This window comes from Myotis daubentonii, chromosome 5 (assembly GCF_963259705.1).
Source record: "Myotis daubentonii chromosome 5, mMyoDau2.1, whole genome shotgun sequence".
Lineage (NCBI taxonomy): Eukaryota > Metazoa > Chordata > Mammalia > Chiroptera > Vespertilionidae > Myotis > Myotis daubentonii.
In genome coordinates, this window is record NC_081844.1 from 109,057,452 (window position 1) to 109,283,990 (window position 226,539).

A 226,539-nucleotide genomic window follows, 5' to 3' on the forward strand; every position below is an offset into this window, starting at 1 on the left:
GTAACCAGGCCTTACCCCAGGGTATCAGAAACAAGACCTGGATCAGCAGGAATAATTTAAGACTCAAGTGGAGCAGGAGATGCCAAAATATCTCCTGTCTTGGCAGCGGGGTGCTGGATTCAGCTCATACATCTTGCAAAAGATGGCTTTTACATTTTAAAGAATTTTGCATGGCAGTTGACATCAAGTTGGTGGGAGAATTTACCCATGGAAGTCAGCAAACCATGCAAGTCAATGGTATATTACTCAAAAATAATAAGAATAAACTACTGACACACATAAACAACATAGAGGACTTGGAAAAATTCATGCTGAGAAAGACTTGTATGATGAAAACGATAAAACACTGCTGAAAAAAGACAAATAAATGAAAACACATCCCATATTCATGGACTGGAAGCCTTAATAATGTTGAGATGTCAATTTTACAGGAAGCAATCTACAGATTCAATGCAATCCTTATCAAAATCCCAATGATGTTTTTTATAGAAATAGAAAAACCCATCCTAAAATTCACATGGAATCTCAAGGGACACTGAATAGCCAAAGCAATCATGAGAAAGAAAAACAAACCTTTTTTATTAAATCTTTATTGTTGAAAGCATTATATATGTTCCCCTGTTTCTCCCATTGACCCCCTCTAGCCAGCCCTCGCCCCAGGTTTTCATCACCCTATTGTCTGTATCCATGGATTATGCATATATGCATACAAGTTCTTTGGTTGATCTCTTCCCACCCACCCACCCACCCTCCCCTGCCTTCCTTCTGAGATTCTGTAGTAGATTCTATGCTTCAATGTCTTGATCTATTTTGTTTATTAGATTCTGCATATGAGTGAGATCATGTGATACTTGTCTTTCTCTGACTGGCTTATTTCGTTTAGCATAATACTCTCCAGGTTCCTCCATGTTGTCTCAAAGGGTAAGAGATCCTTCTTTTTCACTGCTGCATAGTATTCCATGGTGTAAATGTACCACAGCTTTTTTTCTACTCAGCTACGGATGGGCATTTGGGCTGTTTCCAGATCTTACCTATTGTAAATTGTGCATACATTCTTTCTGATTGGTGTTTCAGATTTCTTAGGCTATATTCCTAGAAGTGGGATCACTGGGTCAAATGAGGTTCCATCTTTAATTTTTTGTGGAAACTCCATACTGTTTTCCATAATGGCTGCACCAGTCTGCATTCCCACCAGCAGTGTACTAGGGTTCCCTTTTCTCCACGTCCTCACCAGTACTTGTCATTTGTTGATTTGTTGATGATAGCTATTCTGACAGGTGTGAGGTTATACCACATAGTCGTTTTAATTTGCAATTCTCATATAAATCTGTCCAAACGCTTACATTGGGTGCATTGTATTGCATATAAATTATACTGCAATAACACTGATAAAAAAACACACAACACAATGAGCCAGAATGGCAGGAAATTACTACTTCTGAAAGCAGACAGAGTTCAGGAATAATTTCCTCCATGGGCAGACTAGCACAGCTTTATCTAGATAAAGCTGATGCCAATACTGTAGGTAAGCTCTTGGAAACAAAGTAAAGATGCACAAATTGTGAAAACAGCAGTCCTCTACGATTATGAATGATTTTACAGGTCATAGGCACATAATCTAATTGTGATCAGAAAATGAAATAAAGGAGGCAGTGCTGTGCTGACTCATCAGGAAGGCTGAGTGCTTAAGTATGCTTCACACCCCCACCATGACTGCATGGATGTAGAACCAGAGCCTGTACAGATGACATGGAATTCCATAGATGGAATTTCCATGCTTCTTCTCAGGAAAATAGCAAAACACCACTTGTTGACAATAGTTTTAACCTCATGGGGATATCTTTTGGCCTTTTTGATTCTTTTTTTTTTTTTTAATATATTTTATTGATTTTTTACAGAGAAGAAGGGAGAGGGATAGAGAGTTAGAAACATCGATGAGAGAGATCGATCAGCTGCCTCCTGCATGCCCCCCACTGGGGATGTGCCTGCAACCAAGGTACATGCCCTTGACCGGAATCGAACCTGGGACCCTTGAGTCCGCAGGCCAACGCTCTATCCACTGAGCCAAACTGGTTCGGCCCTTTTTGATTCTTGATGCTGGTTAACATTAAAAGAAAAAAAAAAGTAACTGCTCTTATTGACATAGAACTTCATTTATCCTTTAAACTAAAAACAAGGACCAACTATCTCTTTACTTCTGACTGATAACAATTGATTCCATTTTTTTCTCTTAACGAAGCTTATTTTCAGTTATACATTTCGCAGCTTGATTTGATTTAATTCCCCTGATTTAATTTTTTAAAATATATTTTTTTTATTGATTCCAGAGAGTAAGGGAGAGGGAAAGAGAGATAGAAACATTAATTATGGGAGAGAATCATTGATCGGCTGCCTCCTGCATGCCCCACACTGGAGGTCAAGCCTGCAACCGGGGCATGTGTTCTGACCGGCAATTGAACCCTGACCTCCTCGTTCATAGGTCGATGCTCAACCATTGAGCCAATCTGGCCGGGCTCCCCCAATTTAATTTTTATTTGTAGTTTATTAGTTTGTGTAATTATAAATTTTTAAAAATTCAATAACATTGTTTTATGTAATGGAATCTGATTTTATGGTTACTTACTGCTGATGGGAAGTGAGACTTGTATTTTTATTTATATATTAAATAACCTTTTTCTATTTAAATAAATACATTTTAACCAAAAGAAAAAGAATCACTCTAAAGGAAAATATGACTAATGGGCAGTGAGTGGATTAGGGAAACAGTGCGATGAAACTGCTCAAATGTCTGCAATTTGGCAAAAGCTCTGCTGCTTCGTTGTCCAGTGAGAGGGCGGGCGTGGGCTCTCCTGTGGCCTCCTGACAAGACGGAGCAGGCTCAGCAGTGCCCTGTACAGGTGAGCCTTTTAGAAGTCTTTTAGACCGTATTTTTACTGTCACTTTTCTATGTTTAGGTACATAAATACTTGCCATTGTGTTACAATTGCCTACAGTATTCAGTGCAGTAGCATGTGTACAGGCTTGTGGCCTAGAAGCAACAGGCTGGGCACCACACGGCCAAACGGGGAGGGGCGGTACCACCTCGGTGTGTGTAAGTGCACTCGATGGTGTTTGCACAACGATAACTGCCTACAGACGCCTTTCTCAGAAGATACCCCTTTTCAGTGATGCATGACTGTAATTGCCCATTGAAATCACCGCTGACGGTTTGTCGGCAATTGAAAAGGTCCAAAACACGTTCACGTCTCCCTGCTCTGACCCAAACCTGTTCCTCTTGATTTCTCCCCATATTTTGTGAATGGCACCACCATGTACCCAGTTACACGAGCCAAAAACCTTGTGGCTATCCTTGACTCCTTCCTTCCTTTCTCGCCCACATCCAATCCATCTGTGAATCTCTGCTCTGCCTTTAAGGAATATCCTAATCTGATTATCGCTCACCACCTCCTCCCTGGCCATAGAGTCCACATCAGCGTCACTTCTTCTTTAGACGCCTGGGGTCCATCGATTCCTAAGTGGCTTTCCCACTTCTGCGTTTACCTCTGCGTAGTCGATTCTCTAAACAGTCACCGGAGGGATCTTTGCAAAACTTAAGCATATGCAGCCATGCCCCTGCTCCCAATTCTCTACCCACTTAGAATGAAGTCCAAATTCCTTATGAAGACCTTCTGTGATGTGGGCCCCGACCACCTCGCCAACGCCATTCCTTCTCACTGCGCTGCAGCCGTGCTGTTTCCTCACACACCAGGCATATCCCCCTTCGCAGCCTTTGCCTTTTCTATACCATCTGCTTGAGGTGCTTTCCCTCCGGGTGGCCGCCTTGGCTCACCCCCTAACTTCAGTTTTCTGCTCAATGTCCCCGCCCCCACCAGAAGACACTTTCCCCGACCACCCTATTATCCCCTTCACTCTCTATCCCTTTCTCTTTCTCCACTTTATTTTTCCTGAACACTTCCTGCCTGAGCCAATATTTGAGTGAGTTAGTTCGCTAGTTAGTTCTCAAGTTAGTTATTGACTTGCCGGCTTACACAGAAGCTTCATTAGAACAGGGCCCTCTCTCCATACCTGTGTATCCCCAGTGCCTAGCACAGTGCCTGGCGCACGGGAAGCCTCCGAAGATCCGTGTTGAATGAATGAATGACTTGCAAAGGCTGCGGGTGTGGTAGGTGCACAGCCGGTGGATTTCCCAGGCCACCTGCCCCCGCGCCCTTTTCAAAAACTCTAGGGCGCCAGCCACACCTCCCGGGGTCGGGGGCGTTTCGGGTCCTTCCGTCCTCCCGCCTGGAGGGGGAGTCGAGCCTCGGTGGGCGGGGAGCGGAGGGAGCGGCGGCCGGGCGGCCCTCTCTATGGTCCCCTCCCCAGCCCCTCGCCCCGCCCGGTGCCTCTATGGTTCTTCCTGTCAGCAGTCGGGAGGGGGCGCTGTGCGCAGGCGCGCGCTGACGCCGCGGCGGGGCCGGAAGGAGCGCGGCGGTGGCCTCCGCGGCCGCGACGGAGCTGCCGGTTGCGGCTTGTGGCGACTGGGCGCCCGGCGACGGGGGCTTCCAAGCCCGCCTCGCGAGCCGGAGAGCTGAGTGGCGAGTAAGTGGCGGCCGCGGGCGCGCGGCTCCTCCGCAGGCTCCTGAGGCGAATGGCGTCTCCGCCCGGCGCCTCCTCCAGCGCGGGGTCGGGCGGGGGCCTCGGCCGTGAGGGGCGGCGGGGGCGCGGGGCGGCCGTGAGGCGGGAGCGACAAAGGCGCGCGCGGCCGGAGGGCCCTGCCCGGCTCCCGTCACTTCGGGAAGTTTTGCGGGCCGGCCCGTCGGCCTGCCGCGCGAGGGCGAAGGCGCCGAAAGTCCCGACTTTCCTGGGCGCCCGCCCTCACGGGAGGCGGCGTCCGTGGAGCCGCGCGCGGCCTGGAGCGCGGGGGGCGAGGCGCTCTGACTGAACTCCGGGGCCGGCCCGGGGGCTGGCGGGCCGCAGCCCCGCACCCCGCTCTGGGGGGTGTGTCCCCCGAAAGCCGGCGACAGCTCCGCAGCCCTCGGGAGGACGTCCAGGGGCGCCCGAGCCCGCCGCGGAGAAGGCGACCCTGACGGACGTGCCCGCGGCGCGGGGCGCGGGACCAGAGCGATGCGCCCGCGGGACGGGGCCGCACCCTGTGCACCGCGTCGCCACCACCTCGGGCCCCTTCAGCCCCGTGGCCGCCCGCGCCGAGTGCCTGCGGGGCCCGCTTGGTTCCAGGGCGGCTTCCCACAGGCAGCCGCCGGGACCGCGGGGAAGACTCGGAGGCGCGGCGCTGAGAGCCTCGGCGGGGCCTGTCCCGGGCGCGCTCCTCGCCGAGGGGGAAGCTGTGCGCCCGCGGGCCGAGGCCGGGACCGACTCCGCCTCGAGCACCTTGTCCAAAGGAAGGAGTTGGCCTTGCCCTGCTTTTGTTTGTGATTCGTTGCCGCCAGGAACCTGCCCTCAGGTGAGGGCGGAGGCGAGGGTGAGGGGCAGGCATCGGCTGACTTTGAGGAAATAGCTGGAGAGCCGGCCGACCTGGGCCCTCCTTGTGAAACCTAAATGCCTGCTTCAGCCTGTGGAGATATGCAAGAAGGAAGTTGGTGCGGGTCAGGGAGACTGAAAGTTTATAAAGTCGGATAGAGGAGAGCATCCGTGTTTGCTGACAGCTGCTATTTAAAAAAAAGCAAAACATTTTTATTGATATTGAGAGAGAGAGGTGTGTGTGAGAGAAACAGCCACAGGCTGCCGCCTGCAGGAGGGATCCAGCCCTAAGCGGGCCTGTGCCCTGACAGGGAATTGAACTGAAAACCGCCCAGCTGAGCCACACCGTCCAGGGTAGCTATTTTTTTTTTTTTCTTTTTAACCCTCACCAGAGGATATGTTAATTGATTTTGGAGGAAAAGGAGGGGAGGAAGAGGGAGAAACGTCTGTGTGAAAGAGGAACATGGATTGGTTGTCTCCGGTTCTTGCCAGACCCAGGATCAAACCTGCAGCCTAAGCATGTGCCCTGAGGGAATCAAACCCTTTGGTGTGCGTCACAAGCTGCAACCAGCTACCCCCTCAGGCTGGTGGCTGCTGTTTTATGAGTGCCTACCATATTCTGTTAAGATTTCAGTGACATCATAACTAATTTCACACCTAACCATGTTATTTTTTAAAAATACACTTTTATTGATTTCAGAGAGGAAGGGAGATGGAGAGAGAGAGAACCATTGATCGGCTACCTCCTGTGCACCCTGCCACTGGATGGAGCTGGAAACCTGGGCATGTGCCCTGACCGGGAATGGAACCGTGGCCTCCTGTTCGTGGGTTGGCACGCAGCCAGGCCCTAACCATGCTTTTGTCGTTGTTGTTAATCCTCACCCAAGGATATTTTTCCCATTGATTTCTTAGAGAGAGGGAAAGACAGAAAGATCCGTGAGAGTAACACATTGATTGGTTTCCTCCTGCAGGTACCCCGATTAAGGCCCAGTCCCAGGAGGAGCCTGCAAGCTCGATATGTACCCTTGACGGCAATCAAACCCGTGACCCTTTGGACCCTTTGGTCTGCAGGCTGACAGTCTATCGACTGAGGCAAACCGGCTAGGGCTCTAACCATGTTATTTTATCCTCCTTGCTAATCATAATAGGACAAAACATGATGCTATGTGCCAGATATTGTTCTAAGTGGTTTCCATATAGTAACTCTTAATCCTCAATGACATGAGTTTTGTTATTCTTATTTTTAAAAGGAAGAAAATGAGGTGCTGAAAAACAACTTGCCTAATCACAAAGCTTTCAAGTGTCTGACTGGAATTTGAACTCAGTTTGATTCCAGTTCATTCTCCTAATTATCCTGCTATACCGGTGGATATTTATTCAAAAGGCTCTTATGGAGTATTTAATTTGTGTCTGTCAGTGTGCTATGTCCTGGGATTATGGGAACAAATAAGATGTAAGGTCCTACCTTTTAGAACTTGTTTTAGCAGAGGAAGTGGATATTAAACACAGCTTCCTAAATAATTGTAGATTATTAGTGTGCTAAGTCCTTTGAAGGAGTGAGACATGTGTGCATGAATAATGGGGATAGTCAGGAAAAGTTTTTCTTTGAGGAAGTGACATTTAAGATGAAGTGAAGGATGGTAGAGTTCATTTGGTCAGCGAGAGGCACTGAGGAGTTATCCAGCCGGAGAAAAGAGCTGGAAGTGAAGGAGGAGCACGGCACATTCAAGAAACAGCCATTATCACCGCGGAATGGTGAATGGGGGAGAAGGAGGAGGTGAGGCTAGCTGTGTCAGCAAGTGTCAGGAGGCAGCGTTTTGCAGGCCATGGCAAGGATTTTGATTCTACCGTGATGAGTTTTGTGGTTTTAAAAAAAACAAACTCTCAGTGCTATATTAAAACATCTAAGGGTAGAACCTGTAGGCAGGGAAAAAAAGGATGGTGTCAAGAGAATTCAATTATAAAAAGGTCATTGAAAACATTGATTTTTTTTTTTTGTTTTACCCCCTTGTAGATGAAAAAGTGCTTACTTAACTATTCTAGTTTCTGAACCGATATTCAGTTGACAGTTAAGGGGAAAAAAATTTTTTTAAGGGAAATCTTAATGTTATATGTTAAACTCTAGCCTACCCAATGAAGATTTTTAATTTAATTTTTTATTAAAACTTTTACTGTAGAAAGATACTGATTACAGGATTTTTAGAGCTTTTATTTATTTATTTATTTAATTTTAAATATATTTTAATTGTTTTTTTACAGAGAGGAAGGGAGAGGGACAGAGTGCCAGAAACATCAATGAGAGAGAAACATCAATCAGCTGCCTCCTGCACGCTCCCCACTGGGGATGCGCCCGCAACCAAGGCACATGCCCTTGACCGGAATCGAATCTGGGACCCCTCGGTCCTCAGGCCAACGCTCCATCCACCGAGCCAAACCGGCCAGGGCTAGAGCTCTTTTAAACTCTGCTTAAACTCCAGACTAATTGTTTGCATAATTATACATGTAATTATGGATGGCATTCTACCTTAGGTCTTTCATTTTTGTCTATTTATTAAAATTAACATGCATTGCATTTTCTTTTTTTTTATTAAATCTTTATTCAGATTATTCCATTTGTTCCTCTTTTTTCCCCCCCATAACTCCCTTCCTCCCAGTTCCCACCCCATCCTCCACCCTCACTCCCCACCCACTGTCCTCATCCATAGGTGCATGATTTTTGTCCATTTTCTTCCCACATCTCCCACACCCCTTTCCCCCCCAAGAATAGTCAGTCCATTCCCTTTCTATGTCCCTGATTCTATTATAATCACCAGTTCATTCTGTTCATCAGATTATTTATTCACTTGATTCTTAGATTCACTTGTTGATAGATATGTATTTGCTGTTCATAATTTGTATCTTTACCTTTTTCTTCTTCCTCTTCTAAAAGGATACCTTTCAGCATTTCATATAATACTGGTTTGATGGTGATGAACTCCTTTAGCTTTTCCTTATCTGTGAAGCTCTTTATCTGACCTTCAATTCTGAATGATCGCTTTGCTGGATAAAGTAATCTTGGTTGTAGGTTCTTGCTATTCATCACTTTGAATATTTCTTGCCACTCCCTTCTGGCCTGCAAAGTTTCTGTTGAGAAATCAGCTGACAGTCATATGGATATTCCCTTGTAGGTAACTGTGTTTCTTTCTCTTGCTGCTTTTAAGATTCTGTCTTTGTCTTTTGCTCTTGGCATTTTAATTATGATGTGTCTTGGTGTGGTCCTCTTTGGATTCCTTTTGTTTGGTGTTCTCTGCGCTTCCTGGACTTGTAAGTCTATTTCCTTCACCAGGAAGGGGAAGTTTTCTGTCATTATTTCTTCAAATAGGTTTTCAATATCTTGCTCTCTCTCATCTTCTGGCACCCCTATAATTCTGATTTTGGTACGCTTGAAGCTGTCCCAGAGGCTCCTTACACTATCTTCGTATTTTTGGATTCTTTTCTCATTTTGCTTTTCCGGTTGGGTATTTTTTGCTTCTTCGCATTTCAGATCTTTGACTTGCTTCTTGCACTCCTCTGGTCTGCTGTTGGGAGTCTGTATAATATTCTTTATTTCAGTCAGTGTATGTTTAATTTCTAGTTGGTTCTTTATCACAGCATCGATGGTCTCATTAGATTTCTTGTAGATCTCATTAAGTTTATCAGCAGTTTCTAGAAAATTATTGAAAGACCTTAAAAGTGTGGTTCTGAATTCTGTATTCTCCGTTGACATTTGTGTCCTGCTTCTTTGTCTCTGCATTTTTTATGCTTTCTTGGTGCACCCCCTAGTGGTCTTTGTGCACAGTCTTGTAGTTAAGCCTTGATTGTTGTAGTTAATACTGGGGGTTATTTGACCTCCAGGCCAACTGGCTGTGAGAATCAGCTGGGTCTGCAGTGGGAAAACTTCTGTCCTCTGGGGAGGTGCTAATCTAGCCTTTGCCTGAGGCTATCCGGCAAATGGCTCTGCGCAGGGCTTGGGCGGGGCGGGTCGCACAGGATCAACAGGGAGGGCGGAGGGAGCAGTTATGGCAGCTCTTAGTCCTGTTCCCAGAGGCTTTGCTTCTCAGAGCCCCAGCAACTGCTGCAAACCTCGGAGAAAAAGCTCCCTCGAGTTCCGACTGATGCCAAACAGTCCCGCTTCTCCCTTTTGAGTCTGGGTCCCTAGAGACTCGCCCAGAACTGGAGCTCAGAGCCTGAGACTCCCTCCCGATTGAAACAGACAACCGTGCCCTCAGCCGCCAGCCCGCTCCACGGGCACCTCCACACCTTTGTATTTTCCGCACTGCTCCTCCTCTGAGTCTCGGTATGCTGTTCTCTTTCCTTCTAGTTGAAGAATTGCCCCTCAGCCAGCCTTCCTGTGGTTCTGGGTGATGTCCGTTCCGTCTTTTAGTTGTATTTTTGAAGTGGTTGTTCGAGGCAGCTAACTCCGGTGTTTACCTATGCCGCCATCTTGGTTCCTCCGCATTGCATTTTCTTATTCTGAATTCATCACCTGCCTTATTCTTTCTTAATAGTATCACCATCCTTCAGTTACCTGATCTCAACATCTAAGTCACCTTTGACTCCTTTCTCCCTCTTGCCCTGATTGCTAATTACATACAAAAATCCTATTGAATCTAATTCTAAAATCAGTATCTCGTATCTTTTTCCTCCCCTGCTTGCTTTTAGCTCTAGTTCAGACTTCACTAGCTCTTGTTTCTGGGTTTCCTGCCACCAGATGTCTTCTACAGTCTGTCTCATATATTACAACTAGGTTGATTTTCTTTTCTTTTCTCTTTTTTTAAAAATATGTTTTATTGATTTTTTACAGAGGAAGGGAGAGGGATAGACAGTTAGAAATATTGATGAGAAAGAAACATCAATCAGCTGTTTTCTTCACACACCCTACTGGGGATTTGCCTGCAACCAAGGTACATGCCCTTGACCAGAATCGAACCTGGGACCCTTCAGTCCGGAGGCCGACACTCTATCCACTGAAGCCAAACCGGTTAGGGCTAGGTTGGTTTTCTTAAAGCACAACTCTCCATTGCTTCCCATTGGATAGGTAATAAAATTTGAGCTTCAGTTAGGTGTTGACACATAGCAAACCACACCCAAACTTAGTTACTTAGTACAACAATTTTATTTATTAAGAGTTTTGTGAGTCAGGAGATTGGGAAGGGCTCACCTGGGCCATGTTTTTTCTCATCCACATGCTGTCAAACCAGGTGGCTGGGGCTGGAGGACCCACTTCCAAAATGGCTTCTTCATTCCCAAGTCTTGTCAGAGACTGTGGGAAGGCTGGGTTCTACTGGCCTTTCCCTCTCCATGTTGTGTGTCAGGGCTTTCCACATGGTGACTAAGCTTCAAGAGCCCAAGATGGAAGCTGCTGCGTCCTTTAAAGGCTAAGTCTGGAGCTGTCACAACATCCAATTTAGCTTAAAAACTGCTATCTCTGTTAAACATTTCCTGACTGTCTGCCCTTCCCAATTGGAATAGTCTTTTTATTGCACTAATGACTTTATACTTTTTAGATAGTTAATTATATGAATACTAGAGACCCAGTGCATGGGATTCAAGCACTGGTGGGGGGTGTGGCTTGCAGGGATCAGCCCACTGCAGGAGCAGTCGCTCATCCTGGTCAGCTGAGCAGCAGCGCTCTCATTGTGGGAGCGCACTGACCACCGGGGGCAGCTCCTGCTTTGAGCGTCTGCCCCCTGGTGGTCAGTGTGTGTCATATTCACCGGTTGACTAGTTGTTCTGGTCGTTCCGCCATTCGATCGCTGGGCTTTTATTATATAGGATAGGATAGGCTTTTCCTATTGATGGGACTCTCAAGTTCTTTGAGGCAAGATCCATGTTGTATTTTTTGATATTTATTCACCATGATGTATAACACATTATTTACACAATGTGGCAGGCTCACAATAAATATTTGTTGAATTCTTTTACTGCATTTTAATTTTAAGTGTTAATGTAAATAATACCAATTTAGTATAGAAAAATCAGAAAATAAAAGGAACCAAAAAATATAAACTTTAAACTTACTATTTAGAAATAGCCATTATTAACTTTTTGTTGTGTTGATTTAATATTGATTAAATGTTAGTACAGGCTTAGAAAGAATAGATATCCAAATACTGGTTAAGAAGCTAGAATTTGAATGAAGAGCAAAATTCATTTATAGACACTTGAAAAATATGTTAGGAGGAGGCACTGTGTGGGGCTGGTATGATGAGCATGTCAGCTTCTCCTAGCCTGTACTTGACTCTGCTTTGCCCACCTTTCCCTGGGAATGTTCAGAGATTAATTTAATACATTTGAAACATCTTTTATTACTTCCAAGTCAGTGTCTACAGCAGTGACAGGCATATTTATGGAGATTACTATGGAAAGCAGGAACACTACAAAACTCTAGGAATATGCATTGGAAAGAAAAAAGGACAAGTAACATGAATAGAAGAATGAGAAGAAAATGATTGTTAGAGACAGACCCGTCTGTCTCTGGCCATGAGGATGCAAAGATGCAATTCTGAAAACCAGAAAATTGCATGAAAGAACCATGGGTGATTCCCAATTTTTTCTGACTGTTTTCTATTATTGGCTATACTTTATAACTGAAGAAAATCCTGCGAAACTGATTGTCACGTATGCTATTTTACCTGACTCTGTTTACATATGGCTGTGATTCACAGTTTCAGTCTCTGACAGAAAGATGTTTTGGGGGCCACTAACTTATCAATCGACTGTGAGACACTGGAAGTACAGCTGTGAGTAAGATATAGTCAAGGGCATAGGTAGAAAAGGATTAAAATATGAACTCTTGCCATAGCCACTTGGGCTCAGTGAATAGAGCATTGGCCCGAAGACTGAAGGGTCCCTGGTTTGATTCCAATCATCTCCCCCTCCTTTCCACCCTAAAAATCAAGGGAAGAATATCCTCAGGTGAGGATTAACAAAAATAAATCCTCCTATATAATAAAAGGCTAATATGCAAATTGTCCCCTTGACCAGGAGTTTGACCGGAGGGCAGGGCCAGCCAGCCAACCGCCTGTGGCCCCTGATCACCACCACCCCCACCCCCCAATCGGGTGAGGCCGGCCTGCCAACCGCTCTTGGCCCCTCACCCTGGCTGGCCCAGCCTGATTGGCCCTGATTGGGGCAGGCGGGCCCTGGACCCCACCTGTGCATGAATTGTGCACTGGGCCTCTAGTAAATACATAAAATGTGAATGTTTTCTCATGATGATTCATCCATAAAAGGAAGGACAATTGTAGGAGTGGAAGAGAATGGAGTAGCTGTCATCTAAGTTTACTTAAATTTTAAAAATATAGTAGTACTAGCAAAGATTCTTCACAGTTATGAAATTATGAAATATGTGCTAATTTTTAAAAAAAATATTTTTATTGATTTCAGCCAAAACCGGTTTGGCTCAGTGGATAGAGTGTCGGCCTGAGGACCGAAAGGTCCCAGGTTCGATTTCGGTCAAGGGCATGTACCTTGGTTGCCGGCACATCCCCAGTGGAGGGGTGTGTGCAGGAGGCAACTGATCGATGTTTCTAACTCTCCCTCTCCCTTCCTCTCTGTAAAAAATCAATAAAATATATTTAAAAAAATATTTTTATTGATTTCAGAGAGGAAGGGAGAGGGAGAGAGAGAGATATCAATGATGAGAGAATCACTGATCGGTTGCCTCCTGCACGCCCCCACTGGGGATTGAGCCCGCAGCCCGGTCATGTGCCCTTGATCAGAATTGAACCCGGGACCCTTCAGTCCACAGGCCAACACTCTATCCACCGAGCCAAACCGGCTAGGGCATGTGCTAATTTTTTGTTTTATTTTGAAAGCATTAACTGATACTTGACTATAAAATATAGTCATAAACATAATTTTTATAATAAAGGGAAGAGGCAAGAACTGAAATCATCTTTTTTGGGTGGCATTTCTAATTTCTGGATTTCACTTTTGTTTAACTATTTTCTTCAGTTGTGTGATCAATAAGTGAAAGACATAGTTTCTTGCTACTTCCAGAGAGAAAACAAAGTATCTTTTATAGAGAGAAGTAAGGGTTTTACTGTGAATAGTTTTAATACTAGTGAAAAGTAACTTGTAAGAGAAAAAATACACTCATCCCCCCCTTGTTTGGCTGCATTGCCAACTTTTATTATAAATAAACACTGTATCTACTGTATACTTGTGATAAAGCTCTTGTTTTGATGGCTTTTACCATACACAAAATGTGTCTCTCTCTCTCTCTCTCTCTCTCTCTCTCTCTCTCTCTCTCTCTCTCTATATATATATATATATATATACATATACATATATATATGTACACACACAAACACACGTATTTTATTCTTCACCTGAAGATATTTTGGATGGTTTTTTTTTTTTGGTTGTTTTTTTAAAAAATATATATATTTTATTGATTTTTCTACAGAGGGAAGGGAGAGGGATAGAGCTAGAAACATCGATGAGAGAGAAACACTGACCAGCCGCATCCTGCACACCCCCCACTGGGTACGTGCCTGCAACCAAGGTACATGCTCCTGACCGGAATCGAACCTGGGACCCTTGAGTCCGCAGGCCAACGCTCCATCCACTGAGCCAAACTGGTCAGGGCTGGGGTTTTCTTTTTAGAGAATGGAAAGAAGCAAGAAAGAGAAATATCAATGTGAGAGAAAAAACATCATTTGGTTGCCCTCTGTATGTGACTGACTGGGAATCAAACTTTCCACTTTTTGGTGTCCGGACAGTGCTCCCGCCAACAGCCATCTGGCCAAGGCTGCTTTCTCATATTTTATTTAATCTTCAACACAGCCTTACAAGATAAGAATAGCTGTTTCTGTTTCACAGATAATAATAATAGTCATAATGTGACAGTTGCTATGTCCCAGGCACTATATTTAACTCAATTTGGTTTTAAAATCATATTTTTATTTTACAAATGGAGGAACTGGACTCAAGAGGTTAAGTGTTTGTCGAAACCGGTTTGTCTCAGTGGATAGAGCATCGGCCTGCGGACTGAGGGGTCCCAGGTTTGATTCCGGTCAAGGCATGTACCTGGGTTGTGGGCACATCCCCAGTAGGAGGTATGCAGGAGGCAGCTGATCAATGTTTCTCTCTCATTGATGTTTCTAACTATCTCTCTCTCTCTTCCTCTATGTAAAAAATCAATAAACTATATTAAAAAAAAAAAAAGGAGGTTAAGTGTTTTGCGCAGTTACTGGTTTACTAAATGGTGAAACCAGGTTTATACCTAAGCAGTCTGATCTGAAGCCCAGATGAGAGGACTGACTGTTAGGGGGTTGAATGACCTTTACAGAGAAATTAGAAGTAGAAATTTCATCAGATTCTTTTTCACACTGCAGCTTCGGGCCACTGTGTGCTATTCATGAAGAAACTTGCTTAACTACAAGCTTGACATTCTAAATTAGATGTAAAATAAATCACAGTTCCTTTTGATTTACAGTGTAAAACTGAAGAAACCTAGTTGTGGTAAAAGAAGAAATAAGAAACTTGGTTATTGTAATTAAGTGTTCAAAATACTTTTTAAAAATTACATTTGAGCCCTAGCCGGTTTGGCTCAGTGGATAGAGCGTCGGCCTGCGGACTGAAGGGTCCCAGGTTCGATTCCGGTCAAGGGCATGTACCTTGGTTGCGGGAACATACCCAGTGGGGAGTGTGCAGGAGGCAGCTGAATCGATGTTTCTAATTCTCTATCCTTCTCCCTTCCTCTCTGTAAAAAAATCAATAAAATATATTTTGTTAAAAATTACATTTGAAAGAAAAGTCAGTACTTGAACCGATGCAGTTCAGATTTGACAAGAGCTTTTCTTTATGTCATACTATTTATAAATAGCATTACTGTTATTTCAAGTGAGACAAACTTATGCTTGGATGTGGGATTTCTAAAATTTGAGATACCTTTGTCCAGTTAGAGATACCAGAAAGTTCTGTTGTAAAACCATTTTGATATACAACTTTGTATTATCTAAGTTGGAAAATGCTGATATTATTTGACTGTTTATCTTTGTAGACGTTAATGAGAGAAAGCGGGTGGGGAACTTCTAAAGTACATAATTTCTCCCAGGAAGGCAAAGAAAATTGAGATTTTCTTAGGTATAAAGAAAAATCTTGAGTGGGTAAGTTACAGATAGGATCTTGGAACTAAAGAGGCCCCATAGCAGTTACAATTATACCCTTTTGGTTCTTATTTATTGATTTTCATTCTTGTAATTTTTCAAAGGAAAGCAGGAAAAATGGTTCACAAATTATAGGAAGAATTAAAAGTAATAATACTCTCCTTCTGATTCCCAATTACTGTTTCACATAGGCAACCACTTTCACCTCCCTTATAATGGATTTGCTTCCCCTAACTTTTCGTAGTATAATATAACACAGAAATAAGTTTCACCCCAAACAACTAAGTTTAAGTCTGTGCCTAAACTTTATCTAAATGGAATCATTCCATACACACACACACACACACACACACACACACACACACACAAAACACACACTTTCTATGTCTGGATTCCTTCACTAAGTAACTATGTTTTAATATCTACCCACATTGGCCCTGGCCGGTTTGGCTCAGTGCATAGAGCGTCGGCCTGTGGACTCAAGGGTCGCAGGTTCGATTCCGGTCAAGGCCATGTACCTTGGCTGCAGGCACATCCCCAGTGGGGGGTGTGCAGGAGGCAGCTGATCGATGCTTCTCTCTCATCAATGTTTCTGACTCTCTATCCCTCTCCCTTCCTCTCTGTAAAAAATCAATAAAATATATTTAAAAAAAAATATCTACCCACATTGTATGTGACTGTAATGGCTTCATTTTTTTTTCTGTATAAGGTTTTAATTATATGAATATACCATAATGTATTTGTCCATTCTATCATTGATGTATGTCCCTTTTAGTTTTTGGCTTGTAGAATTAATGCTGCTGTGAACATTCTTGTGCATACACCTGATACATGTAAACTATGTTTCTATAATTCAGACTTCTAGCAGTGGATTGTTGGGTTTTTAGGGGACATATATCTTCCACTGTAATTATAAGGTGTCAAGCTTTTTTGCACAGTTATGTTACCTATTTACATTCCCACAAACAGTGTAGGAGGGTGCCCTTTTCTCCACATGCTCACAATACTTGTTATATGTTGTCTTTTTTATAATAGCCATTCTGACAGATGTGAGGTGATATGCATTTCCCTGATGATTAGTGATGTTGTCTTTAGATGTACCTGTTGCCCATTTGAATATCTTACTTGGAAGAAAGTATTTAGGTCCTTTGCCATTTTTAAATTGGATTATTTGTATTTTTGGTGTTAAGTAATATGAATTCTTTATATATTTTGGATTTTAACCCCTTATCAATTAGATGATTTACAAATATTCCCTTCCATTCCACTGGTTGCCATATAATTGAGTTTTTAAGTATACTTTTTGTTTTTTATATGTCCCACCTGTCCTTTGATCTTTTATTTATCTTTTATATGTTATTTTGCAGTAATTGTTCTTATTTTTTCCACTAGAGGCCCGGTGCACGAAATTCATGCACTCGGGGGTGGGGTCCCTCAGCCCAGCCTGCGCCCTCTCACAGTCTAGGAGCTCTCAGGGGATGTCCAACTGAGGGCATAGGCCTGCTCCCCACGGGGAGCAAGCCTAAGCCAACAGTCGGACATCTTTAGTGCTGCTCTGAGGTGGGAGAGGCTCCCACCACTGCCGCTGCATTCGCTAGCCGTGAACCCGGCTTCTGGCTGAGTGGCACTCCTGTGAGAGCACACTGACCACCAGGGGGCAGCTTCTGCATTAAGCATCTGCCTCTGGTGGTCAGTGCGCGTCAGAGCAACTGGTCGTTCCACCATTTGGTCTATTTGCATATTAGCCTTTTATTATATAGGATTGTTTCCTCTTTTGTTGGCTTTATTAACTTTAGTTATGTATTCATTTAGGTTTTTTTCTTTGTGGTGTTTTCACCAGATACATGGGAAGAGTTTTAATACTTCCCTCATTCTTAATGTTCTTTTTTTCTTCGTTTTCTGTCCCTTTGGAACAGGTAGTCACCATGTTTAGATATTAGCAAGCAAATGTTATGTCTGCATTTGAAAATGGCAGAGGGAAATAACAATGAAGAGGTAATTCACTTGAACAACTTTCACTGCCACCAGGGACAAGGTAAGTGTTGGTTCTCACTTTCTCCTTTTACCATTTTTCCCTTAGTACTACAGTTATATCTTCTTTAAAATGAACCTGTTTTTCACCATGCAGAACCCAGAGATGTCTCATTTTTAGGTCTCAGAGCATCAGGTGTAAATGGACTTACCAGACTAGAATTTTGTGTCAAATGGTGATACCTAATGGCATGACTGAAGGTTAAGAATCTTCCATCACAAGTAGATTAATAAGCTATGAATTAACAGTCTAAAAAGAGCTGTGACCATGTAGTCCTTAAGTTGGAGTTTGAGAAAAGTGGCAATTCTCTGTTTTTGAAGGAATAGTGATTGCAAAGGAATACTCCTCCAGACCAAAAAGTACTAAAGCTATTGCTAAAGTATTTGCCAGGAGATTCTGGTTTAGCCTTATAGGGAATTTTAGGACATGTATTCTTTCATTTTACGGTGTCTTAAATTTGGGGAAATTCATTGCTTCATAAAGGGAAGGAAGCCTGCATTTCTATAACTTCATTCCTAAACATATATGAAATTTCCTGCCAAATCCTGGTACACATTTATACATCACTAAGAAAAAATTTTAAGCCAATGAGTAGGAAAAGATCATTTTTGCAAGTATAATTTCATGAAAGAGGTTGTACCAGGGTTTTTTGTGTGGCTGTTTTTTCCAATTGGTAATATTTTGTGCTTCTGATGACTTTTTTTTTCCAGCAGGGGATAAATTATATATATTTGGCTTTCAAAGCATTTAAAATTGAGCAAATTTTATTAAGCAAATAAGTTGAGAAAAAGAAATAAAATTGCTTAAGCTGTGCAAGTTATGAGTACTACAAAAGGAATATTGATTTTTTTGTTTGTTTTATTTTATTGATTTTTTTACAGAGAGGAAGGGAGAGGGATAGAGAGTTAGAAATATCGACCAGCTGCCTCCTGCACACCCCCCATTGGGGATGTGCCCGCAACCAAGGTACATGCCCTTGACCGGAATCGAACCCAGGACCCTTCAGTCCGCAGGCCGACGCTCTATCCACTGAGCCAAACCGGTTAGGGCTGTTTGTTTGTTTTTTAATATATTTTATTGATTTTTTACAGAGAGGAAGGGGGAGAGATAGAGAGCTAGAAACATCGATGAGAGAAAAACATCGATCAGCTGCCTCCTGCACACCTCCTACTGGGGATGTGCCCGCAACCAAGGTACATGCCACCGACCGGAATCGAACCTGGGACCCTTCAGTCTGCAGGCCGACGCTCCATCCACTGAGCCTAACCGGCTACGGCAGGAATATTGATTTTAAAAATATACTTTAATTTAGAGAGAGAGGATGGGAGAGGGAGAGATAGAAACATTGATGAGAGAGAAACATCAATTGGCTGCCTCCTGCGGGCCCCGCACTGGGGATTGAGCCTGCAACCCTGGACATGTGCTTTGACTGGGAATCAAACCAGTGACCTCTTGGTGCCTGGGACGACGCTCAACCAACTGAGCCACACAGGCTGGGCGGAAATACTGATTTTTTAAGGCTTTTCTAAATTGTATATTCTAACTTGGTAGTGATTATAGCTATAATTTATTGTGGTTAAGAAAGTTTTAAATATTAGATATACTTTGTATATATGCTCATTTCCAAATTTTCTGAACATGTATAAATGAATGTAATTATTTTTTAATTAAGTCTTAAATATACTTGAAAGTTTCTTTAAGAACAATAATTTCCTTTTGGGAAAACATTGACTTTGGAGTAATTTGTTGTTGTGGTTGTGGTGGTGGTTTTTTTAAGCTCGAATTGGCTTTATTAAGCAATTCATGAATTGGGGAGCATCCCACCAAGCAACTAGAAGGGTGCTCCCTGGAGGTATATTTTTCTGTTAGGTTTTATGTATTGCACCCATCATGAAGACTGTTTTTAGGCATACAGAATTGTTTTGTTTTTATTAGCTGTATTAATAATTTTTATTATGCCAACCCTTATAGGTTTTTTTTGTAATCATCTTTATTGAGCTACTAGAGGCCCGATGCACAAAATTCATGCAAGAGTATGCCTTCCTTCCCCTGGCTGCCAGCACTGGCTTCCCTCTGGCACCCGGGACCCGGGCTTCCCTCATAGCCCCAGCTTCAAATGGAAGGTCGCCTGGTCTAATTAGCATATTATGCTTTTATTATAGATAATTTACATACAATAAATGCACACATTTTAAGTGTATAGTTCAGTGAGTTTTGAAAAATGAATACACCCATATATCCATCACCTCAGTCATGCCGTAGAACATCTCTGTCACCCCAGAAAGATTCCTTTATGCCTCTTTGCAGCCAGTCTTCACCCCACTCCTGGACTAAGGAAACCACTGGTCTGCCTTTTGTTGCTATACAATTTCATATAAATGGAAGCATGCAGTATGTATTTTTTGTGCCTGAGTTATCCTGCCCAACATCATTTATTTTGAGATTTATCCATGTGTTACATGTATAAGTAATTTAGTCCTTTTTAATTGTTGAATAATATTCACCTAGAATTCTAAACCTAGTGAAAATAGGCTTTAATATGAAGGTAAATTCGAGTTTAAAACTACAGGAATGAAAAAGATACATTATGCAGATAGTAGCAAAAAAAAAGAACTGGCATGTCTATATATTATCAGGTAAAATAGACATTCCAGCCAGGAGTATTAATAAGATTTCATAATGATAAAAGAGTCAGTGCACTGAAAAGATAAAACAGTTCTAATCCCTACACAGTAACATGGTGTCAAAATACACAAAGCAAAAACTTACAGAACTAGAAGAAGAAATGAAGAAATGAATAAATCCACACTCATAATGGGAAATTTTAGCATGTTTCTTTAAATAACTGGAAGAGAGTCAAGGACACACAAAAATTGTATGAATATAGAATATTGGAAGAACAAGATCACCAAACTTGACATAATAGACGTGTATGAAATAGACCCAATGTATTCACCAAAATTGACCATATTTTGAGCCACAAAACAAGTTTCAATTTTCAGAGGATTGAAATCATGTAGATTATACTAGAGGCCTAGTACACGAATTCGTGCACAGGTGGGGTCCCAGGGGCAGAGGGGGGACATGATCGGCCCTCTGGGCAGGTGGTGGGATGCCCTTGCCAGCCCGGGATCCAGATCCATCCCATTGATGTTCACGCTGGTTGTAGGGGGCCACCTTGCGGCCGCTTTTATATCCTTTCTTCCTTGCTTAGTGTCTAAGGAGGGGGTGTGGCCGTGGTGCCCGAGGCCAACTTTCAGGAGGCCAGTGGCACTGTTCCATTGGTGCCTGGCCCATTCTCCAGAGATTAGACCTGCAGGACTACTAAGGGAGGGAGTGGCTGCCACTGGGCTGGTGGGCTTCCAGGACGGGTCAGTAAGCTGAGCAGCGCTGCCATTGAGCATCTGCCCCCTGGTGGTAAGTGTGTGTCATAGCAACCAGTTGACCTGTCGTTCTGGTTGTTCAGTAGCTTAGGCTTTTATATATGTAGATACCCTAGCTATGTTGGAATTAAGTCATAAATCAGTTATAGAAATATAATTAGTCCCTATATGTATGGATAATAGTATACTTCAGAATAGCCCATGGTTCAAAGAAATCAACAATGAAAATTGGGAAAATTTTTGAACTGCATGATAGTGAAAATACAATCTATTGAAGCTTATGAGATGCATCTAATATCATGTTTTGAAGAAAACTTATATGTGCATAAGAAAACAAAGCTAAATGTCAAGAAAACTAAAATGCATATCTACACTAATAAAAGAGAAACATGGTAATTGGCATACAACCGCTACCCTTTTCATTGGCTAATCAGCGAGATATGCAAATTAACTGTCAGCCAAGATGGCGGCCGGCAGTCAGGCAGCTTGAAACTAACATGAGGCTTGCTTGCCTCAGTGACGGAGGATCTTTGGAGGAAACCAACGTTCCCCGCCTGTGGCTGCAGGCCTCTGAGCGGGTAGTTTAAGAAACATTGTAAAAAATACCACCGGACTTCAGCTAGCAGATTTGCAACATTGTATGCAAAGGCCAGAAACCTACTTTCAGCCTCAGGGAGGCATAAGAGCTGGAGCCAAGCCTCAAGGTAAAGCTGGCCCAGAATAAAAAGAAAAAAGAAAAAAAGGAGCGGTTGGGAACTTCAGTCACTCCCAGCCTGAAAACAGCCCTCAGCCCCTCACCCAGACTGGCCAGGCACCCCAGTGGGGACCCCCACCCTGATCCAGGACACCCTTCAGGGCAAACCAGCCGGCCCCACCCATGCACCAGGCCTCTACCCTATATAGTAAAAGGGTAATATGCCTCCCGGCACCGGGATCAGCGTGACAGGGGGCGGGGCCACAACCCCCTGATCGGCCCTGCTCTGTGGGTGATAGAGGGCGGTGCCCCAACCCCCTGATGGGCCCTGCTCTGTGTGTGACGGGAGCAGTGCCCCAACCCCCGGATTGGCCCTGCTCTGTGCGTGACGGGGTGGCGCCGCAACCTCTCCATCGACCCTGCCTTGAGTGTGACAGGGGACGGTGCCCCAACCCCCCAATCGGCCCTACCCTGAGCGTGACTGAGGGTGGCATCACAACCTCCCAATCTGCCCTGCTCTATACATGACGAGGCGGCGCCCCAACTCCCCAATGGGCCCTGCTCTGAGCCCGACCAGGGGCTGCACCTAGGGATTGGGCCTGCCCTCTGCCACCCGGGAGTAGGCCTAAGCCAGCAGGTCCGTTATCTCCCGAGGGGTCCCAGACTGTGAGAGGGCACAGGCCAGGCTGAGGGACCCCCCCTCTACCCCGAGTGCACAAATTTTTGTGCACCGGGCCTCTAGTATTGAATAAAATATAAAGCTGGGAAATTAGTCATGTATACCTGGGCTCAGCACACTGAAATGGCCAGGTAGTCACTTTAGCTTTGCAGGTCATGTGGTCTCTGTTGAAACCACTCGGCTCTACCACTGTATTGTGAAAGCAGCTGTAGGTCTATTAATAAAAGTCTAATATGCTAAGTGTCTGACCATTCGACCAGTCACTGTGATGCGCACTGACCACCAGGGGGCAGACGCTCTGACTGGTAGGTTAGCTTCTGCTGGGGTCCAGCCTGTCGGGACTGGGCAAGTTGGGCCAGACACGCCCTGGAGCCCTCCCCGGGTCCCTCCTGATCGCGCACCGGGCCTTTAGTAATATTTTAATGATTTAGCGTGACTGTGTACCAATAAGGACAAGAAGTAAAAAGTACTCTTCTACGCTGCTGGTGGGAGTGTAAATTGGTGTAAACAATTTGGAAAATTGTTTGGCTTTGTCTACGAAAAGTGAACATAAGCTTTCCATATGACCCATCAAAAAATGTACCCAACTGAAATGAGTGTACCAGAGACATGTCCAAGAATGTTCCTAACAGCATTGTCCAGGACAGCCAAGACTGGAATCAACCCAGATATCCATCTGCTGAAGAATAATTAATTTAAGGAATAGTCATATAGTGGATTACATACAGCAAGGGAACTACTGCAACATGCAGCAACATGGATTCATCTTGGATATATTATTTCTTACATCTTGGATGTAGAAAGCTAGAAACAAAAGAATATACTAAAAAAAAACAAGGAAAATTAATCTGCGGAGTTAAGAAATTCCTAATGTGCTAGAAATGTTGTATTTGCTGCCCTTAGTGATGGTGGTTTTACAGGTTACAGGTATGGACTTTTTGTATTATTAGTTCATGGAGTTATACACTTGATTCATAGACTTTGCTATATATACTTTAATTTTTTAAAGTATATTTTTAAAAGCTAATGTGTTTATGGAGTGTTGAGAATCTTGTCAACCATTGGGCTTCACTGTAAAGATGATGGATTTCAAACCAGCTTTTTCATTGGGTCCTTTTTTGAGGCTTATTCTATCAGAGAAGAATCTACAGTTTCCTGCATTTGGAATCTAAGACTGCCAGCATTCAGGGAGCCAACCAGCAGAAGGTAGCGGGGGTCTTATTCATTATGCTGTTTCAGTGGCACCCCTTTCCTTTCTTGACCCCAGCCTGGTGTCTAGTACCTCTCTGGCTCAGAAGCTAGAGTGGACCTCCACAGGGTGGGTCTTCTGAATGGCCAAGTGAGAAGCTTGGCAAATTCTCTCTCCAAAATCAATGATAAAGTTAGACAAAATTGTCAAAAACAACATTTAAAGACTGGAAATGACAAAAGACATACAGTAATAAAGAATATTTATTCAAGAAAATTTAGGATTCTGTAGAATGAATTAGGCCACTTCTGATTGGCTTCCGTCTCTGCAGGTTGCATTTGAGCCTTCTCCACTCTGCTAGAGGTCTGGCCATCTGTTTATCTCTTGCCAGCTGTCATCTCCCTTTCTCTTTGTGTACTTGAGAGGTTATGCTTTTAAGTTCCTTTACTATCATTTTCGTGAGGTTTCAGGAGGTAGTGATGATAATCACTTAAATTCATTTTGCCAGATTTAACCAGACGTCCTCTATCATGTACTTCCCAGGCCCTCTGTTCAATTGGTTAGATTTATCACTCTACTGTGTAGGTAGCAAAGGACTTGAAATCAGGCAACTTTACTGTGTGTCAAGTACTAAAATAGGCATTTTATGTGAGCTTTCTCAACTAATACAATTACTTGAGGTAGGCACCATTGTTCACCTTTTTTTAATGTTGAGAAAATGTATGTTTAAAAAGATAACAGCAGCCTTTTGCTAGCTGAGCCTGTGGTGGAGCTGAGATTTTAACCCAGGCAATCTGACCTTAGAGCACACAGACTTAACCTGTTTTAAACTGCCATCCCTGGCATTACCACAGCTCTGTTGCAGGAATGAAATGAGATAATTGATTTTAGATTGCTTTTCAAATTGTTCGTTTGGTACCATAAAATACATATATGAGGCATTAACCTTTAGGAAGGTTAGCGCTTTAATGGAGAAATTTCAAAATTTGTAATATGAGACCTCTTTCTTTTTTTAAATATATATTGTATTGATTTTTTACAGAGAGGAAGGGAGAAGTGCCGGGAGCCGGTCCATGCTTGCTGTTTCAAGGGACCTGGCATATATGGCATACTGTTCTTGGCACTATGTGTTTTAACCAAGGTCTCTGAGAAAGGTGGTTTCCCCAGGTAGGGATTTTCCCCTGAAGTTAGGGAGGGAATAAAACCTCTTAACTAAGTGCCAGGCGGGTAATTAATCCCTTTAACTACGAACAATCATGCTTAAACTACATAATCTTTTCTCCCTGGAATGGAGATAAGAAACGCCCTAACCTTTGTAATAGAGATTGATAGGATTGAATCAACTGGTATAAATACAGTTGTAACAAGACAGAAACACTCAGAACTCAGGAGACAGAATTCAGAAGACAGAACCTACACGGAGCCTAGAGACAGAAGAACTTCGCTGGCGAGAGCATGCCAGAGGATCCTGGACTGGGACTGGCCTCGGAGCCTAGAGACAGAGCCTAGCGGGAGAACATGGCAAGGGATCCTGGACTGAACCTGACTACAGAGATTGGCAGGAGAACCTGACTGGAACCTGGACACTGAACCTGACTGGAGAGCCTGGACAGAACCTGGCTGGAGAACCTAGTGAGGGAACATGGCTACAGAACCTCGCTGGAAATCCGAAGCAGAACCTCTCTGGAGATCCGGGCTAGAGGTCCTGGCTAGGTTGCTGATCAACTGAACGCTGTCTCCGTGTCATTCCTTCTTCGCCGACTCCGTCCACACCTTTGGGGACCCCTGGACCTGCTGGGGTTGGACCCCGGCAGAGAAGGATAGAGAGTTAGAAACCTCGATGAGAGAGAAACATCAATCAGCTGCCTCCTGCACAACCCCTACTGGGCATGTGCCTGCAACCAAGGTAACATGCCCTTGAGCAGAATCGAACCTGGGACCTTTCAGTCCGCAGCCGATGCTCTATCCACTGAGCCAAACCGGTTAGGGCTCTTTTTTCTTAAATATTTATTTTCTAGCACAGTTAGTGCACTTTCACTTCATTGCCCATTTTAGCTTTAACAGTCCCATGGAGCTATACAGGAAAAAATATCAGATATTCAATAATTCACATCCAACATGATCTATCTTCAGACAAATTAAAGGAGTTATAGGCAAACAGAATTATTATATCTAGATAATATTTAGCTCTAGTTATATTTAAGAAGAAACTAGGAATGTTAAATTGCTTACTATCAAAGATGCTATAGCAGTGTTTGGTTAAAACATTGAAATGTTTCTATAAATGATACTTAAGGTTATGGCTAAGATGAGCACATCTTAATATTTTATTATTTTTTTTTTTTTTATTTATTTTTTTTATATATTTTATTGATTTTTTACAGAGAGGAAGGGAGAGAGATAGAGAGTTAGAAACATCGATGAGAGAGAAACATCGATCAGCTGCCTCCCGCACATCTCCCACTGGGGATGTGCCCGCAACCCAGGCACACGCCCCTAACCGGAATCGAACCCGGGACCCTTCAGTCCGCAGGCCGACGCTCTATCCACTGAGCCAAACCGGCTTCGGCAATCTTAATATTTTAAATCTTAAAAATTTTACTGTTTTGAGTGAAATTTTTTTCAGACCTATCAGTTTGAATGACAGTGTTTTATTCCCTGGGAGGATTAGACATGAGGGTAGGTATGATTTCAATTTTAAGAAATTGACAGATTCATCAACAGATTTTTCCAGCTGAGTGTAAGAAAAAGTTGATAAGGAATTGTAAAGAAAAAGAGCATAAGGAATTGTCAGATTTTCTCAAGTGGTTCCCAAAATGTATTGTTGGCAAAGATCAGCATGGAAACATGGCTCTTAATGCTTAGGTACGTGTCACTTGAGGAGATACCACTAGCCACGAACTTGGCTTTAGACATGACCTTTTGCATCCCCAAACTGAAATCTAAAGAACAGAATGTGATTGTGCCCACCTCCTGGTAACAGTATTTTCTGCCTGTTTTTAGACTGGATCAGTCTCAGAGACGGACCCATCACCATTTCTGATGACTCTGATGAAGAAGGAGTTCCAATGATGGTCACCTCAGCTTCTCAGCAACATGACGAAGAGGACCTGGATGATGATGTCATCCTGACAGAAGTGAGTTTTCTTAAACTTAACCCATGATGAGCATAAGGATATACATTATTTATTTATTTTTAATTGTATTTATTTTTTTAAGAGAGATAGAGTAAGAGAAACATCGATATGAGAGAGAAGCATCGCTTGGTTGCCTCCCTCACATCCCCCAACCAGGGATTGAACCCACAACCGGAGCATGTGCCCTGACGGGGAATTGAATCAGTGATCCTTCGTTGCAACAGGACGATACTCAACCAATTGAGTCACACTGGCCAGGGCTACATTTTTTATTTTAGTAAATAATGCCAAATTACTCTTCTAATTTCATTGCCGGTGTCCCATAGCCTTACCAATGCTTGCTGTTATCTAAATTTTTTTAGTCTTGTGGGGAGGAAAAAAACTTATTTTTCATTTTTTTAATGTGTTGTCATTTTTTCATTATTTTCTCTCCAGTAGTTTCTGTTTTAGTGGTTTTAAATGAAATTATAATTCAAACTATAATTCAGACTTCAATATAAGAATGGCTACTTTTATTCTGATAGTGAATATAGTATGATCAGATTTCAGTGCTACCACAAGTGTGAAGGATAAATTTTGTGGATGAAGGTGTTTTTGTTTCTTTCCTGTCCTATCTCAGAAGCTGCATATAAGTACATAAGGAGGCCATAGACATAGGAAAGAAATTGAATTATTATTAAAATTTCATTTTTTCTTAGACAAGTAAACCTCAGACATCACGACCCAATCTCATCAAACCAGCTGCCCAGTGGCAAGATCTCAAAAGTTGGGGAGAAGAAAGGCCTAAAAAGTCTAGAGCAGCCTTTGAATCAAATAAGAACAACTATTTTGCAGTGTATAACGGCTCATTGTTTGATTCTGGGGCACAGGATGATTCTGAGGATGACTACGATGAATTTCTGGATCTTGGGCCTCCTGGAGTTTCTGAATTCATTAATCCAAATGGCCAAACAGAAGGAGAACCCAAGCCTGGACCAAGTCATAACCAAGCAACAAATGATATTGTCAACCCCGGATCAGGGCCAAAAATCATCTGGAGAAAAAATGGCCTTCTTATTCCAGATAATGATCCTTTGGACACTCAGAACCAGTCATCTGAAGACTCAGAGACAGACCTTCTATTAAACCTCGGAGACTCGACTGATATGCTAGATGATCAGACCATCGAAGACGACTGCTGGTTAGAAAACCCTCCTTACTTCCAGTCTCTAAACCAGCAGCCCCGTGAGAGAGCAAACCAGGTTGTTCCTCAGGAGCGGCAGCCTGAAGCAGAACTGGGCCCGTTGTTCTATCAGCATGAGCCCCTGGGGCTGGCTTTTCCAAGGCCGGCTTTTCCAAGACCAGAACCCCAGCACGACGGCATTCCAGGCCCCTCTTCTCAGCCCGCCCATCTTCTAGGAGAGCTTGACGACCAACAGCTAGCAATAGACGACGACGAGCCAGGCCCAGCCTTTCCACTACAAGGATCTCAGGAGCCCAATTTGGAAAACCTTTGGGAGCAAGAAGCTAATGAAGTAGACCAGGAAGTTGTTGCAATACTAGTGGAAGAAACAGTAAGTTTGATTTCATTAAGTAAATAAGTATAGACACTAAATATACTGAGTTTCCTTTCATTGCAGAAACATTGTGCGTGTGGACTTCACTTTCCTAAGGGGTACATTTATAGAATAGAAGAGAAACATGAAAATTAAATCAGAATTTCTTAATCTATTTTTAAACTCCCAGCAAGCCCTTTGGGATTCTAGCTGTAGATTATGGATAACTTGGTGCTGTCATAAGAGCAATCCCTCTAGTAAACCTTAAAGCAGGTTTACCAAATTATCTAGAGCTGCACTGTCCAATGTGTAGGCTCATGCAGCTGGCTAAGTTTAAATGTCTATAAAATTTAAAGTTTTGTTTTCAGTGCCACCCATCACATGTTAAGTGTTCGATACCACATGGGCTGAACAGCTACTACATTGGAAAGCACAGAGTAGAACATTTCCATCTTTGTAAAAGTTCTGTTGGCTAACATTGATCTAAATAGTAGGACAGCCTGGCTAGTGTGGCTCAGTGATTGAGTGTCGACCTATGAACTAGGAAGTCACAGATAGATATTCCTGGTCAGGACACATGCCTGGGTTTTGGGCTCAGTCCCCAGATGGGGTATGCAGGAGGCAGCCGATCAACTCTCTTTCATCATTAATGTTTCTCTCTCTCTCTCTCTCTCTCTCTCCCTTTTCTGAAATCAATGACAATATATTTTTAAAAAAATAAAAGTAGCCGTGGCCAGTTTGGCTCAGTGGATAGAGCATCAGCCTGTGGACTGAAAGGTCCTGGGTTCGATTCCGGTCAAAGGCATGCACCTTGGTTGTGGGCACATCCCCAGTGGGAAGTGTGCAGGAGGTGGCTGATCGATGTTTCTCTCTCATTGGTGTTTCTAACTCTCTATCTCTCTCCCTTCCTCTGTAAAAAAATCAAATAAATAAATAAATAAATAAATAAATAAAAAGTAGTGCAGAGCCCTGGCCAAGTAGCTCGGTTGATTAGAGCGTCATCCGATACACCAAGGTTGTGGGCTCAATCCCACTCAGTCAATGAACGCATAAATAAGTGGAACAACAAATTAATGTTTCTCTCCCTCCCTTTCAAAAAAATTAACAGTACAGGGCTTTATGTCCTGATTCTGCTTCCCATTGCCTTTGAGCACTCTCTTAACCCTCCTCACTACATTTTTTCATTTGGCCCACTATGTTGTGTGCTTCCTGCGGGTAAGCACTAGATCACACTTTATTCCACTTTGAATCCCTTTGCCTGGGCAGAAATGTTCCATATTTATTGTAAGAATGAAGGACCAGGTGATCTCCAGGGGTCTTTCCATATTCTATATAGACAGATAAATCTGGGCACCTGGTGTGGAGTTTTAAGCCAGAATCAAACTTGCTTTATAGCTCTTTCCTAGTTTGTAATTATTTGACAGCTGTGTGTGTGTGTATGTGTGTGTGTGTGTGTGTGTGTGTGTGTGTGTGTTTTGTATATTTTTATTGATTTCAGAGAAGAAGGGAGAGGGAGAGGGAGAGAGAAACATCAATGATGAGAGAGAATCATTGATTAACTGCCTCCTGCACGCCCTCTACTGGGGATTGAGCCCACAATCTGGGCATGTGCTGCCCTTGACTGGAATGGAACTCGGGACCCTTCAGTCCACAGGCCAACGTTCTATCCACTGAACCAAACCAGCTAGGGCTGACATCTGGTTTTTATTGCAATTTGAAAACATTCTAATGGATGAAATGTACAGAATGTTTTTATTCCTTTCCAGGAAGCAAGATTTCCAGATGTAGCAACTGGCTATATTGAGGAATTAATTCATTTGAAGAATTATTATGATTTGAATGTGTGAGTATACCACCATGCCTTTCTTTCTTTCTTTTTTTATTGTAGTAAAACAATTTATAATTTAACCATTTTTTGAAAAAATATGTTTTTATTGATTTCAGAGAGGGAAGGAGAGAGAGATAGAAACATTGATGATGAGAGAGAATCATTGATTGACTGCCTCCTACACTCCCCACACCAGGGATCAGGACCACAACCTAGGCACATGCCTTGACCAGGAATCAAACTGTGACCTCCTGGCTCATAGGTCAATGCTCAACCAATGAGCCATACCGGCCGGGCAGGACTTCATTTTTCAAACATTTTGAATCAATGGGCAAGTGTGGGATTTGGAAGCAGTATGAAAATAACCTCATTTATTTTTGCAGACTTTGTAATTTTCTTCTGGAAAACCCAGATTATCCAAAGAGAGAAGATCGAGTCATTATCAACCCTAGTAGCAGCCTGCTTGCTAGTCAAGATGAGTTAAAGGCAAGTATTGAGTTCTTGTTTTGCCGTCTCCACCTGGAAATGCTCTTCTTCTTTTCATCATCTTTATGAGAAGAAAGTGCTTTGTCAGGACACATTTTTAAAGACTCGCCATGAAAATAGGATTTCAGAATATATTTATTCTTTAGTGGGATTTACCCATCAGAGCCACTTTGAATTCTGAATTTAATTCTTCCTTTTCTCACAAAAAATTAAACAAATCTTCCATATCGCTCATCCTGCAAAGTAAGTTCCTAAGATGAAACAAGAATTGGCCAGGATTTTTTGTATCATCTCAGTTATTTTTTAACATTGAAAATTGAAAACATGAAAAGTTTTAAATATGAGTCCTGTTGAAAGATTTCACATTGGTCACCTATATATCCAGCAGTATTTTAAGTTAACATTTTACTGTATCCACTTTGCCACCTATCTGTCCCTCTGTCCATCAGCAGCTCTCTCTTGTATTTCATTTCATTATAATGTATTTAAAAGTAAATCTCAAAAGCATTGATATACTGCCGAAAACATACTTCAGCCTGCAGATCATTGCCTAGAGTTCAGTATCTGTTTATAGTTTTTTGTTTGTTTTATCCTCACCCAAAGATATGTTTATTGATTTTAGAGAGGAAGGGGGAAAGAAAGAGAAACATTGATTGACTGCTTCCCATACACACCCCAACCAGGGATTGAACTGACAACCCAGGTACATGCCCTGACTGGGAATTGAACCCACAACCTTTTCGTGAATGGGATGATGCTCCATCCAACTTAGCCACCTGGCCAAGGCTGTTTATGGTTTTTTGGTTTTTTATTTATTTATTACTCATTTCAGAGGAAGGGAGAGGGAGGGAGAGAGAAACATCAATGATGAGAGGGAATCATGGATGGGCTGCCTCCTGCACGCCCCCCACTGGGGATTGAGCCCACAACCTGGGTCTGTGCCCGACCAAGAATCCAACTGCAACCACTGAGCCACATCCGCTGGACTGTTTATTGTTTTGATGTAAGATTTATATTCAATGCATACACCCGTGTAACCAAATCCTGTATCAAAATAAAAAGTTTGACTTTTTATTTATTTATTAATACATTTTATTGATTTTTTACAGAGGAAGGGAGAGGAATAGAGTCAGAAACATCGATGAGAGAGAAACATCAATCAGCTGCCTCCTGCACACCCCCTACTGGGGATGTGCCTGCAACCAAGGTACATGCCCTTGGCCGGAATCGAACCTGGGACCTTTCAGTCCGCAAGCCGACGCTCTATCCACTGAGCCAAACCAGTTACGGCTAAAGTTTGACTTTTTAAATCCTAATCATTATCACCCTGGCTGGTAGCTCAGTTGTTTGAAGCATCAGCCTATATTTGATTCCCAGTCAGGGCACATACCAAGTTGCAGGTTCATTTCTCTCTCTTACCCTCCCCCTCATCCCCCCTTTCCCTTCCTCTCAAAGCAATAAACATATCCTCCGGTGAAGATTTTTAAAAAAATTCTTGCCTGACCTATGTGCTTGCTCAGTGGTTAGAGCGTTGGCCCACGCAACCTACGGTTGCAGGTTCCATTCCCCGTCAAGGGCACATACCTGGGTTGTAATTTCCCCAGCCTAGTCAAGACGTGTGGAAGGCAACCAATTGAGGTGACTCTCACACTGATGTTTCTCTCTCCTCTTTCTCTCCCTTTCCCCTTCCCTTCCACTCTCTCTAGAATCAATGGAAAAATATCCTCCCATGTGGATTAACAAAAAAATATGTATATATCTTAATCATTGTCTTTATTTGTGGTGCAAAAGAGCATTTAAGATAAGTGGTGAAGGAAAACATAGTTTGGAACTGCCTCATTGGGGTCTGTTGCTCCATCTTTCTGTTCCCCACAAATTCTTTTGAGTTATCTCTTTTACGTATTTTATAGCAGGAAAAATTTAATTTTCTAAACATTTTGTGGAAAGAAGATGGCTGAAAGATTGGGTTCAAATCCCCATCTATACTTTTTTACTAGTAAAACTAGTCTCCAGACTCCAGATAGTCATTTACCTTCTCTGAATCACCATTTCTTCATCTCTATTCAGGGCTGGTAACCTCCTTATGAGTAATTAGGAATGAGATTGTTCTTTAGTCAGCAATCCTTCAGATGATTTCCTCTGGCCTCTAATGTTGTGCCTCTCTCTCGTTTCAGTTGCCTAAGATAGACTTCTTTGACTATTCTAAATTGGCTCCTCTTGACCAGCGCTGCTTCATCCAAGCTGCTGACCTCCTGATGGCCGACTTCAAAATGCTCAGCAGCCAGGACATCAAGTGGGCCCTGCATGAGCTCAAAGGACACTATGCAATCACCCGAAAGGTGCTCTCCTTCATCTTCCTGGTGGGGTCAGGAAGACGACTGCCTGTAATAACCAAGGAAGAGTTCAGCTTGTAGAAACGGGCATGGTTTATGATGGCAAAGGGCTAATGGGTTTGTCAGGGTGAAGATAAATAGACAAAGGTATTTGCTAATTAGGAAGAACTGAATGAAAAGAAATAATATATTAGAAGCAGGGAAGTTCTGGCTTGACCATAAAGACAGGGGTACTGTATTTTATCTTGAAATGCGGGATGTGTTCCCGTGCTGCTCCTCCCTGAGGTGCTTTCTGGCTTAGGGCAGGCCACACAATCCTGTCCCAAGTAGCTTAGCTATCAGGTCCCTGAGGCGGGTTTGTAAAGAGCCCAGGAACGCAGCACTGCCCTGGGAGTGGTGGTTTGCCTCAGAAGAGAGTTGGCAGTCCGTGGAAAGCGTCCACGGACTCTGGGGCCCTAAATAAGACTCCCCTTGAGGGCCTTTGTCCCAAGGTTTAGAAGAGTGCTGGTCACTAGCGGGTAACGCAGACATGCCTCATTAGTGACATCTGCACAGCACCTGTTTCGTGGCGGTCAGGACAGAAGAGAGCACCAACAGGTGTTTGGCTTGTTCCTCTTCCTCTCCTGCCATGAAATTCATTTCTCTTGCTGAAGTTCTTGTTCCCAGCAAACAGTATGCTTTTTTCCAATGGACAAATAAATGTGGAGTTATCTTAATGGTGCAAGCACCACTGCGTCTTAACCTGAAGGATGGTGAACCCCAGGTGAACGTGACTTCATGCTGAGTCAGATCCTTCTACCTTTAGATTGCCAAGAAGATCCAGGCAACTGTCAACAAACTCCTGATCGTAGGTTAATTTTAGGAGAATTTATGCTGAAGGGAATACAGAGTTAGTGGTTTCTATTTCTGAATCTCATTCCCCAGGTTAACTAACTAGGGAATGCCTGTACTGTCACTGAAAAGTGAATGAGCTTCCCTCTGAAAATATTAACTGCAAGAAAGCTGGGACTCTTATCTTGAGGCCCTGCTTAGCGCTGTACTGATGCAGTGGGACCTGGCTTGTTTTCTGAGCTCCCAGGGAGCCCAGAGGAGAAGTGATTGGGGAAGGGGGGTCCTCATTAGTAATGTCCCTGCCAAAGGTTTGATCATCCCACGGCCCACTTGTTACTTGGGTAGGAGGTTATAGAATTTTGTGGCTGTTTCCCTCATTTATACCTTCCTTAGCCCTTTCCTTATCTTACTGGCCCTTTATGGTGTCTGTTTATTTTGGTGGATAGTTTGAAACTTTACATGTTATTTAAATGAAAATGATGGCATGTTGAAGGGAAAGCACTGTTGGCTGAGTTCTGGTCGCCTCAATTACAACTTCTCTCTGCCGGTGCAGATGATGCAGAGTCCTGCCCTCTAGAAAGCGACATTCAGGTGGACAGGGATGTAAAAGGCTTCCACTTTGTAGTTATAGCAATAACATGTCTCCCCTGTGTGTGCTGCTCCTCAGACATGATGATAGCTAAGGGGACGTATGTTCACTGTGAAGACAATCACATTTGCCTGGATTTCCCCCCCATTTATTATTAATAAGCATCAAACACATATTTTTTAAAAGATTATATTATAATAAACCCATGCTTAACCCATCACTCAGTTTCAGTAATTATCAGCGATTGCCCAGTCTTGTTTGATCTCCACCCACTTCCTCCCTCCCAGACTATTTTGAAGCAGATTCCAAGAATCATTTCATTTTCTCTTCAGTCTATAAGTTCTCACTCTCCCCTCCCCAGGCTCCAGTCTCTGTCCTCAGCTTTTATGTCATCAAATGTCCCTTACAGTGGTGTTTTTTTATGATTTTTTTAATTGATTTCTTAGAGAAATAGGGAGACAGAGAAAAAAAACATCGATGTGAGCGAGACACATCAATGGCTGTGTTTCAGCTGCCTCTGGCATGACCCCCCACCAGGATCAAACCTGAAACCCAGGCATGTGTCCTGACTAGGAATCAAACCAGCAACCTTTCAGTGCATGGGATGATGCCCACCAATTGAGCCACACTGGCCAGGGCCATTATAGTGTCTTTAGGTCATTCTTTAAAGGAACTTTGACGGTTTTCACAAATATCCTAAAAATTATACTGGACTGTGTTCTTGATTCTCTCCATTGGAACTAATACTGCCAGTGGGTATTGATTAGTGAACATGAGCAAGCTGGAGGGAGAGATGCTGGAAAATAGTGAAAGGAAAAGTTGTGCTTCAGCGTCTGCTGTTCCTCTGTCCCTGGGAGGTTCTGAGCCTTCCTGGCTATTACCCCTTGAGGACACTGGCATCATGGATACAATTCACTTCCTTCCAAAGAGTGTTCCTTCTTTTTGAGGAGATTTTTAAAAAAGATTAAAATAGTACCATAGTATTATAAGAGAGGAGCATGTCTATGAGAGCACTAGGAAAGAAATGAAGACCGTGGTGTTGAAACAGTCTCAAATAATAGATGTCTTCACTAGAGACCATAGAAAAAGGCTACGGGGCAAGAAAAAGTAGACATGGTGTCTTTGAGGTGTGTAGGTGTGAATTCTAACTAGCAGGTCTTGAAAAGAAGGAATTCTGAACATCTAACTTATCTCGTCTATGTAACTAGACCTTCAGTGGCAAAGACTGAAGGCACATTTAAATGCTAATTGGGAAGATCCAAAAAAAAGGGGGAGAAGCCCTGGCTGGTATTGTTCAGTGTTTAGGGTGTCGTCCACACACCATAGGATCATGGGCTCGATTCCCGGTCAAGGGCACATACCTGGATTGTGGGTTTATACCCCGCCCCCTGGTTGGGGTGTATGTGGAAGGCAGCCAGTCAATGTGTCTCTCTCACATTGATGTTTCTCTCTCTCTACCCCCCTCCTCCCACTCTCTCTTAAAGGCAACGGGGAAAAATTTCCTCTGGTGAGGATTAACAAAAAATAATAATATTAAATAAAAAAGGGAAAAGCGAAAAGATATGGAAGATGGGATTATCACTGGCATAAGAACTTTGTGCTCCAGGACAAAGGTGAAAGCAACGAAGGAATGTGGGGGAGTGGGCCTGGGAGTGATGACCAGGATGACACCATATAGGGGATGTCTGTGCAGTACAGCTCCCTAGCCATTTGTTTAGTGATTTAACCTGCACTCATTCAAGGACAGTTTGAGCAGTTTCTGTTTACTTACCTTGCCCTTTAATTTGCAAGCATTTTGGTTCTGCCATTGTAGCAGTTCATCAAAGTCAGAGAAAACAAAAATAATTAAATGCTACCTGTTTATTTTGCCACTGCCTGTTTCTGTAAGCCATGCAGGGGAGAAGCTGAAACTGAGGCAAAATGAAATTTGGGGGTTGCCTGTGTTCCAGGTATTCTCATGTCCTATTTATAGTGGTAATCTTTTTCTTTCTCAATTTTTAGGCCTTTTCTGATGCCATTAAAAAATGGCAGGAGCTATCACCAGAAACCAGTGGAAAAAGAAAAAAGAGAAAAGAAATGAACCAGTATTCTTACATAGATTTCAAGTTTGAACAAGGTAATGGCAAACTGTGACGCTGCTGTGCAAAACCGTCCCCTTCCCACACACTCTTGCCTCGGAAATTTCCTGCTATGGTTGTAGCTCTTGCCTCTGAAAAGACTTGGAATCGGTCTGTTGCCACTTCATCGTCTTGATTTTCCTTCTCTGTGTGCACTTCACTAGCTTGTCAGTATGTATCTCTTTGAAAGTTTGGGTGTACCAGGCTAGACAAAGTATTCCAAGTGAGATCTGCTGTGTAAAGACAGCAGCTGGGATTTTGAGTCTGTACATAAGTCCATACAGCCTAAGAATGTTGTTGCTTTGTGAAATCAAATATGTCCAACTTTTGGCTCACATTAAACTCTTGTCGCCCTAATCGGCTTGGCTCAGTGGATAGAGCATCAGCCTGCGGACTCAAGGGTCCCAGGTTCAATTCTGGTCAAGGGCATATACCTTGGTTGCGGGCACATCTCCAGTAGGGGGTGTGCAAGAGGCAGCTGATCGATGTTTCTCTCTCATCGATGTTTCTGACTCTCTATCCCTTTCCCTTCCTCTCTGTAAAAAATCAATAAAATATATTAAAAATAAAATATAAAAAAAATAAAATAAAAAAATAAACTTGTCTGTTCACCCACCTTGCTTTTTAAAAAAGTCTCTCAGTTTTGATGCATCTGACATTTTTCCCTGTTAACTTCATTTTAGCCCCTTGTTTCAGATATATCCCTTTTAATTTTAGATTCCGGTTCTTATATTGCACTTATTAAATCATCTTTAAGGACATTGGAAGTTAGAAATAGAAAATACACTTGATATACATTAGTAGTTTAATATTTATAAATTAGAGATACATTTAACTTTTGTTTTTAACTCTCACCTTAGGATATATTTTTATTGATTGGAGAGGGGAAAGGAGAGGGAGGGGGAGAGAGGGAAAGAGAGAGAGAGAGAGAGAGAGAGAGAGAGAGAGGGAGGGAGGGAGGGAGGGAGGGAGAGGGAGAGAAACATTGATTGATGTGAGAGAAACATCGATGAGTTGCCTCCCACATGCACCCTGACTGGGGATCTAACCCACAACCTGGGTATGTGCCCTGACTGGGAATCAAACCAGGGACCTTTCAGTGCTCAGGACAACGCTCAACCAAATGAGCCCAACTGTCAAGGGCATAAAAATAATTTTTAGTATGCACCAAAACCAAGTGGAGTTTATTCCAGAACTGTAAGGTTGGTTCATTATTCAAAAACAAATCAGTACAATACACTATTTAATAGACTAAAGAAAAATCACCTGGTCGTATCAGTTGATGTAGAAAAGGCATTTAACAATATTTAACACCTATTCATGATTAAAACTCTCAGAAAGTTAGGAATTAAGAGCTTTCTCAGCTTACTAATGTCTACAATAAAATCTATTCCTAGTATCAGACTTAATGGTAGGTGAATCCTTCTCCCCCACCTCTGAGATTGGGAGCAAGGAAAGGATGTCCTGCCCGGCTGGCATGGCTCAATGGTTGAGCATCGACCTATGAACCAGGAGGTCACGATTCGATTCTCAGTCAGGGCTCAATCCCCAGTGTGGGCGTGCAGGAGACAGCCAATCAGTGATTCTCTCTCATTGATGTTTCTATCTCTCTCCCCCCTCCCTGCCTCTCTAAAATCAATACAAATATAGTTTAAAAAAAAAATGTCCTATTCACTGCTATTCAACATAGTCCTGGAAGTTCTAGCCCATGCTAGAAAATGTATCTGGAACCTGATAAAATTAAATATTGATAAAATCAAAAGATTTACTATGAACAGGTTTTTGTGGGTTAATAGAAAATCTGGATGAAATAGACAGTTTTCTAGAAAATGAAAATTACCAATCAACAGAAGAAATAGAAAACCTGAACAGACCAATTTTATATTATTTAATATTTTATCATTCTGTTGTGTTTTATTCTAAGTGTTATTTATTGTGAATATAGGTCTTATTCTTTCAGCTTTTGTATTTGAAATCTTCAAGATAAAAAGTTTAAAAACATACATAAAACGCATGTGCATGCACCTACAGAATGGCTAAAATTGAACACTGATGATACCAGGTGTGGATGTGGGTGTGGAATGACTGGGACTCGCTGACATCGCTGGTCGGGGGCAAGTGTAGATTGGAAGAATGACATTGGGAAACGGGCACAGTTTTCCAAGCTGATCCAGCAATTCCATTCCTTCCCGTGTGCTTGACTGAATTGTAGACATATGTTCAATAGCCCAATTTATACTAACCCTAAACTGTAACCCCACCTGTCCTCAGTAGTAAAATGGATAATAAATTGGTATATTCACATAGCACAAAACTGATGGTATAGGAGAGGTGCTCCAGTTGGAGTATAAAAAGGGGGGAAAGACGGAAGTCAAAAAGTGCATGTAGGTTAGGGGATGGACTAGAGCTCTGTTTCCCCAAATGGTGGCGCGTGCAGGAGAGGAACGAAACGTACTTCTAGAAAGTAGGTGGGGCCCAGGCCACAGAAGACCAGAATGGCTGGCCTGTATTCCTAGCAAACAGTTGTCTGCATGATTTTGCATTGTCGTATCTTGTAGGTGACATAAAAATAGAAAAAAGGATGTTCTTTCTGGAAAATAAGCGGCGGCATTGTAGGTCCTATGACCGGCGTTCCCTCCATCCAGCTGTGCAGCAAGAGCAGGAGTTCTATGAACAGAAAGTCAAAGAGATGGCAGAGGTAGGAAGATGTGCATGGAGTGTGTTTCTGGGATTCTGGTTTGCTTTTAGGGCTAGCATAAAACTGTCTTTAAGATTTGCCTTTCTTTTGTGTGATTGATGTGAATAAATTAAGTTTCTAAAAGGAAAACAGTTTTGTAATACTGAAGTTCTCAGCTTCATGACTCAGATTTATGGCACAGAATTTAATTGGAGCTTAGCACACACTGTGTTTGACCCCTCAGTCCCTAATGGTGGAGAAAAACCAGAGAAAGATGCCATTGAGCTCTTTAATTCTTCCAAATCTCCATCAGATGCCAGCCAACCAGATTATGTGTCTTGGTTGTTTAATACTTATTGTCCAGACCAGCAGCTCTGAAAGTATGACCCATGGATCCCCCTGACTTCCCCAAGGCTCTTGTTTTAATAATTGATTTTTTTTTGAGAGAGAGAGAGAGAGAGAGAGAGAGAGAGAGAGAGAGAGAGAGAGAGAAGGGGGGAAGAAACATGGATTGGCTGCCTCCAGCATGCACCCTGACCAGGGATCGAACCTAGAACCTGGGAATGTGCCCTGACCGGGAATCAAACCGGCAACCTCTTGGCACACGGGACAGTGCTCAATCCATTGAGCCACAACAGCCAGAGCCCCAAGACTCTTTAGGGGTCTGCAAGGTCAGATCTCTTGTGGTAATAAGACATTATTTACCTTTTCACCGTGTTGAATTTATACTAATAAAACAAAAGCAATGGTGCCTTAGCATGAGTCAAGCCAGTGGTACCAAATTATAGTCATCATTTTCTTCAACATGCACACATTTTTTCAAAAAGGCTATGTCACCTAATGACAGGTGGACAGGTAGCTCTGTGACAGATGGATCAAGACGACTTCTCAAAAATTCTAATTTCTGCTTGAGATTGAGAATTTTATCATTGGTCACAAATAATCACTTCATTCCCTTTGAGAAAATGTTTGCCAAATACCTAATTTTGCATTATCACAGTTTTTCTGTCAATCATTTTAAAGTGCCTAATTCAGCAGCTTGCCATTCAGTGGCACAAGGGCTTCGCTTGAGGCGACCATAGGGTGCAGCAAAAGCACTTTGCACATTTTTGCCACTTTGTCAGAGTATTGGAAAACGTTTTTGGGGGGTCAAAATGTGATAAATTTTAAACTGGTAAACCATGTAACTGAAAAGATGACTATTACTAATAGCTCTTTTATGTCTATGGCAATGAATTCTAAATGGTTTGTGGCATCTTTACTAAATTTGTATCTGCATGTCTGGAATTTTGTTCCTCAGCATGAAGACTTTTTGCTTGCTCTGCAGATGAATGAAGAACAGTATCAAAAGGTATTTTGAAAACTCAATGCATTTATTCTGGTATTTTTAATGGGCTGTTTTCTCTTATCACATGTCCTCAGCATTTTGATGGCACATTGGCTCCCGGATAATCTCCTGTTGATCTGCTGAGTTTGTACCATGTTATAGTCGGACACTTGAAACATTATTGTTGCTCTTAATACCAGACTGGATGAGAATTGAAGGGAAGATGATGGAAGTGTTCCTGTTAAGGAACACCGCCTAGAAGCCGTTGGAATGAACTCTTAGAGGAAAATTTAGAATCAAGTAATGCTTAGAGTTAGAGGCAGAGATCTGTATGACCTGAGGGCCAGGTGGCTTTTGTACTCTTCACTGCTCCTCACATAGCGGCCTTTTCTTATAATACATGGTAGGAATTGTGATTGCTGCCGTAGTTAGCTTTGGTGGTTCCTTAAGATAAAGTTTGGGTTGAGATGTGATCTTCTAACACAGTGGTCGGCAAACTCATTAGTCAATAGAGCCAAATATCAACAGTACAACGATTGAAATTTCTTTTGAGAGCCAAATTTTTTAAACTTAAACTATATAGGTAGGTACATTGTTATTAACTTAATTAGGGTACTCCTAAGGAAGAGCCACACTCAAGGGGCCAAAGAGCTGCATGTGGCTCGCGAGCCGCACTTTGCCGACCACGGTTCTAACACAACTATCTTATAACAAGAAGAGAAAATCCAACTTTAAAAATATATATATTTTTAAAATTGATTTCAGAGAGCAAGGGAGAGGGAAGGAGCAATAGAAACATCACTGATTGGCTGCCTCCTGCACACCCCACACTGGGGACCGAACCCACAACCCGGGCATGTGCCCTGACCATGAATCGAACCTCCTGGCTCATAGGTTGACACTCAACCAATAAGCCACAGCAGCCAGGCGAGAAAATCCAACTTTTGAAGCTTTTTAGCTAATATCGGTCGTGCCACTTGTCCCTGACTCTTATAATCCTATTAGCAATATAATGTGATTGCAGAGGGTATAGTTCTGCTAGCACCTTAGAATTCATGAATATGATAACGTTAAACAAAGGACGACACAAAAAAAGTGAAAATCTCACTCTCTTTAACTATCTATAATAATAAAAGCATAATATGCTAATTAGACCGGACAGCCAAACGACCTTCCGGACAACCTTCTGGACGAAGCCATGGCGGCGGGGGCTGAGGCAGAGGTGGTTAGGGGTGATCAGGCGAGCAGTTAGGGGCAATCAGGCAGGCCGGCCAGTGGTTAGGGGTGATCAGACAGGCAGGCCAGTTCAGGCAGGCAGGCAAGTGGTTAGGGGTGATCAGGCAGGCAGGCAGGTGAGTGGTTAGGAACCAGCGGTTCCCGATTGCGAGAGGGATGTCCAACTGCTGGTTTAGGCCCTATCCTGGAATCAGGCCTACACTGGCAGTTGGACATCCCCCAAGGGGTCCTGGATTGTGAGAGGGCTTCTAGTGTATTAATATTTATGCTGAAAAAAAAGATGTACTGCCATCTCAAGCTACCTTTATACAGCAGAAAACAGCTCATGGTTGTTTTATGGCTTCTAGGGGTTGCTCTTTCCCTCTGGGTGCATGTGGGTGGGGGAATATGAAACCTGTTGTCCCTATACTTGAATGTGGGGAATTTCATGTGTGTTTGTGACGGCCTGCAGGATGGCCAGCTGATTGAGTGCCGCTGCTGCTATGGGGAATTTCCATTTGAGGAGCTGACTCAGTGTGCAGATGCTCACTTGTTCTGCAAAGAGTGTCTCATCAGATATGCCCAGGAGGCCGTCTTTGGATCTGGAAAGGTAAGAACTGTGGAATGCGCCCACAGATAAGAAACATTCACAGAGTCTGAGGAGACCACATGTATAGACAAGTGTAAATACCTGGTGGAAGTGCCTTTTCTGGAGGGAGGTGGGACGCTGCCAAGGCATATGAATGTCTGATTCCTAGACAGGCCCTGATACTTGTGATTGTGTTGGTTCTGAGCACAGCAGGTGTCTTTTCAGCTAGTGGAGTTCCTACATGCCATGGGAGGACCTGCTTCTTCCCTCATCCTGTTCATGAGAAAAATGAAGGCTGAGCCCCAGCCGGTTCGGCTCAGTGGCTAAAGCATCAGCCTGCAGACTGAAAGGTCCTAGGTTCAGTTCCGGTCTAGGGCACATGCCTGGGTTGTGGGCTCGATCCCCACTGTGAGGCGTGCAGAAGACAGCCGATCAATGATTCTCTCTCATCATTGATATTTCTATCTCTCTCCCTCTCCCTTCCTCTCTGAAATCAATAAAAAATATAAAAAGAAAAATGAAGGATGAAATAAAAAAGAGAATTTTGCAGCCTGTTTGAATATATGAGTGCAAATTAGTAATTTTAACTGATTTTTTTTTAAGGACTTTATAATTGTACTGGAGGCCCGGTGCAAGAAATTCGTGCACGTGTTGGGTCCCTAGGCCTGGCCAGCAATCAGGGCTGATCAGGGCTGATCAGGGCTGGTCGAGGCCTTCCTTCCCCCAGCTGCCGGCTGGGGCCTTCCTTTGTTCTGTGCCGGCCCCTGGTGGTCAGTGCACGTCATAGCAAGCAGTCAGACTCCTGGTCAGTCGAACTCCCAAGGGAATAATTTGCATATTAACCTTTTATTATATAGGATTAAAATTAGTAACTATTTTATACAAGACCACATTTCTCTTACTAGAGTCAGTTTCTCTTGACACTAGAACAGTAATACGGCAAGGAGTTTTGTTTTGCCTGGATGAATACTTTAAAACCAAAGTTGATTTTCCTAAACACCCAACCAATAATCAGATCACTCATCAATTATTCTAAAGTCAGTTATGGTTTAGTGAAGGACTGAGTAATAATAATGAGCAGAGGGGATGTGATTGGTGAAATAATGTCCCCAACCCCCAGAGATGTCCACCTCCTTATCCCCAGAACCTGTGCATATGCTACCTTCTATGGCAAAGGGAAATTGAGGTTGCTAATCGGAGCACCTCAAAATAGGGAGATTGTCCTGGATTATTCAGGTGGGCCCACTATCATTACAAGGGTTCTTAAAAATGGGCAAGAGCAGCAAAATTGGTCCAAGTGCTGTGGTGTGAGGGCTCAACCTGCTGTAAGTGGCTTTGAAGATGAAGTCCAGAGCCCTCTGGTCCAGCTGTTCCAGAGACTGTTCTTTCTCCTGGAAGAGTTTTAGTCACCTGACACCATCTGAAGGAGTAGGAACTGGGGGCTTTTCAAACAATCCTCCAGTTTTTCGTTTATATTCCTGTCGGTTCCCTCCCCTCCTACCACTCACATCTGCCTTCCAAGGTGTGTAGACATCCAGCCTTTGCAGAGGGAACCAGCTTGCTGCTCACGGGTATCACCTTTCAGACACTACGCTGTGACCTTCCCTCCCGTCTGCTAAGCCTTTTACCCTTCCTCATCCCCTTTCCATCGTGTTGCACTGTGGTTCGGGCTGATAGAGGTCTTTTGGGAAAATCAAATATGGACTTTGTGGGGGTTTTTTGTTTGTTTGTTTTAAATATATTTTATTGATTTTTTACAGAGAGGGAGAGGGAGAGGGATAGACAGTTAGAAACATCGATGAGAGAGAAACATCGATTCAGCTGCCTTTTGCACGCCCCCTCCTGGGAATGTGCCCGCAACCCAGGTACATGCTCTTGACCGGAATTAAACCTGGGACCCTTCAGTCCGCGGGCCGACGCTCTATCCGCTGAGCCAAACCGGTTAGGGCTGGGCTTTGTGTTTTTGTTTCATGGTTTCCTTGTTGTTTGGAGTATGGTTTCTCAGAAGACAGATTATAATCTCAGAACCTGTGTTCTTAATCATGATTTATTTGCTTAGATGCATGTAACTACTGAGGCTTTTCGTTTTTTGAAGCCTTGGTTAAATTTTCTTATTTTTTTCTCTCTTTACCTCCTGACCTCCTCATTCCAGTCAGAGCTTAGCTGCATGGAAGGCAGCTGCACATGTTCCTTCCCAACCAGCGAACTGGAGAAGGTGCTACCCCAGACCATCCTGTGTAAATACTATGAGCGGAAGGCCGAAGAAGAGGTCACTGCAGCCTATGCTGATGAGCTGGTCCGGTGAGTGTCAGAGTTGGGAAGTGTCGTCTGTCAACTCTTTCTCCACTAGGAAAGCTGCCTGAGCACTGTACTGTCATCAGGTGATGAAAATCCTGTAACAAAGCTATGACTTCCATTTTTTCTGTCATTTCTTGCTGAGCAATAAAAGAATAATTTTATTAATGGGAAAAAATCTGCACTTCGGATTTTTGCCTATATCCCTTGGCTTCTCTGGCTTATAGGCACTACATTGTACATGGGGCTGGAGGAAAGGTGACAGGTGTGAGGCGTTCTCCGAATCGTATGTTTATTGGATGGTTTGCACTGACTGAGGCAGGACGCAGAATGGTCCCTGCGTTTTCTGGTCAGGGCCAGCACAAAGGCAGGCCTCAGTCCATGTTTTAATGACAAGTAAGGAGTGAAAGGAGATGTGGCCGAGAGCTGAAAAGTCCGTCGTAGTTTGAACAGTTACATGGAGCCACATCAGGGTTTGCTATTCTGAGTGACATTCTTCTGCTGTCGGACTCCAGGTGCCCCTCCTGCAGCTTCCCTGCTCTGTTGGACAGTGACGTGAAGAGGTTCAGCTGTCCCAATCCTCGCTGCCGAAAGGTAGGGAGGCACATTTTTTTCTACATTTATATTTGAATTAAGGTATGAGCTACCCTAATGGCCCGCATATCTACTGGTTATCTGTGTGCTGACCTGTGAGAAGGGTTTGAGTGCTGTTTTGTGTGTGTGTGAAAGCAAATGAAAATCAGTACTTTGTGAATGGTGGTTGACATGGTTTCAGAGATGGTGGAATTGCAGTCACAGGGTTCTGGATCTCTGTTCTATGCCATCTTCCTGTATTGTAATGTGAGATGTGAAGAGGTTTGTGTTTCTTCCACAGAGCCAGCATTATTCTTGGTTTCTCTTTTCACCACCCTATTGTGCCGAAATAGTTTAATACTCTGCCATTTTCAAAGTCCTAACCTCACTTCTTTGATTAAAGAGCTGGGCATTGTGGTGGCATATTATCATGTCTGGTATATTCACTCAGCTGTTCTCATAAGAACTGATTGTGTTGGGTGAGACCAAAGCTATTCAGTCACCTCACTGTTGAAAATCTTCTCTTTATCCAGACTCTTATTCTGTGTACTAAGAATGTCTTAAAATTTGTGAGCTATCACTTAGAGTTGTTGTTGTTCTTGATTTTAATTAATTAATTAATTAACTTATTTATTTGTGTGTGTGTGTGTGTGTGTGTGTGTGTATACACACATATATATTTATTTATTTCAGAGAGGGAAGGAGAGGGGGAGAGAGATAGGAACCTCAATGATGAGATAGGATCATTGGTCGGCTGCCACCTGCATGCCCCACACCAGGGATTGAGCCTGCAACCCTGGGCATGTGCCATGACCAGGAATTGAACGTTGTTCATAGGTCGACGCTCAAACACAGCCACGCCTGGCTGTTTTTCTTGATTTTTAAAGAGACAGAGGGGGAGGGGGAGGGAGAAATATCAGTTTGTTATTCTACTTATTTATGGATTCATTGGTTGTTTCTTGTAAGTGCCCAGACCGGAGATCAAACCCACAACCTTGGCATATCAGGACAATATGCTAACCAACTGAGCTAGCCAGCCATTTCAATTCCCGGTCAGAGCATATGCCTGGGTTTTGGGCTCGATCCCCAGTAGGGGACCTGCAGGAGGCAGCTGACCATGATGTTTCTTTTCTCTCATCGATGTTTCTATCTCTCTATCCCTCTCCCTTCCTCTCTCTTAAAAAAACAAAATCAATAAAAACATTTTTATAAACAAAAACAGATTTTGAAAAGAATTTGCACTTCCATATTCATTGCAGCATTATTCACAATAAGCAAGATAATGGAAACAGTCTAAATGTCTATCAGTGAATGAATGGATAAAGAAAATGTAGTCTATCCATACAGTGGAATATTATTCAGCATTTAAAAAAGAAGGAAATTCTGACACATACAACAACATGGATGAACTTTGAATACATTATGCTGAGATAAGCCAGTCACAAAAAGACAAATACTGTATGATTCCACTTTCAGGTTGTATCTAAAGTAGTCACTCATAGAAGCAGAAAGTAGCAAGTGGTTGCTAGGAGCTGGGGGAGGGGGAAATAGTTTTCATGCAGTGGGTGTGGAATGTTAGTTATGCAAGATTTGAAAGTTCCAAAGATCTTGCCTGGCCAGCGTGGCTCAGTGGTTGAGCATTGACCTATGAACCAGGAGTTCACAGTTCGATTCCAGGTCATGATATATGCCTGGGTTTCAGGCTCAATCCCCAGTGTGGGGGGTGCAGGAGGCAGCTGATCAATAATTCTCTCTCGTCGTTGATGTTTCTATCTCTCTCTCCCTCTCCTTTCCTCTGAAATCAATAAAAATATATTTTAAAAAATATCTGTATAACTATGTTCATATAGTTAACAATACTTAACTGTGCACTTAAAAAAATGTATTAATAGGGTGGATTTTATGTTATTTGTCTTTTACCACAATTTTAAGAAAAAGGAGCATATAGTTCACTGTCTCTTTTCCTTCTGCCAGGATAGACTTGTAGAAATGTCTTTGTTTTGAGTTTTGAGTTTGTTCCCAACAGCATCACCTGGTACATTCTGAGTAATGCAGATGATGAGAACCAACACTAATGCGGTGTGTGGGGGGGTGGTGGTTGTGGAGAAAAGGAGCAGATTTGATTTGATTTGAAAAGTAAGAGGGAGACAGGGTTAGAAAGAAATATTCTGACTGGGGGGTGGGGAGAAGTCCAGATGAGTCCCCGCTCTGGTTTGGGCTACTAAGTGGATGATGGCGCTGTTCACTCAAAATTGGAAATAGAATAGAAATAAAGATCCCAGGAGAGAAGATCAATTCTGTTTTGGACATGTTGCGTTTTGAGGGTATGCATATGTTTTCCAATGGCTGGTACATAGTAGGTGCTCTATTATTTGATAAGTGTTAGGTCGCTGAAGGAGGAACACACGTGGCCAGAGTGGTGAGGGATCATCCACACACCAGGTGGCTGAGCCTGGATGGCTCCAGCACCCAGTGATGGGGTCAGTGGCTTTTAAAGGCCTTTTGGCGGGCTTTTTCTGGGCGGAGACTTCTTTATGCTTAACCGGAGGGGAGGTCATGGAATGTGGTCACTACAAGTGAAATGTAGTCTCTGCAAAGGGAATGTCCTTAGTGAAATGACCTGAGAAGCCAGTTGCCAGTTCCCAGGGGAGGGGTAGTAAGTGACTAGGCTCAGGAACACAGGAGGAGAGACCAAGGCTGGGGAAGATTGTGCAGTTTGGAGTAAAAAGCATTGAAAGGGGGCAGACAGAGAGGACTAGGAAGCAGCGGGGATGGAGCTGGGGCCAGCTAGGAATTAGAGAACAGCTGGTAGCATTTTAATTAGAATCTTATCAAATGTATAGATGAGTTTAGGGAAATTATTACCTTAAAAATATTGAGTCTTGCTATCTAAGTTTAAAGTATGTCTTTACATTTATTCAAATATTATGTTTCTCAGTTATGTTTTACATCATTAAGGCGTTGTCCATTACAGTATGCTTCAGAATGTGACCCTTGCCTGTGGATAATACCGTTCACACTCTAGACTTGTTTTCTACTGTTAGGGGAAGGTCTTCTAGCGTATGGCCCCCCGTAGAAAATAAAGTGAAAATCATGTCTTATGGGAACCTGAGGCAGTGACAGCAGGTTGCAGAGAAGTTTCCACCCTGTCCTTTGAATGGAGAGCTTGCATTTACAACCGAGGTCCATCCTTACTATGAGTTATGGAAAGAGTGGCCACTAGGTGGCACTGATGCTCCGTGAGGAAAGGTTTTTCTCTTGGGCATTTTAAAATGTGTGTGTCAGTAAAACATTGTCTTGTAAGCAGCATGTACAGAATTCTTTTAGGCTTAATACCAAAGCAAACCACTGCATGCATTCAGAATGTAATGTCCGAGATGTCGTGTTGTTCAGCCAGACTCTCCTTATGACAGCCTTTCTCTCAGTTACGTGGCTAAACCAACCGTTCATCCTGAACTAATTTTGGTCCATGTGAGACTAAGGGCATCAGCTTCCTCACTGTAGTGATTTTGCCAGTAATCTAAACTCCAGTTCGATTTCCAGGAACTTGTCACTCTGAGATGAGGCGTTTATATTAATACAGTCTCTGGAGGAGGGCTCAAGTGCCTGCAATCATTCCCCGGAAATTCCTCAAAAATAAGACACTATCCCTGATGAAACGAGGAAAGAGTCTTTGTGTCACTGATGTTTTGGAATTCTATGTCACAGCCCTCAGTGCCCACCCGCCCTGTTTTTTCTGATAAAGGATTCATCAGTTTTTTTTCAGCATGTTGCTCTTAGGAATGTGTTGGGTGTGGGAATGCAGTGTTGGAGAAAAGGAAATTTGAAAGCAATGCTTCTGGAATATTTATTCTTAGGGTCAGAAATCTCCTTGTTGAGTCTTTTCTATTTTTCCAGAACCATAACTTTGCTTCATAAGAAAGTAGAGCTTTCCAGAAAGGTAGCCAGGGCCACCAGGTGGAAGTTTAAGAGTACTCCTGAGGCAAGGCAAGGGCTGAAGAAAAGAGGCCATCAGGTGGTGAGACTTGAATGAGAGTAACTGAAGAACACTGAGTTCCGTGTCTTGTAGGGGAGCCTGAGAAAGTGAAGGTGTAACCCAGGGGTCCTCAAACTTTTTAAACAGGGCGCCAGTTCACTGTCCCTCAGACCGTTGGAGGGCTGGACTATAGTTTAAAAAAAAACTATGAACAAATTCCTGTGCACACTGCACATATCTTATTTTGAAGTAAAAAAACAAAACAGGAACAAATACAGTATTTGTATTTGCATGTGGCCCGCGGGCCGTAGTTTGAGGACCCCTGGTGTAACCACTCATCTCTTCCAGGTGTCACTTATATTTGGTTTTAATGTATCTTTCTCACCCGCCAACTCTCTTCCCTGCTCATCTTTTCACACCCTTTCCAGGCCCCTTCCTATCCTATGTAGCTTTCAGTGTTATTGATGCCACAGAAATGAAATCTAACTGAAATTCACATCTGCAGTGAACCAGTGTGTTGCTTTATAAAACCAGGCATCTGCAGCCCCTCCAGTAGATGGACGCCTGCGTGAAAAGAATGTAAATGAGGCGGGACCAGCTGTGACTGTGGACGGCTGGCACTGGTTAGCAGCACTGTGATTTGAGGCCCAGCCAGTCAGCTGACTCCTGTGCAGAGCACAGGACTTGACATTGATCTAGATACGAATGAATCTGGATCCTCTTGTTCCGCTGTCAGGGAAGACCTTTATTCAGGAAGTAACGTTGACAAGAACTAAATGTCTAGGTAACAAAGAGAGTTTTAAGTCCCCAACGGAGCACTCATTTATTTGCTGGTGTGGAAGTCCATGGTACGCAATGCAAGTCCACAAAAGAAGTGCGGGAGGGGTCCTTCTCTGACCTTCAGCCTGCCCTGTTTCTCTCCTGCTCGGAGGTGCTTCCTTCAGAGCGTGAGGGTTTGGGCTGAATAGCTTAAGACCTCAGGCCGCAGTGATATTCATGAGTGCCTTGCAGAGCCCTTCCCTGTGAAGTGGACACTGAAGTGTGACATCAGGTGATGGTAAACTGGGGGGCTAAAACCCGAAGGGAGACCTCTCTACCCCAATGTAATTCCAGAGTGGATCCCAAACCCCATCCCAGTGAGCCACCCTCCCATCAAGCACTGAGTAGAGCTGGCATCAGAGCAGTGAGGTTTCAGTATTTTTGTCAGTTTCCATTCTTTAAAATTCCCCACAGCAAACAGCATAGTGAATCTGTTCATCACAGGCCTCCTGGGTTCTGGAGAGATTTGGGCTGATAATCACACATGCTCCCTTACTTGACGTTTCACATCAAGCACTGTGATGAGAGAACCTGGTTCTTCCAGTGGGTAAAAGCAACAAACACAAATACTGCTTACCTCTCTCCCCACCCTACCTTTCCAATAAAAGCCAAATAAATACCTTATCTGCTGCTGTTTGCAGTGCTTATTTTAAAAGGGAAAGGTGAAACTGTACATCTGTTAAACTAAAACGCCAATCTGGAAGGCAGCTATGCTCACCACTATACCACCAACGCCAACAAAAACGCCAATCTGGATAAAACATTTGTTTTTGTTTCTGATCAGCCCTACAGAAATAGTTTTTATTCCTATATTTCATACTCTTTATCCCTTGATTTGGGCATTGAGTGGTGAAAATAGCTGCCTCTCCCTCCGGGCCGGCCTTGGAAGAGGCAAGGGGACTGAAGTGAGGGCTCAGGCGGCACCGCCATGCCTGACCCTCCTGAGGGCTGGCGCAGCCCTCAGATTCCTGCCCTTCAAACTCTCAAAGGTTGACTGCTGCCTCTCGGCCAGGTGGTGCAGTGCACCTGCCGGTGAGGCATCTGGCAGGCTGAGCTGCCAGTGTGGGCTCATTCCCCGACCCCCAGGAAATGGGCATTGTTCTGCCTTGCCCCCAGTGAAGAAAAGATGGTTAAAATGTTGCCACCTTCCCAGAGACAAATCAGAATTTCCTATTCAGTTCAGAATGAAGAGGCTTTGAGTTTCTCCTCTGTCAGCATTGCTTAGGAAAAGTCCTTTTGCTGTTCTTGATTAGTGAGTTCTCTGTTTTGCGAGTTCTTTTGAAGACAGTATGTGAGAAATATTTATTGATGGGCTACTCGCTACTCTGGGTCCGGCACTGTGCTAGAATAGTAGAGAAATCATGGCTCTCACTAACATTGCAGCTAAGGAGACAGTCTTGCCCAGTAATGAAGACAGGGATTTTGACATTAAAACTGCTCATGCTTTAATTCCAGTGCTTCCACTTCTTGGCTTTGTGACCTAGGGTCATCTCCCTGAGCCACACTTTCTGTCTGTAAAATGAAGACAGTTGTACCTCCATCGTAGAGCTTTGGTGGAAAGTAAATGGCATGTCAGTTGTATCTCAGTAAAGCTGGCGGGGGGTGGAGTTGAGGCACAAGGTGGGTAAGCTTACTCCAGTGCCTGGCACTGCCTCACTCAGGAAACAGGCGGAGACTGATGCTGACAGGTGTGCAGGTGCGTGCTGGTTCAGGTGAGGACAGGAATTCTTAGAAGGAGGGACTTCTCCCAAGTTTGTCAAATCTACCATAAGAGCATGGAGTTCCCCTAAAGTAGGCAGACGGGGGACCAAAAGATGACTCCTCAGTTACCTTCGTTTTTCAAATCATGTACAGTCATGTGCTGCTTAAAGATGGGGACAGGTTCTAAGAAATGTGTCTTCAGGCAATTTCATCGTGCAAGCATCACACCTAGATGGTACTGCCTACCTCACACTTAGGCTATGTGATGTAACCTACTGCTCCCAGCCCACAAACCTGTACCGCAGGTTACTATGCAAAATCACAAAGTCCACTCTAAAATAATGATTAAAGGTATAGTATAGACCTGGCTGGTCTGGCTTGGGTGAGTGTCAGCCCCTGCCCTGAAAGATTGCTAGTTCAGTTTGGTTCGCTTCTGGGTCAGGGCACATGCCCGGGTTGGCAGGCTCAGTCCCCAGTAGGTGGTTGTGCACAAGGAAGCCGATGGATGTTTCACTCTCACATCAATGTTTCTCTCTCTTCCTCTCCCTTTCTCTCTAAAAATGAATTTTTAAATCTTTTTTTTTTCAAGTATAGTAAATACATAAACCAGTAACATACTTGTTTATTATCAAGTATGTACTGTATGTAACTGTATGTGCTACACTTTTATATGACTGGCAGTACATTAGATTTGTTTTTCCATTATAATCTTAGGGACCACCATCGTATATGGTTGGTGACCAAAATGTTATGTGGCACATGAATGTATTTTAAAAAAACCTCATTTCTGCCTGGCCAGTGTGGCTCAGTGATTGTGAACCAGGAGGTCATGGTTGGATTCCCAGTTGGGACACATGCCTGGGTTGCGGGCTCGATCCCCAGTGTGGGGGCGTACAGGAGGCAGCTGATTAATGATTCTCTCTCACCATTGATGTTCCTATCTCTCCTTCCTCCCTCTCTGAAATCAATAAAAATATATATATTTTTAAAAACTCATTTCTACCAGCATGTTATAATGTAAAGGAGATTTTTTTGCTAGTGAATTTGTTCTGTAAGAAATTGTTGCTCCCACTGCAGCCCACATTGTTCAAGTTCAGAGAGGGACCTTGTGCTACCCTGTGGAGAGCTGTCCTAAAGACGGCTGCCTGTGGGTTTGCCCTCCAAAGTCTCAATGGCCTAGTTTACAACACTTCTTTGCCCCCTCCTCTCTGGGTTTTCATTGATTTTTTTTTTTTAATCTCTATCCAAAAGTATTGGTATCCCAAGGAATGCTATTCAAAGAGATGAATGTAGAAAGGGCCTAGGAACAAAAACGATAGTACATTTTGCTGTAGATCTCAGAATTAGTTGCAAAATGAAGATTAAAAACCCATGATTTGTCTTAACGACTCATTGGTAATATTTTTTGTCTTCTTGGGAGGGCACTAACCTTTGAGGCCTGATCACGCCACCCACCTCCAGTGCAGCAGGCAGGCCTGAAGTTCGGAGCTGTCACCATTTACTACTGTCCTTGTAGAAAAATAAACATGTCACTTGATTAAAGTAGAAGTCTGACCATGTTCCATGGTTTTTGTGGCCACAATATATCAGTCTCATCACAGCCTAACCCTGTTCACAAACTGTAAAGGATCATAAATAAGCTTTGAGTGCCTCCACTTCTGGAAACCACACATTACTTGTTTAGTGCTTTTATATGTTTTGCTAAAATAACTTAATGTCATTTTTCTGTGCCTGTGGCCTCATCAAAGGAGAAGTGCATTTTGATTTAAAGTCTTTAGAAATCTCACGTTAAAAAACCTCAAGAATTGGTATCTACAAAATATCTTTTTATAGTCATTTGCCTCCTTTCTGTCTTTACCCTAATTGCATGTTAGCAGGTGTCAGCATCTTAATTTTCTCAGTGATTCTCATTGCGATGTCCTTGAAGGAGTGTGTGTGTGCATATATTTTGGAGCACAGAGCAAGTGCTCCCTCTTTGCATTCTCAGCACAGAGCACTGCAGGGCTTCCAGCCTTCCAGGGAGAAGAGAAGCTGTTGCTATGGTGATGACAGAAGCATGAAAACACCCTCTATCCCCGTGGGTGCCTATGTCAGGGAGGAAGAATGTGGGCAAGGGAAGCCGTAGCAAAGAGGAATGAATGTTCAGAGACCATTGAGCAGAGTCAGAGTGAAGCCTAGGCTACCGCTGCCGCTGCGGGATTTTTCATGTTCGCTGTTGAATTCAAGGTCATCTTCTGATTGCCGTGTGGTGGCTGAGAAACGTAAACAGCCTTTTCCTCCTCAGTGGCCTCCCCGCAAGCACACAGAGAATGAGAAAGGCCTCTGTCACCTTCCCAGTCCCCATCAGTCACATAACCGTCTCCCAGGTCACAGTTAGAAAAGCATGCCTCAGTCTGTGTGGCCAGCGTACTGTTCTAAGTGTGATCAACCTCCCAGACCCACTGTCGTTCATGTAACTGACTAAGGAGCCAGCCCTGCCATCTCTCTTGTTTTTTAAAATACCAGATATGTTTTTATTGACTTCAGAGAGAGGGAGGGAGAGGGAGAGATAGAAAGAAACATTGATCAGCTGCCTCCTGCATGCCCCCTTACTGGGGATTGAGCCTGCAACCCAGGCATGTGCCCTGACTGGGAATCAAACCAGCAATCTCTTGGTGCGTGGGACAATGCTCAATCCATTGAGCCACACCAGCCTGGCCCTGCCAATTCTTTGGAAACTAAATGGCAGCCACGTCCTCTCTGTTTGCACTATGTGCTAATGTCCATTGAGAAGACAGTCTCGGAATCACTTTGGTAACTCAGAAGAGCAGTGCTGAGAAACTAAGTCCAGTCCTCTGAGGTCGGGGTGAGGCCCACAACCCAAAGCTACTGTGCTGTGCCGTTCTACCAGAAAGTCAGAGCAAATGCCACTGGGCTTTCACATCATAGTTAAAATAGGTGGGAGTTAAGTTACCTGCCAACAGAACCCTTAGCGAGTTTTAGGGGTTTTCTACTCCTTATCTGCTCAAAGTCACACAGTTAGCAGGCAATATCAGGAGTCAAATCCAGGGCTTCCTTCCTTACTATTATTTGTGTGTTTTCAGGTGTGATTTTGGTAGGATGGGTTGATTTTGAGTTCTTTTTTTATGGAGATATAACCTGAAATACTTACAACTGAAATGATTTGTGATCTGGGATTTGCTTCAAAATTATACTGGAGGGCCGGTGTGGCTCAGTGGTTGAATGTCGACCTATGAACCAGGAGGTCACAGTTTGGTTCCCGGTCAGGGCACATCCCTGGGTTGCAAGCTCCATCCCCAGTCTGGAGTGTTCAGGAGGCAGCCGATCAATGATTCTCTCTCATCATTGATGTTTCTATTGTTTTCTCCCTCTCCCTTTCTTTCTTAAATCAATAATCCTATCTAATAATAGAGAAACATGGTAATTAACTGTAACTTCGCTACCCTTCTCATTGGCTAATCAGCAAGATATGCAAATTAGCTGCCAACCAAGATGGCGGCCAGCAGCCAGGCAGCTGAAGCGAACAGGAGGCTTGCTTGCTCCAGTGATGGAGGAAGCCAAGGTTTCCTGCCTGCCGCTGCCGGCCTCTGAGCTGCACTCTAAGAAACAATGTTGCAATTATAGAAGGTAAATAAACCTCAGAAACCTGCTTTCAGCCCTCAGAGCTGGAGCGAGCAGGACCGCAGCAGTGTTACAATTATAGAACCTAAACAAACCAGATACCTGCTTTCAGCAGCCAAGGTCTCAGAGCTGGAGCCAGCTCTCAGCTCCAGTGACAGCCATAGAAGGTAAATAAATCCCAGAATAAAAAAAAAGAAAAAAAGGGAGAGGTTGGGAGCTTCCGTCACCCGCTAGCCTGAAAATGGCCCTCAGCCCCTCACCCAGACTGGCCAGGCACCCCAGTGGGACACCCACCCTGAAGGTGGTGTGACCAGCTGCAAACAGCCATCATTCCCTCATCCAGGCTGGCCAGGCACCCAAGCGGGAACCCCACCCTGAACTGGGACACCCTTCAGGGTAAACCAGCCGGCCCCCACCCATGCACCAGGCCTCTATCCTATATAGTAAAAGAGTAATATGCAAACTGACCCTAACAGCAGAACGACTGGGAATGACTGGTCACTATGACACACACTGACCACCAGGGGGCAGATGATCAATGCAGGAGCTGCCCTCCGGTGGTCAGGGTGCTCTCACATGGGAGGAGCTCTGCTCAGCCACAAGCCAGGCTGATGGCTGCCAGTACAGCGGTGGTGGTGGGAGCCTCTCCCGCCTCAGGAGCGCTAAGGATGTCTGACTGCAGCTTACGTCTGCTCCCTGCTGTCAAGTGGGCATCCCCCAAGGGCTGCCGGGCTGCCAGAGGGATGTCTGATTGCCATCTTAGGCCCAATCCCCTGGGGAGCGGGCCTAAGCCAGCAGGCGGTCATCCCCTGAGGAGTCCCAGACTGCGAGAGGGCACAGGCCTGGCTGAGGGACCCCCCTCCCCCCGAGTGCACAAATTTTTGTGCACCGGGCCTCTAGTAAAAATATATTTAAAAAATATTATACTGGAGGAAAGAGGTAGATAGGGTCTAGGTAAGCTAAGATGGGCCATGAGTTGATCATTATTAAACACTAGTGCCCTGGTGCACGGATTTGTGCACATGGAAAGGAAATTAATTAGAAGGAGGCTGGTGAGGTGGGACTGGGTGAGATGGGCTGGACATGCCCTGGAGCCAACCTCCCACGGTTCCTCCCTGGCCGGCCACACCTGGGGCTGTGCCGTGGCTACAAGGGCATCTGCAAAGTGAGCAGGGTCCCTCCAGACTGGACCGCGGGGATTGGTCCAAAACCGGCTCTTCGACTTCCCACGAGGGGTCCTAAATTGCGAGAGGGCGGCTCTCAGGTGACGCATCATGGAATCGGGCTCCCTCCTCTCTGGTTCTAGGGTGCATCACCCAAGAACCACCGCTGCCAAGTCATTGCAGCTCGGCAGCTCCTGCATTGAGCAGACGTCTCCCCCCTGGTGGTCAGTGCGTGTCATATCTACTGGCTGGTCAGACAGTCGCTTAGCTTTTTATATATAGACTAGTGGCCCAGTGCACAAAATTTGTGCACGGGGGTGTGCCTGCACCATCTCCAATCTGGGACCCCTCGAGGGATGTCTGACTGCCCATTTAGGCCCGATCCCAGTGGGACATCCCTCTCACAATTCAGGACTGCTGGCTCCCAACCACTCACCTGCCTGCCTGCCTGATTGCCCCTAACTGCTTCTGCCTGCCAGCCTGATCACCCCCTAACCCAGTGATGGCGAACCTATGACAACTCATTTTTTTGGTTGATTTTTCTTTGTTAAATGGCATTTAAATATATAAAATAAATATCAAAAATATAAGTCTTTGTTTTACTATGGTTGCAAATATCAAAAAGTTCCTATATGTGACACGGCACCAGAGTTAAGTTAGGGTTTTTCAAAATGCTGACACGCTGAGCTCAAAAGGTTTGCCATCATTGCCCTAACCACTCCCCTTCCAGCCTGATTGATGCCTAACTGCCCTCCCTGCTGGCCCGGTCGCCCCTAACTGCTCTCCTCCGCTGGCCCAGTTGCCCCTAACTGCCCTCCTTGCTGGCCTGGTCTCCCCCCGCCCCAACTGCCCTCCCCTGCAGGGCTGGGTTTCTCCCAAATGTCCTCCCCTGAAGGCCTGGTCGCCCCCAACTGCCCTCCTCTGCCAGCCCGGTCACCCCTAACTGTTCTCCCCTGCTGTCCTGATCATCCACAACTGCCCTCCCCTGACGGCCATCTTGTGTCCACATGGGGGCAGCCATCTTGTGTGTTGGAGTGGTGGTCAATTTGCATATTAATCTTTTATTAGATAGGATAGATAGATGAGTAATGGATACATGGGGTTCATTATATTATCTACTTTTGGATATATTTAAATTTTTTTTAAAATATATTTTATTGATTTTTTACAGAGAGGAAGGGAGAGAGATAGAGAGTTAGAAACATCGATGAGAGAGAAACACCGATCAGCTGCCTCCTGCACACCTCCCACTGGGGATATGCCCGCAACCCAGGTACATGTCCCCGACCGGAATCGAACCCGGGACCCTTCAGTCCGCAGGCCGACGCTCTATCCACTGAGCCAAACCAGTTTCAGCAAATTTTTTCATAATAAGTTAATTTTAAAAACACCAGCTGAAGAAATCTAGGTCTGTTTGACGTTCTGTATCTGTACTCTTACCTACGTTGCTTTGCTGCTTTGAGGTACCTCACTCTTGGGAACTGGAAAGACCCTTACTGAAATGTTTTATGTATTTTGTGGTATGGTCACTTTTTCTAAAAAAATTGATTTTAGAGAGAAAAAGGGAGAGAGAGAAAGAGAGAAACATCGATCAGTTGTCTCCTGTATGCATCCCGACCGGGGATCAAACCTGCAACCTGGGTATGTGCCCTGACTGGGAATCAAATCTGCGACCCTTCAGTGCATGCATGATTCTCCAACCAACTGAGCCACACTGGCCAGAGCAGCATTGCCACTGTTTGAAAGATGTGAGGGAAATCTGTAACATAACAGGAAAATGTCTCCAGCTCTTTGTGGGGAGATTTGAGGGCTAGTCATCCTGGAGGAGGGGAGGCTTTGTGGGCAGTTTCTCTATTTGTACAAGGTGGTTCCGTAGAAGTGCTGGTGACCTGGTGTTTTCCGACTTCGAGAAAACAGACCTCAGCTCCCTGTAAGGAATCCATAATGGATCCTAGGCCATAATATAACCAGTGAACCGGGCTCCGGAAGCCTGGGCCCTGCACGGGAACTCTCCGAAGGCCCCTGCACAGCCTTGCACAGCTCCTTGCTCTAGCACAACTTCCAGCATGTGATTTAGCCTCGAGGCCAGGAGAGGGGCATGTGACCTCTTAAGTGTCCTTCTAGTCCAGAGCCTGTGCCTTCTAGAATACTGAGAGTTTTCAAACTGACATTGGCGTTTGGTTTTCAAAGAGAAGTAAGCTAAGGAAACTTCTCAGATCAAATCCCTGTAGCCTCATAAAAGCACTTTTCAGTTTTATTTCTCATCAGAAGTTCATATGAAAAGCATTTAAGTTTCAAAAGCTCCCTGTGTCTGAGAAGCTGATCCAGATTCTAGCCCAAAGAGAGTGAGGTAGATTACAATTTTTTCTTCTCTTGTCTTTGACCACAGCGTGTCCTTTTGCCTTCCTGTCCCCTCTTCTGTCGAATTTTGCTGCTAAAAACATCTCCTGTGGCTGCTGCTTGTATTACCACAATCGTCTTAGCTCCACGGCCCTCTCACTTCCCATAAAAACCTCCTCTTCTCCCCCAAGGCCAGTGCCCATCTCTCCATGTGGATCTTTTCTCCACACTGGCCCCTGACCATCACCACCATGGCCCTACCTGTGCAGTTCCTTCTCTCTCTTCCCCTCTTTTTTTCTCTCTGGACTCACTTTTTCCTAAAATCCTTTGCCTAGCCATTGTGCAGAAGAAGCTAACGAAGATCTTGCCCCTCCGCCTCCCCGAGGTTTCTTCCCTGTTTTTTTATTGTTGTTGTTATTCCTTACCCGAGGATATGTTTTCATTGATTTTTAGAGAGAGTGGAAGGGACGGGGAAAGACAGAGAGAGAGAGAAACATCGATGTGAGAGACGCTTTGATTGGCTGCCTTCCACACAGGCTGTGATCAGGGCTGGGGATCAAGCCTGCAACCAAGGTACATGCCCTTGAATGGAGTCAAACCCGGGACCTTTAAGTCAGTGGGCCAACCCTCTGTCCACTGAGCCAAACCAGCTAAGGCCATTTCTTCCCTCTTTGAACAGGTTCATTAGCCACTCCCTCCACATAGGCTTGTGCCAGGACAGGTGGGAGATCACTGCTTTGGTTGGAATTGATTTGGTCGTTCACTCGGCAGTTACTTATTGAGCACTGTGCCTGAAGAACTACAAAAGGGGCCACCACAGCCCTAAGCTAAGATCTGGGCAGGGGAAGCCAGCTCACATGCAGACAGTTGAAAAGTGAGACGGTGACGGTGATGGCTAGAGGCAGTCAGAAGAGGGACAGTCACTGTGATTTGGCACAATTGAGAAATACTTTATGAAAGAACTGGGTCTTGGCCTAACGGCCGTGATGTAACCTAATGGGTGGAGATAAGAAAGTACTCCAAGGCCAGAGAGTGACTCGAGCAAAACTGTGTGAAGCGTCAGCCAGTAGACAGATGTGACCGAGCAGGAGGAAATAGGTCTCAGAAGATAGACAGACTCCAGATGGAAGAGGGCTTTGCAGAGCAGAGTAAGGGTGGTGGATTTGATTCCAGAGGCCCCAGAGAGCGGTGGCCGGCCTGAGGCAGGGATGATGTGATCAGAGTGCTGTTTGGGGAGGATGGACATTGTAGAGCCATGAAAGGAAGTGGGAGTTGGGGAGAGATTAGATACAGAATGTTAGGGATGCTGGCCTCTTTGTCAGTTTAATCATAATGGGTCATTTCTAGTAACCTAGTGACCCGAGACATGGGAACACACAGTGCTCCCTCCGTACCGTAGTCCTCGGTCAATAAACTCTCCCGTCCCAAAGCTCATTCGTGTGGTGGTGCAGGTCTTTGCTGAAGTTCTTCTCCCTTCTCCGAAAGGCCTCAGTGGGACTGGATTGGCCTGGAGACACAAAGTGTCTCCTGAGGACTGGTTGGAGGCTGCAGGGCAGAGGTGGCAACAGTCGGGAGCGATGGCGGGAGCCGCTTTGCTGCTGCAGAAAAACAGGACCTCAGCCCCTCTTTACTTAGCAGCTGCATCGCTGCAGTTGTGTGGCTGGCCTGTGTTTTTAGTCCTCCGGTGCCTTAAATATGGAAGCAATCGTGAAGCCATCACAAGGGTTTTTTCGCCACTCATTTAAAAAGACTTGTTTTCCAGCTGAAAGCATGTTGGATGAGCTTAATTCCTCTCACTCAGATAAGCTTAATTCCCCTAACTCTGATGTGCGTACAGATAATTGCCTCATTCTCCTTTTGCAACATGTTTTCCCAGCTGCTGGGAGGCCTGCTTTTTTCCTGTGGGCCTCCTGACAGAAATGCAAACAGTTGAAGGCACCATGGCATCAACTGCTGTTTGTTACCATAGGGGCTTGGATGTTGATGTGTTTTCCCAGGGAATGTATTTAGCTGGAATTCAGGGCCATGCTCCTGTCCCTGTGAGCCGCACAGGAGAGAGAGGGATCAGGGCTAGCCTGAGCCACGACAAAAGCCACAGCGTCTCAGAGTGAGCCCTCCTCCCTGCCCAGCTCTAGTTCTGTGTCCTTGTTGTGCAGGGAAATTAATTCTTTTCCTTGATGCAATCTGACTGCAACCCTGTTTTCTGGGGCACCTCTGCTTAGATCTTTCAACAGAACACAAACAGCCTTTTTACACCTCATTTTGTGAAATATGCATTTACACAAAAATAAGGTTTGATGCTGCTCATAAATAAACAGATCCCTACCCTAGCCAGCTTGGCTCAATGGATAGAGCGTTGGCCTGCGGACTCAAGGGTCCTGGGTTAGATTCCAGTCAAGGGCACATGCCCGGGTTGCCGGCTCGATTCCCAGTGTGGGGCGTGCAGGAGGCAGCCCATCAATGATTCTCATCATTGATGTTTTTATTTCTCTCTCCCTCTCCCTTCCTCTCTGAAATCAATAAAAATACACACACACACACACACACACACACACACACACACACACCTTTGCAGGCAAGGCAGGCGAGGACTGCACCTGGGAACAGTTTGGTGGGGTCTTGCTTTCCTCACTGAGTGCCTAGCTGGCACTGTCCATCCAGGGTGGCTGACAGGGGAACACTATTCTCTCATGCCAAAACCACAACAAATGGCAACTTTCCGTTCTGTCATCTCTCTCAGCTCCACTGCTGGGCATGCAATTCATTTTTCTACCATAAAAGGCCAGCAGAGCTTGTGCAGAGCTGCGGTGCCTCCACTGCAGGGAGAGAGCAGAGGACAGGGCCGGGGGCGTGCGCAGCAGGAGCAGCAGTGCTTGCCCGGCTCCCGGCGCTGCCTCGGCCAGCTGCAGGCGGCAGTGCATCCGAGCACCGAGCACTCAGCGGGGGCTCATAGGTGTGTCGTTCAAACCCTGTTATGAGGAACTGCACGGAACCTGCCCATTGCCCTAGATTGTGGGCATTTGGGTCTCTCCATTTGTAATTGCAGGTGCTGGACTTAAAAAGGGTCCCTGGAGATCACGTAGCCCAGACCCTCCAGTGGGCAGATGAAGGGAGAGGTTCATGCCAGGTTCAGAAGCTTGAAGAAACCCTCAAACTTCCGTCTTCCGGTTACATGTCTGTTTCCTCAGTGGTCCAGTAATGTAGTTTGACTCAGTCAGTGGTGAGTCACAGAATCCTTGACAATAGAAATACATTTTTTAATTGGTGGGTTTGTGTGTCAGTCAACCAGGTCTTTAGAAAGTATCTACGGGGGTGGGCAAAAGTAGGTTAGTAATAAATAATACATGTACTCACTGTAAACCTACTTTTGCCCGCTGCTGTCTTCTGTGTCGTGTTCCATGTAAAATCCATGGGTTCTGTAGGTGATGTAAACAGATACTCAGAGTTAGTATGGGAGCAAGTAGGAAGCAGACACTTAGCTCTTTGGACAGCACTTGGCTACAGAGCTCCTGCCTCATGCAACCTGCGGGGGAACCGGGGTCCCAGCTCAACATGGACTGAGTGGCAGCACAGATGTCATTTCAGCCGGAGCCCCGTGCCCTAGCCAGTTTTACTCAGTGGTTAAAGTGTCGCCCACGGACTGAAGGGTCAGAGGCACGTCCCTTGATTGCAGGCTCAATCCCTGGCCCTGGTTTAGGCGCATGCAGGAGACAAGCAATTGATGTGTCTCTCTCACATCGAAGTTTCTCCCTCTCTCTTCCACTCTCTCTAAAAAAAGAAAGAAAGACAGAAAGAAAGAAAACAAAAAAACAGGAGCCCCGTGGTCACTCACCCGGATCTCTGCTCCAGGCCTCTGCCTGATCCGTCAGGATCCACTGCTGCCCTGAAGAGAGCAGCATCTCAGACTCAGCCAAGAACAGTGCCCCCTCTTTTTGCCTGGCTCCCTTGAAGCTTTTTCTGTAAAAAACAGATTTGTTGCTTAAACTTACCTTGATTCTAACTGCATGTCTGATCTCCTAGCAGATGTTGGAACTCAACCAAGCACATTCCTAAGGGAAAAACCATGTCCAAGAATCTTGCTGATCTGGAAATTTGGGAGGAAAGCAGGATTTCCAAGGTTAAATTTTATTGCCCAGATAGTGCTGGTGGTCAGAATGGATTCTGAGCTCATTGGCTCAGAATCAAGAGTTAACTCAGAAGTCATTCCTGAAAGAGAATATCACTTGAGTAATAGTGGCGGAAACCACCTCAGTATGAATGATTCAGTATTACATTCCTAGACCTTGTTGGAAACTGTAAGACTAGTTTAAAACTTTACTGTTCCAGCAAATAAAGTGATTGAGTAGGCAGTTGTCAAATGGAAATTGTACACAGTACTTCTTTAGCAGAACCTTTCTAAATTCTTTTTCCTCAATAGCGTAAAACTGACTAGCTTATTAATCTGTCAAAGAGCTAATTGGTATATTTTTCCCTGGTACTTTTCAAGACCTTCACTGCCCTTGGAATAAACAGAAATGCCCAAAAGAATTTGTCTCCACTGTGCACCTCACACATTCTTTCCTTGTGAAAACCTTGGAAACTGTGTTTTTTGTCAGCAGCAGCACATAAATTTTGTCTTATAAAACAATTATTAACTCTTGTTCATAATAATTTTTATAAGGCTAATTTCTTGAGCAAATAGCATTTCCTTCTGGGATGGAGTCTCCTTCCTCATCCATCACTGTCTCTGCATGCCAGTGACCAGCTAGCAACATCAGCCTGATTGCTTCCTAATTTGGTCACAGTATGCTGCAGGCGGTCTTGCCTAATTTAGAAAAAACACAAACACTGGGATTAACTTTGATACAGCAAAGGGGAATTTCCTCTTATCAAAAGACCTACAGTTCGCCTCTTACTTCCTCTAAAAAGAGGAAGTGACACTTGAGAGGTTAGAGCTCAATAGCCCTAAGTTCCCTCTTTAAGCCTGCTTCTTCCTGCCGGCCTCTTCCCAGCTACTTCCTGCTTTCTTTCCTCATCCTTCTTAATACCTCTCAACATTTAGGGTTTATTCATAGGGAATTTTAAGCAATGAGCATTTGTCAACAGGGAACAGGTTAAATACAGCCATACAATGGCAGCACAGATTTTCTATAAAGAGTAAGATAGTAAATATTTTAGGCTTTTCAGACTTTGTAGTCTCTGCCACGGCTACTCAGCTCTGCCTTTGTAGCTCACAAGTACTGTAGACGATCCAGGAACAAATGAGCATGGCTGTGATCCATGAAGATGATAGTATATTTACAGAACTGGCAGCAGCAGGCTAGATCTGGCCCATGAGCTGTAGTTTGCCAACCCCTGGCACACACCATAGCATTAAAAAGAACGACATAGGTCCAGTTATGCCAGCATGGAGCTCTTTCCAAGATGTAGTAAGTGACAGAAGCGAGGTGCAGCACAGTGAGTATATAGTGTGCTTCTGTTTGGGTCTCAAATGGGGAGGAGGAGGAGGAGATGTGAGCTGACTTGTGCATCCAATCTGTGTGGAAGGGTAGATCAGAGATTGGCTGCAGGGAATTGCTGTGGGGGAGGGAGGCTCATGGAGGGTTGTGTGCGTGTTCCTTTTTCAATTTAAGAAATTGCATCCATTTTCATCAGCCCAGGTCATCTCTGACTGTTAAAGCAAAACGATTTTATTTTGTATTGTTTAAGAGAACGTGAAAAGAAAGACATGTGACTTTAAAAATGTGCTTGTATAATTTCAAGCCCATAGTCATTTCTCCTGGGTCCTGTGGCGCTGGCTGCCTGACCACCCTCAGAAGGAATGCCTTGCCGCAGGTGGTAGGCGAGAGATGCCTGTGGCAAGTGGAAAGCTGGATCAGCAGCCCTGCCTTCTCACTGGCCTTTTTGCGGGAGCCCCGCCCACAGCACACACTCAGCTGCTGGGTGTGTGTGCATGCAGCGAGAAAGAAAACCTTGGCCCAGAAGTCAGCCCCTTGGGAATAAACAGCTTTCCGTAATTGTGATTCAGGACTGCTTCCAACTGCTTCCTTTTCCCACAGAGACTATTTCTGACTAACAAGTAAGGAGGGTTCTGATTCACCCGAGCATTGCGATGACCGTTTTTAAAGCGTCTGCCTTTGGGTTGTGAAAGCAGCAGATAGTTGTTGCCTTCCTGGTGTGTACACAGTTCACGTTCGGTATGTGAAGGACACGTGAAAGGGTTAGTAGCAAGCCCTTCTCTCTGCAGAAGTTGATGTGGATATGAACAGCTTAAGAGTGACGGATGCCTATCGGCCTTGTTGCTTCATAGTACCCTCCCCATCTTCCAAGCAAATACTTTTCAAATAGCCATGCTGATCCTTTCCTAGGCATGGTTTGCAGGCTTATTTGCTGTTGCTGTGCCGAGCTCTGTGTAGGAATGTCAGATAGTGTACCTTTTGGAACCCCTCCCCCTTGGAAACACACTGGCGAGGGGATTTGCAGAGAAATGAAAGCATTTAGAACAGCATAGTCTTCGTCTCTCCCGCTAAAGGAGTGCCTGGCTGCCACACCCAGGGCTGTTCTGCACCACTCGCCTCAACTTTCCTGGAAAAGCAGTGAGGACGTATATAGTTCTTCTGCACAAGCAGGCGTTGCCTTTTATAAGAGAAGTCATTTAACACATCACAAATACGTTTGAAAGATACTGGTATAGTTTCCTCTGACCTCAGTTTCATATACTAGTAACTCCAGCACTGGACACAGCACAGACTCACTCCCTGCCAGGTGGCCAGAGACACATGTCCACTCCAGGAGAGAGAGGAAGCCGTCCTGCTTGATCAAGGACACAATGAAGTTGTGCTTTGCCATACATGTTGCCCCTAAGGTGCTCTCTGGCGCGCGCTTTCTCTCTTTCTCTCTCTCAGACACACACATACACACCCGCCATAGCTCTCTCCATTACTGCTTTTAACCTTGAAACCTCTGTTGTACATTTATGCATTCATCCTGTTCCTGCTCTTGAATTATTAATGGGCCTGGAGCAATCCAGCCAGAACACTGACATTACTAATTACTGCTTCTGACTGAGAAGTAAGGAGCCGGGAGTGAAGTGGGTCAGGAGACAGTGTCGTAACAATAAAATACTGCTCTCGGCCACATTGCTTGGTGTCTGCTCTTTTTGTTCCGGGTGGAGGTGGGCCTTCACCAGAGACCTACCGGCAGCAGAGCCCCTGCTGGCAGGAGAGGTGTTCTGCTTCCCATCCGTCACCCCAGGCCCCAGTCGGTGAGCAGGGTGCAAGAAGGGGATTCGCTTCTATCAGAACTTACAAACATCCAGAATCCCATTTCTGGCAGAGCAAGCCCTGGGAAAACAGGGCCTTTGCGGTAGTTGTGTGAGCCAAAAGGAGCCGGCAGGGAAAGTGCCTGGGGGACTGCACTCGGCTGTGCTCTGCTGTGTGCTAGAATCGGCCCTTCACCTCCAGGTCTGAGTCTGCTCATCTGTTAGTTAAGTCCCTCATGCCCTCAAGTCCCAACTCCATGGCCAGCGGGTACGAATATGATAGACGGGTTGACATACCAGTGTGAGCTGGTGTGATGGTTTCTGTGAGAGAGAAGGGCAGCACTTCCTCCCACGGCCTAAGTTGTGTGTGCTGCAGGGAGAGAATTTCATTCTGCTGTAGCCATTGATAAATCTCAGACCATTAATGTTACCTGGGAAAGCTTAGGAAAAACTGACCCAGCTTCTGAGGAATACAGACCTCCTAGAGAAACGGGAAGTAGAGAGGGATTTTAAAGATTTGAGTAAAATAAAATATAGCTGAACTCTGCACACATGGGTTACCTGCCTGCTTGCATAACCACTTTCTTGAACTGTGAGTATCTAAATTATTTTACTCATGTCTACCATCCTGGATTACAACCCTGAAACTACATTTCTTATGCTCTAGAATTTTACTTGTGGAAAACCAAAGAGAAAAGGAAAACTACTTTGAAGTAATATTTTTTTTAATTGCTGAAAAGCAGGAAAGACCGTTTTGAGAGCACATAAAGCTTAGCTGCTTCTTGAAAAGAAAACAGCTCTGTGAAAGACGAATTACTGATCACTCGAAAACAGCATCCAGGGGTTTCTAGGTGCCCTGCCTCCTGCTCTTGAGATGTTCTTTTTTCTGTTGCTTTCTTTTTTCTTTTTTAATACTACACATGTGGCCAGAGTAGAGAGTGTCGGGGTGAGTCATGGTTCTCAAAACTGAAAGTAAACCCTGTCACTTTTCCCATGTCCCCGCCACCAGCAGGACACTGAAGGCGGGGGGGGGGGGGGGGGGGGGGGGGGGGCGGCGTTCTGTGAGGGGCACTGAGCAGCCCGGCCCAACGCCCTCCTTCCTCGGGGCTCAGGGCTCTCCCTCCTTCCTCGGGGGCTCAGGGCTCTCCCTCCTTCCTCGGGGGCTCAGGGCTCTCTCCCTCCTTCCTCGGGGGCTCAGGGCTCTCTCCCTCTTTCCTCGGGGGCTCAGGGCTCTCTCCCTCTTTCCTCGGGGGGCTCAGGGCTCTCTCCCTCTTTCCTCGGGGGCTCAGGGCTCTCTCCCTCCTTCCTCGGGGGCTCAGGGCTCTCAGCGGGTGCCACGTGCACTGGTGGTGGAGAGTCCTACAGGGCATTCATTCTGTCTTACAGCCTTGACTTCCGGCTCTTTCACAGAAGAAGCATAGTGCCCCAAAGATTCCCCGATCCACTTAACCCCTAGAGTGCCGGCGAGCTCCTCCCGTCTTTCGCCAAATGTGCCGGGAGCGCTATCAAAGCTTCGAAATGTCCAGTTCTAAGTCTGCTTTTATTAGTGATGATGATATCGCTAAATATGTCAGTGTAGTAAAGGTTTCCTTAAGTTTTTGAATATGTAACTACATTTACTTGCGATTCATAATTATTTTCCTAAACTGCTGTAAAATCAGCAAAAATGCCTTGGCAATTTTAGCGTAGTTCCTAGGATATTGGTTGGCACTCAAAGGGTTAAGGAAACAAGGGTAATTTCCTTTATTCCATTCGATGAAAGCGTGGGACAGTGGGGACAGTGGGTGCGGTGTGAGCTTTTGGCTCCTTGCATATAAATGTAGACGATTTTCTTTTAAATATGTCTGTCTTTTTTAAATGAAACAAACCTGCAAAAGGAAGGCTTAAAACAAGAAGGGAGCTATCACTCTTTTTTATACCTGTTAGTAGTTCTTAGTGTGTACATGGATCTTTTTTCTTTCACTGGTGTCAACAGAGATTTAAGAAGAAAAAGAAACCCAACGACTCCAGAATGGAAATGCAGATTTTAGCATTCTACTTCATTTACTGTCTACTTACATATTTTATAGCTTTTTACTCTACTCCTCTCAATTTAAAAATAATTGAAAGCCCTAACTGGATTGGCTCAGTGGATAGAGCGTCGGCCTGCAGAGTGAAGGGTCCCAGGTTCGATTCGGGTCAAGGGCATGTACCTTGGTTGCGGTCACATCCCCAGCAGGAGGTGTGCAGGAGGCAGCTGATCGAAGTTTCTCTCCCATCAGTGTTCCTAATTCTCTATCCCTCTCCCTTCCTCTCTGTAAAAAATCAATAAAATATATATATTTAAAAATAAATAAATAAAATAAAAATAATTGAAAGAAGCTGAATGTAGTGGCGCACGCCTGTAGTCCCAGCTACTTGGGAGACTGAAGCAGGAGGATCACTTGAGCCCAGGAGTTCCGGGCTGTAGTGCGCTTGGCTGATCTTGTGTCCGCACTAAATTCAGCATCAATATGGTCACCTCCCGGGTGTGGGGAACCACCTGGTTGCCTGAGAAGGGTGAGCCAGCCCAGGCTGAAAATGGAGCAGATGAAAAATAATTGAAAGCAGGCTAATCAGTGCTAGAAATTCCTTTCCGTTTTACTCATTTCTGTGCTTTTAACAGCAAAATGAAAGCCTGGTTTCCTTGCTGCCCAGTGATCGGAATTCAGACTTGAATCATATGATAGATACCCTGTGACTGTTCCAGGAGAGCTTGGCAGAGCTTCGTGTGGTGTTTCAGATAGTAAAACGCTATCACTCACTTGAATGGAAGTGCGCCTCCGTCTGCTAGACCGAGAGTGGTGTGTCAGGGTCTCTATAATCGTGTAGATGTGAGTGAAAAGTCATTAAGCAGAAACTTTGATATTGAAATAAGTGGTTTTATGTTTTCTCATGGAACAGAATCAGTACACAGAACACAAAGACTTTGTTCGTTGAGCAGATTCGTTCCTCTGATTTTTTTACTGCTCCAGTCGGTCACATCTTTAGTTTCATGGCCAAAACCCCCAGGATTTAACATCAAATATAAGTAAAATTGTCAGAACAGCTAGGTTGTTTTTTTTCTGATAGAAAACAGAAGAAAGAGTATGAAAGGATTTTAATTGTGGTATGACAGTAGAATTTTAAGCAAAACCTGTGTGATCTAATCAAGTCATTCAGTCTCTTAGTAGCTTGGTTTCCTCATCTGTGAAATGGGTATAATGATACCTATCTGTGCAGGAAGGCATGGGTCCTTGAAAATGTGGGTGAGTTCTCTATGTCTCTCTCTCCTGGGGCTTGGGGATAAACAAAAGGTAAAGGTTTGCCTTGTTATTGATCCCTCCTCATTTGGGCATTTAGTTTCTCTACCTTGGCTTTCTCCTCTGGCGGAAGCTCTGCTGATCTCAGATCTCGCAAGGGACAAAGGGGCTTATCACAGACTTTTGGACCTAGAAGAAATGTAAGATGTTGTTTAGATCCACCGGTATCAATATGAAAATCCTTTGTCCAGAAATTAGATATGAGTACTTTGGTTTCTAAAAACTCTACTTTTCTTAATTTCTAGGTTTTGTTTTGAATCTGGTATTCCTGACAGATACATGGTAATGAATCCAATTGGAATAATCAGGGCTTCTGCTTTTGATTTAAGATCTTCTATAGGTGAACTTCATCACCACAAATAGCACTGCCTGGAAAAGCTTTGTTGACAGGTCTTCCAAACCGGGCAGCCTTAGCTCAGACTTCTACAACAGATTGCCATAGACCGGCTGCTTGAACAACAAACATTTATTTCTCACAGCCTGGAGTTGGGGAAGTCCAAGATCCAGGCGCAGGCAGATTTGTTTCTGGGGAGCCTCCCCCCCGCCCCCGGCTCCTGGTTTGCACATGGGCTTCTTCCCTCTGTTTCCTCGTGTGGCAGTGAGCAGAGAGAGCTTATAATGAGTCCCATTCATGAAGTCCCTGCCTCCTATTACCATCACATTGGGGGTTTAGCATTTAAACTTAGGACTTTTTCGGAGGCACAGACATTCGGTTCATAACACCAGCTCGTATGTATTTTAAGAAATAGTTGACAATTATAGTTCTGACAGAGCCTTGCAATTTAGACAAATACTTAGGGCCCATTGTAGGGGACTTGTGTGCATTGCGGCAGCCTTTCCTGAAAGCACTGATGGAACCAATAGCATTTCATCAGACTCTAATCTACTTGTTTTGTGACCTTCAGCAGATCATTTACTCTGACTGCCTATCGGAAAAATGGACTTGCTAATTCCTGGTCCAGCTCCTGTTCATGGTTCTGTGCGGCGGGGCGCTCTCTGACTTGGTTAGAGAGCATGAGGCAGCAACTCTATTTCAGAAATGGACGGAAGATCGGGGACTTTCCCTCCACGACACAGTGTGTTAGGTGACCATTCTCTAATGGTTGGTTATTAAAGAGAGATTATCCCCAGAAGATGAACAAAGGGACAGCAGAAGCACCGGACTTCCAGCAGGAACCGGAGGGGTGAGGATCAGGGAGAGGCTGGCTACGTGGAGACCATTATCACTGGGTGAATAATGTGGAGCCTGGGAGTGAAGATGCTTATCCAGGCGCATTTCTGCAGCTCGGTGTGCACTGAGATTGCATCTGCGTTCTTTCTGCCCTGTTTGTACAGTGTGTGCTTCACTGAATTTTTCACATAGTTTTCTACAAGATCAGTACTTAGAATACATTATACTGCTGCAAATGTAAAGAATTCACATTTTGAAAATGTTTTGCTTTTGTCTAAGCCTTCTTAACATACATATTTAATTACGAGGCATGAGGATTAATGGGGCTTTGAATATTGAAAGCTCTTTTCCCGAGATTAACCTGATTAATTACTCCTGAGGTAGGTGTTTGCAGCCTTGGTGCCTTGCCGTTTGGATGTGACTGTGAGATGAGAGGTGAGAGGCTAAACCGTGACTTCAGGTTCAGCCTTTGGCTTTTTACTTCCCTCTCCCCTCTCCCCCTCCTCTCCTATTTTCAGCTCATCACTTTGTCCTTTTGGTTGGGGAGGACTTTGTCTTCTGAGGTTTATCTTGTGTTTTCAAAGTAGTAGTGGTTGGTGTGCATCCCTTAGCATCCAGGAAAACGAGGCAACAGAACAGATTCTAGAGCAGTGGTTCCCAAACTTATTTGGCCTACCGCCCCCTTTCCAGAAAAAATATTACTCAGCACCCCCTGGAAATTAATTTTTTAAAAATTTTAATAGCAATTAAACAGAAAGATAGACGTATTAATGTTTCTACCTTTTTCGTAAAATATACTAAAGAAAGGTGTAAATTAGAAACATTGAAGTTTGAAATTATGAAACTATTTATTGAACTCAGAATAGAAAGGTAATACAAAAAAAGTTAAAACAAATGCACCTGTGGCCATCACCGCCCCCCTGGATCGCTGCAGCGCCCACCAGGGGGTGGTAGCGCCCACTTTGGGAATCACTGTTCTAGAGCCTGGAAAATCCTCTCACACCCTGAGTCCTTCGACCCTGGTGCCCCGTGTGGAGTGAGGAAAAGGCACAGGCCCACAAAAGGGCTCAGAAACCAGACCCGGCCGGTGGGAGTCCACCTCTCCTCACATTAGTCACGTTTATCCTGTAGTTCTGCAGGCGGAGGACAAGGAGCTTGTGGGCAAAGAGGAGGTGACTGTTCAGGTTCACGGTGCTCCTTCCATCTCAGCTGCTGTGCCAGCAGAGCCACCCCTGTGTCCACACAGCTGCGTGGATGGCGATCGTGGGGAGCTTCCCAGGTTCCTACAGCCCAAGCCCAGCGACTCCCTGCTCCCCTCTTTCTGTAGGAGTCTGGCGTGTCAGTCAGTGTGGAAGGCCCAGCCAGTGGCAGAGGTGGTCTGGTGGAGGGGAAGCAGAGGTGTGGCCAGCAGAAGCTGCTTTCTGGGTGCAGCTCTCCATCAGCAGTCCCCGTGCCCTTGCCCACGCCCGCCTGTTGATGGGGAGCAGCAGCAGACTGCCTAGCAGGTCTCACTTTCTCTCCAGGGGAGATGAGTCAGTGTTTTGCTGACCTCTCCTTAGCCACCTAAATAAAGTGAGGCCTGTCACTTGATACGCTGAATGGGTGTTCCCTACGCAAGGACAGGTTTTCTTTTCCCTTCCTGTTTCCGAGGGGCCCATTGGAAGTATCCCCTCCCTCCCCTGCTACTCAGCAGCCGGGGCACAGGCACGTGGGCCTGAGTGGAACGGGGGACGTACAGGACCCCCGGGGTAATCTTCACTGCCGCTGACATATCCAGGCGTGTGTTTCCAGAAACCACAGGGAGCCTCGGACAGCAGGAGTGTGGCTGGTGCTTCCGGGAGCAAGTCAGAGGTAACAAAATCGGGCAGTAGTTTGCACCTCAGGATTTTTTTCTTTCTATAATGCAGGGGTGCAGCTTAGGAAGCCCAGCTAATGGAAACTCATGTTCAGCCATCAAAGATCAGTGCCAGCTACTGACCAGGTAGAATTGCTTTTGGGCCCCTTATTCTTCACACATCACCGTCTACTGTTATCCAGCCCTTAAGTCAGCCATGGCTAGCCGTCTTACCCTATGTACCTTGTCATAGCATAATGTTACCATAATTCTTTAAACAAAACTACCCCATCGCCATCCAGAATGAAACTGGAAAATCCTGTCTCTTGTTTGACTCTGATAATGGCCAGAGCAACCAGACTGTAAACTGCTCAGCTCATCCTGAGCTTGTTACGATTTTTTCCCAAGACACTGATCTAACTGCCACCCCCTCCAGTAGTAATTGTACGACTCATTGATCCTCTGCTGCTGTGCCAAGCACTTTAAAACTATTCCCCACCCTCGGAGTAACCCTGAAAGGGGCAGCAGCATTATCCCCATTTTACCAGATGGGGCTCTGGGGCTCACGGCTTACTCCTGTTTACATACCTGCGAATTACAGGGCTAGAGTTGGAAAGTTCTAGTGAAATAGTTGAGATCACAATGCCCGTGTGCCTCTGGCACCTACCTCAGGGTGTAGCGAAGAGTGTGACAGCACTGCCTGTCTCTCCGTCACTGCTGCCATTTATTGCGCACATACATTTTCTCATTTCTCTTTAAAGAAACCCTCCCGGGTACTTGTTTTCCCCATTTTCATTGATGAGGAAGCAGAAGGCAGGACTTGCTCAGGGTCACACAGATCCCTCTGGCCCCCTGGCCCCTGCTCCTTCCACCATGTGGTGCTGCAACTTATCTCGTGGTCCTGCATTTATTTGTTTTTTAATCCTCACCTGAGGATGTGTTTTTCATTGATTTTAGAGAAAGAGGAAGGAAGTGGGAAAGAGAAGAAAGAAATATCCATGTGAGAGAGAAACATCAATCAGTTGCCTCCCATACACGCCCTGACCAAGGATCAAACCCATAACCTAGGTATGTGCCCTGACTGGGAATTGAACCCACGATCCTTCGTTGCACGGGACAATAAACACCCCACCAACGGAGCCACACCTGCCAGAGCCGGGCATTTGGTTTTTGCCATGTGATTGTAGTCATTCCATATGGATAATATTGTGCCCTGTGTATTTGTTTTTTGCTTAGCATGACATAAGTGCCTTCTGCCTTCTTTTTTTAATCCTCACCAGTGGATATTTTCTCCATTGATTTCTAGAAAGAATGGGGGGGAGGGGGAGAGAGAGAGAGACTGGTTGCCTCCTGCATGTGCCCCTACCAGGGCTGAGGAACCTGCAACAGAGGTATGTGCCCTTGACCGGGAATTGAATCCCTGATCCTTGAGTCCGCAGGCTGATGCTCTGAACACTGAGCAAACAGGGCTGCATTCTTACATTGTTTGCAAACCTGTTATGCATGGCTGTCATTCCATCAAACACATGTGCTTTGATTGACTTACATTTACCCCTGAGTTGGAAATATAGGGTGTTGTCCATTTTTGCTGCTGCGAATAATGTAATGCATGGCCTTGTACACCAAGCCTTTTCTTTTGTAGAATTTTATTCTTGAGGATAGATTCCTGTAGTAGGACTCTCGGGTCCAAGATAATCAGGTTGTTTTTTTTAAGAATCTCAAAACAATTCCAAATTTCTTTCTGAAGGGTTCACATGGTTATCCTTCCTCCAGTACATGCCCTTTTTTTTTAAAGGAAAAGTGTTGCCTGTTCTTGAGCCCCAAGCTGAACAGTACCCTGTGCTGCATGGCTGCCCTCCCAGAGGGGCGTTGGCACCTGTGCAGGACTGCTTTGCGATGATTCCAAAGGAATCAAAACAAATAGGAATTTTTGCAGTTCCGACTGAGCAAAAACAAATGTGGGCCAGACATAGGTACGGAACCTGACAGCTTGGCAATTTAGAAAAGGGGAACCAGGTGAACACAGTTTGTCCTGGAGCATGGCACCCACCGTGCTCTCACAGTTGTCCTTCGCCAGCTGGACAGTTATGCTGGCATTTCAAGTACAACTATTTCTTTTTCTTCCATCACCATTTATCCCCTCTTACCCCCCCCCCCCCATCAAGTGCTGGCATTTCTTTTTATATATATATATTTTTTAATGATTTCAGAAAGGAAGGGAGAGGGAGAGAGAGAAACATCAATGATGCAGAGAGAATCATGGATCAGCTGCCTCCTGGGCACGTACCCTGACCTGGAATCGAACCATGACCTCCTGGTTCATAGTTTGACACTCAACCATTGAGCCACACCAACCGGCCAGGCATTTCTTGATTAGCTCTGCCATGAGGAGAGCAGCTAGAGTGTGAGAAAGAACCCAAACAAAAGGACGTGCTGTGAGGCCCCATCGGGAGCATATGTGCACGAGTTCCGTCAAGGCTGCTGTTGGCTCGGAGTTTGTCACCTTTGGTCGCTTTTGTAGCTCTTGAGAAGACCCCTGGGGCCACCACCCTTTGAGGCTACACAGATTCTGTCTCAGCTTTGAGCTTGCTTTTGAGCTTGATCTTTTGCCTTCCTGTTCTGGGTCGGGTTTTTTTGTTTGTAAAATCGGGATTGAGGGGTGGTGTTGATCGGGCACTTTGATCTAAGTATTATAAACTGACCAGGTAAGTGTGACCAGTGAGGCTTGGCCAACCTGCCAGACAGAAAACTGACCCAAGTTGAAGTATGGGCTTCGTCGTTGACATTTGTAAGTGAGAAGAACAGAGAAAGGGTCCTGACATGCTCGGTCAGGCTGCTTGGTGGTGAGGCCCTGCCTGACCCTGAGGCTCTGAGAAAACCCTGGAATCAACTCGAGAGAGTGGGTCCCGGGACAGGGCTCGTGGTTTTCTTCCCAGAAGCTGAGAAGCTGTTGGAGACATGGTAATCCAGTAATTTCTCGGTAGCTATACGATGTGACACTTGTTCAAAGCCAAGGATGGCTTTTCCCCCCCTAAAATACTCTAGATCAGCAGTTCTCAATCTGTGGGTCGAGACCTCTTTGGCGATCGAACAACCCTTTCACAGGGGTCGCCTGAGACCATCCTGCATATCAGGTATTTACATGACAATTCATCACAGTAGCAACATGACAGTTATGAAGTAGCAACGAAAATAATTTTATGGTTGGGTCACAACATGAGGAACTGTATTTAAAAGGCCAGAAGGTTGAGAACCACTGCTCTAGATAAATGATGGAAGATAAAACAGGATTAGAATTTAGATTCTGGTCCCAGATGATAGATTTCCTGACAGGAAAGAGGTTTCTACATTAGGCATGGTAACAAGAAATACTTGAGTGCTGGTAATGGCTGAGTTGTCTCTTCAGTTGCCTCTGAACAACAGCACACAACTCTGGTACAATCTGGATTTTATAGCAAGAAAATGCTATATTTTCTTGGTCTAGTGAGAAGCTAACAGTTACAGCAGGCAGCCAGCAGAGGGCCCCAGTGCCTCACAAATGCAGTAAGCCTAGAATCTGGCTTTGTTGGGATGCTTGCCAGTTCACAAGCAAGCCCACACCCCAGTGCTTATCTCTGAACTGAGAGGCAACTCCAGCACCTCTGAGATCAAGACAGGATTCTGGTAGAAGGTAGACACTGCAGTTAGTAACAGAAGAACATTTGCAGAACCTGGTGACTGATCGTCACGTGTGGTCTTGCGTTGAGGGTGGGGCATGGGGCTGTGTGCCATTGTATGTAAAAGAGGAACCCACTGGCCTCTACAGGAATTGGGAAAGGAACAAGAAACTGTTTATCCAACTCCTTCACATTCCAGTATACCCTTACCCTGACTTTTACTGGGAATTGATTCCGTCAGTAGCCCTAATGGTCTCAGCATAGATGACCTCCCCCTGAGCAACACTCCTAAGATGATGGACAGTAAATACCAGAACAGGGGTAAGCTGTTGGCTCTTAACCCCCAGTATTAGCAATTGAGTGGCCAAATTCCAGACTGATTTTTTTTTTTATTTTGTTTTGTGTGTTTTTTTGTTTGTTTAAAGCAGCCGTGGGCAAACTACGGCCCGCGGGCCGGATCCAGCCCGTTTGAAATGAATAAAACTAAAAAAGAAAAGACCGTACCCTTTTATGTAATGATGTTTACTTTGAATTTATATTAGTTCACACACACACTCCATCCATGCTTTTGTTCCGGCCCTCCGGTCCAGTTTAAGAACCCATTGTGGCCCTCGAGTCAAAAAGTTTGCCCACCCCTGGTTTAAAGTATTACATGTCTTCTCCCCCCTCCCCCCCGCCCCCTCCATCGACCCCTCCCTGACCACTCCACTCTCTAGGACAAGCCCCTACTGCCCCAGTGTCCGTGGCCATGTCCCTTGGTTACGCTAATATGCATGCATACAAGTCCTTTGGTTGATCTCTTACTGCCCTCCCTACCCCCCACCCCCACCCCGCCTTTCCTCTGAGGTTTGACAGTCTGTTCCGTTTCTCTGTCTCTGCATCAATTTTTGTTCATCAGTTTATGTTGTTCATTATATTCCGCAAATGAGTGAGATCATGTGCTATTTATCTTTCTCTGACTGGCTTATTTTGCTTAGCACAATGCTCTCCAGTTCCATCCCTGCTGTTGCAAATGGTCAGAGTTCTTTCTTTATTATAGCAGTGTGGTATTCCATTATATAGATACACCACAGTTTTTTTAATCCACTTATCTGCTGATGGGCACTTAGGCTGTTTCCAGATCTTAGCTTTTGTTAAATTGTGCTGCTGTGAACATAGGGGTGCATATATCCTTTCTGATTGGTGTTTCAGTTTTCTTGGGACATATTCCTAGAAGTGAGATTACTGGGTCAAATGGAAATTCCATTTTTAACTTTTTGAGGAAACTCCATACTGTTTTCCACAGTGGCTGCACCACAGACTGATTCTTCGTTATTTCTTTCGAAACTGAGGATCCTGAGTGTAGGTATGATTGATTGATTGATAGCTTAGAACAATACCTTTGTAAGTGCTTACTGTTATTACAATCTACCCAAAACTGTATATGGGCCTTTGAATCATGGACTGGATCTTATATTTCATTCCCTTTCTTTTATATATATCGAGAGGTTTCCCCTTTTCCCCTCCATCATAGTAGAAATCTTGGAAGAATCTCAAGAATGCAAAAGAATGCAGATGTATCATTAGCAATCACATCCTACAAGGGGCAGACCTTATCTCATGTTCACCTTCCTGTGCCATAGTGTTCACAGGCGGGGAAAACAGGATAATTGGGGACCCCGTGACTGACACAGTGGCAGTGTGTGTTCAGCAGTCTCTAAGTAACATGCACTTGCTGAAATGAACACCTCAGCAGGTGAGAAGTAATGCCAGTACAAAATAAACTCATTTCCCACTCTATAAGCTCTGTCAGAGTGCCCTCAGAGTGGGTGGGAAGTCCATGCATGTGTGTATTTTCTGTAGTGGTGGTTTTTTGTTGTTGTTGTTGTTTTTTTTTTTTTGTAGTGGTGTTTTACTTAAATTTGGCCACCAGTTAGATTTTTTAAGAAGGTAATTTAATTTGGTTCAGTTCGTTTTGGCTTGCTTTTGTCTTTAAGAAATAATAACCCCCACCCACTGGGAATGTGGGCCTTGGATGAGATTATTTCCGGCATTGACCTGCCCCATTTTGGAGCACCCCAGCTGGTGGACACACCTGGTCAGAGGCCCAAGGTCAGCCTTGAAATAACAGCCTGGGACAATGGCTGGAGGGGAAGCACTTTGAACCTGAGGCCCAGGGAAGGCCAGTGGTTTTCTGAATGTCACAGTTCTCATACTGCAGCGGTCAGCAGAGCCAAATATCAACAGGACAACGATTGAAATTTCTTTTGAGAGCCAAATTTTTTAAACTTAAACTATATAGGTAGGTATATAGATATTAGGGGACTCCTAAACTGGCCTTTGCTAAAAACGTCCTCAGTCTGATTGAGCACAGGGGAGGTACATTGTTTTGAGGTACGTTTGCTGAGGTCGACCCCTTCCAACTCTCCCATCCACACTCGTCTTGTTTACTTGTTTCAGATAGGTGAGTGTGGGTGGGAGAGTTGGAAGGGGTCGACCTCAGCGAACGTACCTCAATCAGATTGAGGACGTTTTTAGCAAAGGCCAGCTTAGGAATACCCTGATTAAGTTAATAACAATGTACCTACCTATATAGTTTAAGTTTAAAAAATTTGGCTCTCAAAAGAAATTTCAAACGTCGTATTATTGGTATTTGGCTCTGTTGACTTAATGAGTTTGCCGACCACTGCCTTAGACCATCCTTCCCCATTCTCTTCTCCTCATGTCCTGTTATCTCTACAAAGCCCTTTCCAGCCCACTGCTCTGTTGGTCCCACCACACTAATTACCATATGTAAGCAGGCAGACAGAGGCCCTGTTTTATTCTTTGGGGCTCAGAAGAATCTTAGCAATTACTGGGTATTTAACTACTTCTCCCACTCAGAGGTAGGGCTGTGCCAGATATACTGCCCACAGGTGGGGTTTGGTGTTCGTGACAAATTGGTCAATAACCTGGTCTGAGCAGGTCAGATAGAGTAGAGGAGATGCCCACATTGAGCACATGTATGCCTGTCCCCCCGTGAGTGGGTGGAGAGGCCAATAGACACCAGTCCATGTCTCTTGTTAAGACACAACAAACCTATAGGTTGCAGCTTCTTAGGCTAAAGCCCAGGAAATACCAGTAATTGTGTAGATTTTCTGACCAAGGGATCCCCAAGGGCCAAGTGATAGAATCCAGAGAGAGCAACTCAAGCACCTCTGACCAGGGGAGCACCTTAGCAGTGTCCAAGCAAAGACACATGCTCCCCATCTGAAGCCCCCAGTAGCGCCCCCTGACTCTCAGGACGCCCCTTAGGAGGCCTTACACATCTGGCCCTTGCTCTCCTGGGCCTCACCAGGCTTCTCCCCTGCCACACAGTCCTTCTCCCAGTAGCTTGTCCCAGCCACACACTCCTTGAGTTTCTGCACTAGCCAGGCTCTCTCTCATCTCCGAGTTTGTACTTGTAGCACCTTCCATCCTCTCCTGGGCAACTCTTCCTCCCCCTTGGAGCCTCAGCCAGACCCGCTCCTGTGTGCAGCCTCCCCAGACCCCTCTCCTGAACACCTAGAACACCTGAACCGACTTCTTCCTGTCCCCTGCTGACTCCTGAGCAGAAACACTGGCTCCCTCATTTAACTGACAGCTGCTCAGCACCTGGCAGGTTGTTTGAACTCGTGAGTTAGTCATGAGGAGGAGACCTCAGGGGCTCCTGCAGCCCACCTGGCCAGCCTGGTCAAGGCCCAGTTGAATCAATCTCCCGGCCTGTTGCCAGTCTGGGCTGGGGAGGATGCTGATAAGATGGCCTCTATCCCTGCTTCCCGGGCCTGCAGGCAGGGCCTGGTCTTTCCACTTACGTGGCTCACAGTGTGTCATCAGACCTAGGCTGACATAAAGCAGGCAGAAAAGAAAACCTTTCTTTTTAAGTTCGGCGAAGAGGCGTGGTCAGAGTGTATGTTCTGTCTACTCAGGAATCCATCGAAGGAAACTAGGCAGCCTATTGGGTAAGGGACATTAATTAACATTTATTTGCTCTTCTCTTGAGGGAAAACCAAATCACAGAGGGAACAGTCATGACTGTCCTACAGGAAAAGCCACCAAGGCAGGGCCTCCTCACAGGGCGGCAGGGCTGTGATTGAGGTGTGCACCAGCTGTAACAGAGTCCCAAAAGGCTGGTCCTGGGTTCACCCAGGACCACTGTCTCAGAACCTGCCTCTCCCTGTGGCAGCCCCAGCGATGCTGATGCACGGAAAATGGATGCCAGGCCAAGGTTCTGTTTGCCTGCACTCGTACAGGGCTGGTTTTTCACACAGGCCCAAACCAAGACCACATGAGATTGAGACAACAGAATGCTACTTTGTCACAGATAGAGCTGCCAACGGATACTTAGGTCGGCCTCCAGTGCATGCTGTGCCCAGAGGCACATCTGAGAGGGAACCAAGGCAGCGAGAAAGGGCCAGTCTTCTCATGGCCTGTTGTCAGCGCTGCGGGATGGTGGCTGTGACGGAACCAGAGGTAGTGAGCTGCAGTGCAGGTCCCTTGTCCTCAGCGTGTAGAGAGTGTGATTCCCCTTTTCGTAGCCTCTGTTGGAACTTGCAGTGGCCATTATGCCCTCCTGTTTGATTTGCATTGCCTCTTGGGCCACTTGTCTAACTCCCCCAGAAACAGGTGGCATTTCTCCTGTTAACACTAAGGGAGACACACCTTCTCTCCCGGTTCTGTCCGGTGAGGGACCCTTATTGTCTGCCTCCCCCAGCACCCATCCTGTTAGCTGGCACGTGAGAATAGAGATGCGATCCTGCGTGAGAGGTGCAGCCTTTGGTTTTCCTGAGAGCTGGAGCCTCTCTTGCAGGAAGTGGTAACAGGCGAGCAGGGAGAGCTGGCTTTGCTGACTGCTGCTGCCAGGCCCAGCTTCCGGGAAGTCTGAGAGTCTCCTTGCAGTGAGCAGAGGTCGGGTTGGGCTCATTTCTACCCAAGTTCTAGCAGTGTTTATTTTTGACAGTTGGAAATGCTCTGTTATTAGAGCCACCACTTCCTAATACATTGCTTTGCTCCTGCGCCCTCCTGCACGCTGCTGTCCTTCCCGATCTTCCTGCATTATTGCTCACCGAGAGCAGGCCCATTGGGGAAAACCGAGGTGGGCCATTTTTCAATTCCTCAGAGTGGCCCCTGGGAGTTCCTATTATGAGGAATAGCCTCTCTTATCCTTGAAAGAAACTTTAGGTTTTGGAATGAATGAATGAATCCTAAGTTAATGGTTTTCAAACTGTTTTGACTGATGTCTGTAGTAATATTTTATCATAAACCTAATACATATATAAATGTACATAAATATATGTATGTATAACTGGAAAAGTAGTTTTACAAAGTAAATACCTGACATGTGAAATGCACTCTAGTATCTTTTCTGGTTTAAAATACAAATAAATAAAAACCACCACCGGTCATTATCTACTAAAATGCATTCACAGCCCACCAGTGGGTTGCAGTTCATAGTTTAAAAATTGTATCTAATAAATAACTTCCCTTCCACAAACTCGTATTGTTGTGTTGAGTGTCTGCTGTTACTCAACACAACTTTGGGTGGGGCTTAGCTATAGCCTCTACCCTCCTGCCCTTTCAAGCCTTTGAGTGAAGTGCAGAGGGGTGGGAGCTCTCCATGAAAAGGGGTGCCAGCATAGAGGGGTGCTTTGGACCAATGTCACGCAAATCCTTGTAGAGAGCATCCTCTTTAACCTTTGTTTACTGTGGGCACATGCCAGTCTTCATCATCGCCGCCAGGACCCAGACACCCACCTTCCATTCAGCTCTTACTGACCTTCTGCCTCACTCCTCTTTCTTACTCAGCCTGGATTCTTTCCCCCAGCACCCCAAGGCTCACTTCATCACCTTTCTTAAGCCTTCGCTTAAACACCCTTCTCAGAGCGGCCTTGCCCAGCCCCACTCTATAGTTGTGAGTGACTTCCTCTCTGCTCCCAGCACTAGCCTTTTTCCTTCGGTAGTTTTCTCCTTGAGACATAAGTGTCCACCTCCTGGCATTGCCTTGGGAGCTGCTGATAGCGTCCCAATGATTCTTTTATATAAATGGGCATTTGAGAGAAATAGTCATCAGTATTTGATTAACTGCTATATAGGAATTGGTATTTTTGTTTGTGTTATTTCGGTAAAGGTAAAATAGAACTTGTAGCCCTAGCTGGTTTGGCTCAGTGGATAGAGTGCTGGCCTATGGACTGAAAGATCACAGTTCAGTTCCGGTCAAGAGCACACTGTACGTACCTCAATTGCAAGGCTCGATCCAGTCTGGGTTGGGGAGTATGCGGGAGGCAACCAATCAATGTGTCTCTTTCACATTGATGTTTCTCTCTCTGTCTCTTCCCCTCCCTTCCACTCTCTCTGAAAATCAATGGAGAAAATATCCTCCGGTGAGGATTAACAAAACAAAAGAACTTGTATGTATTCCTGAAAGCATTGACCATTGACCTCTTACTTTATTTTAAAAGTCCTGCTCCCTGTGGTAGTAAAATGCAGGCAGTTATGGCTGGCTTTCTTTCCCAGTCAGTACCTCTCCAGCCTTCCCTCTCCCAAGCAGTGTAAACCTGGTCTCGGTGCCTTTATAATTTTCTGTCTCTAGGGGGCAGCATTAGCACAGAAACCAAAGTTGAGGCCACCTGTTTCAATTTATCATCACCCCTACTTCTTTCTGGTGGCTCCAAAGGAAAGGAGTGCTTGGCTCCTTACTAGTCTGCAGAGTAAGACTTGGGGATTTCTTTCTCCAGGCTCTGCTCTGTACATAGAATGGTAAGGTGCACAGCCAGTACACACCTGGTTTAGAATCCCCCTAACTTAGTGCATGACCACTAAAAGCAATAGTATGAAATCTTCCCCAAAAAGTCTTTTTCTCAGGAATGCTGCCCAGAGCTGTCACCTGGCCTTGCCAAGATTTGAGTTTCTGCATTTAGAAATCTGGGTTCTCCTGCCTTCAAGAGATGATTTACTTTGGGAAAAGACAAATCCCCTGTAAAGAGAGCTCCGCTTCTTGGAGAGGTGTGATGCAATCAGATAATTGCGAGATGTCGCTAAAAGAATTAATGTTTGAATTTCATTTGTCGTGTAAGGAAAGTGGCCCTGGGCAGGCTGGGACCTCTCGTTCTAGTCAGTGGGGATGGAAGGAACCTGTGGTCAGACTTTGGGTGGCAGCTGACCTCCAGAGCCTGTGGGGAGCTTTGTTGGCCGAGCCAGCGGACTGATTTTCCCGCCCTGACCTCACCCCTACGCCAGAGGCTCCTTTCATGGAAACAGATCAGTGTCCACACATCGAAGCTATAAGAGAAAGTCAATAAGGAACGTGTTAATTCAGATATATCCAGCCCTGGCTGGTGTGTCTTAGTTGGTTGAGTGTCATCCCATGCACCAAGAGGTTGCCAGTTTGATCCCTGGTCAAGGGCGTGTGCCTGGGTTGCAGGCTTGATCCCCAGATGGCAGCCAATGGTGTTGCGCTCTTACATCAATGTTTCTATCTCCCTTCCCATCCTCTGTCTCTAAAAATCAATAAACTATTATTTTTTAAAAAAAGAAAGAAAATAGCCCAGCTGGTGTTGTTCAGTGGTTGAGCATCAACCCATGAACTAGGAGGTCATGGTTCAATTCCCGTCAAGAGCACATCCCCAGTGTGCAGGAGGCAGCCAGTCAATGATTCTCTCTCATCTTTGATATTTCTATCTCTTTGTCCCTCACCCTTCCTCTCTGAAATCAATAGAAATATCTTTTTTAAAAAAAGAAATGTATTCAGTACTTTCTCAAGCACCATCTGCAAGCATTTGGCTGTGAACTGATCTTTCCAGTTTTGTGCATTAGACTGGGGAAAGGAGTTAGGGAGCAAAGGAAGGAACCATGATGAAAAATACATATATAACCTGTATCCTCACAACATAAACCCTAATGAATTCACCTGAAAGTGTCTCTATAACTCGGTTTTCTCATAAAATGGTCATTATAATCCTGGCGGGTGTTGTAAGTGGTTAGAGGTCTGCCCAGGCACCAAAGGCTCTTGGTTTCAATTCCTGGTCAGTGGCATGTACCTTGGTTGCAAGTGTGGGAGGAACTAATTGATATATCTCTCGCATCAATTCTCTCTCTCTCTCTCTCTCTCTCTCTCTCTCTCTCTCTCTCTTCCCTTCTCCCTCTCTCCCCTTCCATCTTCCCCTCCTTCACTTCCACTCTCTCTAAAAATCAATGGAAAAAATATCCTCGGGTGAAGATTAACAACAATGACAAATCGTCATTATACTTTACACAATTATAAATTTGAAGACCTCATAGGAAATGATGTTCTTTTTCCTCGTCTACGTGTGAAGGCCCTGGAGTAGTGGTGGGGCCTCTGCATGGAGCGGGGAGTGTGCTTTGTCTTGCCACTGCCTTCTCGCTGTCGTGCTGTCATTTTTTTTGTATATTTAGCTCCTTGTGTGGGTCAGACCTGGTGTGAAGCCCTAGAAATTCAAAGGTAACTAAGGCATAGTGTGGCGGGTCGTAAATAAGCTCCTTGTCATCAAGAATTTGCGGCTTACTCGCTAGTGCATCTCCATATTGCACAAAATAGATGCTCAAAGAGAACTTTTTCTTTTTGCAGAGATGAATTGAGCCCTCCATTTCAAGCCTGTCTGCAGTGATCAGCAGGGCATAGTCTTTGCTACAGGGAGTGCTTGGCTCCTTGGAGAAGTGATGTAATCAGATAATTACAAGACACTATTAAAGGTGCTGTCATAGCCGAAACCGGTTTGGCTCAGTGGATAGAGCGTCGGCCTGCGGACTGAGAGGTCCCGGGTTCGATTCCGGTCAAGGGCATGTACCTGGGTTGCGGGCACATCCCCGGTGAGGGATGTGCGAGAGGCAGCTGATCGATGTTTCTCTCTCATCGATGTTTCTAACTCTCTATCTCTCTCCCTTCCTCTCTGTGAAAAATCAATAAAATATATTTAAAAAAAAAAAAAAAAAAAAAGGTGCTGTCATAGAGTGAGAGCCACTTGCTCCCAGAGCCCAGGAAAAGATGCCAGCTTTTGCCCAGCTCATGTGAGTTTCCTAGACCTCTGGTATTTGAAATGGGAACTGATGAGTGTATGTTGCCAGAGGAGAAAGGACATCTAGGCAGAGCATTGCATGGCTGAGGGTGTCGGGCGTGTGGCACTGGCAGGAGGCCAACCGTACCGGCCCTGGACAAGCTGTGAGGCCCTCTGGGGATGCTGCCTCCCTGAGCTCCTCTCATGCGACTCCTCATTCTGCACCCACTGCCCCACCAGATACCCTTCAGGTTTGAGCTGAAACACCAGCTCTGCATGAGGTGCCCTTCATCCCTGCCTGCACCCCCGCCCACGCCACTCCCACGGAGCACATGTTCACCGGTCCAGTGGTCCACTCACCCCCCTCCCAGAATGTAGGCTCTAGGACTGCCGGGGCCTTGTCATTCACCAATCTTTTGCTGAGAACAGAGCCTGGTCGCTGTGGACACTCCAGGATGGTGGTCAGGTCCGTGAGGTCCGAAAGGTTGGCGACCGCTGCTCTGGGAGGTATTTGTTGAAGGGCGGGGGGGGAGGGGGGGGAGGCGGGGTTTGAAGGTGCCACTGTTCCTTCAGTGCAGAAATCATCTCCATTACCAGTGTCACTCGGAACAGGACTTGGACCCAGAGTAGTGTGTGGTGGTGCTGATCTCAAGCACTGTCATTGACAGATCTTCAAGAGTCATCATCCTGGCTACCTTTAGAGAAGTGAGTGGCAAGTATTTAAAAGTAAAGGCCCAGGGGCTGGTTGAAGAGGACCAAGTAACTGATATATTTGGTTCAGTGGGGCACTCCTGTGGAGCCTGTCTGTAATGGGAACCTAAAAACACTTCCTTCTGTGCCGCCAGACATGCAGCTGCCTGAAGGCGGCAGGAACAGCCACTTCCTCATGAGTCCAGTCTATGGTTGCTCCGTGATTAGAAGGTTCCTATCATCATTAAGAAATCTCAGTCCATCCTGTGTCTTAATGGGCCATTTCCAGCTCTCCAGGAAGCACGGGGAAGCCCGTGTCCTACACAGCTGTGGCTGGGGTTTACGCCTTCCAGACCCTGATGATCTTTCATCTGTGGTCTCCTTACACAGATGCCCATTATAGCCTCGGGGTTATCTCATACCCTCGTGCCCTCACGTTTTCCAGTAAACAATGGCCTATTCTTGCTAGCAAACACTGTGCTGGCACACATGAGGGGAAAGAGCAAGTGGATTTGGAATCATGCAAACTTGAGTCCATAGCTCTGTGACCTTAACAAGTTAATATGCCTCTGAGCCTTCCTTTTCTCACTTAAAAATAATAATAAAATAGGGCCCAGCTGGTGTGGTTCAGTAGTTGAGCATCGATCCATGAACCAATAGTCCCCGGTTCATTTTCCACTCAGGGCACATGCCCAGGTTGCAGGCTTGATCCCAAGTAGAAGGTGTGCAGGAGGCAGTTAATCAATGTGATGTTTCTCATCAATGTTTCTATCTCTCTATTCTTAACATTCTATTTTTAAAAGTGGGGTAATGTTCCAGTACTTCTTTGGAGTTGCTTGTGAAGATTGAATGAGAGGTGTGTGTAAAGCACCCGGTACCAGGAGATGTTTGAGTTTGGAACCCAGACAGAGCCAGAACTGCGGGGTAGTGGGAAGGATGTGAGAGTTCAAGGTGCTGGTTAAAGGTGTGTCCTACCTTGTAAGCAACATTCAGTGAGAAATTATCTGAAGAACCAAAATTGAAAAAGAATCTCCTAAAAATAATAATAAAGTCCCTTCTGAAACCATATAAGAAAAGCAGCCCTCTTATTCCTGGTAAGAAAAGATAGGCATGCTGCCATTTCCCCAGTCCCAGTCGGTCTGGGATCACTGTTGGCACAGCTTAGTTCAAGAAGCAGCTTGTGGAGGAAGTCTGGCCAAGAATAGAATTCAGACTGTAGGGCTTGTTCCCCTAGAACAGTGATGGCAAACCTATGACACGCGTGTCAGAGGTGACACGCGAACTCATTTTTTTGGTTGATTTTTCTTTGCTAAATGGCATTTAAATATATAAAATAAATATCAAAAATATAAATCTTTGTTTTACTATGGTTGCAAATATCAAAAAGTTCCTATATGTGACAGGGCACCAGAGTTAAGTTAGGGTTTTTCAAAATGCTGACACGCTGAGCTCAAAAGGTTCGCCATCACTGCCCTAGAAGGTATCCACTTGGCCCTAGTTTTGTGAAGGGGTTCCTGCAAGCTCCTACAGCCTTGCTAGCCGTCCCTCCGCCATCAGCAGCCAGAATGAGTCAGATCATTTCACTTCACCCACTCAGCCTAGCTTTCCAAATTCCTCTCTCCAGCCTCAGTGCCTGCACACAGCATTGACCATGGTCCACTCTCACCACCACCCACCCACCCCGCCGCTTGGACTCCATTCACACCACCTTCCCCTGCACTCCGGGAATGAGACAGCCCTCTTCCTCACCAGAGCTGGCACACTTCCTCCACCCTCTGCTCAGAGCATCCTTCCCCCATACCTGCGAGCCAGCCCACCTTCAGGGCTCAGCCTCAGTGTCACATCCTCAAACAGGCTTTTCTGACCCCTGACTGACTGAACGCCACTGTTCCACATTCACAGCACCCGATGCTTTTCCTCTGAAACGTTCCTGTCATGGTTGCGGTTAGTACATATTGTTGTTTAATCTGTTTGTTTGTTTCACTAGAACATAAACTCCAAGAAGGTGGAAAGTGAATCTAATTTGCTTATTGCCATATCCCCAACATCTCATGTAGCACTTGACAAATTGTAGAAATTCCTCAAACACCGAGAACAAATAAAGACAGGAGTCTAAAATCAAACTTACCTTCTCACCTATCCTCCCACTCTCCTCAGATCTGCTTCTCCTCCTGCATCCCTGATCCAGATCCACGTTTCCACCAGCCCAACTGGTGTCCCAAGTTAGACACCCAGAAGTTACTCTGGACTTCTCCCTCAGCGCCTTCATAGACTCTTCCAGTTGTGCTGAACTCTTCCTGCCACTCGTCTCAGCCTCTGCAGGCCACCAAAGCATCCTCAGACAAGGCCGGACAGCTTGCTGCCCTGTCGTGACTTCCCCTCTCGAGCGCAGTAGACGCACAGCCTGTGGTTGTGGCTGCCACTGTATCAGAAAAGTTGTGTAGAGCAGAGCACCGCTCTCAGTTCTGCTGTGCCCCCCTCCTGAGACCAGGCTGGAAGGCAGGCAGGTAAGGTGCCGGGTGCACGGGGCGCCAAGCACCTTCAGAGTCGTCCTGGAGGCCTGGTGAGCAAGGAGGGCAGAGTCTGGGGACTTGAATCCTTAGTCTCATCTCTCAGGTTCTTTGCCAGCAGCAGGAGGCCTTGCTGTGTGTAGACGAGGTGATGACCAGGACAGTGTCTGCTGGTCTTTGAGGAACCTGTTTGTATGAAGAAATGTCAGCTCCCTGGTAGGGTCAGCTGAAACCAGACTTAACCCTCTGCCTTACCCATAGAATGTTATTGAAGCGGCAGAAAATGAATGAGGGGAGGCTGTGGAGTGTTTTCCTTATAAGGAAAGTTAGGCCCTTAATGAATAGTGAGAACACCTTGATGGATCTTGAGGACTAAAGGGCAACATAAAACTTAACCAGAAATTTCTCTGACGTCCTGAAGAACAGGGACTGGTAGCTGCTTCTTAACCAGGTAACCAGCCTGTGCACGGCCCTCCCCGTTTGGGCGGAAGGAGCTGCTTTCTTAGCTGTCTCTGGGTGAGGATGAATTCCGCTGTTCCCTCCTGACCTGCACATGCACGCGGGCCGTGAAAGCGTGTCTCCCATTAGATCTGGTGGCCACGATATGCCTGGCCTCCGTGTCTTGAAGTTACGGATTAAAGGGCGCTCTGCCTTCCAGAGTGGTCCTTGGGACTTTCTCATTAACCTCACTTTGAGGAATGTGATTTCTTCGTGTTAGAAACCTTCAAGAACATTTCTTCTGCCGAATATTGTTTAAGCGTTTGTTGAGTCTAGGAACAAAGTCTACCTGTGCTTGAGAGGAAAGAGTTACAATTTAGTAAACTATATACTGTGTTTAGAAGAGAGGGTACGTTTTTAAAGAGAAAGCTCCACATGTTAAATTACCCGGCCTGCTGTGTGCTTCCCTTGTTTTAATTAGGAGTTTCAATGTCTAGCTAGCTAGACTCTTCAACAGACATTTTAGTTTTATTCTCTGGGCCCTGGGGCCCTTCAGTGAGAAGTACCATGGCTGAAGCCCACACGTGGGCCTACGAGAGCACCACTGTGGTTGTGGAATGAGTGGTAGCTTCAGTGACCCCTCACACTGACGCAGCTTGGCCAGGTCATCTTGCTGTCGTGGACCTGAGCCTCACCTGGAAAATGGCTGCTTCTCTTCCGCAGACGAGCTCATGAGTTAGTAACTGGGTTGCCGGGAATGCGACAAAGCACCATCTAAATGCGGTGCATTGTTTTCAAGCTGCTATTCCTGGCAGATGGCTAAGTTAGTATTGTTATGAAGGTTAGGATCCAGATACCAGTTCATCTATTCTCCAGCTGTTGTTTATCCTTTAGTTTCCCAGAATAATCAGGCATAGGTCTTTAAAAAATGGAGTCCAGCCCTGTCCGGCATGGCTCAATGGTTAGAGTGTCAACTCATACACCGAAGAGTCTCAAATTCCATTCCTGGTCAAGGGCACGTAACTGGGTTGCAGGTTTGATGATCCCTGCTCCCAGTCAGTGTGCATGTAGGAGGCAACCAGTCGTGTCTCTCTCACATCAGTGTTTCTCCCTCTCCTCTCCTCTCCTCTCCCCTTCCCTCCCCGCCCCTCCCTTCCTTCTAAAAATCAATGAGAAAAAAGTATATACTCACTCCTTGGATGAGGATTTTTTTTTTAATGGGGTTTAGCTCTGGCTGGTGTGGCTCAGTTGGTTGAGCGTCACCCTGTGCACCGAGAGATCACTTGTCAGGGCACCCCAAGTTGTGGGTACATCCTTGGTTGGGGTGCGTACGGAAGGCAATCGATCCATGTTTCTCTCTAACATCAGTTTTTCTCTCTTTCTCCCCCCCCTTCCTTTCTCTAAAATCAATTTTTAAACCCATTTTTTTCTTTATTGTAGAAACTATTACAGATGTTCTGTTTGTTTGTTTCCCATTGACCCCCTCCACCCTGCACCTGCCACTCCCAGGCCTTCACCACTTTATTGTCTGTGTCCATATATGCATATAAATTCCCTGGTTAATCACTGACCACCCACCCACCCCCGCCTTCCCTCTGAAATTCATCAGTCTGTTCCATTAAAAAAAACCATATATATTTTTTATTATTATTTAAAGTATTACAGATAGTTGTACATATGTCTCCTTTTTCCCCCATTGACCTCCCCATGGCCTCCCCGTCCCCCCCCCCCCCCAGCATATAACCTCACCTCTCCCTAGTGTCTGTGTCCATTGGTTATGCTTATATGCATGCTTACAAGTCCTTTGGTTGATCTCTTATTCCCTCCCTCCCCACTGCCTTCCCTCTGAAGTTTGACAGTCTGTTCAATGCTTCTTTGTCTCTATCTATTTTTGTTCATCAGTTTATGATGTTCATTATATCCCACAAATGAGTGAGATCATGTGATATTTATCTTTCTCTGACTGGCTTATTTCACTTAACATAATGCTCTCCAGTTCCATCCATGCTGTTGCAAATGGTAAGAATTCTTTCTTTTTTATAGCGGTATAGTATTCCACTGTGTAGATGTACCACAGTTTTCTGTTCCACTCATCTGCTGATGGGCACTTAGGCTGTTTCCAGATCTTAGCTATGGTGAATTGTGCTGCTGTGAACATAGGGGTGCATATATCCTTTCTGATTGGTGTTTCTGTTTTCTTGGGATATATTCCTGGAAGTGGGATCACAGGGTCAAATGGGAGTTCCATTTTTAGTTTTTTGAGGAAACGCCATACTGTTTTCCACAGTGGCTGCACCAGTCTGCATTCCACTAGCAGTGCAAGAGGGTTCCTTTTTCTCCACATCCTCTCCAGCATTTGTTGTTTGTTGATTTGTTGATGGCAGCCATTCTGATAGGTGTGAGGTGGTACCTCATTGTTGTTTTGCTTTGCATCTCTCTGATGATTAGTGACTTTGAGTATCCTATATAATAAAAGCCCAATAGGCAAATTGTCCCTTTGACCAGGAGTTTGACCAAGGTGCGGGGCCAGCCCACCAACCTCCTGCGTCCCCTCCCCTAGCCAGCCAGACCCCACCCATGCATGAATTCGTGCACCAGGCCTCTAGTGTTTTCGTACTGTCTCTTGGCCTTCTGTATGTCCTCTTTCGAAAAGTGTCTATTTAGGTCTTTTGCCCATTTTTTGATTGGACTGTTTATCTTCCTTTTGTTAAGTTGTATGAGTTCCCTATAAATTTTGGAGATTAAACCCTTATTGGAGATAACATTAGCAAATATGTTCTCCCATACAGTGGGCTTTCTTGTTATTTTGTTGATGGTTTCTTTTGCTATGCAGAAGCTTTTCATTTTGATGTAGTCCCATTTGTTTACTTTCTCCTTAGTTTCTATTGCCCTAGGAGTTGTATCAGTAAAGATATTACTACAACAAATGTCTATTTTGTTGCCTATGGCTCCTTCTAAGATTTTTATGGTTTCCCCTTCTTACTGGTTTAAGTCCTTTATCCATTTTGAATTTATTTTTGTGTATGGTGTAAGTTGGTGGTCTAGTTTCATTTTTTTTTTTTTTTTGCATTTATCCAATTTTCCCAACACCATTTATTGAAGAGACTGTCTTGACTCCATTGTATGCTGTTGCCTCCTTTGTCAAATATTAATTGAGCATAATGGCTTGGGTCAATTTCTGTGTTCTTTGTTGTAGTCCATTGATCTATATGTCTGTTCTTGTGCCAGTACCAGACAGTTTTGAGAACAGTGGCTTTGTTGTATAGCTTGATATCTGGTATTGTGATCCCTCCAACTTTGTTTTTCTTCCTCAAGATTACTGCAGCTGTTCGGGGTCTTTTTTTATTCCAGACGAATTTTTGGAGAGTTCTAGGTCTTCGCAGTATGCCATTGGTATTTTAATGGGGATTGCATTGAATTCATATATTTCTTTGGACATTTTAATGATGTTGATTCTTCCAGTCCATGAACATGGTATATTTTTCCATTTGTTTATGTCTTCCTTTATCTCTTTTTTCAGCATCCTGTAATTTTCTGAGTACAGGTCCTTTACCTCCTTGGTTAAATTTATTCCTAGATATCTTAATTTTTTTGTTGCAATGATAAATGGGATTTTTTTTTTTTTTAGTTTCTCTTTCTGTGAGTTCATTATTGGTGTATAAGAAAGCCATAGGTGCCCTAACTGGTTTGGCTCAGTGGATGGGGCGTCAGCCTGCAGACTGAAGGGTCCCAGGTTCGGTTCCGGTCAAGGGCATGTATCTTGGTTGCGGGCACATCCCCAGTGGGGGGTGTGCAGGAGGCAGCTGATCAATGTTTCTCTCTCATCTGTGTTTCTAACTCTCTGTCCCTCTCCTTCTTCCTCTCTGTAAAAAATCAATAAAATATATATTTTTTAAAAAGCCATAGGTTTCTAGGTGTTCATTTTGTATCCTACAACATAGCCGAATTCATTTATTAATTCCAGTAGTTTTTTTATGGAGTCTTTAGGGTTTTCTATGTACAATATCATGTCATCTGTGAATAATGACAATTTTACTTCTTTTCCAATTTGGATACCTAAAAAAACATATTTTTTAACAAATAAAATAAAAATGGGGTTGATGCTGCTTTACATTTTGGTGTGTAATCATTAAATCGCTGTTGACTTAGCCTCTGTTTACCGACAGGGATGTGGTTAGTGGAACAGCATTTAATATAGAATCTCTGATCTGCTCATCTCTACCCCCACCACCTCATTGCATTGATTGCCGCCTTTTTACAGGGTTGTTCAAGTTCTCAGCTCCCTAAACAGTCCATTTCATTTTTCTCTCTCTTTAAATTTTGTTTATCTTTTAATTAGATAATACATTCTATATAGTATAAGATTCAAAAGGCCTGCAGTGAGAAGTCTCAGCCCTGCCTCCCAGCCACTCAGGACAGTCAGTACTACCAATCTCTTGGGTATCCTTTCCGGTTGGTTTTATATATCACTGTCTTCTACCCCCACCACCTTCTTTATGTAGAAATGGTGGCATCTATGCTGTGCATACTATTCTGTGCCTTGTTAGAGTCAGCTTAGCAATATATATTAGAAATGTTCAATAATGAGTGGAGAATATAGTGGTAGATGTTCCTAGAATTGATGTGAAAATATAATTAAGTCTCCTGGTGATCTCTAGCCCAGCCACTCCCAAATGCTAAACATTTACACCCACCTGAGTGCCTGACAGGTGTCTCTGCTGGGTGTCCCACAGGTCACCTGTGCCATCACCACCCAGATCAAATTCCAGACTGGATCTTAAACCCTGCCCTCTCCCTACCCACGCCAGGCCTTGCCCACGGTTCCCAAGCTCCTCTGTGTTGCTGTTACCTTGTTACACAAACCAGAAACCAGTGTCATCCTTGACACCTCCCTCTCCTCACTCCCATCACCACACCAGCCATTGCTTCCTAAATTTCTCTCCAATCTGTCAGCTTTCCTTCATGCCCTCACCTGCCTCCCTAAGTCTGAGTGGGTCTCCTTGATCTCTCTCCTGGGTGACTTTAATAGCTTTCTAACTATCTTTAGGCTTCCACTCTTTCCTCCTGCCAATCTGTTCTCCATGAAGAATGATCTTGTAATATCACAAAACTGATGATGTTACTTCCATGCAGGGCACCTTTGGACACCCTCCTGGTGCTCTTAGGGTAGAAGTCAAACTGATAGTCACCCCTCCTCGGCCCTGTGGCCTCAGCAGCCCACGTTCACTGTCAGCGGTCCCGCTTCCCCGCCAGCTTCTCTGCTGCTCCCTGCCAGATGCTGTCTTCCTCTCTCTCTGGCTCATCTTCCAGGTCTCAGGCGACCTCCTCAAGCCTTCACTGTCTCCCAGGCTCGGTCAGTCCCCAGTTAAAGCTGATACTACCTTCTTACTGTACTTATTGGGGTTGTAATTTCCACTTATGGGAATTTAATTAAATTGGATTAATTTTTTTTTTTAATTCTCATCATTGATGTGACAGTTTATAAACTACGAAGGATCCTGGAATAAAAAGTAGTAATTTTTAAATTCATGTTTTTTATAAATGAAGTTAAGCTATGGAGAATGTTCCACGTTTATGAGGGAGGAGTGCCTGAGGGAATGCCTCCCTTAAGGACCCCTAGTAATCCTTTGTAGACCATTCTTCCATTCAGTTCAACAAGAGCGCTCTGTGCCAGACAACACTGGGACACTGGGTGTAGTAGGGGTTGCAGAAATTAATAAGACCCCAACAGACCTGCCCTCAAGCAGCTCACAGTATTTTATTTTTTAAAACCCCAAGTCTAAATCTGTCTTCTGTGGGGATTTCCAGGTGGCTACTGGCACTTTAGAAAGCCTTATACAAATTGGTGTTGGAAGCAATGCATCCCTTTGCTTTAAGGAGAGAAAACTATCTCATGTTTTCTTCTAACGATCCTCCCTCTTCCACTGAGATGTCTGCAGAAATGTGCCTGCTAAGAGGAGAGAGAGCCTCTGGGAGACTGCAGGCCAAGCGAAGCTTCGTTCCCACTCCCTGTTGTGGAGCAGAACTTGCATGGGGCCTGCTCACCCGGAGCTGTCTGTGTCTCTGCTTTATCTGCAGGAAACCTGTAGGAAGTGTCAGGGACTCTGGAAAGAGCACAATGGCCTCACCTGTGAAGAGCTGGCTGAAAAAGATGACATCAAGTACCGGACATCTATGTGAGTAGCATAATTCAGAGGGGTTTGTTGACTGATTCACAACACTTACACGTTAACCTGTCTTTTTGGCAGAGGGGCAGTGCGCATTGTGGAGAGAACAAGGTGTCAAGCTACCTCAGTCTAGAGCAGCCGTGGGCAAACTACAGCCCGCGGGCCGGATCCGGCCCGTTTGAAATGAATAAAACTAAAAAAAAAAAAAAAAAAGACCGTACCCTTTTATGTAATGATGTTTACTTTGAATTTATATTAGTTCACACAAACACTCCATCCATGCTTTTGTTCCGGCCCTCCGGTCCAGTTTAAGAACCCATTGTGGCCCTCGAGTCAAAAAGTTTGCCCACCCCTGGTCTAGAGTGATCTCGAGAAAGTGACCTAACCTCTGAGCCTCCATGTCCTCATCTCTGCAGCCTCTTAGAGCTATTCCCAGGGTCAAATGTAACATAGTAAATGCCTGGCATATATAAATTCAGTATATGTTGGTTCCTTATTATCTAAATAAATAAACAATAACATATTTTAATTAGGTTAGATGGTACTGATGTTGCTTTTTAATTGTTGTTTTGTTACTTCTCAGCTGAGGATATTTTTCCATTGATTTTTAGAGAGTGGAAGGGAGGGGGAGAGACAGAGAGAGAAACATCGACGTGAGAGAAACACATCAATTGGTTGCTTCCTGCATGTGCCCTGACCAGGACCAGGGGTCATGCCTGCAAGCAAGGTACACGCCCTTGAGCGAAACTGAACCCAGGATCCTTCAGTCCACAGGCCGATGCTCTATCCACCAAGCAAAACCAGCCAGGGCTGTTGCTTTTATCTGTCATTGGTGGCCTGTGACATTGAGTAGAATGCATATTAATGCAGTCAGTAATAAGTCATTGCGGTGTAGCACTCCTTATGTGGCTGAACGCTTTACAAATATTAATTTATTAAATACATTGACTTAACAAACACAAAAGTCTATTTCTCTCATATAGTAGTTCAGCCTTGCCGGATGGTGGGGCAGAGCTGTCCCATGAGGTCATTCAGAGACACTGGTTCCTTTATCTCATTGCTTCACCATTACCTAAGGTTGGGACTTGATTGCAGCTACATTTACACTCCAGCCTGTAGGTGAGGGGGGAGAGAGACAAGTTGCCAGGCAGGCAGCTTTTCTTTGGTTTGTAAGTGATCCAGAAAGTATACTAGTATGTGTCCCTTTTGCTCATACCTGTTGGTCTAGAATGAGTCACTTGGCCATGGCCTGCTCCCAGGCAGACACCATATGTAGTCTCTAGCTGGGTGAGTTTATGTCCAGATTAAGTTTGAAGGGTAAGGAACAGGTTTTGTTACTTTACTAGTAGTTAAAAGCCTCCAAATCTGCATCACAGGTCGGTACTATTACCCTCATTTTACAAATGACACAGCTGAGACACAGAGAGCCCCAGATAACTTACCGTGGTTCCCCAGGTAGTAAGTGCATAGAGGAAATTTGAAATCTAGGCAGATGGCTTCCTGGCTGCTTTTTACCTCAGATTTGGTGGGCAGAATAATGGCCCAACATGTCCATGCCCTAATCTCCAGAACCCATGAATGGAATATGCTACCTCACAAGGCGAAAGGGACTTTCCAGGTGTGATGAAGGTTATGGACCTCGAGAAGGGGAGTTATTCTGGATTCTCCAGGTAAACAGCCTACTCCCATGACCCTTAAAAGCAGAGAGAGTGTCTTTCTCTGGTCAGTTGGAGATGCAGTGATGGACAGAATCAGAGAGACAAGAGGCCTCAGCCTCTCATTGCTGCTTTGAAGATGGAGAAAGAAGGCCATGAACAAGGAATGCAACTAGAAGCAGGGAACGACCTTCTATTTCCAGCCACCAAGAAAACAGGGACTTTGGCCCTCCAGCTTCAAAGAACAGAATTCTGCTGACAGCCCAAATGAGCAGCAAGCAGATTCTCTCCTAGAGCCTCCAGTAGGTTATGCCACCTGCCAGCTCCTTGATTTTGGACTGATAAGACCCATGCTGAATTTGAGATCCACTGAACTGTAAAATCGTACATGTGTGTTATTTTTTTAATGCATTTTATTGATTTTTTATAGAGAGTTAGAAACATCCATCAGCTGCCTCCTGCACACCTCCTACTGGGGATGTGCCTGCAACCAAGTCTATGCCCTTGACCAGAATCAAACCTGGTACTCTTCAGTCCACAGGCCGACGCTCTAGCCACTGAGCCAAACTGGTCAGAGCCATGTGTATTATTTAATAAGCCAATAAATTTGTGATGACTTGTGACAGCAGCAATAGGAAACTAACATAGATTTTGGTACCAGAAGTGGAACCCTGCTGTAACAGTTACCTAAAAATGAGCACGTGGATTTGGAATTGGGCAATGGATAGAACCTGGAAGAATTTCGAGAATTATTATAGCAAAAAAACTTAGATGGTCTTGAACAGACCTTTAGTAGAAATATGGACATTAGAAACTCCACAATTGGAGGCTCAGAAAGAAGTGAGGAACATTCTGGGCAAAACCTAAATTGCCTTAGAGAATACTTAGATCACCATCAACAGACTGTTAGTAGAAATATGGACACTAAAGTCGCTGCTGGTGAGGACTCCGCAGGAAATGGGAACCTGTGATTGAAAACTGGAGGAAAAGGGGGCCCAGGAAAGCTGCGCCAGGGTGGGTGGGTGGTCACATTTGTGGGGCTGACTGGTACTCCGGGTGGTGGCTTCCCCGAGCCTGGCGACCTCCCTCCTTCTGCGCACAGTGGTTAAAGTGAACAAACAATGGCCAGTAATCACAAACCTTCAGCAGCAGCTCGCCCCGTTTCACGGGGTAGAATTGGGTTGACAGGAAGGCCTTCTGGAATCGAATCAGGAAATATTCGAGTGGCAACTGGAAATCTTTCTGGGCTTGAGATACTCAACAAGCAATGCCTGACCTCATCCGAACTCTGCACATGTATTTTTCACCCAAGAAATTTCTAATTTCAACAAGGAAGCCATTCTCCTGAATAACGACGTTGGTGGGGAAGTGAGCGTATACAGACCTCATCTTGTAACGGAAGCCCAGTGTAACGCCTTGATCATGTTCTGTGCATGACTGCAGATAGTGCGAACTGTGGCCAGTTCCTTTCCATTTCCCCACCGCTTGTCAACCCAGAGCCTCTTCTTTTTCTTTCCAAGGAGACAGAGCTCTACATGGATGTGGTTGAAGTCCCTCTGCAGGGCATCTCCGGGGTCCTTCACAATAACTGTGCGTCCCTTCAGAGTGATGTCCACATTTTCTGGGATGTCCACAGTCTGATTGCTGAGAATGGTCTTCATCCTCACAGTAGATGCAGCAAAGAGGAAAAACTATTTGTTTTTAAAAAATTAATCCCTCCCTCAGTCTACATAGTTTAGAAACTTTATATTTAAAAATAGGGAAACCATTAATGTACTAGAAGAAAATATAGGCAAGTATTTCATATAAACTTGGTATGGGCTAGGACTTTGTAAAATGACACAAATACCAAATACTGAAAAATACGGTGTACTTATATTCAATTTACAAAATTGAAAACACTATTAAGAGTTAAAAGAAAAATGACAACTTGTGTGCATGCATATAAGCCTAACCAATGGGGACAGACACCAGGGGGGTGAGGGCATGAGTGGGGGGCGGTAAGGAGGAAATAAGAGGATAAGGACACATATGTAATACCTTAATCAATAAAGAAAATAAATAATAAGATAAAAATGACAAACTGATAAGGGACTATTTTCAATATGTCATACATAGAGTTCAGAATATTTAAGAGCTTTCTATATTAAAGCTATAAACCAAAAAAAAAAAAAAAATACTGGAGGAAAGGGAATTCTTACTATATAATGGCAGAAAGCTTAGCTAGTGTGTGTCCTGCATAGTGTTGAAGAGAGGAAAATGCAAGTGGGAAGGGATAAATTGAGGGAAGAGCTACTAACAAAAAGGAACAGGATGTCATTGTTTCTGCAATCCTCATCCCATCCAGATGAGAAAAGACCCTAAAATGGATAGGCTCACTGTCAGGAAAAGCATGCCCTAGAGAAACAAACAAGGATATGTTCAGAATGCCGAGAGTATTGTCATACAAACACAGATCCTCACAATCTAACCCAGCAGCCTTAGGAAACTAGGGCATTACCCCTCAGCCATCTCAGCAGAAGTCAAAAATAGAGGTGGGGTTATCTAGGAAATACCCATAAATGTGCTGCATGACTAATGGAATGAGTCCCTGTGACATCAATGGAAGACCCACAAGGTTCCTGAGAATTTGACATCAGCAGAAACACTGCCAGCTTGGACGGGAAGAGACAGGGAGTATGAAATTAAAGAAGTCTGTCGGCCGCCCAAAGTCCAACAAGCAGGAAACAGGCTGATTAAAAACTGCTCCGCTGCAAGCATATGCTACCTTTCTTTAGAAAAAGGTTGCTCAGAAAGTGGAGCCAAGAGCACAGAGCCTGAAATACGAGTTTGCCCGGCTGGATTTCCAAATTGATTGGGATTAGTGACTCCTTTTCTCCTTCCATTTTCTCCCTTTTTGAACCAGAATATCTGTAACTATTATCCTATACCTGTCCTATTGTATTTTAGGAGCAGGTAACATGTTTCTTTAGTTTCTCAGGCCTACAAATGGAGAGAGACACATTGACTGGTTGCCTCCTGCATGCACCCTGAACAGGGGCAAGGCCGAACCTGCAATCCAGGTACATACCCTTGACCGGGCATGGTTCCCCTTTGGTGCGGCATGGATGAATCTTGAAAACATGCTAAGTGAAAGAATTAAGTCACAAAAGGGCACATCTTATATGATTCCATTTATATTAAATGTCTGTAGACATATGGATAATTGCCTGTGTACAGAACGGACAAATCCATTAGAGACAGAAAGCAGATTAGCCATTGCAGGGAAAGGGGACTGTTTAATAGGTATAAAGCTGATGGTTGCACAACTTAGGCAATATACTAAATGCTCCTGATTTGTACACTTTAAATGGTTAAAGCAGTATGTTTTTTTGTATTTTACCACGATAAAAAAATTTTTGAGAAACACCTATCAGAAAGAATATATGCACCCCTATGTTCACAGCAGCACAATTCACCATAGCTAAGATCTGGAAACAGCCTAAGTGCCCATCAGCAGATGGAGTGGAATAGAAAACTGTTGTACATCTACACAGTGGAATACTATACCGCTATAAAAAAGAAAGAATTCTTACCATTTGCAACAGCATGGATGGACCTGGAGAGCATTATGCTAAGCGAAATAAGCCAGTCAGAGAAAGACAAGGGTCACATGATCTCACTCATTTGTAGGATATAATGATCAACATAAACTGATGAACCATAATAGATCCAGAGACATAGAAGCATCAAACAGACCATCAAACCTCAGAGGGAAGGCAGGAGGGTTGTATGAGGGTGGGGGTGGTAAGAGATCAACCAAAGGACTTGTTTGCATGCATATAAGCATAACCAATGGACACAGACACTAGGGGGTAAGGGCATGTGCTGGGGGGCTGGAGCAGGCGGGGAGAGATCTATGGGATAGAAAGGAGACATGTACTACTTTCAATAATAAAGAATTTAAATGGAAAAAAAAATGAACACACACTCACAAAGGAAAGCCATGTAAGATTTGAATAGTATGTGCCCACGAAATGAAGAGAGCGCCCAGAGTGAGTTCCCAGCGTATTTAAAAGTGGTGAGAGAGAGAAACCAAGATGGCGGCATAGGTGAACACTGGAGTTTGCTACCTCGAACAACCACTTCAAAAATACAACTAAAAGACGGAACAGACATCACCCAGAACCAGAGGAAGGCTGGCTGAGGGGCAATTCTTCAACTAGAAGGAAAGAGAACAGCATACCGAGACTCAGAGGAGGCGCAGTGCGGAAAATACAAAGGTGCGTAGGTGCGCGTGCCCGGAGGGGGCTGGCGGCTGAGGGCACGGTTGTCTGTTTCAATCGGGAGGGAGGCTCAGGCTCTGAGCTCCAGTTCTGGGCGAGTCTCTGGGGACCCAGACTCAAACGGGAGAAGCGGGACTGTCTGGCATCGGTCGGAGCGCGAGGGCAGCTTTCTCTCCGAGGTTTGCAGCAGTTGCTGGGACTCTGAGAGGTAGAGCCTCTGGGGACGAAACTGAGAGCAGCCATAACTGCTCCCTCCGCCCTCCCTGTTGATCCCGTGTGACCCGCCCCGCCCAAGCCCTGCGCAGAGCCATTTGCCGGATAGCCTCAGGCAAAGGCTAGATTAGCACCTCCCCAGAGGACAGAAGTTTTGCCACTGCAGACACAGCTGATTTTCACAGCCAGTTGGCCTGGAGGTCAAATCCCCCTAGTATTAACTACAACAATCAAGGCTTAACTACAACAAGACTGCGCACAAAGACCACTAGCGGGTGCACCAAGAAAGCATAAAAAATGTGGAGACAAAGAAACAGGACAAAATTGTCAATGGAGGATATTAAGTTCAGAACCACACTTTTAAGGTCTCTTAAGAACTGTCTAGAAGCCGCGGATAAACTTACTGAGATCTACAAGAAATCTAATGAGACCCTCGATGTTGTGATAAAGAACCAACTAGAAATTAAGCATACACGGACTGAAATAAAGAATATTATACAGACTCCCAACAGCAGACCAGAGGAGCGCAAGAAGCAAGTCAAAGATTTGAAATGCGAAGGAGCAAAAAACACCCAACCGGAAAAGCAAAATGAAAAAAGAATCCGAAAATATGAAGACAGTGTAAGGAGCCTCTGGGACAGCTTCAAGTGTACCAACATCAGAATTATAGGGGTGCCAGAAGATGAGAGAGAGCAAAATATTGAAAACCTGCCGAAACCGGTTTGGCTCAGTGGATAGAGCGTCGGCTTGTGGACTGAAAGGTCCCAGGTTTGATTCCGGTCAGGGGCATGTACCTGGGTTGCGGGCACATCCCCAGTAGGAGATGTGCAGGAGGCAGCTGATCGATGTTTCTCTCTCATCGATGTTTCTAGCTCTCTATCTCTCTCCCTTCCTCTCCGTAAAAAAATCAATAAAATATATATTTTTTAAAAAAGATATTGAAAACCTATTTGAAGAAATAATGACAGAAAACTTCCCCTTCCTGGTGAAAGAAATAGACTTAAAACTCCAGGAAGTGCAGAGAACCCCAAACAAAAGGAATCCAAAGAGGACCACACCAAGACACATCATAATTAAAATGCCAAGAGCAAAAGACAAAGACAGAATCTTAAAAGCAGCAAGAGAAAGAAACTCAGTTACCTACAAGGGAGTACCCATACGACTGTCAGCTGATTTCTCAACACAAACTTTGCAGGCCAGGAGGGAGTGGCAAGAAATATTCAAAGTGATGAATGCCAAGAACCTACAACCAAGATTACTTTATCCAGCAAAGCTATCATTCAGAATTGAAGGTCAGATAAAGAGCTTCACAGATGAGGAAAAGCTAAAGGAGTTCATCACCACCAAACCAGTATTATATGAAATGCTGAAAGGTATCCTTTAAGAAGAGGAAGAAGCCGAGACCGGTTTGGCTCAGTGGATGGAGCATTGGCCTGCGGACTGAGAGGTCCCAGGTTCGATTCCGGTCAAGGGCATGTGCCTGGGTTGCAGGCACATCCCTAGTGGGAGATGTGCTGAGGGCAGCTGATCGGTGTTTCTCTCTCATCGATGTTTCTAGCTCTCTGTCTCTCTCCCTTCCTCTCTGTGAAAGGTCAATGGGGTATATTTAAAAAAAAAAAAAAAAAAAAGAAGAGGAAGAAGAAGAAAAAGGTAAAGATACAAATTATGAACAACAAGTATGCATCTATCAACAAGTGAATCTAAGAATCAAGTGAATAAATAATCTGATGAACAGAATGAACTGTTGATTATAATAGAATCTGGGACATAGAAAGGGAATGGACTGACTATTCTTTGGGGGGAAAGGGGTGTGGGAGTTGCGGGAAGAGACTGGACAAAAATCATGCACCTATGGATGAAGACAGTGGGTGGGGAGTGAGGGCGGAGGGTGGGGTGGGAACTGGAAGGAGGGGAGTTATGGGGGGAAAAAAAGAGGAACAAATGTAATAATCTGAACAATAAAGATTTAATTAAAAAAAAGTGGTGAGAAAAGAGGCATGGAATCATAGGGTTTCTGCTGGTTATGTGGAAGAGGGAGCAAGCCTTCCTGTTTGAGTATGAGGTCAGCAGACACAGCTGCAACTCAGTCCTCTCTTCCTGTTCTGAACAGCAACACATCCTGTGGGGCTGTTTCCTGTCTCGTTTAGAATCTAGTTGCCAAATCACCTTCCTCCCAGAACTCACTGATTTACCCCAGTTCCAGTTGCATTTTTATTGCTGGGCAGGTGGTTACCAGTCCCAGGATGGCAATCCTTTTTTGTACAAGGCCATTTTGACCCTACCTACTATTGTTCTTCTGCAAAAGCAAAGGACTCACTCGAATGGCTATTCATGCAGTGTTGAGTTGCATTCAACCTGTGCATATTCCTTGTCCATTTCAAGTGCCTTTTCTCCCTCACCACACCCACTGTTATTTCACATTGGTGGCTGACCGTGTGGTGCAACAGAGTAAGCAAACACGCCCTCTTTCCAAACCTTCAGGAAGAACTGTATAACCTTGGTTCTTTTCAGTCACTGCTGTCCCACACTACAGCCTACTAGCTCCCCAGGGAATAAGTCAGCCAGCCCCAGCCGACCAGAGTGTGGTGGCTGAAAGCCACACCTCCGTCTTCAGGGTGCTCTGACGCAGGAAGTCTGTGCTTTAGAAAATTTCAATTGTGTTTTGGTCACAGCATTTCAAATTGGAAATTTTTTCACTAGAACCTTGTAAGCCTTAACATGAAGCATTGACAGGTGTCCTCACAGTTGCTCAGTAACAGAAATAATGAACATGTGTACTATATTATTTAGTTGACAATAATAAATGCACTGTATTTAAACTTTGTCTTCTTGACAATGTCTCCTATTCAGCAAAACTTAGAACTCGTTTGTTCTGTAACTTGAACTGGGTTTAAATTCTTTTCAAGCCAGAGTTCTGACTTCCTTCCTTTTGGGTCACTCAGAAATTAGACCTAAATGAATAGCAGCCAATTTCCTAACGCATTTTTCTATTTTTAAAGAATGGTCTGGCTTCTCAGGAGCATACTACCACAGCAATCTTAGAAATATAAGCCATGAAAAGCCCTTGCCTGCCCTGGCTCCCATGGCTGCTCTGACGTAGCAGGAAACCTGGAGTAGTGGAGGACGAAGGCTGCGTTTTCTCAGCCTTAGGAGAGAGGCGCAAATCAGAACCCATCCCCAGGTAGTTCCAGTTATTATGGTGCTTGGAGCAGTGGGGGCATCCCATCTGCAGGGCTGTCCACTTTGTGGGTCCTCCATGCTCTTCCCTAGTCCCAGGAAGCGTTTTAACACCTTCCTGTCAAGATCTTACTGGTAATGACAGCCCAGCCTCTGCTCTCTACCTTCAGAGAACTCAACTTAGAGGAAGTCAGACACATAAAGAATTATAGGCCACGGTAGCAAGTGTGATGAACAGAGCATCGTGGAAGTCACTAGTTCAGTAGTGGCGGCTCATGACAAAGAGCCAAGCTGTCTTTTTGACCCTAGTCACCTGCCCTTCCACATCAGCTGAAATGCTTCTGGAAACTTGTAGCCCACAGGCTTCCCATTGAGTCATATGTGTGCCCATCCCTCGCTGCCAGGGAGTCTGGAAATGTGGGATTCCATTGGCTATTGGATCATCCCCAACTGCGTCTATCCCACCCCTGTGCCAAATAATTAAAAGTCCAAGGTGTGAATATAACTAAGATTTAGTCTTACTGGCTTTCCATTACCCAGCTCTGTATATATAAAACACATTATTTCAGAAAACCCTGAGTTTTTCTCTCCATTTTAAGCCCACAAAGACTACAGAGACTCCTATAACAAATAGATTGTCATTTTCTAAGTGCTTTGTGCCAGGCACTGTGCCAGGGTACTTTGTATTTTGCCTGTAATCCTCAAAACACTATGAGAAAGCTGTGTTTTCCCAATTTTAAAAATGAGGAAACTGAGTCTCCAATTGAGTAATTTACTGAAGGTTAACAACTGATCGACAGAACCCAGTTCTCAGGTCCAAAACATAGGCTCTTTGAATGTCACCAAAAGGGCTAGGCCAGTGGTTGGCAAACCGTGGCTCGCGAGCCTTATGTGGCTCTTTGGCCCCTTGAGTGTGGCTCTTTCACAAAATACGCACGTACAGTGCGATTGAAACTTCGTGGCCCATGTGCAGAAGTCGGTATTTTGTGGAAGAGCCACACTCAAGGGGCCAAAGAGCTGAATTTGGCTAGCGAGTCACGGTTTGCCAACCACGGGGCTAGGCAATCATACAGAATAGCCATATTTTTCTCTCTTCTTCATCTTCCCTGCTGTCTCCAATCAAGTGTTTTTGTTTTTGTTTTCAGTGAAGAGAAAATGACTGCTGCTCGCATTAGAAAATGCCATAAATGTGGGACGGGCCTCATCAAATCCGAAGGCTGCAACCGCATGTCTTGCCGCTGCGGAGCCCAAATGTGCTACCTCTGTCGAGTATCCATCAATGGGTATGACCATTTCTGCCAGCATCCTCGCTCTCCAGGAGCCCCCTGCCAGGAGTGTTCAAGATGTTCTCTCTGGACCGACCCCACTGTAAGTGAATGCCTGGCTGCCTATTGCACTTTAGGGGGAATATCAGTAAGATAATATAATGAAATAAGGTGATATATCATGACATGTTGTGACCTGTGAAAAGATAGGAAATACATAGACCAATAACCACAGGAAAAACTTGAGTAATAAAAAAGCTACTCCTGCCGTAACTGGTTTGACTCAGTGGGTAGAGCATCGGCCAGCGGACTGAAAGGTCCCAGGTTCGATTCCAGTCAAGGGCATGTACCTTGGTTGCAGGCACGTCCCCAGTGGGGGGTGTGCAGGAGGCAGCTGATCGATGTTTCTCTCTCATCGATGTTTCTAACGCTCTATCTCTCTCCCTTTCTCTCTGTAAAAAAATCAATAAAATATATATTTTTTTTAAAAGCTACTCCTCAGAAACCAGCATGCCCAACCAGTTTATGAGCAAACTTTTCAAACCTTTAGAGAATAAAATTCTTTATGCCATCTGAAATGTTTCAGAGCATAGAAAAGTAAGGAAAGTTTTACATAATATTTGAATAAAACCTGCATAATGCTGATACCAACACGTGACAGAGATAACCCCCAAAAAGAAAACTACAGATCAGTTCTACATATGACTATAGGTTTTCAATTCTCTAAATAAAATACCAGCAAATAAAAACCATGACCAAGTAAGATTGTTCCAGAAATGCAAGATGGTTCAATATTATGACCTCTTAATAAAATTCACTGTATAATAGCTTTAGATGGTAAAACATTGAATTAAAATCAGATAGCCAGTCTTGATTTTGAGCTTTAAAAAATAGTGTTAGAAGGATGCTTTACTTAAAGTCCATAGTTCAAAGCAGTCAATATTAGCATGTATTTAATAATGAAATACATAGACACGTTCCCAAAAAGTCAAATGTAAGACTATCACTATTTTATTCTGGAACTGCTAGTCAGTACAACTAGCTAAGAGAATTTAAAAAAAGGTACAGGTATTGGAGAAGATAATTGCTAATGTTTATTGGGCACCCACATGTGTCAGACTCTGTTGTAAGCACTTTGATGTGTAAAGAAGAAAAGCAGATCCACCATGTTAGACCTGAGAAAAGACGAAATAATCAACGTGAAGGCTATAGAAGCAGCAGATGGCTAGATACAAAATAAGTACACAGAATGCCACTCGGCAGCAATATAAATCATCAAATACCCTAGAAATGAACTTTAGTTAGAAATGTGAGGAAAACCGTATCGAAGTACAAGAAAGAGATTTGAACATATGGACAAATGTGCTCTGTTCTTAAATAGTTTTATATTAGAAATATCAGTTGTTCTTAAAATAGTTTTAAATTTGAAACTATCACAGTCCTTTGTAAGTTGATCTGTAAGGATAGCAGTGTGACATGTGAGAAGGCTTGTTCTACCAAAAAGTGATTCAGCCTAACAGTGAGTACCTGCTGGCTGGGCAAATGAAAAGCCTTGAGGAAGGGCACCGAATCCCATGGGAGTGCCCAGTGACAGCCAGTCACTCCTCAGCTTTCACCTGAGACAAGTGAAGATGACCTGGATGATGGAGAAGCATCTTGTCCCTCAAATAGGAGACTTGGTATTTATAGAGAAATTAGTTCTCTCCAAAGTCATCCAGAAGTTCACTGCAATTCCCATTTAAATTCAGTAGGACTTTTCCCTGAAAAATTACCTAGCATTTTGAAAATAAGACTAATTTTTACTATTAAGCTAAACTAATTAAAACCATATAGGCTGCCCTCGTTGGTTTGGCTCAGTGGATAGAGCGTCCTGTGGACGGAAGCGGGTCCCAGGTTCAATTCTGGTCAGAGGCACAGGCCCAGGCTGTGGCACGGTCCCCAGTAGGGGGCGTGCAGGAGGCAGCCAATCTCTCTCCTCATTGATGTTTCTCTCCCTCTCCCTTCCTCTCTGAAATCAATAAAAAATATACTTAAAACAAAAAAACAACCATATAGGCTGATAAAAGAATAGGCAGCTAGATCAAAGGAACAAAATAGACACCAGAAATAGACACATATGAGTTTAATGTGAAAAAAATACCATTTCAATTCACTAGGAAAGTGATAGATTCATTCTTAACTATTCAGTGTTACCAGGACTAGTTTGACAGAAAAGCCTCGTCCTCATGAAGTTTACAGCCTAAAACAAGAAACCTTCATGTAGTGGGTGCTGTGTAGGAATAATGAGAGTACCGTGATAGGGAAGGACAGGAGCTGGAGGAGGCGGCCAACCTCAGAGTGATCTGGGAGACCTGTGTGGGGAGGGGGGAAAGCAGCAAGGCGAGCCAAGGAAATAAAACAAATTGAGCCTTTTGGGGGACAAAAGTAGCCAGTGTGGCTTGCAGGTGGTGAGCTAAGGAAGGAACGTAAGAGAGGTGGGCAAAGAACCAGACTGTGAATGGGTCTCACTGAGTGTGGTGGGTGCTGTTGCCGGACTTATGTAGGAGAGTGACTTGGCCTGATTTAAGTTTTCAAGGTAACAATGGCTATCATGTGGATTGAGAAACAAGGGGAAATTGTAACATATATGTGATATAGGTAATTTAATATGTTAATATCTAAAGAGTAATGTGACTCAATAAGAAATCAGTAAAGCCCAGCTGGCGTAGCTCAGTGGTTGAGCACCGACCTATGGACCAGGAGGTCTTGGTTTGATTCCTTGTCAGGGCACATGCCTGGGTTGTGGGCTCCTTCCCCAGCGTGGAGTGTGCAGGAGGTGGCCAGTCAATGATCCTCCCTCATCATTTATGTTTCTCTCTCTCCTTCTCTCCTCTCCTTCTCTCCTTCTCTCCCTCTCTCCCTCTCCTCCCTTCCTCTCTGAAATCAGTGATTATATATATATTTTTTATTCTTTTTTAAGAAGTCAGTAAAAATTCCTATTTTAAAATAAAGATTAATTTATCTGTGAATATCAGAAAGCCCCAAAAAAGCAGTGGCTTCTACAAGATAAAGGTCTATTTCTCCCTCATGTAACAGTGGTGGACAGCCCAGGGGTCGGATGCTCACATTAGTATAGAGCTATAAAAAGCAGTGCTGTTTATCTATTTTAAAACATGGAGTGGGGGGGGGGGGGAGCATGGGAAGATTTACACATAAAATACAAAACAGCATGCAGCTGGGGGTCACGACCCACGTTACCCACAAGGGCGAGTAATAATATAAGCGATTGGTGAGCATTGAGTAGGCCAGGTCTAGGGGACAGTAGGGTGTGGTAGGGACTGCAGCAAACAGGAGAAGGTGTGGGCTGCTACTCAGCTCCCACAGCTTGTTGCCAGATGAGATTATATTCAGTTACCATGGCTGCAAATTTTCCAAAGAGGCTAGAAATATGTATTTTAATGTGAACTCTCCCAATTTTTAAAGACTGGGTTATTAATCCAAGGATCTTTAAAACACAGTCCAGCTCTAGCCATGTGGCTCAGTTGCTTGAGTGTTGTCCCATGCACCAAAGGGTCTCCACTTTGATTCCTAGTCAGGGCACAAAGCTGGGTTGAGGGTTCGATCCCCTGTCAGGGCATGGACTGGAGGCAACCAAGTAATGTTTCAGCCTCTCCCTCCCTCTGTCTCTAAATCAATAAGAAACTTTTTTTTTTTTTTTTTTAAATATACAGTTCAGCACGACTGGTGTGGCTCAGTTGGTTGGAGCATCATCCTGTGTTCCAGGAGGTGGCAGGTTCAATTCCTGGTCAGGGCACATACCTAGGTTGCGGGTTCAATGCCTGGTCAGAGTAGGTGCAGGATGCAACTGATAGATGTTTCTCTCTCACATCAATGTTTCTCTCTCTCTCCCTTCCTCTCTCAAATCAATTTTTTAAAATAAAATAAAAAAAGAAAGACTTATAAGCCCTAGCCAGTTTTTCTCAGTGGTTAGAGCATCGGCCTTCGGACCAAAAGGTTGCAGGTTCTGTTCTGATCAAGGATACGTACCTCGATTGCAGGCTCTATCCCTGGCCCTGGTTGGGCACATGCAGGAGGCAACCGGTCGATGTGTCTCTCTCATATCAATGTTTCTTTCTCTCAGTCTCTCCTCCTCCCTTCCACTCTCTGTAAAAATCAGTGAGAAAAAATATATCCTTGAGTGAGGATTAACAAAAATAATTTTTTTAAATACACAGTTCGAGCCAGTATTTTATAAGCCAAAGAAAAGGTCTTTGCCCTGGAGCAGAGCAGCTTAGATGTGCCTGACAAGAGGTGTCAGGATAACAGGCCTCCATGAAAGCACAGCAGACCGGGCTGCGGGCCACAGAGCCACCAACTTTGAAAAGTAGTGAGTTCTCTGGAAACCAGGCACCTGAGTGTGAGGAACAACCTCCTCACTGGTCAGAACGTTGGGGCGAGGCCCCAGGAATTGCTCTTATCCCACAGCTCTGTGACCCCATAAGGCTGATTAGTCCCCCCCTGCCCTCCCCATCGCTGAGGAAAACCATGAAAGGAAGGGGAGTTTAGTAAAGAGAGGAGCCGTCCTTCTTTGGCCGGTGTGTGGTGGGAGGGGCAGTGCAGGGAGCACCGGGCAAGGTGAGCCATGCTGCTGTGGGGACAGAACTTCAGGTCACGGCCGTTCTGCTGGCTCCCTCCTCTGCCCCACCCAAGCAGCCACGGGGGCTGAGCATCTCTAGGAACGAGGTGGGGAAACAGGACCCTTTTTCTTCAGCTGCGGCTCCTGAGAAGTACTCCTCCCCCGCCCCATCTTGTCTCTAGAAACAAAGAGCAGAGTGGGAGGACCACGAGGGAGGATGCCGGCAGGCTGGCCTATTCTTAGTGCTGGTTTTCTTTCTTCTCCTTCTCCAGGTTCTTAGTCCCTCTCCTGCCGCCTCCTTTCTTCCCACGCGTGGAATCAATGATAAAGGTTTCTCCTGTTCTGTTACCTTGTTTGGGTGCCATAGCATGCGGCTGCCCCCTTGTTTTCTTGTTGAGTTGTCTTCTACTCTGAGAAAGGTTCTGGATTTGCTTAAAATAAGCTGGGAAGGAAGGTCGGGCACCTACAAACCCCTTTGGTTTCCTCTGGTAGCCACAGCCAGAGATTTTGTTCTTCGTGTCCCGTTCCCATCAAAACTGGGATCAGCCGTTTCCTTAATTCTCGCCAGGAGACCGATTGAATTCCAGCCCGGCATCTGTTGGGGCTTCTGAGAACACAAAGCCATTCAGCAGTTCAGGGAAACAAACAGGCCCTATCGGCAGAGCCTGCTTTCCGCCTAATGAGCCCACAGGGCCGGGAAGAGTCTCATTTGTCAGTGGGGAGCGGTCCGTGCGTTAGCGAGAAGTGGAGCTTTCATCCTTAATGACCAGCGATTGCTTGGGAACCCAAGCTAACTTCATGTTAGAGAGCTAACATGGTGAAGGGTAACGTTCTCTTTCTGTTAGTTATCTAAAATAAACCAAACATTCACCAAGAGTCTTACAAAAACAAGATGTCATTTTAGAAAGAAAAAAACAGAGTAGCAAACATAGTCACAGCAAACCACAGTTCTCTGGTTTAGGGGCCAGAATGCAAAGCGAAATCCCAACACACAAGTGAACAAACATTTGCAATGGGGGGAGGGTTCTCCCGGGACTTGACTGGATCCAAATACGCTGACTCTTCTCTTGGCCGAGTGCGGCTGCGTGAGTGGCGGGGCGCACGCTTCCTGCCTCACTGCGGGAGTTTGTGTTTAGAAGTCACCTGGCAGCCTGGACCCTACCAGTTTGGCAGAATTCCTTAATACAAAACAAAGTCGGTATTGATCATGGGTTTTGGCTACCAGAAACTGCACAGAATTGTTTTCTACAACTTTGTTTTCTGAATGTAGGCGTGTAAAGCATGTTCAGTTCAAATAAAACCCAAGGCTTTTGCAGCCAGTTTGCATTTTGGTGCCGTTATCTCCTGGCTATTGGTGAGGAAACCTACTTACCTTTCCCAAGTCTGCAGTGGATTGGACGTGACCGCCATATGCGTTCATATATTTAATTCTGTAGCCGTTCCCTAAGGCAGACGTGTCATCCCACTTTTACAAATGAATAAACTTGCTGGAGACTGGTCAGTAATGGGTCGGAGGAGGGGTGTCCGTCCCCGGTCATTCATGTGGAGGCCCGGCAGCTTGGAGACCTGGCTGCAGCGGCCCAGGAAGGAAGCACTGTTGCAGCAGTGAGGGGCAGAAGAGTGCTTTGGGGGGGGGCTGATGAGGAAAGGTGGGAACCCACCCTGGAGGAAGATATTCCAGACCTGAGGTTGGTAACTAATTTCTGGCCTCGGCATTTTTTTCCCTTCACTTTTTTTTTTTTTTTTTTAATCCTCACCCAAGGAAATGCTTAGAGAGGAAGAGAGAGAAAGAAACATCAATAGGTTGCCCTCTGTATGTGCCCCAACCAGGAATTTAACCCCCAACCCAGGTATGTGCCCTGACCGGGAATCGAACTAGCAACCTTTCATGCACAGGACAACACTCAACCAACTGAGCCACTCTAGCCAGGCTTTCTTAACTTTTTAAATTTACCTTCTATAAAAAGAAAAAGAATCAAGTGAGCCCTCATGTTGCCCCATCCCCCAGCTCCCACACTTGGCCATAGCATTTTATTTCTAGTCACTGTTTTAAATACCATTGTTGCCTTTACAACTGGGGGGCAGGGCCACTTTCCTGTTATACAGATGATGAAAATGCCATTCAGGTCACTTGGGAAAACCGGATGCAAGTCCAGGTCTTGGACCAGATGTCGGCTCCTTCCCCTCCGAAAGCCTCCATGTCCTGGAGCAAGGTCCCAAGTAAAGATGCTCTCCAATCAGGGTGCCCACGGGGTCCCTGAGACCAGTGAACTGAGTGGGCCTCCACAGGGTGGGACCCTCACGGGACCCCTTCCCCGCTGAGCAAGTTGCAGGTGGTAGAAAGGGGGCTTGGCAGCTCCAAATTGAGTGTCCCTGATGGCATGTGGATGTCACTAGAGGACTTTCCCCAGGAGGACACAGCACGGCTCAGTCCAGTAAGCATGGCGGGTGGGGATGTGTTGTCTTTAGCAAATGCCAGCAGGCCCCGGGCTGAGCACTTAACCCTGAGACCCTGAGAGGAGTCACAATATGGCCACACTCCAGGCTGCCTCAGAGCCCTGGGGAGCTCTGGACAGAAAGGTGTGTGGTGCTGGGCCTCACCCCAGGAGAGACTGCAGAAGGCAGCCCAGAGCCTCCGCCTTTGCTTCTCCCCAGCGCGGTCCAGACCCCAGCTGCACAGCGTGTGCCCCTCCAGGCTGCGCATCACCCCTCCCCCTCGTCCCCCTCCCCCGCAATTTCCTGTTGCAGGGACAGCTGGGGGGGTAAGACTCTGCTGTTGCTCAGCGATCTGCAGTCGATCTGGGAATAATTTGAAACTAAATCCTCGGCTCTTTGGAAGCCTTTTATGAAATCATTGCAAGTTTATTAACAACAGCTGTGGCCACACATGACCTGGATCCCAACCCCCAATATCGCAAGCGGGAAGCAATAGTTGCCTTGCAATTCCCAGTCACCTTTCTAAGGGGAGAAAAAGTCAAATGAAGAAGGAAAGTCGCCCATCTTCCCTCCCTGGTCACAGGAGGCTGGACAGCCGGCAGGCAGGCAGCCAGCCCTGGTGACAGAAATGCTGACGAAAACAGAGGCTCAGGACTGTCCCCAGCTTTGGCAAGACAGCCGTGTGCCCGGGCTGAGTGTCGGTTTTAGGTACTTTCAACCTGTGGCTGGCGGTCGGTGTTAATACCCGAGTGGTAAGTGTTCTCTCTCCCCTCATGCTCTCCTGTCCAGACCCTGCGCCTGGCTGAGCCGCAGGCTTGTTGAAAGACAAGTTAAGGAGTTGGGGTTTGTGGCAGTTTTTTTCTTAATTAGAACCTGTGGTGAGTTCTGCCTCACTTCCTGCCAGCGCTGCATGCCGAGTCGTTACTTGGCAAGGCTGAGCCCGCGTCCACCTCATGCTCCCGCCAGGCCTCGCTCCCCACCCACCTCCCCTGAAGCAGGCGCGCCAGAGTCTCCGTGTCAGGCCAGCACTTTCTGCATCCTGCTGAGCTCAGGAATTCAGGGAAAGGAAGGAAATAAACTCTTCTCCCTCTTAAGATGCAACCCGCTTGGTTCTTTATTTAAAGTGTCCTCCAGCCCTAACTGGTTTGGCTCAGTGGATAGAGCCTCAGCCTGGGGACTGAAGGGTCCTGGGTTCAATTCCCATCAAGGGCACATGCCCAGGTTGCAGGCTCGTTCCCCAGTAAGGGGTGTGCCAGAGGCAGCCGATTAGTGATTCTCATCATTGATGTTTCTGTCTCTCTCTTCCTCTCCCTTCCTCTCTGACATCAATAAGAGTATTTAAATAAATAAATAAAGCATCCTCCAGATCTACTGGCCGGTGAGGTTCCATGTCCCATTCTGCTCTATTGCTTTTCCCGTGCGCGGCCCACTGTGGGTGCTGCACGTGTTCCCGTCACAGTTCTCAGAGTGGCATGCGTGGCTCACTGCTACTCCACCTGGTGTTTTGAGAGCCACCCATCTAGGGACAATGATCGCTCACCAGCGTCTTCCCTCCCACCTCAGCCCAGCCGTGCTTACAGGAATGCTCTGTGGACCTGTTAGAAAGTGTTCACTGAGATTAGGAGGCCAGAAGGGAGGCAGAGAGGAGGCTCACCCAGACCTATGGATCTGTCTTAAAGCTCCAAATTGAGTGTCCCGAGCCAAGGCCAGGGAGACTTGTGCTGGGTGGGGGGTGTCACCCTTGGTGGCCGTTCACCAGGGCTGTTGGGGTGTCCAGCACAGTGAGTACAGACAACTGTCCCTCTCGCCAGGGAGGATGAAGGGGAGCGCAGGTTTCAAGCAGGTTCCGTTTATCCTCCAACCCTATTGAGGGCAGAACAATTGGAGGGGCCCTAATGGCTCACTCCCAGGGCCAGCGGCCTGTGGCTGCCTGCAGAGTCCAGAAGTGACCAGCCACCCCTGGGGCTGTCAGCCCAGAAGGAGCGCCAGGCTCTGCCCTGGTTCTGGTTTCCCTCCACCACAGCCTCGGAGCCCGCTGCTCCTGGGTAGAGGCCCGGCAGCCCTGTGAGGCCTGGAAGGCACTTGGAGAGCCAGCGTGAGGCTGGAGCGGCACACACGGAGGGCCGAGCAGAGAGCCTTTGCGGGGAGCCTCGGGCTTTTTTTATATTTATATATATATTATTGATTTTTTACAGAGAGGAAGGGAGAGGGATAGAGAGTTAGAAACATTGATGAGAGAGAAACATCGATCAGCTGCCTCCTGCACACTCCCTACTGTGGATGTGCCCGCAACCCAGTATGTGCCCTTGATCGGAATCTATCCTGGGACCCTTCCGACCGCAGGCCAACGCTAGCCACTGAGCCAAACCGGTGGGGTAGGCCCAGGGTGCGCTGCGTTCTCGCTGGTGAGGTTAATGTGTCTGAGGATCAAAACCATGGGCTTTTTGTGACAGGAGAAAAGTCTATGGGGCGCCATAATATGTATACAAGTACCTCGGTGGCTTCCTAAGAAAGCCTGTCGGGCAGGGAAATCAGAAGTGTTTGTTCCACGATCGAGGTGGCCAAGAACAGCACCCAGTCAGGGGTGATGGGAAGCTCAGTTGCCATGAGCCAGCAAGTCCTCCCGCCTCGGGTGGGGCCCAGCCTGCACCTGAGGTTTCCAGCTCCCCGAGTCCCCACTCCCACTCCCACTCTGGGGCAGCAGTCTGCTGGCTTCACCTCAGAGGCCTGGTGCCAGGGAGGCCAGTTCAAATGGCTCGTTTTAAGATGGGGGTGGGGAACATCTGGCCACGGGCTGCATAAGACCCGAAAAATCATTTGGTCTGGCCCTGCCAAGATATTAGGGGTGAGTTAATGAAATGTTTGACCAAATATAGCAGGCTAATTTTTTTTTTTTAATATATTTTATTGGTTTTTTACAGAGAGGAAGGGAGAGGGATAGAGAGTCAGAAACATCGATGAGAGAGAAACACCGACCAGCTGCCTCCTGCACACCTCCCACTGGGGATGTGCCCGCAACCCATGTACATGCCCTTGACCGGAATCGAACCTGGGACCCCTGAGTCCGCAGGCCGACGCTCTATCCACTGAGCCAAACCGGTTTCGGCTAGCAGGCTAATTTTTAAGTGGATAATTTTATATAGCCCAGAATTCTGTTATAAATATCCAAATGGCCCTTGGCAGAAATAAGGGTCCCCACCCCTGCTTAAGGGCTGGCACATGCACTTTTATGTGAGATGACCCCAAGAAAGTAAGATTTCCCAAAAGCTTTCCAGGGACATGGCCCCTTCTCAGCTGCATTGGTTGTTTATCTCCTTGGGGTGTTTGTTTTGCCCTACTCTGCATTTAATGGCGAAAGGAGATTTCAGAGTTCTGTCCATTCCAGAAAGAAAAAACCCTCTTGTATTTCAAGATGGGAAAGATACACTCTTTCTAGAACAAAGCAGGGCCTAAAAATAGTCACCTCTGACAGTGATGAGGGCTGGCGGGCAGGGTTCCTGGTCTCCAGGCTCCCTGCTCCAGAAGCTCCCGTTCAGAAGCCTGTAGTTTGTGTGGGGAAGAGCTCAGGCTCTGAGACTGGGCCTCGGTTTCCTCATCTGCAGTGTGGGCATTAATTACTAGTACTTAACACGGGGAGTTAGGAAGGTTACTTCTGTGTGAGGTGCTTAGATTAAGAGCTGGCTCACAGCCCTCCAGCTCGCCTGGATTTCCTGTGAGTGACTCAGCCCCTGCAGGACAATGAATTCTGTGATCCCGGCGCACCTGGCCCGCACATCTTCTTTCCTCCCATTGTTCTCCATGTCCAGCAGCCTGGGTGTGTCCTAGATTTGCAGAATGGCAAGCCTTTTCCACAAATGCCCTTATTTACTGTGAATGATGGCCATGGGTGCCTAGAATGCTTCCCGAGGAAGCTTCCCTCTAAGAGCGCTTCGGTGCCTCGTCTGTCACTCAACCCCAAACCCAGGAAGTATTCTGATAGGAGCCAGTCTTCATGTTTTATCTCAAAATAACCCTATACTTACCTTCTCTTTTCTTAAAATATTAATTTTTTTAATTGTAGAAAAATACATATAAAATAAAACTTGCTGCCGAACCAGTTTGGCTCAGTGGATAGAGCGTCGGCCTGCGGACTCAGGGGTCCCAGGTTCGATTCTGGTCAAGGGCATGTACCTTGGTTGCGGGCACATCCCCACTGGGGGGCGTGCAGGAGGCAGCTGATCGATCTCTCTCATTGATGTTTCTGGCTCTCTATCCCTCTCCCTTTTCTGTAAAAAATCAATAAAATATATTTTAAAAAATAAATAAATAAAACTTGCTATTTTAAAAGTATACAGTTCAGTCTGTCTTCACTCTTGAGGAATTTAAAATGCTTATGAGAAGCTGCTTGTGGAAAGAATTTACATCCCAATGAAATAAGAAATCTTCCCTTTATAATCTAAAATATTTGGCTGAAACTATAATTTAAAAAATATATATGTTAGGCAGTGTTTGGGGTTTTTTTTTTAATCTGATTATTAAAGAGACTGAAAAAGATGGAGCGGGGGGTGGGGGGGCAGGAGAGAGAGAGAGAGAGAAACATTGATGTGAAACACACATCAATTGGTTGCCTCCCACAATTGCAGAGCAAACCTGCAACCCAAGTATGTGTCCTTGACCAGGAATTGAACTCTCAACCTGGGGGGCCGGGGTTGTGGGGTGGAAGGCAACTTTCTAACCATGGAGCAACACTGGCCAGGGCTGTTAGGCACTGTTTTAGTTCTTAGTTTCTAAACACAGTGTCCTGTGATTCCAACCAGTTGGAGAAAGTTGAAATCTGAAACTCCTGACCCATATTCTAGGTGTAAATGACAATTTACTCATTATTTATGCTAACAATCACTGATCAAAATAGGTGAGTGCTGACATTTTCTGGTGAAATACAGACTGAATTCAGACTCTAAGGGCACTGCCTACTGGGGGAAGGACAGGACTTAAGGACAAATGCCCTTGAGTGCACTCACCAGATCTGGAGTGATCAGAGCAAAGGAAGGAAGGGGAGCGCTCCGGTGGCTCTCTTCAAAAGAAGAACTTCTGGGCTCCTTGTCCCCTCCGCCAGGGAGCGTCTCCATGGCAGCCGGAGCACCTGCCGCCCTGCCCTCCCGAAGCTGGCAGATCCGCATCAAGAAGCTCAGTTCACACTCACCTCTGCAAGGGCCCCAGACCCACCTGAGGGAACCCTTAAACTGCATCTGTTCAGGTGGAGCTTCCACCAGGAGCATGGGATTAGCACAGGAAACGCGTCGATAAATAAAATCAGGCAGGTGCCTCTCAGCAGTGAGAGGGGCCCTGGCATCTCTCTTGCCCTCATTCTTCACTTACCCTGACAGAACTCTTCTCTGCTGCGCATCCAGCGCAGGGCCTGATGTATACTGAACTCTCAATACTGGCTTTTTTTTTTTTAAATTGATTTAAGAAAGAAAGTAAGGGAGAAGGAGGGAGAGAGAGAGAGAAACATCAATGTGAGAGAAACAGACCAGTTGCCTCCCACACTGTGGATCGAACGCACAACTGGGTATGTGCCCTGACTGGGAATCTGACCGGTGACCTTTCGGTGCATAGGATGATGCCCAACTAACGGAGCCACGCTGGCCAGGGCTCTCAGCACTGACCCTGGAAAGAAGCAGTGCATACACCCTTCAGATTTTCCCCCCAAGTCAGCAGTGGGACAGGGACACCTTCACAGACCTCCGAATTTCCTCCAGGAAAGCTACTTGAGTGATGCCGTAGAACAGTTTAAAGCATTTGCCATAACTTGGAACAACTTTCTCTGGGTCCTCAGTTTCTGTGTTATAAGGAAGCTGGAATGGGGATTTCTAAGATGCCTTCTGTGCTGTCAGAGGCCTTGAGCCTTCCTCTGGGGACTGATGGGCATAAGCACATTTAGGTGATGTGGTCGAAATAGGGACTTGGTGGTGGTGGTGGTGATGGTGAAGGTGGTACTGGTGGTGGTGATGGTGGTGGTGAAGGTAGTACTAGTGATGGTGGTGATGGTGGTGAAGGTAGTATTAGTGATGGTGGTGATGGTGAAGGTAGTACTGGTGGTGGTGGTGAAGGTAGTACTAATAGTTATAATTAATAAATGACCAGTCAAGAAGCCTGTCACTTGTACCTAAAGAAGCCACTGAGAGAAATGTTGGGGGCATCTCCCAATCTGTACCATTTTTTCTCGAAACTTCTCATCTTTCTGAACTCTAGCCTGCCGTCTGTCAGACTTTCCTACCTTTAATCATGAGCGCTTGCCTCGTGCTGAGTCCTTCACACACTGGGGCTCATCCGTCCTTCCAGCAGCCAGTTTTCCATGAGGGGCTGAGACGCGGGTGCTCAGCAGCTCGCCCCGGGTTACCTGTTGCGAGGTGTAGGCACTGCACTCCTGCTTCCCTTCGCCTTCACCACTTCCCTCTGGCACCAAAGTAGAGGTTTGCCAGCTCCTAGTCTGGATACCTGGTAGAACTTACCTTGACATTCACATGAAGGCCTCAGTCTGTCCACCAGCCCCTGATTACTTTGTGTTGACTGGCTTAGTGAATACCTGTAGAGCAGTAAGTTCCTCGTTTAGTGTGTTCTCAGAGAGGCGGGGTGACCGCATCTTGGATTTTTTTAGCGTTTTTATGCATTACCCGGGGGTGGACATGACACCCACCAGCATTCCTCCAGGACATGCGATTCTCTTATGTGCTCAAGCACATGGCAGCGTCCGAAATGCATGATGGGGTCTTAACCTTTGTCACGCCTCCTCTTCCCCTTGCCTTGCTCAGCACAGCTGGCCAGGGGAGGCTGGGTGTCTAATGATAAGGATTTTCAAATGTCGGAGTGGGAAAGAGTCCTTGAGACCACTGAGTCCAGACCATCATTTGAGGCCTGGAGAATGGAAGCGCAGTTCAGTGAGGCGCCCACTGCTGCCCACAGAGCCCAATCTCCAGGGGCTCTGTCCTAAAAGCTCTTATCTGCAAAGAAAGGGACAATATTATGTAGCTGTTCACTCATTCCATCCGTCTCGCTGTTGACCAGAAGGTGAACCAGTAAACGTAGAACAGTGTCTAGCACAGCGCAGGTGTCTGACACGCTGACTGAGTGAAAGCATCAGGGGCTCGTGACTACCTGGCGACCTCACGAACTGCTGTCTTGGCCGGGACATTAAAACCACGCGGAGTGAATCTGCGAACCGTCCACTGCTCAGCCCCACCAGGCGCTGCCACACTCCTCTGGGCCTGGGACTCCCAGGGTCCTTCCCAGCTCGTCCTCCGCTCTGTGACTCCACCCACATCTGAGACGTTGCATGGGAGGCTCAGCCGGTCAGAGCCTCAGGTCGGCGTGGAAAATGCAGACTTACCACTGACACTGCTCCCCCCAGAGCACACCCAGCCGGAGGAAACACGGTGTCCAGCAGGCTCTTGAAGCACCAAAGCTCCTGCCCCACGTTGGGCACCACTGCCCTTCCCTGCACGTCTCCAGCTTGGCTGCTCTTAACTCCTAGAGCCACAGCTGGAAGACCCAAAACAGACCAGGCCTGCCGGTCACTCAGTGTAAGCGTGCAGCTGATGCGGCCAGCAGGGTCCTGCCCTGCTCCGCACCCTGCCCAGAGCCCCTCTGGCTCCTGCGCCCAGGCTGGGTAATCCAAGTCTGAAGTGCCAGTCAGCATAGCCGGTCCACCAGGTGTTGAGTTTGGGAAGGGGCATGGCAGGGTCTGTTCTGAACCTGCTGTGCCCTTCCTCCTGCACTGAGACCTGGCCCGGGCTTCACTGGCGGGTGCTGCTGCTTCCACAGCCCACCAGCCGCCGAGGCACTAAGGGCTGGCTTCAGGGCTCGAGGGCCTGAGCAGACATTAGTGCAGCCCACGCAGGGAGGGAGCCAGCCAGGCTGCTGGGCTCAGAGGCTATAAGCTCGGGATCATCGGGCACTGCCCACCCAGCCTTACGAGCTTCCCCAACCCCCCGAGCTGCATGAGACAGGACCTCCCTCTGCTTACCTGTAGCTGAGTGAACAAAGCAGGCTGGGCCCAGCCCCAGGCCCCCTGCCCTGAAGCCTCCCGTGGTGAAGGAGGGTTCTCCGGGAGCTGGGAAGGAGTGACATGAAGGCCCACTGGTCAGCAGCAGATTTCTGGCTTCACCCATTGCTGACCAGCACTAACTGGCGTCCCAGTGTCCCGGTGGGGCCTCCACACTGCATGCAGCTGGTGGGGAGCCAGCTTATCACCTTGTTGTTCTTCTAGGAAGATGATGAGAAGCTAATTGAGGAAATCCAGAAGGAAGCCGAAGAGGAACAGAAAAGAAAGAACGGAGGCAAGTGCTTCTCCCCCTTCCCCTCCACAGGCCCTGCCTGGCCAGGGCCACCCGGGAATTTGGTCTCAGGTGGCTGTAGACACACTTCATCCCGTCCTGCTCCCTGTGGGAAGCCCGAGAGCTTAGATACAGTTTCAGCGCCTCCTTGATGGCAGGCAGGTCCCAAGGGGTAGGTTGCAGCTTAAGAACAAGGAGCAGCCAAACCAGACTAAGGCAGCAGGCCCACCCTGAGGCCACAGAGCATGACATGGCTTCCTGTGAGGGCCTCCAGGCCCTGGCTCTAAAGGGGAGTCTCAGCTCAGCCTCTTTTCTCTCCTCAGAAAACACCTTCAAGCGCATCGGGCCCCCCTTGGAGAAGCCGCCAGAGAAAGTCCAGAGGATGGAAGCCCTGCCGAGGCCCGTCCCGCAGAACCTGCACCAGCCGCCGATCCCCGCCTACGCTTTCGTGCACCCCCCCTTCGCCCTGCCCCCCGTGCGGCCCATGTTCAACAACTTCCCCCTCAACATGGGTCCCATCCCGGCACCCTACGTGCCGCCTCTGCCCAATGTGCGGGTCAACTACGAGTTTGCCCCCGTCCACCTGCCCCTGGAGCACAACCTGCCCATGCACTTTGGCCCCCAGCCGCGCCATCGCTTCTGACGCCCTCGCCCTGCCCCTCGGCGCCCCACTGAGCAGCGTGTGCAGGCGGGGCTTGGTGAGATCCCTGTCCACCCCGCGGCCAGTGGCTGTGCCAGGCTCTCTAGGTAGGGATGATGGGCTTGACTCCTAAAAGCGAGTGGCTGGCGGGCTACTTCTTGCTGACCAGAGCTCGGGGCAGCCACACCCCCTTCCGAAGAGGTCTGCCATCCTGGCAGCCAGTGCAATGGCCCCTGGTGCAGGTGGTCACCTCTGCTCCGTTACTGCTCCCTGCAGAGAGAGACAGGGGAAGGTTTGCCTCCATCCCCTCGTCACCAGACAACAGGCGTCTTGATGAGAAACCACATAGGCCTTCCTCGCCACAGCTGTCAGGTTCCTAATAAAGCTGAAGCAACAAGTAGTGCCGTTTGGAGAGAGGTGAGAGTCGTGTCCCAGGCCAGTGCCGCAGCACCCCCTTGCACTGGGGCCCCAGAATGAGGCGCTCTGAGCCGGCTGGACCCCGTGAAGAGGCTAGAGCAGTGGCCACAGGCCCAAGAGCACCATACAAGGTGGGGGAGCTACAGACCATGTCCCCCACGTCCAGAACCCCAGGGCGCCACCTTGGCGACAGCTCAGAGGTCTGTCCTCTCCTCTCGGCCTGCTCAGGTGAGACCATCGTGCTGTGGGTTCTGTTCTGTGACTTAGCTAAAATGTTCGCATTTGCTACGTTGCATTTACTGTTTTCCGTGGCCCACTAGTCGCCCGCAGTCCCCGGGAAGTCACCTTATCCCAGGTCAGGCAGCCGGACGGCCCTGAGACTCTGCCAAATGGAAGGCCTTTTTGGGGCAGCAGTTCCCGGGGAGCCTTCTCAGTCAGCAGCCAGGCGGGAGCAGCTCCCCTGAGGCTCGGGGGGCGGTGGGTTTCTCCAGGGGGACAGAGGCCCCAGCTTGTGCTCAGTACCCGCCCAAGGTGCTGCCCCGCCAGGTGCTCAGCAGGCCTAGCCGCTGCCCTGTCCTGAGGTTCGTTGAGGCTCTGGGGTCCCTGCTTGTCCTCACCCCAGCCGTGTGCAGAGCGGAGGCCTCCGCTGGGGCCAAGCCTGCCTGGCTCCCTGTGTTGGTCCAGTTTCCACTGCTGTGTCTGATGTCGGGGCGTTCCCAGAAGTTCAGAGGGCACCACAGGCCTCAGAGAGGAGGGGAGCCGATGACCCTCCCTGTCCCTGTTCCAGAGGCTGCGCCGCCCAGGCCTGCTCACCGCGGCAGGACGCGAGCAGCACTGCGTGTGGCCACCTGCTGCCTTCCGCCTCTCAGATGTTTCCAGAATTAGAACGGATAAGTGTGCTAAGCTGCCCCGCACTGCCCTTCCTCAGGGGAGGCTGTGCAGGCAGCCGGGCACCTGGGCATGAGGTGGGACCCATGAGGACAGGCCTGCATTGGTCTCCGCTGCCGGGGGCTACCTGCACCTTGGTGCCAACCTGAATGGCAGTGACAGGACCTGAGAAAGCATGTGCCCTCTGCTTTCTTCCCCAAAGGGGGTTCTCTAAGAACAGTGAGCCCCCAACAGACATCCCGCCCGTGGGAAGGGTGAGCCCATGCACTGCCCTGCCCCGCTAGTGACAGCGCTCACCCTGGCCTCCTAGGCCTGAGTGGGTTCATTCCACCTCTGGCCCACAGCGGGCTCTGTGGCTCCATGGAGGGCCTGGGGCAGGTAGCACGTGCCTGTCACTGCCATCCAGCAAGTTCCCAGGGACCTGGCTTGCAACAAGCAGAGTAATGGCCCCCCCAGGCCAACCTGAGAACCTGTCCTTGGAGAATTCTGGCTGTTGCTCACCCACCCACCCACCTGGCTCCCCGGGAGGCATTCCTGCCAGTGGGGCTCACAGGTCATGAGTTCAACCCTGTTTGACCCTCTAGATACCTCAGGGCCCTGAAGGCAGGACCTGGATCCCGGGTCCTCAAGAAGCTGTCCTGCTAGTGATGGGGTTTGGGCCAGAGATGGGGCCGGAATCATCTGACAAGCCAGTGGCTGCAAGATGCAAGTGACAGGAACCCACAGAGATCAGCCCCTTTCCGGGGACCAAGCAGGATGCTCAGCGGCGCCTGACACCTTCCCCTCTGGGCCGCGTGCTCCCAGAGCCAGATACCGCCCAGCGACAGTCCCGCTCCACTTGCCTTAAAACTGGAGAGAGGAATCTAGTATTTGCACTTCGCAAAGGATTTTAAAACTTAAAAGTGCATGGCCTGTCACTTTATAAAAATAGCAGAAATGATTACTAAATGTTTTCTTTACTTTCTGGTAGTAAAAACATAAAATAACCCTGTTTTAATTACTATGTACAGAGTCTGTATCATATGTACCTTGGACTTTTGTAAATAAATGTTTGTGCACACTCCCCTCTGGTTTTGTTTCTTTGCATGGCCCCACTGCTCCCATGAAACCACAGGGTCCCCAGATTCCTGGGGTGAGTGATCTCAGCACCAGTCCACAGGGGTCGGCCGGATCTGATCCCAGTGCAGCAGCCGCTGGGGAGGAAGCTCTTCCCTCCTCCCCTGCCCGGGAGAGAAGTGGACCGGGTTGGGCACAAGTGGCTTATTTTTTTTTTTTGGCACAAAATGTCCTTTGAGAAATTGTGGTCAGCCCCTCCTCCAGGCTGCTGCAGCAGATGCCCCCCCCCCCCCCCCCCCGAGCCACTTGCAGAAGCTCCGCCCCACCTCTCTGAAGGTTGGGTGAGAATGGGAGAACCCTCACCCTCCGAGTCTGGAGACAAGCTGCAGAGCAGAGGGCGCCCACCCGGCAGAGGAGCCCAGCATTGGGTCCTGCCTTACGGCTGGAGGGCCTCTTCCCTGCCACTGGCCCCTTCACAGCACCTCCTGTTGGGTTCCAGGCTCCCACCTGCAGGAATCGGCCCCAGGTCCTGGAGGGCATTCTGGGCACAGGTGGGAGCTCAAAACTTTAATAAAACAGGGCTATCCCTCTCCTGCTGTTTGCAACATTTTATTGAATGATTCTTTTATTTATTTATTTTTGTATGTCTGAAAAAAGTACAGCTGACCCTTGAGCAATGCAGTAAGGGGGCGTCAACCGCCACACAGTCGGGAACCGAATCTCACTCCAGTCGCCCCCTCATCAAGTGCCTGGATTCCCAGCACCAGTGGCCCGTAAACACGCAGGTTCAAATTGAGAGGGTCCATGGAAAGAAATCCTCGCATAGGTGGGCCGCACCGTTCAAACCGCGCTGTTGGAGGGTCACCTGTGTTCTGAGATAAATCCTCCCATGGGATCGGTGCGTTTTAAAGTTACCTGTGCTGCCTAGTCCTTGTTCCTGGGCATGTTGCACATTTGCAGCAATATCAGAGCCTCTACAGTTTCAATCATTTAACAACGGAGCCAGAGCTGCCATCCTGCAGGAACCACCTTGGTTACCTGAGGCCTCAAATCTTTGGAATTTTAAAATGCCTAAAACGACCTTTGGACTGGGCCCAGGGCGACACTGTGTCCCAAAGAATTGTGCAAAGATACAAGGAAGCAGATTCGCTTACCTGACGGGCAGCTGAAACTTGGGGACACTTCATTAACATCACTGTTAGCCTGCCTGCACCTGAGCAACACCTTCCTTCTCTGGGTGACTGTCCCCTCCCCTTCTCCTGAGTGCTCCTTGCTTTGTCTCCTAATCCGAACACTCTCTGGGCTTCCGCCTGAATTAGTCATTCTTGCGTAGCTGTTCTCACTGATTTCAAATAGAGGCTGGTTGCCTCTCGCTTGAAAAGGCCGTTTTAGTTTTAAAGTGATGGCTCTTTTCCTAAACTGCTACAATCTTTCTTCATCCACGTAACAGTCACACGTACCAGCTGGCATGCTGCAACTCCAGACCTGCACAGGGGCTCGGGCCTTTGTTCTTACAAAAATAATTTCAGACCTTGCCCTGCAACCCGCTCTCTGCCTTCCTCTCCAGGTCTGCGGCTCTGAAATAGCTCTGATCTGTCCTTTCTAGGCCTTCTGTGAGATTTTTTTTAATCCTCCCCAAGGATATTTTTCCACTGATTTTTTTTTTTTTACATATATTTCATTGATTTTTTTACAGAGAGGAAGGGAGAGGGATAGAGAGTTAGAAACATCGATGAGAGAAAAACATCGATCAGCTGCCTCCTGCACGCTCTCTACTGGGGATGTGCCCGCAACCAAGGTACATGTCCTTGACCGGAATCGAACCTGGGACCCTTGAGTCCGCAGGCCAACATTCTATCCACTGAGCCAAACCGGCCAGGGCTCCACTGATGTTTTATAAGGAACTTCTTTTTATATTATTGATTTCAGAGAGGAAGAGAGAAACAATGATGAGAGAGAATCGTTGATCGGCTGCCTCCTGCACACCCCCTACTGGGGATCCAGCCCACAACCTGGGCATGTGCCCTTGACCAGAATCAAACACGGGACCCTTCTGTCAGTCCATAGGCCGATGCTCTATCCACTGAGCCAAACCGACTAGGGTTTTGTTTTTTTTTTAAGTGAATTAAATTTGTTGTTGTTAATCCTCACCCAAGGATATTTTTCCATTGATTTTTTTAGAGAGAGTGGGAGAGGGAAAGACAGAAATATCGATGTGAGAGAAACACATTGTTGCCCCCTGCACACCCTGAACAGGGCCTGGGCCGGGGAGTGGACGAAAGGGGCCACGTGCTAACCTGACAGTTCAGGGGAGGCCTGCGTGGCGGTCTTGCGGACTCTAAGACCTAAAGTCACCACAAGGATGGCCTGAAATTAAACTTGAACTAAAAGCAGTTGTGGTGGGTAGTCACCTCACCTAGGCCGGTATCTTCCCTGACAAGGTCACCTTTACCTAACTGAGCATCTACGATAACACACCCTTGAAATGTCAGGGTAACTTGTAACTTCCCTTTTTTCCTGACCCCCCAGGCCTGGGCGCCAGGACAGAGAGCATAAATTCCTTCATTGTTATTGTTACCATGTTAATTGTTGACTGTTACCCACCTAAGTGATGTGTCTATTATCTTACTTTTTATTCAGTCCTAGAGGTTTCTCCGCTTTGCTTTCTCCCGCCTCTCTAATCTGTCACCAGTGGATTTCTTGTAACCCACCTACATCTCCTCCTCTGACTGCAGTGTATAAAAATAGGTGAGAAACCTCCATTCTCCGGAGCACTATCCCAATCCGTTTTGATATTGCTTCCTGGCAATTGTCGACAGTTTGGCTCAAATAAACTCACAAAAATTCTTTACAGGTTTGAATCTTTTTACATTAACAAGAGGAGCCTGCAACCAAGGTACGTGCCCTTGACCAGAATCGAACTCAGGACCCTTTGGTCCGCAGGCCGACGCTCTATCCAATGGGCAAACCGGCTGGGGCCTGTGAGATTTCTGTGTGTAGAATGGCCACAAGTTACTCTGCATTCCCCGCTGCGGGAATTCACATGCTTCCATGTGCGCCCCACCCCGCACACCTCCACCTGCACGAGAATCAGAGGATTGGGGGCATTTTGATGACGTTACCGGGTTCCTCCCTGCAAAGCCTCGCGAGAGCTGAGCGCTCTGCCCGCGGGCACCGGAGGGCTGCCCGCCGCCTGAGGTCCCCCCCCGCCACCTCCTGGAGGCATCGCCCGTGTCTTCACCCCTTTCTCCAGCTCCAGCGGCGTCAGGTCAGGAGCACTTGTGATTGTACCGCCCCAGCCCCAGCGTCCACCCTTACAAGTACCGCTTTTAGATACACAGTTGCCACTTATAAATGTTTTAAAATTTGAAAACAGAGAAAAGTATCAAGAAAGAGGAGTGCTTCGTTGGATAAAGGTGACCATTGCTAGACCTGGCCGGTGGCCCAGCTGGTCCGAGCATCATCCCGTGAACCACAAGGTAGCGGGTTTGGTTCAAGGTGAGCAGCCATTGATGTTCCCGCATCTCGCTCTCGCCTCAGGTGAGGATTTAGTCTGTAACTGCTGGTAAGTTTTTTTTGCTGATAGTTTGCATTTCCTTCCTGTGTGGTTTTTCCTATGATGATACAATACGTTTCACAAAACTGGGAAGCCAGGTGTGCGGGCCTCATCCTCACGCAGCCTCAGCGAGGCGGGTGTTAACTAGCTCCCGCCAGACTCCCCAGCAGCCTTCTCAACATCCCTTTCTCGTGCGCGCCTACCTCCCCACCCGCGGCCGCCTCCCCACCCGCGGCCGCCTCCCCACCCGCGGCCGCCTCCCCACCCGCGGCCGCCTCCCCACCCGCGGCCGCCTCCCCACCCGCATCCGCCTCCCCACCCGCGGCCGCCTCCCCACCCGCATCCGCCTCCCCACCCGCGGCCGCCTCCCCACCCGCGGCCGCCTCCCCACCCGCATCCGCCTCCCCACCCGCGGCCGCCTCCCCACCCGCGGCCGCCTCCCCACCCGCATCCGCCTCCCCACCCGCGGCCGCCTCCCCACCCGCGTCTTCCCTCTCGCGCAGGGTTCAGTGGGTGAACCATTTTCTGTAGTCGCCTCCTCTCCATCAGCACATTGTGGCTTGACCATGAAGGTGCCCGTTAAAACCCTCAGGAGAGGGCGTGGGCCAGCAGTCAGTGGTCAGGGAAAGTCCGCCCAGGCTGTCCAGGGCTGTGGTATCCAGAATCTTCCCCGTGGGCTTTGTGTGTGTGCAGACCCCCAGCTCTGCGCCTCCCCCCACAAACGTAACCGCGCCTTCACCCTGTAACCCCGACTTCCCGCTGCACAGGGGGTAAACCCAGTGATAGTAAGTGCCGGCCTGGGCGGGCAGGTGAGGATGAGGAGGGAGAAATGTGCCGTAGCTCCCTTCTCGCTGCCCTTAGAACCCTCCCAGGACCCGCTCAGCCCTTGAGCGTCCGCAGGCTGTGGTCCCTCAGCACTGCGGGCGGCTCCTTGGGGACAAAGTGCTTGTCCCCCTGTTGCGTCTGAGACTGCACCAGCCCCACACAGGACTCTTGAGCGTGGAGGCCATGCCCACGCCCTGCACACGGTGCACATCTGTCCACACACCTGAGCACACACCGCTGACCGGCACAAGCCTGGGCTGGACCCGCAGAAGGCGCCGTTCAGCATAGGTGCGAGCGCCTCCCCCATAAGCCTGCGCCTCCTCCCCCCCCCGCCCCCCACCCCGGACCCACAGCCTCCCAACGCGCAGGAGCCATTTCTGCAGAACTAACGGTAGTCAGTACCTGCCTCGGGGATGTAAGAGGGGACCCTGGGGACATCCCCGGACAGGCCATTTCTGCCCCTGGCACCGCAGGGAGCTACCTCACCCCGCAGGATGTACAAGTGCCCGACTGGGGTCCCCACCCCAAACGAACCCCTTCCCGCCGCTCCCCATCCCCAGGCCTGGAACGCGCAGCTGTTCCTTCCACGTCACTGAGCCGCTCCTGGCCTCCAGCCCGGCTTTAACGGGCGCGGGTTGGCCGCCAGGACACAGCTGGAGGCCCAGCATCCCTTTGTAGCCCCCATCTGCTCCTGTCAATCTCGAGACTCCCCCAGGGACCACCAATCACAGCGCAGGCATCTCAGTTTCGTCATCAGCAGCCAATCAGCGCTTCCGCTGACTGCTCCCGCATCCAAGTGGGAACCAGGCGGCTCCAGGCTGGCGGAGCCCCAAGTGTCCCCCCCCTCCCTTCCCCCCACACCCCCCTCCCCCCGCACAGCACATCCCTGTCCCTGTCCCTCCTCAACCACCGCCTTATTGCACACGCACGTGGCACCCTGTTCCACACGGAAGGTTGACTTGCTACTCTGGCCCTCGGTAAGATGGGTACCCAGCATCCCCACCAAGGGGTGCCCTGAATAAAATGAAAGATAGAAGGACCAGCCCAGAGCCGTCTGCCAGGAGTCCCCGCTGCTGGCCACGTGGTGGTCACCGTGGGCTCAGGTCCCAGGTCTCCCCTTGCACCTGGAAACTACAGGTGGGAAAAGGCCTGCCTCCCTCCCACCCAGAGCTGGGCCAGGATCCTGCTGTGATGCAAGGACTCACCTGGTCGGCAAGCTGGGCCATCCAGCCCGCCCTCCCAGGCCCTGTGCCACCAGACAGCCCACTGGAAGGGGCCGGGGCCCGTTGGAACAGGCCCTCCTGCATTACTGAAGGGCCTGGCCCTTCGAGTTCCAGTCAAGGCCACCTGCCTGAGCGCGTGTGCTCACCTGGTTCGCTGTTGGCTTGATGGCTACGCTCTAAACATGCAGGCGCAGGCCACCTCAAAGCCTCCTGCCCGGGCCTCAGGCCCCAGGCGGCAGGACATGCAGGAACCAGGAAGTCGGACCCCAGTGCAGGGACAGACCATCCCTTTGCAGGGTCCTCTGTCCCCAGAGGTGTCCTGGCTGCTCAGAGCCCTGGCCCGCCCCTCCCCGCTGCTCTCATCCCACACACACAGGCCGCCTCGGTGCTGGTTTTGTGTTATTTTATTTGCTCTTTCCAGTCTGAAGCTACTATCATGGGCATTTAGTTATACAAATGACACTTACAAAAAAATAAAAGACCAAGACACCCAGAGTGAGATGCATGGCGGACAGGGGGTGGGGGCCGGCAGGGGTGCGGCTGGGAGCCATGGGTCAGGGCTGGGTGTCTCCTCACAGGCTCCCAGCTGAGGGGGACACGCGGCTTTGTCCCACCCTGAGACCCAGAATCCAGTCAGACAAGGAGCACCAATACGCTGGCTGGAGGGCAGCAGGGGGGCAGGAGGGCAGGGCCAGTGAGCACCCCTGGGAGGTGGAGGCAGGTTCTGGGTTTGGGGAGGTGCCCTCCCTGCCCCACCACTAGCGAGCAGAGGCACGAAGGCCTGGAGATGCCGCCCGAGGCTTGCCTGCGCCACCTCCAACAAGGACGTTTCATTAAAAAAAAAAAAATACTGATTTGGTCATATTCTGCTTCCAGTTTGGCCAGGGTTAGAGAGACAGGGGCAGGGTCCCCGGAGCACAGGGGACGTGCAGGGCAGGGCAGTCCTCTCCGTGCGGAGGGCACAGGTGACGGGCACTCTGGTTCAGCCCCTGGCCCTGCAGGCGCTCCTCCCGAGGGGCCACCGAAGGGCTTGGGGCAAGGGCCCGGCCCCTGGGAAGTTGGGGGGAACCTCGGCTGGGGGGAGGGGCAGGAGATTCCAGTTAAACCCCCGCCACACCCAGGGCTCTAGCCCCCACTGCTCCTCAGCCACTTGGGGGAAATAAGGCTCAGAGTTGTCTGAGGTCAGAAGAGGTGCCAGCCTCGCCCACAGCAGAGAGGGCGGAGGGTCCCCAGTCCTGCTAAGGGCCAGGCCGCAGCGCTGACCGCCCGGGAGAGGCCACGCAGGGCAGCAGGGGGGACACCGTAGGAAAGGCAAGGGGCTCGCCAGGGTGGCGGCGCCACCTGGAGAGGAATTAGCGGGAGGGGAGGGGTGACGGGGTGCGGGGTGCGGGGCCTAGTACTCCCACAGTGTGGCGGGGTCGATGGTCTCTGCACAGGCCTTCAGGACCCCCGCGTGGTCCCCCTTCAGGTAGCGCCCGCCCACCTTGATGGCCACCTTGTTGTAGTCGCAGAACTCAAAGAAGAAGTCGACAGGGGTGTCACTGCTGCTGGTGACCAAGGAGTCGCTGCCCAGCGTCCAGTACTTGCCTGTAGAGTCTGGGGGGAGCGAGACCCTGTCAGGCCCCGTTCCGTTCCCCACCCAGCAATCTCCGCTTCCACCCAGGCCTCCCTCGCACCCATCCAGAGTTTTGGTCCCATAACTCAGGGTGCGTCCTCCCCTGTCAGGCCCCGTTCCGTTCCCCACCCAGCAATCTCCGCTTCCACCCAGGCCTCCCTCGCACCCATCCAGAGTTTTGGTCCCATAACTCAGGGTGCGTCCTCCCCTGCCCATCCTTTCTGGGAACCTGGCTCCTCCTGCCCCGTCCAGTCTGGGGTGGGCTGGGAAGTCTCCCTCCAATCCAGGGTCACTGGTGGCCTCACGACATTTGCCCTCTGGGGCTTGGAATGGCCCAAGCCCAGTCACAGGGAGGCCAGGCTGAGCCCTAGAGACAGCGCCGCGGGGGGGGGGGGGGGGGGGGGGGGCGACGACTCTCCTTGGCCCGGACACTGGGGCCCACCCAGCACCACCCCCAGGAGAACCTGCCTTTGATGTTGTAGGCGCCGTCATTGAACTCGAGCTGGAAGACGTCATAGTTGGAGCGGTTGGCGTCCAGGGTGCCCGTGACCTTGCGGCAGCCGATGAAGCCGTGCTCCCCGCGGAACACGATGATGGGGCGGTTGATCAGCTTCATGAGGAAGAGCTCCGTGTCCCCTGGCCCAGGAAGGAGGGGCGTGAGCTCACGCGGGTGTGGCCGGGACGCTGGGAGAGCAGGAACCTGGGGTGGCCCTGCCGCCAGCCCTGGGGGGAGGCTGGCAGGGAGTTTGGGGGAGGCCCAGCACAGGGCAGGCTCGGGGGTGTTGGTGAGTGACCGCCGGTGGCACCCGGCAGGGAGGGGGGCTGGGGCACCCTCAGGCGGCTACCTGCTGTCTCCACCGAGGCGGCCAGCTGCCCGTTCTTCTTGGCCGTCACAAACTTGCCGTTGGACGCGCGCAGTGTGATCCGCCGATCGCGCCACTCGATGTCAAAGTAGCAGCTGGCACTCCTGGGGGAGACGGACAGTCAGGTGGAGCCCCCAGGCCCGGTCCCCCAGGAAGGGCCGCTGCGAGCGCGGGCAGTGACGGGCGGCCCCGGCACTTACTTGGCGGAGGCGGTGGACTGCACGCCCCCGGTGGCCGTCAGCGTCCAGTACTTGCCCGTGTGGGTGCGGAAGGCGCACTTTTTGGTGTCGCGGTCGATCTCCAGTTGGAAAGTCTCCTGGTCAGTCTCTTCGTCCTGATTGGCCGACAGGTCCATACCTGGGGGGAGAGCCTCGAGCTGGTACCCACGCCTGCCCTCCTCCCACCAACGCCGGGGGCGCCGAACCGCGAGGACAGAGCCGGGCCAGCCAGGAGCAATCCGGCTGCATCCTGTCCATGTCACTTTCCCTGAGGACAGAACCGACACCTTCCGGAGCCGACCTGGGACTGCCTGTGGCCCTCGATGAGACATGAAGGGTTAATTGTTCAGCATGTGGTGGTTGAGGCCTCATTTTACAAACGTTTCAAGATGAAAGGCCCTGATGCCGGGGATCTGCTTTAAAAACAACCAAAAACCATGAGGACGCGGACAGTGGGGCAGAGAACAGGGAGAGGGTGGCAGTGCCACTCCTGGGGGGGACGGGGCCGGTGGCCAAGGCCACGCCCTCCTCCCCCGGAGTGGAACCTGAGGCTCTCAGGAAGTTAGGAAGCTCGCACCCGTGCACACGCGTAAACACGGAGCCACACATCTTCCCAAGCTCCCCGGCAGCACGGGGACCCTGGCCTCCCTGCGGACACTACGCCCCCTGCACATCTCGATTTGCACATGATCTGCATCGTTTCTCATTTGTCCCAACAGAACAAATTCACATCCCCAGGGCCCTGGGCTCTCAGAACGGCAGCCACGGGAGTCTGCCCTGGGCTCAGGGTGTTACCTTTGGGCCTTGATGCCTTTGTGAAGTCAGGACCATGGTGATGGGTGTCAAGTGTCCCTTCAGACCAGGAACCTGGGGGCTGGCGGGGCCGGGGTCTGAGCGCACCTCCCGGGGGCCCACCCTTAGCTCTCCAGCCGCCGCTCCGAGGGCCTGAAAGGTGTCCGCCCCTTCTTAACCCAATGACATGCCCCACACCAGCACCAATGGGTGGGGACCTTCACCCCCGCTTCACAAAGAGGGAGACTGAGGCAGGGAGGTGGTGTCCTTGACCAAGGTCACCCAGAGGGAAAGTACTGGGCCCTGGCGGCTCTAGGAGGGAAGGTGGGCACTCAGGCTCCTGCCGGGCCCTCTGCCCTCCGCTCCGTGGACAGTGGATGTGGGCACACGTGGGCGCGAGCCACGGGGTCCTCACTGCATCCTCCTTAGAGGAACAAAGGGAGGCTCCGCCGCGCACATTCCACGCCCAGGGCCATGCCCGCCATCTGCTCCCCACTCAGACCCCACACCCGGGGTGTCCAGGTTTGATGAAAAGGCCCAGGCCCGCCAGCGAGGGCCCCAGAGCGGGGCAGGCGGGCGCCATGGGGAACACCTCGTCTCCACCTCAGCTGCGCTCTGCCTGGCAGAGGGCCCGCCTCTCCATTCTGCTGGGGGTTGAGAGGGTTTGGGGCCTGGTGCCACGTAGACACCAGGTCTTCCAACCCCAACAGGAAGGGGTGGGGGAAGGGGGGCTACCGCCGCCCTGCGATCCAGCAGGGCCCCTCCTGGCTCCAAGGCCAGGCCCAGGCAAGGAGAGGCCCCTCTTGGCCTTGGAGTCTCTAATTGGAGCTGGGTTGCCATGGAAACAGGGTTTTCTTTGGGATTTTTCTTTACATCAACAGCAGCATAGAAAACCTGAGTCATAGGCCATAGGAGCCCTGGCGAGGGAGGGTACGGGGCTCCATGGAGCCCATGGGCACACCCACCCCCTTCCTCCAGAGCCCCAGACACCTGGATCCCCCACCCCCTCCCTGCCTGACACCACCCTGGCCCCCACCCCCACCTCCTCCAGCCTTAGCAGTTCCCAAACTCCCAGGGAACTCCCCCCTCACTCAGTTTAGGGGAGGGGTTTGGAAGCATCCTGGCCCCATCCCCCCTCCCCTCCCCTCCCTTCCCTTGCCCTCTTTCTGGTCACTCTTGCCAATACCTGGGCACTTCAAATGCCTCCTCCACCCTGGCTTAAGCCATTCCCTGGGCCTGACATGCCCCACCTCGTGAGAACTCTTCTACATCCTGCAAAGCCCTCCTCAGCCAGCCAGCCTTGCCTCTGAGCAGCTGAGACCAGGCACTTCCTTAGCACGGAGTCCCCAGGCGCAGCGGGCAGCCGCAAGGAGGCTGCAGGTCCAGCTGAGAATGAGGCACTGCCCAGGGTTTGGCTGGAGCCCAGGGCAGGTGGGGTTCCCAAGGAGAGTGCCCTTGCCACCCTCCACCCCTGCCCAAGCCACGTCCTCACCTGTGATCACAGCCACACAGCTCCCCCCAGGACCCGGGGTAGGCGTGTGCCACCTGCCAGGCCCCCACTCCCTGGCGGCAAACCCTGCCCCAAACTGTGGCCCTGATATAAAGGCTGGCTGAAAATGTGCACAGGGCAGCCTGGAGCCAGCCCTACAGATGGGGAAACTGAGGCAGGAGAGCAGGCTGCAGCTTCCGTGGGAGCACCCCACCCCCACCAGGCAGCTGAAGGCCTGGGGATGATTCACATCCCGCAGCCACCAGCCCAGGATCCTCCTCCTTCCTGGCTGCCTTTCCGTGTGTGTGTGTGTGTGTGTGTGTGTGTGTGTGTGTGTGTGTGTCGGGCGCTGCCTCCTTGCCACGCAGGCCTGTCCAAAATGGCCTCTGCAGACACCCCCACCCCCAATGCCAGCTCTGGGTCCTTCGGTCCTCCTCACCCGCCCCCCAAAGATCCAGGGTCAGCTCACGTGAGAACAGGATTAAGACCCCAAGATCTGAAGCCGCCAGAGCCCCAATAGCAGGCCCCAAAGCCCCCTCCCCCAGTTCCATGTTCCCCTAAACTCACAGATGAGCCAACACACCTCTCTTGGCCCAAGTTCCAACTGCTTCTGCCCCATCAGCCTGAATCACATCATGACACCCCAGGGAGCTTTCCTAGAGGAGCAGGCATCTGTCCAGGCTGGCCCATGGCTGCCACAGCGAGCTCAGCTGGGCTTTCGGCCCTTCCCTGCCCCGGGGCCTTTGCACAGGCTGTGCTGCAACACCGGGCCACACACCTGAGCTACCTTGTACACAGCCTTCAGGGCAGCTCAAGCGCCTGTCTCAGAAAGCCCCCCCCCCCCCATATAATCTGGAATCCCGATATACTTCCTGGACCCCAGGCCTCCGCCTGCCCTCTGGGATGCTGGTCCTCTCCCAGTGAGAGCATCAGCCCCCAGGGAACAGTCCACCACATGCCCACTTGCTCAGCACTCAGGCCTCAGCCTGTCTCACTTGTCAGGGGCTCATTGTCTGCTGAACAAGTGGGAGACCTGCCCCACCCAGCGCAGTGAGAACAGACCGGAAGCCACGTGTGCCCCCGAGGCTGGGCGGCAGGGGGTGCAGATAAGAGCCCACTCTAGAGTCAAAAAGACCCAGTTCTGCTCGCCCCTTCCTAGCTGTGAGCAGGCAGCAGGCCTCACCTCTCCGGGCCTCACCCACCCCCAGCCGGGCGGGCAGGCGTGGCCGGCGGCAGGAAGGCAGCCCCGCAGGAGGGGGCACTGGCTGGGCTCCACCCAGCTGCCTCCATCCGGGGGTCAAGACCCCTCAGGTCCCTCCAGTGGGGCCTCCTTCACCGAAGGGGCAGGGACGCCAGAAGGAAGGGGGGTCTGAGGAGGGAAGGGGGGATCTGAGGAGGGAAGGGGGGGCTCACTTCTGGTTAGGAAACGGCCCGGTCAGCGGGAGGCCCCGGGGAGGAAGCAGGGACCTGCAGCCAGTTGCAGGCCGGGGTCTCGGGTGGGTTCCCTCGGGGTGGGGGCTGCCAGCGGGCTCCGGGCTGGCGCTCAGCTGCCCTCGGAGACCGCGGAGCAGTGCGCCCCGGCCCGGGGAAGCCCAGGGCGCAGGGCGGGTGCCTGGCGGGCCGCGGGGGGAAGTCCTCCGCAGGGGGGACCCGCAGAAAGCGGACTCCCCTCCCCCGCCGGCGCATCTGGTTTTCCCATCTGCAGAGGCCGAGCAGGACAAAGGGGGCGAGGGAGGTCCCTGCCGAGGAGCCCGCCCCCCTGTTCACAAAGGCCGCGGCCTCGGACGAGGGCAGGCGCAGGAGGAGGGCGGGGGAAGGGCAGACCCCGGGGCCTCACACCAGCGGAGGCCGACCCCTCCCGACCGCAGGAGGTGGAGAAAGGCCGGGAGCGCGGAGAGGCGGAGCGCACCCCGCGGAGATGAAAGCCTTCCCTCCCGCCCTCGAAAGGCGGCCCGAGGGGGTCGGGGGCGCTACCGGGCGTGTGATGACCCTCGCCTCCGCCCCTGAGATAAAGGCCCGCTGACCCGGGGAGGGGGTCGAGGAAATGGGCGAGGGGTGTCGCCTCCACCAGGCTGGGCCGGCCGACCCGAGGGATCAGCGCGCGTGGGGAGAACCCGGATTGGGCCAGGGGGTCGGAGAATGGCACCCGGGGAGCCGCAAACCAGGAGCCAGGGTGGGGGTGGAGCGGCGGCGCGCGAAGCTGGGCAAAGCCCCACCTCTCGCCCCCTCCTTCGGGCCGGAGCGCCAGTCCCGGGGCGGGACGAGGCGGCCGGGGCGCCTAGCGGGGGCGCACCGGGCAGCGCTCGGGACTGCGGCGGCGCCGCAGGCGAGAAAGGGCGGGAGGCTGGGAGGCCCGGGGTGGGGTGCGCTTTGTGCAGGGACGGGGGTGGGGGGCGGCGGGGGCGGCGTCCCCACTCACCCTGGCGCGTGGACACGTTCCTCTCGTTGGCGGCCTGCAGCACGACCTGGGCGCAGCTCTGCTCCAGGGCGAAGAGCTCGTCCTTGCCCACCTTGGTGGCCTTGCCCGCCTTGAGCGTGCCGCTGGGCCCCGACGGCGCCAGGTAGCGGCCCTCGCAGTCGCGGAAGGCCACCTTCCCGGAGCGGAACTCGAGCGTGTAGCCCGTGGCGGGCTCGGGGCGCGCCACCAGGCGGCCGTCGTGGCGCAGGAAGCGGTGGTCGGCGGTCTGCACGCTGTAGCGCTGGTCCTGGAAGGCCAGCGTGATGAGCGAGTCGACGCCCCAGGGCACGTCGCGGTCCACGGCGATCTCGTCCGCCGGCCGCGCGCTCAGGTGCGCGTAGCGCTTGCGGGTCAGGCTGTAGATGTTGACCTGCGGGTGCATGGCGATGTGCACGCTCCACTTCTCGGCCGGCGACACGGTCTGCGCGAAGCACGACAGGCGGTCCTCGGTGCCGCCGAAGTAGCGCCGGTGCGCCTCGGACTGCAGCGACCAGCGGCCGTCGTCGTGCGCCACGATCAGGAAGCGGCAGTCGGCGCCCGGCGCCTCGCGCTCGCAGGTCACGTTGCCGTCCTTGTCCGCCGCCAGGTAGCGGCCCAGGTGGCTACGCAGGCACACGGCCGCGCTGCCCGCCTCGTCGGGCGGCTGCTCCAGCGTCCAGATCTGCTTCTTCTTCAGGCTGCTGGCCGACGCGTTCACCTTGAACCCGAACGCCTCGGCCGTCAGGTACTTGTTGCCGCAGTTGATGAGGCCGAACTGGATCTGCACCGCCTCGGCCGTGCCGTTGGCGGTCATGGTGGCGGCGGGCGGCAGGCCCCGGCGCGGCGCGGCCCGGCGGTCGGTGGCGGGTCCCCGCGGCAGCGCCCGGCTCTTTGTTCCCGACCGCGGTCCCGCGCGCTCCGCCGCAGCGCTCCACAAAGCCGCCCGCGCCCCGGCCCCTTTATAGGCGGGTGACGTCACGCCGCCAGGCCCCGCCCCTCGCTGCGGGGCTCGGCGTGGGAGGGGGCTCGCGGCCGCGGGAGCCGGCTCTGCAGCTCCGGGGCCCCGGGGGCGCGGGTGGCGGCCCGGCTCGCCGCGTGCCCTCCTCCTGCCCCGCGGGCCTCTGTGGCCCCCCACCTTGGCCGCCATCCTTGCCCCCAATGCCAGGGCCCCCGCAGCGCCGCAGACTCAGGACTCGCTCAGAGCCCAGACCCCTCGGAGGCCCCGACCCCAAGCCTAGCGGGGAGGAAGCGCGAGCCAGGTTTGAGGTTGTGGGGAGACGCTGGAACGGGGCGGAGGCGGCCCGGAGGCTGCTTGGAGGAGGTGGCCTTGGAGCAGAGCCTTGAAGGAGCCGCCAGAAGCCCCTGCGAGGGCCTGTGGGTCCTGGGGTGGAGGGCGGCGGGCCAGGAGCTGGGGAGGGGTCTGCAGACCCCAACTCACCCAGCCCTGGCCTTGCAGTCAGGCCCTCCAGCGAGGGGGGTGGGGTTCCCTGAGGGCTCGCTCCGGGGACACTGCCTTGAAGACCAGCTCCCAGTGGCCGGGCACCACCCAGCCTGGCTGCCCCAATAGGTGTCGGGGCGTGGCCAGCAGGAGCCGCGGGTTGTGGCCTCGGGGCAGTGGGTGGGCAGTGTGCCCTCTTACTGGGCAGGGCAGGGGGTGCTAGAGGCTGGGCAGCCCTGAAGGTTGAGCCCAGGTCCCGCCTCTGGGGCCAGTGTGCCTTCCATTTCATACCCGAGACCCCCACATCACAGGACCCGGAGCCAGCACAGGGAGGGGTGACACCCTCATCCTCCAGGGCCCCAACTCTCCACCCTCCAAAGGGGACTGGCTGCAGCCCCCGCCTCGCCCTGGCTAGGAGCACTTCCCTTTTCCGAGCCTCTCCGAAGGGCAAGGCCTTTGCGGGGACATTCCCCACATGCCAGGCAGGCCCCTGGAATGCCAGTGTGACCACAGGCTGCCCACGAGGTCTCCAGGCGAAAGCAGAGGGACTGCACTGGTCTTCTGAGCCTGTGCTTCCCCCAGGAACCCCCTCCAGGGTGTTTTCTCCTCCAGGGGCAGGAGGTGTGACCTTCTCAGCTTTGTGGGTTTATTGGCAGAGCCTGGGGCCCCGGTGGGCACCCCCATAGCATCCCTCCCACAAAGCACACCCTCTGGATGCTGGGAAATCACGTTGAAACTTGGGATCTCACTGGCTGTGTGACTTGGGCAAGTTACTTACCCTCTCTGAGCCTCCGTTTCTCCTTTTGTGGAAGAGATATCAATCCCCCACTCAGGTGGGACCACTCAGGTGGGCAGAGCGTCCCCGAGGCCTCTCAGACACGGGCTCTGACCACTCTCAGGACCCAGGAAGACCTAGTTCGGGAGACCCAGAGCATCTGGCCAATACCAGGCTCAGAGGTGAGGGGGCTGAGTAACAGCAGGCATGTAGGGACGGCTGTGGGGTGCCAGACTGGGTGTTGGCGGCATGGCTGGAGAATGCCGCGAGCCAGATTATTTCCAAATAGACAGTACGTTCACGTAGTTCAGTGGTTCTCAACCTTCCTAATGCCGAGACCCTTTAATACAGCTCCTCATGTTGTGGTGACCCCCAATTTCATTGTTACAAATTGAACATAAAGCACAGTGATTAATCACAAAAACAATATGTAATTATATATGTGTTTTCCGATGGTCTTAGGCAACCCATGTGAAAGGTTCATTCGACTCCCCCCCCCAGGGGGGGTCGCGACCCACAGGTTGAGAACCGCTGACGTAGTTCGAAACTCCAAGAATGTAAAAAGGCCTTCATTCCCCCTCCCCATTCCCAGGCCACCGCCTCAGTACCTGCTGTTACACTTGTTTTTTGTGTTTTCCTTTCTTTACACAAACACAAGCCAGCGTGGCTCTGTTTCTTATTTTTCTTCTCCATTTTAAACAGTATTTCCACCTGCTTTTATTACCTGGTGTGTCTTCCCACAGTTTTTCAGTGCTTAAGCGGCTTCCTTTTCTTTTTCTTGGCTGCGTAATATTCCGCTGTCTGCCGGGCCGGGTTCGTTTACTGCCCCACGTGCGTTGACACTTGGGTGGCGGCTGCGGATGTCCTGCCTTGGCCAGAACACCTCCCCCTCCCCCCAACAGTGAAACCCTCAAACACAAACCAATGCTTCCTGTGCTGCTCTCTGCCCAGCCGTGGCCCATGTACCACATAAAGCCTAAAGCTGCCCGGTCTGCTTGAAGGCCTTTGGTGATGGGGCACTCACTATGCTTTGTCCGTGGCAGTTATGTGCCAAGGCCACCTGGCTTGGCCCCTGTCCTTGGCGTTGTGCCAGGGTCACCTTGAGATTTCCTGTGGGACAGCCCTGCTCACCTGCAGTGGGCACGGAATTCTCTGAGGTGGCCTCACTGGAGAGAGGGGGGCTCCGTCTCCAAGGCTCAGGAAACCGGCCTCAGAGCTGGCTGATCAGCCCTTCCCAGTGGCCTCATTTCCCTCCCAGACCAGGCAGCAGGCTGCCCAGTGGCCAGCCCAGGGATCCTGTGGGGCCCAGAACAATAGCGTCTGTGTCCCTCCTCCCCAGAGGGACCCGAGGCGGGGCCTGCAGTCGGGACCGTGTGACCTCGCCGGACACGGAAGTGTCCAGTGTCACGGAGACTCGGGGAAGGCGAGGAGGGAACCCGGGTGGTGCAGACAGGCAGTTGCCTGATGGATTGATTGATTGATTGATTGATTGACAGGCGACATTGATAGGTACTTAGATATAGAAAGGCATAGCTCTGTTTCTGAAGATTTCTGTTTTGTTTATTCGGCTTTGGCTTGGGTGTTTTTGCTGTGCATCTTGCTCCCATGCCTTGGCGATTCGTCCCAGTGACCCCCTGTCACCACGGCTACTTCCGCCCCATTCTTCTGGGGCCTGTGGGTTCCTGCTGTGCTTCCGGCCTGATCCTGGGGCGAGGGCTTTGAGCCCAGCGGGGCCTCTCACCTGGGCCCTCCTCTCCCAACCGGCGTGAAATCACTGGCAACCAGGAGAATTGCAGGCGCCGTGCAGGGGCCATATCCACTTGCGCTTCCCACAAACCTTCCTTTCCCTGCTCCCAGATGAGGGGACCAGAAGGAAGCAGGTGGCGCACCTGGGGCTGGGGGAGGGGGAGCACTGCCTGATGGGAGCTCCCTGGGGCAGGAATGTCTGCGGTAGATGTGACGCACAGCGCTGTGGAGGTGCTAAACGCTACAGAAACCCGCGCACTTGGAAATAGCTCACTTTATGCCATGTGAATTTTACCATAATTAAAAATCGATCGATCTCGAAGAAAAGGAAAAGGAATGCAACTCCATTCCGCGCTGGGAGTGATCAAAGCAGGACTGAAACCCTGGCCTCGCAGCCCAACCAGATGTGGCTGGCAGGCTGGGGCGGCTGCTGGGGCTGCCCCCCTCTCAGGCACCTGCCTGAGTCTCCCGCCGGGGTGTCCCCACACCTGCTCCCTCCTGGGCCCCCTCACACCAGCTCTGAGGCTCACGCTGGCTCTGCCTCTCAGTCCCTGCGAGAAGCCCGCACCCTCGCCCGCACCTGTCTCTGTGGGCCCCTCGCAGCCTCTGTCTCTGAAAGCGGGTGACGTCGTCCTGGGAGCTTCTTGCCAGCATCCCTTAGAGGCTGTGGCGGAGCGCGTCCTCGTCCGGTCCGAGCCTCAGTTTCCCTTTTCTGCAAGGGAGACAAGCGCGGCCCAGGTCTGCGTGAGGGGCCAGAGCGTTAGCCACGTCCCAGCTGCACAGACGTCCACGCTCAGTTCCCCATAACAACAGCCCCGGGCCCGGGCCTGTGAATGGGTCTTTGTGGTCTTGCTGCCTCCGCGGTGCCCTCAGCGCAGCCTGGTACAGCCTGTGCCCCTCGCGGGAGCCCCACGTGGGAAGAGCAGAGTCCAGGGCGGATCCTGGCAGGCCCGGCTCCCTGCTGCCCGCGGGGCCCGCCAGCTGTGCCATCCAGGCCACACCCATCACCCCATCTCTGCAGGCATCCCTGGCAATCACTGGCTTCAGAGCCTTTGGTTACAAATAGGGAAACTGAGGCACGAATAGACCAGAGGCTGTGGATGAGCATTAAGGAGAGACATGTAGTTTTCAGGACCCAGGCTCATGGCTCTCATCAGATTTACCAGATTTGTGACCCTCACCCCCTGTCCCTAAACTGTAGCCCCTCAAAGGCAGGAACCAAGCCTGAGGGGCCCCCATGATGAGCTACTGTCTTGGGGGGACCTCAGAGTTACCATGAGCTCCAGGAGGACCTCCAGGAGGAGGCGGTGCTCTGCTGGGGGAACAGGAGCTCAACGGGGGCTAGCCAGCTCCGCTAGAGCAAAGGGGTGCTGTCTGGCCTGCCCTGTGGCTGCTACTGAAAATCCCTGTGACCCCAGAAATCCTCTCTCTGTCTTCCTCCTGGATGGCGACGCCCGAGGGGACCTGAGTGGCCTCTGCAGGCAGCTCCCAGGCCCCCTGGCCACCCACCCGCCCACAGCGCAGCCGATGCGGGTCCCTCCGAGGCCGGGCAGGCTTTGCACTGAGCCGCGGTGGCGGGTGCCTGGCAAGCGCCCGCCCGGCTAATTAAGAGGACATTAGCACCCGGCGGAGCCCCAGCCTGCCAGTGGCCTGCCAACATGTCCTTGCCAGGAGCAGGGCCAATCCCGGGCCATGGAGAGGCTGCTGGCTGGTGCCAGGCCTCAGCCTCCCCCACCGGCCGCCACCCCACTCCTGCGCCAGGCACTGCACCCACGACAGGGCTCCCGGCGCGGAAACCTCAGCAGCACAGGCGGCTCGGCCTCGGCTCCGTCTGTCCAATGGCGAGGTCGCCTTCCTCCCGCGTCCTCGCAGGCCCTCTGCCGCCAGTGCCCTCAGCTCCAGGCTCAGCTGCGGATCAAGGGCAAGGGCCGCTCTCCCAGCTCAGCGGCTTCTGAGTGTGTGACCAGCCCCCGGGCTCAGGGGCGAGAATGACCAGAAGCGCTCTCCCTCCCGTGCAGCCGCCTCCACCATCCTCAGGCCTCCATCCAGCCCCAGGCAGCGTGGCTTCCTCAGTGCAGGTCTGGTCCTGCCCCTTCAGCTTAACCCTGTCCCTGGCCCCCCAGGGCCCAAAGCCCAGAGCCTCCCATCTCCTGTGTCCCCTCCCCCACCCCTCACTCACTCACCCCCATCCGTATACGGCGGGTGCTCCCAGCCTCCGTGCCTTGCACATGCTGTTCCTGTGGCCTGCCACTCCCTTCCCTGTCCCTCCAGCTGCCAAGCCCTGCTCATCCTAAGGACTCACTGGACCTCACCACCTCCTCTGGGCAGGCTCCTGGCTGCTCCCTGAGCGCCCACGGAGGCAGCACTAGGGGACCCAGGGGTCCGGGCAGGCATCTGGCCCAGCATGGCCCAATAGAACTTTTAGCAATGATGGAATGTTCTAGAATCTGCTCTGTCCAATACAAGAGCCTCCAGGCACACACGTGGCCACTGAGCATTTGAAATGTGGCTCGTGTGACTGAGGAGCTGAGCTTTCCATTTGACTTCACCGGAACGAATTGAAATGGGCAAAGCCACATGTGACTAGTGCCAACCATATTGGGCAGCACAGGTCTGGGGGCTCTGCCACAGCCTGGGCGGCCCTGGAGGCCGGAGCAGAGCTTGGGGACTGGAGGGATGTCCCATGAGTTACAGATGCCGGCACCCAGCAACTAGGAGTGACTCTGCTCTTTTGCCTCCTGCCGCCCCAGTGGGCAAGGCTGTGTGTGCCCCTGTGCCAGGCTGTGACCCCCAGGTCAGGCCTGCGGAGACAGAGAGGGACACAGAGAGGCCCGCGGGCTAGACCTTCCCCCCTCCCCTGCCTCTGGGCCTGTCCTGGTTCCATCCTCCCTGGCCAGGCGACCTCCCGGACTCCAGACCCTGGCAGTCCCCTAAGCCAGTGGTCGGCAAACTGCAGCTCATGAGCCACACGTGGCTCTTTGGCCCCTTGAGTGTGGCTCTTCCACGAAATACCGACTTCTGTGCATGGGCCACGAAGTTTCAATCGCACTGTACGTGCGCACCTGCACGTGGTATTTTGTGGAAGAGCCACACTCCAGGGGCCAAAGAGCCACATGTGGCTCGCGAGCCGCAATTTGCCGACCACGGCTAAGCTGATAGGGGGCCCCCAGACCAGCGCCGGACTGCTTGCCCAGAGAGCCTGCAGCTGGGGCTGCCCACAGCGCATGGCCTCCCGGGCTGTGCTGGCGACACAGGCCAGGTAGTGGAAATGCTCAGATGGAGACCTGGGGAACCTACCTGCCTGCTCCGGGGTCCGGGCCGGCACCATCAGCCGCTCCCTCCCCCACCCAACATGTGTCCAGGACCCTGCAACGGTCTAGGGCACTGATGGCTCCTTGAGTGGGGCGAGGGCAGTTTTGGGGCGAGGGCAGTTTTGGGGACGAGGGCAGTTTTGGGGCGAGAACAAGAGGCCGGTCTGCAGGGGTCCCTGGAGGAGGCAGTGAGGCCCGGGAGCGTGGGCTGAGTCTCCCGCTGGAGCGGCCCGCGTGCCTGTGTGAGGACCCCTCCCGGGAGCCCACCTGCTCCCCTCCCCTGGGGTTGCACAGCTTGCCCCCTAGACAAGCCCTGCACCCCAGGAGGGGGCTGCGGCCGCCCGGAGGAGGGGGACTTCTATTTGTGCCGGACGTCACGGCCCAGCCGGGCGCTATTCTGCACCGTCCTCGCCCGCTCACCCTCGACCAGAGGTTCTCAACCTGTGGGTCGCGACCCCTTTGGCGGTCGAACAACCCTTTCACAGGGGTCGCCTGAGACCTTCCTGCATGTCAGGTATTTACATGACAATTCCTAACAGTAGCAACATGACAGCTATGAAGTAGCAACGAAAATAATGTTATGGTTGGGTCACAACAGGAGGAACTGTATTTAAAGGGCCAGGAGGTTGAGAACCACTGCCCTAGACCATGGCAGGACCCTCTGGAAACCCCCTCTTTCAGTCATGATGCCTTTAATGCAAAAGAAAAGAAAAGGAAACTGACTCAACGGCTTAAACAAGGCCCTCGGTTACGGCAAGAAGTAAGGAGTCTGAGGAGGGAGTTTCCAGGGTTAGTTCCCTCTGCCGTTCGCGGGAATGACCTGGGACTCCGGCTGCTCGCCGTCCTCACCGGCAGCTCTGCCTCGGGCTGAGCCCCGAGTCCCAAGGCGGCTGCCGGGGCTGCAGCCGCGTCCGCCCCACTTTATCCAAACGAGGCTTTTGTGCCGAAACCGGTTTGGCTCAGTGGATAGAGCGTTGGCTTGCGGACCGAAAGGTCCCAGGTTCGATTCCGGTCAAAGGCATGTACCTGGGTTGCGGGCACATCCCCAGTGGGGAGTATGCAGGAGGCAGCTGATTGATGTTTCTAAACTCTCTATCTCTCTCCCTTCCTCTCTGTAAAAAATCAATAAAATATATTAAAAAAAAACAAAAAAAAATGAGGCTTTTGGCCACTTCGGACCCTCCCGCGTCGCGGTCACCACGTGCGGAGAAAACGCCAGCGGTGCGAGGGCGATGGAGGCGCGGGGGGCCGCTGGCGTGTGTAACTGAGCGGGGCCTGCGCTCCCTGAGCTCCTTCCCTAGCAGCCCGAGGGCGGTGGGGGAGCCGCGGGGCTGGAACCTGATGTGCGCAGGAAGTGTAACTGTAACCTGGTCTCGAGTCCTGGGTGGCGCCTCGGGGACCAAGCCACAGGCCCCGGGGTTTGCTGCTCACGCTCACCCCGGAGGGAAACGCTGAGTTCAGCGACGCGGTCAGGATGTGAGTGTCTCTCACCCGAGGCCGCAGGCCCCAGACGCCCGCCCGCACTCAGCTCTCCCCGGGAGAGGATGTCTGCAAACCCAAGAGCCTCTCCCAGACCGCCGGCCACCTTCCCTCGCTCCGGGCCGGGAGTGGAGCCCACCCCTACAGCCGTGCCCAGCTGGATTCAAGCCGGAAAGAACCGGAAGCAGGGACTCCAACAGACACGTGCACACCCGGGTTCGGAGCAGCGTAGTCACACGAGCCAGAAGCAGAAGCAACCCTGATGCCCATCGGGGGAGACGTGGAGAAGCAAAGTGCGATCTCTGCGTACAATAGCATGTTAATCACGCCCTGGCTGGTGTGGCTCAGTGGATAGAGCGTCGGCCTGCGGGCTGAAGGGTCCTGGGTTCGATTCCGTTCAAGGGCACATGCCCAGGTTGTGGGCTCGATCCCCAACAGGAGGCGTGGAGGAGGCAGCCAATCAATGATTCTCATCATTGATGTTTCTCTTCCTCTCCCAAATCAATAAAAACATATTAAAAAAAAAAAAAGGGGGGGACGTTCTCACACCTGCCACAGCATGAATGAACCTCGAGGACACTGCCCTGAGTGAAATAAGCCAGACTCAAAAGGACAAATGCTACACGGTTCCATTTACAGGGGTCCCCGCGAGTCTCCCTCATAGAGACAGGAAGTTGCACGGGGGGTGCAGGGACTGGGCGGGGGCGGGGGTGGGGGGAGTAAGTGGAACAGCGTTGGTGAACTGACCAGGCCTGGCTTGGTGACTAAGATGCCACAGAGACATGAAGGCTGGGGCAGGACCACACACAGGCCTCGGGGGCGGAGAGCTCGGGTGGACATGCCAGCCTTCAGCAAAGAAACAGGCTGCACGTGGACGGTGCGTGGCCTCCCGGATTCCGCCCTTGCCTGTCCTCTAACTTCCTTTCTCTCTCTCTCACCTCAGTTTGTCATCCATGAAATGGGTACAGCACTGCTTCCCTCTCAGGGCTGTGGGGAAAGGTCCTGGGAAGGGCGCTGCGTCCCCGGAGCCGGCAGGGGAGGCGGTGTAGGGGCCGCTGGAGTAGGATGGGGTGCCAGGGAGGAGAGGGTGTGGAGAGGACAGCCCTGGGGGTCTGAGCCCAGGGATCAGCCTGGGAGGTTTGAGCAGGGGAGGCCCTGCTGCAGCTGCCGCCCGCCCGGAGGGGAGTGGTTGAAGGAGCCGGCCTGTGGCTGAGGGGGAGCCGAGGTGAGGTGGCAGGAGGGTGAGTCAGCAGGGAAGGGGGCAGCCTGGGAGGATGCGCCTGGAAAGCAGTTTCAGTTTTGGGGGCAGAACTCTGACACAGCAGGAGAGCCGCGAGCAGCGCCAAAGAGCCCTTGGGAGCCACAGCCTGTTGAGGTCAAGGCCACGGGGGCCGGATGGAGCCTCTGCTTCCCACTGTCCTCCGACCTCCACCCCCAGCCCCACCGCATGAGGCCATGATGGAGAGGATGGGGTGCAAGGCCCGGGCGCCCGCAGTGGCCACTGCCCCCAGCAGCGGGGCCAGCCCCACGGGTCACAGAGGGGCCAGAGGGCGGCAGGGTCCCCAGCCTGTGGCCCAGTTGGGGTTTTCTGGTAGAGCCAACGGAAGGCAAAATCCTAACCGAGGGGCCCTTAGAAGCCGCTCTGCTCCCCCTCCCCCGTGCGCCAGGCTGACAGACCGCGGTGCTGGGCCTGCAATCCCCCTTTTCTTTTTTCAATATGTTTTTATTAAATTTTAAAGAGAAGGAAGGGAGAGGGATAGAAAGAGAGAAACGGCCCTAGCTGGTGTGAGTCAGTGGATAGAGCGTTGGCCTGCGGACTGAAGGGTCCCGGGTTTGATTCCGGTCAAGAGCACACGCCTCGGTAGCAGGCTCCCGGCCCTGGTCCCCTGGTCCGGGGCATGCTGGAGGCAACCAATCGATGTGTCTCTCTCACATCGGTGTTTCTCTCTGTCTCCCCCTCCCCATTCCACTCTCTCTAAAAATCAATGGAAAAATATCCTCAGGTGAGGATAAAAAAAAAGATGAGAAACAGATGAGAGAGATTCATCGATTGGCTGCCTCCTGCACGTCCCTAATGGGGATGGAGCCAGCAACCTGCACATGTGCCCTGACAGGACTCGAACCATGACCTCTTGGTTCACAGGTTGATGCTCAACCACTGAGCCACGACGGCTGGGGCCACAACCCCCTTTTCATCGGGGTCCAGGGCCTGGCTCGTTCAATTCCCCGTGAGCGGCCAAGATGTGGACACCAGCAACCTCTCGCAGACGGGCAAGAGCATGTGCTGTGCGACTCCCCTGCCTGAAGCTCAAGAACAACAGTCAGGCTGCTCTGGCCTGTTTGGCTCAGTGGGTGGAGCATCCACCTGTGGACCAAAGGGTCCCGGGTTCGATTCCGGTCAAGGGCATCTACCTTGGTTGCAGGCTCCGCCCCGGCCTGAGCCCTGGTCGGGGCACATGCAGGAGGCAATCCATCGATGTGTTTCTCTCACATCCATGTTTCTCTCTCTGTCTTTCCCTCTCTCTCCCACTCTCCCTAAAAATCAATGGAAAAATATCTATCCCCGGATGAGGGTTAACAAAAAAATGTAAAAGCTAAAAAAAAACCATTTTCCTTGTGAGTGACTGAGTCCTGGAGCCAGGGCAGGGTGACCAGGCAAGGGCTCAAGGTGCGGAGTGCGGAGACCAGAGGCTGGGGGACCAGAGGCTGGGGGACTAGAAGCTGGGGGACCAGAGGCTGGGGGACCAGAGGCTGGGGGACCAGGGGCTGAGGGACCAGGGGCTGGGGGACCAGAGGCTGGGGGACCAGAGGCTGGGGGATCAGGGGCTGGGGGACCAGGGGCTGGGGGACCAGAGGCTGGGGGACAGGGGCTGGGGGATCAGGGGCTGGGGGACCAGGGGCTGGGGGACAGAGGCTGGGGGACCAGAGGCTGAGGGACAGGGGCTGGGGGACCAGAGGCTGGGGGACCAGAGGCTGGGGGAGGCTGTCCTCCCAGACAGCGCCCAGAGGCTGTGATTGCGCCCAGACTGGCCCTTATCTCCAAGGCACAGGCGGGGCCCATGGTCTCAGGAAGGAAGGAAGGAGAGCACAGCAGGCCTCTCTCCGAAGGCCCAGGCCCTGCCCAGCCCTCCCCAGGCACCGCGTCCCCCCTCCAGCCTGGTCTGTCTCCACCCAGACCCCCAGCCCTGGAAACCCGGCCCCCCTCCCCCGGCACAGGGCCACCTGACAGGGAGCGACAGGATCGGTCCTCGCGGAGGCCAGCGCACTGGGCGTGACTTTCTGGGACAAAGCCCGATGGAGGAGGCCTCTTCCCGCCTCTTCCCGCCTCTTCCCTCCTTTCCTTTCCCCGGGAGCAGTGGGGCCTGAAGCCGGAGCCCCGCTAGTGGAGAGGGCCCGTGGGGGTGGCCAGCGTGGGGGTGGCCAGCGTGGGCTGGGGCGCCTCTCGGCAGGAAAGCGAGGGGTCCACGCCCGGGGGGGCTGGGGCCAGGGGACTGAGATGACCCGCAGGTGCAGGAGGACAGGACGGCAGCCAGGCTCCGGCCGGAGCGAAGAGGCAGTTACCCCGAAAGGGCCCCCAGTCCACACCAGCATTCCTCCTTCACTCACCCAGCCAAGTCCAGGCGGAATCGGGCCTTTAGTCACTGTGTGTGTGTGCGCGTGTGTGTGTGTGTGTCTGTGTGGTGTGTGTGTGTGTGTGTGTCTGTGTGTGTGTGTGTGTCTGTGGTGTGTGTGTGTGTGTGTGTGCGTGTGTGTGTGTGTCTGTGTGGTGTGTGTGTCTGTGGTGTGTGTGTGTGTGTGTGTGCGTGTGTGTGTGTGTCTGTGTGGTGTGTGTGTCTGTGGTGTGTGTGTGTGTGTGTGTGCGTGTGTGTGTGTGTCTGTGTGGTGTGTGTGTCTGTGGTGTGTGTGTGTGTGTGTGTGCGCGTGTGTGTGTGTCTGTGTGGTGTGTGTGTCCGGTGTGTCTGTGTGTGTGTGTCTGTGTGTGTGTGTGCGCGCGTGTGTGTGTGTGTCTGTGTGTGTTTGTGTATGTGTCTGTTTGTGGTGTGTGGTGTGTGTGTGTGTGCGCGCGCGTGCGTGTGTGTCTGTGTGGTGTGTCTGTGTGTGTGTGTGTCTGTGGTGTGTGTGTGTGTGTGTGTCTGTGTGTGTGTGGTGTGTGTTTGTGTATGTGTCTGTTTGTGGTGTGTGGTGTGTGTGTGTGTGCGCGCGCGTGCGTGTGTGTCTGTGTGGTGTGTCTGTGTGTGTTTGTGTATGTGTCTGTTTGTGGTGTGTGGTGTGTGTGTGTGTGTGCGCGCGCGTGCGTGTGTGTCTGTGTGGTGTGTCTGTGTGTGTGTGTGTCTGTGGTGTGTGTGTGTGTGTGTGTGTCTGTGTGTGTGTGGTGTGTGTTTGTGTATGTGTCTGTTTGTGGTGTGTGGTGTGTGTGTGTGTGTGCGCGCGCGCGTGTGTGTGTGTCTGTGTGGTGTGTCTGTGTGTGTGTGTCTGTGGTGTGTGTGTGTGTGTGTGTGTGTGTCTGTGTGTGTGTGGTGTGTGTTTGTGTATGTGTCTGTGGTGTGTGGTGTGTGTGTGTGTGGTGTGTGTGTGTCTCTGTGTGTGTATATGTGTGGTGTGTTTATGTGTGGTGTGTGTGTGTGGTGTGTCTGTGTGGTGTGTGGTGTGTATGTGTGTGGTGTGTATGTGTATGTGTGTGCGTGTGGTGTGTTTGGTGTGTGTGGTGTGTTTGGTGTGTGTGGTGTGTTTGGTGTGTGTGTGTGGTGTGTGTGTGGTGTGTCTGTGTTTGTGGTGTGTGGTGTGTGTGCGTGTGTGTGTGTGCGTGTTTCCTAGACTACGGTGGGCAAACACACCGCTCACCTGGCAACCATCAGCTTGTCCTCTGTGTCTATGACTTTGTTCTGTGTTGGTTCATTTACTGTGCTTAGACTCGACGCAGGAGGGAAAGCCTGGGGGTTTGTCTTCCTCCGTCCAACTTACTTCACTCCGCACAGCACCGCTGCCCCATCGCGCTGTTGCTCACGTAGAGTCCCCGCCTGTCCCTGCTGCGTCGCATCCCTTGCACGCCCGTCCCACGTCCTCACCCGCTCGGCTCTGGGGACACCCGGCTGCCTCCCAGCCTCGGCTGACAGGGGCGCGTGTATCTTGTCAATCAGTGTTTTCATTTTCTTCCGTAAACACCCAGACCTGGAATGGCTGGGGCTGGTCCTAGTTTTAATTTTTTGAGGCGCCTCCATGGCGGCAGCACCAATTTACACCCCCCTCCCCCTCCCCCCACTCCCAGCGCACGAGGCCCCCGTCCCCGCATCGCCGCCAGCTCTGGGCGCTCCTTGTCTTTTGCGGGTCGCCCCTGGTGGGCGTGAGGTGGGTCTGGATCCCTGGTGAGCAGCGACGTGAGCATCTTTTTGTGTCTGTTGGCCATCGGTGTGTCCTCTCGGGACACATGTCTCGTCGGATCCTTTTCAGGAAGCTTCTGTCTGCCTTGCTAATTACCATGAATGAAGGGCTCGCGTTTGGTGAAGTTACAGGTTAACTTGTGGATTTGTATCTGATACAAAACCAAAGATTGCTCTTGATCGTCTCAAGGAGCAATCAGGGTTTTAAATGGAGTTTCAGAATCTCGCCCTGGCATTTTAAACTGATAAGAACAGATACTACACTCGATCTTAGCCAAAAGACCGAGAAGCGATCACCCTGGCACTTTAAAATGAATCATACAGACAGGTTATTTTGATTTTCTGAATTATATAAATCATCCCATTCGATTAAATGCCTTATTGATTGTACTGTGGATATGCCATGGGTTATGGTCACACTGGTCTTAGGAAACACATTTTCCTTCACCTGGGAAGGACAGCACAGTTGTCCCAAGGTCAGAGGGCTCTAGACCCAAAACTGTAATTTGGATAACATGCCTAAGTTTAACCCAGGTTACCCAAGGGCTCTAGATAATGTGTTTATAACATGCTGTTTAAACTGCTTTTTGCAAACTAGGTTCCTCATTCCAGACCCGCGGGCTCTAGATAATGTATTTCTGTCAATTCAGTGACCCCGAGACCCAAAACTATGATTGACATGCTTAATTCTGCTTCTGTAAACGGCTTTTTGCGAGCCAGGTTCCTAATTCCAAACCTTGAGATGTAATCAATACCTTTGTGATCTTTGCCTATTTAAGTCTGGTTTTGCCACCATCTTATAACTATGAGATTTGGGGAATGGCCCCTCATGGTCCCGGACTACAATAAATGTGACTCTTTAATTCGAAAAATAAATAAATAAATTAATTAATTAATTAAAATGGATCATACAAACCCCTTCCCAGAGGGCTCTTGGCATCAGCTTTACCATCTCACTCTTCCCTCATTGATTAATGAGTTGAATTAACTCTTTGACAACTGTGTATTCGCTAATTGTACAAGAGTCATGATTTTAGCTTTTGGGAAATTATACTTTGACACAGGGCCCTTCTACCTCCCCACCTTGGTCAAGTCTGGGCTGGGGGTGGGGTCAAGGCCTGGTCACCCTGAGGGCTCCCCCACTTTGCTCCCAGGTCAGAAACACTGCCCTACGCACCCTGACATCTGGACAGAGGCCTCCTTATTACGCCTTTCCGACCTGAGGACCTGGGGTGTCACTCCTGGCCCTGCGCCCACAGACAGTCCCTGACCTTGTCTGCCAGGCGATGTCGGCTGCCACCGGCAAGCAGGGTCAGGCTGAGGCCCTGGGGAGCTATGGATGCTGTGAGGCCGGGGAGATAGGGCCAGGCACAGCCCAGGGTGGCCAGTCAGTGTCTTTCAAGGCCTGGTGTGATGCCAGCGGAGCTGGACATCATGGTGAGGACCACCTCCACTAACGTCCCTGAGCCCACTCTGGGACAAACCCTGGCCAGCCCCCAGCTGGGCAACACAGGGATGTCACCTCCAGCCCCGCTACTGCACTGCCCAACCCCACCCACCCTCTTACCGGCTGGATGAGCTCCTGCTCTGTACCCCTCCCCTCCCCTCCAAGTTCTGCCCACCTCTCACTGCGCTGGAACCTGGTACTCTGGGAATCACCGCAGCTCTTTCCTCTAACCCTGCCGGGACAGGTCCCCGCCTCTGGGAGGGAAGAGGCAAATTCAGTTGCAATGTCACCGCTTAAATATATAATGATTGGATACTTGTATATGACATCTTTTCAACTCAGTGCTTTTTTTTCTTTTTGTCCAATAAGCTTCTTTAAAAAAAGTGTTTTTATTCATTTTAGAGAAAGAGTGAGAGCGAGAAAAACATTGATGAGAGAGAAGCATCAAACAGCTGGGGATCAAGCCCACAACCCGGGCATGAGTCACTTCCGAGGGAACGGAACCAGTGACTCCTGGTGCACGGGCTGACGCTCAACCACTGGGCCACACGGGCCAGGCCCAGCAACTTCTATATGGTCTGGGGACTCTTCTGGGGACGACCCGCCCAGTTGGCGTGCCAGGCGCGTCTCCGGCGCCACCTGGTGGCCGCTGGGTGCCCACGCACCCTAATCGGGAGGTGGGAGGTGGCGCCGGGCTCCTCCGGGGCTGCCGGGCCTGGGTGGCGTCCAACCCGCTTCCGCCCTCGGAGGAAACAGGCGCCTCGGCCGTCTCGGTGGCCGCGGCCGGCTTCCCCGGGGAGGGCGCCCGGGCGCGGGGCCACGCTGGACGCACCATTCGCCAGCGCAGTGCGCCACCCGCTCCGCCCGGTTTCCGCATTTGCAAAACTGAGGCTCAGTTCTTCGAGCATTGGCGCCGCGGCCCTGGTCCAGCGCTCGGACCTTCACCCAAGCCTGCCCAGCAACGCCCCTCCCCTCCCTCCCCCCAGCGGCCCAGGCTGCCACCGGGGGTATGGTCACCCCGGAAGGCCGCTAACTGATCCCCTTTATCCAGGAGGCAGTTAGTCCCGGAGCGGGCCTGACCCGCTGCTGAGTCACCCGGGAAGTCCAGGCGGGACCGACTCTGCTCGCCCGCCACCTGCCAAACGCTGGGCCCCGGGGTTGGAAACAGAACCAGCCCCCACCCCACCCCAGATCCTCACCCCCACCTACGGCCAGGCTCAGAGATGGAGGTTCCGGGAAGATCGGGAGAAATCCCCGCCACCCCACCCCACCCCACCCCACCCCACCCCACCCCACCCCACCCCACCCCACCCCACCCCACCCCACCCCACCCCACCCCACCGCGCAAGTCTCCGGTTCCTCCCTCCCTCCCAGCTCAGGCCGCACTCCCATCTTGAACGACCGCCCTCCCCCAACCCTGGGCTGGCGGTGCCCGCGAAGGCCTGCGGCGGGCGGGGAAAACGCGAGGGTGGGCGAGCCCGGGATCCGCGCGGACCTGGGTGGGCGGGGCCTCGGCCCTGGCCACGCCCCCTCCCGCCAGCCCAGCCCCAGGAATGCCACGCCCCCTCCCGCCAGCCCAGCCCCAGGAATGCCACGCCCCCTCCCGCCAGCCCCAGCCCCAGGAATTCCGCTGAGTCACTTCCGAGGCTGCAGCTGCATCCAGAGTGAGAACGGGGAGCGCCGTTCGGTTCCCTACGCGGCAGCGTCCTCCCACGGTCACTGCCGAGGCCCCGGCCCCGGCGGGGGGGTGTCAGGGGCACCTACGAGCTGACCGCAGACGGTGGGGTGGGCACTCAGCCTGGCCGATCTATCCAGGTGCAAACCGCCACCGGGGGCGCCACGTGCTTCATGGGCGAGTGGACCGGCGGGCGCCCCGTCCGCGTTCCCGGTGAGAGGCTGCCGAGCGCAGCGGGAGGACAGGCGCGCCGGGCTCGCGTCCTGCCGGTTCCCTGCGGGCGTGGGCGCCGGCTTTGGGTCTATTGTCTCCCAGCTTCGCGGCGAGTCTCCGCCCGAGACTGCAAACTACAATTCCCAGAATTCCCGGCCGCCCGGAATTCCTGCTGGGCTCTGCCAACAGGGGGCGCTGGGGACCTCAACCCTTCTGCGGGCCCTGGGCGCCTGTGGACTGTTTCGCTTGTGATCAATGATACTCAGAGATGCCGGCTAAGCATCATGGTTTTAAAATTCCTAAGTCTTTAAAGTGTGTTTTTGTTGCATCTTGTACTTTTTAAATTGTGGCAAAATACACATGGTAAAACTTGCCATCTTAACCACGTTTAACTTTAGGGCTTAGTAGTATTAAGTACACCCACTCGGTTGTGGAACAGCCGCGCAGACCTTTTACATCTTGCAAGTATGAAACTCCTACCCCCTTGAAATTCCCCTTTTCCCCTCCCCCTGGCAGCCACCCTCTGCCTTCTGTTTGTAGGATTTGACTGTTCTCGGTAGTTCTTGGAAGGACAGCACTTGTCCTTTTGTCTGGCTCACTCACTCAGCAAAAGTCCTCGAGGTTCACCCTTGTCATAGCACCAATCAGGGTTTCCTTCCCTCAAAGGTGGACTGTTTTCCACTGCATGTGTACGCCACATTTTGTTTATCCGTTCGTCGGAGGTCAGAATGGCACTTTTATTTGTTTATTAAGAGAGAGTTTATTTAGAAAGTCGCAGAGGTAAAAGTGAGCCATAGAAGAAATGGGCTCAGGAAAGAAGGTACAGAGGCAAAAGAGGGGCTCTTGGAGCTTAGGGGAGGGAGGGAGGGAGAGAGGGAGAGAGAGAGAGAACACCCTGGGGGAGGGGTGGGGAAAGGCAGGGGTGCTCCACAGAGAGAACCTTGCCCAGAGTCTCACGTGTAAATGCATAAAATAAATGCGTCGAATGATAAAGGAAACTTTATCATTTATTAGGGTTGTCAACAAATTGAAAGAACAAACTGTGAGGCAGTAACATACGCATTTCTCTTTGAATGCACTCAGTTACATATTTCAAACCTGGAAGCTCACTGTCCTGTCCCCAGCCTTCGGGTTTTACTGTCACCTAGTTCGAGTGATGCTTCTGTGCATGACCCGCCGACTTCATTCCTAAGGACACCACGATCACTTACCCTCCATCAAAGATCCCTACAAGTAGAACTTTCTGGAAACAGCTCCATCTCTGCTTAAGATTGCCACTCAGCCTGTGCTGCCTGCGGTGCCATCCGCCCTCTGGGATCAGGAACCATCTCCCCTCTCGCCAGCCGGGAGGACACCACACAGAGTCCAGGGATGATGGCGCGCCTCACCCCTAGATTTCTCAAAGGCGAGCAGGTCACCCCTGACAAGTCACTCCCTGTGGATTCTTCCTCCCGGTCCTGCCCGGGACGTGCGGCACGCCCGCCTCACTGAATGTAGGCCACCGAGGGGTTGGAGCTTCTACCGGCCAAGCCATCTGCCGGAGGCCATGCCCGTGCCCGGCCGCCTCTGGGTGCCGCTCATACCTGTAAATCCGGCCCAAGGCGGTGGCGTCATCCACCTGGTTTCCCACCGATGGAAATCGGCAGCATTTGACTTCCTTTTGGAGTGGAAGCTATTTCCTCCAAGGTCAACCTTGCTCTTCAGCCCTGGGGCATGCTGGGATCTGACCCCAGCTCAGGGGCTGAAGGCCACAAGGGGTGGAGCCTGCAAGAGGGTCCCTCAGGTGAGTGTTCAGAAGGGGACTGCTCCACCGGGTGCCAGCTGATCGTGTGCATGAGTGCACCCAGGCGGGGTGCCTGCGGACCCTCTAGCCTCGCTGCCCTCTGGAAAAGGGGGAGACACGTCCTCACTGACAGGGTCCCCAGGAGGCTGCAGCGTTCCTCTTGCCTGATGCTTCCCCGCAGCCACTTGTCCTGCAAGACCTGATGAGACAGAGCCTGCGGAGGGGGGAGGGGAGCTACAGATGGGGAGCCAGCGGTGGGCTGGGGGCACCGGGAGAACCCAGCTGGTCCCTGGTCCCTAATGGATTGAGCCCAGGCAGCACAGGTCCACCTCGCCAGGGTGAGAGGTCCCCACTAGAGGGCACCCGGGAGGGAGGAGTGTCTTCCACCAGGTCCTGCCCGAATCCTGCCCAAGCCCCAGTCACTTCTTTCTCCCCCACCCCCTCCCCCCCCACCCCCCTCCTCTGGGCCCCCGCCCCTCCTTCCTTACTCTCAGGGCCTCCCTTCCCGGGGGCAGCCTCACACCCTCTACAAAGGCTCCGCTGTCCCCGCCCCACCCCCGAAACCTGTCAATCTCTCCTGCTCACACCTCCCCCTGACCTTGCCTTCCGCAGCTGGGTCACCTCGTCACTTAACCTCCGCGTTTGGGAAGATTCTTTCCCGGGGGTCACGGGGGCTTTCACCCGAGAGCCTGGGTGCGACCCCCCTTTTGCTTTCTCTTTCTTCTTCCCTCTCCTTTCCCAAATGCACTTTCTTAACCCCAGACCCTCCTCCCTTCCTTCCTGCTGGCTCCAGCTGGGCTGCCCACAGCCCTCCGGGGCTCCCAGCACCCCAACAGTGCCCTGCGGGCGGGGCTGCAGGCCTCGCGGGCTGGCACCCCATCCAGGCCTGTCCTCGCCGCTGCAGAGGCTCCTGAGGCTCGGGCCACGTGGACTCGGAGGCCAGGTGACCTGCGTCCTGCTGAGTGTGCTGTCCCCGAGCCTCACCTGGAGTGACCCTGGCCCCGGGGACAGGACAGGCGGGACGGGACGGGCAGGGCATGGGGCTGGCTGGCCCCATTTGTCAGAAACACAAGCCTTCCCGGCCAGGCCAGGCCAGGCCACTGGCCTAAGGAGCCGCAGGTGGAGACCTTCCCACCCTGGCTCCCCACCCCAGGAAGTCGTGCCTTCTCCCAGGGGGGCTGAGGAAAAGGGGGGCCCCACCCAGACCCCTTTGTTGAGCACCTGAGCGGCGGGGGCTCATGCACCGCAGGGAGTTCTTGGTGACTGCGTTGCACCGAACAAGAAACAGGGTCAGAGCTGCACCCCATCCGACTCCCAGCCCCGTCTCCCCACCGGCTTCTTCCTAAAAAGTGTGAACTGTTCCAAATACACGGAAAAGCACTCAGGGGAACAGAGTGCACCTCCAGGCCCGGGAATCTTTTCACCGAGCCTCTTCGGCTTTGGCTTCTCAAATAGAGGCCATGCTGTGGGCTGCGGGACCCTCACCCTCCGCACCTCTCCCTGAGCCCCTGCCACCGCCACCCAGCCCTGTGCCCGGCACGCGTGTCCTGTGCGTGCCTTCACATCCTGCCCTGGGTGTCATGTCCCCACAGTCGCCGCCACCCCCTCAGTGCACAGCCCCATCCGGCTGTCGGCCAGCAGCCTCACCCCAACCAGCACACAGGACGCTGCCATTCCAGGAAGCTCCCTGTGCCCCCCCCACCCCCCCTGCTACCTGCCCCCAGAATCACCACCCTGACTGCTGTCACCAGACGTGAGCTTTGCCTGGGAGCGGGGCCTGAGCCAGAGCGAGGGTGTGCGCCTCTGGGCTCAGGTTCATCCAGGGACCAGAGACCAGCCCTGCTCTTCCTGACGCCGCCTGAATTCCACCGCATTCCTCTGCCCCGCCCCTGCCCGCCCTGCCCGGTGTCCAGTGTCCAGTGGCTTCATCCCGGGGTGTCCTTACACTGCACAGCCTGCACGTGGGTGCGCGGCGCTTCTCTCCCCAGGGACCTCGCTGAGACTGATCAGAGCAGCCACCTGGGCCATCGGGGCAGGTCACCCGGCAGGGGCCAGGGGGCCAGGGGCCATACTGTCAGGGCCGCAGACCTTCCCGCATCCTGCCCGCCGGCAGCCTCAGGGTTAAAGCGCCCGGGGCCGGCGGAGAGGGAAGGGGGCGTCTGCCGCAGGCCCCCAGCCTCTCCGAGAGCGCCTCCAGCCCGGCCCCCACCTCCCGGCCGGGCCCCCACCCGCCCCGAGCGGACCCGCCCCGGGCCGGCTGCCCTGCGGAGAAGCCAGCGCATTTCGAAAGGCCCCCTCCCCCGGCCCCTCCGCAGACGGGAAGCGCGGGGAGGAAGCTGCGCGGCGCGCCGGCAGCCTGCGGGCCGGATGACTAAGTTCGGCTCCGAGACCTGCCACCCTTTGCCTTTTATGGCGGCCTCGTGGGCAGCGGACGTGGAGCCGAGGGGCGGCCGTGACCGCGGCTGGGGGCCGGGAGGGGGCGCGGCTCGGCCTTCCCGCAGCTCCTCTCCGCCCCCGCCCCCACTCGCCTGGCCCAGACTCCCCGAATTTACCGAGGGAAACTGAGGCCCGGAGAGGGATGGGTGCTGCCGGGCCGCATACCTCGGCGGGGTGGAGCCAGATGACACCCAAGGCCCTGCTGCCCGGCCCAGGGCCCGATACAGATGCCACCCCCGCGTGGGCAGGGGCTGGCAGCGGCATTGATGGAGCTCCACTGGTGTCTCCCCGCATGTTATTCTCCTCACCGCCGTCCCAGGGGGCGGGGGGCTCGGGTCCCTGGGCCGCTCTGCGGCGGGGCGCTCAGAGCACACCTTTGCTCTCCTGGGAGCGTGCTCAGTGGGGGTGCCAGGCAGGAAGCAGCTGCCCCGGTTCCTTCACTCTAACCTGGCAGGGCCCTGCTGCGTGTCCGACTTCACGCTGCACAAACGGGCGAGAGCATCTCCCGTTGAGCAGGTGGGGAAAGCGAGGCTGTGAGCAGAGGGAACAGCCCAGGTCGCAGGGGCTAAGTGGCACTGCCAGGGGTCTGGCAGGTGTGCCTGGGAGGGGTCCCCGGCCCCGGAGTGTTCACGTGCACAGACGCCCACAGGAAGTTAGAACTGCTGGGCGTCTGCCCGAGCTGGTGGCCGTGTGACCCTCTGGGCACATCGGCGTTTCCTGAGGTTCTTCAGTGCCCCCTGCCCGGCCGCAGCCCAGCGCCCAGGCCGGCTCCGCCCCGGGTCTCTGTTCAATCACAAACTGGGGACAAAGTGACCGGCTCACCGGGACGCTGTACACTGGGATGGGGGAGGGGCAGTAGGGGGCAGGCCCCAGGAAGGGCCTTGGTCGGGGGCCTGGTCTGGAGGGGGCGAGGCAGGGGTTTAGGAAAACCCGAGGCTGGGCTGATGGGTGGACTGCGGGGCCCCTGGGGGGAGGGGGCAGGCACACCTCCTCCACCCTCCCAACGCCCCCTCCAGGGGTGCTCCCAAACCTCGCCTTTTATGGAGAGGAAGTTGGGCCAAGTGGGCCGGGCCTCCGGAGGGGCGGGGTGGGGGCTGGGGCCTGCAGGGCGCTCGGGCCTGGAGCAGCGCGCGCTGGACACCTCCGAGCCGAGCCGGGCCGCCAGCTTATCTCCATGTGAGCCCTGCGGGCTGGGAGCACCAGATAATAACCACCCAGCCTGGCAGAGGGGCCTGGACCCAGCCGCTCAGCCAGCGCCTGGCCCTGGCTCCCACCAACCCGGCTGGAGGCTGGCAAGGGGTCCGAGCAGCTCACCTGGGCAGCTACCTGCCTGGGGTCCCGATGGGCACTCCGAGCTCGGGTTTGCTCCCGCCAACCTGCGAGAGTCGGACCTCTGTTCTGGCGCCCAGTGTCTGGGCCCAGACTCCCCGCAGAGGAGGCCCCCACCCTCAACTGCCACCAACCCCAGCCCTGGCCACCCAGTGGGAGGAGGGCTGGGAGCCCAGGATTTAGGGCCATCAGGGAGTCCAGAGTCCACCTGGGGCCCTGGGGGTCCAGGCCGAGGCCACTGGGCCCCGCTATACAGTTGGGCACACTGAGGTCAGAGGCAGCAGGGCGGGGCCAGGGTGGGGCGGGAGTCCTGCTCTTCCATCTCGGCCAGTGAACCCTGTTCCGAGGGCGGGGGACACTGGAATGCTGTCTCAGGTATTCCCACGGGGACCCCACAAGTGGCCTGCCACCGGCTGTGATGCGCCCCGTCCCCCCGACATTCCCAGCTCTTACAGAGACGTGGCCTAAGTGTCCGCGTGGGGCACGGCAGGAGGGCTCAGTGGTCAGGGCCTGGGAGGGGCGTGCCCGGTGTGTGCTCCCCATGGTCTCTAGGCCTGTTCTCTGCCCCTGACAGACAGATGCCTCCTGCCCCGCCCAGGCCTGGCCTTGGCCGTGGGGAAGGCGGTGGGGGAGCTCCCAGAGGCTGGCGCCAGACCCAGTGCACCCTGGGCCAAGGCGCTGTCCTGATTAAGTCTAGATACGGCCTGCAAGTGGCCCCTGATGACAGGGAGAGGCCCTGCCCTTTGCCCTTTGTCCTTTGTGCTCTGCTCAGGGGGCTGCTGGGATCAGGGCCAGGAAGTTCAGCTCATCAGCTGATGGGCACACACCCTCCTCCTCCTCCCACACCCTCCCACATCCTCCCACCCCTCCCCCAAAGCCCACTGTGGGTACCACGGAGGGAGAGGCCACTGGCCCGGAGCTCCCCGCTGGGAGCAGGAGTGGCAGCCACCACAGCAGGCCCCTTCCAGCCCAGGAGTGACGTGGGGCACTTTTCTGAGCTGACACACCCCCGTGTTGTCCTCCCGACACCCCCCCACAGTGTCCCCCCACTTTACAGGTGAAGAAACCGAGGCCTCCCCGTTACCTGCCCAGAGCCACAGAGATGGCACACCTGCCCCATCTCGCCATCGCCCCTTGGGCAGGCCCCTCACTCCTCAGCCTGACCTGTGATTTGGGGAGCCATCAAGGCCCCTGCCTCATGGGACAATTGACGGGGAGTGAGCAAGACAGGCCTGGCCCCTGGAGGCTGTGAAGGGCAGTGGGGCCTGTGGGGGATGGGGACTCAGTACCTCACCTCCAGGGGAGCACAGCCCTGCGTGGGAGTGAGGGAGCCGCACACACCCAGGCAGGTCCCGGCCCCGACTGTCAGCCTTGGTACCCACAACCTTAAAACGGTCTAATGAACGCTGCCTGCCTACCCCTTGGGGTGGCCATGGGGCCAGAATCGAATTCCAGAGCCACTGGAAGGGAAGAGCAGAAAGGGAAGGGCACCAGGCCAGGCCACTGTCCTCACGCCGTGGCCGTGGGCGTGCGCACGCCTCGCCTCTGTGTTTCTGTTACAGACGCCTGCTCGGCCGGAGGCGGCGAGGAACCGAACCCGAGGGGGCGGCAGGCTGCTGCTTTCCGCGGAGCCACCCCCTGAAGCATCAGCTTTGGCCCGTCCCGCTCCCCCCTCCCGGCCTTCAGCCTCTGTAGCTCCCAGCACCCTGCAGGACAAAGTCCCGGCTCTGGGTTTATGCCAGTGCCCGAGCACACGCTGCCCCAGGCATTCTGGATGCCAGCTAGTCCATCGCCAGGCTCGCGAAGCACTTTGCCACCTCCTGGCTGGACGCCAAAGCTGTATTGCTGTGGCCCTGCAGCTCCCTGCCCTCGCTGGGCCAGGCGGAGGCCGAGGGGAGGAAGGGTCCTGCAGCTGTCACCTGGGCGGCCTGGTCCCGAGTTCCAGATCCAGTTCCCACCAGTTCCCTGCTGGGTCTCGGGGTGCTCCCAGTGCTGGGTCCCAGAGGCTGGCCCCGTGAGCTTGTGTCTGTGGGTGCCCGGCCTCCAGGAGGGCCTGTCTCTGGAACTTCGGGCTCCAGACCCAAGCTTAACCAGGTCTGTGAGTCTGGGCTCTGCCACGTCCACCTCAGTGTCCCCATCTCTGCAATGGGGCCTGAATTCAAGGCCCGGAACATTCCTCCCAAAGGGTGAGGGCTCTGAGCTCCTTCCCTCCGGTGTCCGGCGGCTGAGGGCTCCCCTGCCTTATGCCCACCCCACCCCAGCTCACCCACTGGGTTCTTTCTCATCTGGGGCCACCATGGGCTCTCCGGGGTGCTGGCCAGAATGAAAATGGCGTTGGGCCCAGATCTCCCCACTGAGGCTCCCACAGACTGTTTCCGAAGTGCGCCATCACCTCAGATGTTTGCAGCTCTCCCATCACCCCCTCTGCCAACGCCCTCTCTGTGTCTCCTTGCTGGACTCCTATTCAAACGTCAAGGCCCAGCTCGGAAAAAGCCCTCCCTGGAAAGCCTTGCCAGACCGCAGGCTGCCCCTCCTTCAGGCCAGCCCCTCCACGCCCAGGATGTCAGACCGCGGTCCCGGTACCTGTGGAGTGCGGGGCTGGAGTCTGACCTGTGAGCATGATCAGTCACTGGTGAGTCAGCTGCTGCCGCCAAGACCGGAGGACTTCCGGTGACTCTCACCCTCCGCTCCCCTCCTGCCAACACCCGCTGGAAGGTGTGCGCCCTGAGCTGGCCCGCCCCTTCCTCCCTGGCCTATTCCTCATCGGCTTTGGCAGTCGCAGCGTATGGCTCCTGCCAGGGCCCTGCCACGCCCTGCCGGGACAGGATGCTCACACCCTGGAGAGGACGCATCCATTCCTGCCGCCTGGCTCCCTTCTCTGCAGAACTAGGTCCCTTCCGTCCCTCCTTCCGTCCATAGATGGAAGCTGCAAACCTCACTAATGACATGCCAGGAGTTGGGGATCCCACAGAGAGCAAAACAGATGTGGCCCCGCCCGCCGAGCATGGAGGGAGAGGAACCCTGTGCCCACACAGGTGCCTCTGATTATCAGATGTGAGCGTGACAAGTGCAGGAGCCAGGAGAGCCCTGCCCTGGCCTGGGGACCAGGGAGGGCTTCCTGGAGGAGGCGGTGTTTCCCCTGAGCCCTGAAGAGTACGCAGAACTTAAAGCAGCAAAAAGGGTGTGTGGAGGGAGGAGGGTCCATTATGGATAGAGAAGAGCAAGTGTAAGGCCTGGACAGGCCGGGCCATACTCTCAACCTAGGGACCACCATGGCGTTCGTGGGCAGCTACTCGAATTGTCCCCCAAACTGGCTACTTCCATGCACATTTCCAGCTCCCAAGAGCCCCTCATGCCCTGGCCAGTCACCACTCCCGAGGGCCAGCACTGCCCTGACCAGCGCAGGCCCGCTCCGCTCGGGCTCCTGACGCCCTGAACTCCGAGTCACAGCTGCGCTGCTCTGCGCCTCCTTTCTCAGCGGTGCGCTCACGAGGAGATCGGCGAGCTGCGTGGGCCAGCAGTGCATTCCCTCTATGCACGCACCGCTCCCAGCTGCCCCTTCTGCTGCTGGAGAGCCCTCGGGTGCCCTGAGGTCGGGGCTCTGTGAATATGTGTATATTCCAGATGAATCTATGCGACTGCTCCTGTACGCGCCTATCGGTCCATTATGGTGCACCCATGTTTCTTGGGTAAACACCTGCAGCTGATGACAGTTTCCCACCGTCCGGCTGCGGGTGGGGTTACAGGTCTCCCAATCTGGGCGGCCTCTTGCTTTCAGCACCCGATCAAGGCTTTGCGCCCCCCTCCCTGGCCTGCTTGCCCACGTGCCGGCCGGTCTTCTCTGCTGGGATCACAGCCCAGGCCGGAGAGGAAGTTATGGCATCAGGGGCTTCATGCCCACCTCTGGCCCACGGTCACCAGCATAGGGCCCCCCTGTACCTGCTCTGGGCGGGCCCGGCCTGAGCAGTTCTGTTCACTCTCCCGTCCCCTCCCTACAGCTCTGAGACCTGGTGAGCCACCTGCCCCAGGCCACCAACCCACAATCCGCTCGGCTGCCTCAGCTGGGAGATGACAGCGGGCACCCTAACCTTCCATCTGCTTCTGCGTCCGCTGCTGCCCACTGTGTGCTGGGACCACGATGAACCAGCCTGGCCCTGCCCTGCCCCTGCCCCTGCCCGCCTGCAGAGAGGGCTCAGCGAGGCCTCAGGACCAAGCAGGGGTTGGCAAGGAGCGTTCCCCAACCTGAGCCTGACCCTCTGAGGGCCCTGAAGTCCCTCTGACTTGGGAGGCATGAGGATGAGGCTCTGCAAGTGGGCAGGGCTGGGCTGGGCTAGGCCAGGCCGGGGCGCCTGGGCAGCTGGGGCCGCTCAGGCCGCCTTAGAGCCCCATCCTGCTTGGCCTTGGGAGGGGGCCCTGCCCCCGCGCTGCACAGACCGCCTGGCCCTGGGCCTGCCACGTGCTGTGGGCCTTGGCTTCTGCTTTGCTAAGGAGACAGGTGGCGGCCAGCTTCCGGGGTGTCTGTGACGACTCCTTAAAGGCCCAGGAGCCCACCCAGGAGGTGCCATCCGCGGACGCGCTGACCCTGGTGAGCCCCGAGTTCGGCGTCACTTCCCAGGACATGCAGGGGCCGAGTGACAGAACGGAACCTGGGCAGTGTTCAGAGAAACGCGGGGTCCGAGCAGGACTCTGCCTTCCTGCCTGGCGCCCCTGCTCTGCCCTCACTGAGGGCACAGTTGTCCCCTGTCCCGACCCCTGCCACCCGCCCGCTCGCCCTGGGCACAGGGCTTATTGCAGAGTCCTCCCCGGGCCTGGAGGCCCCAGCTGCGTCCCTGCGTTCTGGGACACATGTCTCAGGCACATCTGTGTGCCCCCCACACTGTCACCCCCAATGCGAGGGGTCTCAGCAGCCCGGGGCACTTAGTCAGAATTCCTCCCCAGCGACCAGGAAATGAGGGGGCGTCCTGGCTGCTGCCCCCAGGCTCCAACAGTGGCCTCCTTGCCTGGCCCATAAACCCAAGCCCATGAGTGACCAATGTCACTGAGTCAGGACTGTCCCCAGACAGTGCAGGCTGGTGGGTCCCCTTATCCCCAGCAGCGACAAGGGCTGGGCATGGGGAGAGATCAGTCAGGACACCCAGGCCGCGGGACCTGCGTGGTTCCTGGCGGCAGCGGTGGCGGAGGCTGAGATTTCTGGCCGAGGAGGCTGGTTACACAGCGACGTGGCCGCGGCAATGATCGGGTTTCCACTTGGATGGGCCCCAGGCCCCACGGCCAGAGGAGTGGCACCAGCTGACAGGTGCCCCACGTGGAGCCCCGTCTGTGCCCGCGGCCAGGCAGGGTGCTGGGGAGCACGCCTCTGCTAGTGCCCGCTGGCCGCTCTGAGCCTCAGTTTACCCGTCTGGAACATGGGCTGCGAGCAGTGACCACTGAGGCTGGAGGACTCGTGTGCTAGTAACTGCAGGGCGGAGTCTCCCCCGCTCACTGGCCTCAGTTTGCTTGTCTGAGAAATGGGGAGAGTCCAGCTGAGCTGGCAGTGAGCTTTCTGGCCACAGCAGCCTCAGGTACTGTGCCTCGCCTTGTCCTCTCAGGGATCGGAGGCCAGGCTGCGCCCCGTGTGGCTGGTGACCTCTGTGAGTCAGCCGCCCTGTCCCAGCCCCGCCCGCCTGCACTTTCCCAATACCTCCCTCCCCCACTGGTTCCCCTTTCACTTCCTCGGCCCTCCCCTGCCCCTGGGACCTCCCCCGCAGCTCCCAGGTGGGCTCTGAGCCCCTGGGCCAAGCAGGGGTGAGGCCACCCAGTTAGAAAGCTGATGAATCCCTGGCACTGACCATGTTGTCCCTGGGTCCGTGTCACTGGCTGCTCCCAGGCCCCCGGGGTGCCAGGCACAGTCTCCCTTTCTCACAGCCCTGGGGCACAGGCTGGGGCGCAGGGTCCCTGTGGCAGGGTCTCCTGCTTGGGGGAGCCCCGCAGGTGTGCCTGCTGATACCCGGCTGTCGGGGCCAGGAGTGTTCAGAACCTTGGGCTGAACTTGAAGTGGCCACTGACCCCACCCCACTTGGTCACCCTGTCCCCTGCCTCAGGCCCCGCGTGGAAAAAGCCTGGCTTTTGAGGGCTCCCTTGACCTCCAGGTGACTTTGGCACGTCCCCACCGGCTCCAGGCCGGTAGCTGAGGGCCCGGTGACCAGTGGGCTTCAAGAATCTCCTGGAACCACAACTGTGGGGAGACCTGTGGGGCTGGGACTCCCAGCCCCCGACACCCCCGGCTGCTGAGGTCTTCAGGCCCCAAGGGGTCCTCTCCTTCCTCACACGCAGGGTCTGTTGGGGACATCAGACCAGCAGGAGGGCCCGGGAGAAGGAAGGGCTCAGCGGGGTGTGTAGGGAAAGCCCAGGGCTCCTTGTTCTCTGTTTCTCTTCTGAAAAACTCCAAGTGAGCGAGGCTGGGAACTCCCCAGGAGTGCCCGGGCCTTCCTCCGGTGCCAGGGGGACGCGGGGGGTGGGAGGGGGTAGTTTTTAAGGATTTTTCAAACTCTCCCAAGAAGCATGAGAAGTTCCCAGTTTCTCCAGGGCAGGACCCCCTTTCTCGGGTGACCCCTGCAGAAGGGAGGCCAGGCTGGCGGAGGCTGTCAGGCCTGGGAGGGGCTCTGGCCAGACACCAGGCCTGGGTGGGGCCCGAGGTCCTGGCTGCTGCCCAGGAGAGCACACTGGCCCAGCCCTCCCTCCTGCTCTGGGCCCCACTTCAGGGGCGCCGCCTGGGGGTCCTTTGCTCTCTTGTTTGCGGTCTCGGGGATCACACCTGCTTTACTCAGGGTGTTGCTCAAAGCTGTCTGGTGCTGTTTGTGTGGGAAGCGTGCCTGCTGGCTGGCGCTGCCTGTGGGATGCAGGAGCAGCCTGACCCCTGAGGCCTGGCTCCTGGCTGTGTGTCCCTGGCTGGGCGGCTTCCCTCTCTGAGCAGGAAAGCTGCAGCTGCTCTGAGAGAGGAGGGAGGAGGCTGGCAGGCTTTCTGGGGGGCCAGCCCAGGGCTGACCTTGCAAGTGTGGTCAAGCTGGACAGGAGGCAGCAGGCCTCCAGCCCAGCCCTCCCGGGACCTCAGGAGCTCTGGGGTCCAACATTTCCTCTTGAGCCAATCCTGGGAGCAGGGGAGGAGCACGGGGTGGTGGTGGGGGCAGCTGGAAAGAGCAGACTTAGGCCCTCGGGGCCTGAGATGTGTGACCAAGGGCTGGTGGCTGTCCCCTGTGGACCTCAGGAGATAAGGAAGAGCTGAGGACAGAGGTGGGGCCCAGGAGTTCAGACTCTGGAACCGAGTCCCTGGGGGCACTCCAGCGACACTTCACCAGGGAGGGGCAGGGCGGCCTCAGAGCCGGCCTGGAGTCCTGGAGGCTGGACTCTGAGCCTGGGCCGGTCACCAGCCTGCCTCAGTTTCCTCCTCTGTAAAAAGGGGTGTGTTTGCTGGAATGCTTTGTCCCCGTTCGCGAAGCACTGACTGTGTGCGGCGGTTTCTCTTCCCTTTCTCAGCCTCACCTCAGCTTTTGCCTCTGAAAAAACGGAGCTTGGGGTCCCTGCCTGGCGGGTGGGGGGTGGGGGTAAGGCAGAGGGATCCAACGCCCAGGGAGATGGGTGGGTGGGTGGGAGGGGGTGGTCCTTTCGTAGGGACTGTCACTGTCCCCTGGCCTGGAGGTCTCGGAGGGGGGAGGGGGCTGCAAGAGAAAAAGCAGCAGCTGACAGGCAGGCGGGGCGGCCACTGGCCGAGCTCCGGGGCTGTGCCCGCCCAGCGGCCGCCCCGGCAGTCCCCGCAAGGGCAAAGTTCCCAGCGAAGAACCTGCTCGCTTCCTGCCGCCGTCCCCGCCCCCTTCCTCTGCCGCCCCGCTTCCTCTTTTCCTCCTCCAGCTGCTCTTTCTCTCCAGCCCCTCCCCTCCCCCAGGCTGGTGCCCCCTCCCCTCCATCTGCCCAGGGTCCTCTCTGAGGGCTGAGGACACCCAGGCGGTCACTCATGCAGCAGAGCCAGGCCCTGGGGTGGGTGCCGCGGGGGGAGGTGGGTGTGACCGAGTCCCTGGGAAGGTTGGCTGAGAAGGGACCCTAAGCTCCATTTTCAGAGGAAGAAACTGAGGTGGGGCTGAGAAGGGGAAGAGAGACACCCCCACCCCAGCACAGAGCAGTGGGTCAGTGAGGGGTAGCTGAGGCAGGACTGAACCTACAGCGGCGGGTCGGGCGCTGAGTTACGCAGGCCAGCCCAGCGCAGGGGTCTCAAGGGGGGAGGGTACAAGTTGCAGACGCTAACAGGCTCCCGCTGAGGGGCTTTCTGGGCTGGGCTGTGAAGGATGCATAGGAGAGCACCAGCTACCTGTGACCGGCTGCTGCAGCGGGCCAGGCATGTCCCCCTCTGAGGTCTGGTGGCCCTGGTGCTCCTGCCCCTTGACGGGCCCCTGGCTAAGAGAGGAGGTAGCAGCACAAGTCCTGCTGACGGACCAGGCCTGTTCTCCACCCCATGGAGCTCCCTGGAGCCACTCGGGTCTCCCATCCCTCCTCCTGCGGCCTGGTCCTAGCCTGCCCAGCACCCCTCCAGGCTCATCAACAGGCAGCAAAAAGTGCCCCCCCCCAGGCCCCCGCCCCAGTCCTTGAATCGCAAGGTGGCTGGCCAGACGCCCTTGACTGAGAGATACAAGGCCAGAAGGAGGACAGACTGGCCCTCAGGAGGCAGGAGGGGATGGGCTCGGAATGTTCGCCCAGGGCTGGGGGGGGGCGGGGCGGGGGTGCTGCAGTGAGTTTCTCAGCCAGCCTGAGGCTCTGAGCCTGCAGGCTCCGCTGTGCGGGTGCTGGGCACCCTTTCCACCTGGCTGTGGCCTCGGCAACCTTCAAAGAGACCTGCCACCAGCCTCCTCCATGGGGCCGGACCAAGCCACCTCTCCCCTGGACACACATTCCACATCCATATATGGACTCACTGGTCACTGGTTTCAACACACAGTCAATGAACACCTCTTACACACTGTGCAGCCCCGGCAGCTGGGGACAGGCTGGCGGGGACAGCCCAGCGCCCAGCTATGCCGCCTTCCCTTCTCCTCCAGGTGAACAGTCGCCTGTCACACCTCTGGAGAGGTGCACTCCTCTGGGCTGAGCCAGCTGCGCCCCTGGGGTCCTGCGGCCCCTGTGCTTCCGGCTGCCACGCGCCGAGCACTGTGGGCCATCTGGATACAGGCTCTGCCTGCCCAACTGGCAGCTCTCGGAGCAGGGAACCACCCAGAACAGGGCACCCAGGTCGTGCCAAGTGTTTGGAGAGACCCAGGGCAGTCGCGAGTGACAGGGAGAGGGTCTTCTCCCAGGGCAGCTGGCCTTTCGCTACTGGCCCTGCGGCCCCCAACTCCTCTCTGGCTCACTGAGTGTCCCTCCCCGGTCCTCGGGGACCTCCAGATGGGCCATGAGGCAGCTCAGCTGTGGCTACATGACAGAGGATGGATGTGGGCCCCGGCTGCGCCCAGCAGTGCCTGGTAGCTGCCTGGGCCACTGGCTGAGGCCCAGGACGCCTTGGCTGGGTGTGAGGGCGGCCGGGCTCCATGGAAACAGTTTCTCTGCTCTCCCGAGCTCGCGGCTCCCGGTACCACACCATCCTCCTCACCCCAGGGCTAAGGGTACAATGACCCCCCACTTGGTAAGCTGAGCATCCCCAGCCAGAGCCCCACCCCACCCCCACCCAGGCTTTCTGGGCAGTTGAGCGAAGGTTGGCAAGGGGGCGGGGGGACCCCTGAGCACCCTTTTGTCCACAACTGTTTAAACTTGAGCAGCACCCACAGCAACCAGGGGCCACGGGGGAGCTCCATGCTCATATGACATCCACACCGGGAGGGTCTCGGGATGGGGGGACACGGGGGGCCCGGCCACACGAGGCCGGACTGAGCACGGCCCGGCGGGGCGGCAGCCCAGGGCGCGCACCCCTCACCCCCGGCCAGGGCCCAGCACCCCAGGGCGGCCCCCGGCCAAACTCGATCCCTCCTCTTCCTCAATCTCGCTCTCGCTCTCGCTCAGTCCCTCTCCTTTTTTTTCAGGAGGGAGAGGGGGTGAAAAAATGCTGCACTGTGCGCGAGCCGGTGAGTGAGCGGCGCGCGGCCAATCAGCGCGCGCTGCTCCGAAAGTTGCCTTTTATGGCTCGAGCGGCCGCGGCGCCGCCCTATAAAACCCGGCGGCGCGCGGCGCAGCCACTGCTGAGACCGTCCGCCGCCCGCACAGGCCACTCGACTTCGCCGCTCGTCCGCCTTCGCCGACCCACACCGCCTCCTGGTAAGCCCGCCGGCTGGCCGGGCGCACGGTCCGCGCCGGCCCTCACCGCCCGGCCCTTCTCACCGCCCGGCCCGCGCGCCCCTCGCCTCTCGCCCCGGCCCCGTGGCCAGCGCCCGGGCGCGGGGAGTGGACTCAAGCCCTGGTGCCTCGGGGCCGGGCTGTGCTGCGCTCAGGGCGCGCTCCCAGGCGCTGCCGACGGTCCACGGGGCCTGGGCCTGGAGCCTGGGGCCGAGCGGGCGGTTGGCTGCGCGGGACCGGACGGGACGGGACGGAGGGTGGGTGGGCGCGGCGGGGCCTCCCCGGCCGGGTGGGGACTGGGCGCCGGGCACTGGGCACTGGCTGCGCGTGCTCGTGTGTGCGTGTGCGCGCTCGCCCCAGGGCTGGGCGCCGCGGCCCGGGCGAGGCGGAGCGGCCGCCGGAAGGGGTGGGGTTGCCGCGCGCGCAGGCGCCTGTGGCCGCGGCGCGGGCCCCGTGGGTGTGGTCTCTGCGCGCCCGGCCGGCCGGCGCGGTTTGAACGCGGCGGGGCGGGGCCGAGGGCCTGGCTTCCTGCCGCGCCGCGGGCCGCCGCTCTCCAGCGTTTGCCTTTTATGGTAATAACGCAGCCGGCCTGGCTTCCTTTGTCCCCAATCGGGGCGCGCGCCGGCGCCCCCTGGCGGCTCGAAGGCGCGGCGCGCCGGAAGTGGGCAGGGCGGGGGCAGCCGCACCCGACCCAGGCTCACGGCCCTGCTCTCCCTGCAGCTCGCCATGGATGACGATATTGCTGCGCTCGTGGTCGACAACGGCTCCGGCATGTGCAAAGCCGGCTTCGCGGGGGACGATGCCCCCAGGGCCGTCTTCCCCTCCATCGTGGGGCGCCCCCGGCACCAGGTAGGGCGCCAGCCTGGGGTCTGATTGGGTGGGTGGGGCGGAGGGTGAGGCCGAGTCCTTTAGGTTTCTGGGTGGGGGTCGCTGGGATCTGGCCCACACTGAGCGCACCTCGCTGCTCCTTCCGCAGGGTGTGATGGTGGGCATGGGCCAGAAGGACTCCTACGTGGGTGATGAGGCCCAGAGCAAGAGAGGCATCCTGACCCTGAAGTACCCCATCGAGCACGGCATCGTCACCAACTGGGACGACATGGAGAAGATCTGGCATCACACTTTCTACAACGAGCTGCGTGTGGCCCCCGAGGAGCACCCCGTCCTGCTCACCGAGGCCCCTCTGAACCCTAAGGCCAACCGTGAGAAGATGACCCAGGTTGGTGGCCCTTGGCCTTCCCTGCGCAGATCCCCATCCTTTCCTGTCCCCTCTGCCACGCCCTTTCTCACTGGATCTTTCTCTGCCATTCTCCTAGGACTTTCTTCTCTGACCTGAGTCTCCTTTGGAATTCTGCAGGTTCTATTTGCTTTTCTCCAGATGGAATCTTTCTGTGTTTGCTTCTCTGACTAGGTTTTTAAAGTGTAAAGTCTGTGGGTGTAGGTACTAACACTGGCTCGTGTGACAAAGCCAATGAGGCGGATGTAAAGTGGCCTTGGGAGTGTGTATTCAGTAGGTGCACAGTAGGTCTGAAGTGAATCCCCATCCTGGGGTCCCTAGCACACTTAACCTGTGTTCCTTGCACTCTCTGCATGTTCCTGGTCTGGCCCGACTGCCCGGTGGCTTCCCCAGTGTGACGTGACCCGTTTCTCCCTACAGATCATGTTCGAGACCTTCAACACCCCCGCCATGTACGTGGCCATCCAGGCCGTGCTGTCCCTGTACGCCTCTGGCCGCACCACTGGCATCGTGATGGACTCCGGAGACGGGGTCACCCACACAGTGCCCATCTACGAGGGCTACGCCCTCCCCCACGCCATCCTGCGTCTGGACCTGGCGGGCCGGGACCTGACAGACTACCTCATGAAGATCCTCACCGAGCGTGGCTACAGCTTCACCACCACGGCCGAGCGGGAAATCGTGCGTGACATCAAGGAGAAGCTGTGCTACGTCGCCCTGGACTTCGAGCAGGAGATGGCCACCGCGGCCTCCAGCTCCTCCCTGGAGAAGAGCTACGAGCTGCCCGACGGGCAGGTCATCACCATCGGCAACGAGCGCTTCCGCTGCCCCGAGGCCCTCTTCCAGCCCTCCTTCCTGGGTGAGTGAGGCCTCTCCCTGCCCGCACAAAGGCCACCCTTGTGGCCGTGCCGGAAGCTAAGTCTGGCCTTCGTTCCCTTCAGGCATGGAATCCTGTGGCATCCACGAAACTACCTTTAACTCCATCATGAAGTGTGACGTCGACATCCGTAAGGACCTGTACGCCAACACGGTGCTGTCTGGTGGAACCACCATGTACCCAGGCATCGCCGACAGGATGCAGAAGGAGATCACTGCTTTGGCTCCCAGCACGATGAAGATCAAGGTGAGTGTCCGCCCAGCCGAGCTGGCCTGGCCCAGGGGAGTGTTGGTCTGGCCTTGGTGGGGTGGGCCCCTGTGGTCGCCAGCAGGGTCCTTAGGCTAACTGTCCCATTGTCTCCCCAGATCATCGCGCCCCCTGAGCGCAAGTACTCTGTGTGGATCGGCGGCTCCATCCTGGCCTCGCTGTCCACCTTCCAGCAGATGTGGATCAGCAAGCAGGAGTATGACGAGTCCGGCCCCTCCATCGTCCACCGCAAATGCTTCTAGGCGGACTGTTAGTTGGTTACACCCTTTCTTGACAAAACCTAACTTGCGCAGAAAACGAGATGAGATTGGCATGGCTTTGTTTTTTTTTTGTTTTTGTTTTTTTGATCTTTTTTTTTTTGGCGCTTGACTCAGGATTTAAAAACTGGAACGGTGAAGGTGACAGCAGTCTGTTGAAGCGAGCATCCCCAAAGTTCTACAATGTGGCCGAGGACTTTGATTGTACATTGTTCTTTTTTTAATAGTCATTCCAAATACGAGATGCATTGTTACAGGAAGTCCCTTGCCTGCCCCAAGGCCGCCCACTAATCCCTAAGAAGGGCCAGTCCTCGCCCGAGTCCACACGGGGAGGGTGATCGCATTGCTTTTGTGTAAATTATGTAATCCAAATTTTTTAATCTTCGCCTTAATACCTGTTCTTTTTGTTTTATTTTGAATGGCCAGCCATCGTGGCCCCCCTTTTTGTCCCCAACTTGAGATGTATGAAGGCTTTTGGTCCCCCTGGGAGTGGGTTGAGGTGTGGAGGCGGCCAAGCAGGGCTTACCTGTACACTGACGAGACCAGTTCAATAAAGTGCACACCTTAAAGGAACTTTGTGGCTGTGGATGAGTTTTGGGGAAATGGGTGCGGCTGGGAGAAGGGTGGGGGCCAGGCCATCTCTACTGCTAAGGGGGGAGGGGGAGGTGCTTTAACCTAGGCCTGGACCCATCTGGGTTGGGGGGCTCTTGGGAGGAAGGAGTTAAGGATCCTGGCCTCTAGACTTTGAAAGGAAATCCCTGGTCTGGCCCCCAGCTGGTTTCTGAGGTGCAGGTGGGTTTCAAGAGGGGCTCAGTTCTTGGGTGGGTATCTTTGTGCCTCCTCTGAGGGGGTCTCTTTCTGACCTTCGTGTCCTCTTGGGAGGGGCAGTGGTGGCTGTTGGCCACAGCCTCCGTGGGTCTGAGGCTGAGAACGGTTACAAACCTTCCGGCTCACCTGGAGTGACCATGACAGCTGAAGAGGGGATTTATCTAGGGGTCTTCAGGGCAGCACCGTGACCAGGGCTGGGCTACGGGTGAAGGTTGGTGGAGATGGCTCGGGGTGTCAGGATTCCACCTTGGGGGGTGGACGCCTTCCTGTGCATGGGCAAGTGCAGTCCCCCCCTAGTCCTGGGACCCTGGAGTGGGCCTTTCTCCTGTGCTGCAGGTCAGCACGGGGCTGTGCAGGGCTCCAAGTCAAGTCACTGCTCTTGAAGAAAACAAGCCTGGCCTGCCCTTCCCCTGCCAGCACCTGCTGCTGGTACCAGCAGAGAAGGAGGGTGAGGCTCCCCCCGTCCCCCACCCTCCCCTTGAGGGACCTTGTCCCATCTCTCCTGAGGCAGTTGGATCCCTATCAGTCCAGATTTGAGGCTGAGGGCATGCTCCCCTCCTCGGAGGGGCACTGTGGCCCTTGGGTCCTCCAGAGGAAGAGTGGAGATTGGCCCATCCGGACAGTCATTTCCTATCTGTGGTCACCTCCCCCTGGTGAGGAGGCTTCCAAAACCCAACAGGAGCCCGGGGTCCCCTGGGCTCACTGGGTTTTCCTCGCCTAGGCCCCGAGGCACCACATCAGGTACCATGGGCTGTAGCCGCTGGTCCAGACGGGGCCGCAGTGCCCAGGATGCTTCTGTGGCTCCCCCAACCCCAAAAGTCTCAGAGGCCCCGGGAGCAGGGTCTGTGACAGGAAGTCCCTCCTGGGCTAGTTCTAGCTCTTTTGGGCCAATCAGTTGATAGTACAGCCTGAGCTCTGGGAGCTACAAGTAAGTTTTCTTTTTAAAATTTATTTTAGAGAGAGACATCGATTTGAGCAGGTGGAAGTTTGGGCATGCTTGTCTCGGACAAACGCCTGACAGATGCCTCGGGGAGGAAGGGGGGGGCTTGGGGCCAGATGCGGTCCGCGTGCGTGCACACCTGAGAGCCGGACCAGCGGAACGAGTGGAGGGGGAGTTGCAAGCAGGAGCTCCATCCATCTTCTCCTTTGAAAACCTCCGGAAGTGCAGCCGAGACACATCTGACCTGGCGAGTCCTCCAGGCGCTGCTCCTTTCCCCCCAGGCGGCAGCGGGCTGACCATCCGGTGCTGTCAGCGGTCTGGCCAGGAGCAAAGGCCCGGCTCAGTGAGAGGATGCACATGGCCTCCCGCCTGCCGCTTCGCGCCCATTCTCAGGTGGGAAGTCGAGGCTGAGAGAGGCTGGAGGCTGACCCCAGGTGACGCAAATGGAAGGGAGAAAGCGGGAGTTTATTTACCCTAACACCTCGGTAGTCCGGTCGCCGCCTGCTCGCTCCATCGCCTCCCCCGAAGGTCGAGGGTCCAGACACGCAAGTTCTGTTTGATAGAAGGTGGGCTTTCCTTCTAACTCCCCCGCAGCTTCCCGGCCCGGGACGGGGACCGCTCCCTTTCTGGGGGGCTGGCTCCCCCGCGGGGCAGCTCTGGCTGCCCGAGGCGCACCCCCTTAGTGGGCTGGGGCGCCCCCTCTGCAAGGCAGCCCCGCCCGGACAGCTGCACCCAGCGCGCCTCCGAGCAGGGGGTCCAGGTCAGCGCAGGGGCCGGGCCCTGGGGCTCCCCTTCCTCCCGACACTGCGCGGCCGGGCGCCTGCGGGGAAAGGGCTTGGAGGCTAAGGCAGCGCCCAAAGGTCGGGATTCGAACCCATGTTCCGGCCTGGAGTCACTCGGGAAGCCCTGGGGCTGGGGCCGCCTCCACGCACTCCTCACGCAGCTGCACAGCTCGGGGCGGGGGCGCGGCGGCAGCCGGAGGACTGGCCCTGCCCCCGGACCTCTCCCCGGCGGCACCGCCCCTCGGGGCGCCCCTGGCCACGCGTGGACATCTAAACTCACTAAAGCTAAGAGGGGAGGCCACCGAGCAAGGGGGGGCTCCTTGGGGGACTTCCCAGGTCCGTCCCGCGCCTTAGCGGGGCCTCGCCGCGGCGCCGCACCCAACATGGCGGCCGCGCGGGGCGAGCCGACGGGCGACCGGAAGTTGCGTGTCCAGGGCGCCGGAAGTGAGCGAGGCCCCGCCCCCCGGCCGGGGGTCTCTGTGGAGCCGCGGACGCGCCGGCTTTGAGCGTCCCAGGTCGCCCCGGCGGCAGGCCCTGCGGCTGCGGCTGCGGCGGGCGCGGCTGCGGCGGGCGCGGCTCGGGCCCCTCGACATGGCCAGCTCCGGAGAGGTACGGCGGCCTCGCCCGTCGGTGTCCCCTCCCGACTGCGGCCCCCTCCCGCCCCTCTTCCGCTCCGGCCCCGGCCCGGCCCCGGCCGGTCCTTTCCGCCCCGACCCTGGCGTCGGTCGGCCTTGGTCCTTCCTGTCGCGACCCTGAACTCGGCCTCGCCCCTTCTCCCCCGTCCCGACCCCGGCCTTGCCCGTCCCGCCCCCTAGGCCTTCGCCCCGATCCACCAAGGCAGCAGCTCTCTCCTCGTGCGGGTTTCCTCGCCCTTCCCGGCCCGGCAGGCCCATCCCCGAGGTCTTCCCGCTCTCCGCCCCGTGTCCAGGCCTCCAAGAGGCCCTCCCTCCCCAACCGCCTCGCACCCCATCCTGTCCCTGAATGGACAGTGTGAGCCTGCTTGTTGTGTGATGTGTGTTGTGTGTGTGTGTGTGTGTGTGGGGGGTGTAGTAAAGGAAAAGCCATTTCATCTGGGGGACTTAGGAGTCACCCCGAATTCCTTCCCCAACGCTCCACAAATCCGAGTCCAGTGGAGAATCCCACCGGCTCCCTGTAAAGTATTGCAAGCTGTCTCCTCTGACCAGTGTCTTCCCTTTCGTTGCCCCCCACCTACCTTTATGGGTACCCCTGTTTGTCTTCTTCCTGCTTAGGGGCGCCCCTGGGGCTGGGGAACTGGAGCGGATGGGCTTGAGTACGTTGTGGGGGAGATGGTTGGGAGTAGCTCACAGCTTCTCCAACTTGGCAGTGCGTTTGGCTCGGGAGGGCCCGGGGCTCCTAGATTGAGGGGGAGGGCTCGGAGGGCAGGAGCATGGCAGCTTCCTGAGGAGAAGCCCGGGGCGCCCGGCTGTGCTAACCGATGCTGGTGCATTGTGTGTGCTTGAGGCGGAGGTTGGATGGGGGTGGGAGGTGCCTCGTGTCTGGTACCTTGGTCTTAGGGGGGTCCTGGCGCAGAGGCCCCCCTGTACCTTGAGGCACATTTTGGGAACCTGGCCGGCGAGGCCTCGTGTTGCATTGTGGGCATGTCTTGGGTTGAGAGGAGTCTCGTTCCACCCTGGATGTGGAGATCAAGGTCCCCCTCTCTCAGATGGTCTAATTTTTTATTTATTTATGGAGATATAGTTCACATACTATAAAATTCACAGTTAAAAATAGGTTTTTACTGATTTTAGAGAGAGAGAGAGACATCATTGATGAGAGAGAAACATCAGTTGGCCGCCTCCACACGCCCCCGCTGGGCATCAAGCCTGCACTGCCAGCCTGTGCCCTGAGTGGGACTTGAGCAGGCGGCCTCTTGGTTCATGGGTCCACGCTCAACCATGAGCCACACCAGCTGGGCAGAACGCACACCTTTAAAGTGTACAATTCAGTGATTTGATTTTATTATTTTAATCCTCACCCGAGCATATTTTTCCATTGATTTTTAGAGAGAGTGGAAGAGCGGGGGAAAGACAGAGAGAAACATCGATGTGAGAGAAACACTTTGGTTGCTGGTTGCCTCCTGCACGCGCCCCGACCAGGGCCTGGACCGGGGGTGGTGGTGATGGGGGGACACCCAGCAACTGAGGTACGTGCCCTTGACCGGAAGCGAACCCAGGACCTTTGGGTCTGCCGACTGCCGCTCTGTCCCCTGAGCCAGGTGGGGAGGGCTGCAGTTCAGTGGTTTTAAAACATATATTCACGAAGTTGCGCAGCCGTCCTCACTGTCTGATCCCAGAGTGGGCTGTCCTGACCTTGAAAGCCACTGCTGGTTCTAGAGCTCGGATGCCCAGGCCCGCCACAGGAGGAGGAGTCCAGTTCTGCTTCACATGGTTCTGAGGCAGGTGGTTCCTTACCTCGCCTGGTTCAGGGCCTCTTTCTCGTGGGTGTTAAACGATGCCTTCCTGCCTCGTGAGGAGGTAAGTGAGCAGGCAGACCATTGGAGTTCATCTGACGGGACTAGGGTCTGGGGGGAGGGTGTCTGGTGAAGCCAGGAGTGGGAGGGGGCATTTGAGCTGAAGTTCTGAGTCCCGGGGAAATGAAATGACCTGCTGCCGTGGGGAGCAGCTACTCCTCCAGGCCGCCCAGCATCAGGGCACCGCACGGGGAAAGTCATCCTGGGGATGTGCTGAGACTGGACGGAGGGCGCCGGACTTAGTTCCTGGCTTTTTTTTTTTAATGTAATTTCTAGGTGGTTTTAAGAAAAGTTTAGAATTAGTAGTGTAACTGGAAATCGTATGATTTGGTGTTTGTGCAGTGTTTTGCCCGATGTCTTGTCACTCTCCGGTGGCATTCTTCCTTCGGTAAATCTGCAGGTGGGTGGTCAGGAGGGGTAACCCGCTCGGTGCCCGAGTCCTGTTTGCCAAGCTTGCCTGCTCAGGACTGTCCCTGTCGAGCCTCTCCCTGGAGACTGGGTCCCCAGAGCTAGTGGGGGCTGGGAAGCTGATTTTTCACAGGTGGTTCCGTCTGGGAAGTTTCTCAGGAAACTCACTGTGGTCCCAAACATTGGACCCAGAGTACAGCAACCAGGATAGCCGTGGGCCTGGGTCTGGTGGCCGCCTCCTGCCCATGTAGCCGTGGGGTTAGGAAGCTGGGAGTGAGGGCAGTCGGGGGGACAGAGCAGTCCTGTCTGACTGCCGCCCTCATGAGGAAAGGGCGCGGGAAGGCCGAGCTGTGGAGCAGGTGGGGTGTGTTCCTTGAACCCCTTCCTGGCCCGGTGGGGCCTTGGCGGGTGTAGGGCTCGTCGGACAGGGTGAGACCCCATGATGCCTGTCATGGGCGGCAGACAGGTTCTTCCTCCGCAGACTTCACAGTTGCCATGGCAGCAGCAGGGCTTTCCAAGCCTCAGTGCTTCCATCCACGAAAACATGTGCAGAAAAGGCAGCTGGAGGAGGGGCTGTAGGGAGACTCGATGGAAAAGGCAGCGGAGAGAATTCTGGGTACTCCTGGGAGTGGGCAGAGAGGCGCCCCTCAGACGTTTTGGAGGCAGGAGGGCCTGTTTGGGCAGGTGTGGGGAGGCATGGATTCCTTCCCCCGTGGGCTCCTGTCAGAGCATCCCACTTCCTTTGGCCTTGATTGGGGACTTCTTGAGGACTGACCTCGGTCGAGCCCCTCGCTCTGGGTTGTGCACATCAAAAGGCATCGGCAGTGGGAGGAGGAAAGCCCTTTCAGGGGGAGAGCCGTGCAGATCACAGAAGTGCAGGGAAGCGTGTGCACAGCTGGCTGGACGTAGCACCACGCTTCTAACCAGATGCACGAGAGGCAGATGAACTGCAGTCCCTGTGATTGATCACTAATCTTTACATGGAACAATATTGCCAGCCTGGTCAGTGCTGTTTCTTGTTTGTGCGGACTTAGTCTCATTCTCCATGGCTGTCCCTCTCGTCTTATTTGCCGTAATGATAGAGCTGCAAAGAGTTACCATCCGCACGGCTCTGTGGATTGTGTGGACTGTATGGATTGTATACATTGACTCGTTTACCCTCACAGCAGCCCTGTGAGGTGAAGACCCACTATTCCCCCAGTTGTTTCTTTTCTTTTTAAATATATTTTTATTGGTTTCAGAGAGGAAGGGAGAGGGAGAGAGAGAAACATCAATGATGAGAGAGAACCATTGATCGGCTGCCTCCTGCACACACTCCACTGGGGATCAAGCCTGCAGCCCAGGCATGTGCCCTGACCAGGAATCGAACTGTGACCTCCTGGTTCATAGGTTGGTGCTCAACCACGGAGCCACGCTGGCCAGGCTGTCGCGGGCTCTTGCTCTGCAGTTAGGTTTCTGGTAAAGGCACCTTCTTTCCCGCGGACAGGGTGGGCTTCTCTCCCTGGCTGGGAGCTGGGCTGAGGGCTGCCCCAGGGGGCGCCATGGGGATTTGGTGCCTCTTATTTGCAGGACCTCTCCAGTGATGGCGACTCGACCCCCGCGGCCACCGCGATGGCGGGCAGTGCCCACCTGCTGGGCTTCTCCGACGAGATCCTGCTGCACATCCTGAGCCACGTCCCCAGCACAGACTTGGTGGTGAACGTGCGGCACACGTGCCGGAAGCTGGCCGAGCTGTGCCTAGACAAGAGCCTCACCCACACGGTGCTGCTGGAGAAGGACTACCAGGTGAGGCGCGGGTGCGAGGTGCTGGCTCTGGGGGCAGGAGGTGGGGAACAGCCAAAACGCCCATCTGAGGAGGGGCACCTGCAGCTCATGACAGGAGGCCGGCGTCAGAGTTCTCACGGGACAGCCTCCAAGATGCTTATGTGACGAAAGCTGGGGCCTCACGGAGCGGAGGGCGAGGTGTCGGGCATTGCTGTGGGAGGCCTCAGCTGAGAGGAAGCTTCACGTTGCAGCTGACTCCCAGGATCGGTGGGAACTTTCCTGTGAAGTCACACATCGGCTCTGAGGGGTGCAGGGAGCACCATGGGCACCCACCAGCGGGGCACCCGCCGTGTGGTTGCGCCTCATGCTCGTCAGCACTTGGTGGTGTCTGTGTTTTCAGTTTTAGCCATTCTAGGGTGGGACGTGATCTTGTGCTTTGCACTTGCACATCAGCTGTGAGCCATTTGTATGTCTTTCCGGAGTGACCGTGCAAGGCTGTTGCCCATTTCTCGTTGTCTCTCTTTCTCTTTGTGAGCTACAAGAGTCTGTATATATTCTGGATACAAATCCTTTGTCTGATACACATATTACGAATATTTTCTCTCATAGTTTGTGGCTTGCCACTTTATTTTCTTAACAGTGACATTTGGAGAGTACGTTTTTAATTTTGGTGAAATCCAATTTGTTGAATTTTTTAATGCGTGCCGGTTATGTTCTGTTGAAGGAATCTTTGTGTAACCGGAGGTCCGAGACTCTCTCCTTTGTTGTCATCATCTTTAAAAAAGAAATGTTTGCCCTGACCGGTGTGGCTCAGTGGATAGAGCGTCGGCCTGCGGAATGAAGGGTCCCAGGTTCGATTCCGGTCAAGGGCATGTACCTTGGTTGCGGGCACATCCCCAGTGGGGGGTGTGCAGGAGGCAGCTGATAGATGTTTCTCTCTTATCGATGTTTCTCTCTGTCCCTCTCCCTTCCTCTCTGTGGAAAATCAATAAAATATATTAAAAAAATATGTTTTTATTGATTTCAGAGAGGAAGGGAGAGGGAGAGAGGGATGGATACATCAATGATGAGCGAGAATCATTGGTCTGTTGCCTCCTGCATGCCCCACAGTGGGGATCCAGCCCACAACCCAGGCATATGCCCTGACCCGGAATCAAACCGTGACCTCCTGGTTTATAGCTCAACACCCAACCACTGAGCCACACCAGCCGGGCCATTGTATATCTTCTTGGGGAAAATGTCTATTCATATTCTCTGCCCATTTTTTACCTGGATTGTTTGTTTTATTTGCTATGGAGTTGTATGAGTTCCTTATATGTTTTAGATATTAACTCTTTTTTTTTTTTAAATATATTTTATTGATTTTTTACAGAGAGGAAGGGAGAGAGATAGAAAGTTAGAAACATCGATGAGAGAGAAACATCGATCAGCTGCCTCCTGCACATCTCCCACTGGGGATATGCCCGCAACCCAGGTACATGCCCCTGACCGGAATCGAACCCGGGACCCTTCAGTCCGCAGGCCGACGCTCCATCCACTGAGCCAAACCGGTTTCGGCATAACTCTTATACCTATGATTTGCAGATATTCTCTCCCTCTCGGTGGGTTGTCTCTCATTCTGTTGCGGGCTTCCTTTGCTGTGCAGGAGCTTTTTGGCTGGATGTAGTCCCGATGGTTTATTTTTGCTTTTGTTGCTTTTGGTGTCAGATTCAAAAAATCATCACCAAGATGATGTCAAGGCACTTACAGCCTATGTTTTCTTCTAGGACTTGTGTGGTTTCAGGTTTTACATTCAAGTCTTTAATCCATTTGGAGTTGTGTTTTGTGTTTGGTGTAAGATGGCCCTGGCTCATGCTCATGCATGTGGCACCCAGTTGTCCCAGCCCTCTCCTGTGTTGTCTGATGGAAGTCTCCTGGTCGTTTTAGCTCTCACGGGTAAGCCTGTGGTCCGTGTTGTGTTCATCTTTCTCTGTGGTGTGAGGTAGGGGTTGAGGCTCACTTTTTGGCATGTGGTTAGCCTAGCCTCATGCATGGCCTTGCAGCCTTTGTTGAAAATCAGTTGATAACCGACCTTAAAGATAAAAACAAACTGAGGCCTTGACTGTAGCTCAAATCACAGGAGACTGGGGAAGGCTCCTCGCTGTTTACTGGGGGGGAGCGGCTCCAGGGCTGCGGCTCTTTGTGCAGAGCAGGTGGGGCCTCCCTGTGGGGCGGGGAAGCTGCACGGACTCCTGCCCCTGCCCAAGAGGGCGCTTCCTGCAGGAGCCGTGCCCCTCAGCGCGTCTGCAGGTTTAACGTGCATGTCCTCCACCTGCAAGGTTCCGCGTGGGATGGTGACCTCAGAGAAGCGGTCAGATGCCTGAGGGTCACGCACCCGGGTGCCCGATGCGGTGTTGTCCCAAGGCCTTGCTGGCAACAGACGCGTGTCCATCTGTCGCTGACTGGCTGCCGGGCCCGTCTGGACATGTTGCGACTCATCCGAGCAGGCGGGCCGGACTTCTAGGGTGTTTATGGTGTGAAAATGCATATGATGGAAGGAAAGCCACAGCAGGGCCAGCTTCCAGGGTGTGGTTCCACTGTGCGAGGACAAGCGCCACATAACAGTGTACTGCCTCACCCGCTTAAACGCACATTCCGTGGGGCTAAGCACATGCATGGTGCTGTGCAGCCTTTCCAAACCTCTCATCGCCCCAAGCGGGACTGGGGAGCCATTGGCAATAACTGCCCCCCTTCCCAGCCTCTGGTGACCCCTGTCCTACTTTCTGTTTGTCATTTTGGCTCTTCACATGTTTCATGTGGGTAGACCCCTAGATATGGGGCCCTTTGTGACTGGCTGCTCTCACTGAGCGTAATGTCCCCCAGGTTCATCATTTTGTGGCAGAACTTCATTCCTTTCTGTGGCTGAATGGTATTCCGTTGTATAGACGGCCCCGTTTTGTTCATCCTTCATCCGGGGATGGGCACGTGGGTGCTTCCCCTTTTGGCCATCGTGGGTCACGCTGCTGTGAACGTGGGTGTGAAAGTACCTGCCCGAGTCGCAGTGTCCAGTCCCGTGGATGTACATCCGGGCGTGGGACTGACTGGGACTTGGGGGTGGCCCATGGGGACTCTGTTAAGCTTTTTGCGGAACCACCAAAGGTTCCCACAGCGTTAAGGGCTGCACCGTGTCCATTCCCCCCAGCTGGGGCTGGACTTGGCTGAAGGTGAGCGTGTGGGGGGAAGGGGCCCCAGCGCTCCCCGGCGGGTCCCTTCTCAGTGGGGGCAGGGCCTCTGCAGGTCCTCCTGTGCCTGACGTTCCGGGGCGAGGCTGCCCTGAGCGGTGAGGTGAGGGAGACGTCTCACCCGGTGCCTTCAGCCTCTCCCGTCCCCGCCCGCCCTGTCCGCAGGCCCGCGAGGACCAGGTGAAGCAGCTCCTGAAGGAGACCGGCCGGGAGATCCAGCAGCTCAGCCTGGCCGGCTGCTACTGGCTGTCGGGCTCCGCCGTCGAGCACGTGGCCCGCTGCCGCAGCCTGGTGAGGGTGAACCTGTCGGGCTGCCACCTCACCTCCCTGCGCCTCTCCAAGATGCTGTCGGCCCTGCAGCACCTGCGCTCCCTGGCCATCGACGTGAGCCCCGGCTTCGACGCCGGCCAGCTGAGCAGCGAGTGCAAGGCCACGCTGAGCCGCGTGCGGGAGCTCAGGCAGACGCTGTTCACGCCCTCGTACGGCGTGGTGCCCTGCTGCACCAGCCTCGAGAAGCTGCTGCTCTACTTCGAGATCCTGGACCGCACGCGCGAGGGCGCCATCCTGTCGGGCCAGCTCTTTGTGGGCCAGAGCAACGTGCCGCACTACCAGAACCTGCGCGTCTTCTACGCCCGCCTGGCGCCCGGCTACATCAACCAGGAGGTGGTGCGGCTCTACCTGGCCGTGCTCAGCGACCGCACCCCCGAGAACCTGCACGCCTTCCTCATCTCCGTGCCGGGCAGCTTCGCCGAGAGCGGGGCCACCAGGAACCTCCTGGACTCCATGGCCCGCAACGTCGTGCTGGACGCCCTGCAGCTGCCCAAGTCCTGGCTCAACGGCTCGGCCCTGCTCCAGCACATGAAGTTCAGCAACCCCTTCTACTTCAGCTTCAGCCGGTGCACGCTGTCGGGCAGCCAGCTGATCCAGCACATCCTCAACGGGGGCAAGGACCTGCGCAGCCTGGCCGGCCTGAACCTCAGCGGCTGCGCCCACTGCCTGTCCCCCGACTCCCTGCTGCGCAGGGCGGAGGACGACATCGACAGCGGCATCCTGGAGACGCTGGTGGCGGCCTGCTGCAACCTGCGCCACCTCAACCTGTCGGCCGCCCACCACCACAGCTCCGAGGGCCCAGGCCGGCACCTGTGCCAGCTGCTGGCCCGGCTGTGCCACCTGCGCTCCCTGTCCCTGCCCGTCTGCTCTGTGGCCGACTCGGCGCCATGGGCCGACCGCAAGCCCGCCCAGCCCGCCATGCACGCTGTGCCCTGCGGCTTCGGCAAGAAGGTGCGCATCGGCGTGCAGGCGTATCCCAGCCCCTTCTCGGGGCAGGCGGGCCCCCAGCCTTCCTCCGTCTTCTGGTCTCTGCTGAAGAGCCTGCCCTTCCTGGAGCGCCTCGAGCTGATTGGGTCCAACTTCTCCTCTGCCATGCCCCGCAACGAGCCCGCCATCCGCAACTCCCTCCCGCCCTGCAGCCGGGCGCAGAGCGTGGGGGACACGGAGGTGGCTGCCATCGGCCAGCTGGCCTTCCTGAGGCACCTGACGCTGGCCCAGCTGCCCAGCATTCTCACGGGCTCCGGGCTGGTCAGCATCGGCCTGCAGTGCCAGCAGCTCCAGTCCCTCTCGCTGGCCAACCTGGGCATGATGGGGAAGGTGGTGTACATGTCCGCCCTGTCCGACATGCTCAAGCACTGCAAGCGGCTGAAGGACCTCAGGTGAGGGGCGCAGCCCTCCGTAGCCGCGGCTGCCCTCTGGAGGTCTGGAGGGTGGCAGGGGGCCTTGAATTGGCAAGCGATAGCGTACCTACTGTGTGCCTGCCCAGATGAACCAGCTGCATGCCTGCCCTCCAGGAGCTGAGTCTTGGGTGGGGGCTTGGGCAGGTACTGTGTGCAGGGACGGGACTCAGGGCGGTGCAGAGGTGCGGGAAAGCTGTGTGCGTGGGGCGCGGCAGGTGTGAGGAGGCGGTGGTGCTCGAGCTCCCACCTCATCCTTGCCTCATCCTCGTCCTTGTCCTCGTCCTCGTACCTGCGGCTGTCTGAGTGCACTGTGGGCGCTGTTGTGTGCGTGCTCAGCCAGCACAGTATGGATTGGTCCCACTGCATCCCACCTGGACTGCAGGGGCGAGGCGGGGGAGGTAGACAGGTGGGTTCAGAAGGGGGGGGCTGCCCACTACTGAGAGGTGATGGTGGTCCCCTCCAGGGCAGAATGGCAGGGCCGATCAATCTCAGCTCCTCCCTCTGCCACCCTGCCTCGGCAGTGATAGGGGATGATGTGGGGATGAAGTCAGCCAGTGCCTGTGAGCCCTCAGCTCTGGCCCTCAGCAGAGTGAGCACTGACTACATGGGGACAACGACACGTGTCAGGGCCCCCTGCTACAGCCTCTGAGAGACCACCTAGCTGATCTGAGACCCCCGCCACCTCCCCAGCCACAGCCCTCGGCAGCGGAGCCGGGGTGGCAGCAGAGCCGCGGTGGTGAAGGTGAGAGGAGGTAGAACCACAGCCTCTGAGAACCCACCTCAGGCTCTTACCATGGCACCACGTGGATCCCACTGGATCGTGCCGTGGACCGAAGGGTGTTCTCGAGAGAGCCCAGCATTGAAGGGGTAAGCGTTGTTACCTGAGACATATTTGAAAACTTGGACAGAATTGATCTTGAAAAATGGTATCATTTCCCAGAAACTACCCAGAATGTGGTGGCAGCAGATACCAGCTCCGCTGTTGCCCTGGCTCTGCTGCTGCCCTGGCTCCACTGCTACCCCAATCCACTGCCACCCCCGCTCCGCTGTCGCCCCCGCTCCGCTGCCACCCTGGTTCCGCTGCCGAGGGCTGTGGGTGGGGAGGAGGTGGTGGGGGGCCTCAGATCAGCTAGGTGGTCTCTCAGAGGATGTAGCAGGGGCACTGACACGTGTGTCGTCCCCATGTAGTCAGTGTTCACTCTGCGGAGGGCTTGCAGGCACTGGCTGACTTCCTCCCCACATCGGCCCATTTCACTGATGAGGCAGCGGCTCGGAGGAGTTGAGATTGACAGTATACCTGGGTCAGTCTAGCTCCAGAGCTTGACCTTGGCCCCTGAGTTACAGAAAATGGAGACAAGTGTATCCTTTGCAGACCTCCTCTCGCCCCTCAGGAGGTTTCCCCTGAGAGGAAAGGAGCCAGACTTGTGCTGGAGCTTCCAGAGCTCAGCAGGCTGTGGCCGCCTACCCTGCCGCTCCCTCCGCGCCAGCAGAGGCAGAGCAGGCACGGGGGCCTGGCGTTTCCTGCCGTGCTGGATCAGCAGGCCCTGGATTTGCAGCTTCGTGCTCGGCCTCAGCACCCGAGAGCCCACGCCTGCGAGGGGCGGCCATTCCTGCTGCCTGCGCACCAGCTGCACTGCTGGGAGCCGCGGTGCGTCCCCAGAGCCGCGGCTCAGAGAGCTGAGTGCAGGTTGACGTAGTGCAGACGGTGAGGCTGGTGTGTTAAGCGCCCAGCTGCGCGCCCTGCAGCCCTGAGCTCCCCCTGGTGCTGGGCCCTGGGGAGGCTCCAGCCACCTTCAGAGCTTGCTGGGAGGCGACGAATGAGACGTTTGAGAACGTGTGGCGGGTGGAGCTGCCGTCCCGTTCCAGGGCCCGACTCGGGGCCTCTGTGCAATTTCTCTGGGGTGGGCCCTCTCCTGCCAGGTTGGAGTGGGGCCACCTGCCTGCCAGGGGCGGAGAAGGGGTTCTGGCACAGCAGTCGGCCCCCTTCCAGGACAGGCCTGGCTTTCCAGCTTCTGAGGGGTGCGGCCTGCCCTCTCGCCAGCCCTCCCAGCAGCCACCAGGAGCCAGCTCCCTCTCTTCCCTTGCTGGCTCATCTCTATTCAGCGCCTCCTCCCACCGGCCCCTCCCTGCGCCTCGGCTGGCCCATCGCTGGCCCTGCGAAGGGAGCCCTGAGTGGTCAGAGGGCGTGTGTAGCTTGAAGCTGCAAATGGATCCAGAATACACTTCGCAGTCGCTCCCCTGTTCGTCCCAGGAGCCTGTGACCAGGAGTGGAAGGTTCCTTCATTGGGGGCCCGGTGAGCATCTGAGTTCTAACGCACTGAGCTCCGAACCAGTGCTCCTGGCCTCTGGGCCTGTTGCTTTTGCCTTTTTTATGTTTTACTTTATTGCCAAGCCATAATCCTTACTCCTTTTCTAACTGTACTACGGTCAAACCATGTGGTCATCATTAGGGAGACTTCGAGAAAAACCAGTGAAAGTAAAGTGATGCGTGCACGTAGTTTATTTTACTTTTTTAATATATATATATTTTTATTGATGTCAGAGAGGAAGGGAAAGGGAGAGAGAGAGAGAAACATCAATGATGAGAGAGAATCACTGATTGGCTGCCTCCTGCACGCCTCCTACTGGGGATCAAGCCCGCAACCCAGGCCTGTGCCCTGACCAGAATCGAACCTGGGACCCGTCAGCCCGCAGGCAGACGCTCTACCCACTGAGCAAAACCAGCTAGGGTGCGTTCATGTAGTTTAAAAAGTCAGAGGACTTGAAGGGAAGAAAATTGTCAGGAGGAGGAGAATCCGCCAGGCGACCAAGCAGAGCCGTGGGAGGGAGGGGCAGGTGAGGGCAGGTGCACCAGAAGCTGGGGAAGAGATGGCGGGCAGTGCTGGTGGGTGGAATTGGTGCTTCTCCTGTGCATACAGGCATGGACCCCGCTTAACAGCCCCACGGGGTGGACATTATTGGCCCTTTAAAAAAATTTATTTTGTTAATTTTCACGCAAAGATTTTTTTTCTTTGATTGATTTTTAAAAAATTTTTATTATTATTTTTAATATATTTTATTGATTTTTTTACAGAGAGGAAGGGAGAGGGATAGAGAGTTGGAAACATTGATGAGAGAGAAACATCAATCAGCTGCCTCCTGCACGCCTCCCACTGGGGATGTGCCCGCAACCAAGGTACATGCCCTTGACTGGAATCGAACCCGGGACCCTTCAGTCCACAGGCCGACGCTCTATCCACCGAGCCAAACTGGTCAGGGGTCTTTGATTGATTTTTAGAGAGAAACATCGATGTGAAAGAAACATCAATTGGTTGCCTCCCATACACACCCCAACTGGGGATCGAACCTGCAACCTAGGTGTGTGCCCTGGCTTGGGATCGAACCCACAACCTTTCAGTCAGGACGATGCTTCAACTGACTGGGCCACCCGGCCAGGGCTATTGACGCATTTTGCAGATGAGGAAAGTGAGGCCGAGGGGGTTAATGAACTTACCCGGTGACACAGCTGCTCTGCGGGCAGGTGGGAGCGTTTCCTGCCTCATGGACCGTTGAGCAGGGAGCAGGGTAACGCAGCACATGTGGTCACCTAGTGGCTTCGGGGCCTGGGATGTGTCCTTGTGGCCGAGGTCTTCCCCAGGAGCAGGGCGTGTGCACGGCGTGAGTTACGTGGCTGGGAGGTCGCGGGGCTCGGGCAGACGGTTTTGTAGGCCGCCTGAGAACCTGACCTCCGCTCATAATGGCCTCTCTGTGCGCCGGCCGCTGAGAGCCACGTCTGATCGCGGTACTGCCTGTTCAGAACAAACCCTGGTTCTTCCTAACCGCGCCAAGTGGCCCCGTTCCCCTGGCTCCCTGCCTGCGGGAGGCTGAGTGAGAGGAGCAGGTGGTGCCGCTATGCAGGCAGGAGGGCAGGAGGCAGGAAGGAGGGAAGGAGGTGTTCCAGCTCGGCACAGGCTGGTCCTACGCTTCCCAGCGGGCGTTCCTGTGGTGGCAGCTCCCAGGATCCCAGGCCGCTGCCACCACTGTCCCCGCCAGTGAGGCCCATGAATTGGAGCCTGTGCCAGCCGGGCCGGGCAGGGAGCTGCCTCCGTGTAGCAGGGCTGCCCCTGTGGGGAGGCGGTGCGGGGCCGGCGTTGTGCTGGGGCCCGGCCGGCTCTGGGTGCAGGCGCTCCTTGGCGGTGAGCTCTACAAGTTGGACAGAGAAGGCACCCTCTTTCCTGGAACTGATTTGAGCCCTGCCGTTAGGAGGAGGGGGAGCGTTACCCTGAGTCACCCTATGCTGCCTGTGACCTGGAATCCGGGCAGAAGTGAGAGAGCCTTTTGGAGCCAGAGCCTGGGGGTGCTGGGGGCCTGAGCTGGCTGGGCAGATGAGGCGGGAGACCTGAGCCCTTTTTTTAAAAAATATGTTTTTTTATTTCAGAGAGGAAGAGAGAGAGAAACATCAGTGATGAGAGAGAATCATTGATTGGCTGCCTCTTGTACACCACCATACTGGGAATCAAGCCCACAACCCAGGCATGTGCCCTTGACCGGAATCGAACCTGGGACCTTCCAGTCCCCAGTCCAACTCTCGATCCACTGAGCCAAACCGGCTAGGGCCCAAGCCCTGTCTGCCACAGAGCCTCAGGGATCTCACCACCTCCAAGAGGGGTTCGAGGCCAGAGCCTTACTGGTTGGGAGGTTGAGCATGGCTGGGAGGGAGAAGGGCCACAGGCCCCCCCAGGCAAGGCCAATCACTGGGGTACTTTGTCCTCTTCCCTCCCTAACACGGACCTCCTCTGTCAGCCCACCCAGGGACGGTCTGGCCATGCCAGCCCCCGCCCCAATAGCTGGAGTGGGTAGGACCTCCCTCCATCCTGCCCTGAGCACCTGTGGCAGGTGCTGCCTTCAGGGCGGGACAGCCTGCAGGTGGCTGGCTCGTTGGGAACACAGTTTACAGTGTGCGTGTCCCCAGCCCGCGCCCTCGCTCTGCTGCTTGGCCTGTTGCCCAGGAGGTGGGAACCGAGGCTTGGGCGGGTAGCGCAGACCTGCATCGCCACCTAGTGACGAGGCGCAGGCTGGCAGGTGACTGCGGCCCGGCAGTCCCGGTTCTGGAAGGTTGGCCCCTTCATGTTCCCACTCTCAGGTCTGCAGAGATGCTTACCTTTGGGGTTTTTCAAAATTTGTGTTTAAAAGAACCAAATAGCGTGTCCAGGCTTTCTCTTGAAAACTCACGGCCGTAGTGAGGACGCTTGCTCGCGCTCTGGGCTCCGTGGGCCCAGGTCACCGCCTTGTCCTTTGTTGTGTGAGTTGGCATCTCCGAGGTGCTGCTCTCCACTCCTGACTCTGAATTCCCGGTTTTTCCAGGATGAGACTCATCCCCGGAGTCCAGGGACAGGCGTGTGCTCTCCCTGCTGTCCGTGCCCGCAGCCCTGCTGGGCCTCCCTCCTGCACACCCCGAGTGTGGGCGGGAGGGGGCGCTGGCTTTACACAGTCGCACCCCCAGGAGGATGGGCGTCCCCCACACCAGTGTCAGCAGTTCCACGTTAATGACAGCGCCGACCCAGCCTCATTTGGCATTCTTGTGCCTGGCGGCTCCCAGACGGCGGCTGGATAGACGTCCTCGCTGCAGGAGCTCCTGTGGGAGGCGCGTCCGGGGGACCGGGTCTGCACTTGTTCTCACAGACCTGACTTAAAACCCCTTCCCTCACCCTGTGGCCAGTGTCCCAGCCTCAGGGCGATGGAGACTGCAGGGCAAGGCCTGGGTTTGGGTTGGGGACTGAGGGGCACCTGTTGACTGCGCCCCCCGCTTTCCTGCGTCCTGGTTGGGTCAGCCTCTCACTGTCGCTCTCCGCATCCACCTGGGGACTTGGCCTGGACTGGGGTGGGGTGGGGATTTCCTGCTCATCCTGAAGCTCCTCTCCTACGGTGAGTGCCCAGCTGCAGGCCGCCTTTCCGGCGTGTCCCGGACGGCACCGGCCCGGCCTCCACTGATGCTGAGAAGCAGGCCTGCGTGTGGCGTGCAGATGGCAGTCTTGCCTGGGCCACTTGGAGCGTCTGCTCCACGGGCAGGGCCGTGGCCCAGAGAGAGACGGCCCCAGGTCTGGCTGTTTTTACAGCGAGCGCTGTGCACGGTGCCTGGCCTTGGTGGGGGTGGCTGGCTGGACTTGCTCGGCTGGCCCCGGCCACTCAGAACATCGAGGGACCAGAAGTGTCACCCCGGCCTGTGCCTGTGTCAGGGTCTGCTGCTTGCTGGGGAGACTGGGTCCCTACTGTGCCTGGGGGGCCTAGACTGGGAGGCCCTGCTCACAGCAGCCTGCGCGGGCCTCCCGCCGACTCACGCCCTCTCCCCCACAGGCTGGAGCAGCCCTACTTCAGCGCCAACACGCAGTTCTTCCAGGCGCTGAGCCAGTGCTCGGCCCTGCAGCGCCTGTGCCTGGTGTCCCGCAGCGGCACCCTGCAGCCTGAGGCCGTGCTGGCCTTCATGGCCCGCTGCCTGCACGTCGTCGTGTGCCACATGTTCACCGGGGAGTCCCTGGCCACCTGCAAGAGCCTGCAGCAGACCCTCCTCCGGAGGTGAGTGGGCGCGGGCGGGGGCTGCGGGTGCAGGAGGCCTGGCGGCAGCGCCATCCCAGCACCCGTCCCGGGGAGTCCTGGTTGCTGTTGCCTCAGGCTTCACTGAGTGAGCGCCCCACAGGCACTTCCAGGAATTAGAACCCCCGGGCAGTGATGGTGGGAACGGGCTGGTTTCCGTCCACAGCAGGCCCTCCTCTCCCTGGGTGAGCTCTCCCTCAGCCCTGGCCAACATGTTCTCACCTCCCAGCTTCCCTCCTGTGTCCCATGGTGCCATCAAACAGGCGGGCGACGCCGTTCAGCCCGTCCCCCTCGGGCTCAGCATTGCCTCGTTTCCCCACTGGTCCTGTCCCAGGATTCCACACACAGCCCCCTCGGCTCAGCGGGCTCAGCGGTCTCGTTGCTTCCGTCCGCCCTGTCTTCCATGACCTTGACACTTGTGAAGGGTGCTGGTGGAACGCCCATCCGTTTGGTTTGTCTGATGTCTGTTGGCCAGAAAAGCACAGTGGCGATGCTGCGTCCTCCTCTCTAGCAGCTCAGGGACACGGTGTCCTCGTGCCTGTCCTGCTAGGTTGGCCTTGGTCGCCTGGTGAAGGCGGGGCTGCGGGTGTCCCTGCTGTGAAGCCCTGCTGCTCCCTTTCTCATTAAGAACCGTCCTGTGCGGAGACACGGGGCGTCTCCGATGCCCGGCTCTGAGCCGCCGCCAGCTCTCGCGCCCGCAGGTCTGACACAGGCGACACTTGGCGTCGGCCCAGTGGTGGGCTGCTTCCTTCGTCCCTTCTGCGTTTGGCCGGGAGAGCTCTGCTGTGAGAAAGGCCCTGCTCCCGTTTCTTACTCGGTCACTGCAGACGTTCAGGCGTTTTCCTCTGGTGTCTCCCCGCCCCAGCCCCGGAATCGGCCATCTTGGCAGGAAACCTGGTCCTGTGTGGGGAGAGGCATGTAGAGCCGAGATGGGGCCTTAGGTGTGCTCATTGCCCCTCTCCGGGGCGGAGTAGGAGGTTGATCGGGGTGCCACACGCCTGTGTTTATTCCGTATCACCCTGGTGCGTGTACATTGAAAACGAGCTCCTACGACAGCTCCGCTTCCAGCCCAGCGTCACAGCCCCTCCTAGTCTGCCCCTCCCCTGTGACTCCTCCAGCGCCAGCAGCCTGGCCCCGTCCAGTGTCTGTGATTTATCCGGTCCGCGGACACGAGAGGCAGTTTTGGGATCGCTAACCCACTGCATCGTGAGAGACAAACCCGAGGGGAATACTGTGCCGCTCTCCGTCTTAGCCTCACGGTGTCCGGTCAGAACGCTGCTTTCCCGGGGTTGTGCCTCACCTCCGCCTCCTCCCTCGTGGTCCCGCCACTCACCTGCGTGCGTCGGGCCTGCTTCCCCAGGAGCACTCCGCCTTCCAGTCCCCCACGTCCTGTTGGGTTTATTTCTGTGTGTGTGTTCTTGGTGTGCGCAGTCTCCTGTGTTTCTGAGTCAGCTCTGAAAGGGGTGCTTGGTAAAAAAAATAAGAATAAAATTAAAAGGGGCGCTTGGAGAAGTCTTCCTCCAGAGCCGCAGCCTCCTTGATCCTCCTGTACGTGCTGTGCGCAGAGGAGCACGCAGCCCTTTCTCCGACCTGCTTCTCCGTGCGCTTTGCTTTCCCACTTCATAGTGTATCTCGGGCACCGCTCCTAGGCCATACCGCGCGCTCTTCCTCTTACAGCTCTGCCTTCTTTTTAAAACACTCTTTTGTTTGACTTCAGAGAGGAAGAGAGAGAGTTTCAGTGATGTTTCACTGATGAGAGAGAACCGTGGATCAGCTGCCTCCTGCACACCACATACCCCACTGGGATGGAGCCCGCAGTCCGGACATGTGCCCTGTCTGGAAGTCGAACTGTGACCTCCTGGTTCATTGGTCAATGCTTAACCCCTGAGCCACGTCGGCCGAGCCTTTTTTTTTTTTTTTTTTTTTTTACTGTGGTAAAATGTATGTAAGAAAATGTAGCATTTGAACTGTTTTAAGAGCCCAGCTCAGTGGTAATCAGCACATTCCCACTGCTGTGCGTCCATCGCAGAGTCTTCTCATCTTCCCACGCTGAGGCTCTCCCATCAAACGCCACCACCCCTCCCACCCCCCGCCCAGCCCCAGAGCCTCTGTCCCGCTTCTGCTTCTGTGAGTTGGTGCAGAGAACTTGGAACTCTGAATTTCTCGTGTCACTTCTTTTTGTTTAGAGGTAGTAGCAGTGGTTACTGGGATGGTTGTGGGCAAGGGCAGCAGATTTAAAAACAACTGTCCTGCCCTGGCTGGTTTGGCTCAGGGGACAGAGTGTCGGCCTGGGGACTGAAGGGTCCCAGGTTCGATTCCGGTCAACGGCACATGCCCGTGTTGCCAGCTCAATCCCAGTAGGGGGGTGTGCAGGAGGCAGCCGATCAGTGATTCTCTCTCATCATTGACGTTTCCATCTCCCCCCCACTCTGAAATCAATCTATAATAATAAAAGTGTAATATGCAAATCGACAGAAAAGCAGAAAAACCAGCTTCAGCCAGGACTGCGAGGGCTACTCTCCCATGAGTTCCGTGCATCGGCCTCTAGTAAAAATATATTTAAACAACAACAGCAACAAAACAACTGTCCTCCTGGGGCTGCGTCTCCCCCAGGCCTCTGTGAGGCCCTTACCTGCTGCACCTGCACCAGGGCCCCGTTCCCCTGGGAGGCGGCCCCCCCCGGAGCTGCGCCGGGCTTCAGTGAGCACCCAGAATCGGGAGGCCGAGTGCGCTTCCTGGAGAGGAGCTGCGGGAGCAGAGCTTGTCTCCGCTCCTGAGGAAATGCCCCCGCGCCCCCGGGGGAGGGCTGAGGGTGGGTACCCTCATTTCCGTGTCAACGTGGCACTTCCTCCTCCAGCTCTTTGTCCCCGCTGGTGGGGAGGGACTGGGAGGAGGCCCAGCTGCTCTCAGAATCCCAGGGAGCCTCAGCCGGGGCCTGGCCGGCGGGCGGCTACACTAGGCCTGTTTTCCTGGCGGTTTGCTGCTAAATTGCCCAGGAGAAACCCGGCGAAGGTCCCCCCTCCCTGGCTGTAAGCTGGGTGTTGATGATAATTCTGAAAGTGTAGACTGTGCGTCAAGCTATTTTTAAGGGAAGGCTCCCACGGTTCCACCAAGCGGAGGGCCCGTGGCCTGCGGACAGCAATGGGCTCTCATGCGGTTTTCATCGTCTGATTTTTTTTTTTTAAAGTCTTTTTTTTTTTTTTTAAATTTTTTTTTTATTGATTTTTTACAGAGAGGAAGGGAGAGAGATAGAGAGTTAGAAACATCGATGAGAGAGAAACATCGATCAGCTGCCTCCTGCACATCCCCCACTGGGGAAGTGCGCGCAACCCAGGTACATGCCCTTGACCGGAATCGAACCTGGGACCTTTCAGTCCGCAGGCAGACGCTCTATCCACCGAGCCAAACCGGTTTCGGCTCGTCTGATTTTTTGATTTAACGCTACGTCATGGGTTTTTTGTGTCAATCAGTAAAGCTCCAGTTGACCTTTCTAAATGCCATTTGGCATCCATCCTGCGGGGGACCTGCAGGCCCACCTGCACTTTCAGGCCTGGGCCCCTGCCCCCTGCCCTGAGGCCTTGGCTGCAGCGCAGGGAGGTGCCCGCTGCTGTCCTGCGAGTGCCAGCAGGTGGCGCCCTGGCTCACGGGAACCAGAGTTTCAGGCCTGCCTGCTCCCTGCCTGCCGGCCACCAAGCAGAGCGAGAGCAGGAAAAGCTAGAGGCTGGAAGGCACGGAGGGTGCCGCCCCCCTAGGCAGCAACCCGCTGCATTCTGGGAGTTCAAGGCTGGCTGTGGGATCCTTTTTTTTTTTTTAAATCCCCACCTGAGAATATTTTTCATTGATTTTTATTTTTATTTTTAAAATATATTTTATTGATTTCTTACAGAGAGGAAGGGAGAGGGATAGAGAGTTAGAAACATCGATCAGCTGCCTCCTGCACACTCCCCACCGGGTATGTGCCTACAACCAAGGTACTACATGTCCTTGACCGGAATCAAACCTGGGACCCTTGAGTCTGCAGGCCGATGCTCTATCCATTGAGCCAAACCGGTCAGGGCTTCCATTGATTTTTAGAGCAAGTGGAAGGTGGGGAGGAGGAGGTGAGAGGGAGGAAAGGAGAGAGAGGGAGGGAGAGAAACATTGATGTGAGAGAGACACCAATTGGTTGCCGCCAACACCCTTACCTGGGCTGGGAATCGAGCCTGCAACTGAGATACATGCCCTTGACTGGGACCCACACTTGTGACCCTTTGGTCTGTGGGCCAACGTTCGAATCACTGAGCCAAGCCAGCTGGGACAGGCTGTGGGATTCTTGGCCACCGTCCACCTCAGAGCTTCTCGAGCTTCGTTGTTACAGCGAATGCCTTGCCGAACATTTCCTATTGCCTTGGCTTTTCCATAAGACCTTTATTTGGGGGAAAGCGGCTGTCAACTTTACTTTCGCTTCTCTCAGGCTCTCCTGAGGGACGGCCTTTCTGCCGGTCAACCATGACCCCTGGGTGACCTCCCTGGGTCTCCCCTTGCCCCTCCTCTGTCCCGTCTTGCTGCCTCGCCCCCTGTGGGAGCAGGCGGCCGAGCTCCGGGTGTTGGTTTCAGAATCAGAGGGCAGACCCTGTGCCTCTTCGTGCTGGGTCTGTAGGCTTTGCTTCTGGTCCCTAAGTGACAGCCCTGGGGGCACAGCCCAGAGCAGCCGAGGGTGAGGCTGGGCCTGGGGGCGCGCCAGGAGGCCTGGGGGGGTCACTGTCAGCTCCCAGGTGATTCCAGGCCAGAGGCCGTTAGAGATGCGATTAGCCCCATCGGGGATCAGCTCCCGAGTCCCCAGCAGTGACCAGCCCAGCTTCTAATGAGTTTTTTATCTCATGGAATCTGTTTACTTAAACCTCAGACGACATTTGAGTCACACAAAAGCACAATTGAACACGTACGTGAGTTACACAGCAGAGTCCACAGAGCACATGGCCCGCACCCGCCCGGCCTGGCCAGAGCCGCGCCCCCCTCCCAGGGAGCCCCAGCCCCGCACTGGGAAGGGAGCGACTTCTTCCTCTGCGTTTGCGTCTTCCTCGCTGTCTTGTCACTGACTAGGCCTCACTCTGCAAAGCCCGCCCCTGAGTGGGACAGGAGGAGGCCTGGGCGTTCGCTGGGTCTGGCCCAGCCCAGGCTCATCCAGGTGCCAACTGAAGGGATAGCCTTCGGAGGGAAGTGTCTTCCATCCGGGGGTGGCACCTCCACCCAGTGCCCTTCTGCACAGTCCCGAGTGCCTCTGGCCACCTGGGCAGCTGCAGCCCAGAGCCGCCGGCCTGGAGGAGGGGCTGCAGCCACTGCCTTCCTGGCTTTTGCTGAGAAATCCATCCCATCCCCTTCAGCACACTGACAGCCCCTCACAGCCCGGGTGTGTGTGTGTGTGTGTGTGTGTGTGTGCACAGGGGCCTTAGCTCCAGGTCCCACTTCGGAGCATATTCCCTTTCAAGTGTGGCCAGGGGTGCGGCGGCTGCAGGCAAGGACGTGCCGCGGGTTCACGGCCACACAGCGCTGCCTCATGCAGAACAGCGTGCGCAGGGCTGGGAGGCACTTCCTCAGCGTCTTTATTGCCCAAACATCAAGTTTTATGAGTCTTTCCGGGCATCGACTTTACACGGTCGTTAACCCAGTGCTGGGGCCTGCGGGGGCTGGGACGGGTTCCTCCTTCTGTGGAGCAGGCACCGGTGGGGGCCTTGCTTGTTGGGCAAATGCCCAGGTTCCCTTTGTGTGTCTCGTCCCGCCTCTTGCCGCCTGAGACCTGAGGTTCTGGGTGTCTTTTCTCACTCCTGGGGGTCCACGGCGTCCCCCCTTCTCCTTGAGCTCCAAGGGGCACTTGGTTTTGTCTCTGGGCAGTTGCACGTGGCTGATCCCAGTCTGAGGGGGGCCGGGGGGCACTCTGCTTGGACCGGCTGAGGGCCTGTGACCTGGGCGTCACTTTCCCAAGCCTGCTTCTCACTGCGCGGGCCACGCGGAGGGCCACACGGAGTGTCTGCTGGCATTTAGCACAGTGCCCGGCCTGCCAAGGCCCCTCGGACACGGCACGCTCGACTCTGTCCCCTGCAGGGAGGGGACCCGGGGTGCAGTGCAGGGAGGGATGTGACAGCTGCTGGCCCCCAGCGGCTGCCTTGTTTCCTGTCCTGGAAGATTTGCTGCCTCACCTGCCTTCGGAGTTTGTACCCCTCCAGGGTGGGGTTTTGGCCCTTGTCCCTCTCCAGCCCCTGCAGGTGCGTCACTCCCCCGAGTGGGACACCCGCCTCCCTCTGCCCAGGAAAGCAGGGGCTGTCCCACAGGCTGGCCTCTGGGCCTCCATTCCTCTGCCTGACCCAGGGGGCGCCGCACGCAGCGTGACCACCTCCCGCGAGGCCAGGCTCCCCCTGCCCGCCCTGCCCCTCGGGCCTCTCCTCCAGCCCCCGCGGGAAGGGCTGAGGCCCATCTCTGCATCACCCGGGAGTGGGAGAGTCAGGTGGATGCACGGAGCCCACGGCCCGCGGCGGCTGCCTCCCGAGGGCCTCGCGGCCCTGCTCACACCTTGCTTCTGGTTCAGTTTCCAGGCCGAGCGGCCCGCGCTGAACGTCGTCATCTTCCCCCTGCTGCACGAGGGCCTGACTGACGTCATCCGGGACGTCCCCATGGTGCACCTGGACGAGATCACCTTGTTTAAGAGCCGAGTGGCCGAGGAGCCGCCCAACCTGTGGTGGTGAAGGGACAGCCAGTCTCCCGCCGCGGCCTGTGGTTTCCGTGGCCGAGGATGCGGGATTCCTCAGTGGCCGTGTGGCCTCCGCCTCTGCCTGGGCCGCCACGGTGCTCGCCGCCTGTCCGCAGACCCGGGACCCCGGGGCGGGCACAGGAAGGCAGCCTCCGCCACCCGCACCCGCCGCCCGGGCTCCCGTGCCTGGGAGGACTCAGTGGATGGGGCTGTGACTGAGCACAGGCGGGAAGAGCCCGCGGCCAGCGACTCGGGCCTGGCCGGGCGTTTTCACCTGAGACACGAATGCGGCGCCCTGATTTCTTGGGGCTCTGACCAGGTCCCCAGCGCTGCCCCTCACTTCAACCCCCAAGAGTGTCCCTCTGCGTGCAGGTTCCTGGTCACCTGCCGACGTGGAGGGGCGCCTGGGGCCCAGAGCTGGGTGGCCACGCCCACCCCAGCGAGCCCGCCCTTAGGCCTGGGAGCTGGGCAGCAAGGAGCCCGCAGGTTGGGGGCTGCAGGGGTGGGCGCTCCTGCCCAGTAAGACACGTTTCACCCGCCAGTGTCCAGTGCGCTTCCAGTCAGATGACGTCACCCAGGGCAGGGCCCCTGGGGCCAGGGTGCTGGGCGGGTTGTCAGGCGGCAGTTCCCGCAGGAGCCTGTGGTTCTGGGGAAGCAGGTGGCTGTGGCTTCATTAGAAAACGAGGGTGTTGAGGCCAGAGGATGATCGCATGACCCCACTGCGGCCAGCTGTTCTCGGCACTGACAAGCTCCACGCTGCTGGTCCACACACGCGCCCGGCCTGCCCGTGTGTGGGCTCCCACCTTCTCCACCGTGAGACCTTCCAACTGGGCATTGCTGGGCGGGGCGGCTCCCCGAGCTGGGCTCGACTCACCCCACCTCCCTCTCCCTCTGGGCTCGGGATGCAGGGTCCACAAGGCCCTGCCCACATTCCACTGCCCATCCTGGCCCTCAGCTCGGTTGTTTTCCCACCCTGTTTCCATGGTGATAGTCACCCCCATTCTGTGTTGTGCATCCTGCAGTTTACCTGCTGCTAAAGGACCGGGGACCTGGCCCCTTGGTATCTTCCCAGGCCCTTTCCTGGGGTCGCAAAGGGCAAACAGCTCAGCAGCCCCACCCGCCAGACGAGGGCCCCAGGGGCCGTGCAGTGGTGGAGGCTGCAGGAGGCCCGTGGGCCCAGCCCAGGGCGCACAGGCCTCCCCCAGGATCTTCCTCGGTCCCAGCAGCTCTGGCGGCTCTGTCTGCCCTCAGCAGGCCCCCCACCAGGCCTACAGCCTCACCTTCGGGTCCTGACCCAGCCCGGGAGCAACACCGGACCCTGTCTCTTCCTGTCTGCCTCATCTACTGCAGTAGATGAAGATCTGGGGGACACCCTCTCCCCAATTTCTGGGATTCCTTTTAGGTGGCCCTAGAGGCCACCCTGCGGGATGGTCAGGAAGAATGGGCACAGCCCAGGAGGAAGGCAGGTGACCTGGCCGTCTGGGACCTGCAGGCCAGGCCGCCTTTCATCCAGAGCCTGGACTCGGGTCCCGAGCTGTGGCTGTGTGCCTGCCCCTCGCTCTCGCCTGGGTGGTGGTCTCATGAGCAGGCACTTTTTTTACCCAGTGATGTTTAGGCTGACAGATGCTGGAGGGGCCGCTCGCGGAGGGTGGGGCAGCGGGAGGCCTGTGCTCTGTGTCCCCTGCACCAGCCTCACTTGGAGCAAGACTGCGCCACCCCTGCCCCGAGGCGGGACTCGCCAGATGCTGAGAAGGCGCTTATTCTCGCTAAGTGCTGTTTTGGCACCGCTGTTAATTGCAATTTATATTCTGCAGCATTTGACGAGGGAAAGGAACCCACCCTAATGGCCCCCGATCCGCAGGGCTGGGCTGTTAAGCAGCGGACCATATGCTGCCTGGTCAGCATTGGCGTGTGTGCGTGCATGTCTGCATACACCTGTACTGTAGTCCACAGTGACGTGTGCATGGTGTGTGCGTGCATATGTGTCCCCAGCTCTGTGTATGATCAAGTGTCTGCGTGTGTGCACACTCGTGTGCAGGGTATGTGTGTGAGTGAGAGCCCGATGGGGTGGGAGGAGAGGGATGGAGGAAGGCGGGTCTGGCATTTATGCCTTTGTTAAAGGGAGACCCACCCCAAGGCCACCTCCTGCCACAGGCCTGCAGGTGCTCCCGAGGCAGCTGGAGCCTTAGGGACACAGAGACCTGCCCCTCCCTGTTCTGGGCTTTCTCCTCTTCACCTGTCAGTGTCTGTCCCAGCCCCAGGAGGCCAACTGTGGACACCCCCTTTCATACAGCGGGGTTCTCTCCCCGCCTCTCAGCTGCCCTCCCGAAGGCAGGAGGGGCAGGCCCAGGGCCTCTGCTCCAGGCCTCGGAGGGTCAGTGGGCGCCCTGGCTGGGGAGGCGCAGCTCGGCGGCTGGACGCCAGGGCCACACCCCCTTAATCACGAGGGGACAGAGAGGGACCTGGGCTGAAAGGGGAGGAGTGGGCCACGGGGCCTGAACCAGTGCATTGGCCCTGATCGTCCCGCGCCCTGGAGTCCAGGCCCGGAGGCCCTGCTCTGATGGCCCCCTGGGGGCCTCATGGTGCTGGGGCAGCGGAGCCTCCCGCTGCCCTTTGCCTCACTATTGGCTCCTTTAGGATTTGAGACTTGCTGAGACCTTGTAAGGAAATAAGTTACTGGGTGAGGGAGCCTGGCCGTTGGCAGGGTTTCAGCCTAAAAAGTGAGGTGAGGGAGCCGTGGGTGGGACGTGAGCACCCACAGTTCTCATGGCCTCGCCCGAGTCCTACAGGAAAGGGACAGGACTGTGAGGGAGGGCCCGGGCCCCTCTGATGGTCACCAGTCCCATTTGCATTGGGGATGCAGGATTCTAACTAGACATGTGGGGTCCACTGGGCGCGATGAACAAATAACCCACAGACATTTAAAAACAAAACAACTGTGGGTCTGACACAGGCCACAGTGTCATCGAAACGATCCACTTTCCAAGGCTCTTTCTAAAGCTCTCAAGTGTGGGGCTTGGTGACAGTCACAGGGCAGCGCCCCTGTGGCGCTCCCCCTCCAGCCCCGTGGACCTGGGGACACGGTGGCCACGGGCTGCTCGCCTTCCACACTTGGTCACAGAGCTGAGGCCAGGGCCTGGCTAGTGGGTCGGAGGGAGGGGTGCTGCTGTGCTGACCCTGCCACGTCCTTAATGGGGAGCCGAGGCCCCTGCTGTGCTCCCCTGCGGGCGGGCGCGTCCGCACAGGTGGGTGCGCACGCAACACGTGACGCCCTGCAGGCCTCAGGCATTGCCAGCCCCGGCACCAGCCGTGCCTCCGACCACTGCCCATCAGAGTGTGACTCTGACCAGAAACAGTTGAGCCCAGCGAGCTCCTAAGGGGCTGGGTTAGCCGCGGGGGTCCCACGGTTTGTGTGTGACCAGGTGCTAAATGACTATGTGTCACCTGCCTTTCGATGCCAGACCGTGTCCTCTGGTGATGCCGCTCCTGAGTTTGTGTTTAAACTACATTTTGGTCCTTTTGTGTACATTTGTGGCATGTGGCGTCTCAAATAAAGTGGACTTGATTTCAAGAACCAAGCAGCTGTGTGGTCCTCTGGGCAGGGCACTCCGACCTTTCCCGTCTCGGTGACCCCGGCCCAGCCCCGGAGGGTGGCCGAGGTGTGCCCATCACCCACTGCCCATCACGTGTTGGGGCGGATGCTTTGCTTGGTCAGATCAGGGTCCTGGACGGAGGTGTGAGAGGCAGAGGGGACCAGACGCGAAACCTGAACACATCTGCACACTCACACCAAAGCCCTGGATCAATTTTACACCAATTAGTTAACAGCAATTCAGCTAAAGGTAAGAGTGTCCTTTCTGTTCATCCCAGGAAGTCTGTGCAGTTCAGAGAAGGAGAAGCAGGAGGAGAGAAAACAGCCGGTCCCCGCCAGCCAGAGTCCTCGCTGGCGTCCCGCTCCCGCCCTGTGAGGCCTTGTAGCTGCCATGACTTACGGGCCTGCTTATGCTCCCCTCCTCTCCCTTCCCCAGAAGGCATCTGGCCCTCGTTCTTCCAGACTCGTCATGTTAATGGTGTGGCGTTGCTGTCACACGCCCGCCCCCCCCGCCCCCCCCCCCCCCCCGCCTGCTGTGGGATAATTAGCTCCTCTCTAATTAGTCACTCTTCCAAGGAAAGTGCTCCCAGCATCCTGGTGCTGGAGCGTTTTTCTATTTTTAGAGTCATTTCCTTGGGTCTCAGGATGAGTGTTTGGCTGGGAGGCTGTCGGGAGGCTGTCGGGAGGCCGGAGGGGCAGAGCTGTAGTCGGGTGCGGGCTGGCGTCTGCCCACAGAAGGAGCAGCTCCCACCCGCTGAGCCACACCGGCCAGGACTCCTTGGATCTCTTCCGTCTTGTCCAGAGCTCCCCGTCCTTCCCTTTCTTTTCTGAACAGTTTCCGTTGGGAGAATTCCCCACAACCTGGGGTTTGCTGACTGCGTCCTGCGGGCCTCAGCACCTCGCTGTCCCGCCAATCAGTAACGATCCAGAGGTTTGATCAGACTTGGGCTCCAGCCTTCATTTTAAAAAGTATTTTACTTATTTACTAACTTTATAGAGAAAGGAAGGGAGAGAGAGAAGCATCGACTTACTCCACTTATCCCTGGCTTCGTTGGCTGATTCCTGCCTGTGCTCTGACGGGAACTGAGCCCATAGCCTTGGCACTTTGGGACAGCACTCACCACTGAGCACCCAGCTGGGCAAAGCCTTTTTGTGTAAGCATTATTCTTTTTAAATTTATTTTTATTTTACTAATTTTGTTTTAAATGTAATTTCTGGAGTAGGAGTACATTTGTGTGACCCCCACAATGAAAACATACCAGGATATTCCTAGTGAGAAGTCCCATTCTCCGCTTGTCCCTCAGCCGCCCCTGCACGCGCTGTTCCTCCCGAGACCCAGTCATTCTTGAATACACTCCCCAGGCTGCTGCAAGTCTCTGGTCAATTTCCAGAATTCTGGAAAAGTTGGTTCTGATCGTTTCTGTTGTTGTTGTTGCTTTTATTAAAGGGTGAATTTTCAAAGGGTCTTACCTGACTGTTTTTGTCCTGACCAGTCCATTTTTCCAGCTGTGTAATATTCCACTGGGTAGATGGATGACCACTTTTTTTTTTTTTAAATATATTTTATTGATTTTTTACAGAGAGGAGGGGAGAGATAGAGAGTTAGAAACATCGATCAGCTGCCTCCTGCACATCTCCCACTGGGGATGTGCCCGCAACCAAGGTACATGCCCTTGACCGGAATCGAACCTGGGACCTTTCAGTCCGCAGGCCGACGCTCTATCCACTGAGCCAAACCGGTTTCGGCGACCACTTTTTTTTTTTTAAGGGTTTTAGTTTGTTGTTTTGTTTTTGTTTTTTTTTTTAAATTATTGATTTCAGAGAGGAAGGGAGAGGGAGAGAGAGAGAAACATCAATGATGGGAGAGAATCATGGATCGGCTGCCTCCTGCATGCCCCACTCTGGGGATTGAACCGCAACCCATGCATGTGCCCTGACTGGGAATCAAACCATGGCCTCCTGGTTCATAGGTCGAAGCTCAACCACTGAGCCACGCCGATGGGCGGGTGACAACTTCCTTAACCCATTTTCTATGCTTGGACATTTGGATTGTTGTCCGTATTTCATGATGACATACTGTGTTGCAAATTAATAACTCGCCAGTCTCATTTCACTCCTGAACACGTGTCTATAAACTAAACCCCTAGCAGTGGAGCTGCTGGGCCCAAGGGCATATCCATCTATAATTTTGACGGATGCTGCTCAAATCGTCTTCCATGGGGGCGGGGGCGGGGACCAATCCACATTCCCACAGACGACGTCCAAGGGCCTTTGTTTCCCGGTCTTGCCAATAGAGGAGGATCTGTAACTGTTGGATTTTGCCAGGCGGGTGGGTGAGAAATAGTATCTCATTGTGATTTTACCCAGCATTACTTCCATGAACAAATTTGAGCGTCTTTTCTCTCTCTCTCTCTCTTTGTGTGTGTTTTGTAATTTTTATTTCTTTTTTTTTTTGTCCTTCTTTAAAATTGAGCTTCTTTTTATATATTTTAAAGGCCACGGGGATTTCCCGTTTTCTGTCATTTCTTCTCGTTGATGTACAGACGCTCTGTGGGAGGGTGGCGAGGGCTTTATTTTTATAAAGTCAGTGTGTGCTTCCCAGCGCTCTGCGTATCTCGCCGCCCCAGACCCGGGGCCGCGAAGAGAGGCCTCTGTAGGCGCCCACGAGGCTGCTCCTGCCTGGCCCTGCGGGGGCCTCGCTGTCTGATGCAGGCTCCAGGCTCGGGGACCGTGTGTACCGGTGTCTCCCAGTTGGATTCGCGTTCCCCTCGCGGGTGCTGTCCTCCTCCTCTGGCGACTGGAGCTGTCTTCGCGTGTCCCTCAGTGCGGGGGGGGGGGGGGGGGGGGGGGGGCTTTGACGCTGGCCTCCGGGGAGTGTGCCCAGGGCCAGCCCTTCCAAGCAGAACAGCCTACTTTTCTGCAGGACTTGGGCCTTGTTCGGACTCTCGCTGCTGCCGTCATCCGGCTGAATTGGGCTTTTCAGTGCGTCTTCTTTTCCTCGGGAAACAATGCCCATTTAAAAACATGGCGCGTGTAGATAAACCGAAGGGAACAGCTTCACCGCAGGATCACTATCTCGGGCGTCGCTGTAGCCTCTCCCTGGACGTACACGTGTAAGTGTGGACCGCGGAACCCAGCGGGTCCTGCCCGGCCACGCTGCCAGGCCCGTGTCTACCGGGTGCGCGTTTCTGCCCCCCGACCTTCCCGGCCAGGCCCGTGACAGCTTCCGTTTCCCCTGGGCCATTCGCTGAACGGAGGATCGGACACGTGGTGTCTCCAGCTTTTTGCCTGATGCACAGCAGAGCCGGGCAGCATCCCTATGAACGCCATGAGTGTGCGCCACGCTCGCTGCGGGGCGGAAGTGGGGGTGCAGAGTCACGGAGAACTGGGGGTGTCGGGCTCGCGGCTGTGCTCGCCCCAGAAAGAACGGGCACCTCCCCCTGGTGAACGGATCACAGCTTCGCATCTGTCCCCTCCCCGATGGTCAGGTCCCCGGGAAGGTGTGGCCCGGCACAGGGTGTGGCCGGCCGCTGAGGTCCGGGGGCCTGGGTTTACTCACAAGGCGGGGGAGGAGGCTCTAGTCCCATTTGGCTCCGCAGATCACTCGGGTCTGGAAAGTGTCTGGTGGTGGGAACTGTGTTCCTAAATGAGTTTAAAAATCTAAATGTGAGACACACGGCGACGGAACAGGCCCCGGTGAGGAACGCACTCGCTCTCCCCGCGCCTGTCTTTACGGGGCGGGGCCTTTCTGGGCGAAGCGGTGACCGTGGGGGGACAGACCTGCGGATCCCCCGCCCTGGAGGGCAGGGCGGTGCAGGGCCCAGCGCCCACTGGGGGGCCGCAGGCTCCGGGGTCCCTCACCCCCCTGGGCCCACCCTGGGCTCCCTCTGCGTCTCCCTGGCCCAGTGCAGTCGGTCCTGCACGTCGCGTGGGGTTGGACCTGCTGAGGTCATGTGCGCGGGTGCGGTCTCCTCAGATGACCTGGAGCCAGGGCTGCTGTCCCTGTCGGAGACGGGAAACCGAGGCCCGCACCACCTGCTGGGCCGGGGACCGTGTGTCTCTAGCCAATGTCTCCTGCCGAGGCCCCAGCTCACAGAGGGGCCCCTTCCTGGACCCCCTCGCGGCTCCCAGCCAGGCCCTGCTTCCCCACCACCCCTGCCCGGCTGGCGGGAGGTGGGGAGATGCCAGAGGGAAGGGGGGGCGGAGGACAAGCAGAGCAGGCATTTAGGGCGTAAACGCAGCACTTGTCTGTGGAAGAAAAACATTTTCTTTGCACAAACAAGACTCTCAGCCCAGTTTCCCAGAAGCGCTATCTCAGAACAGCCTGCTTCCAAGGAAGAGAGAATACAGCCAGGGAGGGAGGCGGCAGGGAGCCCCTGTAGGGACAGGCAAGGGACAGGCAGGTGGAGGACAGGCAGGTGGGGGACAGGCAGGTGGGGACAGGCAGGTGGGGGACAGGCAGGGGACAGGCAGGTGGGGGACAGGCAGGTGGGGGACAGGCAGGGGACAGGCAGGTGGGGGACAGGCAGGTGGGGGACAGGCAGGTGGGGGACAGGCAGGTGGGGGACCCAGGCCCGGCACCCGCCAGAGGATTTGACTTCAAGCCTGTTACAAACACATTTGTTGACGGGGACCAGGCAGGGGCTCCCACAGGACACTGAGCCTGTGATCAAGTGGCTCCCCTGCCCCCTGCCGGCGGTTCAGTGGGCTCAGCCTGCAGCGTCTCCAGGGGGGCCAGCAGCCCCAGGAAAACCCTGGCCGCGGCTCATGGCGCTCACATGCCCAGCTCCCTCTCCCAGAGCGCCGTCAGCGTGGGCATTTCTGCTCCGCGAGGGCCTTCTCTTTCCTCGTGGGTGGGCTCCTCCTCCCCTCCTGTCTCCCGTGGCCCCGCGTACTTAGGGTGAAACTTCTCCAGATTGAAGGGCCTTGGGGAGCCCGGGCATGCCCGGCCGTCTCCTTGGCGGGCAGCGGGACGCCCCGGAGACGCTGGGCACCGCTCCCCTGGGCTCGCTGCTGTTCCCCGGCAACCGGCTGCTCCTTATCAGCTCCCCACGAGCTCCAGCCAAATCCTGATGCGGCCCCACCTGTTTTTCAGTTTGTGGTTTCGGTTTTTAAATGTTATTTTAGGAAGTGAAATGAACAGCACTCGTTCTGGAAGGGAGATGAGCTTGGATCTGCTGGAGAGATGTGTGCTGGGAAGGAATCTCTCTTAACTGCGGGCAGGCTTCCCGCGGGCTCGGTGCGGAGGCTGGCGGCCCCCTCGCAGGGGGAGTTGGCGGGCGCGCTGTGGGCGCGGGCCAGCCGGGCAGCGGCTGGGTGCTGTTCCGCCGGAGATCTGGTGGACAAGGGGCCTGACCCACCGGCGGGCCGGCCACCTACGCCTCCCACCCACCCTCTCGAGGCATTGCAGGCCTTTGCGATCCAAGAGCTAAATCCCCCAGCCTTCTGGTGCTTTTTAAAATACAGCTTGACCCTCCCCGATGCTGGAGAGGTGTTCCTTGCTTTATTGCCACCTGGAAACTGTCTGTCTGACTTCTGAGGGGCCTCATTGTTACATTGAGCCTTGGGGGAACCCCTGTGTTGGGAGCAAATAATAGAAAACCTAACTCAAACCAGCGTAACAATAAAGAGGCTTTATTGTAATGAACAAAGGGTGTAGGTGGACTTCAGGTCAGGATTGATCCAGCAGCTCAGTAGTGCTTCTAAGGCAGCGGTTCTCAACCTGTGGGTCGCGACCCCTTTGACGGTCGAACGACCCTTTCACAGGGGTCGCCTAAGACCATCCTGCATATCAGATATTTACATTACGATTCATCACAGTAGCAACATGACAGTTATGAAGTGGCAACGAAAATAATTTTATGGTTGGGTCACAACGTGAGGAACTGTATTTAAAGGGCCGGAAGGTTGAGAACCACTGCTCTAAGGACTCAATTTGGGATAGTTATTAGCCAACTGGGTTGTGGGTTTCTTGTTTATCCCCATCCCTGAGGCAGAGGAATGGAGGAGGGGGTACCCAGAGGAGCTGGGGTGCGGGGAGGTCCCCCCACCTTCTGGGGGTCCAGTGGGTGGGAGGGGTCACTATGGTTGAGATGGAAGCCTGGGAGGAGCTTGTGGTGAGGCCTGGGGGCTGGGCGCAGATACTCTGAGCATTGGGGGTGTCAGGCAGGAGTGGGAGGGGGTGGAAGAGGAGACACAGGTGGGCTGAGGTTGGGTGTGGCTTGAAGAGAGGTCAGGGTAGGTGGGGGTGGGAGCACAGCATTTAGGGGGAGTGACGGGAGCTGCTCCCAGAAGAGGCATGGCACTGCGGTGGGCCCACCGTGTGCATCCACATGCCACCATCCTCACCGGCTGGGGAGCTGGGAGGCCCAGCTGGGTTGCTATGGTGATGGGATGCATGGCCAGCAGGTGTCAGCAGAGCCTGCAGAAATGGGAAGAGCAGGTGTGGCTAAGTGCGGGACACCCCATCCCCTCTCCTGGAGCCCCCTCCAGCTGTGCCAGGAGGGCCCCCCCAGCACTGCCAGGCTCAGAGGGGCCCTCAGAGCCACGTCTGCCAGGAGCCGGGGACCTCGGCCTGCCGCCGCCGTTGCCATGGCTGCACAGCTGGGAAGCAGGGCCCCGGGTGGGTGTGTCCCCTTGGCAGGCTGGAGACCTGCGCTCCGCACTGCGGTCTGTGGAGGCACATCCTCTCTGGGCCTCTGTGTCCCCGTCTGTGACGCTGTGCTGAGGAGGAGCGGGGGCCCAGCACACCGTGCTGCTGTCCTGGTTCACCCATCGCCGGGAGCGTCTCGCTGCCCCAGGAATGAGGCGCACACAGCGCACACGCAGGGCACACGTGCCCACACACGCACGTGGACGGCCCACACAGGGCACAGTCCGCCCTTCCGCCCGGGCTCCCTGACCCTAAAGCCCCTGCACGGGCCGCCCAGGCCCCGGGGGGAGGAATCGCGGTGGGTGCTGCAGGGGCTCTGTGGCAGGAGCCCCAGGACCCCTCCTTTCTCCGGGCCATGTGACTGGTAGATGGGGAGACTGAGGCAAGCTGGCCTCCAGCGTGGGTGGTGGAGGGAGCAGCCAGGAGGGAGTCCGTGCAGGAATGGACGGGTCCACGGGGCGCCCTTTCCCACACGCCCTCCTCGCTCCCCTCCCGGGGCTGCGGCTGTGATGCGGAAATGCTGAGGTCTGCGCTTTTCCCACTCACGGTCCCGCCTCCATCAGCGTGCTTCCTGCAGAAGCAAATGAAAGAGGCTGCGGGGGGGACAGGGGTGCTCCCACCCAGCCCCGGCAGCTGGTGCGGTGGGGGTGCCTGGCCAGGTGGCCTCATGGCCGGTCTCCTTGTCCAGTGGTTCACATTTTCGATCTCCAGCCGGAAGCTTGGAGGGGGGAGGACATCTGCCTCCCCAGCCACATGGGAGGGCGACAGCCTGGGGTCCCAGGCTTCCAGCTGTCACCTGCCTGAAGGGTGCCCCCCCACCCCCCGGCAAAGCTGAGAGAGGAAAAAAAGACTCAGAGGGCTCTCATCTGTCTCCTGACAGGGAGGGGGCTCTGAGGCAGGTGTCCCCAGGGCCCTATAGCTCCACCCAACTGGGGAAATGCTTTCAGGTCAGGTCAGAGATAGAAAGGACTGGTTCATCCATCCACCCACCCATCCATCCACCTATCCATTCATCCATCCATCCACCCACCCATCCATCCACCCATCCATTCATCCATCCATCTGTCTACTCATCCATCCATCCATCCATCCATCCATCCATCCATCCATCCATCCACCATCCACCATCCATCCATCCACCATCCATCCATCCGTCCACCCATCCATCCATCCATCTGTCCATTCATCCATCCATCTGTCCACTCATCCATCCATCCATCCATCCATCCATCCATCCATCCACCATCCACCATCCACCATCCATCTATCCACCATCCATCCATCCGTCCACCCATCCATCCATCTATCCACCCACCATCCATCCACCCATCCATCTATCCATCCATCCACCATCCATCCATCCATCCATCCACCCACCCACCCACCAACCCACACACGCATGTGTGTTTGTGCATCTTTAAGGACGTTGTGTTTAAGGCCCACCTTAACCCTGGATGGTCAGGTCAGGTCTCGAGATCCTCACCTCAGTTACATCTGCAAAGACCTATTTCCACCATCCACCCATCTATCCATCCACCCATCCATCCATCCACTCATCCATCTATCCATCCATCCATCCATCCATCCATCCATCCATCCACCTATCCAACCAACCATCCATCCACCCACCCAACCACCCATCCATCCATCCATCAACCCATCCACCCATCCATTCATCCACTTCCCACATGTCCACTGATCCATGCACCCACCCACCCACCCATCCATCCATTTACCCATCCATCTGTCCACTTTCCACCTGTCCACTTAGCCATGCTCCCACGCACCAGCCATCCAACTGACCTCTGCTGACATCTGTTGTCTTAGGGCAGAGCCCGAGGCAGGGTTTTGTGCCAGGGCTCCACGGGGGGCGGGCCCTCAGGCTTGCCCCGTGAAGGAAGCAGGACGAGCAGGGGAAGCGCAGCAGAACGTGGCTTTGGCTGGAGTGGTCTGTCTTCAGCTGGGAGCTCTGTAAAGCACCCAGTGTCATCATCGTCGCCACCTTGAGGTGGCCGGTGCTTTGAAACCCCGGGTCAGTCCGCTACCCGCTGTCTGAGCCCCTGTGGCTGCTGACGCACAGAGACTCATCTCGCCGTTCTAGAGCAGGAAGGCTGAAGTCAGGGTGTCAGCAGCTCCTCTGCAGCCTGTGGGGGCGGCCCCCTGCCCCCCGGAGTCCTTGTGGCCCGTCCACTCTATCACCACATTGCCTTCTTCCTCTTCTCACAGGGACACAGTCATAATGGACTGGCCTTCACCCTAATGACTTCATTTTTTAAAAATATGTTTTTATTGCTGTAGCCGGTGTGGCCCAGTGGACAGAACGTCGGCCTGTGGACTGAAGGGTCCCGGTTCCATTCTGGTCAAGGGCACGTCCCTCAGTTGCAGGCTCGATCGGCCTTGGTCGGGGCGTGTGCAGGAGGCAGCCAGTCGATGTGTCCTTCTCACTCACACCGATGTTTCTCTGTCTCTCCCCCTCCCTTCCATCTCTCTAAAAACCAATGGGAATATGTCCTCAGGTGAGGATTAACAACACACACACACACATTTTTAAAATTGAATTTAGAGAGAGAGGAAGGGAGAGGGACAGAGAGATGGAAATATCGATGAGAGAGAAATATTGATCGGCTGCCTCCTGAAGGCCCCCCACTGGGGGTCGGTCCTGCCGCCCTGGCACGTGCCCTGACCGGGAATCGACGCTCAGCTACTGAGCCGCACCGGCCGGGCCTAACGACCTCGTCTTGACTTGATTCCTCTGCAAAGACTCTATTTCCAAACCAGGTCCCGGCACAGGCACCCGGGGCAGGCCTTCAGCATATCTTTTGGGGGACACGATTCATCCCACAGCACTGGCTGTGGGCGACCCCCGCTCAAGGCTGCAGGGCTGTGTAACCGGCGCGGGCAGCGGTGAGGCCTTAGCTGCGCAGACTCACAGAGCAGGAGAGGGTGCCGCTGTCGGCCAGGGCTCTGTCCCTCGCACAGGGCTGAGCTGGCTCATGTCGCTGCGATGAGCGAGAGGCTGGAGGGAGGGGACCTTAGGAGGAAGAACCCAGACTGGACCTGCCAGTGAAGGCGGTGGGGCTGCAGGAGCTGGGGAGCTGGCTGGGGACGGGGCGCTGGGCACAGGGGTGGTCCGGGAGGCCCCGGTGCCTGGTGCGGTGCTGGGTGCCAGACAGGCCCATGCCATCCCTCCCTGAGCGGTTCGCTGGGGGGACAGGGGCACAGTGTGAGGGCTGGGTAGGGACCCTGGGAGGCCCGGACTCAGGGCACTGCCTCTTGCCCTCCAAGCCGCAGGGTACCTGTTTCCTTCCCTCTCCGCTCCCCCATCCCCCCCAGGGGGCCAGAAACCCACTTGCAGAGCCCTTTGGCCCAGTTCACTAGGGGAGAGTCAGGGGGACAGAGAGTGCCAGAAAAAAGGAAAACACTCCACAAACCAGTCTCCTCCCGCACCCGCCCTGCGTCGGCTCTCTTTCCAGACCCTCCTTGGGTGAGAAAAGTGAAATTCGGTTCAAAACAGTGTTTATGGAAAACAGACTCTGTGCCCAGGGCTGGCTGAGCCGGGAGCTCAGCCCGGGAGCCCTCCATGGGGGAGGTGGCGCTGGAACCCCTTCCCTGTCCCCCCCACCCCCCCCCGTCACAGGGGGGCCCCTGGGTGGGGCTTGAGATGGATCCTCTCCCACCAGGAGGCCGAAGGACCAGACGGAGAAGGTTTCTGCTGGCGGCGGGCAGCCTTGGCCTTGCTTGGCCTGAGGACGCGTCGCTGCAATCTGTGCCTCTGTCTTCACACAGTGTACGTGCGTGTGTGCGCACATGCACACGTGTGTGCATACATGTGTGTGCACGCATGTGTGTTTGTGCATCTTTAAGGACGTTGTGTTTAAGGCCCACCTTAACCCTGGATGGTCAGGTCAGGTCTCGAGATCCTCACCTCAGTTACATCTGCAAAGACCTATTTCCAAACAGGGCCCCACTCTGAGGTTCCGGGTGGACATTCTTTTGGGGGGACACCACTGCACCCCCTTGGCTGTGAGGGCAGGGCGATCAGCTGGGGCGGCTGCGAAGCCGCAGGACGAGAGGTGGCGAGCGATGCGGTGGGACAGTCGGGCCGGCTGCACCGAGGGCAACAGTACTGGGTCTGTGCGGTTTCTGTGTCATCGGTGGGGGTTCCTGCCTCCCAGCAGCCCCCCAGGAGCACCCCCGCCCCACCTGCAGAACGGGAGCCCGTGGGGCCGTGGGGGCTCAGAGGCGGGGCCCTGGGCACGGGGCTGGCGCCCATCCATCGTTCCTGCGGGCACCGTGGGAGGCTCAGGGCCCCTGGGAGCCTCCGCCCGCCCGGGCTAAAAACGCTCTTAATTAAAACGGAAAGCTGGCACCGCCGCGGGCAGGAGCTGACTCCTCCTTGGCAAGTGGCAGCCGTTCAGGTCCCCGAGGGAGCAGGTCTCCAGGGACAACCTGCTTCCAGGAGAACCTAATGAAACTCCCACGTGCCAGATTCCAGCAGGAGCTGCTGGCACATCTACCCTGCGGGGCAGGCAGGGGGAGGGGCTCCTGGGAGCCGCAGGGATGGAGGCCACCTGCGGAGCCCTGCCCCTCTGGGCAGGTGGCTCATGGCCGAGCAGGGAGGGCGGGGGGTGCGGCCTGGCCTCGGCATTTCCTCACTCCCAGGTCCTCCTCCTCGGACACGTCACAGGGACACCGAGGCCCAGAGACGGGGGCCTGTCCCAGGCGCACCCTGCCGTCTTGGCTCTTCACCAGGCCAGAGCCCCTGGGCCCCAGGGTGGAGCCGAGGGTGGAATTTCAGGCATGAGGGGGCAGTGGAAGGCATGTGCAGAGGGAGGAGGAGGAGGGGGAGCAGGAGACACCGGTACTGCCCCGACATTCAGGCCCCTCCACCCACCCAGCGCCTCTGGGACCCCCCTTATTCAGGGTGCGCGGCTCCCGCTCCCTGCCTGCTCCTCAGGGTGGGGGTGGGTGGGAGGGGGAGCCGCCTGGGTCTGGGGAGCAAGGTGCTTTCCCCGCAGCCTCAGTCCTCACCCCCAGAACAGGGGGACCTGCAGCCTGGGGGTGTGTGATGGCTCACAGGGCACAGGGCCCGTGGGAACCTGCATGCAAGAGCCTCTCCAACCCTCACTCCCCCAGTTCCCAGTAAGAAGGGCGGGGAGGACGGGCAGACCGACAGCGAAGCCGTGGTCCATGGCCCCGCGCCCGTCACCTCGTTTCAGCCGCGTTCCCTGCGCGCCCCCACGGACATCACCTCCCACGGTGTCTGCAGCCCCCCCACAGGAATGGAAGCCGGGGCCGGGCTCTGCGGGCTGGGCCCACGGCAGCTGCGGTCATTTTCCCGTCAGGGCCTGAGCCACGCAGGAGGCAGGAATGAAGTCCCCCGCGCCCAGTGCACAGGTGGCCCCGCCCGGCTTACACCTTGGGGTCTGAGCCTGGGCTTCCCAAGGCCCTGGCGCAAGGACTCAGGGGCAGGTGAGGAGACCCCGGAGGGGAAGTGGGAAGTGAGGCAGGAATGGAAGGAGCCGGTGACAGGTGACCAGGTGACCACTGTGGGGACCAGAGCCCAAGCCCTCGGGGGCCTCAGGGAGACAGCGCACTCTGCCCCCCAAGGGCCAGGGCGCCTGGGAACTGACGCACCCACTTCCCTGGGTTACAGTGGAGGGCCGCCCCTGGGGGTGTGAGCCCACCCACCTGCGGGGTGACAGGCCCGGGCACAGAGGAAGCCTCAGAGAGAGAGGTGCTCGTGCTGGCGGCCGGCTCCCCTGGGCCCGCGCGGCCCTGAGGACGAGGGGAGGCGGGTGGAACGTCTGGGGCTCCCGCAGCAGCTTTGAGCGTGAGGCGGTGACTGGCATCAGCGGCTGAAGTCCGGTTGCTGCCGAGTAAGCGGCCTCGGCCCCAGCCTGCGCCCTCGCTGTGTGCGGGCATCGGTGCCTTTTGCCGGGTCAGCGCCAGCGGAGTTTGCTGTCACTTGTCGCTGAAAGGACCCCGAGGGAGAAGGGGCTCGGGCAGAGGGCGGCCACTGTCCCTTGGTCTCAGACTTCTAGTCTCCAGATTGTGAGCGAGTGAACGTCTGTTTTGTTTGTTTGTTTTTAAATATTTTTATTGATTTTTAGAGAGAAAGGGAGAGGGAGAAAGAGGAACACTGACGTGAGAGCATAGCATCCGTCAGCTGCCTCCTGCACGCCCCTTCCTGGGGACCGAGCCCACAGGCGGGCGTGCGCCTCAGCCCAGATCCCACTGGCCGCCTTCTGGTGACGGGACGACGCTCACCGCCTGAGCCGCACCAGCCGGGCAAGGGTCCCTTGTGTGAAACCGGCCAGGGTGAGGGACGTGGTTACAGCAGCCCCGGGACACTCCCCAGATGTGAGGGTGGCGAGGCTGGGGCTGGGGCCCCCTCGCTGGCGCTGGGGCGCGGTAGTGGGCGTGTGTGCATGGGGGTGGGGGTGGGGGGGTGCGTGGCTGTGTTTCCGGAGGCTCAGGTTCCCGCTCAGGTATTTAAACACCGACGTGAGGCAGCCCGAGGGGAGCGAGGAGCGGGGCAGGGCTGCGCTGTAGACACAATAGAAGCCGTGGCTGCTATTTTAAACCAGCGCCCCTGCCAGCCCGCCTCGCCCCCCTGTGTCTGAGACGCTGAGGCGGGGGTGTGCTTAGTGTGGCCGCAGTCAGCGTGGGTGTGGAGAGAGCCCGGCGGCCGCCCCTCCTGCCAATGCCCTGCCCATCAGCAGCCGCTGCAGCTGGGAGAGCGGCTCCCAGGGGCTGTCCGCCTGGGGCTGGCTTTCTCCCCAGGGGGTCGCAGGGCAGGAGCAGCCGGACTGGCCTGGGTGCGCCCCGCTGGGGGGCAGGGGTGAAGGGCACTCGGCTTGGGGCCCTCCCCCATTTTAAGCCCATCCCATACTGGGCACAGCGGTCACTCACGGTCGGATGCCCCGGAGAGCTTGGCAGGCTGGGGGCCAGGCCGGCTCACCGCTGCGGGCGCTCACCAGATGCTGGTGACCAGACACCACCTGTGGCCTTGCCACGGCCGCGTGGATCCTCACCAGGGACTGGCCCCTGGAGCGTGTGGCTTTGGGGACCCAGCCTAGGCCACTGGATGTCGCGTGTGACACTTCCTGCTCTTTGGGCCGAGCAGTCACAGGTGCCCTGGTCACAGGGAGGGGACTCGGACGTCACCTCTTGATGCGGGGGGGGGGGGGGAGATAAAAAACGTGGGGGCCGTCTTGGTTGGTCCTCACCCGAGGACATTTTCCCACTGATTTTTAGAGAGAGTGGAAGGGAGGGGAGACACACAGAGAGAGTTGATGTGAGAGAGACACATCGATTGACTGCCTCCTGCACACGCCCCGACCAGGGCCAGGGATCGAGTCTGCAACCCAGGTATGTGCCCTTGACCGGAATCAAACCCGGGACCCTTCAGTCCGAAGGCCACAGTCTATCCACTGAGCCACCCCGGCCAGGGCTGGGAGCCCATTTTCAAAACTGCCAGTGGCCAAGGTCACCACCCCGTGTGTTGGCCGTCGGGTGGCTGGGTCCTTGCTGCCTCCGGGCCAACTCGGGCTCCCCTGGGCGGATGCTCAGCGCCCCGGGGAGGAGGGGCCGTGAGCCCGCGCCCGGGGGCTGGTCCGCCGGAGTCCGCACCGCTAGTTCCCGGGGCCTCGCAAACGCCCATAGAGGAGGCAGTTTAACACGGGAGTTTATTCTCTATAAACCCAGAGGCCGGACGTCCGAATGGGGGTGTCGGCAGGGCTGGGCCTCTCCAGAGGCTCCGGCGGCGGGGAACCTGCTCAGGCCTCGCCCCGTGTCTGGTGGTGGCCGGTGCTCCTTGGCTCGCGGACGCGTCGCCCCAGTCTCTGCCCCGCGTCTCAGCAGGCCTGTGTGCGAGTCCGTTCCCGTCAGGGCAGCGCCTCTAAAATCCAGGGTGACCTCATCTCAGCTGCGTCTTCATTGCAGTCATCTCAGTGACCTCCGCAGAGACCCGGCTTCGGAATAAGCTCCCATTCTAGGTTCCGCAGACAGGGACTTGGGGGCCCCCTGCCTCTGCCCCTGGCTTTCTGCCGGGAGGCTGCAGGGCCCGTCTCAGCAGCATCTTCCGGTTCACCCACCGCCCTGCGGAGCCGTTTCCCGCGAGGATCCCGGTGTCCCGGCTCTGGGTCCGGGCCGAGGGAATGAGTCTGACAGCAGGTGAGATGTGACCGGGCCCCTGGCCCCTCGCCCAGGCCGGCCCTCCCCCCGGAACCCCTCGCCCTGGCCGCTCTCGCAGCCGTCAGGCGCCCGCACGCCCAGCTCAGGTGGACGGGCTGAGCTGCGCCCCCTGAATGCCGTGCTGAGGGAGTCCCAGCCCTGCTCTCGGAGGCAGTGGTGGGAGGTGAGGCCTTAGGGGGTGATTAAAGCACAATGAGGGGCCCTGGCGGGTAGTCAGGGGTTAGAGCGTCGCCCCGATAGGCCGAGGGTGTGGGTTCCATCTCCGGTCAGGACACACAGAAGAATTAACCAAGGAATGCATGAATGAGGGAGCAACAAACCTCTCTCTCTCTCTCTCTCTCTCTCTCTCTCTCTCTCTCTCTCTCTCTCTCTCTCTCTCATATCAATAAATAGAAATTTAAAAGGCAGCCCTGGTTGGTTTGGCTCAGTGGATAGAACATCAGCCAGCAGACTGAACTGAAGGGTTCTGTGTTCAATTCTCGGTCAGGGCACAGGCCTGGGTTGTGGGCTTGATCCCCAGAAGGGGGCGTGCAGGAGGCAGCCGGCCAGTGATTCTCTCTCATCATTGATGTTTCTCTCTCTCTCCCTCTCCTGTCCTCCCTGAAACCAATAAAAAATATATTTAAAAAAATTTAGCCGAAACTGGTTTGGCTCAGTGGATAGAGCGTCGGCCTGCGGACTGAGGGGTCCCAGGTTCGATTCCGGTCAAGGGCATGTGCCTGGGTTGCGGGCACATCCCTAGTGGGAGATGTGCAGGAGGCGGCTGATCGATGTTTCTCTCCCATCGATGTTTCTAACTCTCTATCTCTCTCCCTTCCTCTCTGTAAAAAAATCAATAAAATATATTTAAAAAAAAAATTTAAAGGCAAAGAAAAATAAGATGAGGCCAGTGGGGTGGGACCCTGTCCCATGTGACTGGTGTCATTAGAACAAGAGAAGAGGACGCAGACACGCATGGGAGGACCACGTGGGGACACAGGAGGTGGCGGTGTCTGCCTGCCCGGAGAGGCCGCGGGAGCACTCTCCGGGGGAGCACTGTCTGCGGGAGCACTCTCCGGGGGGAGCACTCTCCGGGGGAGCACTCTCCACGCCAGGCTGTGAGCAAGTCCATTCCCGTGAGGCCCCCGTGGGCCTGTGGCACCTGCACTGCAGCCCGAGCCCCGACGGGCGTGTGGGAAGTGAGTGCCCCGGACACACACAGGGTGAGGACGGTGCTGCCGCTCGGGGCCCAGCAGGTGTCCGTGCAGAACAGGCCGAGGTTGTGTCGGGGCTCGAGGCCACGAGAAAGGTCAGCAAAGGGCACCGAGGGCGGAGACGGGGCCGCCACTCCACACGCGCCTGTGGGAGGCTCATGATGGAAACAGACACAACTCAGCCCTCCCGCGCCTCCCTCCTCGGGACCCTCGTTGTTGCACCCAGGTTGTGTCCGGGGCTGTCCCTGACACCCCGTGGACCGCTGGCCTCTCTCCCAGCTGGGGCTCCCCGAGGGAAGGGACTAGGGGTGCCCCTGTGTCTCCAGCGGCCCCGGCCAGGCACGTGGCCTGTGATTTCTGATTGAGGCTGGAGACGGGAAGGGCCTGGTGCCCTGGTCCTGTGAGCGAGCCGGGTCCCTGAGACCCACCTGCCCCGCATCCCACAGGCAGGAGCTGGGCATTGGTTTGGCGGCTCACGGAGGGCCAGGCAGCGCTGGGCCAGGGCTGGGAGCCCAGCAAAGCTGCTTGCCCTCCTGAGGGGGGTCCCACGTCCACGGAGCACGTGGCCTGGAGGACGCCGCTGAGCAGGGCAGCTGGGGAGGCCTGCTTGGGCGATGCGGGTGGCGGTGTGTGCGACTGCTGTCGGCAGGCCCCTTGCATAGGTCACTCGCATAGGACACGGGTCCACCTCCACCCCCACCCTCATCCCTGTCATGGGGCCTTAGCTGGCACGCCCAGCGCGAGAGCAGAGAGCCCTGGGGAGCAGTGGAAGGCGACGTGTGTGGTGCCCTGTGCCCAGCACGCACACCAGCACCCATTTCACAGACAAAAAGACTGAGGCTGAGCAGGACCACAGAGGAGGAGAAGAGCTGGGGTCTGTGCCCCAGTCGCCCTCCGTGAATCCCAGCCTGTCCTCCGTGCTTGGTGACTTTGGGGACCATGACCCATTCAGGCCCCCCGCCGCCGCCTCCAGCCAGGGCCGGCTTCCAGAGTATTCCGAGCCCCCAAGGCCGCCTCTGATTGATGGTGAATTGAGTTGACTTGTAATTTGTACCTTGAGGACCAAGATACGGTTGTTGCCAGAAGAGAGCCGAAACCAGCTATGAATAATTCCTGTGCTTTCAACAAAAACACCAATGAGACGAAAGTTTACATAAATACCACTCACCCAGCCAGGCACGAAGGGAGAAGACACCCCGCAAATCATCTGAGGGGGCTCCTGGGTAGAGGGCCGGGCCTCGTCCGCGTGGGCTGGGCAGGCCCCAGCGCGCAGTGGGGCTGCAGGGGCGTCACCTGGGACGAAGGCCTGGCCTGGCTCTCTCCCCTCCCCGGCCCAGCACCTGTGAGCTGGGCGGGCCCTGCTGGGAGGCCTCTGGGCTTCACACAGGCTGTTCTTTCGCTTGCAGTGCCTGCCTCTGCCGTCCCCAGCAAACTCCTCTCCATCCTTGAAAACCCAGCCAAGCGGTGTCATTTCCTTCATTCACTGGGTGAACATGCACTGAGGTCTGGGGGCTGGGCGTGGTGGGAGCGTCTCTGCTGTGGGCTGTTTACGGAACTGAGTTTGCGTGTCACCTCTGACATGCGTGTCATAGGTTCGCCATCACTGGATTAGGTCATGAGGTTGGAAGCCTCATGAATGGGATTAGTGTCCTTATAACATGGGTGCCAGAGGCTCCCTCCGCCTTCTGCTTCGAGGACACAGCCACAACCCCGAGGCCTGTCAACCAGGAGGTGGGCCCTCGCCGGTCACTGAACGTGCCGGCGCCTCGGCCTGGGACTTCTGGCTCCAGAACTGTGAGAAGTGCGTTCTGTGGTTCATGCCACCCCGGCTTTGTTACAGGAGCCCCAGCTGACTGACAGCGGAGGGGACAGGCTCAGAGGGGAGATGGGCCGTTGGGAGGGACTAACACAGCCAGCGGGATCCGCTCCGTCACCACTCAGCTGCGTGACCTTGGACCGACCTTGCCCTGTCTGGGCCTCTATTTCCACATCATAACAAGACCCCCCTCTTGGAGCCCCAGGTTCCAGCCACCCCCTCGAAATGGAGAGGCAGCGACCTGGGCCCGGGCCGTGACAGCGGGGGTGTGTGGCCCCGGGCAGAGCCCTGGGCCAGAGGGAGGGGCTCTGGTGTGTCCTGGCTCTGGGATCAGGCGGAAGGCTGAATTGTGTGCCCCCCAAATACGTTAAGGCCTGGTCTGTGGACCCTCAGAACCCGGCCTTACTTGGAATCAGGATCACTGCAGATGTGACTGTGAAGATGAGGTCATGTCGGAGTAGGGGGGCCTTTACCCGACAGGACTGGGGTCCTTGGGAGAGGAGACAGACAGACACGCAGGGGAGAGGGCCACGTGGAGGCAGGCACGGGAGACGTGATGTGGGCGCGGGCGCTGCAGTGATGCAGCTTTGGTCACGGAGCTCCCAGGCTGGCCAGCCCCGCAGCAGCCGGAGACGGGCCAGGTGTCTCCATCTCCAAGAACGGCCACCCTGTTGACACCTTGATTTTGACGTCTGACGTCCTGAACTGTGAGAGGAGGTTTCTGTCGTCTGAAGCCACCCAGTGGGGGCCGTGTGTCCCAGCAGGCCCAGGAGGTGACACGCTTGGCCCAGCCCCGTCCGGTCAGGAAGCTTCAGGGCTGTGGCTGGGACCGGCTGGCCAGGGGCGCTGAGCGCCTGCTGGTACCAGCCCTCACCAGTGGGGGGTGAGGCGGTGGTCAGCCTGGGGCTTGGGCCTCCGGGCCCCTAGGCTCCCTCAACACCTGCTGGGGATCGTTCACAGAGATGAGCATCTTGGCTGCCATCTGCACCCCAGCATAGGTACCCCCTCACCTGATCCCAGCGAAGGAGGGCCATCCAGCCCCACTTTACAGGCAGGTAAACTGAGGCTCAGAGCGGAGAAGTGGCTGGCTCCGAAGTCCAGCTCGTTGGGTCATTGATCAGCGCCCGCCTGCAAGGGCAGCCTGGCTAGGAGCGGACAGAACTGAGTTCCAACCCAGCTCGGCCACCTCGTGTGCCCCGGGCCATCACAGGCCCCGAGCCTTGCCCGTGCAGCTCTGAGGACGTCCCTGCCTGACTCCCAGCTGGCGGTTGGCGCTGGCTGAGCGGGACCCGGACGGGGTGTCGCCGGCCGGAGCGCCTGCACGTAGCGGAGGGTCCTCAGAAGCCCTTCAGAGCACGTGAGCGTCCGGCATGGGGTCTTGGCCCCTTTTCCGACCTCGACTTGGAAGTCACAATGTCGCTATCCTGTGTCCGGTTATGAGACTCAAGGTTCCACCGCCAATGGGAGGAACGTCAAGGCCTTGTTGTCGAAGGAGACGTTGTGTGGCCAACCTCAGAGGACACGATGTGTCGGCCTGACCTCTGGAGGCCAGGCGGTGCCTGGGGTGCGGCCTTCATCTCCTGCAACTGAAACTGTGACCTGGTGCGGGTGGGGGGAGATGGAGAGAGAGAGAGGGAGGGAGGAGGGGAGGGGTGGGGGCAGAGGTGCTCAAGGCCTGTGGCCCGCAGTCCTGCAGAGTTTGGCCTCTTGGGCAAGGACGCCTGGAGCCTCATCCGTCAGCCCCTCGTGGGTCTGAGGCCTTGGCCTTGGAGAGGGGCTCGCCGCGGGGCAGCTCCTCCGGTGTTTTCTGTCCAGCTGCACCCCCTTTAGAGCCCCCCTCCCCAGGCCCTTTGGGGACCCGCCCCTTTCTTGCTGCAGATCTGATGTTGGCTGTACCCCGCCCCCCCCCAGAGGAAACTGATGTTGGTGGGAGAGGGAGAGCGAGCTGTGTCCTTCCGCACCTGCAGGGGGTCCACTTCGGGGTTTTGTGCTCGTGGCCCCGCATTCTAGTTGAAGACAGCTGGGCACCAACCACTGCCATCTCCCTCCTCCTCTGGGCCGGGCCCTGTGCCGTCTGGCCCGCCCGCAGCCCTGTCCTTGCCGTGTCCTTGCCCTGTGTCAGGGGAAGTCGTCACCCCCCTCCCTCCCCACCCCGGTTCTGTGTTGAGCAACGGTCCGACTGTACACTCCATGGGGACAGGACTCCGGCCCTGTCCCTTTGTCAGGGCCTAGTACAGGGCCTGACCCGGTCGGCGTGTGTTAAACACGAGCGGATAAATGCGAGGAAGCCGGTGTGTGGCCCGGGAAGACAGTAACCGTCAAGGTTGCCTGAGCTGAATGGGTGGCTGAGCAGGAGCTACACACGAGGTGCAACTGTGGCCCCGCAGGTGCCCTGCCCGGTGTTTGGTTTTGGTCAGCACAGTGTTAAACGTAGTGCCCAGGCCCGAGGCGGCACCACGGCACGGAGGGGCGCCCAGGCTCAGCCCAGAGGTGTCGGGGAGAATACATCCTTATGTGTCGTGTGGGGGAATTCTGTCACTGCGGCATCACCGAGCCCCTTCTGACTGATACAGCCGCTTCGCACAAGCAGTGGCACACCCCTGGCCGTCCCACTTGGGCTCCCCTGCTTCCTGCCTGACTCCGTGGGTCTTTTTAAATATATTTTATTGATATTTAGAGAGGAAGGGAGAGGGAGAGAGAGACAGAAACATCAATGATGAGAGAATCATTGATTGGCTGCCTCCTGCACACCCCACACTGGGGAGCGAGCCCGCAACCCAGGCATGTGCCCATGACCAGAATCGAACCTGGGACCCTTCAGTCCGCAGGCTGATGCTCTATCCATTGAGGCAAACCAGCCAGGGCATCTGTGGGTCTTTAAGCCTGGGAAAATGAATTAGCTTGCTAGGGCAGCCATAACAAAGGACCACAGTGTGGGTGATGTAAACCACAGATGTACTGTCTAGCAGCTCTGAAGGCCAGGAGCTCAAGGTCCAGTTGTGGGAGGGTTGGATCCTCCTGGGCTGTGAGGAGGATCTGCTCTGGGCCTCACCCTTTGCCCAGAAGGTGGCCGTCTCCTTTCCGTCCTTTCACACAGTCTTCCCTCCGTATCTCTGTCCCCTTCACTCAGGACACCAGGCACAGTGATTAGGGCCCACCCTGCTCCCATGTGACCTCATCTTAACGTATTACACCTGCAGTGACGCTATTTCCAAAGGAGGTCACCCCCTGAGGTGCTGGCGGTTAGGACCTGAACATACCAACATCGGGGGTGTTGCACCCATACCAGAGGGCCTCCTGGAGGTGGGTCTGTGCAGCTGGGCCAGGTGAGCAGGCTGGTCAGGGGAGTGTGAGGGAAAATGCAGACATTTCCATCCTGGCAGGGCTGGTTCTAGAAGGTTCTTTTTCTTTTTTTTCTTTATTGTTGAGATTATTACAGATCTCTTCTCTTCCCCCCCCCCCATTACCCCCCTGCACCCGTTTCCCGCCCCGCCCCTGGCCTTCGCCATCCTGTTGTCTGTGTCCATAGGTAATGCATACGTACATGTAAGATCTTTGTTGAATCTCTTCCCGCCCCCCCCCCACCCCCCTTCTCTGAGAATTGCCAGTCTGTTCCATTGCCATGCCTCTGGTTCCAGTTTATTCACCAGTTTATTCTGTTCGTTAGATTTCTTATTCATTTATTTTGACTTTTAGATTCAATTGTTGATAGGTATGCATTTGTTGTCATTTTGTTGTTCACATTTTTAATCTTTTTCTTCTTCTTCTTCTTCTTAAAGGATACCCTTCAGCATTTCATATAATCCTGGTTTGGTGGAGAGGAACTCCTTCAGCTTTTTCTTGTCTATGAAGTTCTTTATCTGACCTTCAATTCTAAATGATAGCTTTCCTGGGTAATCTTGGTTGTAGGTTCTTGCTATTCATCACTTTGAATATTTCTTGGCACTCCCTTCTGGCCTGCAAAGTTTCTGTTGAGAAATCAGCTGACAGTCGTATGGGTACTCCCTTGTAGGTAACTGAGTTTCTTTCTCTTGCTGCTTTTAAGATTCTCTCTTTGTCTTTTGCTCTTGGCATTTTAATTATGATGTGTCTTGGTGTGGTCCTCTTTGGGTTCCTTTACTTTGGGGTTCTCTGTGCTTCCTGGACTTGTAAGTCTATTTCTTTCACCAGGTGGGGGAAGTTTTCTGTCATTTTCAAGTAGGTTTTCAATATCTTGCTCTCTCTCTTCTTCTGGCACCCCCATAATGCGAACTTGATATACTTGAAGTTGTCCCAGAGGCTCCTTACACTATCTTCATATTTTTGGATTCTTTTTTTTTTTGCTCTTCTGGTTGGGTGTTTTGCTTCCTCATATTTCAAATCATTGATTTGATTCTCAGAATCCTCTGCTCTACTGTTGAATCCCTGTATGTTATTCTTTATTTCAGTCAGGGTATGCTTAATTTCTGACTGGTCCTTTTCCATTTTTTTTGGAGGTTTCTAGAAGATTCTTAAGTAACCTTAAAACGGTGGTTTTGAACTCTATATTGAGTAGTTTGCTTTCTTTCATTTGTAACATGTTTGTCTCCACATCTTGGCTGCTTCCGTGTATTTGTTTCCATGTATTGTGTAGAGCTGCTATGTCTCCTTGAGTCGGTAGAGTGGCCTTGTGTCGTAGGTGTTCTATAGGGCCCAGTGGCTCAGTCTCCCCAGGCACCTGAGCTAGGAGCTCTAGGTGCACCCCTTTGTGGGCTGTGTGCACAGTTTTGTTGTAGTTGAGCCTTGATTGCTGTTGGTGTCACTGGGAGGCAATGACCTCCAGGCCAATTGGCTGTGAGGACCAGCTGCGACTACAGTGGGAGAGCTGCTGTGCAAGAGACACCTCTATGGAGCAGGACTTGCTTCAGTGGGGCTTTGGTGCTCACTGAATCTGCCTCTTGAGTGTGTCACTTATGGATGTGAAGAGTTGCAATCTGGTATGGTCTCACTCTGACCATTGGATACACTGGCTCTTGGGTCTCCAGGGAGGTGCAAAGTCAGCCACTGCCTGGGGCCATCCTGCAGGAGCTCCAGAGAGATCTGCAGACTCCTCCTCTTTGAATCGGGCTTGGAAGTGCCCAGATGAGGCCCAGCTGTGAAGCGAGGCAGGCTGGTGCTGGTGCCGGCTTTGGGGCCTTTTATTGACAGGTTTGGGGCTCCCTGACCCAGCTGCAGCTTGTTTGACCGATTTTAGCTTGAGCAAGGACCGGCCATTCATATGCAAAAGCTGCTGCACACAGCTTGGGTGGGGTTGTAAATTGGATGAGGCAGGTCTTAGGAAATCACCAGGGCGGAGCAAACAGACATGGCTGCCCATCAGCCCTGCACCGGGGAGGTCCCAGCATAGGAACAATGATCCCTTTGAGCACCTCTGTCTGGGAGAAAGCCACCCCAAATTCCTGCCCTGATGCCAGACAATCCAGTTCTCCTCATATGTGTCTGTCCCCCAGAGCCTCGCCCTGGTGCTAAAGCTGAGAGGAAGCGGGACCTTGTAAGTTCAGTTTGTGGGGCCGGCCTTTTAAGAGGAACAGCTGGGCCTCCAGCAGCCTCTGGTCATTGAGCCCCAATCTGAACTGGTTTTTACAGCCCGTGGTTAAGAGGACTTCTCCTCCCAGCTCTGGCACCCTGAGCTGGGCATCTGGTGTGGGACCCCTTGCTCCTCCCGGCGTCCTCTGCAGAGATGATCTCCCTCCCGATTAAATAAACTGCCACGTGGGTGCCGCCCAGCCCATTCACGCCCCCACACCTCCTACCCGTCTCAGCACGCTTCCTTCTTTACTTCTCCAGTTGTAGGACTTCCATTCAGCCAGCTCTCCAGCGGCTCTGGATGATGGCTGCTCTGTATTTTAGTTGTAATTGTGATGTGGTTGTGGGAGGCGGTGAGTACAGGCATTTGCCTAAGCCGCCATCTTCCTCCCCTCTCCTTAGAAGGTTCTTAAGAGACTTGTGACTGCAAAGATGTGGGAGCGCCTGTGTGCATGTGTTGGGAGGTGGAGGTGCCTGGAGACACACAGAGAAAGTGGGGGGGCTGCGGGGAGGGGCCTGTCAGGCTTGATCTTCGTGGGTTTGTTTTTGACTTGATGCTGACTCTGGAAATGGATTGATGTGGGGGTGGGGGCCAGAGAGGCAGACAGGAGAGGGAAGCTTTCAAAGCTATAGCCATGGGAAATGTTTTTCTTTTCTGCTTGAAAGAAAATGCCAAAGAAAGTTTTTTTTTTTTTTTTTTTAAGGGAAGGTGATGAAGAGAGAGTGAGAGAGACTGTGTGTGTGTGTGTGTGTGTGTGTGTGTGAGAGAGCGAGAGCGAGAGTGAGAGAGAGAGAGAGAGAAAGAGAGAGAGAGAGACACAGACATCCTGGGAGCCTGTGGGTGTGTGATGCTCCCTGGAGCCTGTGAGTAGAGATGCCGCCACAGGCCATGGGGCACCGCGGGGAAGGCAGCAGGTGGAGGCTGGGCTTGCTTGCTGCCCCCCAAGCCTGGTGACCTTAAGGGGCCGCCCACCCCACAGGGACCCTCTGAGCGTGTGTATGACGGGCACAGTGGCGGGAGAGACTGGTGTGCAAGTGCAGAAAGGAATGCCCAGGGGTTGTGTGTCAGAACCAGAAGCCTCAGGGAGACAGCAAACGGGACTGACTCTCCAGGTGCCCTGAGGGGCTGGACATCAGGGAGGGGAGGCTCAGGGCCAGGCCTCCTGAGCTCCTAGCACAGCCCTCCAGCCAGGAGTGCGCCCTGGGCAGCCTGACCTCACGTGGCCCCAGGCCAAATGGACTCCCACTGACCTCTGACCTGTCGCCTCCCCCTGTGTGGAGGACAGGAGAGGCCCCAGAAGGTGGAGGGTTGATGGGCTAGGGCGGTAAAGGGGGTGGCAGGGTGGAGCGCGTTCTTGCGGGCGTCTGCCTTCTCTAAGCTGGTCTGGTTGGGCCCGGGCTCCCAGGGGCGCTGGGCTCCACATCTGTGTCCCCAGC

At 52.9% G+C, this 226,539-nt stretch overlaps 4 protein-coding genes, 3 long non-coding RNA genes and 1 pseudogene across 20 annotated transcripts; 3 read left to right on the forward strand and 5 right to left on the reverse strand.

Annotated features, from left to right (window-relative positions):
- The first annotated feature begins 4,441 nt into the window (after positions 1-4,441).
- On the forward strand, positions 4,442-123,705 carry RNF216 (ring finger protein 216). 8 transcript variants are annotated; one of them, XM_059699359.1, is made up of 18 exons: positions 4,447-4,578; positions 6,429-6,476; positions 17,514-17,628; positions 26,574-26,707; positions 27,577-28,260; positions 30,009-30,085; positions 30,454-30,556; positions 32,731-32,895; positions 36,311-36,425; positions 38,985-39,124; positions 40,404-40,454; positions 42,118-42,255; positions 44,387-44,535; positions 45,045-45,123; positions 94,668-94,765; positions 105,212-105,434; positions 120,631-120,700; positions 121,021-123,705. In XM_059699359.1, the coding sequence occupies exons 3-18, from the start codon at positions 17,541-17,543 to the stop codon at positions 121,338-121,340; spliced, it is 2,634 nt and encodes an 877-aa protein (XP_059555342.1). In that variant the 5' UTR covers positions 4,447-4,578; positions 6,429-6,476; positions 17,514-17,540; the 3' UTR covers positions 121,341-123,705. The 8 variants fall into 8 exon arrangements, with proteins under 8 accessions (XP_059555337.1, XP_059555334.1, XP_059555342.1 ...); XM_059699354.1 differs by lacking the exons at positions 6,429-6,476; positions 121,021-123,705 and adding an exon at positions 23,519-23,587 and having other exon boundaries at positions 4,442-4,578; positions 17,510-17,628; positions 27,406-28,260; positions 120,631-120,864; XM_059699352.1 differs by lacking the exons at positions 4,447-4,578; positions 121,021-123,705 and adding an exon at positions 5,374-5,811 and having other exon boundaries at positions 27,406-28,260; positions 120,631-120,864.
- On the reverse strand, positions 61,841-62,993 carry LOC132236025 (uncharacterized). Its single transcript, XR_009453144.1, has 3 exons — positions 62,555-62,993; positions 62,077-62,138; positions 61,841-61,957 (listed from the first exon to the last, which is right to left on the reverse strand). It is a non-coding gene; the product is annotated as an uncharacterized LOC132236025 (long non-coding RNA).
- Positions 123,706-129,688: 5,983 nt separating the features above from the next.
- FSCN1 (fascin actin-bundling protein 1) lies at positions 129,689-137,664 on the reverse strand. The gene is made up of 5 exons (XM_059699360.1): positions 136,699-137,664; positions 131,981-132,137; positions 131,763-131,884; positions 131,386-131,553; positions 129,689-130,898 (listed from the first exon to the last, which is right to left on the reverse strand). Exons 1-5 carry the CDS (start codon positions 137,528-137,530, stop codon positions 130,696-130,698), a joined length of 1,482 nt encoding a protein of 493 aa, XP_059555343.1. The 5' UTR covers positions 137,531-137,664; the 3' UTR covers positions 129,689-130,695.
- A 13,306-nt stretch (positions 137,665-150,970) lies between these two features.
- On the reverse strand, positions 150,971-151,137 carry LOC132236387 (U2 spliceosomal RNA; annotated as a pseudogene).
- Positions 151,138-155,167: 4,030 nt separating this feature from the next.
- Positions 155,168-162,956, reverse strand: LOC132236027 (uncharacterized). Of its 4 annotated transcripts, none has more exons than XR_009453147.1 (3): positions 161,993-162,956; positions 155,762-156,061; positions 155,168-155,366 (listed from the first exon to the last, which is right to left on the reverse strand). It is a non-coding gene; the product is annotated as an uncharacterized LOC132236027 (long non-coding RNA). The 4 variants fall into 4 exon arrangements; XR_009453148.1 differs by lacking the exon at positions 161,993-162,956 and adding an exon at positions 158,563-158,654; XR_009453146.1 differs by lacking the exon at positions 161,993-162,956 and adding an exon at positions 156,560-158,166.
- Positions 162,957-169,840: 6,884 nt separating this feature from the next.
- ACTB (actin beta) lies at positions 169,841-173,221 on the forward strand. The gene is made up of 6 exons (XM_059699361.1): positions 169,841-169,995; positions 170,734-170,862; positions 170,990-171,229; positions 171,668-172,106; positions 172,189-172,370; positions 172,490-173,221. The coding sequence occupies exons 2-6, from the start codon at positions 170,740-170,742 to the stop codon at positions 172,631-172,633; spliced, it is 1,128 nt and encodes a 375-aa protein (XP_059555344.1). The 5' UTR covers positions 169,841-169,995; positions 170,734-170,739; the 3' UTR covers positions 172,634-173,221.
- Positions 173,222-174,405: 1,184 nt separating this feature from the next.
- LOC132236032 (uncharacterized) lies at positions 174,406-175,618 on the reverse strand. Its single transcript, XR_009453149.1, has 2 exons — positions 175,479-175,618; positions 174,406-174,840 (listed from the first exon to the last, which is right to left on the reverse strand). It is a non-coding gene; the product is annotated as an uncharacterized LOC132236032 (long non-coding RNA).
- Positions 175,619-175,639: 21 nt separating this feature from the next.
- Positions 175,640-201,684, forward strand: FBXL18 (F-box and leucine rich repeat protein 18). 4 transcript variants are annotated; one of them, XM_059699370.1, is made up of 5 exons: positions 175,640-175,807; positions 179,667-179,882; positions 183,248-184,791; positions 191,146-191,364; positions 197,945-201,684. In XM_059699370.1, exons 1-5 carry the CDS (start codon positions 175,790-175,792, stop codon positions 198,099-198,101), a joined length of 2,154 nt encoding a protein of 717 aa, XP_059555353.1. In that variant the 5' UTR covers positions 175,640-175,789; the 3' UTR covers positions 198,102-201,684. The 4 variants fall into 4 exon arrangements, with proteins under 4 accessions (XP_059555353.1, XP_059555355.1, XP_059555352.1 ...); XM_059699369.1 differs by lacking the exon at positions 175,640-175,807 and adding an exon at positions 176,700-177,693; XM_059699371.1 differs by lacking the exon at positions 175,640-175,807 and adding an exon at positions 177,910-179,099.
- Positions 201,685-226,539: the final 24,855 nt, after the last annotated feature.

Excerpts from the sequence above, each read along its gene's own strand:
- RNF216 (XM_059699351.1), top strand. The coding sequence starts at position 17,541 with ATGTTATGTCTGCATTTGAAAATGGCAGAGGGAAATAACAATGAAGAG. Across the intron at positions 30,086-30,453 it reads AATTATTATGATTTGAATGT|ACTTTGTAATTTTCTTCTGG; the intron begins GTGAGTATACCA and ends TTATTTTTGCAG. Across the intron at positions 94,766-105,211 it reads ATCAAGTACCGGACATCTAT|TGAAGAGAAAATGACTGCTG; the intron begins GTGAGTAGCATA and ends TTTTGTTTTCAG.
- FSCN1 (XM_059699360.1), bottom strand. The coding sequence starts at position 137,530 with ATGACCGCCAACGGCACGGCCGAGGCGGTGCAGATCCAGTTCGGCCTC. Across the intron at positions 131,885-131,980 it reads CAGTCCACCGCCTCCGCCAA|GAGTGCCAGCTGCTACTTTG; the intron begins GTAAGTGCCGGG and ends CGTCTCCCCCAG. Across the intron at positions 131,554-131,762 it reads CGCCTCGGTGGAGACAGCAG|GGGACACGGAGCTCTTCCTC; the intron begins GTAGCCGCCTGA and ends TTCCTGGGCCAG.
- FBXL18 (XM_059699369.1), top strand. The coding sequence starts at position 177,604 with ATGGTTCTGAGGCAGGTGGTTCCTTACCTCGCCTGGTTCAGGGCCTCT. Across the intron at positions 177,694-179,666 it reads CCTTCCTGCCTCGTGAGGAG|GACCTCTCCAGTGATGGCGA; the intron begins GTAAGTGAGCAG and ends TCTTATTTGCAG. Across the intron at positions 184,792-191,145 it reads AAGCGGCTGAAGGACCTCAG|GCTGGAGCAGCCCTACTTCA; the intron begins GTGAGGGGCGCA and ends TCTCCCCCACAG.
- ACTB (XM_059699361.1), top strand. The coding sequence starts at position 170,740 with ATGGATGACGATATTGCTGCGCTCGTGGTCGACAACGGCTCCGGCATG. Across the intron at positions 171,230-171,667 it reads ACCGTGAGAAGATGACCCAG|ATCATGTTCGAGACCTTCAA; the intron begins GTTGGTGGCCCT and ends TTCTCCCTACAG. Across the intron at positions 172,107-172,188 it reads CTTCCAGCCCTCCTTCCTGG|GCATGGAATCCTGTGGCATC; the intron begins GTGAGTGAGGCC and ends CGTTCCCTTCAG.